The 288,358-nt window shown below is 38.6% G+C and overlaps 11 protein-coding genes and 1 long non-coding RNA gene across 17 annotated transcripts; 6 read left to right on the top strand and 6 right to left on the bottom strand.

The window, feature by feature from the left end:
• Positions 1–41,892: 41,892 nt before the first annotated feature.
• Positions 41,893–44,396, bottom strand: gas1a (growth arrest-specific 1a). The gene has a single exon (XM_040050933.1). The coding sequence runs from the start codon at positions 43,791–43,793 to the stop codon at positions 43,017–43,019; it is 777 nt and encodes a 258-aa protein (XP_039906867.1). The 5' UTR covers positions 43,794–44,396; the 3' UTR covers positions 41,893–43,016.
• Positions 44,397–112,668: 68,272 nt separating this feature from the next.
• LOC120745701 (zinc finger protein 37-like) lies at positions 112,669–118,647 on the bottom strand. The gene is made up of 2 exons (XM_040050768.1): positions 118,007–118,647; positions 112,669–115,751 (listed from the first exon to the last, which is right to left on the bottom strand). Exons 1-2 carry the CDS (start codon positions 118,176–118,178, stop codon positions 113,275–113,277), a joined length of 2,649 nt encoding a protein of 882 aa, XP_039906702.1. The 5' UTR covers positions 118,179–118,647; the 3' UTR covers positions 112,669–113,274.
• A 488-nt stretch (positions 118,648–119,135) lies between these two features.
• Positions 119,136–123,514, bottom strand: LOC120745703 (oocyte zinc finger protein XlCOF19-like). The gene is made up of 2 exons (XM_040050770.1): positions 122,918–123,514; positions 119,136–122,346 (listed from the first exon to the last, which is right to left on the bottom strand). The coding sequence occupies exon 2, from the start codon at positions 122,314–122,316 to the stop codon at positions 121,411–121,413; it is 906 nt and encodes a 301-aa protein (XP_039906704.1). The 5' UTR covers positions 122,317–122,346; positions 122,918–123,514; the 3' UTR covers positions 119,136–121,410.
• A 145-nt stretch (positions 123,515–123,659) lies between these two features.
• cenatac (centrosomal AT-AC splicing factor) lies at positions 123,660–129,412 on the top strand. Its single transcript, XM_040050769.1, has 11 exons — positions 123,660–123,985; positions 125,263–125,429; positions 126,003–126,101; positions 126,195–126,261; positions 126,580–126,642; positions 126,943–127,010; positions 127,120–127,234; positions 127,347–127,377; positions 127,876–127,977; positions 128,203–128,335; positions 129,048–129,412. The coding sequence occupies exons 1-11, from the start codon at positions 123,869–123,871 to the stop codon at positions 129,154–129,156; spliced, it is 1,071 nt and encodes a 356-aa protein (XP_039906703.1). The 5' UTR covers positions 123,660–123,868; the 3' UTR covers positions 129,157–129,412.
• Positions 129,413–131,109: 1,697 nt separating this feature from the next.
• Positions 131,110–159,919, top strand: LOC120745664 (protein FAM214B). 2 transcript variants are annotated; one of them, XM_040050716.1, is made up of 10 exons: positions 131,110–131,521; positions 151,474–151,652; positions 151,900–152,130; positions 152,471–153,779; positions 154,869–154,927; positions 155,628–155,727; positions 157,525–157,683; positions 158,433–158,501; positions 158,622–158,827; positions 159,091–159,919. In XM_040050716.1, exons 4-10 carry the CDS (start codon positions 152,625–152,627, stop codon positions 159,242–159,244), a joined length of 1,902 nt encoding a protein of 633 aa, XP_039906650.1. In that variant the 5' UTR covers positions 131,110–131,521; positions 151,474–151,652; positions 151,900–152,130; positions 152,471–152,624; the 3' UTR covers positions 159,245–159,919. The 2 variants fall into 2 exon arrangements, with proteins under 2 accessions (XP_039906650.1, XP_039906651.1); XM_040050717.1 differs by lacking the exon at positions 131,110–131,521 and adding an exon at positions 143,449–145,208.
• A 2,296-nt stretch (positions 159,920–162,215) lies between these two features.
• naaladl1 (N-acetylated alpha-linked acidic dipeptidase like 1) lies at positions 162,216–171,235 on the bottom strand. The gene is made up of 19 exons (XM_040050715.1): positions 170,872–171,235; positions 170,548–170,720; positions 170,010–170,131; positions 168,439–168,558; positions 167,825–168,017; positions 167,595–167,688; positions 167,396–167,500; positions 167,042–167,127; positions 166,836–166,955; positions 166,673–166,758; positions 166,478–166,541; positions 166,289–166,356; positions 165,821–165,909; positions 165,143–165,236; positions 164,741–164,822; positions 164,291–164,464; positions 163,986–164,073; positions 163,790–163,882; positions 162,216–163,150 (listed from the first exon to the last, which is right to left on the bottom strand). Exons 1-19 carry the CDS (start codon positions 171,069–171,071, stop codon positions 162,973–162,975), a joined length of 2,229 nt encoding a protein of 742 aa, XP_039906649.1. The 5' UTR covers positions 171,072–171,235; the 3' UTR covers positions 162,216–162,972.
• A 3,129-nt stretch (positions 171,236–174,364) lies between these two features.
• On the top strand, positions 174,365–185,220 carry erap1b (endoplasmic reticulum aminopeptidase 1b). The gene is made up of 19 exons (XM_040050886.1): positions 174,365–174,711; positions 175,017–175,527; positions 175,875–176,013; positions 176,199–176,333; positions 176,520–176,640; positions 176,975–177,129; positions 177,915–178,028; positions 178,240–178,371; positions 178,602–178,733; positions 178,860–178,943; positions 179,078–179,235; positions 180,025–180,104; positions 180,217–180,400; positions 180,662–180,818; positions 182,267–182,451; positions 182,545–182,706; positions 182,810–182,950; positions 183,249–183,330; positions 183,483–185,220. Exons 1-19 carry the CDS (start codon positions 174,675–174,677, stop codon positions 183,651–183,653), a joined length of 2,880 nt encoding a protein of 959 aa, XP_039906820.1. The 5' UTR covers positions 174,365–174,674; the 3' UTR covers positions 183,654–185,220.
• A 3,282-nt stretch (positions 185,221–188,502) lies between these two features.
• si:dkey-283b1.6 lies at positions 188,503–191,897 on the top strand. Its single transcript, XM_040050284.1, has 4 exons — positions 188,503–188,717; positions 190,112–190,208; positions 190,451–190,712; positions 190,826–191,897. Exons 2-4 carry the CDS (start codon positions 190,180–190,182, stop codon positions 190,937–190,939), a joined length of 405 nt encoding a protein of 134 aa, XP_039906218.1. The 5' UTR covers positions 188,503–188,717; positions 190,112–190,179; the 3' UTR covers positions 190,940–191,897.
• A 9,013-nt stretch (positions 191,898–200,910) lies between these two features.
• On the top strand, positions 200,911–215,500 carry si:dkey-164f24.2 (skin secretory protein xP2). 3 transcript variants are annotated; one of them, XM_040050654.1, is made up of 13 exons: positions 200,911–201,043; positions 201,138–201,193; positions 203,506–203,949; positions 209,147–209,194; positions 210,177–210,221; positions 210,401–210,790; positions 211,036–211,068; positions 211,221–211,271; positions 211,394–211,498; positions 212,357–212,455; positions 212,567–212,680; positions 212,835–212,934; positions 213,034–215,500. In XM_040050654.1, the coding sequence occupies exons 2-12, from the start codon at positions 201,149–201,151 to the stop codon at positions 212,895–212,897; spliced, it is 1,437 nt and encodes a 478-aa protein (XP_039906588.1). In that variant the 5' UTR covers positions 200,911–201,043; positions 201,138–201,148; the 3' UTR covers positions 212,898–212,934; positions 213,034–215,500. The 3 variants fall into 3 exon arrangements, with proteins under 3 accessions (XP_039906588.1, XP_039906587.1, XP_039906589.1); XM_040050653.1 differs by having other exon boundaries at positions 200,911–201,193; XM_040050655.1 differs by having other exon boundaries at positions 200,912–201,193; positions 210,416–210,790.
• On the bottom strand, positions 214,791–241,109 carry gak (cyclin G associated kinase). Of its 3 annotated transcripts, none has more exons than XM_040050650.1 (30): positions 240,764–241,109; positions 236,394–236,455; positions 235,544–235,603; positions 234,999–235,113; positions 234,435–234,577; positions 234,094–234,219; positions 230,996–231,085; positions 230,694–230,829; positions 230,128–230,240; positions 228,282–228,360; positions 226,181–226,298; positions 225,373–225,381; positions 223,247–223,296; positions 222,959–223,107; positions 222,605–222,727; positions 222,362–222,495; positions 222,062–222,256; positions 221,828–221,945; positions 221,658–221,737; positions 221,290–221,483; positions 220,943–221,104; positions 220,653–220,819; positions 220,249–220,510; positions 219,957–220,151; positions 219,701–219,838; positions 219,487–219,585; positions 219,132–219,398; positions 218,592–218,740; positions 217,226–217,402; positions 214,791–217,041 (listed from the first exon to the last, which is right to left on the bottom strand). In XM_040050650.1, exons 1-30 carry the CDS (start codon positions 240,903–240,905, stop codon positions 216,940–216,942), a joined length of 3,954 nt encoding a protein of 1,317 aa, XP_039906584.1. In that variant the 5' UTR covers positions 240,906–241,109; the 3' UTR covers positions 214,791–216,939. The 3 variants fall into 3 exon arrangements, with proteins under 3 accessions (XP_039906584.1, XP_039906586.1, XP_039906585.1); XM_040050652.1 differs by having other exon boundaries at positions 219,499–219,585; XM_040050651.1 differs by lacking the exon at positions 225,373–225,381 and having other exon boundaries at positions 240,764–240,905.
• Positions 241,110–245,588: 4,479 nt separating this feature from the next.
• Positions 245,589–286,878, top strand: aacs (acetoacetyl-CoA synthetase). Its single transcript, XM_040050755.1, has 18 exons — positions 245,589–245,727; positions 246,777–246,880; positions 247,564–247,684; positions 248,811–248,924; positions 258,831–258,928; positions 259,520–259,634; positions 259,828–259,909; positions 259,990–260,143; positions 262,559–262,639; positions 263,519–263,643; positions 273,465–273,529; positions 277,110–277,232; positions 283,070–283,183; positions 284,040–284,165; positions 284,434–284,503; positions 284,700–284,758; positions 285,072–285,274; positions 285,392–286,878. Exons 1-18 carry the CDS (start codon positions 245,589–245,591, stop codon positions 285,527–285,529), a joined length of 2,031 nt encoding a protein of 676 aa, XP_039906689.1. The 3' UTR covers positions 285,530–286,878.
• Positions 272,454–283,554, bottom strand: LOC120745692. The gene is made up of 3 exons (XR_005698693.1): positions 283,544–283,554; positions 281,317–281,323; positions 272,454–272,541 (listed from the first exon to the last, which is right to left on the bottom strand). It is a non-coding gene; the product is annotated as an uncharacterized LOC120745692 (long non-coding RNA).
• Positions 286,879–288,358: the final 1,480 nt, after the last annotated feature.

Genomic DNA, 288,358 nt, shown 5'->3' with positions numbered 1-288,358 from the left:
TCATATTTGGCACTTTCATAAAGGTTCCAAGCTGCTGGAGTTTTTTTCAGGCCTATTGTCAAATGTTTAACTCCTCAATCGTCTTTTCGGAAAAACCTATAAACTTTCCAAGACCAATCACTGATTAAGAGCCTGTGCTTTTTCCTCATTCAGATGAAGATTTCAGTACATCACGCAGTCCCCCCCCCACAATTTTTCACAGTGAGGAGAAAGGCCTGCACACTTACCATCACCCGGATTTTTTTGTGTGTAGTATATTTTCATGTATAAATGGAAAAGGGCTTGAGCTCATTCAGCAGAGCTGCTAAGAGGGGTGTGAAGGTGACTGTTTGCAGGGCCTCTTTCTTTGTGAGAGGGGAGATAAAACACAAGCAGCGCATGAGGGGTGGGCCCTCATTGAAAAAAGCAGAGCATATTGCTCAATAACAACGCTGGGATCCCCAGGTCAAGCACAACAAAACTTTATCTTGGCTGAAAGGCCCCCATGACCATGTATAAAGCACACCCCCTCTATTCTCACATGTTTGAACTTTTGTTGTGTTGAATGATTATCACATATGAAGGGTGTGCTTTGAGAGTCAAGAGTATGCTTCATGGAGTGCAAATAGCATAACAATATACATAAATCAAGTGGATCACCCTATTCGTGTTTTTTGTCCATTATAACTCTACGAGGCACAATTATTACGTACTCAAGGCAGACTGTCTTAGAGTCAAAGTTTAATTGGAAATATCTTCCAGGCCTGAATCAGTGAATGAAGAAAAAACAAACACATATTGCTACACACTTTTAAAATCAGTAAAACACAGTCCTGCATCACTAAATCTGGAATATTAAACTAATATTTATTCTTCACTAACAAACATGTTGCATCTTGTGCAGATTGTTTTATTTTTATGAAGCTGCAGACCAGATTTAGAAGGTCTGGACCAGTCCTCAGACCTCTAGCCATATTTTTTGCCCGGTTATGCTCTTACACAAACCTTGGGCCACATCGAAGCCATTAAGTTCCATTTGACACGTCTTTTTTCTTTACTACCCTTTCACTTCAGCTTCATCCTGAAATCGCTCACTCTGATGGACTTTAGCTGTTACAGGGTGTCCTTTACAGCCTATAAATAGCTTGAGGTCATCTGTCATTAAACTAGAGTGTGCCACAAAATAAATCCTGGCTGTGCTCGCCCCAGACGATAAAGTCCGAGTGTTTATGGCAACTACCTGTACTCCACTCTCACTCTCTGTCCAGGTGGGCTGATGAAGGGAAAATAAAATAAATGATGTCAGTATTTGCAAGTTCGAAGGCTGGCTCTGTGGTTTATTTTAATGGTTAATGTCCAGGTTTTGCAAATATGTGCCCTGCTTAAACGATCAGTGCGTTCAGTTTTTTTAATTTGCAGTTTTGATTTTATGAATAATGATCTGCGATGGTTTTACTTGTGAATGAGAATTGGAAGGTTATATATTTGATTATGTAACTACATAAATTTAAAAGTTGCACTCATTATGATCAAATTTAAATTACTTTTTTTTTTTTTTTTTAATGGAGCATTACCAGGAAATAATGTTTTAATGTGAACTAGCCAAGCTATGGCTGTTAGACTGACCAGTGACCACAGCTTAGCTGAAACGATAAAGGTTATTCTAATGTAGTGGTTATTGCAGACTACCTATGATTATTTCTTTCTATAAAATAATATAGATATAATGCATGTCAGCACAGTCAACTTAATTCTGGAGTTAAACGGCTTTTGTTTTTCATCATTTTTGTTCTCTGGATTTTCAGTGGACAGGAAATCATAACTTAAATCTCTGTTTTAGCATTTTTAAAACAGATTTTTCCACTTAGGCAGGAGTTGTTATTGCAATATACAGCTTCCTTGAGTATGTTTTTATCTCACAAACACAGCTTATACAACAAATACTGACTAATATTGATGGACTGACGACCTATCCAGGGTGCATGCCTTGACTCATATGGGATAAGTTCACGCCTTGCGGTGAGCCTGAATAGGATAAGCAAAAGAAAACCGATGGATGGATGGAAGTTCCTCGTTGATGAAGAGCTCAGATCATGGTCAATAGCCGCCTTCAAGGGTAATCAGCTGTTACTGGTGAATGAGAACCTGCTAACATCTGGTAACACTGTTGGCAGTACAACAGCTGATTACAGGACAACGCCTAGAATCTGGGGTAGCAGCATACAATCAACACTATGATTACAGTGCATAGTTTAGTAGCTATACAAAGTACCTATACAAAAAAAAAAAAAAAAAATGTTGGCAGTGAAACCCTCGGACATGATTTTAAATCATGTAGCCTATAGTATCCATCTTCTATGGATTTGGCATCAGGACCTTCAGTGGACACGTTGCTAGCGCGTTGGAGCAGAAAACACAGCTTAATCAACCGATTCATTGTTTTGAAAACAAATCAGACCGTTTGAGTTGCTAATTTGCTCTCAGTGGCGCATTTATAGTAATCATCGCCATGTCTGCTTTGGAGTAATTTTAGCCTAAATTTTTAAAAGGTGCAACTGTTTCCAGACCTATCTATGTAAACGCTCGTTTCCAAAGTTGGCAAAATCTTGAGCAAATATTTCAGTTTAGTTAAGTCGTCTTCAGGATTTCAACAAATCAACTGCTACTCATTACTTTGCCGTCAACGAGACGCCCCAATCTAATGGAGTCTGATGTGACATCCCACCCGAGTGACATCATCCCATGAGGAAATGTTACTTCATCCAGTACACTGAGAAGAGAACCTATCAGGCTGCCAATGACTTTGGGCACATTTTTTTTTAAATGTTGTCATGGGAGAGGTGACTGCATTTGCAAGAGCCAAACAAAAGGGGCCTTTGTCCCTCCACATACATTTGTCCGAAACCACCTCCCCTAATTACCAAGGTTAGTCTTTGGAATTGACAGCATAAATATTAAACTGTCAAATTCTGTCTGTTGGCTGCACGTTCCAGCATGAGTCACTGACTGCCGAGGCCGAAGGAAAACAACCTTCTCTTTCTCTCTGCTAAGCACGGCCGGTCAGTGGAGAAGAAGCGAGCGCTTCTCTTTTACCTGTTAGAGTACTCAGCTATAACATTTTTTCAGTGGTTTTCAAACCACTCTACGTTATCTTCATAATCAACCTTTGTAGGTGCAACATAAACAAGCTTTAGATGTTGCAGTAGGTGGATTTTGTTAACATTGCCAGGGCAATGATACTTCCTCGGTTCAGCTACTGAGGTGGTGTCCCACATTCTCAAATTAATAGGTATGTTTTTGAAATGTGTTGCATCAACTATTACATTTATACAGATTAGCATAAAATATGCATATAACTAAGAAATAATTATATGACTTAAAATATTTTTTTTCTGTAGTACCTATACAAAAGACTAAACACAGACTCAGTCACTTGGATTCTTGCAGGAGTTTTGGGCTTTTTCTTTCCTGTCGTTTACGGTGAAATAGACCATTAACCTTAATCATTTTCCAGTCAAAGCCTGGATATAACATCTGCGGAAATGTTCTGTCTACAAATCTATCACCAATGATCTTTTCAGATGTGAGTGATACCCTGAGACAGAGGAATACAGCTCTATTGATGGCATAAAACCTAAACAAACTATGCTGTCAAGAAAGAGAGCTGCGCAAACAGAAGATTAGAGAGGAGATGAAAGAAAGAGGAAGCTGGTTCATTCAGTTGTTGCCAGCAGTCTGTGGCTTTCTGCTACTGTATCCAGTGGAGGGTTTGAAACCTGAACTCACAGGAATCTGGAATCTTAAAAAAAGCTCCTTTTTGTCAACATTAATAAATATACAGCCATGTGTTTTGTTGATAGTGAAGCGCAGACGTACTACTTATTCTAATTACATTTTTATGTTTTATTTATTTTTAGAGCTGCATAAGAACAAAACTCTAATCAGAACATTTTGTTATAAAGAAAAGAAGTAGCAGAGTAAGGGATTCCTAAGAATGAAAACAAATCAAAAGTCTAAGTCAATAAATCCCTCTAAATTCAACAACAAAACATGTTTTTCCATGCCCTCCGCAGTGGCACATAGATGTGTTTCTGATCTCATGCCCGTATCAGCAGGGCAACTTAAATGGTGTAATCGTGTTAGAGATCAATGTGCGTTACCATGTAAAGATGTGATAAAAGGTTTGTTTGTATGTAGGAAAAGGTGTTTTGTGCAAACAAATACTTGGGCTCATTTGAATCCCTTTTCTATATATACACATTGCCACAAAAATGTCAAATAGCCTATTATTTCTGAATTTCTACTTCAAATCTGAGGTTCTGGCTGGACTCTCTGGGATATAAGTAGTAATATTAGACAAACAAATCTTCGGTTAACGTGTCCATGAAAGCCTCCTTAGGCAACAAATTTGCCAGAGTGACAAATTAATCAAATTATGGATATCTCCTCTTTGTTTTTATTTCATTTCATTCCGTTTTGCAAGGTCACAAAATCATTTCAGTTAGAATTATTTTTTAAGTGATGTTCTTTTGTTTTTGCAAAAGTCTAATTTTCCTTTTTATTTTAATTAACCAAAATATTTGTTCCCATCTGATTTTAGTTTACTTTTACTATAACAATCTTGCAACAGTAAGTAACAAATTAGTGATTTTTGCCAATTTGTCATAGTTAATTGCCCTATGATCACAAACAGATTGGATATAATTGCTAATTTGACCTCATTTGACCACAAACTGATAACAGACTGACTCACTTTTATTGCAGTTTTATCACAGTCACTTTGAAGATGGCAAGTAATTGCGAGTGGCCACAGACCTGGTCCCCATCTTCAAAGCAACCATTTCAAAGATAGCGAGATTACAAGTTTACTGCACGCGGCCACAATAGTTTCGGTCATGCCACCGTCTCCAACCACTGTTTTCCCTACTGTTACTGTGGCATAAGCTAAATTTCTTCTTAGTGGATGTCCCTCCCAAACTGGAAGTTTAAACAGCAGATGACCAGGACTTCCATCTTTAAGATAACAAAATTAAGAATTTCTCCCTCTTCATAAAGACCCTAAAAACAAGCTGCCTGAGTCTGAATATTTAGAGTAGTCTGAAGCCTGAGCTTTTGAATCAGAGGGATTACTTGTTCATAAGGTGAGGTCACTTCAAACTCTGGCCAAGTTTAATATGATGAGACAATTGATGTACAGACAGAAAGTAATAAAAGCATAATTGACCAACTTAAATCTTACTGAATAACAGCCCACGCATGATCCTACCAGCACTGGATCTAGGGCAGCTTCATGTCAACACATGACAGGACATGCAAGCTACAGCTACACTTGTAAGTCTATCATAAATTTTGGAGGATGTCAGAATTGTATTTTTTAGGCTCTGGTAGAAACCTTCAGCTGGCAAGAATAGGCTTGAATAGTCACATCAGAAAATGTATTCACAGTCACTTTGATAAATAACAAATTACTGTAAGCATTTTTGTGTTTGCTTACTTTTTCTTACTATTTTACTTATTCATATGACATTATTACCAATTCTGCTTCAATGTCTTTGCATAGCATTTTCCATCATGATTCTCTGCAGTGTTCTCAAAACAATACATGATTCACTGACTGTACCCAAACATTACACCATTATCGGATCAAATCTGAAGTAACCAATTCAATTTTATTTTGAAATGTCTTCTAAATACTTACGTTTTTTGACATGTGTACAGCTCTACGTTGTATATTGCGCTTGTGTGTATATGTGTACACTTGGTCTACTCATGACATGGAGGCACGAAAGGGCACATTGTGGGATCTCCTGATAGCTCCTCCTCTTTAGCGCGCCAACAAAAGCACCCATCGTGTTGTTTGGTTAGTTTCGCTGTAACCCCCACATCCACTGTTCCATCACACAGCACCAAAACACAAATGAACAAACACTGTCACCCACAAGCGGTTGCTAAACAACCAAGGTAGGCATCCTTGGAGAAGAGCGGCACTACCCTCAGTCTTAAGGACCCCTAGCTGCGCTGTGGGCTGGCCATGCGTTGCCTGCAGAGAAGTGTGACAGTGAGACCTGACAGTTCTGCTGCCTTGCCCAAGGACACGCTGTCACCATGGCATAATAGGAGCGGACTGAGTGGCCCCCGGCCGTCAACAACAGCACATCCCCCGCTGGACGATTAGAAAGAACTTTTCAACAATGAGAAGGCCAACAAAAGGCCCATGTTAAATTAGGCATTTAATTCAAGAGTCGGTCACAAGGGCAAAGTAATCAGAGTCAAATCAAAAGACATATTAAGGGGACAAGAACAGGCATAGTGTCAGATAAGCCTACAGAAATGACTTAGGAAGAAATCTTGAACACTATACCTGGTTGACTAAGTTCAAAAACAAGAGCTTTACAAAAGAACGCGACAGTAAAACACAACACAGGCTTAAGACTCATCAAATAAGAGAGTGAGGCTGGATTTTACATTTAAGGATTTCTGTTCTTGTTGATCTTGGTGACAGGGCCAAAGCCACATGTGAAATTAAAATCCCAGCAGTACAAAATGAAACAGACAAGCTCGTGTCAGAGTGTCAGGGTATAATGCTAACTTTTATATGCTGATCGTTGTTGTAACATTAAAAAATGTGAAAGCCTGAGCTAGCAGAAAACAAAATTGTGAGATTGGTCTGTACCTGTTAACCTGTTGAAACCTGTATTGTCCTAAAGTGTGTCACTTTACACAGTGACAGTCAGGATGCTTGTACTGGTCTGCGTCTTGCTGTTTAGTCTTATAACTAAAGGTTCAGTGCCTGCAAAATAAAAGAATGATATATGACATAAGTTTAAAAACTCACATCAATAAAGTCATCTGGCATGCACCCGTTTCCTCAAATCACAGTGTTATAGCTCTCGTTTTGAAAATTCTGAATTTGCAGTTGTTGTTATTTTATGATTTAATTACAAGTGTAAAGCTTTTGAGGTTAAAGGAGAGCTGCTCTCTCAGCCCTTGTTGAGCAGAGGATAATTATATGGAGGGCAAACCTCGTCAGAGTCAGAGGAATCCACTCGGATTTGCAAGAGAGAACGGATTTCTTGTAAGCCTTAAATAAAATTTAATTGCAGTAAGCTGTCTAACACAAGAGACCCCACATCCCCCCCTCTGGGAACTTTGATTACATTACAAAGAGAGAAAAAAAAGGAGTATTAAGGAGCCCCGGTGGCCCCTATACTCACATAAATCACTTCATTTATATTTAAGGAGTTTTGCTTAAGTCCAAAACACGTACCACTTTCAGCTCAACGCGGTGGCATGGCAGCTTACTAATTTAACATGGAAATTGATGTGATATATCAGCAAATGTTTTATAGGTCTAACAGAAATTAGAAGCTTGACTTTATATGCCATATATGCTGAGTTTAAACACAAAAGTAAATTAAAAGGAAGATGAAACCTAATTGTCCTACTTTGGAATGCATGTTTCTGATATCCTTTGGCCTCCTGCCCTCATGTCTCACTTGTCAAGTCATGTTGTGGTATTTATAGATTTGATTATCCAGCTTTGCTCCTGCATTCTATCCTCTTTGAACCTTTAACGCCTTTGCCTACATCCTGCTTTAATGCATGAGTGTGTGTTTGTTGTGGCTTTTAACTGTCTGTGATTACTGTTTAAATGACTTCACTTCATAGGTACAGGAGGATGCTAAATATCAGTAATAATTTCTAATGTTTCTGGCAAAATTCCTTCCAAAAAAAAAAAGTTTCCTTTTTTGGTAACAACTGTGCAAATGATGTTTACTGTGAATCTTTATCTCAGGTCTGAGATACTCTTGATCTCTCACTGAACCTCAGATGTGAAATGCATTATTACCCACATTATTAGCAAAATGAAAACACACAGCCTATTTTATATATACTGTTGTAACAACACAAACAAGCAATGATAGAGTCAAAGTTTCCTTTCAAATCAAAACTGTAGCAACCAACTGCTCACAGAGACAGGGATGTACAGAGGGTTAGAAATTACCCTGACTGTCTGTGATGGAGAACGTGGCCAGTAAAAGTGTTAAATGAGCTTTAGACAGGTGTCACTGGTCCTTAAAAAAGACAAATTTGCCCAGAGCATCTGGTATTAAAACTACACAGTATAGAGGAAAATATTTGGGAAGACAAGAAGAGAAACATAAAGATGAAATAGATGAAAATACTAATCTATACATACTGCTTTCCATTACAACTAAAAGAATGAGTGTTTTATTGCTATAACCTGTTTGTAGTTAAACGACTTCTAATATTGTGTATCTGAGCTCACTGAATAGTTTAGCTTGAAACTTTATGACTTAGAGAGTAACCACTTTTTCTTTCCACGACCCCTGCACAAGTTGAAGCTTGCTGCATGGTTTCCAAGCCCAGAGGAGGGAAAAGAGACGCTAACTGAGCTGGAAGGCAAGGAGGGTAGGAGTGACATTCCTGCTGTGAGTCCAAAGCAAAAGTGTGTTCCTTATTTTCTAACTGGATCTTTGAGGATTCTGTCCGAGAGACTTTGGGGGGATATCATCTAACTTTAAAGATCATGTTCACCTTTTTCATAAATAAAAAAAGAAAGGATATAGCAAGCAGCATAACATATTGGGTTAGGATGATCACCATTCAGATCCAGATATTCCTCCTTCATACTAGCCGACAGCAGTCAGTCTATTATTGAAAGTAAACAGCTAAACTATATTTTAGACGGGTTGTATTTGATTTTTTTTTTTTTGTTTTTTACTTTTTTGGTGGTAACAAGGTAGACCTGCATGAACAGAACAACTTTAAAAACTGCTGTCATTTTACCAAAACTAGTTAAAATGTGTCAAGCAGTCCCAGAAGTCTGAACATTTCCAATAAAGTCTTCTCAGCAAGCAAATTATTTAATACAGTACAGAAATCTAAAATTTAAACTGTGACATTTGCTCATCAAGATGAGATAATCTCAGTTGAAATTGCCCTTGAGCCTGTCAAAAGGTCTCTAGACTGCTTCTTCCTGTCTTCAGCAGCTCTGATGACTCAGCAGCTTCTCTCAACAGAAAGACCATTCTTCAGTTTCTCTATCCTGCAGGGTCACAACCTGCTCCGGACAGAAAAGACCCTGCAGGCTGTTAGTCACTTAGTGGAAATTCCTGCATCTAACTGAAAGTTACCTCTGGCTGCAACTCTTTCTCCATATACTCCATATCCATTTACTTCTTTTGTGTGGCTCTTTTGTGTGTTGCATGGCAAATACATTCCTGCTTTTTAAATGACGACAAACAAACTCTTGCATTAGGCAACTTAACTTTGCTACATATTCCTGGTCTCATGCAAAGAAAAGTTTTATTTAAAGAGAGATTTAGATTGGACTTTGCAGCCCTCGTGATGAGACGCGCATGTAGGTAACAGTGCAAGAAAAGATGAAACCAGGAGAAAGAGCAAACCACAGGCATCTCTGTGGAAAACCTTAGATTTCCTCTTTCTTGATCCCCTCCACAAAAGAGAGCTTTGATGGGCTGATGTGCTGGCTTATAATGAATATCACTGACAACATCTTCACACCTCCTTCTATATAACACTGAATGACTCAGGCAATACATGCTCTCTAGTACAAAGTCAGTTCTGAAACAACTATATATACGATACAGATATATAAATTTAGCTAACCGACTACCAAAATAATAGAATCTCAAAACATTAGCCACCTTTTTTTCTTTTACAAATGTGGCTAATCATAGATGGAAACCAGTGTATAAAGGGACAGAAACAAAGATTTATAGCTGGAGAATATTTTTTCTTCACAGCTATAATTGTGAATGTTGATGTTAATTAATAAAATCTTTCACTCTCTTCCTGCACTGCTCATGAGAGGCTTCTAATGGCTTTGCTAATTTTCTACTCATTCACGATGGAAAGACTGTTGATACACTTCTACAGCGATAACCCAGCATGTCACTCACCTGTCAGGAAAGGCAGTACATTAATGATCACCCTCCTCTTTGTTTTTGTCCTTTTTGTTTGCAGTGTTTCTAGCTGTGTGAACTTTTGATGATCGATTTCACAATTAAGTATTCAGTTAGTAAGTTAACTTGTAAAAATATCTACTAGTAACTTATGTTATCACCTGGTTTCATTTATTGTCACAAAAAAATTTTTTTTTTTAATCGTTCCTTATAGGTAACTTTTTGCTGAAATGTGTCCAGTCTCACTGTTGTGTCAGTGAACATGTGCAAGTCAGCTAGGGAGATGACAGAAAGGACAGCCTGAACATTGTGGAGGACTAAGCCTTATTTTTTGTGAGAGTGATCGTTGGTGTCTGTGTCTATCAGCTGCAAAGAGCTGAAGAAACAACTGCAAACCCAGCTGTGTCACAACGCTGGCACAGAGGCTGTTTGAAGAGGAGAATGAAGCTCTGAAACAGAGCCACCATGCAAAGGTTAATTAACAGGCTGAGGAGAGAGAAAAATTAACAGACTACACTACAGCGTTTTATAGTTTTTTGGGCCATAGGACTTTATGGTGGGTTTTAATTGTATTTATTTTGTATGGGACTCCTCTTGCATGTCAACAGTGCACATTACCATTCTTTGTCACTATACCATTTAAAGCAAAAAAACACAAAAAAGGAGATCAGCAGGACCTCAGGCAATCGCGTCTTTTAACAAAAGCAACTTGTTCCGTGAGAGGCACAATTAAAGAGTGGGAGGCAGGAAGATTACACACAGACTTTATAGGCACCTCCAAATGACTCAAGAGCAGACTATTCACCAGCTGGTAAAATTATCCACCATTGTCACGAAACATTCAAAGTCAATCATCGCCGGTAATGCACCCATCTCTTGCTTTTCCCATAAGAATAGGCCAGCTCTGTGGGGGTTGCAAAAGTGGAAGGAAGACAAAAAAAAAGTTCTGACATTGTTGCAAAGTGAGAAAAAAAAAAAGAGGTCAGTCTCTCTGCTGTCAGAATAGATAAAGTCACAACAGTCTTAAAAACTCAGGCACATCAAGCACAGTAGAATAGCGCTAAGGAATTAGGTAATAACTTCAACACATGACATCTACTACTTTCCAACACATATGATACTTCAAAGGGGGGAATATGGTATTTATTGATGGGCCCATAATTCAGTTCTCTTCTAAAGTGGCTCCAGTTTCATTGGATAGGGCAGAGAGAATAGAAACCAGATGATAAGCACTCTGGGCCTCAGCTTTCACTTTAGGCCACAAGATTGCCAGGTCAAATCTCAATAGGGGAGAGTCCCATCTTCTGAGAATCAGGGGTAAAAAATATGTAACAAACCAAATGTCCTCACTTTTTTTAGTCTGATCCACCATATCCCATTCACATGGGATTAAGCAACACAAATAATGTGTTGATTTCTAATTTGTTTTAAAGTGGGTGTCAAGTTCCACTAAAACCAGTAAAAGTGGGTATTGAAACAATATTGGTTTTCATATACCAGTCATGTTTTGGTCAAGTTTGGTCAAGTTTCAGTAGAAGCCTATAAACCTACATATACTAAACTCTGTATCTATTGCTTTTTACTAAGTGTTTTATTTACTTTAATCACTGGCTTGTAGTGTAGCACCACACTTAATATACAGTTTTTCCTTGAAAATGGTATCACACACCAAGACTTTCATTTTATCTAAATACACCATCACTGCTCTGGTTAATATTGTCTGATATAAAACCTTCCTTCTTAATGAACACCTTGAAATTAGTAATAATAATAATAAATAATGGATTGCATTTATATAGCGCTTTTCGAGACCCTCAAAGCGCTTTACAATTCTGCTATTCATTCACTCTCACATTCACAAACTGGTGGAGGCAAGCTACAGTTGTAGCCACAGCTGCCCTGGGGCAGACTGACAGAAGCTAGGCTGCCATATCGCGCCATCGGCCCCTCTGGCCATCACCAGTAGGCGGTAGGCGAAGTGTCTTGCCCAAGGACACAACGACCAAGACAGACAGAGCTGGGTATCGAAAAGGCAACCTTCCAGTTACAAGATGAGCTTCCCAACCCCCTGAACCCAAAATAACCCAAACATGGATCTAAATCTATTTCACTTACACCACAAAAACCATCACCTCTTTTATTTTGTGTACTGTTTAGCTCTTTAATGCTAAATGAGAATGCTGATTTATTGTGTAAAGCTTAATGTTTACTTTTCAGCATCATCCCAGTAGCTACATATTTTGCTGAATACACACAGCCTCTAACGTATGACATGCAACACATCACTTAGAGGAGGGCAACTGGCTTGTGTGAGCCATCTGTCCCATCTCACTCTGCAAACGCCAAAGGGATTTCCACAAAGCAAACACTGGTTAGCCTCGCTATTTAGTGTGGAGAGCCACCGCAGCCAACAACTTCACTTTCAGAAAATAGCTCAGTCTGCCCCTGAAACATCACCAATGTGAGTGGAGGAGTGTGTAATCCATATGATTCTGCACTGGCCCAGATACTGAAGCAGTGAATAATTCTCTGGCACAGATCCAAACTGGATGTGGTTTCACTATTTGCTGTAGATTTTCTCCCAAAGGGGGGGGGGGGGGGGGGGATGGTGGTTTGACTATCAATTACAATGGCTGGAGCCTTGCAATCCAAGATCCTCTGTGATTCAACCATGCCATGCCTGCATATTCAACTGATATGCAGGTTTCCTTGCAGTAATCACCCTACAGATTAAAACAACAACAAAAGAAAAACAAATTTTGTTGTCATTTTACTTCCTGCTGTTACCTTTTTTATATTTTCAATCACAGCCATTGACAAAATCTAAGAACATATAAAGAATGAAGCATTTAACATGAAACCAGTTTCTCAAGTACTTTAAAAGTTTCTTTTGGCCTGCAATTGGTTAAATACAGCTGCTTGTAATGTACTCTGCTTTTATACAGTGTTGTACTTTCCCACAGATAAGTTAGATGATGTAATGCTATTTGAACATACCGTATGCCCAGCGCAGTTTTAATAGAGTTTGATCGTAGAGCAAGCTAAAACAACTGCATTAAATCCTAATTGAATTCTTCACAACCGAGAAAAAAAGGACTTTTGCAGAGACTCTGTAGTTTGTAGTCATCAAGAAACGCACAATAAGAGTCAGAGAAGAGACAATTTGGCTTTTGTGACAGAAATGTCCCCAGAAAAGGCCCCTGTAGTAACAAACCCAACGTTGGATCCTTGCTCTGGTTGAAAGTGAAAAATGTAAATATACTTTTTTGAAAGTGATGGAAGAAACAATGGACCCGATGGACTCCAAAACAGATTTAAATAACACCTACACTCTATATTGTCTGTCATTTTGCATTGATCAGTTTTACACATGGATCCAATAATTCAAAATCAGTGCTCTGCTGGTAAACCTGCCATCCTGGCATTCACGGCTCTGTCACTTTAACAAGCAAAAAAAATTGCTGCAGATTAAGCATGCCCTGTACTCTCTTAACATTCGCCACTGGCAGCAGCTTGAGAATATAACTCGCCGCACCGCAAACACTACTCAGGAACAGGACAAAGACCCTAAGGTGCCATTAAGTTCCACAAATCCCAATCCTACAGAGCATGGCCTGGAACAAGTCCCATCCTTAGACACTCAGAAAGCTAAAGGATGAGTGCCAGAGACCAGAGGATACCCCCAGAGGTCTCATGTCCATCCCTTTACAGGTCAAAACTGTTTTGGTGGCATGAGAGGCCCTGGCTGGTTGATATAATTTACAATATTTAAGTCAAAATGGGTTTTCATTGCTCCTTTAAAAAAAATGTCATTCTTTATTGTGAAGCCGGGGAAATCCTGAAGCTATAGTGATGTGCAAGCAGCTTCATTTACATCACTCATTAGAGACCAGGGAGTGAGTAACCCGCAAAGAAATGTCAGTAGATGGTCTGTGAAACAGTCATTCAGGGAACATTCTTTGATTGCTCATTGGACAAATCGACATACAGCAAATAAAAGAGGGTCTTACGTGCAGACGTTAATGCGCGCACACACAGAGAGCTTCCCGTTAGTGTGCGGGCCTCTTATTGTGCAGCTCAGCCATCTGTCTCTCAGCAGTAGGTCCTTGTTACCTGTTGTACTCTTTCTTACCATGCTCATTCACCAATCCACGCTCAGTGCCAGCAGTCCCTTTCACCATCTCATTTAGTAAAGAGATCTCAACCAAAATTCCTCCCAGAAAGAAGGATCCAAGTGTCTTACAGTTTGACAAAGACCAGAAAAAGAAGCTTATCTGTGCTGCTTGTTCAAACTAAGTAAGTATTAGTTATTAAAGCTTCTGACCTTTTCAGTTATTAAGGATTATTTTGACCTGTATGGACCTAAATAAACGAGCAAACAAAATTCTTCAAGCTGTGTAACATTTCAAACGTATGTCACCTCACTGTCAGAGCCTTTAGCAACTGGTGTAGTTGATATTGGGAGCAATGGGATACAGATGCTTCTCCTGAGAGCATATGAGGGGATTTGCCTTTGGCCCCCGCTCAGATGAGATGCAAAGTTTATGCTGAACTAGTCTGCAGTAGTCTTAGAAGTCAGTTGGATGTCCAGACCTGTACCATATGGAGCTAGTTAGAAGCAAGCCTTAGGCCCTTTTCGTCTCTGTACGGGACCAATCATTGCAGGCAGCGTGAGGCTTCAAAGATTATAGTCAAAGTTTATGTTTGTTGGACGCAAGAACAAAAAAACCTGGCATCTAATAATGATTCCTGAGAAGTGTAATGAAACTTGGATGGAATGTAATTAATATTCAAGTTAACTGGATTGCTGTTTACCTTAAACATGCATGGTCCTTCATGCAATTTTTGTACACTTTGTCAAGTTCTGGCCACATCAAAATGTCAAATGGGAGTGAATCAGTATACTTTAGTTCAAAATTAGAGATGCATTCCAAACAGCCAGAGAGGTTTTTTAATTAGCAACAAAAAAAAAACAAAAAACGTTTACATATAAATGTTTAAATAAATAAATACATTTATGTATTTTTTCTAAAAAGTCCCAGCAGCTGTTTGCGTGCCATTCCTTCTAATGACCTTTGGTTAACTTTGCACCTAACGTCCTAATGTGGTCATTATCATTGATAACAGGAAGTTAATTTTCCTGTTCCTAAACTACCCAACCTTTTCTTACCAATGACCTCTCAGAATAAGGGGCCAAGGCCAATTATAAGCAAGCTACTTATTGTGCTTTAGTGAGTCCAGATGTTGTTGCCCAGCTTAGTTAAAGGCACAGCAGAGAGTAAATGACCACAATGAGTCAGATCCAAACTCAAAATAACCTGAAAATAAAGACAATGTAAAAAAACAACAACAAAAAATGTGATTTATCTACTGCTTTAAATGAGCCTCTTACACACTATGATATGTAGTCTTCATTAAGTTACTTTAAGTCAATATTTTTAACAGTTGACTCCAAGCTTTTGACATTTCACATTTTAACTACTTACCATTTACAAGTCCATCTTAACACAAAACTCGCGCACACCATGTCAACTTAAAAACCACGGTTTCTATAGCGGAAAAAGCACAGCATTCTTAGAGAATATCCAAATTCCATAGGAATGCAGTGTCTTCCATTTGCTTATCTGTTCTTCAGCACTGTCCAAACTTACACTATTCCAGAAACAAAATAACTAAATAAATTATTTTTGTGAAGCTATTAAACACATGTGCTTGCTTCACCATTTGAGGCAAAAGCACACCCTTGAGTACAACCAGGCTTGGAGGCACATGAGGGAGATACTAGCAGCTGGTGATGTGCGAACTGAAAATTTATAGATTATTTTTACGCACTTTCTCCATATGACCAGAAGAGCTAACAATGAATGGAAATTGCTAGAGGACTCACATGGCCTTAAAGGGGAGGTTTAAACAACTGGTTAAAAAGCTTTACCTAAAGTACAACACTCAAGATGTGCCAATATTATGTGAAAATAATAAATGATTAAATGAATATTAAATAACTGAGGAGTTACAAGGTTAACTTACTTTAGTTATTGTTAAACATAAGTGGAAAGCAGTTATCGCGTACCTAACATTTCCAGGGAGAAACACCACTGAAGCTACCTTTGTGTTTGCATGACTTACACATTCTCACTCTATATAATGCTGTGTCACTTCTATTGCGCTAAAATCTTGCTGCTGCTGGCACCTTGTTTCAGTAGATAAACACTGTGAACTGGGCTGTCGTTGGAAAGCTCATTGGAAAAGAAGGATGGATAATGCTCTTCATTTTGTTAGCATTAACGCTGCACGCTGCATGCTGCAATAAATAATCGATAAAACACTGCTCGGTATTTCTTTTTATCATCATAAATATCATTATTGCAAAATTGGTTGGAAATCGTGATGCAATCTTACGGCTATATTGTCCACCCCTACTGTGGCTAAAAACAGAGACGGCTCATTATTAATATTGCAGTCTTGATAAGTGCACCGTTTTGTGGGCTGATGCTGTGCTAGCCTTTATTACACACGTTCAAGCTTAACAAGAAGGGAATTTTCAAAAACCAACAGCCTGTTTCAGTGGTGTCTAAACACACATCACATTTTCAAGCTTGTGTATTTTAACATTTGAGAATTGTGACACCGCTGCAGACACATTCAGAATGTAAAGTTGACATTTTATTCATCTTTTAGAGACACACTTCACAGTAAGTAACACTGCAGAAAGTTGTGGAATGACTCCTGCTGAGAGTCTGGCTCTTGTCAATCCACAAACCAGACATGCAATCTGGATTATGTGTTGCTCATTTTTTTTTCTTTTAATTTCAATATACACAACCTACAAAGATGCTGTGGTTTAATAAAATAAATAAATAAATAAAAGCCAACTAAAATCAATCACTGTATGTATGTCATGTAAGAGGCTTGCTTCTTGCTACAGAGCTGCTTCTAGGGTTTGGGGTTTCCGAGGGTAGTCCATGAACAATTTATGTGCTTTTTTGTTTGTTTACTGTGGTTTGCCGGCCATAAAAATAAAGTCAGCTGAAGGAATCTCTCTTGCTTGCGTTCCTTCTCTCTCTGTGTTTTTCTCTCACTCAGTCACTCTCTTTCACTCTTGGCTGACTGTCAAACCCTCCGAGCTATTTGGAACGCCACACCCACCGTTGGCCAGGACTGAAATTAATTGCTGACTAAAAAAGCGCCTAGCAACTCCATCGCCGTGCAGCAAAACACATCAACAGGTTGTCACTTGTGATATCAGGCGTGTTGGCTCCTCTGAATTATAAGAGCTGACACCAGTAAATGATACACCAGCAAAAGAATTTACATGACATCATGGAGCCCAACATCTTATAGGAAAGAACATAAAGTACAATGGCTCTTACACTCACCATTTTTTCTTTTTCAATCGTTGTTCACCAGTTTACACATAAACCTTAAGCTACATGCTCACACAGCGGTACAAACCCATATTCTAACACAAATATAACCGAAGAGTTGAAAACAAGTACAAAGAGCATGTCACAGTAAAATGTTGTGTCCACAGTGATTGTGCTTTATAAATAGGCACAGTTAGAAATGGAGGCTACACACCTGACTGCTCATCGCTGCTTTTGTTACCAGATGAAAATCAAGCTTTAGTGCTTGCTTTACTTTACTTTGTTTAAAATGATGAAACTTTTTTTGTTCACAGTAATTCTTTTGTTCTTTTCCATGATATCATTTTAGTTTGTATAAACCATTCATCACTAACAACTTCAACAACATGCCATGTCCCCTACAGTTTGCTGAGTGTAGAGAAATGTTCACCGTAGGAAATTGAAAAATAGGAATACAAGCTGGGGCAGCGGAAATTAAAATAATGAAGTCAGGCATTTGGAGGCCTGCATTCAAAACCTGAAGGAGTTCGGTCTGAGACCTTTTTATTAACCTGTGTCTTTGGTTAGAGGAATGCTTATGAAGTGCAGCTGGCAAACAGTCCCCAAGGCAAAACATGTTTATAATAGACCATGATACCCCTTCCCTTCTCCGTTTTGTTTTTTCTTTCTGAACACTGTGCCTCACCACAAAATTCAGATCTTTGAATATAATACCTGTGATAGTTTTGATTAATGATAATGATGGAAATGCACAATAAATACATTTAACAAAGGCAGCTCACTTAATTCAAAACTCACTACAGAGTTTACAGCTTATTCTAACTCGATAAATGCTTAACACAGTAAATTCCTTCAGTGATTTTCTGCCTCTAATTTTCACTTAAAAGACAACATGCATGTCATGACAGTTTTTCCTTATCGTTCCATCTCTTGCTGGTACCGTCTTCCACTTGTGGCAAAGAATGTCTGCTGCGTTGTCAGAGTGTGCAGGTGGAGGTTGTACAAGCAAGAAGACACACAGAAAAATACGCTGACTTAAAAGAGAGCTGACTCTGGACAGTCTGAAGTCTCAGTCTGAAAAGCTCACTGATTTCAGATAAGAGTTTGCAAGTGGGTATATTTTTGGATCCACTGTTTCGACTGATCAAAACATTAATAATAATGGCATGTTTTATTTTTAAATTGTCTTTTAGACCATCTCCAAGAGTTAGCACATAATTGCACCACCAACTGCAGACTACTGCTACATCAAACTGCAAACAGATACATTTATGATCATCCAAGCTTCACTCCTTGTAAACAGGGTAATGTAGATAAACAGTTGTTACTATGCATTATGCTGGATGTCAGATGTATGTCTGAGCATATTCCAAAATGTCCTGTCCTTATAAGAGGAACACATCCCATAGATGATAATGAATTATCATAAATTTGTGTCTATTGTCAAATACAGTAGTTTCTCGAGCAGGTAGCAGCCTTGTTTTTGTACTGGACTTCCAAAATGGCAAACAGTTATCATACACCCTCTGGACACTGTAGTGTCTGTACCTGATAGAAGTAACTTTTAAGTTTAAACTGCAGATGTCTATTATTAAAACATACCTCCATTATAAAGCTTTCAAATGTATTAAAATGTTCATATATTTTTGTATCACATGCCATTACATCCTGTCACGTACACACACACACACAGAACACACAAACATGCTGATAAGTAAGCTTGAAAAACAGGAAATGCTATGCAACTGTCTCTTGGTATAAATAAATCTGACTGCAATGCCTCGGTTGTGAGTATCACCCGATCACTCACCCGTGCACGTAGCTCTATGAAACTCCTTTTGACTGTCTTGTATTCCTTCATCGTATTTAAAAATGTCACACACCACTGACAGTACCTGACAGGACCTATCAGGTAAGAACAGGAAACTGAGGCTACAATTTCCACAAGCTCATGAAAAATGGACAACAGAAGGGGGAAAAAATAGAAAAACATTGCTTGGTCTTATAAGTCTTGATTTGTGCTGTAAATGGTACAGTCAGATTTGGCATAAACAACATAAAAGCATGGCTTCATCCTAACTTGTATCAACAATTCAGGCTGCTGCTGCTGGTGGTGGTGGTGTAAGGGTGTGGGAGACATTTTCTTGGCACATTTTGGACCCTTTAGTACAAACTGGGCATTTTTAAAAGCCACAGCCTATCTGAGAATTGTTGCCATTCACCATGTCCATCCCTTTACGACCATGGCGTAATAATACATGTCACAAAGCTCCAACTGGTTTCAAATAATCTCCATAGTCGCCAGATCGCAATCTAGTAGATGTTGGAATTGAGATTGTAAACAGGAGATTTGCATCACTGATTTGCAGACAACAAATTTGCATCAACCATGTGATGCTCTCATCCACCTTGATGCAAGTATGCCATGATGAATAAAAGTAGTCATGAAGGCAAAAGGGGATCTAATCCAGCATTAGTAAGGTGTACATAGCAAAGTGGTTAGTGAATGAGTTGGACCCAACAGTATAAAGCCAGATTCAGATTTATCAAAACAGGTCTGAGACAAGGCTTGAGAATGCAGGATAAGGCCTAGTGACGCAAGTGTTTTCTAAATTACATACATTTGTCATTTTCACACATACACTCAGGCAGACTGTCCTGCACTGGTGTCTCTTTTCGTAGCTCTTCATCTACACAGAGAAAAGGATTATGAAAACTCAACTGATATGGATGCTGGAGAGACTCACTTGTATGCACTCTAGTATGTCAGCGCTGGTTGATGACACTGAATCAACTGTCATACGTAACAAACAAAATAAAATACAATCTTTAAAAAGATGGTACAAGCAAAAATGACTTGCTTAACAAAATTATAAGAATGCTTTTTTCATTTCTAAATTAATCATACAGCTCGAACATATTTTAAGAGGATAATCCATGCAGGACAGTGAGGTTTGCTACTGAATACCACATAGAATGACTTTACTTGTGAATTAACTTGTCTAGCTCACGCTCACCATAATTCTTCCCCATTTGTTACACATCCAGACATAATTTCCTGCAAAGCTAATTGTCATAAAAGTACAAAGACTGAATTGATGTCAAACTTCTAGACAAGTGAACGTCTCAGCCCTCAGTTGACCCACGGCTTCTCCGTGTGTTCATTAAAATACTTTAGTAGCTGCAAGGCCTGAATGTAATTCTGATAGTTCAGGGTAGCACCCAGGGAGAGGGACTATGCTCTAGGGTATCATGGGGGAGAGATTTTATCTATGGCTCCATTCATGGGGAAATATTTCTGTCCATTTGGCAGAGGATTGCTCTCTCAGTGGGCTGAGCCAGAAGATAAGAGAGATGACTAAGGGCAGGAGACAAGCTAATGGGAGGGAAATTTCCCATGGATGGCCAAACCACTAGCAGCTGGCCATCTGCAAAAACACTAGAAAGCATGAAGACATAATGTCCCCCACAAGTTAAGGCTATCATCAGGATCAGATTCACTATTTTAATGTTTTTAAAAAAAAAAAATACTTCTGAAATTATTGTTTCTGTGTGACACAAAACACAATTATTTGTCACACATTTCCTGTTGTGGATTGAGCCATAACTTCAAGACACTTTGGACAAGACCCCTTCTTTGTCTTTAGTTCTAAGAACTTGAGTCAGATTTTCCACATACCTCAGCAGTCACCGTTTTCAATATTAGCTGATTATGATAAAATAGGCATGTTTTTACTTATTTATTATGAATTCCATACCAGTGTATAAAGATGAGAAAATGCTTCCAGTACAAATATGCTCAAAAAGACGCAAAAAAAAAAGATGCAGATGATCTACCGATTTACCTTTAAAAGTTAAATGCACAACTCGCAAAAGAATCCCTGCTTAAAAGGAATCAAAATTACTCACATTAACAATAAAATACACTGTTCAAAATAAAATAAAATGCCTTGCCAGTGAGCAAAAGTACATTTGATCAGCGTACCATGGTGTGTTACTGCAGGTGACTTTCTAACTCATGAGAGTGGACCACAAGAAAAGATACGCCCTGATTACTAGCTAATCGTAAATTTGTAATTAGCTTGTCCCCCCAAAGCGTGCTATACTTAAACATCAAAGCCCTCCAAAACATCTAAACATACAATTAGAATTAAAATACTGATTGCAGTAAGATTTAGGGTGGAAAAACTCTTGTTGGGAATCGCAGACAGACACACACGCACTCTCTCATGGACACATCCAAAGCCACTACCGGAAAGCCTGTGGTCTATGAAAGAAAAAATGTCCATAAACACGAGTGTGGGTTTGCCTTGGCTAGAGCATGTTACTGTCTCCCTCTTCACTGGGTGTGTAAATCTTTTCTGCCTGGTGTGCTGTGAATCTGTGTATAGCCTTAAGCAATGCTGTATGCCAGCATGTTCCCCTCCCCGACAACTTTGCGGTGCACAATCGCTTCAGTGTTTCACATTTCTGTCCAAGGCCTCTGGCCAACACAAGGATGGAATATAGAACCATACGCCAGCCAGACTAACGGCCATGGCCATTTCCTGTGGCGCTGCACCATGCACTGGGATTGATCATCAAGGGACTCTCCACTCTGCACTCTGAGAATCTTTCTGTGCTACATCAGGATTCATATTAGCAAACCGCTGCAGACCTGTGCTCAGTTTTCACTTACATCTGCTCCTTTCTCTGTGCTCTTTCACCTCTCCCCTGCCCCAACTTCCTGTCTTACTCTGGCTTGCTGAAAGGACTTGAATATTTCTGCTTCAGAGCATGAATTTTAAGTGGATTTGAAGCTGCGGTTAATCAGTGGTTTATCATTTCTGTGACCAGTGATAATTTTGTGGGAAAACGGACCACAGCAAAGTCCACTTTTAAAAACAAATATTGAGATAGGCACAGCTCTGAGTCTTTTTGTCCAAAGAAACCAGACAAAAAATGAACTCCCAGGCTGATGAAAACTTATTTTTGTGCTGGTTATATGGGAACACCAGCAGGAGGAAAAAAGATTGTAAGCCATCTGGTTTTCTGAGCAGCAGCTATAAGGCTGAAGTTTTAAGAAGATTATAATAGACCGGCCTTCCAAGAAGAATTGCAGGATAAGACTGAAAAAAACATGTTTACATTCAAGTAATATTTTTAGCAGCAGTATTGATTATGAGAGGAGGAAAAGAGGAAGACACATGATACAATAAAGCAGCAGAAAAGTGTACGTTCTTCTACTGTAGCATTAATAGTGCTTGGATAAATAGCAACAACAGTTGTGTTTACAGTGATTGTAAATCCAGTGATGTTCAAAATAAATGAATACAGGTGGAATTATTGTCTCTTCATTCTGAAGACATTATCCATGTGGACTGAGTTATGATGTGTATGGGTTTTTTTTAATACAGAGACCTCATTACTTCTGGCCACACGTCATTAACATCAAAGTCAAAATTCTAAAATGTGTCTGCAATTGGTGTGACTCACATTCATTTTCTGACATTTTAATTCATGGTATAGCCCCATAGGATAAGGTGTATGATCCAATAAAGCACACATATTTACAGTGAGTGGAGGGCGTGTTAGTTGGTCATTGTTCCTGGCCAACACTTGGCTCTGTAGAGTGCAACCGGTGGGCTGACACCACTTCATCCACACTATGTTCAACCGGGGCTGTGCAGAAGGTATTACACTAATCAGTAATATACTCTTATATACTCTACTAAATAGTTATTATTTGCTAAAGCAGTAAATATGACTGAAATCATGATGCTCACTTCACCATTCTGCACAATCTGAAGAAGGTTTTGTTACTTGTGCATAGTGTCAAACATGCATTTTTTTTTAACCATTCTGGCTTTTCAACCATCTGGCCAAAAATACTGTAACTATGATATTTAATAGAATTTACCCTGACACTATCATCTTTTGTGTTTTTTTTTATAGTTGACACATGAGTTTAGCAAGTGGCAAAGACCTCTGTAGGTGTTCTTTGGAACAGCTCTGCAAAGTACACAATTTGTACACAATTCAATTTGTTGCATTGACAAATAAGCAGGATATTCTTGTACTTTTTTCAGCTTCCTGCTTCCATCATGCCTCTTCTAAAAATCTTCTAAAACTTGTTGTAATAGTATCGCAAGGCATGGGTCACACCAACCCACGAGAAGACTCACACCCACTTCCAATCTGATCCTTTCAAGCTGACCCATATTAGCCTTTAGAGAAATCCGCATCATCAACAGTTACATATTTTTTCTTTTTACTGCCAGGAATTCATTTGATTACTATTGACACAACTTAGATGAATGTAAATGAAAAAAAAATCTGAAATTTCCAAAGGCTGTGTCTCACTGTACTGCACCCTAAGCTGAAAAAAAAAAAAGACAATTAATACTGGATTTTTTTGTGCATGAGAGAGGAAAACAGAGCATTCATCCACACATCTTTTAACGAACAAAATGAGTAAGTGTTGAAGTGCTGTGTTACAAAAGACGCCTAAAAGCACCTGGTTGCAAAATGTCTGCACACTTTCTTGCACAAACAAACCTTCAGGGTCACCTGCAGCAAAACGTGTTCTCTCTTTATGAGCCAGCTTTGGATAATTGCATATCTTTTACAGTACAGTTTCCATTTAAAAGTGCTTCACAAACAAAGAGATTTACTGGGATCTGGAGGGTGCTGCTACCATTAAAGGTGCATGAGGAGAATAGTTTATTTTGGCCAGTGCATAGCAGAGCACAGTAAAGCAGGGATTTGAAAGGAGATCAGAAGGTTTTCCCATCGTGGTCACTTTGTTTGATTGGACTTAATTCCTCTGAGTGAGACTAACATGTTTCCTTTTGTTGATAAACTGAGTGACAAAAAGCACACAAAAGCTGCTCATTAGTTGATAGTTACTGCTGATTGAAGGCATTGAAATCATTTTAATCCATGTCATGCTGCATGTACTAACCTGAGGCATCAACAAATAGAAGTTATCGCTAGTTTTTGAATGGCTGTGAAACCCAAACACAAGACAGTTACATCGAGAATTAAAGGATAAACACAGCAAGTAAAGGTCTTTTTTAAGAGGGGCTAAGATTACACAAGCAGAGGGTTAGAACGGTAAATGTGGCTCTGTGCCCTTTGCTCTTCTTCTTGAGGTTTTGTTTGTTTAACAGTGTTAGATCCTGGAAGCTCTTGAGGTGCTAAAGAGGGAGGGCAAGCTGAGTGTCAAGGATGACGTTGTGTTTCCAGAAAAGAAAAGAAAAAAGAAAAAGCAGCATTTGTGTTGTAGGTTTGCAGAGGAAGTTGAAGCCGGTTCTTAATTTAACTTAGTGCTGAAAAAACTGACTTCAAACATTCACTAGTTCTGTCTTCCCTGACATGAGGATGTGTTGCTTTTCTTCAACAAATCTCACCGGAATGTGACAAAATGTGTACATTTCTTTCTGATATATGCCAAACAATTCTCTGAAGAAGACATACGCATAAGAGATTTAACCATTTATGCAAGCAACCATGTGATCCTTTAATGGTGACAGTCTTCACTCCTGAGCTAAGTTGAAACACAGCTGAAGCTCATGGGTGTTTCATTGATTTTGTCACAAACTGAAACATTCTGACCTAAAAACTGAGCTAAATGAAACAAAAAATAATGTTCACATTTATCTGAGATGCCCATTAATGTGTGGACAAAAATTAATCCGCCAAACACTGAAACTGCTAATGCCAAACTAAAACTAAAAATTTTACACACTTGGTAAGAATATGTACACTTACTGGCCACTTCATTAGTTATACCTGTTTGAGAAATAGATAAGATAATCCATAAGCCAATCACACTGCAAAATCCCAGTGCATGTAGGTAAAACAACCTGCTGAAGTTCAAACTGAGCATCAGAATAGGAAAGAAAGGTAATTTAAGGAACTCTGAATGTCACATGGTTGTTATTGCCAGGTGGGATTTCAGAAAGTGCTGATCTGCTGGGATTTTCCCACAAAATCATCTCTAGAGTTGACAGAGGATGGAAAAAGAAAGAGAGGAAATATCCAGTGAGTAGCAGTTCAGAAAATGCATTGCTGATGTCAAGGGTCGAAGGATAATGACCAGACTGTTTCTAGCTGATAAGAAGGCAACAGTACTTGTTACAACTAAGGTATGCAGACGAGCATCACTGAATGCACAGCACACTGAACCTTGAAGAAGATGAGCCTAAAGACAAGAACGTAATGATCAACAGTTCAGGCTCGTGGTATAATGTGTGGGGGGTGTTCTCTTTACACACTTTTGGTCCCTTAGTACCAACTGAGCAAGGTTTAAATGGCACAGCGTCCATGAGTATTGTCACTGACAATGTCCATCTCTTTGTGACCATAGTGTCCCATCTTCTCATTGCTGCTTCCGGCAGAAAAACACATCATGTGAAAAAACTCAAATAATCTCAAAATGACTTCTTGAAAACAACAGTGAGTTCATTCATGCAACAATGTGATTCATGCAACAACCCTGAGGGCTGTTTGCAGCACCTTGCTGAATATATATGACAAAAAATAAGGATGTGAGGTTTACCAAATAAAGAATACCATGAGTGTGTATATGCAGTAAAGTAACATATTTTCATTTTCTGAGTCACATTAAAATAATCAGACACCTTGTCAGTTGAAAATACAACACAGGAAAACAAATTCTGGTCACATGTTTAGCATCTGGTTCTGAATCATTTAAATTATTAACTAATTTGAACTAATTGAGTGACTAGCTCCAGTTTATAAATCATCTATGTCTGATTGAAACTACAAAGGCACATGACAACATATTGAGAAGATCAAGATAACTTTGTATAACTTCTAAATTTCAACACACAGTAAAAGGCAACCAGAAATTTTTTTTTCCTCGAACTCAGCAATCTGCACTGTCAAGCACAAACACCATTGGATATTAGCTTTTAATTAGCTTAGCTTTTAGGTGGTTTCAGGAAAGCTTTGATGACAAATCATGCATACGAGCTCGATCATTTGACTTTTAGCAAACAACTGGAAATCAGCAATGTTTTTACAATTATTTCTGAGAAGTTGTTGATCTGTAGTGTTTCACTTGTCACATAATGCAAACTGAGCCATGTCAGACAAAAGATAAATTGAGAAGGATTTTTCTATGGCCAAATTATGGCTTCAATTTCAGCTCTCAGCAAACGTAGCATGTCTGCACCTTACAACCAACAGAGCGAAGAAACATGCAGAACAGCCGATAGCAGCCAGCTGGCATATTCACACATAATCAGAATAAGTTAGAATTTTAAGATGCCCTCATAGGAGCATCTCAGATCTATTAAGTGAAGACACACTAAATTAGAGAGAATTACTGTCATCATTAGGTTTAGATTAGCATCCTGTTAAATAAACTGGATCCAGTCATGATGGTGGCTTCCAAGATATACGAGCACCTGCACTTTAATCCTTGACAGGCATTTAACTAATTTTCACATTGATTCTCAAAAATAATGGATTGTATTATATATTTTATATATTATAAGATTCATAAATATTATTTATTTTAACACAGGTCCAAAAATGAAAAGATTTTTACTTTAATTAATGAAATACAAAAAAAGTTGCAAGTTCCCACTTTATGGAATCTAAAGTTTTTTATTTCCTATTAATTTTCTGTTGACCAAAGTCTGAGTTATTGGGCAAACTGCTACAGCCTTGGTGTTTAAACATTACCAAGAAAAATAAAGTTGTGACATTACAGAGCTACAAAAATGGAAAAGAAATAGAAAAAAGCAGAGACAGAAATGGAAATTCAATTTGCAGAGCTTTTATGAGGCAAGCTATCTAGCCAGTTCAACTTGAAAATCGCTCAACTAAAACACACATGGCATCAATGAAAATGGGCTTTATTTCAGGAAAATTGCCCCTTATATTTTAAGACAGACTTTTTTGCAAAAGCATTATTATTGAACGCACCAGTGAGTGTATTTTTACAATATCATTAACTTACAGTATGTTTTTTTCCCCCCTCAGGCTAAACAAATGCTGAACAAATGTTTTGGCTAAGCTCAGCCAGTGAGTATACACAGGTATCTCATTAGGATCTTTTCTTTGGCTGGTTAACCACCACCAAACATACACAGCTTGGCTTCATGCCTGCTAAAGAGGTACTAATGTTAAGATTAAACATTGTGGTTTACCCCTAAAATGAGGAGAGAGCAAGTGCGTGTACTCATGTGCACACACACACACACACACACACACACACAGAAAAACACACACTTCAAACAGCTCTGCTACTCAACCTGCCCTATAATGCTCTGCAATTAGCTTGTGTTTTGTTTGATGATGATCGCGTCTGCCCTGAGGCTGTTTCAGATACATGATGAAAATGTCCAACTAACCTCATCCTACAATTCAATCATCCAGCTGCAGCCCTCATTGTGACATGCCACATGTCTTATTAGCTGGCACAAAAAAAAAAAAAAAAAAAAAAAAAAAAAAAATTGTAAATGTTGCATTTCATCACAATTTTATTACAGTCTACAGCAACACAAACAAGTTACAGGTCCCCAGGTTGTATAAAAGAACATCAGCTCTTCACACTTCTTCTGATAGCCAAACCACAAACAAATGAATCAGAGGATGTTTCTCTACAGTGTTACACACTACAGTTAATGAAACTACATATTACATTAGAGTTAATAATAGTAAATAGAATTTGGAAGTGAAGGTTTTCTGTTAATTTATTAATTATCTTTTGTTTTGCTCGATTTTACTGATTTATGGTGAAAAGAAAAAACAGTCCCAGCCTTCCAGGGAGTGAATGAAGCACAGTCTTTTATTCTCTTCAAGCCGGAGACACAATTGCAAAGTACATTACTCTTTTTTTAAATTAACTTCTACATTTTTGTTTATTTTATTTCCACATTTAGGTATTCTATTACAGATGTTTTTAATTGGTCTTCAGGGCTGTTTTTGGGAATCTGAACCTCGGATTAAAAAAAAGGGATGTTAGATATTTATAAGTTTATTTATAATGAATTGTAAATCAATATGTGTTGGACTTTGTTGCCGTCTTTATCAATGATTGTCGCACATTTCATTGGGAGTATGAGCCACAAAATTAAGATTTCAAATGAAGTTGTCAGAAGTTTTGCTCCAGTGTGACAGAGCCACCTGTCTGAGAGGCCCACTGAGAGGCTGAAGGCCAAATCTTCAGCAGCTTGTCAGATTCTATGATTAACATTCCTGGCCGGGACTCATTTAACAGCTCTGTCAACAGGTGGACACAGAGAAAGAGGCAGCACACAGACAGAATAATTGGAGGGAATTCTGACTCTGTCCTTCATCACCGCTAATAATGAGACAGGTGAAAGAAGGAGCTCAACCTGTGAGTTTTCCTGCCTCTCCACCCCCTCCTCTCTGCACACAGAGAACACAATAATTTCCATGTGAGCGTCCCCATATGGAAAACAAATAGAAAAAAAGTGTAACTTTTATCTACAAATCTAAGATAATAATCATTTTTCAGAGATTGTCTTTTTGATTCATGCTTAATGTTTATTATTATGTTGCAAGAAAAAAAACAAAATGTTAAAGTGGGCTATTTTCTTCGTTAAATATCCTGTGTGACATTCAAAACACGTTACTGTATATTCTTTTTGTATTTCTTTTCCATAAAATAAAGTTTGTAGGTGTCAGAAAAGGAGGCAAAGGTCTAACTGGTGGGGTCAGTTTGGAGCCGTTTCCTTGGCGAGGGGATTTTTTGCTTTTTGTTCCAATTTTTAAAAAAGGGAGGTTTTTTTCTTTCCAAGGACTTGGGGTTACAAAATCCTGTGAAAGCAACAGCTGTTGTTTCCTTTTCTCCGAACAAAGGCCAAGTACCCAGTGGAAGCTGATACGCCATTCAGGGGCAGTTGTAAACTGAAACGGGCACAGAGAAATGAGTCAGTTCTTCTCAAAGCCATGATAATTTGCTGCTTCAGGCAAAGATGGTTCAGTGTGAAGAGGATATGAAACGGCACCCTTTTTCGTTTCAAGCGTTAATCGGGGGGGAACAAAAAAAGTTACGAAACTTGCGTGCAGAATCAGACGGAATGCTTAATTTATTCAGCTAGGCTGCCAACAAGGAGGCACCAAACAAATGAGTGAAGAAAAGCACAGAAAGTGAGGCGCACAAATGAGAATTTCCCAAATTGTGTTGTGGTCGTACTTCACAGCTAATAATTTGGGGGGTGAGGGGTCAGGGGGAGGGGGCTGTATCAAAAGGGTGCCATTTTCATTTTGCAAATAAACAAACTTTTTTTTTTTTTTTTTTTTTTTCCCCCCAGAGGTTGGCATTGCAAATCTGGAACTGATTATCTGGTTCATAAATTCCACTGGAACGCTTGTAACAAAGCATTGAGAAAGATATTTTACTGCTGCAGCAACACTGCCTTAACTTTATCCTGATTGTTCAAGTCAAACTGTGAAAAAATAGCTTTACAGCATAAATGATGCAATCTCTCAGACTTCTGCCTGAGGTGCAGCCGTGGGTCAGACACTAATCTAAATATTTATATCCTTCTCTCTACAAATCCAGTTTGGGGGAGGGGGTTGTTTGACTGTCTCAGTAAATACTTATGTGGCTCAAAGTCAAACAGAAGTCTATAATTCTCTACTGTGTTGCCACGTCGGACCACGCCAGCTAAATTAATTTTTGAACCCGACCACAAGCTTGACACAAGTGTTGTAATAGTTGTTTTTAGTAGAGGAGTCCACGGGCTTTCAGAACAATAGACAAATGTGGCTGGTATTTGAAGCTGCACTGTGGAATTGAAGGGAAACAATATCTATTCCTACTTGAGAGAGAGAGGGAAGAAATATTTGTGCTTCTCTGGAGCGTTTCGGGGACGTCTTATCACCTGTTTCAAACAACTTGGGCATTCTCAAAAACATGAGTGCCTAAGATAGATGCCACTGACTTAATTCAGCTGACAGTCGCTTGATAATGTACTGGGTTATCTGATTGTCTTATAGAAGCGTATATGTCTATATTGCTTTCCTATTTCCATATATTTTCTGGAAATATTATGACATTTTGAGAAATGACTAGCATTCTTGCCTGGAGTTAGACGGGGATATTTTTTTCCACTGTCATGCAGATACTGCATCATGTTTTCTCATAGCACATCATATTGACACTGACTCCTAAAAATGCTGCCATTATGTAATTCTGTCATATTTTGATCACATTGTAAGTAAAGAAATGAGATTCTATTTATGGAGCACTTTTCTCAGACATGTAGTCACAAAGCACTGTACAATCAACATGATAAAGACTATACTGATATACTTCAATCAGATGTAATATACAGAGTTGAGTATGGATTTATGCAGGCCTGAAGAAGAAAGAGAAAGCACATAAGCACATCTGATTCTGATAAACTGTGCAGTCAATTCTCATGTAAAGCAGATGGATGATTTTTTAAATTAAAAAAAAAAAAAGCCACAGTCACTGTCAGTAAAAAGCAAATGCAAAATAAATAAAGCTGAGTGCTTGCTGGACCATAATCAAATGCATCAGGGGAAGCTGCTGCAGAGGAAGTGCATTGGAAGGCTGGACCCTGGGCACTGGGATTACCATCATCATTTCAGTCAAAGTTTCTATAGTTTGAAAGACATTTGTTTCCTTGGAACAAATTACCAGATGTTAACAAAGTGTTGGACTCCTCAGTGCTGTGAGCATTCACATTAACAAGAGGAAACCCTACAATAAGCCTGTGGTGGCCATAAACATGCTTCTAGAGCTCGATGGAGGATTCCACGCTGTATGTTTAATGTTATTGTTACGGCCCTGGGCCGGCTGCGTAGTTTTGTTATTGAAAAGATAGACCACCGACTCTGCCAGCACTGTGCTTTACAGTATAGAATGTAAATTATTTGTTACTGTAGACCCACCATGAAGTCAGCTGGTGTTCGACAAGACTGTATGCTCTCATCTACATTGTTCAACATCTTCCTGGAAAGGATAATGGCAGAAACCCTGGAAGATCACACAGCCCTATTAGTAAGGGGAGGGCAAATCACCAACTTGTGGTCTCCTGATGATGTTGCTAGAATGGCCAAAATTGAACAAGAGTGGGAACTGATGTCAGACTCGACCTCAAACATCTGTAAAGTTTGGGATGAAAATAAGGAAAGGGAAAACCGAACCGATGACAAACACCAAGTACGATAGTGAACATCTAGTTCCAACTTAGAAATTGTATCCTGTGAACCAGTTTAAATACTTACTCTCTGTCAGAAATCTTAATTTGTCTTTGACAAAAGACAAATTAGTGCAAGACTACAAAACTGCACAAACAACACGATCCTGGGCGTATCATACACGGATCACATCATAAACTATGATGATAATAATACTGAGGAGTTGCCATGGGAGACCTTCGCAGAGACTTTTGTTGCAAGTCAAAATCCATTATTTACATATACTAAAATCCAACTCTTTCTCACTCCCAGGTTTTCACAATTAATTATGTCTGAAATCCTCCTAAAGTTTGTTCAGTGTTGTAATAGCAGCTACCTTAGCTGTTAATGAGAGCACTGCAAAAACTCAAAATCTTACCTCAAAATCTTGAAACTAGAGAAAAACTAGATCATTTTCACTTGTTTCATTGGCAGATTTTTTTTTACTTATTTCAAGGTAAAATGTCTCGTATTAAGTGAAAAAATCTGCCAATGAAACAAGTGAAAATGATCTAGTTTTTCTCTAGTTTCAAGATTCCCTATCTTGAAACAAGTTCATATATCATGGAATGTTGCTTTGTAGCTGATTTTGTCTTATTTTAAGCGTAACGAGATATTTTGACTAGAAATAAGACAAATATACTTGGTAAGATTTTGAGTTTTTGCAGGAGCACGTGGCTGGTGCTGTGCAAAATTGTTTTTGCAAATGAACATTAAATCTGAGAACATTTCTTAGTCTCAATTAGTGTCTGGGAATCTGTTTTTTTCACAACCCTACAAGATTTAGCAATATATTTATGGACAAATATGAAAGCATGTTATACATTTAATTTCAAAAGCAGCTTTAAAATGAACATTTTTCTCCTGCTAGAGTGGAGCCACAAGCTACTTTTATTTTTGTTTTAATCGTGTGACATGTGTGTTCAGGTAATGTGTTTTTTAAGTAGAGGGTTGGAGGGCTACAGTGGATTTTGCCCTCTCGGAGGTTTAACGGAGTGTCTACCTTGAGTGCCGCCAGCTCTGAACTGTTTCCTGCTGTTTGTTTAATCCACACCAGGGGCCTCAGTCCTGAAATAACATTATCATCTCATTACACATAAAAAAACACATTTGAAAAAACCCCAGTAGTTAGCGGTTTCATGATTTTTGGCATTACGGGAAGGCCACGTAATCAAAGACTTATTTTACCTGTTAAATTGGGACAATTTTCAGGTGTAGTACTTTGTCTTAGAAGATATAGTTAGTTTAACATCGTTTCACATTTTGAGAAATGCGCTTATATTCCATACTGAATGAACACGCAGATGCAGCTCAGGTTACCACAGTGTTTAAAAAAAAAAAATGTGGAAAAAAGGGAAACAGCTTCCTCACGAATAACAAAATCATCCTAGAAGTAACAATTCACAATTCATGTGAAATGTGAAAACTAATTGTGGTTTCACACAAAACAAGAGCCTTTCTTGTTTTATGTAATGCTTCTGTCTCACTAACAAAAACTCACACTTCCATGCCTTTTCACTTTCCCTCTCAATCTGGCTTTCCCAGCAATACCCTCCCCCAAAGCATGCACACACATACCCACACACACAAATGCACGCGTGCACACGTGCACACGTGCACACACGTCTTTGTTTCTTGCTTTACTCTCCATTGGATGCCCCGCCTCCTCCTGCCGTTTCTGCTGTGTCCTTAACATGACATATGAGCAGCTCAGGAAAAGACTCAGTCAGCTTTCTGTCTTCACTAGGGAGCTGCTAATCTGGATTTCCATGTGATGAGAAAAAGCCTTAAAATGAGCCAAGAAAAGAACCGTGGTAGAACAGTTCTAGCTTTTTGTTATGTTACTTTTACCTGCACGACCAGTTTACTTTCAAAGTTCATAACCGTTTATGCATTTATGCATTCACCATATGTTTCTGCATATTTCCAATGCTTGGACTGCCTTGCTGCATGTGAGGATTATCTTGTCTGTAACCCTTCATGCTTTAGCGTTGCTTTGTTGTGAGTGCTTCTATTATGTTGAAGCAGGTTAACAAGCTTCACGAGTGCACTACCCTAAACACATGGAGAACAACTCAAATGAACGCCAAAACAATGAAGACACATCTGAAAACCTTCCTGTTACATCATGAACTGAAGAACAAAGAGTGCTCTATTAATGACCCTGAATGACCAGTCGTGCCCTCAGTTGGTTTGGTAAAGCAGACCATTGTGTTTACAGCATTTGCACATCATTATGTGTTTAACTCATGTGAACCCAGTTTATTGCAGACTCATCGTCTTTTCTCTCTTTTTATACCTTCAGGACACAATTTGAGTTTGAACTACGGGAAGAGATATCAGTGCCGTATGACTCATTTTTTTTAAAAAATGAGATGATAGTGGTGTGGACGTTAATAAGAAGTTTAAGAACAAAACAAAAAACAAAAAAAAAAATCCTCGTTTGTTTACTTTGTACATTTCCCTTTAAATCAAATAATTGCTTCCTGTTCCAAGTTATACACGGCACTTCTTTTGCTCCCACTTGTTGGACTTCAAACAGAGACGTCCTCTGCTCTGAACCTCTTTGAGCTGGGGTGAAGTGCAGCCTGCTGAAGGCTTTTGGGTGTGTTTGCTCTTGGGATTTCACTTGAAGATGTTTACAAATGCCTCTGCAGGAAGCACAACAGGAAGAAAAGAGATCAAACCCTGTGTTTTCAGTGACACACTGAGCTTATATGGATCATTTCACTAATCTGTTGGATAAATAAGAATTTATTTTCACTGAGAATTGTTTGTATGCAGACAAAATAAACATATCAAGAAGCTAAAATGCATCGTGATACTTCTGAGATATTGTATGTTATATAAAAGAAAAACATTTTCAAGCTTATATACTATCACTACCTTTCATGGCTCCCTCTGTCCTATGCCTGGTTTTGCATTAATTACTCTGAAGCCTCCTGTTTGTGTTCTAGTTAACAAAACCACATCAACTCACTCTGAACAATATATTTATGACCTACAGTCTGTACCGGGGTTGTTCTGCATGCGCTCACACCGCCGCCTTCACCCCTCTGTGAAAAGAGGGGGAGTATAAAAGAGGAAATGAATGTGTGAGGGATGAATACGTGGCCCTGGGGGTCAGCTTAATGGAGTGAGACCCCAGCCCCTATTGACTTCCACTGCCAAACTATTAACTCCTCACAACTCCCAAGCAACAACCTCATTATTCATTTCAGTGTGAAAGCAGATTTCCTGTTTATATATTCTGTGATGTATATTTGTGTTTTGTTAGCAGAGGCATCATTTTCCAGAGTAGGACCATATATTGGCTTTGAATCCATAAAAATTGGTATAAAAATCAGTTTTTTGGCACATCACTGTGGGTTTGAACAACTATGGTCACACAAACTGTCTCACTGAAGTCAAATCACTGAAAACAACTGCTTCACAGTCAAGATGATGGTGTTTCTCACTAAAATTGATTATGTCTGATATAGTAAATTTTCTTAAATAAAGTCCATATCTGTCTATTTTAATTGCATTAAAAAAAATACTTCCAAAGTCTACTGTCACTGATGGGTGTCTTACGGGTGTAACTGATACTTATTGTATTATTAAAATGTCCTGATTAATTGCTTGGCCTATATCTTTCAAGCAAAGAGTGGATTGCAATGGAAGCTTTGTTAATGTGATAAGATTCTTGCCCGTGCTAAGCTCCCCACACTTGTTATTTTCTTGTCAGTCAGCCTCTGACATTACATTACCTTCGCTGATACTCAGCATCACAGCAGCAAACATGTCTCAGCTGAAAAACATGTGTGGCTCCAAAGCACTAAAGTGCTCTCAGCAGGACATTTTCTTCGTGTTTTCAGCTGGCGAAAAACACTTTGGTGGCCAGAGTCCCCTAACATCCTGGTAGAACATAAGATTTAATATAGCACTACTTCTTTTAGAAAAAAAGTAAAGCTCCAGTCAGAACTCCACTCTCCTTCAGACATCCACTAGATTGGATAGGACTATGTAGATGGGACTTTGAAAGGGAACTGTGTCAAAAGACCTTTTCAGTGATGGTTTCATCAGTCTCTTAAATGTCTGTCAGACAAACTTCACATAATTTTTTACACTAAAATTCCTCACAGCCTCATTCAGACATACCCACAACACCATGCACAAAAAGCTTGTGGCAATAAGGAAAAAAATGAATACACTTCTACTACAAGTGTGGATACATAGGAAGCAGCAATTTCTCTGCAGGAAAACAACTTCAGACACTGTTGCATTCCTAAATCTTCACATGTCATGCCTTCTAAGATGTTGCTAGAGATAAGAATCCCACCAACTTATGTATGTGTGTTTGCGCGCGCGCGCGTGCGTGCGTGTCGTGAGAGTATATGGGGTGTTATCAATAACAAGTGAGAAGGGTATGTTTCTTTAAGACAAGCCCATAAATGGTGGCCCGGTCACCACCTTCTTCATTCTGAAGGGGCTAGCTGCAGTTTGAGTTTTCCTTGGCGGGTCAAGCCTGCCATTGAAGTCTGAATGGGCTGCCATGGCAGATTACACTGCACAGCTGTCCCCCTACCGTGGAAATTAAGTTATGCCCCGTGTCAGCAAGTTTTGTATTTTCCACTCTAGTCCCCGCCCATCCCCCCTTTCCTCTCCCTGTCTCCGCTTCTTCCGTAAATTGTGGAGGCCCCTAAAAAGTGCATAGCTTGAGGGTGTGTTTGGAGGAATGGATAATCATGCAAGGAAAAAAATATGAAAAACCTCTCTATTTAACTAGGAAACTGAAGATTATGATTTCCTCCAGCATACTTCCACTAAGAGACACACTGTTGGTTGCTAATGAAATTATCTGCATACACACCCCACCTACACGTGTGTAAACAAAAAGACAAGCAGGCAAACAGAGCCAGCGCTGACTCGTTGTCTCAGTGCTTCTTGGACTGTGTCCTGCTGCACTTGTGGCCTCTGTCTTGTGTTATGTTTATTTGTGGGTCAAGTTGTTTGTGTTGTGGTTAAAGTGAAAGGCAAACACTTCAGCTCCTCCAGTGATGTGTGAACAAGCAAGGAACGTCCCCCTAGCCTGCAGAGCAGCTGGACCCGCTAGCTGAAGAAAGCTGAAGGGCCACTGGAGCCATACAAACAGATAGTAGTAAACTGTTAAATGTGTCAACTAGAGGGCTATTACTGAGTAATTAACTCCACAAATCACAGTATATTTGAGGACAGCTGATGATCATTTGTTTCCAGAACTGTTCAGATAACAAAAGAATGCCCAAAATAAAGAATAAATCAACATTGCTTGAAGCTGCTTTCCAGACACAGTTAGACACAGAAGCCTTTCCAGATAGGCAGAAAAGAAAATCAGATTTAGTTTTATTAACAACTCTATAAGGCTTGGCTACAATGCACTTGAATGTGTTCCAATACACAGCATATAAAAGGTGGATGTAACCATCTTGACATCACCCACTGCACTCTGATTTTGAAGACCCAGCTTTATCTTCATGGATACCAGTAGCTTGTGTATTTGATAACTCAAAGGAACCATATTTGGATGTGAGAAGGGCTAAGTTATAGATAATGGGGGTAACCTAGATCAGCGGTCCCCAACCCCCGGGCCTCGGACCGGTACCGGTCCGTGAGTCGTTTGGTACCGGTCCGCGAGAGTTGAGGCTCAGGTGTGATATGTATGGTTTTCAGGGTTTTTATTGGTTTTCAGCGTTATTTTGTTATCGTTTTTATCGTTTACTCGGTTTTCCTGGGTCTTTTCACGTGTGTTATGAATAAATCTTCTTTTTTTCGGTACCCGTACTAGTTTTATTTTGTTGGATTAATCCGCGACACCTTAAAGGCCGGTTCGTGGCGCAAAAAAGGTTGGAGACCGCTGACCTAGATTACTAAGGCACATCCACAAAGTATACAGATGCACTGCACAGACAACCAATCATGTTAAGTCTAAGATTATTCCTCCAATAGGCCACAAGCTCAGTAAAGTGGTGAAGTTCATTGATTTGAGTTAGCTGAGGTGCACCTATCAGCTTCGGCCACTTGTGTCAGCACCAACTTGTCACCCAAAGTGGCGAACCCCCAAATATTTGGGAGATTTGAAGCCAGCCTCAAGTGGCTATTCAGGGAACTACAGGTTTGGACAGTCCAGCACTGACTTAAATTTTTATCTTCCCAAGGGTTCTCGATTGCATACGTCCTATAACCATGGATGGGCTTTTCTTCTGAGATACTTGATATTACTTTTAGAGCTTTTTCATTTGCAAATAAATGTTGAAATGACAGCTGCTGATTTCTTGTGAGGACTTTCTGACTATACGTGTGGCAAGAGACTACTTTTCGAATATTTTATTTCGTTTTGTCAGTGTCCAAACACTAATGTTTACTCACGTTATGTTTAAACTTAGTAGTAATACCATATCCAAAGCAGGTTTTTTTTTTTTTTTACAAAGTAACAACATTGGTATACTCACTCTATGCTACTTTATGACTTTACTTTGACAGTGACTCACTTCCTCTACAAAAACCATGAACATTTCATTGTTTCATTGTAATCAAATGTTGATTCCAAGACATTGTAGGATGCCTCCAAAATCTTATCAGTCCTGTTGAATATATAGGTATTGGGATTTTTTTATTCATTGCATACTCAGTGGATGTAAGTTGTGTTCAAAGCACTTCAAGCCTTAAAAACACACTGAAACCATCCAGTGGCTTTCTTTTCTTTTGCAGCTAAACCACTAAGGGTGTTTTTTTTCTTTTGCATCATCTTTTAGATTTTTTCCAACACTACACCGGCCTTATACCTACTGCAGTACAACTAACAAAACCAGTGTGAAACACTTTGTGACCTTCTTTTAGAGACCCTCAACAGCAACATATTAAACAGTGAATATATCAAATGGCTGCCACAAACAGTCAGGTAGCAAGGCGTTCTCTTGGTGACAGTGGGATTAGTGCTGCAGGTTTTCTCTCAGGACCCAAGGAGCTGCGCGGCAGCTTGAGTAACTGGATTACAGGCCTTTTTCTCATTTCAAAGGGTTGTGAACTCAGCAGAGGTCTTGCATGATGAAATCAAAGTGGCAGCTGAAATAGAACAGAGAAAAATAACAAGGGTTTCCTGAAAGTCTCCTGGCATCAGCAACACAGCTAATGAGAGAGATGCAAAATCAATGATCTTTGCTATGCTATGTGACTGGCGTTTCCCGAAAAGAACTTCAATTCAGAGAATCCCCAACCAAAGGCAAAGAGGAGAGCATAACCAGGAGAGCTGAAATAACTTACAACACAAAAACAAATTCCAAGTAAGGATGAAAAGGGAACAACTAACACCTATTTTAAACCATCTTTTTAGCAAATGCCTAAGCTTTGGCTGCAGCACAGAGAGAAGTCAAGGTGGAGTCCACTCCATCAGATACCCTTTGGTAACTTCAAGGGATTATTTCCAAATCCTTTCAAATGAACTTTCCATCTCAGTGCCTCCTCCTCTGTCTCAGCCATTCCAACTGTCCAGTCGTTTTTACATCACTTTTTGCACAAACCTGTATGGAGCCAAGGCCAAACCAAATGCCTCTGAGAAAAATGGTGAGGGAACATCCAGAGGGAAGACCCCGCTTCAAGGTTTTAAAAGGCATTAAGCAATTGTTTTTAATTGATGTTAAAATCAGGCACTAGGACTTTTACAGGTACCGGCACTTTTATGGATTTTAACTACCGGCAATTTGTTGGAATACAGTCAGTGTTGGGAAAAAAAGAAAAAAAAAGAAGGAAGGATACACTTTAGCCCTTCCAAACCTTTTTAGAAAGACCGAAAGAATTGTTAAAAAAAAAACAAAAAAAAAAAAAAACACATTGACACATTGTGTTTTTGATTTAGGGTTATTAAAGGTGAAACTAAACAGGCTGCATGCAGGTTTTCCATTTATCTCTCCATGAAAAAACACAACCAAGAATCAACTGAAAACACTCCTAGGAAAAGTTGACTTAAAGTCATGTATATATATATCCCTAAGAGTTATAAAGACTTCTTTTAATTCAATGTGGAAAAAAAATAGGAAGAAAAACAACATAACAGTAATATATTATATATATATATATATATATATATATATATATATATATATATATATATATATATATATATATATATATATATATAGTAAGAATTATTATCAGTTCTATTAAAGGCAGCCAAACATCAAATCTCCAGCATCAGTGGTTGAGAGACTTGCTCCTTGTAAACATTGTGCTATGATAAGCATGAGGTGAAGGGGCGAAGTGATCTGCATGGGGTGTAGTGTGGGCCGTTTTGTTCAAGAGGCCAAAGAAACAGAGCTTGGAAGTGAACTGAGCTCACTGAAGCAAAGTTGATGGCAGAGATACCTTACACATTCTCAAAGAGCTGGAACACAAACAGCCACAGTTTGTAAATTAAACCCAAAACCACCACCACCCCACACCCAACACACACACACTGCTCTATGTATGCTGAGGACGACAGAGAGCAAGAGAGGAGTGTTTAACGACAGAATCAGCTGTGATAACTCTCCATTTCTGAGGCACTTTTTGTGGCTGGTTAATTTATTTAGTTTAACTACAATAATCCTTTAAAACCACAGAAAAAATAAATAAACTTTGGCTTGTGAGCTAAACACTATGAAATATATTCAAGCCCTTGTCGTACATCACTTCCATTTTCTGACAAGCAGGCAAGTTTCGTGAGATTTTTTGCACTTCATTCATCCATTCACACACACTGCACATTATTATAGCCTAATCAACGCATGCTGCGCCTTTTCTAAGTGCTGAAACTGCCTGAACAAATGCGAGAGGCAAAAGAAAGACAAGGAGGAGGAGGGGAGGGGAGGACAGGCTGGGCTACAGAGCTATTCTCCTGCCTGGAAAGCTTCATGCACGGTGGATCACATTACCGGCACTGCAAGAAACTGACAAGGTATTTCGTTTAGGCGCTACGGGATCTGGGGAACTCTTTGCAAGCAGCAAATATATAGACAGCATATTTTTTCTGCCTAATTTCACTTTTCTTCTGCAATATCTAAAAGATTGCAAGTAATCTTTTCTTGCATTAATGCTGTATTCTTGTAATTTACTTAAAGCTTAGGTATCAAAGTAAACAAAGCAGGTAAACAATAAAATTTAAAAAACACCTTCAAAAATACACAGGGCACATTACATGCATATTCAAGATAAAACACCCCTCACTAGGCTTGTCATGTGTTTTCTTCTTCTGCTGTTCTTCTTACAGTGGAGGTTTGAGACCCAAGCGGCAGCAGATCGTTCCCACATGCTTCCCCGTCGTTCGGCTCTCCAGAGGTGTCAAGCCAGCCTGAAAGAATGAAGTGCCTCCCCATTGTGCTACCCAACTATTATGTGCTTAACATTTCCATGACAAAGATGCCACTCGACTTCTCCTCCATCCATTCAGCTAGAGTACCCTTGTCCCCCCTCTAATAAAACATTTTGCAGCAAATCATTGATTCAAAGTTACCCAAAGCTGACCGGAGAGGCGTGGCAGATTTGCAATATCTCTTGCAAAAAATATTTCTGCAAATAGTACTACTACTAATGATAATTGAGCTTACAGTGCATACCCCCACACATGTGATATTCAAATTAAAAGGTCAATAAGTATAATTTCTGTTAATTTTGTGGAACTGAAGCTAATTAATGAATAGTCAATACGCTTTCGCTACATGACTTAAATATGCCAGTAATGTCACAATGACATGACTTTAAATAAAAAAAATAACAACAGCGTAATAGTCAATGTTTCTGATATGGTAACGTGTTAGTTTTAAGCAATGCTTGGGCTTGAATATAACGCTAATCTAAAAAAAAAAATCATATGACTGTTTGTAAAGTGTCCTTAGTAGAAAAAAAGAATATAGACTGTGATTTTAACAGCCAGTAAATTCTGACACCTGAGTTTAGTGCCCTCGGGTGTTGTTGGAGGGAGAGGGTGTTTTGGTGATTTATGGCGACAGTTGCTTTTGACAACAGGCAGCTATATCAAGACATAGCAGGTCATTAGACTATCAGTCAGCAGAAGAAGCTGGCCTGCATTTAGTTGAGTTTACCGTCATCTCACAAACTGAATTTGGGAAATGTAGGTTTGTTTCACAGTTGCATTTGGCTTTAAAATGAAACTATTAAAGGTTTGATCACTGTTATGAGACAAAAATCTTAAAACAAAAATGGAATCAGCTCAACCACAGCCCTGAGTTTTTTACCAAATCACTTAACATTTTATTATTATACTAAATAAACTGAATACAGCTTCTTAATAGCAACGTATGTAGCTATAGATCAATGTCTAATCAAAATGTGCCCTTTCAACCTTTATTATTATGCAAAGGTGAAAAGGATTTATAGAAATAAAAATACCACTGTGCAAAATAAAAATTTTATTTACTTATTACAGAAAAGTAGGTATAAAGCAAGTCACTCCAAACTGATGTAACTTAAAGGTGGAGGGGTGTCATCTGGGGATTGTTTTTTAAAAAAAGAACTGATACTTTTCTCTTTTCATAGTGGATTTTGTTACTGTTCAATCTGATACTGATCAAAGAATTGTGTGATAATGGTCATCAGACTCCATGTCACTTTTATCTGAGTTAAGGCACAATACCGTATAGGAAGTAATGTTGCAAAATTAACACTCACAGTCAAGAATGATATCTTCAAGTTTCCTTTATGCCTTCTATAAAGGTATATCATTAAGGCAGTCATACAGTGGATTTAGACATTTCTTTCTCTGGGCTATAAACAGTGAATAAATCATCTCATAGCCTAAAACATATAAGATTCTCTGGGGGGGGGAAAAATCTATATAGGCTATACAAATATATACAATGTACACTATATTCAGTCAAAGAAAAACCAAAAAAACTTCCCTTTAAAGCTGGAATTCTCTGTGTTTATTCACATGATGGTGATTTGGATGTAACTAGGTGGTATGTAATAAATTAGGCTACAGCTTTACTTTAACACCTAATCTATTTACACTGGATTCCAACATTAAATATGTGTAAATCAAATGAATCAGCCTGATGCCAAGGGGCAATGGCCTGTCCTAAAATATGTTCACACACACGCACACAAAAAGATTGGCAGTGCAAAGCATATATTGATTATACTGATACCATTATACTGTTACCAAAACAAGCCAACTCTTTCTCTTTTGTGACAACTTTACTATCAGTCTGTGACAAAGAAAGTGGGCATTTCTATTTAGCTTATCACACAAACAAAACACAACTGCAGAGTCATAAGTGGTGTGGTTTGATAAGAGAAACAGTTTAGATATCTTTCTGGCCTCATTTGCATAGAAATATCCCGATTTGATATCCTTCAGAGTCTTAAACTCGTTTCAAAGAAGGTTTACTTGCGCCAAAAGCACTCCCCTTTAATCTTTGAGGCTCTATACTTTCACTATAGAAGCAGGTCAAGGAGTGACAAAAGTTTAGATTGCCTTTTATCCGGACAATAGACGGGGCAGTTTGTGAAACGGGGATTAAAAGAGGGGTAAAAGAGCTAAAACGGGTGGCAGCAGGGTCAAAACATACTGGGCAGCTGGGAGAGAGGCTCCGCTCTCTGGTTCTTCTGTATAATCCGTATACCCGTCTTCGTCATCTTCGTAGGACCCACTAGCCTCATATCTATCGGGCCTTTCGAAGCATAACGCCTTCATGCTGTTCTTGACAAACTCACAGATGGCCCTTTCTGTGCCATCACATACACACGTTTCCAGCTGCTGACCCTTCGGTATTTTACGCATGTTCGCGATCACATTTAGGCATGCGTTTGTGCACACTGCCCCGCTGAAAAGTTTCCCGCAGTGTTTCAAATACTCGTGCATTGCCGAGCTGCACTGAGGGTCTCTCTCGCACTGGTGCCGGGCTTCCGTGCAACCGGTGCTGGTAGTCCTTGGCAAGCAGGGCTCTATGGCCCGTTTGGTATTTGTGCACATCGAATCGCGGCCGCAGCTGCAGTCCTCCAGAGCCGGCCCGCTTTTAGTCAGATTGAGCTGGATGAGCGAGGCGATGCAGTGGCTGGGACACTTCTTCTTCTCCCCACTCAACACTGGTTGACAAGCGCGAATGTAGTGTTCGTACGCGTAGTTGCATTCAGCCTCGCTTTGGCAGTTCATGATGGCTTGCCAGCATATCAGTCGCCGACCATGGGACGGCGAAGCCAAGGATAAGTAGCCAAAAAACAAAATCAAGCAGCCAAGAGGCCAAACAGTTCTGCAGACGCTCTGTACCAGTGCACCATTGTACCAGTTTGCCATTGTTATGGCTGCAAAGAAAAAGAAACGATAAAACTCACAGCCGTGTCATATGTGAAACTTCTACACTACTTCCATGGATATTGTGTTCGTTGGAGAATTTTATTATATAATGTTATTATTCCGAGGCAGATGGTGTGTCATAGGCCCGTGTGTAGGCGTTCAACAGGCTGGCAATGCGTAATCCGGGCTCCATAAACCCGTCAGTGCTGATCCACTTGAGCCGGATTCTTGAGCGAACTATCTGTTATCCGTACATGATTGGGATGGAAACTGAAACAGTTACTTAAAGTAAAATACACAGCAAAAGAAAAGTTGTCCATAAGAGTTTCTGCAGCGTCTCACTCCATGGCAGTGTTTCGGGGCTCAGCGATTCCCCGTTGCGTTCCCTTGCGGATCTCCACCAACAAGCCAAGCGAAGTCCCGAGTGTCCTTACGTGGACTGCACCGGGTCCTTAAGCAGTCCGTGTGCGCACGGAAGTGCCAACAAACAGTGCACGGGGAAAACAACAATCCTTGTGGGTCGCAAAGTGGTCCTCTACTCTCTCCCCTTTGACCATTTGTCTTTCGGTTATTCAGCCCCCTCAACATACATTAGCGAAGTGGCTCTCATTGGCTCGTCACTTGTGGGTTTCTACGTAGCGGTGGGCGGGAGCTGAGGGTGGGAGGAAGATGGTCTTGGGAAACAACTTCAGATTGATGCTTTGGAGAGAAGATTTAGTAAAGGCAACGGTGTTCTCAATTATCCAGGGAAATTATTTTAAGACCCTTTTCTATGCTCACTCAACTTACAAAATCACGTGACAGCAGCTTCTAAAGGAAATCCAAGTTTTTCAGGGAAATTATATTTCCCTGAACAACTTATCAACAACTTTGGTTAGTCTTTTTAATTTCAAATTTCCGGTATATTGGTACCCATGATTTTTTCCCCCCCATTAGGACATGTAGAAAAATAAAATACATCATTAAAAAAGGAGAACAGATTTGGACATATGCTGAACAAATATTGTTTTCAGTATTTAGATATTCCAATTTAAAGACATAAGGGGGCAAAGAGTGTCGTTTCTTATACTTTGTAAAGTGATAATAAATTTCAGCAGAGATAAGCTGTATAATACCAAAGTACCTAATTTACTTCTTTCAAATAATTTTGAACAGTGGTTACTAAGTTTTAAGTGGTAATATTGTTTAATTCAATATTTCACTAAAGGGTTTTTATTATTATTATTATTATTTATTTATTTATTTTTATTTCTTCCAAAAGAAAACCAGAGGCTGAAAATGAGAAGAAAGAAAGAAGGTTGTAATAATAGCATCCTTTATGTGCTTCAAACACCAGACCATCATAATGTCCCAGCTTACCCAACTTCTTATGCTACAATATCCTACACATAAGAGGAAATGACAGCGTGACTCCCCTACTAAGCATCAATAGGCCATGCAACAAGTCCATGCCTGCAGTGTTAATTATCTGTGCAGCATCATCACTGATTTAATCATCTTCATCCTATAAACTCTCCCTCAGAAGAGCAGTTGAGTACAAATTAATTGAGGTATAATATGACCCTCATTGAATATAATTCACTCTAATCATTCATTATGGACAAATTTCTTCATGCCATTGCACTAGCTCATAACAGTCTTTTTGCTGATGAATCAGATGACTGTCTCTTATATTAGCAGTGTTATACATTAATAATTACATCAGTTTAACCTGATTGGTTGATTAATGTGAACCTCAGGCATATTTCATCAATCAGTTCAACTTTGTGATGAAGTTACAGCTTGATCATTCTGTGCTTTTTTTCTGTCATTAGTGAGGACTGTGTCAAGTTTTGATTATTCATATCCTTTATTTCAACAGCTTAATCGTTTAAATTAGATATCAAGATGTGGGTAAGCAGAAACACAAGCTGTAGTTTTTTCAGTGAGTGCTTCTACTTGCATGTAAATCACAACAAATATCTTCACACAGCCTTGCAGTCTGGTCAGTGGTGGATATTTGTGGCATAACTGGAAACCTCTGTTTCCTCTGTGATGGAGTTTTCATTGCTTAAATACTTAATGGTTCTCCAAATAAGAGTCAAGAGTGTCTGTGGCTTCTTAACTCTGAGGGATGAAGACCAAAATTTGAAGACAGCTATAAAGGTTTTAGAGTTTGAGAGTTTAAACCTTTCTTCTATGAAAAGCTGCATGCATGCTTTTATTAATTGAGCAGCTGCTAACAACAAAGCAAGCCCTGAAAAGCAACATTTACACAAAAAGTTGCATGCATGCTTCTTTAGTCTTTTTAATTATAACTCTTTTTTTGTTTGGTTTTTTTTTTTCCATGATAGCTACATGGGGGGAAAAAAATTACATTTTAAAAGTTTTTTTTTTCTGGAGTTAAAAGTCTTATGTTTCACAAGTGACAACAAATTTACAGAATTAGGGTTAATGCATTAGGTTAAAAAAAAAAAAAAAACACAGACACCCAAGTTCCTGCATTTGTCTCACACAACTCTCTGGTTAAAAGCGAGGACATTTCTACATATTTGTTGGTACTGACCAACCTCAGCCCAAAAATGACAAAAACAATTTGGATCATTTTTAGTTAATATTCAGATTACTAAACAAGACCAAGAATTGGACCAAATGGACATTTTTGTTTTAAAATAATTTAATTATGTAATGAATCTGTGACTGTGACTAATCTGCAATACTTCTCAATACTTCTCATGTGAATCAAGACAAGTTGGGATTAAGGTTTCCTTTGCATCTTCTGATTCTGGTAAAAACGAGCAACATCAATCAGCAAATGTCAAAACATATATAAAAGATGATGGGATGAACAGCTAAAACTGATGCTGTAAAGTCCAAATTTTAACATCTGCAGACCGTTTTAAGGAGCCCTGAATGTGAAATTTTAAAATGTTGATATTTTTTATGACTTTACTGTGATCATCACAAAGGTTCATAAGAACAATACACACCGTTTATGTCATAAAGGCTTTGCCTTTTTTTCCCCAAAAAATCTTAGATAGCTTTAGAAAGTTATCTGCCTGGACATCATCAAAATGACACGTGTGTGTGTGTGTGTGTGTGTGTGTGTGTGTGTGTGTGTGTGTGTGTGTGTGTGTGTGTGTGTGTGGATACGTGCGTGGTTGTGAGTGTGTGTGGGTGTGAGTAAAATGATAGCCCACATGTTGACACATGAGCAAGAGGCGGCAGTTTAGTTCTTGAGGCCTGATGTGGATGAGGGAGTCAGGGAAAGAGAGCAGTGAGGGCACAAAGGCTGTTTGTGTTTCAAACAGTATTCTGATCTCAGGAATGTACCTTTAGGCCACAGCCGTGAGCTCCCACTGCAAACAATGCACTCAATGTCAGTTACGGCTGGCTAGCACAGCCGCTGCTGGCGCTACTCCAAGGTCCTAACTCGTCGAAAATGATGGATACAGGGAACTCAATACTTCAGGAGTCTCTCTCCTCTTTTTTAAAAAAAGGTTTTCCCTATAGCATGAAGAATTGAAACATTTTTAATTGCAACACAAGCTTTCCAAAAACTAATATCTTTAGTGTTTCGTCACTGCAAACTCTAATAGAGGAAACATTATTGAATCAATATTATATATGTTTTACTGTATTCATGTAACTAAAGACACGACTCTGTGGTTCTAAGTCCGTAACGTTGACAAGGGCTTAAATGTAAAAAGAACTCATTAAAATTTCACCAAGTACATAAAAAATATTTCATCTGAAACACTTACAATATGAAACAACACACACAATGTATTGAATCATCAAACACTTTTGTCCCTGCCAGCAGCTGTATGCCGAAACCAGATGTGCTGCACTGAGAACTGAGCGCTATTACTTTGAAGGATCAATTAAACCCATATTCTTGCCGCAAAAATCCAATTAAGGGACAAACCAAATGTGTTGCTCAGAACGCAGAGCAAATAAGACCAACGCTTCGGGGAGGCTCATATGAGGCTATGCAGTTCGCTGAAATCATTTTTTCCACACAGCACCCAAGGATTACCAGTTTTGATTAAGTTGTGCTTTTGACAAGTTTGAATATATTTCAGTAAAACTGATGTGAGTGCATTTCAGTAATTTGTGTTTTACCTGATGGTTCGAGGACTGAAACTTACTATCCTGTCACAGAGTTTACAATTCATTATAAATGTCCACAAGACACTTTTAGAGTCTAAGGACCTTCTTGAATTCTTGAAGTAGATCATTGCTTCTATGTGCGGTAATGTCCCTGTGTAAAAATAAATCTAGAAGATTAAATGTGTTTTTGATGCCAGAGAACAGACATTATGGGAGTTCATCCACTGAACGTTAGCTCATTAGTGGCCACAGGATTTCCGTTGTTGGGGTGAATTGTGTTGTGATTTTTTTTTTTTTTTTTTTTTAGTTATTGAGGGAGCTAAATCCCAGCAGGTCAGCAGCAGTGGGCCTATGCTGTGCTTTCCGAAAAAGGAAATATCAGAATACAGGAAATGAGTTGGCAGGAACTATCCATTCAAATTACTTCCTCTTTGGGATTTCAGAGAAGTGATAATGGCAAATGATAAGTTATTTGGAACACTTCCAAATAAGATTACAGATTCATTTCCTTCCTCATGTCTGCCTATTAATTTGCCTCTGTTTTGTCCATCCTCTTCTGGGGATTAGTGTTGCTTTTATTCCTGTTGAGAACTGCAGAGTGACACGAGTGATTAAACTCTTACCACTTCACAGATAATGGCAGAAAGTCATAAACGCAAGATCCAGCTTTACCATTTCTTGAATACCATGGCTGCAAATGTTGTAAATCCCTTGAAATGAAATAGAAAATCCCCAGCAGTACTAAGCAGCAATAAGTTACAATAATTACACCACAGTGTTCACTATGGACCTTCCTATAAACCTAAGCAGCAATACATATCTTTAGAACTTGTAGAAGTGGGAGTTGGAAATTCTAATTTTTCTTTCCTATTGCGCTTCAAAGTATCTAAAAGGAGAAGATGGATCATGACTTTGCAATCTGTCTAAATGGGCAAATGTTAATTGAAGTGTTATGGGGGTATGCTCCTTTAATCAGTAAAATTAAAGTCATCCATCAAGTGAAATAGACAGAGATCCTCCTGACCCTTTTCACACAGTCCGCTGCACTATAATTTCTACAGGACTGCACACATTGGAAGAAACCAACACTCAAATTAAGACTTCATCCATACCTTCTCTTCATGATTTTTAGGACTTAAGACAGCAAATGTTGTGGATTACATGCAATCTTGCTGCTTTTATTGTATCAGCTTGACCAAAACTAAAATATATTGAAAGCCATTTTGAAACACGATTTTGAGTCAATTTTCGGAGAAAAGGATACAGCAGGATATATTCCACATCTGTGTGGTTTAAGTAAGGGGCCTGCCTGGATAGATCATGCAGGGGAGAACACACATGACAGCAGCCTTGTAGAGGTGAATGTACTAGTGTATTGGCTGTGCCACTGCATTAGGGAGGTCACAGATTAAAGTTTGCATCACCACATGAAAGTGGTATCAAGCTCCAAAGACAAACACTATTCACTTCTACAAACCAAGCAGCAGGTAAACAACTGGTGGTACCTTCCAGAGGAGGAGGCGGGACTCCAGTGGAATCTGCAAACAGCCTTGATGGATTGTGAGGTCTATCATTTGACCTTCTAACACACTTAATCACCTTAACCATGATGGTATTTCTTATCTTGAACAACAAGTAGACCACTACATACATGTAATAACATTTCGATCTGTAACTGCACCCAGGTAACTTCTACAGCATTTACCCTGAAAGACCTCTCCTCGCAGCCTCCAAACACCACACATCACACAAACAGCTGTTGCAACACATGCTGCTCAGCCATCAGCTTGTATATGCGGCTGTTTAAACAGGCCTGAAGGCCTTTCATATCACTACAGACAAACTCTAGCACATATGGACCAACCAATAAAGCCCTAACCTCCGACACAGACACATGACCTTAATCTCCCAAACGCGAAGTGCAGCAGGAAAGAATTTAACAATGTAAAAACACAACAAAGCAAACTTACACATAATCACTCTCACCACAAGTTCTAAACATTCCTGATCTGCTGTTGATGAAATGCTTAGCTTTGTTGCCGTGAGTGATAAACTTCAAAAGACACAGTTCAAAACGGCATTATTATTGCAACCTAGTCAATCCAAAATGCTTCTTTTTGATTTCTTTGGTTAAATAAAAAACAACAACAACAACAACAACAACAACAACAACAACAACAAATAAATGAAAAGGAAAGAAAGAAAGTAGAAGAAGAAGAAAACAATGTGACTGACTGCAGGTAAGCAAGTTGTAAGTGCACATTGAAAAAAATGATAATAATTTCACTTTTTTCAACTTCTGTATTCAAGTAACTTCTTAGTTTTAATGTTTTAATATCTTTACATCAGCAAGTGCACAAATGTCATGCCCTGGCATTTGTCTCCTTTAGATCAATGTTTTGTTTCCACCAACTTACTTAAAAAAAATTTTTTTAAAAAAATCGTAGCTGTTGACAGATAAAATTCCTGCTTTTCGCTCCAAAATTTCAGAACGAGAATTTAGTGTTCAGCAACCGCAAACACTATATAAGCTGCCACGGTAATGATGCTGGTCAGAGCAGCGAACCATGAACTAAAACCATTTATAAAGTTTCAGAAAGCTGATGTGGACTACAGACTTGTATAATAATGCTTTGAGACAAATTCAACTTATCTTCATTACTGACATAGGGGAAGAAGCGTGTGCACGCTGGACAGAACGCCGCTCCTTGCAGGGCCAACACAGAGAAACAGCCATTCACATTCACATCTGTGGTCAATTTAGAATCACCAGTTGACCAAACCCAATGCACTTTTTTGCATTGCTGCAGGAAGCCAAAGTGCTCATGGAAACAAGTCCACACAGAAGAAAACCCCCCCCAAAAAAAACCAAAACACAGAGCCTTCTTGCAGGCAGCTAACCACCACATCACTGTGGTCACCACCAGAGTGATGATTATTCTATGAGCAACCAGTTTCACTTTGTTACACACTGTATCCCACTGTCCACTGGCATTGGTAAAATTACCATCACGCATTAAGCCAAGTTTTTGAAGTGTTTACCTTGACCAGATCCTAAAGGTATACTCCAGTATGGTTGCTCTAGTCCTACTACTGTAGAGATGCTTGAAACAGAGATTTATTTAATATCAAACATTATTCTCATTTGGCTTTAAAATCATTTTTTATATATATTAAGTAACTTACAGTACTAGATTGGGAAATTAATAAAAAGGAAATCAACTTCACTGTTCATAATTTACATTTAGGTTAGCCACTCTTTAAACACATGGCCAATGCAACACCGTATCACACATAGCTGTATATCTTCTCATCATTTTGTGCAGTTTTCCATCACCAAACGCCATGCAGTTCTTTGGCAGGCCTCCAAATCGTGTGGACCAATTTAAGAGATTAGACCCACAAAAAGCACACAAGACCAAGACAAATGGCCCCCACCTGATCTCCCCCTGCATAGCTTTTGGCATCGCAGTCTGCTATAGAGACGTCAAGTAGTGCGAGAGGGAATGTGAAACCTTAGCATGTTCCCCATTTGGCACGTTCCTGAGGCTCCAACACAGTTATGAGGCCACTTCATAGGAGTGTAAACTGTGTATTTAAAAAGCCGTCATTGTGGGACTAACACTGGCCCTGGTGTAGGTTGTTAGAATAACTGAATGACACAATGGTTTCTTTTCTAAATAAACAGATGTGGGCAGGCTGTTAAAACCTTCATTTTTTTCCTCTTCCTCTGCATGTCTTTCTCCCCTCCTCCATCCCATCTGTATGTCCCGTCCATCCCCCCCCACACACACACACTCACTCACTTTCTTGCTTGGACTCTCACCCTCTCTCCACCCTCCATCCATATGTCTAAGAAAGGCAAAGGGCCGGTTTCCTCATGCAGCTGTTCAGTACAAGCGGCCCTCTATTCCAGCCTCCACAGTGAAGTGATACTAGTCGTCTGCTCAGGCTGATTAATTGCGTGTCATTCTTAACTCCTGCAGGACCACTGCAGCTCTGCAGTTCCTTTAAAATACCCCACCACTCCACCTCCTTCCCCCATGCTGCACATAGAGGAAATGAACTCACCACAATCCTGCTGCCACTGGACTCCTATCAAATATAATTCTCAGTGAAAGATTACTGTGTGGATATCAAAAAGGTCGAGGCTGGTCAAAATTATAATAATTCATAAGTTCTCTGAACGGCTGGTGAAAAGCAGTTTAATCTACAACAACTCAGAGAGAGAGAGAGAGAGAGAGAGAGAGAGAGAGAGAGAGAGAGAGATCCTGACAATACTGCTTCAAACTGAAGCTGGAACTGAAATCAATATCAAATTCAGTCTCATTTAATTTCATTTTTTAAGCCATATTCTGTGATTTAATAAAAAAAAATCTATACAATATCTATGCACATACACTTGTTACTGCATATTAGTACAAATTTTCAGTGCATCTGTTTTCCATCGGTCTGTACAATATAAATCAATAAATCTTAATCTAAACTTATAACGTATAGAATCTGAGATAAACAATGTCGATGTACATATTAAATAAAAGGGAAAAACTGTCAGGACCTTAGCAAATAAATATATTGCACAGCAACATACCATCAGAAAACTGCACTGTCCTAAATACACAGTCCCCGAACAGTTTCAGAAATATATCAATAAATGTATAAAACACAGAACGTAGATTAGCCACTCTATTTCAAGATTTAGTCCACAACATTGTCAGGTCTCTACCGATATTTTCTTTGTTCCTCCTCCTTTTGGGGAAATGAATTTCCTGATGTAAAAAAACTTTGCTTGACCTGATTTTTGTATTAATTCTTATTTGCTGCTGTTGTTTTCTTTTCTAGTATTCAAATGCAGTGGCTGTGAAAGAGTCAGTTCTGTATTAATTTGTGACCTACTCCAAACAATGGCCTTTTTGAAGCAAGTGTACAAACTGGAGCAAATAAAAGCAGAAAAAAATGAAAAATTTCTTTTGTTTTGGAACTTTGGCTGGAAATATACCTGTAACTGAAAATATGTTAGGAGCTTGAAAACTACTGAAAAGATAAGCAAACGTATTTATGAAAACTAAGCTTGAAGTTTTCTTTAAAAGTCACAACATTACAATCACTGTTTGCTAGTGTCCCCATGGTGCAAGAGTGCATTCCCAGCTGGTTCTGCTATGCTGATAAGGCATTGCTGCTGCCTGGTGACCAAATAAAAAGCATATGTCTGACATAGCATCAGAGACGCATCAATCCTCTGTGAACTCTTGACTCTGCGGAGATTACTGTGGATAAGAATGATGTGACCAGTCCATGTATTGCAGACTTTGAGGAAACACTGGAGACATTTTGGAGTATCAAAATCTATACTTGTACTTTGTAAGTTGATTGTATTTTTCATTAAAAGCCATAGCTTCTCCTTTGCAGAATGTTGTTGGCCATTTTTTGTTTTCCTATTTTAGAAAAACTGTATTCAACCTTTAGTTACTGGGGCTTTAAAATTACAAATGAAAATTATACACTATTTTCGAGATAATAAACTCTGTCCGTTCTCTTGAGTCTATGCATTACTCCTCACATGTGGTTTAAGCAGCCTTTTAAAAAGACAATCAAGATACTATTAATTGCCAAGTTTCTGCTGAGCTGAGTTGTGGCTATTTGAAGTACACAGGATTTTAATCCACAAATTCCCCTTTTTCACCTTCCTTTTTTGTTCTTGATAAACAACTTGGCCTTTGGCTAAGGGTTTAGTGTAGACAGCTCACCAAGATGACATGTTTTAGACAAGAGCTGAGGAAGAACAGAACAAAAAAAAAAAAATTGTAAAAAATACTCTGCTGAACCAAATGTCAAATAAAGCAAATCTCTAACACGAGATTGTGTTCCCACAGCACCCTGTGAGATGTATTTTGGATTGTGAAACAGCAAAGGGACAAAGCTCTGCAATCATAACTACATCAGTTTTTTGTGTTTTTTTAAGAAGACATACGGTAATGTGAAATTCTTTCCTCGAAATGTAATATCTTGGCAAAAGGAGATTTCAATATTAATGCAAAACAGTCTACACACACATTGTAATGGACTGGGATTTTCAAAAGTACTTTATTAAATCATTTCTCAAGTACAGGTTCAGCATATTGGTTGCGAAATCTGAAATATCTAAGATAAGGTGGATTAAAATCCAGTACATCAGGATGAGTCATTCGTATACCCTGAAGGCCCACTCATGGGTTTCCCAGCATTTTTCTTCTGAGTAGGAATTCACACTTGCAAATGTTAAACAAAAAACACCTCGGTGCTGATGTTTTGTCACAACATCCTCCGTCAGTATCTGCTTTCAGCCGATAACAGCCAGGCAATAACTCTACAGGGGCCCCCAGATGGCTTTGGACAGATTCATCACAACTAACACCCCAGGTCAGCTGCAGGTAATCCATCAGGGCACGGAGCTAATTCAGCAGTGTCAGGTAGGAGCAAAATAAGTCTGACTTTTTCCTGCACTCAGTTCAGGCAGAGGTTATCTCTCTTCTGATGCAGTTTACGGCTTCTTCCAAGTATTTAGCCCTGTGCACACGTTGTCCCTTGATAAAACAGGGTTCGATGAAACACTTAAAGATAGATAAAGGTTTGCATGAAAGTATGTGTAATCAGTAAAAGAGGTTACACACACAGAGAATGTTTAAATCGCTGCTATTATTCTCTTACAGCACCCATTTACTCCCAGGAGAAAATGCTCTCACTTACTCTCATGAGTGTGCTGTGTGCTGTGGTAATGGACTTCAATATCAGGAACAACTGACAAAAGTAAACCACTCAACAGCTTCATTACTCAGCACTCTGGGCAACTCCTAACATGGCTGTTAAGTGAGCCATATGAGCTGAAGAGGATCCCATGCTCTTGCATCTCAGTTGCTCACAGCAACTCCTAACAAACAAATCCCACAGCCTTCAATAATGATTGGAAAGAATTAGGCAACAGTTCAATCTAGAAAAAAAAAGTCTTCTGTGAACTTTTACATCAGCAGCAAGAGAAAAATGACCAACAAGCCATATTTAATCTTCCAGCAGGAAAGTTTTTTTCTCTAAAGTTCACCTATTATTTCCTTATTTTTGGTAGTTTATGTTACAATTGTAGATGCACATATTAAACATAGCCAAGGTTTCAAATAATGAGGTCAACATGCAATCCCTGTGAGCCATAAGCTCACACAAGACACAGCTCCCAGCAGCTTTTCTATTCTTAGATCTTTATGATGAGAGAAAGGGATACCCTTAATATACCCTTAATATATCCTTAATATAGCCATGTTCTGCTTAAATCTGTGGCTATGATCACATCAGCCTAGGAAGAGAAACTGAAACGACTTGTGTGAGGGAGAGCAGATGCACCGAGAAGCTGCACCAAAGCCTTAGGATAAATAAGGATTATTTCAAACTGTGAATCATACAAAGCTAGTCTAGCAGAATCCAATGGAAATTTTTTTTAAATTTTTTTTGCACTGTTGCAGGATAAACACATGATCATAACATTTAATCATTAGGCATGTGCAAACACAACTAATGTGTTTTGAATTATTTTCATATTTCATGCTAAACTGCTTAAACATTCACACTGCAACCATTGCTGCACTGATTTATATTTATTTTCATTTGTACTATATAAACATGTGATGACAAGCAACAGTCTCAAAGACTCAAGCACAGCTTAACCAAGGACAAGTGAATACAGAAGGTACTAATTTCTATCACCCCTGACTATTACCATTGCTAGCTATATCTGACTAAACTTCCCTTACATTGTCAATGCAAGCAGGGGTAAAGAGCTTTAGTGACAGTCACTGCACAAAACAGCTGAAGTCCTACTGAAAAATACTTCTATGACTATGAGCTTTAGTTCCGCATGCATTTATAAACAACAAAAGCAGAAAATATAGACTGCTATGCCACATTGTGCCATTAGAACCAAAATTGATTAACATTTATTAAAAATTTATTATTTCTGAACATGCTACATAGGGATGATCCTGCAAAATGAGGATATTATTAAGATGAAGGGCCAGATTACTCAATGGGCAGGTGCCCAGAAGCCAATGCACAGTTGAGAGCAAAATGAAATAAAACATTTCTGAAATTGTATTCTGTAGAATTGATCTTGAAACCATATATTAACAAAATATAATCAAAATGTATGATTGACAGAATACAGTCAAATACGGGAGTATGTTTATTTTTTCATCCAGTTCAGGATTAAAACGCTGCACTTAACTTTACACTTTCAGTTAACTTCACATTCAGTAAGATGGCATGCAAACTAATCTGGTGGTGTAGCTGTAGCAGCAGCTCACAACTGCAGTGGATTTATGACTTGAAAATGTATTTGTATTTAAATGAAAGAGGCAGGCTGCCCTCACCAGGGAAGACCTGCTGGACCTTACAGTTGAAGAAGTGGCACTCCATGTTTTTCTATGAAAAGGGTGGATAAAAAGAGTTTATTTCTGTACTAAGTGGATACATCCCAAAAGTGCTTTTCCCAAGAAAAGCTCTCCGAGCTCTGCTTCATTATTGTTTCAACACTTATCTGGGAGCGGGACTGTGGTACTGGCAAGATGTGCTGAAAGAAAGAAAATAAGACAGACAGAGAATGAGAGCGGAAGAAGATAACAGGTGTGCATGTGCATGAATGCACAAAAACATACACTAACACTGTATTATCATTTTAAAAAAAAATTCCAACTCTCCAACTTAAACTCCATTTAAGGTTCTTAAGAGCATTTAGGGAAGTTGCACTATGATGGTATGACATTCCTGTATGTCTGATTACTGAAGAAAGAAGAACAAAGCAAAAAGCTGAATAGATCCTGGTGAGCATTATGCCGGAAAGCATAAAGTTTTTCTGTGTTGGGAGGGATGTGTTGCCTGAGTGTACTCTCATTATTGATGCTAATAATTCAATTATTCTGCCTCAGTAACAGCCAAGGTTTTTCAGTTAAAGTGGATACCCTTTATGAGACAAAAAATGAACCACTATGTCTCTGGGAACAAAGTCTTAAAATTAAGTCAGCAAACTCTTTAAATCACTATTTAAAACTATTAAAAGTAAATCAAACACCACATAAAAGCTAAATTAGGAGTAATAAGGTCCAATAGCATGTGTTTAGTTGGCAACATTAAAGAACTGTACTGGCCTGGATTGAAAGAAGAAAAAACATAGAAGTGCATCATTTAGACAGAATATATAAATTTCAGAAGGATATAGTTCTTGGATTTAAATATGAGTTAACCACAAACCTTATTGTTTAACTGATAAGGCTTGTGATTAACTGATGAGAGAAGCTGAAAACCTGAGGTGGAGTAACACTCTTGCTACCAGAGGAGCTTTTTCCTTTAAGGAACACAGCCTAACTCAATTGAATCGTTAAAATTCAGGGCCAGTCTTAACATTAATATTAAGAATGGACTATCAGACATTTTCTAGTAAAGACTCTTGAGACAACAACTGATAGAAGGATGCAGACTAATGGCGAGGCCACATCTCCACTCTATTAAATACAATATCCATTATTACAAGCGACACTGAGGCAAAGGGGACATTTGGCATAATTGTGGCCATTTCCTGGACCCAACCCCGCACCCTGGCTGTCTCTATACATGGAGTCTGGCAGTCTGGGCCCATATAGACAGTGCAAGCACACACATCCATCCAACACACAGCAGACCTCTAATCCAACTGTGAGAGAAGCGGAACAATATGCTCCTTCTTCTGGCGTTCCCTGTCCAGACATATTTTCTCCTCCAATCTGTCCACCCCAAATGAAGATAAAGGGGAACACCACAGCCTGATTTATCAGTCAACATGGAACTATCTGAAAGTCCCTTCTAAAGATTCCTGGATAATGTCAACTTGAAGACCCTTCTCTACCCCTGCTGATTTATTTTAATCTCTCTCCTCCAGACATATTCCTGACAATACTCAAGAGCACCAATGATAAGGCTAGAATTTCAAAGTTAGTACTCGAGGGTCTCTATTGATGTTGTTACTATAACAACATGGCTAACCGTGGACTTTAGATTACTGCAGAAGAACCTGTGATAATAACTATAAAAATAAGTTGACAGTTTCTTCTTAGTAGATGCCTGAAGTGATCTCTTATGTGAAGAATGCCAGAGAGTCCACAGTCAGGTTGTTTAAATTGGAAAATAATATAAAAATCGCTATAGGCTTCAGTTAATAAAGCTGTTTGCAGTGTTAAAATCTAATTTTGCCTGGGCATGTTTGCTGATCAATACAAATAATTTTACAAAATGATATCATATAATAAAATGTGAAATACAGTTTTCCATTACTTTATACCAGAGGGCCACAGATCAGTTATCCAGTGACGAGCTGATTTTATTTTTTTACTTTCAAACTCCACAGACATAAACTTGTGCAAATTGACAATTAAATTTGTTTTAGTGACAGTGGCCCAGCAAATAACACAATATTTATGATGGACCTTTATTTTTTTATATGTATGATACATGCACAAATTAATCACACACAAGGGAGAAAAATGAAATTGCTAGTTCCCACATTAGCCCAATTGATGTCAATCAGCACAGTTCAGTCCACAAAAATGTGATTAAATAAAGCTACCCTGGTATTAACTGTAACTGGCATCAATTCTTCTTCTTGCTAGAGATGTGTTAATGTAACATCCGATATCTGCTGAATCTCACAAACGTGTTTTGACAAATCTGGCATGCAGTGGAAGCTTTTGTTTTGTTTTGGAGTTTTTTCCCCAAGCACAGTCAGCAGAATGATAACCATGTAATCGGTTTAATCTCCTTTACGAAACACGTACAAGACAAAAACACAAAAAACAGGTTAATGTACAACAGCGGGAAACTGTCACAATTTAGGTCTTATCACTTGCTGAAATAGTGACAGTTCGTTTGTGTAAATGGATGTTGCTGATTTCATTGGAGTATTGCATGCTTCCATTTCACTAACAAATTGGTCCACAAGCTTAAAAGACAGTAGAACTGAACCAGCAAAATTAACTAACTGTATGTTTCCGCTGTCATCAGGTTTGTTTGTTTTTTTTTGTTTTTTTACAATGACCCATTTACACTGCTGTGCAAAAACGTTGAGCCAAGCACCATTTTTTTGTATTTCGCCAGGAAAATGGGAAATATAAGCAGTGATTTATTGAAACATGAGCAAACATACACGGAAATACATTAAATAAGACAAAAAAAAAAAAAAAAAAAAAAAAAAAAAAAAAGAGTTTTCATTGGCTGTTTTATTTTGTTTTCTGTCAGGGATAATTTCACACTGCTTTGATAATGTTGAGAAATACTTTAAAATGCCTTTTGTTCAAGACCACTTTAAAAAAAAAAATTACAAGAAAGCAAAAATACAAAGAAATAAGACTTTTCCACATATGCTGAGCAAACACTCAACTGGTGAATAGCCTTAAGTTTAAAAAGACTGGTTCTATTTCAGCTAAACACTATAATCAATTCCTCCTTACACAGAAAAGGTCAGCATGCCTGGTCCTTAAATCTTTGATATGCACCACACTCAGGTCTTATCATAAAAGCATTTTCTATGGTTTAGTAAGTCTGCTCAAAGAGGAAGAAAGATACCCGGAGTTTGCTTTGAACTTCAGATAACATGGTCTCCACATGTGTGCCAAGTGTGTGTGTGTGTATGCGTGCGTGCACTTCTACTTCAAAATAAAATTAAGCATAAGAAACATTTGACATTTAAGCACAGAGCACTTTTCTAAATGTTGTTTTTTTCTTATACAGGCATTATGGAAAAGAAACACAATGAGGTACAGTGTATTTTTAATTTGCTCAGCCACAGATGTTAAGCATCAGCACACTCACATAAAAAACATAGTAAACATTAACCAATTTGCCACATCATGGTGCAGTTTATCTTGATTATAATGTTCTTCACAATCTAAAATTCATTCCACAGGGCAAACTTTCCTGAATGAAGATTTCAGAGCCTAAAGCATTCTTTCTAAGTGACCTGATTTTTCCATTAGCCTCCACTCAACTTTCTGTTTTAGAGTTTGGGGAAAAGCAAAACCTGATTCACTCATCTTCCAGTTTCCCTACCTGACAAGAGCAGCTGCACCTCATGACATATAGACGATGTCATTTCCAAAATTCCTTCAGTGCTGCACTGCTCTCACCATTTCTGTCAACACTCAATATGATGTTCTAATTTTACCAAGGCTGGTACACCTGTGCACACTGAGCATTCACTGTGTTGGTCTCTTCCCTATATTATCAGTTGAAACTGGCAGATCCTAAATGTCTGTATCTATTTATAACAGGAATGTTTACTAGTTACTAGTAAACTAGTAGTTACTAGATGAATTTAGTAGTCACTTAAATGAGGGAATGACACACACACATATATATGCTAATATACATAGACAGATAAACCTACAATTATGATTTACAGGCACAGACAGCAGCCTGATAACAGATAACACGGGGAACCCCTTGGAGTTCCCAACACCATATGCAGAGCACCAGAACCTCATGTTTTGGCTGCACAAATACAACTCACTGCATGAACAAGGAGCACCATTACCAGTGCAAAATGCAGAAGTTGGACAATCCACAGGACAAGGTACTAAGTGGAGAGGTAAGTGAATGGCACTGGGGACCGAAGCCTGCAGGTATCCAAACAGAGTTTGTTATAAATAAATAATATCGCTATTCAAACTTGTCTTCCACAAGTGAACTAAGCAAAAGGGCCACTGACTCAAACAGAAGACACTATGGCTGACAAAGAACCAAATAGTCCAACATCCTGAAATTTCCTCACAAGATGGGAAGCCAGAGCAGGACGCAAAGACTTATCAGTACAGACCTTTGTGCTGCCAAGATGGTTTTGTATGCAACAGACCCCATGCATGGCTAATCTGATGTTGACATAAATTTGACTAAATCAGAAGTACAGTGATTTGCCTCGTGGATTGTGATTTGACCCAAAAAAAGATTGTGATATGATCTTTTGGCCAGACTGCCAACCCCCTACCTCCAAGGTCTTGTTAAGGCCATGGAATGAGCTGTACAGCCCTTTAGGTAATGGCCTGGGGATGTGCTGGAAAGGAACTCTAGCCTTCTTGCCATTCCAGGCAGAGCACAGCAGGCCATGCTCAGTATCAATGGCAAAAGCAGGCAGACAGCAAGCACTGATGCATAAAACATGAGCCTGAGAAAGTTAGGACAACTGAGTCAATTATCATTTTTGGAAGGACATGGAATAAGTTGCTGCAACAGATAGTATAAATTAGCGCTTGGAAAACCATATAACCATATAACGAAATAATTGGGCATTTTGAACCTGTAGCACAAGCTGAAAGTCTAGAAAACAGACTCAGTCATTAGAAAATGCCAAACAGCTAGAGACCATAGACAATGAGACTTCAAGACTTTCGCATGAAAAAACAATAACTTGTGAAAAATGGCTTTGTTAAGGAGTGTTAATGCTAAGACAAACACGTATAAACAAGCATGTAGTCAAACTACTGTGTAGTCCACAAAGATACTGCAGTTTTGTATAAATGCAGACGAGGCCAAGAAAGTTGTTTTGGTTGAAACCATATGGGACTCATTTGCAAGGGAACTTCTGGCATCAATTTCAGGGCCTGGTTTTGATGTGCAGATAGGCACAGTACACATTTCGGTCAACAAGAAAAGATTCCAAAATAAATGTGTCACTGTCACTGTAATGGCGAGGAAAATTCCAAACCTAAACCATAAGCACATTCAAGTTATTTTTTATTATATTTTTCCATACCTCAACAGAAATATGAGGAATTGGCTTAGCCCATACTTTCTACTTAGTCCATTCTAAAGTCAAGAAAGAAATAAAATGTCAAAAGTTTCAATATATTTTGTCTATAAAGTTAAAAGCAGCTTTTTATGGCAAGATATTGCAGTAATTTGAGTTGATTTTTTTTTTTTTAAGTTTAAAAACAATTGTGACTGTAAAGTTACAGTAAATGTTTCACACTCCAACTTTAACAAGCAGATTTGTGTCTGCTTTCGTCTCCTACTTGGATCAAAATTAGTCTAGGGGCCTGTTCTGGGAGAACTTAGGCTCCAGCAGGGACCAACACAAGGTTTAAGTCAAAAACTCTTTTGTTGCATCAGCTACTCCTGGAGTCACCTTAAATCTTTAAAAACTGTTTTAGATAGAAGCCTCTTTGTGACTGACGAAATTAAGCTGCAACATCTAAAAAATGGAGCCAAACAACCATTTGTGAGGGGTCTACTGATTCAAGTTCAGCTGGATTACCATATACTATTTTACTTAGGCTTTTAAGCTGTTTAGTTAAGTTTCTAAGTATCTGAAAAGGCAAGGGTCAATTTGAACACAGTTCTCACAGTGAAAAACAAGCGCACAGTGTTGGCCATAGGTCCCCAGAGCACTCAAGTGTAGTTGCCCAATCAGACTCCACACGAAAAACAAAATTTACTACTAAAAGTACATAAAATTGCTGCCGATTATGGTGAGTGATGGTAATTCAAATAATGCACTTCTTTGATAATGGCACAACACATCTGCCTTCTTGTAATCTGGTGTGCTGCCCTTGAAACATGAGCGATTTACTGTAATGCCCTTACCATGATGGCCATGATGAGATTACAATCTGGGTAGCGATGAGAATGCCAATTGCTTTAGATGTGACGAATTACAAGGAAAACAAGGCATGCACATACACAAACACACACATATAGTAAAAATGCAGACTGTATGGCACCAAAATGTGCAGCATTACATAGCTCACACTTTGTGAGAGCACAAACAGTGCCCCTGACTGGGCCATAAAAAGTAAACGGTACTTATAGTGCACTGAATGAAGACACTATAGATGAAAACTAGATTAAATATTGAACCTTTTTCAAACAGCAGAAGCTCTTCAGCCAAAACTACCTTTAAGCTTAAGTAGTTTCATGGCAGATTCAGAAATCTTTCTCTAAACTCTGTAAGCAGTTTTCTTTGAAAAGGATAGAGCGAACATTTTCTTAAAGACTCAAATGAGTCAAAAAGCTTGTGCAAAAGCCTTTACCCTCCCTTTCCCTAAATCTAAATGTAGTATATAAGGCCAAAACAGTGTTTGTACAATTCTAACAAGCCTGAAAGTCAATATTTTGTATGACCACCTTTATTCTTCAACACAGTCTGACTGCAAGTAGCTAAGTAGCTTTCACGTCACTTATGCCAAGATTTCAGCTGACTGCATTTTTGGAATCACTTCATTGGCACAAAAATGCCAAAGATAAAATTTTTGTTGTTTTTTGGCATTTTTCTTAGATTGGACTAAAGAAATGGAAACAAATTATGTGTTTTTGCAAGAAGCAGATAGCACGAAAACTGCAAAAGACACCATTTAAAATTGGTTCTTAAGTATGTTGTCTCTTGGTGCCTTCTCATTCTTTAATGATTCATACATCATTATTAAGTGGCGAAACAAATAATACATCCCAGGTACAAAGATATGACTGAAAATGAATGAAAAACAGCCAATGTCTAAATACAAACTTTGAAATATCTTCAGAAAGCCCAGAGAGCCATTGTTCAAGACCACTTCCAAAATTTTACAAGTCTGGCTCTGTGGAAGTAAAATATAAAGAAATGCGGGATGTCTTTATATTTTGTGTTTTACATTTTAGATTCTTCAGTTGCACACTCTTGGCATTCTCTCGATGAGCTTCATGAGGTAGCCACCTGAAATAGTTTTCTTTTCTTTGTGTACTTTCCCTGTAGGGAAATTACTCTCTGCGTTTAACCCATTCACTCGCTTGTGTTTCTTGGCCCAAACAAATCTCTTCTGCTTGTTGCTTTTTCTTCTTAGCAGCTATTTGAGCAAAGAGGCCTGATTCTTTCAGTCTACTCTGAACAGCTGATGTAGAGATGTGCCTGCTAGAGCTGCAGAGGTGACTCTCGGTCTTCTTTTCCTGGGGCAGTCCTCCTGGGAGCCAGTTTCATCGTAGCGCTCGATGGTTTTTGCGACTGCACTTTGGGACACGTTCAAAGTTTTATCAATTTTCTCGACTGACTGGCCTTCAGTTCTTAAAGTAATGACAGAGTGCTGTTTCTCTTTACTTAGCTGATTGGTTCTTGCCAAAATATGAATTCTAACAGTTGTCGGGCTATCAGCTGTGTACCAACCTGACTTCTGGGCAACGCAACTGATGGTCCCAAACCATTGAGAAGGCAAGAAATTCCACAAATGAACTCTGACATGGCCCATCTGTGAAGTGAGAACCATTTCAGGTGACTACATCATGAAACTCATTAAGAGAAGGGGAATCTACTTCGAGGCATCTAAAATATAAAACATTTTTAGAGTTAATTATCTGTTTTTTCTTTCCTACATAATTTCATACATCTTGCTTGATATATTTGATGTCTTCAGTGTGTATCTACAATGTAGAAAGTAGTAAAAATGAAGAAAAAAACATTTAATGAGAAGGTACGTCCAAACTTTTGACTGGTAATGTACATCACTTTAGTATTTTTTTAAAATACAGTTTAGCATAACAAATTACCTCTAACATCACTCTTAGGGTTTGCCTAGCAAAAGCCTTTTGAAGAACATTTGAAAATCCTTTCAACTAACTGCAGACAGAAGGTAAAACCCTGCTGGAATTTCTTCACTTCAGCTGAATTTGACAGATTTAAATCAAAGTATATCCACAAAACTTCTGTCTTTCTGTACTTCATGAAACCCTAATAAACCACAAAGAAGGCTTGTTCTTTGAACAACAACAAAAAAAGCATGCAGTGCCTTCTTATTCTGCAGCCAATGTCTCTTTCAACCTGTAACTTCAGTCTACCAGCAGCTGCACACCCGCATGAAACTGCCTCCATTAGAGATTCACTGCCTGCATCAATCAGAAAGACAGAGAGAGATTAAGGATGTAGTGCAGGCTGCTGGCATGCACTCGCAAGTCAGATTTCACATTAACATATTAATCAGATGAGATATATGGGATCTCTAACATGCACTGAGACTCTCACTATCTCAAATAAAAAACATTAATATGAGGTCGTTTAAACAGTGAGAAATTACAGAGATCTTATTAGAGATAAGATAAAGATGAATGCTCATTTTCTATGCAGTCTTGTGAAAAGCCAAGTGCACCATTATTGCATCCATGTGAAACAGCCAGTTCCTGATAATCAAATGTACTTGATTAACTGATCATCAGCAAGTGAGGCCGTCTCAATAAAGCTGAAGAAGACTGTTCAATTCTCAGAAAAACAAAAAAACAAAAACCCAAGAGTACATCTCAGCCTTGACTCTGTCAACCATGGTGGTAGAAGGGTGATGATTTGTGCTTGTTTTGCAGCCAGAGCACTTAGGCACCATGCAGTATACTAAAGTATTCTAGAGTCAAATGTGAGGCAATCGGTCCAACAGGTAAAGCTTGGTCAAAACTAAGTTGTGCAATCAGAAAATGATGACAAGCACACCAACATCTCTAACAGAACGGCTCTATTTCTTTTTCAGTCAATGTCCCACTCAAAGTCTCAGCAAGACTGAAATGCTGTGGTGGGCCTAAACACAGCTGTACATAAATTAATGCGCACAAACATTAAGTAACAAAAGCAATATTGTAAAAAAAGAGCTTGCTAAAATTCCTAGACAATGATGTGAGAGCTTGAATAAAGTCATGCAGAAAATGAGTATTTCAATGAGTATTGCTGCTCAAGGTGGTTCTGTAAGCTACTGAATCACAGGGTGCACTTAGGTTTTCATAAGACTGCATAAATTTCCTGTAAAAACCCTTCTTTTTCACATGACTACATTTATAGCAGCAGGAAAAAAATCCACTGCCCACATTACTCATAATGAAGCAAAATGTCACTCAGTGCAAAGCTGTGGGTGATCAGTGTGTGTGTGCATGCGTGCTTGCATGTGTGCCTGTGTGTGTATTTTAATAGTTTTTGGACATGGCACCAAGCATTTAGGCTCTGGGCCCATATATGATACTAGTTACTTGGATAACTGCTTGTTGGTTTTGCTCTTTTGACTGGATTTTCTGTCAAAAGAGTAGAAAATAAGAGCTGTGAAAAGGGAAACTGCGCCATTGTCAGTTGCTGGTACATATTTAGAGAAGTGGTAAGTTTTAAGAATTTTCTGTAGTTAATATCAATTCACATTTATAACTTGAAAGTAAGGGCCAAATACTTGAAGGGAAACAGGATACCTAAACTTCTGTCGGTGACAGCTGGTCAGGGAGAGCCAAGAGAGAGAGGGGGGATGCAGCTGCAGCCTTGCTGCATGATGGTAGGGGTCTAGAAGCAGATGGAGGCTATAGACTGACTGCAACATGATAGCCATTTTGAAATACCCACATGTTTTGTTTTGTTTTAAATAAATAAAATCACTTTTTTTCCCTTTGTGTTCAACCAACCTTTTATCTTATGCTATAAAGCTTACACCTTTTATCCAGATGACATTTTGTTGTCCTTGAAACCACTTCCTGTACTTTACGTCTTTATTGCTCTGCTTATTGTGCTGTGTTAGAATCCAGTATTTTAAGAGTTTCTGTCATTCTGCAAAGAAAATTTAGATTCCCATGACTAGAGGTGTAAAATAATTGTGTATTACATTTCAGGATTGTAATCTTGCTTTTGTCCAATGACTGCAGGTTTGCAATGACTGAAGAACTTTGGCATCTGGATTGGAGGAAACCTAATATATCTCTGCCCCAAGGGGTTTTAGGCTATAGCCTCCTAAAGCCACACTCTAATGAAACCAGCAATTTTGGTTGTACAGGAATGTTACATGAAAATTACTTCAGGCCAGTCATAGATTATCTGTCTGTAAAGAGAAATAAGCTACTGATTGCTGAAATTTGTAAGATGTGCTTCCCTGATAGGTTGTACTAGCTCTGTTGTCAAGAAGAACATGAATACAGAAAGAAAATAACGTTTCTCAGTTGCTATGTTGCACTGTGCTCTTCAGACTTTGTTTCTACATTAATTAAACTACACTTTAAGTTCCAGCAATTGTGTTGCTATGAATTTCACATTATCGTAAAGTATGTGTATTTCTTGCAGCACTGGGAAATTTCCATTAGCCTAAGTCTTTATTCGAGACCAACAACATTATCCAGTAACCTCGACATTTTTTTTCTGTAATTGCACAATAATACAGACGATAGTATCTCAAATCAAGCTCTAGGACTTGGAGCCACAGTGGGGTGAAAGAGATATTACAGGCTGAAAGTGATAAAGGAGAAACCTCCCTCACTGGCCTGAATGTGACCCAGACCTGCTGTTTCTCAGGGAGGTCAATCCCAGGAGTCTTGGAACCCAGAAACTCACACGAATTTTATCAACTCTTCAGCCAAATCTGTTTGATTACTTCTACATTTCTCATGTTTGTCTTCTTTGACAGCTCTGGGAAAAGTGAAAACTGCACTGAACTCAATTTGGGAATATTACAAATGCCCTTTTCACATCACAGATTGTTTCTAAAAATACAACTATATGATTTATTTCTGTGTAAGTTTTGATAGTTAGAGGAATAAGTTAGCTTTGAAAAACATTATGTCATTAATAATAGATTTTCAGCCAGTGATTATCAAGCACACATTATTTTCCAGACACTGACCATTTAATGTTAATGTTTTTAATGTTACCAGTTCAAAATTTCAGTTCAATACTTGATTGCAAGTCCTCCAAAAGGAACGATGATGTCAGTTGTTCTTTCTTTGTTACGACTCATAGGAGCATGATGCCAGCATGAGATATGCCTTAAATAAAGACGGCAAAAGCAACGGGTTACAACAGTAAATACACATCTGCAAGAAGTGATGAAGGCACCAGGCAGTTAGGTAGTTAATTAGTAAAGCAGATGTTAATTGCAGTGACAATGATAAGCTCTTGAGTAGATATACCAAATTTGATAGATCAAAGCACTGCAAACACTGCTGCCGACTTATTGTTTGACAACCTTGCTGCAAAAAACTTTGCTGGTGTCAAATCTAAACACCAAATAGAGACAGAAACTAAGAGATTTAAGAGATTTTTGTACTTTCATGAAATTCAACACTTTGAGCTTGTATTGATCCAAGGAATGTAAATATATCTAATTTCTGAAACGTAGGCGTATCGTTCTAAATGTAAATGAAGTTTATGGTGCTAGAGTGTTTGAGATAGAGAGTCACAGTCCCTAATCGCTGCACCGGCTTTCAAAGGTTAGTACACTGCAGTTCTATAGGCTGCTCTAGATGCAAATAGCAGAATATAAAAAAAGAAGTTTCACTATTGGTAACCTAAACAGCATCATTGCTTGCCCACATTTTTTAATGCTATGACAATGTTATGGTTAAGGTCTGGTTAGGCAAAGCCACAAAAATAACTTGGTTAGGCTTAGGGAAAGACCATGGTTTGGGTTTAGATTATGTGCTTTGCCACAGTGCAAATAGTTATTAGGAACGGGTTGAGGAGCATGACAAAAGAGTTCAGTGTTGACTTGGGCTTCAGGTTCTCCAAAATTGAATTCAATTGAGCATCAATGGATGCATTTAGAAAAATCCATGGAGCCCCATCTCAAAACCGCTGCCAACATCTTGGTCCTTGAAACCACAAGAGACTTTCGGGGAGTCTTGTGGAGCTTCAACTGGTCAGAGTTCGCTTTGGCAGCACAAGGTGGACCCACACAATATCAGGATTAGGGATGCAGCTGGTTTTACTGTTGTGACTACTTAGTGTAAATGTTGTTAATCTTCTCATCTAACTTTTAGCCCGGAAGATATTAAGCGTATTCCACAAAATTAACAAATCCTTTGAGTCAAATATTGGTGTCTATTATATCTAATATCGCAGCTCACTTTACCATAGTTATTTTCCATTAATGATGTAAATTTGGAATACTTTCTTTACATAGCAATAATCCCTAAACAGCATGTAAATGTTTCTATATGTTACCCTAGGCTGGACATGAGTTACAGCTGCTATAATGTGGTGGCTGTTTCACTTTTATCACTCCAATTATAGTTAAAAACATGACGCCTACATAAGTGCCTGTTTGAATGTTCACTGGTCAGAGGGAGAGAAAGGGAGAGAGGCTGCTGCAAAGGGAAGCATACGCTCGACATTGTGAAGTAAAGGTTTATGAAGAGCCTATCCTCTCAGCAGGAGATGTTTTATTAGCGGTGTTTAAATGACCAGCTTGTTAAACATCAAGCGGCAGGCGGGCAGCCAGGCTACTGCGGCCTATAGGATCCGCTGCAATGCTACAACGCTGGCTTTTTTCACCCTCTTCTGAGCTTTATTTGACATGCTAGTGTGTAGACAGGGTTGTTTCGAGACACAATAATCACTTTCAACTTAATGTGAAACCTTATTCCCACCTGTGAGTGTGTGTTAGGTCTCAGGTGGTTCTAGGTAGTTCAGTATCTTCACAATGTCAGAGAGAAAAGAAGCAGGAGAGGAGAAGAAGAAGTAAGATGAACAATAAGGTTTTCCTGAGGTCTGTAGGATCTTAACACTTAGACACATGCAGGGAATCCACATGAAGCCTGTCATGGATATGCAGTCAGGCACAAAAAGCCTAAATTAACATTTTTAATTAAATCAAAAGCCCCCTTTTGGCATGTTAGTGTTTAAGATGTAATGTTATTCCTTTCTAGACCATGGGAGCAAATGAAAAACAATTGATCCCCAGAGATGAGAGCTGGAGTCATGGAAAATATTGGAGAGTAACTGTGTTCTTTGATGATGATGATGCAGATAGAACATCAAGAAATAGAAAAGGATGTTAATTTATTTTAGTGTACTGGCCGTTATTTCTGCACAGCCTGACTGATCACTTAATTTCTCTTTGTTTAAGATTCTGTTCACTGTTCATGTCAGGTTCAGTCTTTGTGTGTGTGCATGTGTGTGTTCTAATCAAAATGAATCATGTAATTACTGAATAAAGACAAAACAGGCAATATTTAAATCAGTTTTGCATTTGGCCAGAGTTGGTGTCACTTCTGGTATCCTGAGGCAATAGCTGGACCCTACAAAGGTTGCACAAGTAGTCCAACCCTTTCAGTGGCATATGTCAATATGGTGCCAATGCCATATGTCCCTTCTCCCCCAACACAGTCTCAAGAGGATGGAAGACATTCCAGGAGAAAGGTAGTTACTCTAGGAGAGCTGGACAGGTCCATTAGCAGGACTGATATCTGCTCCTTTGTGCAAAGAGGAACAGGATGAGTACAGCCAAAACCCTACAAAATGATCTCAAGCAGGCCAGTGGGGTGTGAATGTCTCTGACAATCAGAAACAGGCTTCATAAAGGTGGTCTAAGGGCCTTCTTCTAGTTACCATGGCCTTAAAAGGAGAGTTCACCAAGCGAACTCTAAAGCAGGACCCAGGAGACAGCGACTTACAGTTTACAAAGTTTATTAATACAATAGAGAGTTTCACTAGGGAATTGTGTGAGAGGGAGGTCTCAGCAGGGTCAGACTGGCCGCATGGATTCATGGTCCAAAAGAAGAGGAGATGGGTGCTAGGAACTGAAAAGACTGAGACTGAATGGCAGCACAATGGAATCACAGTTGTATTTTGAGATTCACAGAATGGCCTTACTTGAAAATGGTTGGAAGAGCACTGGGGAGGCAGCCACTAGGGTAACTCAGATCCGAGGTAGTGTGAGCAGACAAGTGAATATGGAAGGTGAGTAAGTGAGTACCCCTCCATATATCCATGGAGGGGTATACAGACCTCTACAGGCTGGGGAACGTCATCCTGACTGTTGTTAAAGATTGGAATGAAATCCTTGGATCCACTATCAGACCCTAAAGTGGTGCAGTTGGTCCTGGGTTCCTCCTAGTGCATAACAATGTCAGGTCTCATGCTGCGAGAGAGTGTAGGCAGTTACTGGATGATGAAGGAATTGATATTATTCACTGGCCCCCAGTCAATGGTACCTGTCTGTCCTAAATCCAATAAAACACCTCTGGGACATTATATTTCGGTTCATCCAATGCTGCAAGACTGCACCTCGGACTTTTTATATTGATTTTCTAGGTATCTTTGAATTCAACGTTCTGTAAGTTGATAATTTTCATTTGCATCAAATCATGTGGCATCCTTTGTCATCCTATGTTCCTGTTTATTTTGATAGTCACTTGTCCTGCGTAAATCATGTTCAGGTTTGCTTCTCCTGTCTCATCAGTTAACTATGATTCCTTCTTGTGTATATATTCTCTGCGTCTACATCCGTTGGGTGTTGTGATCTCACTCATTTCCCGTATGCGTGTTCTGCCTCTTAGTTTAGGTTTCTAGTGTATTCCAAATGTTAGTTTTGTAAACTGTAATTCAGGCAATAAAGCTGTGTTTTTGTTTATTAGTTCAGTTTCCAACTTGCCTGTGAGTCTGCAACAAGCAATTGCCTCCTACCTGGGTGAGTTAGGGAGGTGGGTATCTCGGTATGTGCCAGAGCATGAGTCGCCCTATTTTGGGACTCGTCTGGCCATAGGCGGCCCTTGGAGCTGCCAAACCTCATCCTCCGCTGCTTGTCCCCCGCCATCACCTCCAGTGGTGAGGGTGGGCAGTCTCAGTCCCCCCCGCTCAATCTCCAACCTCTCCAGCCTCTTCGTCTGTCTGCTCATCTCCTCAGACACCGCCAGCATCATGGCCCTGAAGAACGGGCTCCAGGCTGTATGTTGCTGGATGTTGGTCCAGAGTACTGGGATCTCACCCCAGCATACACAGCCAGACAATATGTTGGAGGCATATGCTGCCCCAGCTCGGCAAGCTCCCTCTTCCAGGAGGAAGTGAAGCTCCCGTCAGCATCCACCCTCGCCAATACCCAAAGTCAGCATCTCCACCTGAACCTGTCACCATCAGGTCTACTGAAACATTTGCTCCAGTGAGTAAGACTGAGCTTTCTGTTCCTGATCCAACCTGTTTAAAGACTGACTTTTCTGGTTTCCAGCTGGCACATAATGAAACTCAGCTTTTAATTCAGAAGCTTGCCACAACTCAGACTTTGTTTCATGCTTCTCAGCCAGCTGACTTTAAGGCTGCTTGTGGTGTGTCTGAGCCAGCTGTTTATGAAACTGAGATTTTTTCCTTTTAGAGTTTATCAGTGGTGAAATAATATCCGGTTTTCTGCAGCCTGCTAATAATAAAACTCAGTTTAATGTATTTGCACCTGCCGAAGACAAAACAATGTCTCACAGACATTGCCTTAATGACAAGCAGGAAAAAAAATTGCTGCTAAGCCAGGATGTTTACAGACTAAACAGGGTGGTGTTGTTACAACTAAAAGGTCTGAGTTCACTGCTGAGCAAGCCATTCCAGAGCTGTTTCACCACCTGGGGTCCAGGATGTAATTGGCTGTTTTTGAATACTTTTGATTTTACCTCTACAGTTCACCTTTAAAAACTGTTTACCTTTCCTTGTTTGGCGTCATTCTTTTCAGCATAACCTTGCATGTCTGAATTTACAGTTATTAACACACCTGATCTAAAATCAGACAAAAAACATAACATCAGAGTAGAAAAAAGTTACATTTTTATTGTTAAAAACCACAAACATGTTTAACAAATCATTTTCATAACTTGAAATGCAAATATAAATTGTAAATTTTAAAAACCTATGCACAAGATTTGCAAACAACGTTGCTATAGTTATTTGCAACTATTTAACTAAAAATGCAGCCAATGCCTCAGTTTTAAATGGTTATTTAAAAAAAAAAAAAAAAAAAAAAGCCTATTTACAGAACAATCTGGTGGTTCTGCGTCAAATAAGATGCCACACAAATTATTTTTGCCACTCTAAACAACAGTTTCTGTCCACTATAAGCCACCGGAGCATATCACAAGCCTGATAGCTGCAGGCCTGAAAACAGGAGGTCCATCACTCCTCCTGTTTTCTATCTGGAGACAGCATTTACATTGCAGTCTGCCTTTGGTGGCTTTTTGGCAGCACCTGTGACATTCAATTCAATTCAATTTTATTTATATAGCGCCAAATCGCAACAAAAGTCACCTCAAGGCGCTTCATAGATACAGAGAAAAACCCAACAATCATATGACCCCCTATGAGCAAGCACTTTGGCGACAGTGGGAAGGAAAAACTCCCTTTTAACAGGAAGAAACCTCCGGCAGAACCAGGCTCAGGGAGGGGCGGCCATCTGCTGCAGTCGCCACATTGTTTTGACACACAAAACAAAACAAACGACTACACTACACTAACACACTAACTACACTCCAAACAGTATTCCAGTATTCGCCATCTCTCTCTTTCTTTCGCTCGCTTGCTCACACTCTCTCTCACGCCACCGTCACTCCCAAAACTTTCCCTTCTTCCTAAACAACCAACAACAACAAATGTCACATGTTGCCATATAAGTTTTGGATTGCTCGACACGGTACATTTTTCCACTAATAGGAAATGAGTGTTTATTTGGGGTGTTGGGTTGTGGAAAATGCAGTTTTTACCATTTCTTCCCTCAGTAAACATGACAATAGTATTCAGGAGAAAACAGTCTGTATTTTTATTTATTATAACTGTGTTAAGACTGAGTAGCCAGCAATGACAAACCCAGACCCAAAAGCAGATTCACAACAAAGGCTCAGAGCTGAGATTCCAGAAAACGTTATTAAAAATGCCGTGAAAAACAGAATAACCAAGAGCTAAGGCTATGAACGTTAACTACGAATTTGCACATTAGACTACATGAAATATGAGCTTTGAAACTCTAGACCAGGAAGGCTGGCAACATGAGCTTAAAACTGGCTGGGCTTGGCAGGGAAACTGTGGCTCGAGGGTCGGCAGACTAGGGGCATTATTTGCAGGTGGAGTGAGCTGGAGGGGAAGGCGAGTGGTTGTGGTCTAGGTGAGTACAGTGAGGATTGATCCTGAGGTTCCAAGCAGTAAAGCAGGAGGGCAGGCAGGTGCCGATGGATTTCATTCAATAAGACATTACCGGCTTTGATGGAGCAAAAGTGACCAGCGTCCAGGTTGGAGAAGTTATGGTAAGATGGAGAGAGTATTTCCGTGAAATAGGTTTGCAGACGTTCTGGCGAGGGTTAGTTATGCGTGCTGGTATTAAGTACTGCTGCTCTAATCAGCTCCAGGTGGAAGCCCTGGGAGGAGTGATGATGACTCCACCCACAGGAGGAGCCCCAGGCACTTTGGAAAAACACAGACTCACCCAGCCCATGACACTCTGGTTTTATGTGGCCTATGAACAAAATTTAAAAACTGATATATAGTTTGAAATCCACACTTTCAACACAAGATTAAATGGAAACTCGAGGTGGCTGCATCTTGTTGCTATGTCATCTTAAATTGGCTTTTAATTGCCTTTTTAAATTGGTGCGTCAGTTGACCCCAGAGGGTTAAATCTGCCCAGACTGGCATAGACCCCCAGTTTGTTGGCATAGACTCTGTGCATGTCTGTCAGCCTGTATCTATCTATGGCGAATGCTGAGCCATCTTTTCCGCCTGTTCCTGCTCCCAGGCCGGCTAGGGTCCAGCCTTCTCCTGCACCCGTACCTATTAATTTGGGTGGGAACAACTGTGATCTGGCCTTTCCTTGCACCTACACCAGTTCCCCAGGTGAGGGCAGCTGACCCAACAAACTCCTGCACCCATACCAGTTCGTCAGTTGGGAGCACCTTGTGTCCTGTCTGTCCCTGCACCCACACCTTCTCCCGGGAGAAGAGCGGCCAGGTTTCAACATCAGCCTCAGTCAACAGTGTACCCTTCTGCGTGCCCTGGACAGCCCGAGCTAGCTTAGTCTCCGCCAGAGGTTAATTCCTAGCCCATTACGGAGTCCATATCAGTGTAGATACTCAACACAATTTTGTTTCACATTTAGATCTGATGTGTTTTTTTAAGTGTTCTTTTAATTTTTTGAGCAGCATACACATACATACAACAGTTTTAATGTGTGGCAGTAATCTCAAAAAATTTCAAACAGTAGTGTCAACTCCAGTAAAGAATTAGATCTGAATAATAATATATAATATGATAAATTTAAGATAATATTATGATTAAACTTCTGAACCTAAATCGGTACAACACAGCTGAATAAATTTCAGAGGCCTCGTTAAGTTTTCTTAACTCTTTTACATTCAGGTTACCCTTCAATATGGATAGAAAACAGCTATGAGAAAGACAGATAAGGAGAGAAATTTGGTATTATATTCTTCTATTGATTCCATTTATCCATTTTTACTTTTGTATCGTATTTTTGTGAGCAGCATGGGACTATAACAGCATCTTATGCAACCTTGTCTTGTCAAATAATCAAGAATGTAACTTGAAATAATTTTTTAAAATCTACATCAAGTATATTTTACCTTTTGGGGGTTTAGGTATAAAGCAGCCAAATAAATACATTTGAATGTTACAAAATTGTACTAAACAACTTTAGTACTGCAGTATTTCCTGTACTTTTATTGTCAGTATGATCATTCTGGGTACACAAGCCGAATGAAAATAAAGCTGCTTGCCAATTTCATGAATGACACCAACAAAAACAATCAATCTAAGACCAGTAAATTGGACGCTATCAGGAGGTGTGAGATTATACGTCTGCACTCTCTAGCCTACAGTAAAATAAAAGTTATCAAGGATTCAACAAATCATTTCCAAACCCAGTTGGTGACTTTGTCTTTTTCAAGGTGTTTCCCTCTATCTCTACTTCAATTTTATTCATTATTGAAAGAATGGTTATGCAGTGTGGCTTTCTGTCAGTGCTGCTTTAGGGTTGACTGCGAGGACAGATTTTGCTGCAGACAGAAAACTGGCACAGAATACAATATAACCACAAACACTTTCAAGAGTTTTTCTTGTGAATTTAAACAAACCTACAGATTATAGACATATATATATATAGATATATTGACATAATTATATTAAAACTGCTTGAACTATTATAAATTTAATTTCTGATGTTATATTGTCATATTGTTGTTATTAGCTAGTGCCATTTGTGTCTTTCTGCACACACTTTTGTTGGCAAAAAAGTTTAATTATCGTATAGTTTGATTATTCCGTTGTTCTTGTTTCTAGTTTTTTTTTATGCTAGGCTGTATTTTCAAAACTAGCTTAAAGCAGCATAAAACAATAAAGACAAAGGAACAAAGTCATGAATTTGCCATATGCAAAAATTTGGTGGAATAAAGACATACAACATTTTGTACAAAGTCCAGAATACCATCATCTTCTGTAGATAAACCCACAGTTGATAAACTTTGAAACAAACCAATGCAATTCACAGAAGACAACTTATCTATAATAATTCAAACAACACACTAGATTTAGAAACTGTATTACTAAATCTACCTAAAGATGAAAAAAACAAGCTCTGTTCTTTTGTTAGACAGCTGGAATGTTGAGTAACACTCAACATTAACATTAACCAGAGGGGGTCTGGTCTGTTAATCGAAGCCATTGCTGATAATGCTATCACTGTTCCCCATGTCCATGTCTAAAATAACTCTTTGATAGAAATAACTGTATAACAATTTGTCTTCACTTTAGTGTAATCTTTAAAAGACAAGAGGGATGCTAGTTCGTATCTATATAAAGCAACAGTCTGACTTATGTATCGAGGTTAGAGTTATCTATCTGGCTTCCTTAAATCTCATTGTTAGAAACATAATGTTCAGCTTCATCAGAGTAACAGCATCTATTAAACATCTGAAACATGGTGAGTGGGCTATAAAATTGAATGACAAGTCTGCAGCAGGAAATTAATTGTTGCTCTAAAGCAGTTTTCATCCATGTACAAATCCCTGAACCTTTCTAAATATTATCTAAAAGATGTGAACATAAGATTAGTTTCTTCAGATAAATGCACGGAAATCTCTGCAAACCAAGTGACTGTATAATTAAATTCAAATACATTTTACTTATGTAGTGCCAAATCACAACAACAGTCACCTCAAGGCACTTTATTTTGTAGGGTAACTACCGTATTAGAGAGAACACCCCAAAAATCAGATGACCCCCTAAGAGCAAGCACTTGGCAACAGTGGGGAAGAAAAACTCCCTGTTAAAAGGAAGAAATCTCTGTCAAAACAAGCTGATGGATTGGCAGCCATCTGCTGTGACCAGCTGGAGGTGAGGCGAGGGAGACAGGGGAAAAAACACTTTGGAAGAAAATGCAGAATGGTGTATAAACACAGAGTGAGTTAAAAAAGGTGAAAAAAGAAAAACTCTGTGCATCATGTCTGTGAAGGTTCTCAGTCACCCAGGTCATCGTAGTCTAAGCTTCTTCAGTTCAGAACTGAAGAAGCTAAATAGCCTAGAAACCACATGTAAACCAGCAGGGAGGTCTTTAAGATAAGATGGGATCTGATTATTCAACACCTCCTATGTGAGGAAAAGGAATTTTTAATTCAATTCTGGCTTTAAGAGGGAGCCAATGAAGAGAAGCCAATACGTGATAAATATGCTTTGTATTTCTGACCCATTCAGCACTCTTATTGCAGAATTTGGATCACCAGACGGCTTTTCAGGCAGTTTTTTGTGGTTTTTAGTACAATATGATTATTGTACTTGGAAATTATGATCCAGATCTTTGTGTTTTTAACACTGCACTTTAACAAATTGGTGTGTGCTTTCTGGCTTCATGGACAGATAAATAGAGCTGTATATCATCTGCACTGCACTGAGGTCTAGCAGGACACAGAGATGAGTCCAATGTTGGAGGCCATATGAGGATCAGTTGTAACTTTCACTAAAGAAGTTTCTATACTGTGTTGAATTTGGAAACCTGACTGAAACTCTTCAAATAAACCATTCCTCTGCTGATGACCAGTTACCTATTTGACAACTATTATTTCAAGAATTTCTGATCTAAAAGAAAGGTTGGAGATTGGCCTATAATTAGTCAAGACTGCTGGGTCACGCGATGACTTTTTGAGTGATCGTTCAATCACTGTCACCTTAAAGGCCTGTGTGTAGCCCATTAACAGAAATAGATCGACTCTAGGTAATATTGAAGCATTAACAAATGATAGAACTTCTTCGAGTAGTCTTGTAGGAAAGGGATATAATATAGCTTGATCTTGATAAGAAAAAAGACATTTTTCCATAGTAAGCTGGCTAAACTTGCCCCTAATTCACCATATCACTAATTCTTTAGTTTCTACAGAAAACCTTTGTTGTGATGATCTCTCTCTTTTATTGGTCATTTATTTTCTGACCTTTTCCTGTAACACTGAAGTGACTTCTTCTTTTACAGGAGGGAACATAAACAAGCCTTTATTATCCAGGCCTGCGCTGTCCATTTGATAGATGTCATTTTGATCCTGCTAGAAAATGCTCAGGGTGGTTGTCCAGACTGCCTGCAATTTATCTGGTGTGTCTGGATTAAACAGTATACACTCCTGGCAGCCTCTGAGACAAGCACTGCTCAGAACAATTTTAAATGTAAATACAACCTGACAATGAAAATCTATCTTTGCGCTTTCACTCTGTTCTCAGAACAAACGAGGGCAGGGAGCAGGAGCCAAGTGACTGACTGCACAGGGAGTCTGTCTGCAGCTAGTGAAATATGTAGATAGGAGTTGAGAGTTGTGCAAATTTGAAAACTTGAAACCGAGAAATTGCACTAAACAGACAATTTCTATAGCTTGATACCACTTTATGCAAACAGCGTCTGACTGGAAAATTAAAAGCGCAACGTGAAAAGAGTAAACATTTCATCTTGTTTAAGCAGAACAAGCTGAACTAGCCCTCCTGTACAGTGATTATGTTAACTCTGTGCTGTGTTCCTGTAAAAGACAATATCTATAAGTGAATGCTGGCAGCACAGACACAGTGTTGTATTAATGATCTGTTAGGGAGGGGTTTGAGTCCAAAACATATTTCATGAGCCAGAAGAATGAGTGCTGAGGTTTTTGGGTTTGGGGTCATCTAAAGAGTCAAGACCAAGACCAAAACATCCCTCAAGGAGTCCCCACAGGAAGTCCTCTCTAAGAGTGCAATAAGAAAAGGAGTTTTAAGCTTTGGGGGGGTTTTGCTGCCCAAAACATAGCAAGAGCATCTTTATCTATAATGTTAAACAGAAGAAATACCTCACAGCCAACCACAGTAAAAGATTTGACATATCTCCAAAATGCATCATGTTGTATATTTAGTTACCAGAGCAATAAAACAGTTGTGAAATTATTTTTGTAAAAAACAGAGATGTAGTCCTGAACATCATCCTGAAGATGCTCCTTACATGGTCTGAACATGACTACTCTTCACATCAAGAAATAGGAGGGAAATATGGGCTGGTTATCATTTTCATTGAAAGAAAGAAAAAATATATATATATACGCACATATGTACACACACACACACACACACACACACACACACACACACACACACTCCACTTAGACCACTCATATAGAGTTTATTCAATAATAGGGACTAATACCTCAAAGTGAGTAACAACCAGAATGGAACAGTTTAATGCTGTGTTATTGAAACTAACATTAGCTATGATCAAGTGAACATAGTGAAAGTTATCAGCTCACTTCTCATAATTAGAGCAATCTATATCCTGATGTTTCACAACTACATTTTAGAGCTGCTAACCAACATGCTGAAACAGACCACAACCGTAGAACATAACTTTCCGATTTCCACATGCTGGCGTCTTTCACTTTTATATGACCACTTACTCACAAAGCTGAATGATGTCTGTTTATATGTTGAAGGGTTTGGCGTTAGCACCAGGCAGGCTTCTGCTCCATCTGATTGTTTATATTCATTGTGAAGACCCACCACCTTCAACCGACATCAATTCAGGCAAGAGAGACAGAACCACCATGTGTGAGTGTTCTCTTACTGTAAATATTTCCTTAGCTATGCATTTGTCGGCTGCCCTCCCTGCCAGCATTGACATAGTAAAAAAAAAAAAGGGGAGGGCTCAGACAGATTTAGACAGAGGTGGTTCGTTTGATACAGTACATCAGGGACTGTTGAAGATTACTTGTCAGACTGAGGGATTTTCAGTCAGCGAAAACACTGTACATCTGTCTACATGAGGATTATACAGTGAAAGAAATAGGTCGTTGTCAGTGTTGGTCAAGTTACTTGAAAAAAGTAATCAGTAACTAATTACTGATTACTTCCCCAAAAAAGTAATCCCATTACTTTACTGATTACTTATTTTCAAAAGTAATTAATTACTTAGTTACTTAGTTACTTTTTAAAAACATGATTTACAACCTGAATAGGTGATAAAGCGATAGATCTTTCAGCCCAATTCTACTTTTTCTGCATAATCCATCATACAAAATGTAATCAAATGAAAAAGTCTCTTTTTAAAACTTGTTTTATCAGTTTTAATCTTTTAACTTTATGCATCAAGCAAAAATTTTATTATATGCAACATTCTCTGACTGGAAGAAATTTGTTTAATTTTTAAACCTATTTTCTGCACATTCCAGCACATAATTATTTTTTTTGTGTGTGTGTTTACACTCACTCTTTCAAATAGATGCAAGTAAAACACAGCAGAAAATAAATAAAATCAAAGACTAGCGGTCCTGTTGCTCTATTTTCACCTGTAAAGCAGGAGTGGCGTAGGCGGAGGTTTACCATGGTGCAGGTGTGCCGCGGTGGTCAGTGGAAGAATCCGCGAGTTTCTCTGCGAGTTTCCCATTATGTCATAGCGCACTCGGTGCTTGCTTGGAAGTTTAGGGTTTTTTTTCGCTGTAAAAAGAAGTTTTCTTCCCACACACAACGGACACTAATGTTTTTGTCACTTTTTATGGAATCAAACTCAAAGTAAGGTCAGTACTTCCATGCTTAAAACGCTGCACCTCATACTCTCTCCTGCACTGATATATTATCCATTGTTGATCTGCACACAGCTGTTGTCACGAACGGCGCACTCGCTTACGTCAATGTCATGAGACATTCTCGCAAAAAAAAAAAAAAAAAAAAAAAAAAAAAAAAAAAAAATCACAGTTTTAGTAACGCAGTAACGCAGCGTTCCTACGGGAAAGTAACGGTAATCTAATTACCGTTTTTGCAATAGTAATCCCTTACTTTACTCGTTACTTGAAAAAAGTAATCGGATTACAGTAACGCGTTACTGCCCATCTCTGGTCGTTGTAACAGGTTAGTTCAAATGATTGATCTAAGATGATCTTAAGGCAGTATGCACGGTAATAAATTTAACATCAAACAAGGTTATGAGCCTCTTTGAACTTGACAGTGACTCGATCAGTGATGTAAAGTAACAGCCTTAAAGACTTCTCTTTGAATGTTCTGGGTTCTAAGTCCTACAGTTATTCCCTACTAGTAAACTAGTTTACTGCTTTAAGTTCAACAACTATTTTAAGCCGCAACAGACCAGGAACGTCTTCAGGGTGTACTGTGTCTCTTGCCCTGTGACAGTCCCACCATGACTCTGAATCAGAGAAAGCTGAAGAGGATGGCTGGACAGACCGACAACAGGCATTATGACATAAGAATAAACATTTTGCAAGGGTTAATGTTAAGGTGGTGGAAACTATACTGAGAAACAGTTAAGTTGGAGTCCTGATCTATACATTTTTAGACCATCAAGCCTGACGTAACTGAAAAAGTAAAGACTCTATTAAACCGTAAGAGTGCACATTAGACTGCAAAGGTTAGGGTATGCACCTGTACTACTAACAGCTGATTTCTCTAAAAAAAAAAAAAAAAAAAAAAATCTCTTAATATTGTAACAATTTTATACCATGTATCTGGTGATAAAGCAACAAGTACAAGAATATGAGAACAAATGTATTATATGAGCAGACTGTACTTTAAATATTTAGAAGAAATACCTTCATCGTGACCATTACAAGGTTAGTGACTCTAGGATAACGTGCACCAGAATAGGACCTGAGTGTTATAATCAGATGTTTCTTTAAAAAAGAAAACACATGTGTGACTAATCATAGAACAGTCTCACTCTTCTTGCCTTTTTTCCAAGCATTTGGAGACTTTGTACCGTTATTTTCCCCAAACTATTTCAATGTGGGAGAAAAAACAACTTTTTTTTTTTTTTATTCTGATCCAAAAAATAATAAGAAACCATAACACATTAGCTGAGTTTAGAAATGCATTTTTTCACAATAAATAATTAGTTACTGTGGCTATGCTAAAGGGAAAATATGATCTTGTAGCATTGGAATGTCTCCTCTGTGTCCTGCCAAATCTGAGCTGGAAACACTTAGTAAGGAACCTGCGTGTACTAGGAACTGCTAATAATTTGCTTAAGGGAACCCACATCTGGTCGGATGGCTGAGGCAGAGGTTAAGAGTGTCGAAACTGGGCCACTGCTCGTTGCCAGTTGCAGGCTGAGAATAGGGCTTAATGTTAAACAAAAATCTTAACTGCAGGAAATAGGCCTGTTATCATAATATAACCATTTGCCTTGGCTGAGAACCAGACTAAAATTGTTCCTTGTTTACTATTTTTGAGTAGGGCCAAAAGTTTATAGATAGATAAATCTTAAATCCTTAGCACAGCAACAGCAGTTCCCCCATTGTTTATTTTTTAGTATCATGGCCAAAAAGTACAGCACACTGAGAAAGTGTGAAAAAAAAGCAAGTTTGTTTCCACAGCTATCAGCCTTGTTTGAGGGCTAAGACGATAATCCAAAGAGTTCCACCCTCCGAGCTACTGAGACGACTGCTCAAACGCTTCATAACTTCTTGCAACAGCTGCTTTAGGAAAACAGAAGCAAACACAGAAAAGTGTTTAAAAGTTACAACCTAGCTGGAACAGACGTGAAAACCAATTAAACATGAGAAAAGTGATGTTTGGGGTTTTTTTTAGCTTGCAGAGGTTTTTCCTGCCATTCTTGGAGCTTATGGTAGAACTGAATCTTAAAGCAGAGAATATCCAAAGGAGGGGGTGTAGAGAACAGATGACATGTAAAGGTAAGATGAGAAGGAATTTTGACAAGGCATTTGTCTTTGAGCATCATGGACGAACAGCCGGCAAGAATTTTGGCCTTGAGGATCTCACCTGTGCTATTCAAACACTGTTAATCTTGCTGATGATGCATTCCTTTCATTTGCTAAACTCTCTGTGCAATAAACTACCTCAAACTGACAGCACTGCACAGTGTACCCTAGTGTAATAATGATTTCTTAACTTCCCTGTAAAGAAAACATTAAGACGACAGGAGGACCAGAGAGGGTCAGCGGTGACAGGGAATGAACCTTGAGTCAGAGGAGTTTCTTGGGAGTGCATCACACCCTTTCTATTCATGTTATTGCTTTCCATTAGAAATAGGCTGAATCACATTCATATGACTTGTTTAATACTTCTGATTATCAACAGGAACTCTGTTGGCACATTTATCCTTAGTTGCGTGCATGAGGACATTTCAGGCCTACATGAAAACACAGCACCTTTGCTACTGCAGCAGTTCTGCTGTGAGATCCCCAACGTAAAAAGAAAATAGCCAACAAACAGTAGTGTATTTAGTTTTTCCATGAGGAAAACTCTTTTTAAGCCTAGTGCTATTATAGCAGCTTATCTGTCATTTTGTTAAACCCAGATTGTTTAGTGCATTTCCTACTAAAGATAACGAACATCAAAACAGTGGAAAGGCTAATGTCCTCAGTGAAATTCTAATGGGCCAAGAAAAGCTAAAATTACTCCTGACAGATCTCCATTTTTAATACTCAGTCGGGTTTTACTTTTGGGAAAAGATCACATAGCTGTCGGTTAAGAAGCTCAAATGTAGTCATAAGCTTTGTTACTACTAAGCGTTGTTATATAGTTACTGTGTGCAATAACTCACTGTTATTACCAGCTGTTTCTGGTGACAGGATAGCAAACTTCAGATTGATATAGCAGAACTCCAACTATTTAGTAGCCTAGTATTCCATCTATAACAAGGCATTATGATGGTGTGAATGTTAATAATGAATGTTAATTCAGTGTCCAACATAGTGTCCCCAGGTCAGTGCCTCAGAGTTTTACTGGCTCATGTACATTTTTATTGAAATGCAAAAAAAAAAAATATATATAAATTTATATTTAAATGTTTAAGTATTACTAAGTTTAAAAAACAAACTTTATGTAATTTCACTTTAAATCTGAAAAATAATGTTACAAAAGCCTTGACACCCCACCCCCCCCTTTTAGACTCCCCTTTGTTTCCTCAGGTATCATTGCGATTGAAAACACGATGGCTGCCGTGAGCCTTCAGCAAGACGCCTAATTTAAACACGGTATCAGACTAAGTTCATCTGCATATTTTAATGTAATTTCTGTAGCTTTACTGGAGGTTTTTCACTGTGTAAAACAAACTGTGGTGGATGGAGCAGCTACAAAGTTCACTCTTCTTCATGTCAAAGTTTGTTGATCAGAAGCTTTGATGAAGGACTCCCACTAGGCTTTTTCCCAGTAAAGATTTTAATTTTGATTTCAGGAACAGAGCTGCTGCTTTCTTTCACTCTCCGCATTTGCTCTCCGCCGTGTGTATAGACAGACTCCATGTTAAACTATGACAACATCATCATCACTGCTGCTGTTGTGTTATCAGTCTTTTTGTTGAAAAACTGGGGTCTGAGTGGGCTTAATGTTGTCATACTCTGTATTCACATGGCTGCTACTGGATATGTTTCTTTTCCAACTCTATAATTAGTTACATGGTGACAACTGAGAACTCCAGAGCTGTGTGTTACATGAAAACAAAAGCAAGGACGTTTTTATAATCAAGGAATCGCTGCAGGCCTACATCACAGTTCAATTGACATTGTGGAGTCAGTTGACTGATTTTACAGGTAAAATCAGGTATACAACAAACCAAGCAAAGAGACAGATTTGTTTCATTAACAATACAGGTTGTTGTTTCTTGGATGGTAGAGGAGGTAATCTACTAATTGGAAGGTTGGTGGTTGGATCCCTGGTTGCTCCAGTCTGCATGCCAAAGTGTCCTTAGGCAAGTTTATCTCTGACGTATTCACTGGAGCTTGAAATTTAAAAAGCACATAGGCAGAGAAAAAAGTGGATGTATGAATATGTGTGAATGGATATATGAGGCCTGTTGTATAAACCCTTTGAGTGCTCAAGTAGAGTACAAAAGCACTATATAAGAACCAGTCCGTTTATCAAAGCAGTTTGGGAAAACACCTTACACTACAGCTATGACCTTTACATTTTTAAATCAAGAAATGAGTAGCAAACAAATATACAACTCAAACGCTGGTGTGAGTATAACATAAAAGCAAAAGTGAGTATTGCATGCAGTGTTTTGTCTTACTATCAATTACACCAACTCAGCCTGCAGACAGCTCCAGAAGGATATAATTAATGTCTCAGACCAACAAAAAACAGATGTAATTCTGTTCACGAAGAGGCCACCATGCAGCCCCTACACAAGTATTACTGAGAAACTATTTGCTTCAGGCACTGCAACATGTAGATTTCTCTTAACAAGGGTTTCTAGACATAGGATTCTCTCATATAGTAACACAAAGTTGAGAAAACTACCACCAATGAAAATAGATTATATTGGTTGGAGAGTTAAACATCGACTTCTTAGGAAAGACCTGATCGTCGTCATGATTCTGCTTTTGGAGTCTTTGTATGTCTTTAGAGTAACACAAGAACATGTGCTGAAAGTGAGATAGAGAGGAGGAGAAGGCATGGGGAGTTTTGATAGTTTCAGCCCCAAATTACTGATAGTAACACTGAAACAAATTTTCCAGTCTACCATAGCATTTAAATGACCTGCTATGATGATGAGTACTGCAAGTGCATCATGTGAACACACATAATGTAATGAATCATCTGCTTTTGAATAATTATTACCCTTACTTTCAGATATCTGAATAACTTTACCAGATTTCTGTTACCTTGTTGGATTACTCTTGCACATTTGGACACTTCACCGTTGCTACAAGTGTACAAGCTCTTTTCCCAGACAGAAAGATGACCAATAACATCTGTAAGCGAGGGCATGCCAGCTTTCCAGCTTTTTGTTTTTGGTCACTCTGACTAATATAATGACTCACTTTTTAAAAGGGATATCCAACAAGTCTTTGAGGTTCACAGTGTTTTTATTACAGTGGTGTTGTAAAGTAATGAGTTACTGTAACAAATCACCCCAAGTCAGTCCATTTCTGAGGTCATTACATGCAAACAGAGGACTTTGAATCAAAGGAAAAGTATCATTAACACTACCATTCGATCTTGATGTCTACAGTTCATGCATTCTTTAATTGGAATAAAATCATTTTTATTCTTTTATTCTTCTTAAACCGTTACACCAAAATGAGAGAGACTGGCACGTTTTTGTCTGTAAACCTATCTTCAACATCTGAGGGAACCTAAAGAAGGGGGTTGTACCCAAATCTACAGACTCTTGTCGAAGTTCATTTCCCCCAGCCTCCTCCACTCAATGAATTCCAGATGTTTTGCAGACGAAAGTGAATTTTAAAGGGTGGAGGGATGCTGGCAGTTGTGAGGAGCTGTTCGTTTTTTGTACAGTAATGCATATATGTACCTAAAAAAAAAAAAAAAAAAAAAAAAAAGTCATACAGACCCCTTATGCATGGCAAGACTCCAAAGTCTTGCTGAGAGATTCTGCCTTTAATCTCCTAAAGAACATTATCAGCATTCAGCAGTAAAAGTAGCAGCATAATTTACGAGTTACGATAAACGCGAACGCAGATACACTTAATACAGCCAAAATAACAGAGCAAGTCCACACACACTGTACAATTGCCAACTTAGTTCAAGTAACAGCCAGAATCAGTTCAGAGTCTAATGAAGTCCTGAGCAGCACATCTTTGGCAGAAAGTCCACAATTCTTCTAAAATTTACATACTAGGTCAGGCAAGCAGAGGAGGTGTTTCTGATCTACTGACTGTGTGTGGTCTGCCTCACTGGAATAACCTAGAGTCATGACTGGAAAAAAATACTGCTCTCCATTTTTAATAAATATCAAATCCTTCTTGCCTGAGGGAGAGATGAAAAGAAGCCTCCATCTAGTGTTCCTCTTGGCTCCTAATAAAGTGGCAGCCCCCATGCAAGACTCTCAGACAAGAGGAATCAAATGAAAAATGCATGAAATGTAATTATTGTCCCCGCAGCTTGTGCAATATAAAAGCATATGAGTATGAGTTGCTTCTACTAAACAAGTGGAATGAAAGTGTTCACTTGAACATACTTTTAAATAGTCTGAGCAAGTTAGCTATATGTAGCTATACATGCTTTATTCTTTTTTTTCCCCCAAATATGAAAGATGTCGTTTTGTGAATAACCATGGACTTCTCTGACCCCTCATCAAATCCATTAAGGTTTCCCTCAAACTGCTTGAAGCACCAACAAGTCTGACTTCTAGCTGCAAATCATGGTTTCACACTCGCCACTCTTTCGCCTGACTCACTTGACCAGGATTGCAGACTCATTGTTTGCTTTCCTTCCCGGTAGCAGCAAACGCTGGCGACCGCGCATGACATTGGCAGCAGATGTGGCGGGGCCCAGAAAAAATAAACTGCTCGACGATGATGCTGTCCGCAGAAGCTAAATATTGACTTAGCGACCTGTAATCAGATTCACACACATGACAGAATGGAAATAAACAGCAACATTGGCCCATGTCGCCTCTGCCGACCCTCCCACCACAACACAAGAACCCCAGCTCGCAGGGAAAAAATCGTCCGCCTGGGGCTGTAAGCTCAGTCGATCTGGTAATGAGAACTTGCATATGACGCCAAGGGGTGGGAAAAGGAAAATTGTAGACTTATTATGATGTATAATTACTTGTGTGACAGTCCTGCCTCCTACCAGCTCTAAAATCCTGCTTAGTGAAAGTTTTGCTGTGGACTCTTTACGGCTTCTAAATTTCTTCTCAGAAAATTTTAAACCTAAAAAAAAAAAAGTACATATTTTGATAAGAAAAAAATAATAATTTCATGGTTGATTCAATGAGGTTTAAACCCCACGTTTCTGTATTTGACCAAAACAAATGGTGCTTGTTTAAGAGATAACCTTTTCTCCACATATGTTTATAAGATCAGTGTTAATCCAAGCATCTGTTTATCTGCCTGAGTCACAGCGCTGGCTCATTTTCTACAGAGACAGAAAACATTAAGCCAGCATTCTCTGAGCTCCATAAATTAAGGTTCAAAATATAAGACCTTCATGTGGTTGGAATCTGCAGATTAAACAATGGTCATAAATCAGGCACATCTGGGGTGCAATAAATCTGTCTTTCTATTTTTGGACACCTCGCTCTGAGTCCGGTTTGCCAGGATTTGAAGAGCTCTCAATGCAGATAGAGGGATCAGTATGGCTTGAGCATTGTCTCACGCAGTTGTATTATTCATCCATGAAAATCACTTTTTGCTATGGATCAGCATGTACTTGGAATCAAATTGTCCATGAAGTTCATTACTTTGATATTACAGTCTTTTCCAAGGATTATTTTGGCTCTCAGCAAGAGTTCTTTTTTCTGCTGATCAGCAAAATGGCACGACTGATTCAGTGGTAACAAATACAGTTTGAACTGAAAAAAATTCAAGCATGTCCCAGCTTGTGTGCTGTATTACAGAATAATAAATTAACGTTTGCTTGACTCTAAATTATAAGTACACCTGCTGCCATCATATCCAGTCATTTGTGCATGAAGACTAAGACATGTACCAAAACTAAACATGTAACTCCTTCTATCAATATCACTATTGCATTTTATTTAAGACACCCATCGTTTACGTGGACGCACACAGCCATTCCCTTCTTGAAATGCTGAAATCCTGCAGTCATTCTTTAATTATTATCTAGGTTTATGATGTCCAACGTAGAATAATGATACAATAACACATTCACTATGTTGCTAGAGAAAAGCAAAGCTTTGATCTAGTTTGTATTTGAGTTGCACGCATAATTATTATTTCTCTCTCTGTCTCCTTGGTTTATTTGCAGCAGATGTGTGGGAATTGATTCTGTATTACACCAAACCATCTGCTATTCATTCACTCTTCATTTGTTTTGTTTTCTATGAATTGAACACGCTCAGAATGAATGTTTGGAATCTTTTATCACTTGCCAGTTGTCCAAACTAATGAGGGATATGAAAGCTTTCTGCTGAGCTTTATATTTTGGGGCATAACAGCCTTTAACCACATGCTTTTGTAGGCTTTATGTATATATTTATATACACTCTAAATACACGCTCAGCGCGTTTATATCTGAAGCCATCAATCTGAAGGCCTAAATCAGAACAAAAGGGATGCTGGAGCCAGGAAGATATTCATTGTCTCCCATAAAAGAATTAGCTGAATAAACAGCTTTAATGCAAACTTGCATGGAGTTCCAGCCTTTTCAAAAGTTGGAAATCCACACAAGTTTAATGTAGATATTCGTTTTACTGGACTGGCTATTACATGACTTTCAAGTTTTTTTTCTCTCTGCAAAGCGTAGAAAAAGCTACAAAGTCCACCAGGAGTTGATGGTGTTGGCATACGCCAAATAAAAACTTTCACCAAGAGGACCGCGGTTTGTGTCTTATGTGGTATCATTACATCTCTGTAATTGTATTTTTAGAATAGACTGGGAAGAAAATTACACGAAAAAAAAACCCATTTTTGGTGAGGTTTATGCCCCAAAGCTACAATATTGTACAGAAGTCTTGTGAAACCACTCGGTTCTTTATATTTGCTAGGATAAAGGGAAATATTTGCATTGATCTATTGTGAAAGAATAAATGCAAACGCAATACATACTATATTTCCAGGCTTTATGAAAGACATTTAAAGCTCTTCTTTGAATTAACACGAAACTGGTTCACCCCTTGACTTCTAGGTCCTCAGCCCTATTAAATGCTAACTTACAGAGGATCAGTGGAGGGTCGTTGGTCTTCTTTGCAAAATGTTGTTGTCTTTATTTTAACCTATTAAGAACATTGACATAAATCTTTAACATAGATGGTAAAACTGAATTAAATTAATGGAACTGTTTCTCACCGCGACACTGTGTTTGTGTATTTACAGGGCAAAAATGAAGAGCACACTTCTACTGGTGTCTTTGGACTCCAATACAAACATTAGAGCCTAACCTGATGTCTAGCATTTGTCGACCAAAAACAGTTAATGGATACTTGTGGCTATTTTGCGTAACTGTGTTCACAGTAAGGCTAATAATTATACATGTTGCAGATGCTGCTTTTTCCACATACCCTCTAATAGCAGGTTTTAAACCAAACCCAGGTAAGATGGCTGCCATATGGTTCCATTTGTGTGTGGGAATGTGTTTTGACATTTCCTTTTTATTGTTAAGATCTAAATGAAATATCCAACTGTTGCCTTTTATTCCAGTAGGAGGCTGTAATTGTCGGATGCCTGGATAAACTGTCAGCTTAGACCGATTTCTTCTGCAGCCATCTGGACCATTAGTCCCCCTTCAATGCCTGCACATTTTTGGACTCACTACACAGGAGAGGAGATAGCGGCTCAGATGACGCCAAAGGTAATCACAGGAACTTGAATGGGTCCCTGCCACTGATGCACAGACCAGACTGATAAGTTGGACAAAATGCACATTTGAGGTTGAGATTTTTTTTTTCCAGGACAGCCTAATTGCTGCTGAGTGGTGGGCAGTTTGGCCAAATAATCAAGATGGCAGAAAATTGATTAAACCCTAGCCAGTCTTTTGAATGAAGCCAAGTTTCCTTCAGTTTGAACAATTCCATCATTGAGGGGGAAAAAGGGAAAGTTTTTCAGAAATACACGTCATGTGTGACTACACGTGTCTTTCTGATTTGAAGCTCACTCTTGGTTGATAAACTAAGCATATTATATACATACTACAGCAGTATGTACCATAACCTTTGTTCCAGGGTAAGAATTGCTTTAATAAAAACAAAACAAAAAGAAAGAAAGAAAACATTTAATATTCCCAGCAATAATCCCTTGGAGGGAATTGAGCCTTCAATAAATATTTAGCCATCTATACTGCTGTGAAGCACAAGAAATTAAATGCTCAGGTAAAAATCATGTTGTTTCTGTTATTCTACTCCACTGTGTGAAGTAGAGTATGAAGCATATAGCAATACACTGGAAACAACAGAAGCACATTATATTCACAGTAAGAAAATAAATATTCAGGTTTTGCTCTAATGAGAATTTCTTTCAGATAATTTTGTGGTGTGACATTTTTCTCATTATCACGACAAATTATCCTGCTATGTTACAAACTCCTTTTTAATAGAACACATTTAAATCTAAATTGAATTATAAAGAGAACAAATCAAAATCTAATAAGAAAGCCTTTTTTTGCTATTTTTTGAATTAACACTAATGCATGCTCAAATACCTGCTCAACTGATCATCTTGTGTTCTTTACAGTGATGTGCTCCAAAACACATTAACGAAGTGACATCCAAACCAAGAGCAAAACCCCCTGCTCCTTTCTGACTGGGACAAAATAAGCTTCCATTAGGAGAAAGACTGATTCCTCAGCCACACATGATAATTCCTTTATGCCATTGTAAGTAACCTACCATTACTTTGGATGATAGTAAATGCTTGTGTTTCGTGTGTCAGCCTTTCCTGGCTTTCCTTCTGGGAAATCACCTGCAGAGTGTGTAAAGGCAGCTGTAGGAGGTGAGCTGCAAAAGCCATAAGCCTTTGACAGCTCACATGTTGTTTGCTTAGTGATAACTTTTCAAAGAGAAGCTGTTTTGCGTATCCAGCTGTTTAAAGAAATGTCAGTGAGAGTGGCATTCCTACATGCTTTTGAACTTTTCTAATGATGATAAATAGGATGTTTAAGGCCATGCACTCGTACAGCATTAGTATAACTTCCTGGGGGGGGGAGGCCTGGAGAATCTCATATGAAACTTTTCTACATTTTCCGTCTCTAAATAATTTCACATGGATCTTTCTTCAAATGAAACTCCTCTAGTGCCTCAGGCAGAAGAAATAATTTGGAGTAGTGAATGTTTACTACTTCAGACTGCAACTGTACCACGACTTTCAAAGGCAATGTTCTCCATTTATGCTTATATGTTACCTAGAGAGGTCTGTAATGTTAATGATTAATTTATGCATGGTGTCAGACCCAAACAGGTCCAGAAACAACACTTGATAGGGATCATTTTTGCGATTTAAATGACATGACTAAGAAATACACATAAAACTATAATGTTGGGATGGGTTAGTGGAACAAACTGTTCACATTACACTGGTTCATGATGTCAGTTAACACAGGCGCATAACAAAAGCAAGGTTCCACGCATAAAATTCAAGCGCGATGATGCTACTACCCTTCACACTGAAGTTATACTCACGCAAAGGTACTTTGAGCTGCTCACCAATTTTCTAAGGGGTGTGGGACAGACTTTCCATCAGGTGCCACCGGTGATGTCTGACATGATGTATATTATATCGTTTAATATTAACTGTCCTATTAGCTGTGCTTTAGTCTCCATTAACTGATACAATGAATGCTGCTAAATCTAGCAGCATACTGGTATCGACTGCATTTACTACTGGCTATGGCAGCGCACAGCCTGCAGCCTATAATAATGCTCTGATTATATATAGATTAACTGCAGAGATCTTGACAGCTCCTTTTTCATTGCACCATTATAATATAAAAATACTGATTAGATCAGTAATAGCCAAATGAACATGTAAGCCTCCTGGTTTCTTTCAGAGGTCCTGCATCACTGGCAGTCCAAACTTGCTGTTTTTACAATGCAGGCATTCAGTTTCAGTTTCTACGTCATATCTATTTATTCATAAGCCGTATGTACATATCATTTTAAGAGGTTAACATCTTAAAACTCAGATGTGTAGCACAAAGAAAATTTCCACTTTCAGTATTAGATTTCGTCTACAGTCAAGCTCTGACAATACTTACACTTAGACATGCAAAACATATAACAATGACCGAAACAAATGTTACCTAAAGTGGACAAACACTTAAATCTGCTTACAATGTCAAATTGTTACCATTTGTGGTTAAACACTTTAGAAAGGGATTTCTGTTTCTGGTAGAAGCAGAATAGGGAGTGGAGACACTGCAGTCACTTTCTGAAAATTACATTTAGATTGCACATAAACAGATTTGAGTTTCACCCACTCTGTTGTCAACAACTGCGGTGCATACTGTGGATTTAAGTTTCAGATTCACAATGAAGGCATATAATGCGCTGACCAGATAAATCTAATAATGCATCCTACTGAGTTTGTCTCAGATTAATCTGAATCCCTTCTATTTCCATTTAGGCATGGCTGTCAAAGATACAGTCCCAAAGGACATGAGGGACAGCAAAGTGTTGTTTATTCTTCAGCTTTCTCCAGGGCACGAAGAAAATGCCAACAAGGTTTTCATTGTGAAAGAACAGACATCCTTTGTGTTCCCTGCCATTGAGTTCTGTGTTTCCATAGCCCAATGCTCTCCACCCTCTAAATCATATAATATTCCTGAATTACAAAGACATGCGGAGAATAGGGTTTCTTTTTTCTCAGACATTTCTGTCAGTGTCTTAAAGTTTTGTCTTGGCCAAGAAATCTGAGCCCTGCTCCAGAGGCAGATCAACACACTTACCGAAGACAATGCCTGTCAGTAATTTATGGGTTTGAAGAAGTCTGGTGTAAAAGCCATAAAAAGTTAAAGTCTGATGGAAGGGGAACAGTTACACTTGGTGTTTAAACGTGGCACAATTTGGTGCCAACTGTATTAAACATGGATTTCAAACAACTTAACAAGACTTAGAGGCTACAGTCAACAGATCTCTGGGCTATGATGAGGGAGAGCAATGCCTTCTAACATACTGATGTTTAACAGCCATATTTATTTATATCTTCATCAATGTTTTTTAGTGTGTTGGCATGGAAACATTTGTTCATAACCAAGTTAAAATGTATCTATTTAACAATGTGGGGTTTTTTTTTTTTTTTTTTGGTGCATCTTAAGAGAGACTAGACCAAACAAATGAACTTAAGCAAATTTACAGATTGATTTTTCTTTTTGATGAATCTAATTAAAGCCGCAAAACATAGACGTTAACATCTTGTTAGTACTAAGGGAAATTTAGAAGATCATCAAGCGCTCCAAGATGTATCATTTTGGAGCAGTGAATGTCTCTATGATACTTGACATGACAGTTCATCCAATAGCTGTCAATGTGATCAATGTGCATATTTCCACTCCTATGTGGCAATGAGAATAAATGCTATTGATTAAACACTATTCAGTTCAAGTTACTAGAATATTAGTTTACCAGTTTATTGAGGATGTAGTTTCCGCTCAGTGCATGAAGTTTGCTTCTGTGCTTGACCTGCTGACAAATGTGTATCTCCACCTTGTTGGAAATATTTATTTTTTTGTTTCTTTTATGTTTCTTTTTTCTCTCTCTCTCTGTTATTTTCCCTCTTCTTCCCTCTCCCCACAGCTTTCCCATCATTCCTACCTCTTCCCTTATTGGCTGTCAGGGACATGTCTGTGGTTCTGCGGGATCCTCCCATGTAAACAGGCATGTTTTACCGCCAGCAGACTGCCAAACCCTCTCAATTTGTCACTTCCCCAAGTCAGTTTGTGTTTTGTGGCTTGCAAGGTGCTAGCAAAGGTACTTAAAGGGGAAACCTCAGGCAAAGTGAGGCCAGAGATGGAAGAGATGTGGTCAACGGTTTGCGCTCTTTCATAGGTGTGCTGAAAGTACAAAACCACTAGAGTGCCTCGAACAGTAACCAACACAACCTTCATATGTTTGTACTTCAGATTATATTTTTTCTTGGTTGACAGATGTTGCTTCTTAGTAAATCTCACCAGCAGGTTGTAATATTACTTGCAGTTGTAACCAATGGTCACTGGCACTGCTCATCCAGAGCTTGGCATCTGTGTGGTCTGAACCACAAACCCACCATTCATTAGTAGCACATGGCAGAGGAAAGTTTATATACAATGTACAGCAGCACTTAGAGGTAACAGTATCTGTATTTAGCAGGAATTTGTTTCAGAATATTTTTTTTGAAAAACATTTACCTTCCATTTGTTTTGTCAGTAAACAGCGGTCAGTGACAATTAAGCATACTTGATAAAAATAGGCCTACAACTTTTTGAGTGCTGAGGAACCCAAATTTTGTTTATAAAGATGATAAGTTCCAGTAATATTCCATTTTATAAGTAGACTGGCTTTGACTACTACATTCCTAACATTATTATGCAATAGGATTTTTGCCATGCAAAGTATCCATTTGAAAGCGTAAGTTATTTAGCAGACTAAGAGAGAATTATTGAACATTATAATGATTCATTAAAATGTTTAAATAATGCTCATTTCCAAAATTACATTTATTATTGGACTCCACATGAGTAGCTTTGCATGATTCGCAGTTCAAAATAATCCTGATTTACCTTACACTGGCCTTTGTGGCAGCACCTCTGTTCATTCCCTGAACTAAGCCATTTTAGCAGCCTTGCCCCTCCTTTTATACAACATTCTTCTGGTTCAGTTATTTATATAGAGCCAAATCACAACAACTGCCGCCTCAAGGAACTTTATAATATAACGTAAAGCCCCTACAACAATACAGAGAACCCTCGACAATCACATGCACCCCTATGAGCAAGCACTTGGCAATAGTGGGAAGAAAAAACTCCATTTTAACAGGAAGAAACCTCCAGCAGAACTCAGCAGTCTGACAGTGAAGTGCTTTGTTTTCAAAGAAAATATTCCCTTTCAGGATCAGGAGATACTATATAATGTCTCTAAGAAGGATTTGGACATTTCAGTGATAAATGTATGAAAATTACTGCACTGAGTAAGGAAATATCAAGGTAAATGGCATTTGTACTTTTTTTAAATGGTTCAAATAAATGGTTCAAATAAATGGTTCAAATAAATGTTATGAAACTGATTATTTAATGCATCATCAAGCCCATGAATTCTGTGACACTGAAACAAAGGATGCAAGTCTAGCGTCTAGTCCATGTAGAGAAACCAATGTTTTTAACACTTTTACCCAACTTTGCATCTCTCAACATTATCTCCAAAAGTTGATTCTGTTCATCTGGACGTAGCGTTTTGTGGGAGAAACGTTTCGTGAAACCAGCCCACTGTTCCTTCAGTGGGCTGGTTTCAGTCATTATGCAAATGTACTGTTTATAAGATTGGGGAAACCTGCAGTCAGCTGAGACTGAAGAAGTCACTTGGATGATTGACGAAATGTTTCTCCCACAAAATGCTACGTCCAGATGAACAGAATCAACTTTTGGAGATTTACTTACCTGGATGATTGAGCATGCATCAAGACATCTCTCAACATTATAAAAAAAAAGTCTTCAGTGGCAGATTAATCCCAATCTCTACGTTTATATAAAAACATGAGCTGTGCATTATAACTGAACCAAGAAATGCAAGAAAAGAATCAAAAGAAATCAAGAATTTGATTTGAAATTATTCTGTAACTGAATCTGGATAACTGTGCGAGGTTTGTACAAAATACTCAGAAAAATCATTCTTGTTTGATTCCAGCTGCTGTTGAGACCAAGACAGATAGAAGCTGCTGTTGATGAATCTCTGATCCTACTTTTACATAATGAACTCTGCTGCCACAAGGCACATTTGTCAGTTTTTGAAATGCAGAGTATGTTTCTGATATCATGATGGATTGGAGCATATAAAGAGGTTTCAGCAGCTGACGTTGGACAGCTTAGTGACTTGAGTGTCAGTGGTTTTGTGGGTGTCAGTTCAGTGTGGGTACAGAACCAAAAGCTCTTCCGAAAATACTTTCAGATGGGATTTTTTTTTTTTTTTTTTTTTTTTGACAAAGACGTGCAGCTGCCTTTGTCATCTGGGCATATGTGCACTCATGCAGATGGGCAAGGCCGCCCCCACATATTACATACACACACTTCTCCCATTACTTGTCTGTTGTCTTTCCACGGCTCATGTTCACCAGATGCAGGAGAAAACAGATGAGAGAGAGTAACAGATAAAGTAAAATAGGAGTAAGGCACGGCAGGGAGGGGATGGAGAGCGCGGAGAAGAAACAGATGTGTGTGCGTCTGATGATTCAAACCTGCAAGGTGAAGAAAATAAGTAGGGAGGTGAAAGGGGCGATGAGTCGGCGATGAGGAGAAAGGAGGTGAGAAAAGAAAAAAGATGACGTGTGAACCTCATTTGGCCAAGCTGAAGAAGAAAAACAAACAAAAAAAAACACATGATGGTCCTTCTTGTGACATCTTGTAAACATCTTCTGATGATGATGACGGTGGTGGTATTAAAATTCAGTACACGAATGAATAAATAGATGAATGAATAAAGGGAAAATGCAAAACCATGACTTGCTGAAAACAGAAAAAAGAAATGAACTTCAGCATTTAGAAATCACACAGGGCAAGAAACCAAGGCAGTGAGAGGGAGGGCAACAGGAATATTAGGAAAAATATATAAAATATTTCAGAAAGCACTTGGCTCTTTCTCCTTACGCCTTCACTGTGAGCAATGTGTCAAGGACTTCAAAGGATTTGCAGTTGAAATAGAGAACAGAGGATCCGCAATCCACTATCACAGAACAGCAGCAAGATCTTCTGCTAGATCTTTTGTAATGGACTATAAAGGGACACCGAAGGGGACTTTAGGCGTTCCCTTCACTTTAGGAATCACTAACCCCTCAGCAAATCCTTTCCCTTATTGGCGGGCAAAAGAAAATTGTTCTGGCTGTTCCTCTCTCCAAAGTTTGTGTTACATGTCCATTCTTAGGTCTTTTAACCCAGCTTTCTAATGTTAAATAGGTGAACTGCTTCCTGTGATATGGTCTATTTTTATTTGATCGAATCGTATGAGAGCTGAGTTAGACCCTAGCTAAAGGAAGCATTTTAATTCCTTAAGCATTTTAAAACGAGGTACGAAATTCTTAAAATGAAAACCCCACCGCTTGAAGGCTGCTATATCTTGGGACAAAGCTACTGTAGTTAGATGTGATTGTTACAAGACTGTGGATAGATAGAAGATGAATAATTATTGCAAGGCTCAATGGGTCAGAGATGGGTGAAAGAGCTGGGGCAGAGCAGGGCAGAGTGGATGAAAGATACATGGATAACTGGGCAGATTGCTGGCTGTGCAGAGCAGTGGGGGAACGTTAGGTGAACAGATGAGAGTCCAGAACAAGAACTAATCCAAGCAAATAAAGAGCGAAATTTTAAGCACAGCAACCAGTGTTTGCTCTGTTTTTTATCCATCTAATCATCCATCCAGGCAGCGTACACATTGGACTTCATTTATTTTAGTGTAACAAAATTCAATTTTCCCTTCAATTCTGTTCTTCTACAGCAAAGTTATAAAAGTTAGTTATAAAGCTGTGAAAACAAATCTTACATCGTTTTTTAAAAATTCTATTTGTATTTCTAAAAGTTAGATAAAAATTAAAAACTTAACTTCTTCATGAAAAGAAGTTTCCTACAGGTGAAAGATGTTGTCAAAATTACTCCCCTGTTATTTCTCCTGTTAACTTAATTCTTTGCAATGGTTAAAGTTTAGGTTTGTGTATCAGTAACAAAAACAACAACAAACGCATCTATTGGAGATAATTTATCTGATTTTCAAGAGTGGGACCACATCTCCATACACAAACCTTGTGGTTCTCGTCTATATATGACTCCCCCCGGCACTTAAAGCTGTTTGTTTTTGTGCCCCATCCTCCCTCCCTTTTTAAATTCATTCACTTCTCATTAGTACATGGGGATCTGCCCAGCCCGGGAGCTGCCGCCAGTCCCCACTGAGGCCTTCCCCAAACCGCAGTCTCAATCCATGCTCAAGCCATCTGCCATTATCTACTAGAAATGCTGTCAAACCAAAAATGAGGATGTGGTCCCAGCTAGTAAAAGAAGATGTTCTAGCCAATAAAAATTAGCAGATCCTTGGAGCTCAAATCCTGGTGAGTTCACCAAACACTCAGATTTTATCCCTAAATCATGCATCTCATGTATCTATGCATCTGAGCGCTTCTACAGAGCCTTTCATATGGCACTAGGTCAAACCAGAACACAGAAAAAGACAGGGAGCCTCCTCGAGATATCTAGAGAATGCTGAACATGGCTGACAAATGAAGACACAGCTGCTTCATCTGAGAGCTCCTAGTCTCTCAGGAACGTGGAGTTATGAGGCCACTTACACACGACTATGTTTGCTTAGTCTCTGACACGGAAAGACAACCAACAAGAGAAGTGGGAAGAGAGGGAGGAAGGAGGAAAAGGAAGGAGATGGGCGAAAGGCCGATGGTAAAGAACAAAGTTATAAAAACAATGGATTCCATTAAAAAGAGAAAAGAAGGTACGCTAGAAAGGTACTGGAAGTCAGCACATGTAATCACACTTAACTGCTTTCAAAGCAAACGAAAGCCAGACAGAGTCAGAGTCATTGTCCCATTGGCAGTAATATTAACAATTTCAAACATCAGCCCCTTTATTATATATAATTTGTGACCACAGGGGTGTTTGGACTTTCTATAATACCTGCAAACTGCAACTTTCATTTCTTTAAATAAGTCAGAAGAGACTGTGCTTTAGTATAGTTTCAGTATAATCTCTTCAAGCTTTCTCGGGAAAATAAAAAGGTGAGCTAAAACAGCCAAACAGACTTTCAGCTGACTTTTTAGTGCAGCCTTCTTTGTAGATATTATTTTCATTTTTTTGTAACTCATGTTACTCATTTGGAGACAGATTTCTGCAACAAAAATACAGTTTTGTCTCATAAATGTAAAATCCAATGTGTTTTTGTCTGTTCTATTGATTCACTGCAGATCACAAATTTTTTTTATTGACCTTTTGCCAACAGCTTATCTACAAAGAGAAAAACAAGCTGATAAAATGAAAACTTATGCTATTAATGATATTACCTCTCTAGATGGGATGCATGTTTATCTGATGGTATATTTGTTGTGAATTAATTTGCCAGATTTTAAGTAATAGGTTTATTTGGTTTATCAAATGTCAACTCTCAAAGATGATATATTCAAAATGGTTTGAATAGGCAGACCAACTGTCCACAGACATATTCATACTATCACAGAACAAGCTGTAAAGTTAAATATCAGAGAAGCTGGATTCAGTAGTTGGTTGCTTAAAAACAGTTATTTTTCTGTGTTCTTGTGCTTTAATGTGAAACAATTTTTGTTATCTATTGATTTTTTTTTTTTTTGCAAAGAAAACAAATTGTAGCTTCTTGATGGGTCTAGAAAGATCAACACACACTCATACAGACAAGAATGCACACACTTCAAACTTCAACCAAAGGGTGTCAATCATTGCTCTTGGTTGGCTGGCCTTATGGTGTCCATCTCCAGACTAAACCACCCACACAACTCATTCAGACACTCTCACAACAAACCACTTGAAACAGCTGGGCAAGCTAAACCTGTATCAGTGAAGGCAAGAAGCTCATTGGAGACAGGGGTTTTCTTTGAAGTTGTGTCGCTCGGTCTGTGTGCCAATCCTTTTGTGGCCTGAAGAGGATTTACAGCTTGTCCTGCTCACCTCTGCTTTCCTACAGCTGCTTCAACACTGTCTGCTGGTGACAGCCACACAGCTCATAAAGGCTCACATAAACACCAACAATATCACCTTGCTAATTTAGTAAGTGGGATGGCTCATCAAATAATGCATACAGTAAAGGTTTGCTTGGTTAGCATAACCTATACAGGGAGTGCAGAATTATTAGGCAAATGAGTATTTTGTCCACATCATCCTCTTCATGCATGTTGTCTTACTCCAAGCTGTATAGGCTCGAAAGCCTACTACCAATTAAGCATATTAGGTGATGTGCATCTCTGTAATGAGAAGGGGTGTGGTCTACTGACATCAACACCCTATATCAGGTGTGCATAATTATTAGGCAACTTCCTTTCCTTTGGCAAAATGGGTCAAAAGAAGGACTTGACAGGCTCAGAAAAGTCAAAAATAGTGAGATATCTTGCAGAGGGATGCAGCAGTCTCAAAATTGCAAAGCTTCTGAAGAGTGATCATCGAACAATCAAGCGTTTCATTCAAAACAGTCAACAGGGTCGCAAGAAGCGTGTGGAAAAACCAAGGCGCAAAATAACTGCCTATGAACTGAGAAAAGTCAAGCGTGCAGCTGCCAAGATGCCACTTGCCACCAGTTTGGCCATATTTCAGAGCTGCAACATCACTGGAGTGCCCAAAAGCACAAGGTGTGCAATACTCAGAGACATGGCCAAGGTAAGAAAGGCTGAAAGACGACCACCACTGAACAAGACACACAAGCTGAAACGTCAAGGCTGGGCCAAGAAATATCTCAAGACTGGTTTTTCTAAGGTTTTATGGACTGATGACATGAGAGTGAGTCTTGATGGGCCAGATGGATGGGCCCGTGGCTGGATTGGTAAAGGGCAGAGAGCTCCAGTCCGACTCAGACGCCAGCAAGGTGGAGGTGGAGTACTGGTTTGGGCTGGTATCATCAAAGATGAGCTTGTGGGGCCTTTTCGGGTTGAGGATGGAGTCAAGCTCAACTCCCAGTCCTACTGCCAGTTTCTGGAAGACACCTTCTTCAAGCAGTGGTACAGGGAAGAAGTCTGCATCCTTCAAGAAAAACATGATTTTCATGCAGGACAATGCTCCATCACACACGTCCAAGTACTCCACAGCGTGGCTGGCAAGAAAGGGTATAAAAGAAGAAAAACTAATGACATGGCCTCCTTGTTCACCTGATCTGAACCCCATTGAGAACCTGTGGTCCATCATCAAATGTGAGATTTACAAGGAGGGAAAACAGTACACCTCTCTGAACAGTGTCTGGGAGGCTGTGGTTGCTGCTGCACGCAGTGTTGATGGTGAACAGATCAAAACACTGACAGAATCCATGGATGGCAGGCTTTTGAGTGTCCTTGCAAAGAAAGGTGGCTATATTGGTCGCTGATTTGTTTTTGTTTTGTTTTTGAATGTCAGAAATGTATATTTGTGAATGTGGAGATGTTATATTGGTTTCACTGGTAAAAATAAATAATTGAAATGGGTATATATTTATTTTTTGTTAAGTTGCCTAATAATTATGTACAGTAATAGTCACCTGCACACACAGATATCCCCCTAAAATAGCTAAAACTAAAAACAAACTAAAAACTACTTCCAAAAACATTCAGCTTTGATATTAATGAGTTTTTTGGGTTCATTGAGAACATGGTTGTTGTTCAATAATAAAATTATTCCTCAAAAATACAAGTTGCCTAATAATTCTGCACTCCCTGTACATGTGTTATTTTTACTTAGTTTTTTTTTTTTTTTACAGCTGCAACAATTAGATGTCTTTGTTTCTTTTTTTTCAATACATTAATGTTCCAATACAAGAAGTTGAAATGATAAGAAACCAAGTTTTGTTTTCTGAAAATGTGAGCATGTTGACAAATGCTATGACCACCTTCCCCATAGTAACAGAGGGAAACCTGAGTGTTAGACTAGGGCCTAAAGCACAATTAAGAAGTGAACTGGCACCCCCTGCTGGCCACCTGATCAGAGCCGTACCAGCAAGACACCTGTTTAAAGGCAATAAACAACATTATTATTTTTTCTAATAAAATATTTTATTTACAGATATAAAAGTAACAAAAGCATGTTCCAAGTCAAGTTGTTCCTACTCCTTATACATCTGACCTGGCAGAAATGCTGGGTTCATGGCTGACTGTAAATTATTAGTTAAATGGCATAACTGATTGATTACTGCAGTTATTGTCAGCATCTGGACATTTATTAATATGTAAAGCAAGTACATTTAAATAAATAATACATTGAAACTAACCATAGAAATTTGTGTTATCCATAATTAAATTATTCATGTAATCTGTATTTAGTTGACAAAGGAAGGAGTGCCCCATTATTTAATACACCAGTAATAAACCATTAATTAAGATATTTTATTACAAAATCTTTTATGTGATACAAATTAAATGTTGTTGAGTTCTGGACTGCTGTTTGGACAAACTATTCAATGTGCAGTTCACCTTGTGGAAAATTGCTATTAACCAGTTCTTTAGAAGTATGACCTTCAGGGCTGCGTATACTTTCTTTTTTCCCCAAGGTATTTTCTAAATATAAAATTTTCTAATTTTCTAAAGTTAATATCTTCAAATAAGTTGAAAAAATAATTTCACAGCAGAAAAAGAAATGAAAGAAAACTAAAATGAGCGTTCATAGAGGAAATATTCATACCACACTGACATAATGCACATTGACATGGATGGCAACAAATCTATTGCTCATCCTAAACTGTGCTGACAGCAAAACCCCGCTGTACCACACAACCACATATAAATTATTTATTTGCATTATTTAACAGCTGGCTGAATAATTTTCCTCCCCTGCTGCTTTCCTTTCCGCCGCACCCCTGCCTACCCAGATTTTAGGGCAATTTAGAGCCCACATTTATTTCTATTTGGAAAAAAAGATCTCACTGCATCCAGTCTAAATCACTGCAACAACTGAGCAGTAGTTAAAGGCCATTATTTACGTAGATCTCGGGAAGCCCGGTTGAAACTAGAGCACCTGTCACCCACAGCTAAAAGGGAAATATCGAAAGTTTGAGGACCAAAGAATTAATGTCACTATTACACAACTCTAACTACCTTTTCTGGCTCTGCACTAGAAAAATAACTTCTATAGTTCCCTGCTGTGATCAGGCAGTCGCTTCCTTTTAAACACCAAGGAGTCATCTCGTCAAATATTTCCACACCGTGTCACCTTGAAACAATCTCTTCCCACTCTGCTTTCTGCTCCAAAGTTTCCATTAAACTCTTGGCTTCCTCCTTTCATTACATTTTATTTATTTTCTGAGCTCTTAAATGATTATACTGAGGTCATGGGAATACTGTTAGAGAAATATTTCCTTGGGTTTTGGTACTGCTTAAACTGTTTTCCTGTAAAAGCACTTCCAGTATGTAACGTAGACTGTAGAATTAGAGTTCAAACTTCTGTCAGCAATTCCCTGAGAGCCGCCACCATAAATTATGCTAGCCACAATCCAGAACAATAGAGCTTCAGCCATCCTTTGATGCTTGTGTAAGATGGGAAATATAACCAACTTGGAGAAAATGCACTCACTGGCTACGTTACTAGATAAACCTTGTTATTAGAAGGTTGGACTCCTTTTTACCTTCAGAACTGCCTGAATTATTCATGACATTGACTCAACTGGGTGCTGAAAACATTCCTCAGAGCTTTTGGTCGATTTGGACATGATAACCTCACCCAGTTGCTGCAAATTTGTCAGCTGCACATCCAGCATATGAATCTGTTCCACAGCATCCCAAAGGTGCTCTATGGGATTGAGCAACAATACTCAGGTAGGTTTTGGTGATTACATGATGCTCAATTGGTACTAAGAGGCCCAAAGTGTACCAAGGGACTATGCCCCACATCATTACACAACCACCATCAGTCGGAATCATCGATGCAATGCAGGATGGATCCGCCATCATTTTGTACATATTGCAACATAAACTGCGACTCATCAAACAAAGCAGCATTTTTACAAATCTCTAAATTCCAATTTTGGTGAGCCTGTGCAAATTTTAACCTCAATTTCCGGTTCTTAGCTCACTTCAGATGCTGTATCTGCCACAAGGTTTGACACATTGTGCATTCAGACTATTGTGCATGCATACCTTGGTATAAAGAGTGGTTATTTTGAGTTATTGTTGCTTTCCTATCAGCTTGAAGCAGCCTGGCTATTCTCCTCTGACCTCTGGCATACACAAGGCATTTTTATCCAGAGAACTGCTGCTCACTGGATATTTTCTGTTATTTTGGACCATTCTATGTAAACTCAATTGTTGTGTAGGAAAATCCCAGTAGATCAGCAGTTTCTGAAATACTCTGACCAGCCTGTCTGGCACCAACAACCTATGCCACATTTAAAGTCACTTACAGTCCATAATTTGCTGAAAAAGACAATTTTTATAGTTTTGCCCCTGTACACCACCACAGTGGTATTTAAAATCAATCAATGTTGACTGGAGTACATTCATTCAGCTCAGAGTTTTGCTTTGGGTGTTTGTTTGTTTTTTTTTGTTCTATGTAGCAATTCAAGCCATTTTTATACATAGTCCCACAATTTTATGGAGAGGTGAAATCTCTTCCGTTGTCATTTATGACTAATGAAGTTGATTCAAACTGTTTAACTTCTATATTATAGCTTTCCACTGTAATTTTAACTATAGGGCCTAAAGAGATCTCAGTGCAACGATTCAATATTCTTTAAAAGCATGAATGCACAGAACAGAGCTAAAGTGCACGATGATAAAATAATTTCCTTTTCTGCATCAAACCACCTTAAACAATATCATCAAGGAGACCGGCTTATCATTGTTAAGGTTTACAATCACAAGATGCCTTCATGAATGAACATACAGAGTGGTTACAACAAGGTGCACAGCACTGGTTACACTCCTGAACAGGAAAACCAGTTTAGACTTCTAGACATCTAAAAGAGCCTGCACAGTCCTGGAAAAATATTATTTGGTCAGATGAAACCAAGATGTGGATAGCATGTCACAGTGCAAATGGATAATGAGCCAAAGTATAATCCAAAAACAAGTGAAGAGTTTCTCATGGCGAAGAAATTGGATATTCTTCGATAGCACTTGATCTCAGTGCAATAGCTCTTCAGTCCTTAAATACAAAACTAAATGCAAAAAAAGAAAAAACACAGCAACTGAAAGCGACTGCAACAAGGTCTGGCAGACCATCTCAAGAGAGGAAACACATCATTTTTATGATGTCCATGGATTCTAAACTTCAGGGAGTCATTGACTGCAAATGATTTTTGATAAAGGTATTCAAAACAATCCTTACAATAAAATTATACATTATAATTTATATTTGCCTGTCCAAATATGAGCCACTAAATGTCATGTAAAAATGCAAAATTTTTGTAAAACCCCTTTAATAAAGATGAAACTCTGCCTTTGATTGTGTGATTTAAATCTACTGCGGTGGGTGTTCAGAGGCAAAACTACAAAGATTATGTCTGCCTAACTGTAAATCACCTTTTCCCCCCTATTCTGATGCTCTGTTTGAACTTCAGCAGGTCTTTTCAGCCATGTCTACATGCCTTAATTCAGAGTTGCTACTATGCGAGTGACTGATTAAACTTTTTGTATTAACAAGCAGTGGAACAAGTGTACCTAATAAAGTGACCTTCCGTGTAAATGGATCTGCAACATTACATGAGTTAACATTAACATCGATTACGTGTACGTTCATGTAAACTTGATGGAAGAAAATCTTTTGCTTTGGTACTCTGAATGCAGCACTAATTCCCGCCACAGCCAGTCACTATATGAACAATTGTTTTAGGCCTATGAGTCATCTATCCTTCGTGCCAACATCCATGGCACACCTGTTGCTCCAGTTTTAAAAATCCCACATCCTGTGAAAATTAGACATAATTAAAAATTAAAAAAAAACATGCATAAATCCTTACACAAAAACGCAAACAAACAAAGCCCAAACAAAACTGGGGTCTCAAAATTGCTATGTTGGTAACCATCAAATTGCAAGGTGACTTAGTTTAGTTTATACAGCTATAAAAACATAATTATGCACTGTGGATTTATGAATACTGTGGTTTTTAAAATTAGGTCCCTAAGAAAAGCTAAAAACCTTTCTGTTAATTTGTTCCCTTTCCCCAAGCCTTTGATTCACCCACTGTGGCGAGATAAACGTTTATAAATCACTGGGTTAGCAACAGAGACACTTCCTAAAAGCACACAAGTGTGTCGGGCCAAAATGAATATGGTTTTGATTTGGAGTACATGCCAACACTCCAGCCAATGCTAATCGCTTGGGAAAGCTTGTGAAAACCATGATGGATTTTGCAGACATGGTTTTTGAGCTTTGGGTTTCATTGCAAATCCATTTAAGCTTTTATGTAATTTGGTTAAATATACAGAATCCTTTTTATCTTTTTATGTGTCCATTTCGGACTGTCTAACGTTGGTGGAAAATATGATATTGAGATGGACTTCTTTTATTAAACCTGAATTCTGCAGTGTGTGTGTGTGTGTGTGTGTGTGTGTGTGTGTGTGTGTGTGTGTGTGTGTGTGTGTGTAAAGCTGACAAAGAAAAAGAGTGAAGTTGAGTGACAGAAGGTAAAAGCCAAACATTGTCTGTTATGTTTTCTTTATGGTGTTCTGCTGGCACCGGTTTGAGAGAAAAGCTCAGCTTCCAGCTGCGACCACTTGTCTGATGCAATTTTCCCCACTGTCAGCAAGTCAGCATGGGCAGTGACTAACACAGAGCTGTTAATGAAATCAAGAGTTGAGTTTTCTGTAAGTATGTAAAGAAGGATACCTGTACTATAGCCCAAAATAACAACCAAGTGTAATTATTTGATCACGTGAAGCAAAATATCTGACTATTGTTCAAAGACGTCCTTGTGATTGAAGCATTTCTTCTAAGCTCCACATCTGGGGCTCCACATCTGGGGCTGCACATTTGGCACACAGACCCTTATTTTGAAGTCTTGCTTTGGACTGGTGGAAGACTGAATGATTAAAAGAAAGTTCTCTATAGCCTCTTCAATTCTAAAACAATGACAAGGATCACAGGCTGCCTTTAAGACAGCTGCATCAGATAATTTATCGGCAAGCAATAAAACAGATTAAAAAGTCAATAGACGCACTGAAAAGAAGTAAAATTCTGGATGGCATTTGAAAAACAAGGCTTTGAAAATGTAAAAATAAAAATATCAGATTAGAAAGCTTGGGCTAAAATGAAAGTGGACTAGACTAAAAAAAACAACAACAAAAAACAAACAGAAATGGCGTCTTTGTGGATATTGCCAAATTAACATACTTAATAAATTATGCCTCGAACTTTAAAGATGTCATTAAATGCTAAACACAATAACCCCTTTCAACTGCCCAGCAAAACAAAACAATTAATTGTCCTCTGGTGACAGCTATACTATCCATTACACCACTGAGTGTTTTTGCATTCTTAAAAATATTAAAGCACCAAAATGGTAATGTAACAATTACGCTTGCATGCTTGCCAGAAATTTTCAAAAGCACAACATTAAAAGATTAAAATTACAGTTGTACTCTTTTCTTGGAAAATAGCGACCACTTCATGTTCTTTCAGCTTTGGTGGCTGTTCTTGCTTAGGTTAAAGTCTCTCATGAAGCTGTTGATAGCACCTAGACGACAAATGTGTGGTCCTGTGAAGTGCACATGTTGTGTTGCACATAGATGTCTTGTAATTGTCACAACACATAAGGTTGTTTATTGTGTTCATGTATTAGAGGAACATTAACAAGTATACTTCTTGACATCTTTGTCAGACTGCTCTTATCCTTATGACTGCACTTTGTTCCTGAATTGAATTTAACATGACTCCCTGAATTTGTGAGACTAAGCTGTGTTCTTTTGATTACAATAAGAGGACCCCTTCATCACCCTCAACTTTCATCAGAATATCCTCTTTTGCACGATTTACTTTTAATAGATGACATAGTCGGTTAAAAAAATAATCAGAAAACAGTGGGTGACAGATACTTTGTCTGATGTAACAGTGCTGCAAACACTTGCAGACAATCTATGAGCGCTGCACCGGGAGCAAATTACATAATAATCTCTTATCATGAATGTGCATCAGAAAAAGTCAAAAATCAAATTTAAGATCACAATAAATCATGGTTTTGTAACTGGTAATAAAATCCAGTTTGATGCTGTGCAGCACACTACGCAGCAGATTAGAACCAAAGGCAACATCAGCATGAAACAACTGTCTCTGAGCTCTGCAGTTAAGAGGCAATTATGAGATGAAGAACAAGCTAAAGCAAACCAAGAAAAAAATTATCCCTGAGTTGAAATCTTTCTGTAAGTGTGATTCTTAGCTAAATATATCATGTGGAAGAAACCTTAAAAGCCACTGCTTCTCAAGCATGTAACAAACAAACGTGAGATTTCAGGATTACATTGAAATAATAAACTCATGCATGCAGAAAGCAGACATGTTGAAATAATATAGAGCCAAATCCCCCCCCACACACACACACCAAAAAAGAAAATAAAAAGCAGCTTAGGAGGAAAAATGTGTTACCAAATCTTTTCTGTTAAAACTATCATTCATACAGTATATTGGCCCAACAACAATGAAGTGGTTAAATTCATGTGGAGCACCCATGAAAACATATCAGTCCCAATGGCAGCAGCAGCAGCAGCAAAGAGCAGAAATTAGCAGCCAGCCAGATGTCAACAAAGAAACCACAAGCAAATTTGCACAGAACATTAAACAGTCCGCATCAGCTGCAGCCTCAGCCTCGGCTTTTAAGACGCCTGTCGCCATGCCACGAGCACAAAAACTGACCGAAGAGAGCCGATGTGACATCACAAACTCACATTTTGCATATTAACACACAATTCTTACCTTGAAGGAGCAGGAGGCCTGCAGCTGGGCGTGAATGTATTTTATGATTAAAACGTTCGGTTTGTTGATAGTTTAACCTTTCTAATGCAATGCTATACATACTGCTAAGAGCATAACGTTTGCAAAGGTGCCGTGTAGTAGTATTGGAGTATAATAATCTGCAGAGGAATTTGGAGACCAAATGACACGCGGTGCAAAGGTGCGTTCAGTGTCTGGGAGTAAGGAAGAGGATTTCCCTCGATGTTTTAGGCTAATGGAGTTGACAGGATCAGCTGCAAGCTGTGCTCCACAATGCTACTTCTGATAAAGAGGTTTTAAGGCATAATGTTTACAATTAAAAGTTCAAGCATGGGTTTATTTTGTCATTTAGGATAATAACGTATGATAATGGCTTACTAATTAGAGTATGCTTTTTAAAAAAAAGTTCATTGCAAGAATTCTGAGAAAGATTAAGATGTTTGACGCAGAGAAGCATGAAAATGCAAACAGATTATGCTAGCCGACACACACAACAAGAAGGCAGTAAAACAAGTATCTAACGGTGTGTGTGGCCTGCTCCTTGGTATGACAGGCAGATTGGGGGAGTGACACTGTGGCCCCTTCTAGTGCTGCTGGTCTATATCCTGTGGTCAAACTGTTTGAAAGTGAAGATATCGTTGGGATTCTGGGGGTTTCTATTTGTTAACACAACTGTGCTCTAAATGGAGGATTAAAATTATGAGTAAGGTGATTTTCCTTGGGGCAATTAAAAAATAGTGCAGTTTGTTGTTTTTTGTCTTTTTTCTGTTTGTGCCCTCGGCCGGCCCCGCCACAGTAGCGCTCCATCAATCACGTAATGAATTGTTACACGTAACAAGTCATGTTTGAAATTGATATTGTTCTGGTCGGTGTGTGTGTGTGTGTGTGTGTGTGTGTTTGTGTGTGTGTGTGTGTGTGTGTGTTTGGGGGTTCGGTGCAGCCAGCTGTACAAACAGAGTCTGGATGACTCATGAACCCACCTGTGAGTTACTAATAGTCCGAAATGACAGTGGACCCACTGTGATTCTGTAACTCGGAGTCACTGATAAAGCACTGCAACAAAGCCTGATAAATATACAGCACAAAGAGGCAGGTGGGTGGTCTCTTCTACAGACAGATAGGTAGTCTTGGCCTGCTCTCCATTGTAAGAATCTGTTGTCAATTTCTTATCACTCTGTATATGCAACTATATAAATGCACATCTGACAGCAACTTCTGCACTAAAATAATATTTTTGCACTGACTAAACTTTTGATTATTGTGTAACTATAACAGTGCAGAGAGAAATGTGATGAGATAAAGCATATAAGGGAAGGAAAAGAAGCAAATCCACAGCTAGACTGTTTTGCAATAAAAAAATCTGAAGATGTTTTCCGCATATTCTGCTTAATTCTTAGCTAAATAGATAAACAATGACCAAAAAAAGGGCTTTTAGTTTTACTACAAGTGTTTTAGCTTCATACTGTAAAAATTACCACATTTTTGTTAGCCTCCAAATTACATTTTAACTCTTTCACCCAACAAATATGTACTTTTGTGAAGAACAATAAAAATAGTAGTTTAATTTGTAACATTTTTAAAACTTATTTTAACATTTTTTTTAATTATTTGGAAACCATAAAACTAAAAAATAAAAACATAATAGGTCTTTAATATCTTTAGATAGACCTGACATTATACATGTGAAAACACATTTGCCAGCCACTATATTAGGTACATTATTTCAACTACTTAACACAAATATCTAAGCCAATCACTTAATGCATTTAGATATAACAACATAGTCAAGACGACCTGCTAAATTTCAAATTGTGCATCATAATAGCAAAAAATATTTATTGATTTGATTTAAATGATTTTGAATGAGACTTGGTTGTTGGTCTGAGTATTTCAGTTACTGCAGATCTACTGGGAATTTCAAACACAACCATCTCTAGGCTGTGCAGGGAATGGTTTGAAAAAGGGAATATTCACTGATCAACAGTTCTCTGTGTGAAAAAGGTCCTACCAAAGGATACCTTAGAAAAGTGTTCAACAAGCGTACGCAAATATTAAATATTAACCTACATATACACCTGACCTTTGTAACTTTACTTCAGGCTTCAAAAGCAACTTAAGCAGTCTTGTTAAAAACTATGCTCTAAATAATGAATCATCATCAGAACACATGTTTAATAAGAGTAGAATTTATTGCACTGTAACTTTTTTCTCCTTCTTCACTTACACAAAAACGAATCTCTTTTAATTCTTCTTGTCTCAATACATCACAAATAATTTAACGAAAATCAACGTGGATCCTACAGATTCAGAAAGAGCACACATTACTTATTGACAATTACAAAAGGCATGGTGGTTTATTGTAAACCCATTAATAAGACATTCACTGACTGTTTTACAAGTCTATGCTCTGATGACAAAAATGGGAAAAAACACTGAAAAAAAATAAAATCAAATAAAATCATTACCAACAAGACAAAAAAAAAAACCCAAAACAAACATTGTGTTCCTTTTGCTTGCTGTTCTAGTACAACACTTATTAACACATTGAGGCAATGAAGGCATTCTTGTGGCAAGAAGCACTTCTGTGTACTGTATTTAAACAACTGTAAAGCTCGTCAAAAGTCACAACCACTGGCTTTTGACTCGTCTGACTTTATTGTCCATGATCTGTCTGATGGAATTCCCAAATTTTTTTAACAAGAATATTTACAGATGTAAAAAACAATCCAAAAACCAAAGCATTTGCTTAAGCAAGAGCAAATGGTACAAAAATTATAAATATGTAAAAGTTCACTATCATACAAAACCTTTAAAAAAAAATGCAACAGCTTTTTATAGGAAATACCAAGAGGCATCAGCTTTCCCTGCAGAGTTGGATCTGATATAATATTTACATTGCATTTAGTAATTAATAGTCATGATTATCAAATAATTTAACATTTGCTATAAAAATAAAACTGACTGACTATGGCTTTTGTCCTGAAATATATAGTTTCCCATTTTTAAATCAGTCACAGGATGTAATGTACCGAATTTCCCAGAGGAACCCACCCGAGGGATTAATAAAGTTTTATCTTATCTCTTATCTCTCTTATCTAATGTGCTTTTACTCCCAGAAGGTGGTGGTAATGCAGTTTGCAGCCACCATTGCACATAAATGGAAACTACCAACAACCCGAAAAGATGGAAAAGTCCAGCCATCAAAACTTTCTGTGAGTAATAAACGACAATGATCTCCAGTGCAAAATGGTCCAGGTAAAGCCAGCATTTGACATCTACAGGAAGTGGTGTCTGAAAAGGGCTGGGAAAATCATCAAAGACCCCAGTCACCCATCACATGGACTCTTCACCCTCCTGCCCTCTGGGAGGCGCTACAGGAGCCTCCGGACTAAGACCACCAGATACCAGAACAACAACAGAACATGCAAACTGCATTTCGTTGCCCTGTACCTGTGACATGTGCAATGACAATAAAGTTGAATTCTATTCTATTCTATTCATTTTAGGGGTTAACCGTTCTGATACAGAATTTTCTTTTTGAGTTGCCATAATAAGACTGGCCTTGTTAAGGCCGTATTTAGAATGACATAGTGCAAAAGTGCAACCTTCTCTGAGAAATGCAGACAAAAATAACACAGAATGGAAAGGAAAAAAAAGCTCTCACGTCGACTTGTAACAGAAAAGTGTAAGCCAAGAAGGAAAGGGAAAACATACAATCTTTTTGTCACAAATAACAAACTGTCTTCAGGGTGAGAGTGTAAAGCTTTCTGTAGTATTTCCAGTATTTGCTTGTAAGCCTTGAAAAGCATAGCTCTTTGCAGATCTTTTACTCAAAGTGACCTTCCTGAATTGATTTTTAACTTCTCACTAGTACCAGAAAAAATACACAATAAAGAACCCTGTTTGACCTCAACACCTGGAATGTCCAAAAAATTCAAAACTATGAAGTAAATCACAAGAAAACGAAAAGCAAAAACAAGTTAATTCATTTGGTACGACCAGTTATTCGGCGGGTTTTTCTGATTCGCTTGCATGTGCACGCTGTTTATGCTTATGAAGTTTTAACCAGGTGGAGAACTGTTCCCCACAACTAGTGCATTTGTAGGGCTTCTCGCCAGTGTGCATCCTCATGTGTCCTTTCAGGTCGGTTTTGTGACTGAACGCCTTATCACACACGGTGCATTTATACGGTTTTTCACCTGTATGTGTTCTGGTGTGCCTTTTCAAAGTCGTGTTGGTAGCAAATTTTTTCTTGCAGTAGGTACACTTGAAGGGCTTTTCCCCCGTGTGCACTCGCAAATGATTCTTGAAAGCAGAAGAATCCGCAAACTCTTTACCGCACTCGTTGCAAGTGTAAGGCTTCTCACCGGTGTGGATTCGCATGTGCTTCTTCATGTTCACACAGGCGCTGAAGCTTTTCCCGCAGGTGCTGCATTTGTAAGGCTTTTCCCCAGTGTGAACCCTGGCGTGCAGGTCGAGATTATAACGTCGGTTGAACCCGTTTCCACAGACGTCGCACTTGAAGGGTTTCTCGGCTGAATGAATCACTAAATGTTTATTTAAATCCCAACTTTCCCGGAACATCTTGCCACAAGTCTCACATTTGAACGTCTTCTCAACTGTGTGGCTTTTCATATGAAATTTGTAGTTTTTGAAGTTGGACATCACTTTGCCACACCGGTCACACTTGTAAGGATTTTCCTCATCTTTGGCATTACCACCATCATTCTGGCTTGATGCTTTTAAGTGTTTTTCACTTTCCCTATGTCTCTTCTTTTGTGTTGGATCAGTACTTCCACTTGATTTTTTGCTCCCATTGTTGTTTCTCTTACTGTGTCTTGCCTCTGTAGTTTGGGTGGATTCCCCACTCTGATCCTTATGTCTTTTCCGTTGTGTTGGGTCAGTGCTTCCTCCTGATGTTGCGCTCCCATCATTTTGTCTTTTCAGCAGTGCTGCTTCCTTACTACTTGAAGACTTTGCGTCTCTATGTCTATGCTTCTTTTGTTTTGTTAAATCCCTGCTTCTGGTTGATGATGTTCTCTGATGTGTAAGTTTCCTACTTGAGGTTGACGTAGTACTTGTAGTCTCATCACCAGGCATCTTATTTGGCGATGTTTCTGTACTTTCGGCCAATGTGGCTTCGTCACTGTTAGAATTCTTACTTTGTGCCATTTCAGTGTTTGAAGGAGAAGCTAGTTTTCCTTCACTCTGCTTCTTTTGCGCTAGGTCAGGACTTGAAATTGAGGATGTGTTCCCCTCAGTGGGTTCTGCCTGAACTGGACTTTCATTTGATGCTACCTGTTCATGGTCACTAGTCTTATTTTGAATTGGCTCAGTACTTTCCATTGATATGTCGTGACATGTAAAGTCTGGTGAAGGCTCAGTGACATCATTTGCGTCCCAGTCTTTATGCTTCTCATTTGGCATTAACTGAGGAGTTGTACTTGATGACATTTTTCCATCTTTGAGTTTCCTACTTGCAGCTAAATCAGTACTTCTGCTTGTTTTTTTCTTGCTGTGTTTCTTTCTAGATGCGCACTCATCACTTGTAGCTGATGTTTTCTTACCACTGCTTTTTTCATATAGGCTGACAGATGAGCTTGATCCCCCATCGTGACTTGACTTATTTGCCGCTGGCTCGCCATTCCCTTTTAACGGGGGGCTCGTTTGATCGTGTTTCTCATGTGGCGTTACATCGGGGCATCTAGTTTCTGTTGGGCTCTTTGTTAGTGTTTGTTCAGTGCTTTTTGTAGATGTTGTGTAGTCACCACTTTGTTTTGTGTTAGTCGTTAGGCCAGCAGTTGCAGTTGACGTTTCATTCCCATCTATATGTTTCTTGTTCTGTGTTGGCTCAGTACTCATAGCTGATGTGGTCTCACTATTACATCTTACAGTAGGTGTTAACTCAGAATTACTGGTTGATGATGTGTTTTCAATGTTACAACTTCTATCTGATGCTGGCTCATTGCTCTCATTGGTACACACCTGTCCTTCCTCTGTACCACTGTTTGCTGTGCTGCCCACATCATTGTTTTCCTTATCTAACGGCTGCGCTGCTGTAATAGCTGATGATGTGTCCGTATCGCCTCTTGTTGGTGTTTCACTTCCATAGTTACAAGTTATGTCAGCTTGACTCTCCCCTTCATCTGAGTTGTGACAGAAGAAGTGGTTGTCATCATCTGGAGGTGGTACTGGAGAACTCTCTCTGTCACGTTCCTCTTCATTAGGGACACTGGGTTTGGGATCATTACTTGCAGCAGGATTCGTTTGGTCAGGACCTGAAGGCTGAGACTGATCACTGCGGACACTTTGATCAGTTGAAGCTGGAGTCACCTTAGGAGCAGCAGGCGCCTGCTGCTGTTTGAGCTGCTGTCGTTCCTGACTGATGCACATTTCCTCATGCTCATCTTTAATCTGTGTAATATCAGGCTGAACAGTGGAGTCACTCTGCTGCTGACTCAAAGAAGTATTTGCAAGATCTAGAGGGAGGAAGGAAAGAATGGGACAGTGTTTAAAATACTATTTTTTGGCTTATAGCCATTAGCTAAAAATGACACTTTCTGTATGTACATTGTTTATTAGTGATAGAATTTAAAAGCCATGCATCACCTTGAATGTGACAGCATTCATCTCTGTGGCAACTTATAAGGATTAAACTGCCGATAAAAACTGTAACATGCTTTTAAACCGTCCCTTAGTCGTGCTGCAATAGGCTTAGACTTTCTGGGGGACTTCCCATGATGCACTGAGCATTTCTGTTTCACTCACCTATCTTCACTCTGAGTGTTTATGTATCACCATTGCATTCAGTCATTAGTAATTATTTAATTTTGGCTGGACATCTAAATGTTGAGGTTTGCATTCTAATACTGTAGGCTCTTTCCCTACAATGTAAAGCGAATCGACTTGGTTGTGAATTGGTGCTGCATAAATAAAATCGAATTCAATTTTAAAGTTGTTGTACATTATTAATAATTGTATTGGTTTCTGAAAAAGGAGCAAAAAAAGTTTCATTCTGTAAAAAGCATTTCCAAATACAAAAATCAGTAGTGCTATAGTCACAAAGACAGAGACCTGTAGGTGGGTGTTTAGAGCTAAAGTCCACCTACGGAACTGATTAAAAAAACAAACAAAAAAAAAAAAAACAATAATTGTAGTATTCAACTGACCTCAACCTCAATAATCAACTGACTTTCATTTTCAGGATCTACATTTAAAATTATAGGACTGCCTCTTTAAAATCTACAAAGCACCCAAGTGTAGGGAAACCAGACTCACCACCAAGCACACTAAAAACTATTCTCTGTGAGTTTAAAGGTATAGGCCAAAAATGTAGACGGCAACCCCAATGCAACCTCACCTAAAGGCATTATTTGACACATCAAAAGTTATTTATCTCCTCATCTGATCCTGTTTACTTGTGCAAATCATTCATCTGTGAACTAAGAAGCAGAACAGGACAAGCCCCGTGCAGTCCAGGGAGAGACCGTGCAAATTACAGCTCTAATAATTAATGAGGATGTGTCCTCATCATCATTAACGACAACTGAGACACATACTAGTAAGACACTGGATACATTTTGTTCTAGCTGTTAAAATGAAACCTGCTGGGAAGTTTGAATGCAAAAATGTATTGATGTGATATGTCACCAACATTTTGATCAAAAATTGTATCTCGGTATTGTATCTAATAACTCCGCTTAGTTGTTCATTTCCATTGCTTGCTGAGACACAGATGTGTTAATGATTGCCTTGTTCATAATTCATTACCCGCTCGACCTTGCACGTGACATGAGACGACTTCCCCAAGACATGCATGCATCATCTATATAAAGCTGGGCATACACTGTGCGATTTTTGGCACGAGTCGTGCGACCGTTTTGGCGATCGGTCCGATTTTGGCCTTCATCGTGCGTCGTGCATCGTGTAGTATACGTGGGTTAACGAGAAGCGATTAACACCTCACGACCAGCTCCCGATCATCAATCGCTTGGTCGTGAGGGTGTCACCGCAGCTTCTCACACTGCGCACGCGCAAACACAAATGTCAGCGAAGAAGACGGCGCGGCACGGCAGTGCAGCGTGTGATCCGGACACAAGCGATGGAGGCACAACTTGTAGAACTATGGCAAGCTCATCCGAGCCTTTTCGATGAGGCCTCACAAAATTATCACAACAACCGTGAAAATAGTTGGGTTTACACTGCTGCTCAATCACAGCTGCAATGCTAATGTTTTTCATTAGCAATTTAGCAAAGTTGATGGTGGTGGTGTGCGTGTCTGTGAGAGCGAAAGACGGAAAGGGAGAGCGAGCGACAGAATTTCTGTTATAACCTTCATTTTATGGACGCACAGTGTGAGCACTCAGGTCGCATCAGAGCATCGGGCCGTATAGTGTGAGACCCTGCATCGTGACCTACGAACATCTAACCCCTGCGAGTCAATCGTACAGTTTGAGCAGGAGCTGAATGGCGCGACTGAAAAAAATCGCACAGTGTAAGCCCAGCATTACAAGGATCTTTGGTTCAGCTGAGGATTTGATGACTTCCAGCTATAAAAATAAAATGTGTAATTCAGTGGAAACCAAATGGTACGTTATACCTGTCAAACTGGTCTGACCACACAGTGATCCTGGCACAATTAAGAAATGAATATCTAAGGACTGATTCATTTTAACCAGTCATCGTTTCAAACATAACAGGACTCTTTACTGAGGAGCAAGGTAATCTGACCGACCTTTATTCTGCAACTTTATCTCCGGTGTGAACACCGTATCCAGCAGTCTGCGTTGACGTGCGATTTCTGACTCGTACTCTTCTACTCTCTTTTCAAACGCTCCCAGTATTTCTTGGGCAGCTGCTGTTAGTCGATCACAGACAAACTTACGCATGCTTTGAACGGGATACATTGTTACATCTAAAATGTAGACGCTTTGACTTCGAAGCTGCCTAAACTTGCGCACTTTTCTTTTAACTTCCGCAAGTGATACTGGGCGATACACACATCCTGTACCCGCTCACTACCACCACCTACTGTCCGGCGTGCAAAAGGCATGCATACATGCATATGTCACACTTACATGTTTCAAATAGTCAAAGAATTTTTAATATTAAGAAAAACCATTTATAAAAAATAACTCGAGTAAATACAAAATGCAGATTTGCAATGATGATTTCATCTTGTAAGGGAAAAAAGCTCTACAAACTTGCTCTCTACAAACTCTACAAACCTGGCCCTATGTGAAAAACAAATTGTCCACACTGCTGACCAGAAAGAACACACAGAGTGATCTCATATTTCCTCCCAAAAACCCCTGAACACTGTTTTATGTACTTGTGAAATTCTTTCTATGGAACTGTAAAGAGTACTATGATCAATATTTACATATATAAAGCGATACAGTGGTTGCTTTAATTAAATAGTTTGAAAGAAAGATAAGAATTAAATGCATGAGTTTCTCTTTCCAGTATTACATGATATGATATGCTATTATATGATATACTACAGTATTGTTTGGACTGGCCACGTTAATGGCTGTGTAATTAAAACACGATGCTTTGATGTTTTTTAAGTGCATAAAGGGAGGCATAGGTTAAGTTGTTATAGGTGCACGGATGCTAAAAACAGGTCATTTTGTGGGTCATAAGAACCTTGAAGGACCTAAGATATATGTGCGGGTCAAGTTTGGTTGATCACATCCTGAGCTTGTAGGACAAATTGGCAGACAGAAAGAAATACTAATACAAAGATTTTGTATATTATAGCTCCTCAAACCAATTCCTGTTGCTGTGAGGAACAATTTGATGTTATGGAAAGATAACAGTGCTGTGGTGAGTGAAATAAAAATGCAAAACACACACAGGGATATAGTCAAACTGAGCATTTAGTGTAACATTACATAGATATACAATAATTTCAGGGCAACAAATACTGCAAAGAACAAAATAAACACAAAATGCCAAAGACTTTCAGACTGCATAGATGGCTCTTAGGATTCTTTTTGGTATCTAAATATCTATAAATGGAGATGAATATAGTAAAGAAAAGTTATATAGCCTAAAATACTGACTGGGCAATGCTACCTTTATTGTCTATTGTTACTTCAATAAATCAATCCCCTTAACTAATTTTAAACAGCAACTATTAACTTCCTTCATTAGTTAAACAACACGGAAGTTTGATAAAGACATAAACATGTTTTACATTTAGATCCAGCATCATGTATCTTAACTGTTTTTCTCTACAGTACACGTTACAAGAGGTTAGCTAAAATCAGCCCTTGCTATGTGCTATATATATATATGTAATAGTGTATACTGGCGTGCAAATTTACTAAGTGAAAAGAAGAGAAGAAGAGAAGAGAAAAGCTAAAAAAAAAAAATAAGCAAACAATACTGTAACTTCTGTAAGTATTTCAGTTTTGTTTTTTCTACCATTTGTTAACAGGGAAACTGTAACGCTGATAAGTAAAAGGCTTCACTGTGTTACCATAAAGTAGAAACATTCACATGTAACCTAATGAATGCTAGGCTGGCCTGAGGTATGTAAAGCAGCCTCAGAATAAAAACAATAAAGGCAGATATAAATATGTTGTAATTAACAAATTCATGTTGAGGGTTTCAGTGCTTTCAAAAGTTCCACAAAGCATCTCATTCACAATTACAGCAGAAATACACTGAGAGACAGCCTGCTGTACTGCATTTCCTTTTAAATGATATAATGGATCAATAATCAGGAGCAATAAGCTAAACAGTGACTTTTTGTAATGAGAAACACCAAACATAGTCTGGCTCTAACTGCTAAACTTTTAACTGGGAACATTTCAATCCAATCACCTTGTGTCACACTGAACTGTGCACATTTTTGCTCCTCGCTAAACAAAATAAAATATCTCCAAACATCAGCTGGAGTTGTATGAAATTGTGATGGGTATTTCGCAACACTGTTACTAGATACTTTTACTTTTGGACTTTAACAAACAAACAACACCAACACAAAAAAGCAATGAAGTTACAAAACAAATATTCATGAGCTCTCGAAAAGAAGACGTACAGTTGCATACGAACATTCAGGCACACAGAGGAAAATGGCGTATACTGTTACAATTAGAGATATTTTATTTAATACAGACACTGTGGCGTGTGCACGTCTTCTTCTAAAGGCAGGAACTCTAGGCCTTCGAAGCCAGCCGAAGCAGCAAGTGGTATTAGTTTGCCAGCTGAAATTTGACCAGCTGACAAATACTGTGAACAGACTTGTAAAAAGAATTTATACGATGCAAGGGATGGATATAAAGACATGAAGGCACTTCAAGCATGAAAATCTACTATTCCAAACCCTTATGTGTTTGAAAAGGAGCTGCAGGAAGGTTTTGCTGACACGTGAGTGAATGAGCATCATGCATCACTGAGACCTAATATGCCAACATGGTCCTGAGTACACCCTCATAACAAAAGTCAACATCTACAGAAGTCATGTGGTGACTGGGTCAAGAAATCAAAACTGGGTTTTTGCAGCTACAGTCACCAAAGACGTGTTTGTAGACAAGGAGGAGCAGCTTTTCATATATCAGACCCCCACAACCAATCTGCAAGGCAGAGCGGGGGGAAAACAAATCATAAATCCCTTTTACAGTCCCCTCTAAAAATCCCCTGTGGCTACGCCTTGTGTCAATGAAGCAGCCGAATGTAGTTTTCTATAAGTGGGACTTTTCCATCTGTGCTCAACGAATGAGTGTGCCATGACCCATTTGTGCCCACAGCTGATGGTTCTGCCTTATTTGTGTATCCCCTAAACAGGTTAGTGCTTTTTAAAAAGTCCTAACACTTATTATCAAATGTAAGCATTGAAGTAGAAGACTGAGGTGTAATTAAATATTAGTGGTTTGTTTTAGTCTTGAAGTGAAAAACTGAAACTCTATATTGTATCTATATTTGCATATACAAACACTTAGTCGAACGAATGCAGCCTTAGATACCGCATCAAGCTCGATGCATAAAAGAATCATTTCACATAATTGCTGCACACAAAATTATAAAATTATTGCCTGTGCAGATTTTTCATGTGCCGTTTCTTTTACATATAGTCTGGAAAACGTCTGGCTTCACACACGGACTTACAAGATAGCTGCATTTGAAATGTCACATATTTTGCAAGAATACGGTTGCTCGCCCGTGTGTTTTTTTCATGTGAACCAACAGAGTGGAACGACTCCTGAGACATTTCCCGCATGTTTTGCAAGAAAAGGGCTTCTCGCCTGTGTGGACTCTGACATGAGCATCCAGTATTGACTTCTGATTAAATCTTTTACCACAGATGTTACAAGAAAATGGCTTCTCGCCCGTGTGAGTTCTTTTATGGACGTTCAGTATTGACGTCTGGTTAAATCTCTTTCCGCAAATGTTGCAAGAATACGGCCTCTCGCCTGTGTGGATTCGTTTATGAACGTTCAGTATGGATGTCTGATTGAATCTTTTACCACAGATGTTGCAAGAATATGGCCTCACGCCCGTGTGGATTCGCAGGTGTCTGATTAATTTGGAATTAAATGGAAATGTTTTTCCACAAGTGTCACATTTGAAAGACTTTTTGCTTGCGTGTGTTTTACAGTAATTCATCAACATTGCAGGATTATGTATATGATTGCCTTTGTGACTTATCTTCTGTGGTTTTGTCTCTGCATTTCCAATTGACATACAATCCTCAGGCTCGTCTTCTTTGTCAGGGCTTTTAGATAAATAGGAACTGTGAGAAAAGAGCTGGTGGTTGGTATTTAGCTCTGCTTCCTCTGAGGTTTTAATAGATATTTTGACTAAGGAATGTTTTTCTGTTGCACTTACTAATTCACTCGGATTCAATCTCAAAGTCTGATCTTCAGCGTTGTCACCTTTCTCATAAGTAAGAGGCACAATGCAAGTATCAGTCTCCTGCTTCAGTACAAGATGCTCTCTGTCCTGACTAGTGCAGAGTTCCTCTTTAACCTCTTGATCCAACCTGGGGTTCCTCTCCTGGGAAAATGGGCTGCTGGTCAGAGGCAAGAACCTCATCCTCTTTACAGGCAAGCTGATGTGGGAGCTCTGGAGGGATAAGTGAAACAAACAAACAAACAAACAAAAAGTTACACACTGACAGAAACTACACAGATTTTGCTACCCACCTAAAAGTTCATAAATATTCCATATACTGGTGTGTGCAATCCAATGTCAGTAACAGAAAAAAAGTAAAATAAAGAAAACTACCCAATAAAACACGTTTGAGGTGGAAGGGATTTGAAACAAATAAATAGCATTGTAGTTGCCGCTCGATTTCATGTTGCCAAATCTGATATTTTAAACAATGTTGTAGAATAAATTTCAGATTTTCTTCCGTTTTGATTGATCAAAAAACTAAAACATTTAAGAATAGAAAAAAATGCTTAGCAAACACCGACTCCCAGTTTTTCTCTCACACTGACAAAGATTATAGACTGAGGTCGGTTCGACACGTGCTGTGGTAATAGAGGCACGTTCATATTCCCATCCTCACAACCCTGTTGGGATAAAGAAAACAAACTAATAGGACTTTAAACGAACAGGATCTAATATAAGTCTAAAGCCTCCATTATTTAACTGCAAATTATATCAAACGTGTAATTAAGGTGTTGCGGACCTATCCTGGGTAACTTCACCGCAGGTTTCCAGGCGATGTCCAGCAGCCTGCGCTGACGGCTGATCTCTTCTTCGTACTCGAGGATAGTTTTTTCAAAAGCGCTGAATATTTCTTCAGCAGCAGCAGCTAGTCGCTCGTTGAAAAACTGTCTAAAATGCTGAACTGAAGGCATTATTGCCTTGTTACACATATATTGTTCCCACGAACAAGTCGATGTTTACGCCACCAGCCCAGTTTCTGTTTACTTCCGCTCGGTGTCACACTAGAAGATCCGGCTTTGGAAGCGAGTTCACCCTTTCATTCCTCTCGCTCCTAGTAGTTGATCTATTCCAGTCGCTTTCACGGGGACTTTTAGTTATTTTTTCTGCGCTGCTGTAATTATACTACGTATCTTTAAGACACTTGGCATGAGGTAGTTTCGTTAAAATGTAACGGTGGACATGCCTGAGCATCCACTCAAAGCAAATGTCTCATCAGTAGTGCTCTTTCTGAGCATGAATACTGCTGCTGTCTTTGATCTTCTCACTCTCCACGTTACTTCCACTGGCTCGTACAGTGTTCCGACACTGAAAGTCAGGCAGCTCTTCGTTCCGCCTTTACTTGTTGCCTTTTCATTTAGGAAGAAGGCTGTGCCTCTACTATCTATGATCTTACTCCGCTTTTGGTATATAGTCTACTTTAAATATGATCAATATTCATAGTACTAAAAGTCTTTTCAAAGACTTTTGAAAGTCTTAACACAAAGCCCGTTCCTCTGCTTCAAGGGGGAAGTATTTCTGGACGGAACTACGTCCTGCAGCAAAGGCTAACTTACGCTAAGCTATGAGGGGTAGTTGCTGTGGTGAAGGGGGATACGGGATAAACAAAGATAAAACTGTTACGTTTGGTTTTAGGTCGGATCTGGTTTCATCTCGGTTTCGGTATATGTTTGGTAACTTCCACAGAATCTAAATGGGTGCACACTACTGTGCCATTTGTAGACAAACAACATTCAACGGGAAGGGACACATTTTCGGAAAAACTCATCAAAGTAGACTCAGAGTGGTTCTCCTTAAATTCACAGAAAAGGTATGCAGATCGTAGATTTTTTTTAACTGATATTTGATATTGGGAGTAGTCTGTGTTTTGTGCAGCATGATCTGACCCTGGTAGAAGTGATGGAGGCAAACTGTTGTTAAAATCCTAGATTGAACTCTTTTCCTTCTGAGTAACATTAAAAAGTATGATTCCCAAGTTGTGTAGCGAAATATTGTGAGTCCATTATCTTCTTTATTATATGTATATGATTTTAAGTCTACAGAACGGCCACCATGAGGTGCGTCAGTATTCATAATAATCATAACTCTAATACCACCAGCACGTCACGCGTAATGTGCCCTGCTTCTGATTAAGTAGCTTGGGATCATCCTTTCATATCTAATGCACGATGCAACTTAAATAACTTTAAAGCATCATAATTATTATTATTAATATTATTATTATTATATTTTTCTGATTGTGTATTATATATTTTAACAATTTGTTTTTACTCGATATACAACATCTGTATATATCATTATGATATTACCGTTATATTTCTTTGAAATCGGACAGTAATATAGTCTGATTTATTATCATGTATATTACATATATTTTTCTTTATCAGTAAGGATTCAGACTCGTTCCCTAAAACAATTTATTTGAACAAATATTTAAACAGTTCATTTATATATGTCCTCAAATACTGTAATGTACATACTTGCATAGTATGTCTTTGCATGTCAGTAAATCTGGTCTATTTTTTTTGTATGTACACAGTAGTTGGAGATTTGCACATGTTAGTAGCAGTTTGGGGATTTTCTTGTTATTTATTCCTGTCCTTTTTTACCAGTGAAATAAATACTTCCTCATTATAAAGTTGTTTTCAAGTCTTTGAGAGTTTTATCACATTATCTTGTATTTAGCCAATGCAGCCTTGATCTGAAACAACACAAAATCGACAATAAACACTGACATACTGCCATTAGTAAATGTCATCTTATTTAGAGATGGGAGTCAACAAGGCCAATCTGAGCTGTTTAAACGTCCTCTGTGAACTACTGTTAGCTTTTCCTGAATCAGCTCTTTTAGTTCTTTTGTTTTGTAAACATATATATATAAATATATAACCCTATATAATTCAACAGCACCACAAACTACACTCTCCAAACTGATTATATATATTTTTTAAATTTGTATTTTTAAATTTGAATAATAATAAAAAGTAATATTTAAATGCAACAGTAGAATTGTGTGAAACTGTTTTAGCTCCAATCAGAGTCTAACTTTGTCAGTTTTCTACGTCTGTTTCATCCACTGTCTCCCAGGTGAAGGAAGCTCGCCGAACACTTAAGAAACCCCAAGTAGAAAAGTTTGATTGCACCCAGCACAAGCAGACATTCTGGTGCTACTGCTGTGGGTGTGAAATTGAGAAAAACGTTACAGATGGCAACATGACTGTCCTTTATGGAGGCCTGTTAGAACACATGGCCACGTGAGTCTTACTTATAAGGTTTTATTCACTGTATTTTGTTTTGTCTGGAACCATTTCGATTGCCTTTGATTGCTCAGATTGCTTCAATTTCCTTTGCTGTTTTAAAGCAATCCATGTCTGGAAAAGTGTTTTAACACAGTTTCGAAAAACTGTTTTTTTTTTTCATATAAACTGCATTTTAATGCGTATTACTTAACTGGCTGTGTATACACATGCTGTTGTAAAGAAGAAGGATAGGGTTAGTTGCTTACATGTGATGAAACAGGAAAGATCCTTAAGTGACTGATAAGACACAACCAGGAAGAAAACGCTGACACCTGAATTACTGTTTCCATTTCTTCCTGTTTATGTGCCAACTTGCAAGTTGAGTTTTTAAAATATCTTGAAGATGTTTCCCAAACCTACACATGCAACAAAAATATGTAATATGTCCAGAGGTCACCAAGACCCATTTGACCACGAAAGATACATTTCTCACACATTTGCTGAATGAATATAGTACACCTGCTTTATTTTTTCATATAAATTTATATGAGAGTGTATTTAAAGTTTTTCAACTATATTTTATTTCAGCCCAGAACACAGGAAGAATACACACAAGTTCTGGTGGGACAATAAAGCTGACCCAAAGTTTAGAGACAAAGTCATCGTCACAGAAGAGGAAACGGAAAGGTAGACCTACTGAGCCAAAAGGATTCAGACATTATTAAAGTTTGTTTGTAAAATTAAATGTATCTGCATTGACTGCTCTGTATTTTTCTTTAGGTTTAAAGTTGAGGTGGCAAAGGCATTGGAATCATTTGTGGAGAATGAGGATGAATACATTAAACAGGTATTGCAACATTGTTTTTAAATGAACTACATATAGCATTCTGTTTTTGGAGTAGTGAAGCACAGTATTGATAAATGCTAATATAGTTACATATATAGAGGTGTTTTAAATGTTCAGTTCAATTTATTGCTGAATTATCCAGCATCTCAACATCTGAAAGTCAGCTCTGAAATGCAGATGTAGTTACTTAGAGACTGTTTTCATCCTTAGAGTCATTTTTCAGTATTATTAGTGTCTTAAGGAAGGGTACATTATCCAGGTTTGAAACCTTTTGTTGGTAATAATTTTTTGTTTTCTCTCTTTTTTTTGTGACTGCAGCATGCTGAGCATATACGAGCCCAGGAAAAGCATCGCCAGGAGGTCTTACAGTCGCTTTTAGAGGTTTGTTTTCCAACGATGCTGTGGCAGTATCCATCACTGTGGCATTAACTGGTGTTTGTTTGCATGTAAGATTGCAAATTCCACCATTCTTCAGCTAAATAATTGTAGGCTCCTGTTTAACTCTTGAAGAATAGTGTGGCTGGTTAACCTTTTGGTGTAAGAAGAAGGGCACGAGGTTTATATTAACATTTTGGGTAATGTTGTGTGTAAGGATTGTGATGATAAAAGCTGAAATGAAACATGATTAGATGTCAGACTTCCTCTGTGAACCACTGTTGGCTTTTCCTGAATCAATATCAGCGTGATGCAGAGCCTGAGTTGTTAAACGGACCCAACGGCACAGACTCATCTGTAGAGAACTCTGTCAGGTAAACCATTGTCACATCTGCAACACTGTAGCTATTCTACACTTTCATCAGTCTCACTTCAAATGACTTGTGTTTTTGTTTGGGGATCACCTTGTCCTTTGGGCAATAGCTCACAGTTTATGTGTCAAGGATCAGACCAGCAAGCGGGGAGCAGCTTTGTGGACTCGATGGGTGAAATGCCGTGGACTCCAGCAGGACACGGCCTGACATTCATAGGTTATCAGGTAGACTGGCAGCTTTTATTCAAAAAGTATTCACTCATCTATACATATATATATGCAATGTTATCATACAAATGCAATGACCTCACATGAACGCTTTTTTTCTCTCATACAGGATTCATCGAACAGTGGAAACGTTCATACAGGTACTATGATGTATGACTTGAGGTGGCGGTGAAAAAAATATATATATGTGGTTGTGCAAAACAACTGCTTTTGAGAGTTACGCAGAACTTTTACCGTTCCTGCTATTTATAAAATGAATACATATAAATTCAGTATATATACTCACTGGGAACATTATTAGATTCTCCTTGCTAGTACCTTAATTCCTGGTAGCATAGATTCAATAAGGTGTTGGAAAGATTACTCAGACATTTCGGTCAATATTGAGATGATATCTTGTGATCTTGTCCCCAAACTTGTACATCAGACATCTGCTTAGTCATATTGCATGATGAATTAAAAATAGGTTCTTAATGATGCTGACCTGACTGCATTGTGTATCAGTGGACAAACCTTGGTTTCTGTTAAGCTAATACATTGTTTACTGGTTTCCTGTTGTGTTTTTCAACCTTTCTGAAGCTTCTGCATGAAACTATTTTGTCTGCTTGATGAAGCATTTTAACCTGTGTGTGCTGTAGGTGCTGTCCCTCCTTGGCTCCAAGATGATCCTGTAGAAGGGACCTCCAGAACTGCTGCAGAGCCAGAGATTGGCCCATCACTCCACGAGTTCCTCAAACATAGTAAGGACGATGCTATCATCAAATGACATGTAGCAGTGTCAAGCATTTGTTGCATCACTGTCATTTATAAGTAGCATTTTCGTAAACACTAGAGCTACAATCATGAAGCTGCTGTTGCTGGAGTTAGTGTGAGGAATTAAAAATAACATATCCACATAGACTTGTATAAAACCAGTTAAAAAATCTGCCTGTAATGGGAGTATAATGACATCTCGCTTTTGCCAGAGGAGCAAGAGAAGCTGAGGAAGCTTCCTCCGAACAGAGTGGGGGCCAACTTCGATCACAGCTCACATACAGACGCCAACTGGCTTCCTTCCTTTGGTAGAGTGTGGAACAGCGGTCGACGCTGGCAGTCCAGGTTAGTTGACAAAGCTCTTCATTGCACCTGGTTTCCATATATGGTGTTTTGGGACATGTTTGGGCAGAGGAATGACTACAGAGACAGGAGAAAATATCATTCAGATATTTTCAGTGTTTTATGTTTGCACTGTTAGCCAATAGGCCACATGATCCTCAATGTGTCTAAAATCTATGGTGTTTATATTTGTGTTAAATTTGCTTTCATGGGGATGAAATCATGCTATCACTTTTTAAATGTTAAAGATCTCATCAACACAAGGGAAATATAGCCCACCTGTTTAGATTCATACAGAAGATCAAAATATTGTTTAATATCCACCAGATTCTTGTCTGCAAGATGCTGATGCGTTAAACGTTTTAAAGTATGACAGTCACACGCCAAAATGACCGGTGATGTAGGAAAAGCTGACCTTCAGTGGACTTCATCTTATCATTGTTGTACTGTAGAAGATGACTTGAATACTAACGCCATTTACTGCAAGTCAGACAATACTAAGTTTTGTTTCTGCATTTTTTATTTAGTGTGTAATTTTGTGTTTTATCACCTGGAAACTCAGGAAAGCTGCAAAAAAAGCCTGAAACAGTTTTGCACTTTACTGCTGAGCCAAATTTGTCCATATAGGTTTTTTTCTGTTGTTTGAGATTCAACTCAAGTAAATTAGCTTCTCTTGTCAATGCATGTGAATATGTTTTTGTTTTTCCCACAACAGGCACCAGTTCAGGCAAGAGGAAGGGCAGAAGCACAGACAGAAGAGGAGGAGGGAACATGGCACAGAAGGGTCAAAGAAGATAAAAACAACTGATCAGCTGAACACTTAATATTTAGCATGGCGTGTGAGAATAGAGAAGTGATAGTGATGTATATAGTGTGTGACTTGTTACTTATGGTTATAATGAGTGTTTAAGGAGCTGGACTGGAAATGTTTAGGTTGATAAGACACCTGTACATGCATGGCAGTACATGTAATTGTATTCAAACATCTTTTCAAAAACCCAAATTTCAAGTATTGCTATAAAGACATTCATTTTGTGTTATAAGTATTGGCTATTCTTTATTAAAGAAAAGTAAGCTCTGTTTTTCGTTTTATTCTTTAATAAAAAAAAATTAACTGCATGTTGCACTTATAGTATAAGTGAGGACATTCAAACCCACTGGTGCTTATTTAATCAACTGTAAAGACTTTTATCAAGTCCTGGATTCTGACCAGCAGTTTGCTTATGCTTAGGTCTGAGGGCAATACGACTGTTACAGCAAGTAAACAGAAGGGGGCGCAAGGAGCTAAACTAAAAAGCAGCTTTGTGTGCCAAGATGAAGCTAACACAGGCATGGTGCAGTTTGTCATTTTTAATGATAAGGTTCTTTTCTGTCTTTATGTGACAGGAAAACGTATGTGATTGAATACTACTGTGCTTGTTGAAGCAATGCAACCGTGAAAAATTATACACATAATAATAACAGCTGTTTTTACCAAATAATAAGGTTTCATTTCCTTTTTCAGAGAATGAATTACTGGAAAATGTTTGCAGACACCGCATGCAAATTTTGTCGCTTTTGGATAAATGTCTTTAAAAATAAATCTGTCATGACTCCACCTTTGTGGTCCCACGGCCAAAACTAAAAATAATCATGCACCAAAAATATTCTGTTAATGGGAAATTTCAAAAAGAAGTTGAACAAATGATTGATACAGCAGCATTTCCTCTTGCAGTGCATTATGAATACACCAATGTTAAATATCACCTTTATTAACGCAGAACAGAGAGCACTGTGACGGTATCATAACATTAGTTGTTATATGGTTACCACCATAATACCCATCAAGTGTACGCTGGATCTGAGAGTAATATATGAACAATAAGACATCTCTAATGTGTGCCTGTGCATAAAGTTCAGATAACTTTTAAAGAACATAGGAACGCTGATATGATATTCGGAAAAGGACATTTTCTCTTTGCCATGCACAAAGGGGAGTAATCCACTTTTCCTCAACACATGTGATTATGTGGTACACGTTTTTTAAACTCGTGCATTAATTATTTTTTGACAGATTGGAATTGTGTGGTAATTAAAATAAGAATAAATGACTCATTGACTGATTTAGTAATTTTGAGTTTATTCAGTAACAGACACTGGGTTTATTACTAAGAGATAAAGTACTGAGAAGTAACAGCCAAGAGCATCAAATTCAGTATCCCATAGTCCAGGCGCAGAGCTTAAACGCAGTCTTTTTTATCTTTTTAGGCTGCATCGTCGTCACAGAACAGTATAATCAGGCCCCAGTGTACTCTGGGTAGATGGGCGTGGAGTTCAGTGCAGCTGCAAGGGGATACATGTTGCTGAGCTATTCTTAGCTCTGTGACAACATGCTGATTTAGAGCAAATGGAAGGAAAAGAAGGGGGTTACCTACAGTACTGTGAATTTAACCAGTGCATAAATACAAAAATAACTAAATGAATTACCACGCATCCGTGACAGTAATTATTAAAGTCTTATTTTTTTAATTTTAATTTCGTGTCATGTATTATTTTAAACACTAATGGATAAAACAACTGTCGGAGCTCCAGCACAAAAAGCTATCCTTGGCACTGAAGACTAGGAGGGAAGAAAATGCACGTGTACTGGGCGGCTCTTGGGGTAATCCTTAGGCCAATCAGAGAACAGTATGTTTGAATAAATCTGCATAGTTTAAAAAACTACAAGTGATGATTGGTTAAGGGAAATCCAAGCGGCGAATCGCTTAAATGGCAGGCGCTCAGCTGGTGAATAAGCCCCGCCTTTGGTATTTTTACACGCAAACCCCGGAAATCCTGTTACTTAAAGGGACAGAGGAGGAATTTAAGGCAAAGGCTGAAACAACGAAAACAGCTGGGAGTGCACGAAAAAGACTGGCACAGAGAGGAAGGGAGTTAGCTTTGTTAGCTAACAAACTATTTGGACTATAGAGTGAGAGGACGAGTTCAAGACTGTCCGAATATTTTACCTATTTGATATACGGTTAATGTTGCTAACGTCTTTTAGCTTCGAAGTCGATTTTCGGCCCATAACATCAGCTACCTAGAAACCGACAACGCAGCAGTCAACACGGCAGACAGACAGTAGAAAGGCCAAACTCCCAGACTACACGGACGTCACTTCAGACTGCCTGGCTGTGTTTGATGATCTGAGTCTATATTTTTCGTGAGGTGAGTAGACTTCGAAATCTTGAAATGTGGCTGGTTGCCTTCCCTTTAATCTTCTGCATTGTGTGTACTTTAAAGGTAGGGGTGTGTTGAAATGGGTTAAGTTATATCCTTTGCATTGTGATCATGCATAGAGATTCCTTATCATAATTGTGAGTCTAGCAGAAGAATGAGCGAAATCCAGCCTGAGCCAGCTGATGACCTGACAGTAGCTTGCATGATGTAGGGGGCGTTCCCCTGCTTTGTCTGCCTTCCTCACACTTTCTTTATGTGTGCACAGTCTGCATTGGTTGGGGACAAAGTGCTAGAATTTCCCAGTGAAATCCCAATGCATAAATCAAAATTAATAGTGTGCGTGGCATTAAAATGATTATGAGATAAAACGGTTTTTATTTTTTTTAAATTATTGTAACTGCACACTGTGCTCCTGGGATTGTGCATATATGGGCCAGGCAAGAAGGATCAACCAGCAGCGGTATATCTGTGAGATTGTGACTGTAGCTCAGCGGGTGGAGTGATGATGAACATTGTACAGCTAATAGAAGAGGGCATATAACTGATTGCAGTCGGTGTATTGTTCCCTTGGATTGCACTTGGGAGTTGCATTGCATCATGCATTGAAGAGTATTGATGATGGCACAGAACCTTTGTCACATGCATATGCAAATAAATAAATAAATATATAAATGTAAAAAATCAATGAGTCCTATATTGCACTGTTAATATGCTAGCTGCAGTGCACCATCTCTCATTGTCCTGACAAGCAGAGCATGAAGGCAATGACATACACATTAGGCATGTGTGTGCAGTCGCACACTGCATCATCTATAAAGAACACGTGCATATGGGAAAACAGCAGCTGTCTTACATGTATGGAAACTACAGATTTTTGCACACACATGCAGCACACACTGCAGCACCAAATACAGCTGCGGCTCATTATTCTTCTTCTCTTGCTTGTCCATGCATTGCTCTGACAGCCACCCCCCACTATTCTGTCTGGGAGAAAGCAGTGGGCTTTTGTCCTCAGCTGAGTGTGACGTCATGTAGATCTTTGCTGTATCCAGCCCCGAAGGCAAGATGCATGTTGTTCAGCAGGCCTGGGTCTGGGCTTGTCCCACGCTCAAACACCTTTTACTTAAGTTCCCTCATGCTTAGGTACACAAGGACAATTTATAAAAAAAAAAAAAAAAAACCCACAAAATGAATTCAGTCTATTCAGGTGAGATAGAGAAACTTGGATAATCCTCTCACATTCAAAGAAAAGGAAGAGAGGGAGTGATCAAATACAAGAATGGATAAGTGTATCAACCTCCTTGCATGAAAAGAAAATAGCCAGAGGAAAGCCCCCGTCGTGTTGTTGGGGTTTTTTTCTGCTTCAAAATATTTAACAACCAACACATTCAGCCAAATTAAATGAAATCAAATTGCATGCTTCTGTGCATACTAAGCAGGCAAGAACATTGAGTTAAGCAGAAGTAGGATCATGAGTAACAGTCTGTTTTTCAATGGTAGTTTGGAGGGCCACCCGTATCTATTTAGGCTAAGGGAATGAATGGTTCTGTCGGAAGAGAATAAAATAAAGTCCACAAAAACAACATTACATACTTTACACTCTATCTTTGAGCAAATCAAAAATAACTTTTGTATCATTTGTCTTATGGTGGTTTTCGTCTTTGATCACGATTGTTCTTTAGCATTTCTACCTGGCAGCAATTTGATTGTCTGTGTAAAAAGTGGGGGTGGCTATTAAATGCGTTGAGCAGATGAAGGCTTGTTGATGAAGGCTTGTTGTCAGCTCTCCAGTGTATCTCGGCAGGATTTGATGCCAGAGATTACAGATGATTGTGTGGGTTAGATCGAGTACTCAGCACTACTCTGGGGCTATATTGATCTCTAGTGTGTATGTGTGACTGAGTGTGCCCAAGCACGACTGTGCTCTATCCTTATGGGAGCTAAATTATGTTTATTGAATAACAATAAACAAAAAAATACTAGGCATAAATTGTTAGCTTTAAGAAAAGAGGAATGCAACAAATAAATTTAGATAATAAGTATGCACAAGAATTTGATGTGACTTGTGGTACTAAACCACAGAAAGCAGTGACCAGCTGACAGGAATAGTGTTTCTCATTTTAAAATGCAGGGAGACTACCACTGTTGGGTCTTCTGAATAGAGTTTTCTTTTCTTCAATGTCACTTTGGGATTCTACTTGATAATTAAAAAAAATCTATATGCAATGGACAAGATCAAACTCAAGGATGAAATCTCTGTGATCTCAGGTCGTCAGGTAGCACTGCACTGGTGGCGCATATGACTCTGGAAATGACTGCATAGGCTTGGGAATACTTCTGACAACCACTATCAGTATAACTAAACATGATTCATCCCCATATGGAAAACATATATATAAATCTTATAAAGTTTGTATCTGTCTTGTGTGAAACTTGTATGAAAAGCATACAACACTGAAAACAGATATAAGATCCCTTGAAAAATTATATAAATGAAACTTGTATGTTTTGGATACTTACTAAAACAATATATGAAAGTAATGAGAAAGCGGCCACTTTCATGAGTAAATCATATAAGTTTTTACTATTTCTTTTCCATATGTGTCAGTAAATCTGAAGTCAAAATTCTACCACGCAAAAGAAAACAATAATAATAATACATTTTATTTAAAAGCGTCTTTTAAGACACCCAAGAACACTTAACAATAGAATAAAACACAGGACAATGTCAAGACAAAGAACAATAAAAAAAAAAAATGTGAAAAAATAAAATAAATAAGATCGTCTCTGGGACTGACTTCATTTATAAAGAACGGACCAAAGTTTAAAACTATCCTGTGATTTTAATAACCAAAGTATTCTTTTTTTTTTTTTTTTTTTTTTTTTTTTTTTTTTTAAATTGGTCATTATTTTTCCCAGGGCTAAATAGGAGAGGCCACAGTTCAAAAGCCAGATTCTGTAACAGCGTATGAATCAATTAGTGCATATAGCCTGGGTAAGTTGCACATCTATGACGGTACCATTAATGCCATCCATATATCTCTTTCAGGGAAGGCCTTCAGTATTGCATAAAGATGATGTACAACCTCACTCAGAATGAGGAAACATTTTTGTTTTTAAATGTACAGCAGCTGGGCTCCTCATTTCCCAAACACTTACAAAGTGTTGTAAAAAGAAGAATTAATGCAACAGAGTAGAGAAACACGCCTTTGCCCCAGCTTTGGAAATATCCTTACCTGACTTTGTCCAGAGAGCATGTGTAAAAAGGGCTTGGTAAACACATTAACCAAACTTATTTTCAATCTTACCATTAAAGGTCACACAGTCCTCCTAACAGTCTACCAGTAAGAGGAAGTGGTTAGTTCTCTTGCAATCATACAGTGTCCCTGTGTTTCTATTACTGTAGTTTTCAGAATAATCAATGTGGAGGTTATTGAAGAAAATGCCAAAGAATTCTGTGATCTTTGGAATAAGTTAGCAATGTTACAGTGGTGGTCACGGATAGTCAGAACTGTGACAGCTTTGCAATTATGAAGACTCAGGAATTATAAACAGGTCAAGTGTATATTAAATGTTGCTCAAACAGCCTAAAAGTGTTCACATGTTCCAGTTTGCCTTCTTGTCAATCTAAGATTTTACTTTTGATTGCTCTTGTAAAGGGAAGATACTGCGTATTATGCTGGAGTGGCTTGAATGACACATCTAAGGTTTCATCTAGAGTGGAAGCAGTTTGCAGTGACACGGTAGAGCAAAGTGAATTACATTCCACAACTTCAAGTAACTATGGGTGAAATAACTGCTGGTGATCAGTATTTTAAAAAATAAATAAATGATCTCAAATACATATATTTTTGTTATACTAAGCTGCTTTGGTGTCTGCTCTAAGTTAAGTATGTAACATCTTTTATAAATGACAGACGTGTCTCCAATTCTGTGTATATGTGTGTTATATAGGCTTTATATGGGCATTCTAAATAACTATGCAAATAGACAAACCAAAAATTATTGTTGCAGTATGTACAGCTCTAGAAGAAACATAATGATTGTCAATAGGAAATTGTACTTAGAAGTCAGTATAATCTGATGCATTTTAAAACTACCTTAAATAGTTGCCAATTAACTTCACAAAAAGTGTGTTAAGCAATAATAGGAATTGAAGATACTCAGTAGGTTTTTCGACACATGTTGGAGAATTACACAGTTGCGTTTTTTGGCTTAGGGTAAACTCAAACGAACTCCATGATGTTGAGATCAGTGCTTAGGCCTTACCCATCTGTTACAGAACACTTTGTTTTTCTTGCCACCGAACATAGTTTTTATGACACTGAGTGCAGATTGAATTTGGATAAAGTCACAAGCTTCCATGATGGTATTGCATCATCTAAAGTACTTGAAGCATTTGTAAATTACTCTAAGCTGTCCGTCCCACATTGCTGCTTGCTTGCTTTACAGAGGCTCAACCAAGACAAGTTCAAACTTTTGTTCCTTCGGAGAAAATATCTCCTAACCTAGACCTTTTCAAGACCATTGACAACACAGTTGTGTTGCCAAGTTTGATAAATGACCTAGGAATGACCGTGGTATTGATAGATTGTTAAGCTCTGCAAATATTGGTGTGGCAGGCCACTCCTGTTGATGTATTTGCCTCCCTCCTTGCAATGGAGGTTGCTTAAGTGTCATCAGGCTTTCATAACTAATCTAGTAAACTGTTGCCTTTTTGCTGTTAAACCTCCCACGTTTCTCCATAGCACTTCTTTGTTCTTTACAAAGGCATTCTGTTTCTGCCTATATCTAGTTTAAAACTCTAATGTTAACTTAAAGGGAAGCAAGGAAAACTGCTCCTTGTTACCACAAAGCTTATGTTCTCTTCTGAGTTTTACCCTCTTCTTCACCCTCTTCTGTTCTTGGTCCAAGGTGGTGGAATGAGCTATTGGAATCAAAAGAGCTTTCATTGCAGGAAAATCTTTCTCATTGTTGTATATGTCTCAAAGTGTCAAACTTATCTTGATCTTTGACCCAAATATTATGAGGATTTAAATGGATGTTCCTCCACATAAGTGAAAAAGAAAGCTGCAAGGCACCAGTGAAACAGATTAATCATCTAAAGCAGTCTAGCTGAGCTGGTCCTGTGCGGTATCGTTTTGAGCTGGTGGCTCCATCCCCAGTATCCCGTGAAACAGGAGGTGAGGCAATACAAAAGAACTGATTGAATCAGGATGGGATACTATCCTGTCATCTGCAGCCACTGCTGAGCCTCATGAGGGTCTGAAGGAGAACAATGGATTTTGTTGCTGCTGCAGCTCACCTGCTCCAAGGTTTGATCTGTTGTGCATTCAGCGATACTCTTCTGTGTATACTGATTTTTATTTGAGTTATTGTTGCCCTATTACCTTGAAGCAATCTGGCCATTCTCCTCTGACATGAACAACAAATTTGTACCCACTGCTAGTCACTAGATATTCTCTCTTTTTCATCATTCTTTGTAAACCGTAGATGTGACTGTGCTTGAAAATCTGAAATACCAGAACAGCCTGTCTGGCACAAACAGCATCACCATATTACGAGTCACTTAAGTCACCTTCCTTTCCCTTTCTGTTGCTCTGTTTCAACTTCAACAGGTCATCTTGACCAGGTCTTCATGCCCAACTGCCATAAAATATGCTTATAAGATATTTACATTTACAAGTAGCTGAACAGATATATCTAAAGAAGTGGCCAAGGAGTTATCATTTAGCATTTATAAATAAGTCTCCTTGAACAAAACATATAAACGCATTGTATTAATGTAGTCTTGTGAGTTAGTCTTGGAAAGAAGACGTGTAATCCTGTGCATGATATCGGTCACTTATGAGCTTTCCATTTTGTTCTTACTGTGTTGCCATTACTCAGGGGAACAAGTGTAGCATCAAAGCCCTCCATGTGTGCATAGTACATATTCCCATCTGTCTTGTGGTTTCTGGGTATGTAGGACACTCCTGACTTGCATGAAATTTTACACTAAATGGAAAAAAATGACTCCAAGGCAGCGACGCAGAGCTGATGTTTGCAGTATACCTGTATAGTGTAATTGGAAGTATGTAGGGTTTAATTTAAACAGTTTATTGTACATCACCTACCAAGTCTTAGATCTGCCAACATTAAACAAATATCCACAACAGTGTATTTCCTACAGCCTTGAGAGCATTGTAGCACTTTGTGTTGTTTGTATTTCTAAAATAGGCCTATAAGTGATTATCTCTGACTTTGCGTACTAATGGTTTGGTTGTGTTGGTATGCCATGAAACAAATGTTCTGTCTGTATGTGTGTATTACTGGCTCACCTTGCATGTCTCACCAGAGCAAGGGAAAAAGCTTTTTTGTTTTCTCCATACTGCATTGATAGTAGTTCTGAGCAGAATCCCTTCTGTGTATAGCCTGATGCAACATGCAGGACAAGCAGGCACCAATTAGGCTGAAGTGGACACAGGAATTATAGCAAAGGAGAGAGCAGAGGAATGACGTGCAGTAAACTTGAGCCAGGAGTCACACCGACGCAGCTTGTGACTTACTCAGCCATCAGGGTGCCTGTCCTGTATGTTTGGTCAGTTTTCTATAGACACACCACTCCCACTGCCTGGTTTTCTTTGGCAATGGATAATGGTCCTGATACAACTCTAATATGTCCCCATATTTTTACTTTGTGGCATAATATTCACAATATTATTTCCACTGCCCTGACTGCTTTATAATTTGAGTTGGAGTTTGTTTATTGGCCTGATGGGGAAAAAAAATATTGCTCATAGTTCTCCTCATTTCTGCTCTACCTACATATTGCATTTTTACAAAAAATAAATTTGCTGCTTGCTATTTATAACACCACAGACCCGATGTACGCAAATAGTGAATGTAAAATGGATTTACAAGTGTGTCAGTGTAGAGAGATTATTTTTGATCTCTCTCCACTGACTTTATTATGCTAAAATACATTTCTGGAACCAGATCATGTTTATTTTTAATGAAAGTATCTTAAAGTGGGTGTAGCCTAAAACAGAGAGCAACAGTTATATTGCCAAAGCTTCTCATTATTAAGTTCTGCTTAATAACCGCAAATGCGTGTGTGGATGTGTGTTAAATGGATCTCAGGATTAACCCTAGTCAGACGTCACTGTCTACTTTACACTGAAACATCACCAACATTTAAGTTGATGAGACGTCCTATGAATGTGTGTCTACCAACATGCTGTTATGCGACTGAATTCAACCTTTTTCTCTAAGTTTGTGTGCTTTGCTGCTTGTGTTTTCCTTTCATTCTGCTGTTGATTGCACACTTCCTGGAAAAGGTGGGTGTCAATGACCTCTAAGTGCCATCGTAATCTTCTCAGCCATCCGCTGTGGTTAGTAACCAGTTATCTGTCGGATTAACTGGTTAAATAGTGACAGTATGATTGTTGGATGAACTACATGGTATTTGTGTGTCTCCCCCCCCCCCCCCCCCCCCTTCACTGCCCAGATGGTACTACATTCAGCCTCTACCAGTCAGAATGGTGCAACACCACCATGCTATGTGAATTTCCTAAGCATGAAAGGCAAAAAAAGAATTGGTTCATACTGAAAGAAGATGGACAGGAAAAAAGTACCCGAAGGCTAGGAGAAGGAGGAGGAGACAGAAACACACAGTCACACACACACATTTCCTGTCCTGTGTGAATAGGCAACATATTTCTCTGGAACATTCCATCCTCTGAGCTGGCCTAGCCTGTCACCAAGACTCAGGGTGCCACACTCCTCCCCATCATATTTTCCCCATCCACTCGATTTCTTTCCTTTCATACGTTTTACATTATCTCACAGTGATATAATCAGAGTTCTGAAATGCGGTACGATTGATACACAGGAAATTGGTTTTAAAATGCCAAACAAACCAACAAAGTGAACTAATGTTATTTCAGGAATGATGTATAAGAGTCCAGAATGGGTTAAAATGAAATAAATAAATAAATAATCTTTTTTTTTTTTTTTAATTTATAGTTTATTTATTTAATTTGGGAAACTTACATTTTTTTTTCTACATGCTCTGCATTTCAGTTCAGTTATTTTGAATGTAAAAAGTGCACACCTTGTAGAAGTGCCCAGTCTCATTAGTCCACTGATGTGTAGAAAGATCATTTAATAAGAATGATCAACATACAGTATAGCTGTGTTTAATGTCAATGTTTTAAAACTACTTGGGCAGATAAACGTGTGTATTTTGTGAAATATCCTAAAGCGTTAATAAGCTTCTCAAGTTTTTGACCCACTGGCATTAAAAGACATGTTGCATCTTCCCTGCATTCATCAATAAGCTCTTACTCATTGTGGGTTCTCTACTCTCTACTACTCTGGCCTGACTTTTACATGACATTACGTGACTTGAGTAAACAGACTGCCCCTGTACACATCTGCGGTTTTTGTTTTGTTTTTTTAATCCTGTTGCTTCCGTCCTCCTTTATTGTCATGTTTACTTTTTGACCATAACAATTGTTTGACATCATATCTGTAATTCTGTTGATCCAGCTATTATAAGGTCATTACACTATGGAGCTGTATAATCGAACCATTGTGTTTAATTGGTCATATAGATCTAGCTTATTTGCTAGATCTATTTGCATAAAGTCAATTGATTACCCTACAAACAGAGAAAGCACCTGTACCTGAACTTTCTATCTGTGGTAAAGTCTGCTGTGGAATTATAGCACTCAATCAGGCAGGTAAAGACCTGCTTCAAAAGTGCTGGTTGAAATAAGAGCCGAAATGTTTGAAAATAGGAAACCTCTTATTGTCACTATGTATTTATAAACCTCTCTGCATTTAATCATCCTGTCTTCCTACCCTTACTCCAACTGGTGACGGCAGATGGCCGCCCCTCCCTAAACCTGGCTTTACTGGAGGTTTCTTCCTGTTAAAAGTGAAGGGTTTTTCCTTCCCACTGACGCCAAAGCGCTTGCTCATAGGAGGACATATGATTGCTAGGGTTTTCTCTGTTGTGTCATCGTAGGGTCTACTTCATAATATGAAAGCAGAACTAAATTCATCTACATACCAATTAGGTCATTAGTTTTGCTTTTAAAGAATTACATTTTACAGCTGAAGTTTTGCAGCACTAAAAAAAAGGAGGTTGTATTAAAAAAAAAAAAAGTTTGAAATTGCTTTAAATGTACCTTCACATTTCACCAGAGGACAAAAAGTGTGATAGTAATTATCAGCCACCCTGCAATACAGTGGGGCAAAAAAGTATTTAGTCAGCCACCGATTGTGCAAGTTCCCCCACTTAAAATGATGACAGAGGTCAGTAATTTGCACCAGAGGTACACTTCAACTGTGAGAGACAGAATGTGAAAAAAAAATCCATGAATTCACATGGTAGGATTTGTAAAGAATTTATTCGTAAATCAGGATGGAAAATAAGTATTTGGTCACCTCAAACAAGGAAAATCTCTGGCTCTCACAGACCTGTAATGTCTTCTGTAAGAAGCTTTTCTGTCCCCCACTCGTTACCTGTATGAATGGCACCTGTTTGAACTCATCATCTGTATAAAAGACACCTGTCCACAGCCTCAAACAGTCAGACTCCAAACTCCGCCATGGCCAAGACCAAAGAGCTTTCGAAGGACACCAGGAAAAGTATTGTAGACCTGCACCAGACTGGGAAGAGTGAATCTACAATAGGCAAGCAGCTTGGTGTGAAAAAATCAACTGTGGGAGCAATCATCAGAAAATGGAAGACATACAAGACCACTGATAATCTCCCTCGATCTGGGGCTCCACGCAAGATCTCATCCCGTACGGTCAAAATGATCATGAGAACGGTGAGCAAAGATCCCAGAACCACACGGGGGGATCTGGTGAATGACCTGCAGAGAGCTGGGACCAAAGTAACAAAGGTCACCATCAGTAACACACTACAACGGCAGGGAATCAAATCCCGCAGTGCCAGACGTGTTCCGCTGCTGAAGCCAGTGCATGTCCAGGCCCGTCTGAAGTTTGCCAGAGAGCACATGGATGATACAGCAGAGGATTGGGAGAATGTCATGTGGTCAGATGAAACCAAAGTAGAACTTTTTGGTATAAACTCAACTCGTCGTGTTTGGAGGAAGAAGAATACTGAGTTGCATCCCAAGAACACCATACCTACTGTGAAGCATGGGGGTCATCACTGCTCTCGAGAAGATCTGCATGGAGGAATGGGCCAAAATACCAGCTACTGTGTGTGCAAACCTGGTAAAGACCTATAGTAGACGTTTGACCTCTGTTATTGCCAACAAAGGTTATGTTACAAAGTATTGAGTTGTATTTTTGTTATTGACCAAATACTTATTTTCCACCCTAATTTACGAATAAATTCTTTACAAATCCTACCATGTGGATTCATGGATTTTTTTTTTTTTTCACATTCTGTCTCTCACAGTTGAAGTGTACCTCTGGTGCAAATTACTGACCTCTGTCATCATTTTAAGTGGGGGAACTTGCACAATCGGTGGCTGACTAAATACTTTTTTGCCCCACTGTATATGTACCTTAGTCTACCCTTTACTGGCAGACATATTCATGTAATTGTTACAGTCAAGTCAGAGGCATTGCATCATAAAGTTTGAGTGTATTTAAAGAAGTGAGTCATCAACATGCACCGGTGTTTGTAATACCCTTGCAAATATTATTTGTACATATTTTTTTTAGCTTTATGCTTCTTAACGGCTTTACTTCCACACGCAGACATGGACATCAAAACAGGAAGGAGTCTGTGCGTCTTTAAACAGGCACCATGCTCTTCTCTTCACACGTGCACACTTTTTGTTCCTCCACCTCCCCTCATTAATCCTTCCTTTTATTCACTCCCAGTTTGAGTGAGAGAGTTAAGGAGCTTGTTTTAGATATTTTGGTTTAGAAACACAGATTATTTATTTTTACGCGTCGTTTGTTTGTTTTTTTAATGCAGGTGATATGCATTGTAAATGTTGTTCCTGAGACTATATTACAAGCCATGTAACCCATAGAAACCCATTTAATCCAGAAAATGGAATAAACACAGCTGGTGTCACTTTGAGGGGCCTACAAAAACAAGACTTGTGTCAAGCAGCATTTCTCTTATCAAGGCTGAAAGTCCAGCCCCCTACGCTGCCATGTAGACATCAAAACAAACACTGCCATGCGCTCAAGTCAAAATTGCATCAGTGTGAGTTTTTGTTGGAATGTGAGTGTGTGTTTTCAATGCATCGTTTTCTTTTGCTCCACTCAATGCCATTGAATGGGGGAAGGTGTTCAGAGGGAAGACACACCCCTTTGTCGCCAAATATGGAAAGCAACGTTCACTCTTAAAGGGACAGCAGGGTGTAGTTGTCTTCGTTTGTTTGCGTTGAAACGGAGAATCTTAAACAGTAGGAACATAAAATCCCATTACTAGATTTCTTTACCAGCTTTTCTGTGAAAAGCAGCGGACGAATCACATGAATCTCATTTCAGTCTTCAGTTGTCAGTTTGTCTTGATCTGTTTCTTTTGCTTCCTCCTCCCCTGTCTACCCCCCTCCGCTCCTCCGCTCTCACCCCTATCCCCACATCTCTATATTTGGAGCTATGTGGCTGAAGACGTGTCTTGTTTTTCAAGCCACCTCTCTGCTAACTTTTACTGTTCACACACTCAAAAAGCCAAAAACAAACAAACCAAAAAAACAAGTGCAACCATACTATCACTCAGCCAAGGAACCACCTATGAATAAGTACATGTCAGTACATGGTCTATGAGAGTGGTAGAGATTAATTTTGTATGCAGGTTTATGCACATATTTATTCTGGTGGCAGGTAGGATCAAATTATGTGTGTGACAGATTTTTATTTTGTACAAGGATTTTTTTTTTAATTTTTTTTTTTAAGCATGAATCATTTGTTAAGGAGCCATAACCTTAGAGTAATTTGTTAAAAGAGACACCACAAAGCTTATGCCCAGTCCACCCTCTTGTAAAACAGAGACAATACAGAAACTCTGCAGTAAATTGGCAGGAATAAATATTCCATCTTGTTTTGGAAACAGATGAAGGGTGTTACAGATGGAAACTGAGTTGGAGGTAGAATTCCTGTAGATCAGGAGTCCTAGAGGGAGAGAAAGACAGAAAGTGAATGAAATTTAAAGTGACGAGTAGCTGTCAGTATGTTGGTCTCGCATGTCTCAACCAGTGTACATCTGATAAAAAGTCAACCCAGTGTTCCAAAATAAAAAAAATAAAGCATAGACAGGGAGGTGTGAGTGTGCATCTCCAGGAGCACTGGACAAAGAAGTGTTCTAAATACGTGTTGAATAAGCACTCGCTCGACAGCCTCGAAGATATATGTTGTGGTCAACTTTCTGTGCAGTTTCCACCCACTGTATGCGTGCTTGTGTCAGTAGTGCACTGTGCTGTGTGGACTTCAACAACACCAAACTGAAGTAGTTCTCGGGTAATCGACATCCTGCTCCTTATTAGCTCACAGATGCTGCAATAGTCACACACACACTCATAAGCACACAGCTGAGCGCTGCTCCTGGTCCTCTACTGATAAACTTTTTCACATGCACTTATTGCTCTATCAGTCCCACCACAGATAAGCCTTCTGCTTCATGCCTGCTTTTAATGTTCCACAGAGGAGCATTATAAGAAATAGGGAAGCAGAGAAAGGGGGAGGGAGTGATTGCATAGTTATTAGCAGGTTTATTTTCCAAGACATTAACTTCTTTTATTAACTGTTATTCTTTAACCAATTCAAGCACACATGCACAACTTTACATGTGGTTGACTGTACAAAGAAAACTCGTCATGCTTGGAGATGAGTTGTGTGTTTTAATACACACTTTACGCAAAGTGTTCTTAAAGCCTGCACTCTACTTTTGCAGAACATTCAAAGCTTCAGCAGGTGGGAGGGCTTATGGATACTCACACCTCCTCCCCCTTTGCAATCCTTTCCTCCAGCCAATCAGGGCTTCAGCCACTACAGCTGACCCCCCTTCTGGTGAGCCAATCAGTTGGAAGCATCCCCCCCCCCTTCCTCTCCCCTGTATGCCTTCACTGCTGAGTGAGCAAAGCATGCCTCACTCTATCAGCTGAGAGGAAACCAACAGAAAGAAAAGCGCACACACACACAACAGAGAGGATAGGATGGCTAGAAAGCTTAAAAGGAGGGGCCTGAAAGTACATAGAGGAAGAGGAGAAGTGGGAGGTGAGAAGGGTCTGTAGCATGCCAAATCGCTTTTGTATTCAAGATACTTTGGAGGTGTGCGAATGAGAGGAAAAAAACGGGAAAAGGGAGGACTCCGAAGAGAAAAGGCAAGGGAGGGAACCAGTGCGAAAACGGGGCTGCAAGTTTGTTGATGGGTTTTTCATTTGTGTATGTGTGACTGAGAGTGGAGAGAGGTAGACGGAAAGAAAACAGGATACATAGGGAGAGAGATAATTAGTGCATGCAGAAAAACTACTTGTCTTTCTTGCGACATTACCTATTTAGACGGAAGGAAGCAAAGACCGATGAGAAGCCAGGGAGTTAAGACCAATAAGGCACCCTAATCTAGTAGAAACAGAAATACACAAGAGGACACAGAGAAGAGACAACAGAGTCACCCCTCAAGAACACCTGATGAAATAGAGGAAGGAAGGGGAAAGACCGAGTGAGACAGCGAGATAATCTTTCTGCAAGGGTGAGTGAGACAAGTTCTCTTGGTGTGAAGTCAAGTGTACTAAAGCTGTTCCTGTTGATTGCTGTCATATTGTCAGCTGGGCTCGAATGACTCAATGTCTCCTAAAATGGCCACATGAAAGGCAGGCAGACAGATAGGCAGAGGGAGGGAGAAACAGAAACAGACCCTGTGTCAAAAAGGCATTCTCAGCAACTATGTCACTGAGCCAGCTTAGTTCAGACTGCAATTACTCTCCAGTCAGAATGCTGTGTGTGTGTGTCAACTCTAACGCTTTCTCGCTCTCGTTTATCAGTTTCACTGAACTTTACCTCTCTGTTGTGTTCTGTCTTTCTTTGCCACTTCCTGTCTTCTGACTTTTTGTTTAACATAAACACATTCACAGACTTGGTGAGCTGCCATTTCAGTCCCTTGTGAACTGAGACTATAGTAATCTAATCAACAGCTGGTTGTTTGTAGAAACACCCAGTAACTTTTTCTTGTGGTGTTTTTTTTTTTTTTTCTCTCTCTTCTTTTTTCCCTCCTCTCTGTGTTTGTTTATCAGCCTTCAGGCAGAGTACAGGCATGGGAGTAGTTTGGGTGGGGATCTGCTAAAACTTGGTGAGACAATCAGGACATTTGGGAGGTTACCGACTTCATTCTGATGCTATCACGCCTCTAGATTGACCGAGGACATAAAGAGGTCAGAGTGCATTTGACCACCTAGAGATAGGGTTTCACAAAAGCCAAAGATGTTGTGTCACTGACTGAAAACAAACTATTTTACCTCTTTAGAAGGGTGGGCAATTAACCCTATCCCATGGTCTTTTTTTTTAATCTTGCAAGCTGGGAAAAAAATCATCGATTTTACACAGTTGGCATAATGCCACTGTGAAGTCTTTGTATGCCTCTGGAAGAAGAGAGACCAGAAATTTACCATTAGCTATCCCAGTTTGATTTTTTTTGCTTCACACTTTTCTCTGAATCCAAATGAATGAATGAAATGAGGGAGCAGGACAGCAGTGCAGTGGTTAGTACTGTTGCCTCACAGCAAAAAGGTCCTGGGTTTGAATCGAAGAGTGTGGTTTCTGTGTGGAATTTGCGTCTTCTCCCTGTGCCTGTGTGGGTTCTCTCGGAGTACTCCAACTTCTTTCCAGTCTAAACACATGCAGTTTAGGTTAACTGGTGATTCAAAATTGGACGTAGGTGTAAATTCAAGTGTGACTGGCTGTCTGTCTCTCTATGTTAACACTGCAACCTGTCCATGGTGTATGATTCTTCTCACTCTATGATAGCTGGAATAGAAAAATGTTATGGATAGCTAAAAAACTAAAACGTGTGCTTTTCCTGTGTTACCTGCAAAAATTCCCAGTTAACAAAATGTTTGTATTCTAATAAAAGCATTTCTATACTAAAAGAAGTGAATCTTCACAGCCGTAAGAAGGTCAGCTGTTTTTATCTGAGGACTCCACCTATGAGAAATTGTAACTGTCGAAGAGCATGCAGTAAAAATATCTAAAGTATACAGTAGCTTTGTTGTTCTTCAAATCAGTTGAGGGTTGAAAACAAACCCAAGCCGTTGCAGGATTAAATTGCTAGGTTTTGAGTCTGATCTTTGACATCTCCATAGATTTTACTGGGAACTGCTTTTAGGTTGCATGATCACTTACCTCTTAATGACATCTTTCTGCATTCATTTCTTTATGTATAGCCCAGTGGTTTGACATCCCCCTTGTTATGCCAAAAACAGTTCATGCCCCTCACCACACAAAAAATCAAGCCACAAATCCCACAATTTTATCAGTTTCTAAGAATAAAAAAATATGAATATCCATATTCAGCTGCATCAGGAAACTATTATTGGTTTGTTTTCTCTAAAATAGTTTATTCACCTTAGTTTCAATTCATGTTTTTCTCTTCTATGGGTTGTCTTGACCTTACCAGGAGTGGCTCCACGTCCCAACATTAATGCCCACCCCACCTTTTGAACATGACTGTTATAGCTTAAGTGTGTTTTCAAGGATGTAGTCCATCCATGTGCAGCTTTGTTTGCAAGAAACCACAGGGTGTTAAGTGTACTTTTGCCTGTTTTGCAGATGTTTGGTACTTGCCACCCACATTACTGATGGGTGTCTAGTCTCATAAGCTCTGATTAGTCTTTCAAGTGGAACTAAGAGTGTATGTGTAAGCCATATGCCTTATTGTTAGCAATTACCACATCCCTAACACCACCTCCCATAATGATCGAGTCAAACTCTTCTGGGCCTCTTGATGGGCTATAAGTCATCTGACCCAACACTGTTGGCATTCAACCTCATGACCACAATCTTCTTTTCCCTGGAGGATGCTCATAGACTGACACAGTGGTTGCCTATGTGTTGAGTGTTGTGCATTCCAATGAACACATACTTATACATATTTCAACACACATAACCGAAATGTCTCAAAGAAAAGTAACTTAATACAAACGCTAAATAACAATATATGATAATGTGACTATTGCTTAGGTTGAAAAGTTGGAAAATGGTAATTTTTCCAGGAGGTTCCTCTTTGGATCCCAGTTGTTTATCAAAATGAATAGGATCAGTGAGTATCCTATCTCACTGTCCTTTTGTTGTATTGGAAAATTATTTCCTGATTTAATAATAGGCAGATTTCCTTTTAATGTTTTTCCATGCATGACTCAGTCTGCTGTTGCTTTGATCCAGATCTAGGGCAGAGTCAGACAAACTAAGCTTTTTGTTCAGCAATTTTAATTTATTTTTGTCATCCTCTTTAACATTTTACTACTGTGTTTCTTAAAACTATACTCCTACTATTTTAAGTTCATTTTAACATGGATTTGAAGCAAACTGAGTAAAATAATATTAACTTCAGTTAATTCATGACTCATTAGTTGTTTGGGTTTATTTATTCTAAGTTTTGTTTTTTTTATTACTTCATATCTTTTTTTCTTTTCTTTTTTTTAGCTTATTTTAAAGATATTAAATTTATTTTATTCTAGTTTTTATTTCATTTTTGCAATATTTATGTTGGAAGATTTGTCTGCATTCAACCATTTTCAAGGAGTGTGTTGTTAGAATTAAAAAATTATATTTGAATATTATTTTTTTAAACATTGTTTTTCCATTTTATATGCTCTGAACCAACTGGCCTCATAACTGCTCGTTAATATGTAGCCATGAACGTGCCAGGTTGCCCCTGACACTTGGGGGTGGGGCTCTATTTATACCATCCTCAAGGTCTTTGGTTTGGGTTGGCCTCTCTCGGTTCCCCTCATCCTTTATCTCTTTGCTTTCTCTGACCGCTGGTTGCTGTCAGGTGTTTTTAAGTCTTTTATCTTTCATCTTGGCCTTTTTAATCTCTTTTGTCTGTTTCTGAATGCAGATAGATTTATAGGCAGTGCTGCAGAAGTTATGTTGTTTGCAACTGGCTCACCAGTGATAGGCAACATCTTTATTACTTTTAGCAATGCATTCTTAGTGAAATGTAAGAAATTCTTTAAAAAACAAAAAGTTTAATTAAAAAAAAAAAAATCTAACAATTCTTGTGTGGTGATAAAAACTCATTTTATTTGCTTATATTTTGGATAAGAGTTAATTTGGACATTTTATAATAAATTGCATATACTTTACGTGGGCTTTTACAGTCACTATAAGTACAGATTTTTGCAATCTGAACTGTGTGAGAAGCACACAGTTCAGATTGCATAGGTCATATGAATTTTAAGCAGATCAGATTTAACCTGTAGATGTGAATATGGTTTTCATAGGTTCTCTGACCTGAACTGGCACCATATCCAGAAACCTGAGACATTTTTGGGGTGAAGCCAGACCTTTCCCTCCCGTTGGTTACTGGATTAAGCCTGAGAAGGGCTGGGCAGCATCTGCCAGACTCCTGCTCGTTCAAAATAAGGTCAAAAATCAAGTGGGATCCTGCATAGAGCCAACTGGGCTATGCAGTAGGCTATGACTATAAATACTGTTGCTGACTCTTCTCTCATCCCCCCCGATTGCTGTGTGTGTATTTGTGTGTCTGTGGGTATAGTTATGTGTGATATAATTACTCGCAGTGAACTTTTATGATGTCTCTTTATCTGACTTGGTAAAAACACCAGGTCTGGTTTGGCACTCCCTACTCAAATATCAACAAAAACTTGAATGACCTTGGCTAGCAGGATTTATATTGGAAATGTCCTGTCATGTCCTCTTGCTCATATTTTCCTGTTTATAGTAAAGAAATCTCACACCAGTATGGGTAGTTTGGCTTGTAAAGAATCAGATTGATCTACTTTGTTATGTGTACATCTGTGTTTACAAACACTTTCCGCTTATGTTGTTTCTTACTGACATGCTTATTAGCAGCATATTGGCTGTTTATTAATCATCTGTTACATTTTTTTTAACATTTTTAGTGCCATTAAGAGAGAGTTATTATTCTTGTTGTGTTGTCACCTAGATTTGTGTTTTATGCTTCGTTTTTGAACTTAGGCAACATTACAGCTTTTACATAAGCGGCCAATAAAGTTACAACCATTCATACTTGTGTATAGTGTGCCAGCATTGTTCTGCACGGTCACTACCAAAACACTAGTTGGCGATATAATTTCTGTCTTTGAGCTGATCCATTTTTTTCCCGATTGATTTAAATGATGTCGGCAGAAGTAAGTTATAGTGTAGGGTTTCAGTAGGGTTTGCAGTTATGATGTGCCTTTGGCATAGATTTAACACAAAATAAATCCCACTTAAGATCCATAGTGGGCAAATTATATTAAGACTGTGATTTATGTGGAGCAGTTTTCGTAATAAAAGAAAATAACTAGGAAGTAACTGGGGAATACTCTTGATGGTCTTATAGTTGAGCTAATACATATACAGGCTGAAAAGCAACTACATTAGAATGTTTACTTAGTGTCACCAGATGTTTTGATGTAAAAATAAGAGAAGCACTCGTCTTTATATGAAGCTTGTGCAGCCTGGGGTTTATTTTTTTTCAAAGTAAAGTAATCCATTCTAACTACAAAGGTTTCACTCCTGATCATGTGATTTGTTGTATGAAGTCATGTATGCCATTAGATTAGATGTTTTGTGTATATATATAAACATCTTGTAATGTAACACAGCATGAAGGTTTAGTGAATGTAAAATTTGTTTTTTAGAGCAATAAGAAATATAATACAGTACATGCTCATAAATGTTATTGTTCAGTAATTCAAACACCTGCTGAAGGTCAAGAAGAGTGCAGCCAGTCATATCATTAGATAGTATAGCCTTTGGGGGGATTTTATTCAGCATCCAGTTCCAGCATTGGAAACATTACACCCGTATTTCCCTGTACTGGAAAATATGCATGAATACTCCAGTTCTTTTTTTGTTGCTTGATCTTTAGGATTGTGTCATCACTTCTTTTCACGTTACAGATTTCTGCCTGCGTCACCGCAGTTTCATCATAATGTTTTAAATGCAAAAAAAGCTGAAGTACCTGGTTTCTGTAATGTAGGTCTCAGTGGGAACCAACTATACTTCTCTTTTTATATGAGTGCCAGGGGAAGAAAGTCAGATTAATGTTCTTCATTTTCAAGCTTTGAATAAAATATCCAAGCATTTAATTGAACTATTTTTGATAGCTTGATACAACATAGGCCTGTGTCACAGTGGTCTGAAATTTTTAGTTGGCTGGAGAGATTTAATGGAACACTGCTATTTTGCAATGGTTCCCAATTTTTTTATATATATATATTTTTTATTTTTTTGACAAGCATCTTTAGTCCCCCCCCCCCGCCACCCCCTACACCCTTGCACCCCCTTACCCCCCCTGCACCCCCTACCATCCACCCTGTCTCCTTCACTCTCTCTAGCTCAGTGTGTCTTTTTCCCTCTTTGTGGCCAAGCACAAAGGAGTCGTTATCCTTGGACTACTGGTTGCCACGGTGACGGCTCACTGTGCCCCCGCTCCCCCACATTCCCAAATTGTAGTCCAAGTAGGTTTGGAAAGAGCTTCCCCTGGCCTAGCATGATTTAGTGTCAAGTTAGCTCTCCGAATGACTCCTCCTCATTTCATCCTCAAATGGGATATTTTTTTTATACAGATAAGAGAGTGATTAGACAATTTTTAATCTGTTGACTTTTTGGTAACATAAAATTAATAGTAAAATATATTAAATGGCCTGCTTTTTAATTGCTTTATGCTTAAATATCGACATTCTAACTTACCCGCTTCTAACTCTCTCTCTCTCTCTCCTTCTCGCTCCTAAATCTGTAATTTAATTTGGTGTCCTGCCTCTTCACAGATACTGGGTGGAATGACCCTGTCATGATGCCTCAGCCATGCCACATCTCACGCCTAGGTGACCAAGGAGGGCGTGTCTGGCTTTCAGCCAATCACAGAGGGAAGCCCATTAGAATTAGTAACAACTTTGAGATATTTCTCCTCAAGAGCCTGCTACATCACTGACACTCTCCACCACTGGTAAATTTCAACCTTTGCTGCTCAAATCCAAATCTTATGTCTTTTGCATACAAAGAAGCATTAAGTGGTCCATTGTATATTTACTAACATGGTTTCCCAAGCTAGGCTGTAGTACTGAAAAGGGAAAAAAAGCCTTTTTATCCTCTTAAATTTGAATCAGCAACTTTGACTATAAATACATATACCTGTAATGATGCTGATTTCTTTTGTCACTGACAAGAACACTGACCTTTGTATTTTCTCTCAGGTCTTTGCTCCTGTGCCTACCTCCTTCGCTCCGATTTGTTCTTGACTCCTTGGTGTTTCCTGTTCACATGTTCTGGGATACTGGCTTCATTTTGTTGAGAGCTGCCATGGAGTTAGATGGGTTCCTTTAGTATGCTGTTAGATACAGCTTTCCGATGTTGTGCCAGATACAGCTTGTCCACACAGGGAGAATTGGACAAGGACGGGCACAGAGATGAGCTGTTGTTTTCAGGTACTGGCTTGAATATAAGTCCTCTGGCTTGGTGGCAGGGCAGCCAACCCAGCCAACTAAAACTAAGATAGTAATCACATTCTTTTAAAAATTTGTTAAGCCATTGTGTCTGAACTATTAGAGGCATGCCTTTTCTATGTAGCCAGGATGGGATTTTTAGCATCCCTGCTTAACTGTTTTTCTTTTAAAACTTGAGTCTTTTAATAATTTCTTTTAAAACAAAAAGTTGGTTAAAGTTACTTTTCAAATGTCAAAGAGCCTAAATTACAAATATTACAAAATAATCTCTGCTTTATTAAACGTTTTCCTGAATTGTAAAATTGTCTGTTGTTTCTCTCAGGAGCTTTGTGGCCAAGTGTCCTGTGTTTGACATCACTGCAAGAAGTATAGGACTTACCCCTCCTGTGGATCATCTTGCTCTTGCACTTGTGAGGATCTACTTGACCTTGTTGCACAAAACTTAGTTTAGACTCTTATCCTTCAGCCGTCAAAAGATGCGGCACATTCACGTTGAGTTAGCCCACAAAAAGGCTCCACTAGAACTTCCGGCACAGGAGGGGGACCTGCCTCCCTCTTCACAGGGCTTAGACCCTGGTGTCAGACCGGGGGCACCCAGGCACCTTGACCAGGAGGAGTTGAGACTCCAAAAGGTCTACCAGCTCTCTATTTTCTCTCAGTTGGGAGGATTTACCACCGCCACAGAATCCCACACTGATGCCCAGCAGAGGCCTATTCGATCAGGTGTGAAAAGGGGGTTAGAGGAGCCTCAGTTAACTCATAAGCGCCCCCACCTGGGGGACTCTCCAGACAGGGAGGGGCTTGAAGGAGGGATGCTGTGTGGGCCAGTCACAGCTCAAGGTGCAGGAATGGGGTTAGCTGGTGGGCCTAGTGGATCTGGTTCTCTGTACTCTTGCATGCAGATGGAGCACAAAGACCCAGAGGAGGGATTGTTACCCAGGTCTCCACCCCTTTCCCCTACCCACAATCCTTCCCGACGCCCAGCTCAGTACAATCAAGATAGGCCATTTCCTGACGTATTTGCTCCACTCTCACCTAAATCAGCCCCAATGTGTGACCAGGGTCATTCCCTTGGAAGCTCAACTAGGACAGAGATACCTAATGGGAGCCGCACACAGACCCACTCACTAGGTAGCCCTGGAAATGACAGCTGTAGTAATGGGTCATCTGGAGGCCAGCCCAGCCCCCACATGTATGAAATGTCCACATATGAAACTCCTAACCCAGCCAGCCCAACCAGTCCCCCAGGTCCTTTTTCCCCACCACACCATACAGAGCTGCAGGAACCAGGGGAGGCAACAGAATGGGAAGTTGGACTTGAATCCTCCCCACCTGAGCGAAGTGCCACCCAGGCTGCCACCTCCTCTAACGGCCTGGCTTCCTGTGAGAAAACTCCTAGCACTAATGGCCACCGTCTCTTTTCTGGAGGCCACTGGCCTGCCAAAAAGAGGTTGCTGTCTCCAAGCGATACAGGGGAGTCGTGTTCAGAAGATGAGGGACCCTCCACATCGAAGAGAAGCAGGCTGTCATTGCTCGCTCCAGGACTGGGGCCCGCTTCATGTCGTAGCACTGATGCTAAAGCTGCCCCTTACTGGAACCACCTGCTGCCCTCTGTTTGGGACCGGCCTAAGGTTAGCACACATCATCTTTATCATATGTCATATGTGATTAATGAAATGCATTTGAATAAGTATAGGTAAGAAATCTGCTAGTCCTGACAGTCCTGTATAAGGGCTTGAGGTATTAAAAACACAAAAGCTGAGAGAACAACTAAAGGTAAAAAGAATGAGGTGATGGCTGGCTCATTATCATGCCACGCTGGAACAGGGAGAGCAGCTCCAGAATAAAGCCCATTCAGGGAGGGCCCATTGTTCCCCCACATGAGTATGCTGTGTCTCTCATGCACATATGTATTGATACATCCTGCTTAAAAATGGTTCTGGAATTGAATTTTTTAACACTGGGAGGCCAGAAAGTGCTTTGAGTTTGTGGTATGGCGAGTATGCTAATGGTTGCAATAGGGTTCACTAGTTTCACTGGTTTCATGCAGTAGTGGGATCATTGTGACTGCAAGTGATTAGTGTGTTTGTGTAGCAGGGAGAAACAGATAGACTTAAGAAAACACAAAACAAAGTAGGAAAGGGAATCAGTGACAGATGAGGCAGAGTTAAAGAAAAGCAGCTAGGATAGACTGTCACAGGCAATATTTCAGTAAACAAAGGCTGGAAATAAGATATTTTAGGTCATACGGAACGGTGGGACAAGATAATTTTCAAAATGCCGTCTTTGGATTTAACCAAATGTGAGTACGAGCTGACAAGCTGACAAAGAACTTCTAGCTCTGAAGGGAGCAACTATAACCAAGGATTAGCTAGTAACGATAAGTTAATGATGAGTGAGAGATTTTCTGTGAGAAAATGGCTAGCAGGCAGCATGGGTTTGGCCAGTGGCGAGTCACCTGAGAATAGGGTGGCCTTTATGGTCATCGGAAGCCTGGAAATGGGGAATGTATGCATGCGTGACACAACAACCACTAGTCAGTGCACAGTAAGTAGGACACCTGAAATATGTAATTACACTTAACAATTTAGCTCACAGGACCATAGAAAAACAAGCACTCCTTTATGATTATGAGTAGCTTAATGATAAGTCAGGATGTTAACAGACGGAAAAAAAAACAAATCATACTCTTTCCTCTATTTGTCTTCACTTTTTTTTAGACCTCCACAGACTGCACAAGATCAGGAAGACGACTAAAGAATGGACTGCGGTTAAAAAGGTGAGTAATCCACTCCATTTGTAGTCAAATATTAATATTAAAGAGACAGCATATACTAAAAATGAATTTGGGCTGTGTTCAGACTGAACGTGAAGAAAAATATTTTTGGAAATCCACAAATATTTGTGCGTAAGAGTCCTGCAGTTTGGCTCACTTTGCTCCAAGGCCTCTCCTCACCGTCCCAAAGTAGAATCATACAGCTGCAGTTGCCCAAAAACTGTAATAAGGTTTAGGCCCATTTCTGATTGCCAGGAGAATCCACAGTCTATGGCTAAAACTGAGCAGAAAGTCTTTCACAATATTTGGAACTTGCACTGATGGATATTTCCCTCTATTCAAAATGTCTGATGCAAATTTGTGTCAGTCGGCATCTCTGAATAGACTTTGTAAATGCACAGCGCTATTCACATTTGGTCTGAAGACTCTATTAACTGTTTTCACCCACCTACACACATGCGCGCACTTATCTATAAAAACTCTCAGCCAATGTCATACTGACTTCACCAAAATCAACATTGGGAAAGGAAGTGGGAGTTCGAGCAGGTCTTCTGTTGTTTTTTAAATTAAAGGGTTTGTGCCTGTACTCGAATATTCAGACGCACTCGGAGGCATGTGACATATTGGTTAAGACTAAATTAGTGTAATCTTAACCACTAACCACCGGTCTCTTTTGTGTGTGTGTGTTTATGGTCATATTCAGTCGGCAGCTGCGCAGCAGCAGTCACACAGACACCGGCCGTTCCACACGTTCCAGTGGGCCTACATCGTCCATCAGCAGATCCCTGCTCGGCAACTTTGAGGTGCGAATTCTATTTTATTACTTGCAGCAAAAGCAAAACATTAACGAGGACCAATTATGATTATTATAATAGGTTCCCCATTATCTTCATGCATCCTGTCAGCTCATCCTCTATCTGACAGCAACAGTTTTAGCTCTTCTCACTTAGAAAGTGTCCTCCATTTAAACCATTTATTCTTACTGCTTGCCTTTCACAAACAGAAGACTTGAGCTTCTTATGGGAGGAGGCTGCTGTGCCTAAGATGACCATATTAAAGATATTTGCACTTATTGACATACTACACAGCCAAGAGTAGAAAACGTTTTTCTGAAAATGAGCATAAAGAACACTCAGAACGTTTGTCTTAAAGGAATTCCTTGAGCGTACACTTTAGCCATGTTTATTATCCACCAGTGTAGTAGTGTATATATGACAAAAACCAAGCTGAAACATAATAGGTCTCCTTTAACTAGTGTAATATGTCCCACATGGAGATGGGGATAATCTTGGTTCTTCTTTGGCAGCATACACTTGGAGAAACCTTTAAGGTACATTTTTGCAATGTAATGTAATTCAGTACAAATTGTAACCTGTAATTCCAACTCAAAGCCATTTGGAAAAACAAAACAAGAATTTTAGTGATTTTTTTTTTATACTTCTCCCCATTCATCTACACAACTTGGGGGAAAGTGTTTGTATCACAAGGTTTTTTGGTTTTGTTTTTTAAAAAAACACGTGTAGTTTTAAGGAGCATTTGGGAGGACAAGTCCACACGCTGTAGCCTCTGCAGGGCATGGCCATTTTAAAAGTGTGGCTCTCTGCCAAAACAGTTTTTCCTGAATCCCCCTTAGACAGGAGCCAAGTTTCTCAGCCTTGACAGGCTAAAGCTTTCAAAAATGCAAAATCCACATAATATAAACCCGACAACCTGCAGTCACAGCCCGAAGGTCATGTTTGACAACTTTGGTGGAAGGAAAATGCGATCTTTAAAAAAAATACATATAATAATTTGTTCTTTAATTAAATCCAACACGAGCTGGAATTAATAATAAACCAGAAGAAAGTAGTTTTACCACGACTGCAATGACAGATTTATTTTAATTATGCCCTGACAGTGGATTTTTTTCGTACTGATGCACCTAATACGGTGATCATTTGCATTTTGTAATCTGTATAGGGTTCTGTTTAGACAGTTGTGATTTATTATTGACACATTTTTTTTTTTTAAAGTGTTTGATTGTCTGCATGTAAGAGGACTTGGCCAATTAGGCAGTTGAAACAAGGATAGAAGCTGGTTTACGATGACAGGTGTTCTCATGAGAACACTGTCAAGATGTTACTTTTGTTTTTCACTACAGCCTCTACATTTAATTGTCAATGATGAGAAATCCAGAGTCAAGACTTACTATTGTAATGCTGAAAATATGTTAACCTCATTCACATATTAAAACTTTAAAGACATTCATAACAATTGTGACAAATGATTTTTTTTTTTTTTTTAAAAAAAGATGGATTCTCAATCTTAAGAGTTTCATTTGTTAATTAAACAGACAAATAAATAAATAAATGTTGCTGTTTCACAGTTTTATGCTTTTATGCTCACAGTGTTGCTGGTAAACAGATGCATATTTTAACACTGTCCAACTGAGCTTTGGTTTCAATTAAAATAAACAAATGAAATGTGGATCTTTATGGATTTCACAGTCATGGGTTTATCTGATTCACCACCCAGTTTGACTCGTGAGTCAAATTGACATTTACAGTTTTAATAGACTCTCTAAGTCTACAACCCATTTCACCTTCTGTTGTGCTTCCCAGGAGTCCATACTGAAGGGGCGATTCTCCCCCTCAGGCCGAATTGAAGGCTTCACAGCAGAGATCGGTGCCAGCGGCTCCTACTGCCCACAGCACGTCACCCTGCCTGTGCAGGTTACATACTATGACATCTCAGAGCACAGCGCACCCTCACCCTTCCTGGTCAGTGTGTGTGTGTGTGTGTGTTTTGTGCTATGTTTTTATGTTGTTGTGTATATCCTTAGTCAGGAAAGAAAAAAAGATAAACGAAATGTTTGCTGTGGTTTGTTGGTTGGGGAAAAAAATAAACCCAATTTAGAGATCAGAACTACCAAAACAATGCGCGTGTCTGATTGATGTTGATTTGCCTCTTCACAAGCAGATGTGGAAAATGTCTTTCTGTGCATATGCTACGATGCTGTTCTTCAGTTCATCGGGAAATAATGTACATTTATTGCATATGCCAAGAAAGCATTTTAGCAGTGTTATGAGGAAGCCCTGATGTGCTTTAATCCTGCTGGAAAAATGGAAAAGCAGCTGTTTCACTTTTTAGATTAATTCCTCGTTTCTACTTTGATCTGCGGTGTATAGTGAAGGTCAGGCCTCCTTTGATTCACTTCTTTGAACTCTTAATTTGACTTTCCATGCAGCTGCCTTTACAACTGCACTCTGCTGCAGTAGTTTTAGAGTTCATCAACTTCATTTCTGAATTTCCTTTTTTTTTGGTTTTACATGTGTTATCAATACAGATATGCAGATTTCATCTGTGTTTTGGAACAGAAATGGAAAACTACTGCTGTCATACTGCTGCCACCTACATTTTATTTCATGGCGCATAGTCTTCGTGTAGGTTTTAAGTATTAAAATGTTACAGATTATTTCATCATTGCAGTGACTGAGGATATGTATTCTGTGTCTCCTTTTTCTCACAGGGGGTAATATCCCTCGAACCTCTTGGAAAGAAAGGATACAGCATACCCAAAGCAGGGACCATTCAAGTGGTAATTTTATGATCCTGTCATGTTTATACTTTTAAGGGTCACATATCTGTAATTATTATAGCTAAACCATTTAATTAAAATCATGCTGAGCTATCTCATCTATTCCTGTTGTGTCCTCAGACCTTATTTAATCCCAACAAAACTGTGGTGAAGATGTTCCTGGTGACCTACAACTTTAATGACATGCCTGTTAATCATATGACGTTCCTGCGACACCGCATCTTCTTGGTGCCAGTAGAGGAGGGAGCTGAGGGAAAAGGCGAGGCGTCTCCAGGAAGTGGAATGCTAGATAGGAAGAAGATTCTCTGCTACCTTATACATCTCAGGTACAACTAAGGTTTTATATGCGTTTTGCTTTGTTTTTTTACTTTTTATGCCAGAAAAGGCTAAAATGCTCCATTATCATGTGACTTTAAAAGCTTAGTTGAAACGTCTATATACTAAAACATTAATAAAACTTTGTGTTATATAAATTTTTCATTGAATATTTAAAAGTTTTGCAACCTTTTTTGTGCTTTTAGTCATATTCTTGGCTCAAGTGGAATGTATTTGTTTTGCCAACCTCTGTTTTTGGTCTGACTTTTCTTAGATTCCAGAGCTCCAAATCTGGAAAGATATACTTGCACAACGATATCCGGCTGCTATTCTCCCGCAAATCCATCGAAGTGGACACGGGGATCCCATATGAGCTGAAATCTTTCACCGAGGTGCCAAGAAACCCCAAATACTCCCCCCGTGTGTGATCCCAGCTTGACCTTTTGACGTTCCGTAATGCCAACGCAGTCCCTCGTGTGCTTCCTAAAGAGGAGAGGGGAAAGTGACTTCTAGAATATTGGATATAAAATTTTGAAAAGACTCATGAGAAATACCAGAAGCACAGAAGACACATGTGCACATATGTCACAGTGTTGGTATTTGGAAAAGACCTGCTTTTTATGCATTTATTCTCCACTGAGAGCCCACATGCAGATCGAAAATGTCACAGGAACAAGCATGGGTTTCTTTGCACCTTCAGTTGCTGAAAAGATGAAATCTTGGTGTCAGGGCAGTCTAGCATGGATGGTATTAAAAGCAGGACTTTTCCAGGACCTTAATCTGTTTAAAAGAAAAAAGTAAAAAAAAAAAAATGCACAAACACTGACGCAGACACACAAACACACACCAAAACAGACTGACAAGACTCATGCCCGGGACATGATACAAGCATAACAGCAGAAACACTTCTGGTGGTGACTCTGAGTTCAGTGTTAACATGCATGCCTTGTGACTTAAACACCTGAATTTTCCTCTAGTGCCGTATCACACTGTCCTTCACTCTGCCTGCAGCTCCAACTGCCTCATTGGACCAATAATTGTAACAGCAATTTCAAAAAAGGAAAAGAAAAAAAAAAAAGCCGTAAACAACAGTCCCATCCCCTGATCGTGAGGGTTATTTACCTTCTGAGGAGCAGAGAGGAGATGAACAGAGACACAAACACTAGTGAAAGCAAGGGCTGAAATTGAATCGGCCACTTTGATTGGATGTCTCATGTACAACACGACATGACAACAACACGGCGACATGATCTGACCAAACTCAGGACATTTGTTGAAGAAAGGAATTCTCTTTTTTTTGTTTTGTTTTTGTCTATCTGTCACGGTACAGACCACTGTGTATACATGCGAGTTTAAAAAAAACGAACAAAAAAAACAACGAAAAAACTAAAACTTGGGAATCCACTTCATTGTATGTAGCCAGACTGAGGGACACTGTGCTGTTTTCTTTTCTTTTTTTTTTTATTTACTCCTGTTTAGATGCTGTTCTCTGCAGTCAGATGTTGGAGCAGAAATTGGGGGGGAAAAGACAAGCTGTAGTTTTGTTTTTCTTTTTTTTTTAATTTATGTTTTCGCAAATGTCTTAATAAGCAATATGCTGCACAAAGTAGAGTGTGTTTTTCAGCCAGACAAGCTTTCTCTCTGGAGGCAGAACAAAGAAAGCAGAGAAATGAGGGTGAGGGAGGGGAGGAATAATGAGGGAGGACGGGTTGTGGGGTATTTAATATGAGAACGGGATAGTCTATGTATATTTAAAATAATAAACTCTGCGACTGGCAAGTAAAGCCCCAGCGTCGTCTCCTTGTTTGAATGGCATTGCGAAGACACTTCGTTTTTATAACATTATGGCTGATGTTCACACTCATACTGACTTTGCCATGTGAAATGGTTAAAGGTCGGGATGTAACTATAGTCTATATCAAAAGTATCTGTGAAGGTTCTCAGTCATCCAGGTCATCGTAGTCTAAGGAGCTTGGAAAGAAAAGCGTCTGGACTTCTTTAGGTTGCTTGAAGACGTTTCACCTCTCATCCGAGAAGCTTCTTCAGTTCTAGGATCAAAGGGACTAAATAAGTCCAGACGCTTTTCTTTCCAAGCTCCTTAGACTATATCAAAAGTAGTTTTCCTCATCAGTTACAATGCAAATGGGATGTTTAAATAAGGGGTTGCACTCATTGATAATACTGTCGGATTTATCACTGCATGTCAGGTGTTCAATATTTACTCTCAACTGGCATTGCAGAAAGTATTCAACTTTCTGGCAGATCCCTCTCTAGGGTTTATGAAGAGTGGTCTGAAAAAGAGCATTTCTCTGTTTCCCCGTATACTATATAGTATACGGGGAAACAGTTGAGTAGAGGTCGCAAAACAAAGCCTGAGCATAGTTATTTCATCCATCTGAATCCAACGCTTGCAAAGTGTTTACTATCCTGCATGAGAGAATTCTTCAAGCTGTAATGTGCTGAGTGGCTAAAAACAGACTGCCTTTGCTGTTCTGGGCAAATCTGCAAATATGAATGTCAAACTCTGTGAATGCTATTCACACAGCACTACTGAAGGAAAAAAAAAAATCCATGGCTTGTAAGTATTCCCCTGGTAAAAATACTGAAGAACCTCTATATATATCACACCAACAATACAAGCAGTCATTCCTGAAATACACTGGTTATAGTGTGGGAAGATTTTGGAGAGGAGAAAAAAGTATGCAGTGATCCTACACCTTATTCAGGAAAACACTGAGTGTCTGCACCTAAAGAGTTTATTTGTGCTACTGCTACTGCCTATTACCTCTCCCAAGGTATGGGCTGCCAAAGGTAGATCTCCAGAGATTTTAATCCTTCCTTACGGTGTCAATAAATACATTAAAATTAATGTGGGGGATTCAAAGGCAGCTTGCCTCTTTTCCACATTGGTTTGAATGCATCTTTAAACATCACAAAGCAGACAAATTAGATTTACCTCCGTGTAACTTACAACAAAGCATATTGGATGGATTAAATGAGGGTGAATAACACTGTTTAAATTTTAACCAGATTTTATAATTTGGCTAAATTCTTTTCAAAGAGACTTCTTTGATTTTCTTTCTTGTTTAATACATTTGCAGTTTCAGTTTTGCATTGTGAATGAATTCCTGGAAGAATCCCTGAAGGAGAACATGTGAAAGTACCTCTTCAGCCTGTTTCACTGGGTTTGCAACACTTGTGTCAAAGTATTTTTGACCCCTGCTGGTAGGAGTCAGTACTGCAGCTCCACCATAGGCACTGGCAGGAGGCCTATGGAGTGCTCAGGTTTTCATTGACTTGTAGCTTGTCAGTGCGATTCAAACTAAACCACGTATAGATAACTTCAGAATTTCTTTTCCAGCTGTACCTTGCATACAAATGATGTAACCTCTTTAAAACTCAGATCATCATCTTTTATTTTATGCCGATTGCCATAAAATCCTTTATAACTCTTATGTTGCTGATAGGGACTCATCACACAAACCTTTGCACCAGTATTTCTGAGTAAAATTTTTATTGCTCCATGTGCCATTACACCATCCAATAGCATCAATGGAAGTTTTTTAACCATTCCTTTATGGGCCTTAAATCCAGTTTACAATACAGCATTCTCTATGTTTGTTTTTCCTAATTATGAGACAGTTGAGAAGTTCAGGGGTACAACTTCGTGGGGCGCTTAACAAATGATAAAGTCTTGGCACATTCTCATTACATATGTTCAGCTGTTACTGTTGTGAAAATATTACTGACAAATGTGTGGGAGGAAAATGGCACCATATGCTCAAGACTCAAAGCTTTCTTTTGAAAAGTAAAGACAATATTTATATCATACATTTATAGGATACAAAACCTAGTTTTCTACCAAAGAAACCAAAACCATCTTTGCATTTGTAACCAAAAGAGAAAAATTAAAACTGTGGTCTAATCTCCTTTGATAAGATGTTCCTGCCTCATGGTGACTAGTGCCCCAAACACATTTGCCTTTCAAGTTTTCTTTCCTCCATTTTTATTCATTCATTTCTGAAAGACTGCATAAAGTAATCAAAAACAAAACCAACCTCTGTTAACAACAGCTGGTATAGTTAATCTTGCTTAAAGCCATTGGCATTTTGATTAAATTCCTGAGTTAGTGCAGTTACTTCCTCCAAGTTTGAGTCTACATGTCATCAGTCAGTGTGCTGGCGGCACCCAGTATGGCTTGGCTTAATACTGACAGGTGGTAGTGAACTTTGTCCCAGTCGCTGGCCTGCCCTGATGACTCAGCATTAGCATAGGCATCAGCTAGACCTGGGAAGGTTTGTTTGCCAGCACTGCTTGAGGCCCAGATAACATGCCTGTGTAACACACAACAAAATAAAGATTAGCTCAACAGTGTTATCAAATGTGTTTCTGAGTTACAATGAAACAAACAATTGCTGTCACTACACTTGGTATCTCTTGTCAAAAGACTACTAAATGTAACAATCAACAGAGCGTAACAGCGGCCGGCCAAGATTTAACCTACCGGCACTGCCATATTCAAATCACTAGTACTGTTAAAACACATTGTCTTAATTCCATGGGTTTACCTTCTGCATATTGTTCACTAGCTACTCACAATGGCTCCTTGCCCCAGAAATGCCATACTGCTGCATTCCATGATTGTGTATCACTGTTACTTCTTTCACTATAGGTATTAACAACTATGCCAGCTCCAGTGGCTCCATAGACTTTTGCTGTTTGTGGGGGTTAAAAAGTTACTTAAGGCCTGAGGCCTTATCCTGGTCCTATTTAAGATAGTAGGCATAACCACTGTAATCATGTCTTGATTAACATGTTTTATTAACAGTGGGACTTCACTAACCCCCACAATCCTTCTTCTCTCATTGTGTACTGTGTCCTGTATGACACAGAAGACTCCACTAGGCACTATAATTTTATTATTTTCCAAAGCCACAGAAATCTCTGTGCAATCCACTGGGCCACATTCTTACCTAAATCCATATTTATCTGGGAAAGCCAGAGGGTCCAAGAAAGCTCGATCCAGAAGCATGAGTTGGTCATTGATCCATCTAACCTTAAGCGGCCTGAGGAAAAAGACATGGTAAAGCAAAGGGGGCTGGTATTCATTTCTGTTTGGATGGATGTGGATATGACTGTGCACATACTGTATGTAATGTGTGCACCTACGTTTCATTTGCCAGGTCTGGACTTTGAATCACCTTCTCCAAATTAGAAACTGCAGCACGAAAGCTGGTCACTGCATGTTTAAGGGGTTCTGAAACGAGATACAGATGATTTCAGTCACCCAGTGATGATTGTATTCTTTTATTCTCTCTAATTACACTTGATTATTGGGGTAGAACATAGATATACAAGACAAAACATAGATGCACAAGACACTTTCAGAGGGTATCATTAAAGTATAAGATGTGTTACCTAGCTCCAAAAAGATCCCCTCCCCCCACATCTCTCAAAAGATCTCCTGTACTTACCCATTGAAATGTTCATAGTTTTAAGTTTGTGCTCATATAGGTTCAAAGCAGTGTTGAGGTATTCCTCCAGACTTTCAGCATAGTCAGCGCAGTTTAATGGCAGGATCAAGCTATCAGCCAGTCGGATCAGGACATTTCCTGCAGTCCTGGCTACAGCTTGATGACCGACAAAGCCTACAAGAGAAGGTATGAGCTAATGTTATAAAGGAATAATTTGATTCTTTTCAGCTAATTATTTATTTTCAGTGATCAAATCTGAAAACAGAAAAACCACAACTTAGAAAATATTTTCTTGAGAAATGCAACGCCTTTTTCTTTTTCTTCTATTGCTGGCAAAATATTTTCCTGTCATAGCACTATGACAGGTAAGGGGTTAGACAAGGATTCATTTATTCTACTTACTGTGCAAGAAGTAGACTACTAGGGGGGGAAAAAAAAAAAAATTCTCACCAGGATCAATGTACTTTGAAGCATAGTCAAAAGTGTCATATGCTGTGTGATATGCAGGATAAATCCGAGCATTTGTTTTAGTCTGTGTGAAGACAAATATATATACAATAATAGTTACAATATTATCTTAATGCGCTCAGTTAACACCTGCCTTCTCCTAATATATGTGAATGCCAAAATAAAGCACTTTTTGCAGCTTATTTTGGTTTAAAATGTACAATGAACAACTGGCTTCAATGACCAGAGCATTTAACTGTATCTATCATTCTTATTTTTAATACACAATCAGTACACGCTAGTTAAAGCACATTTACTGCGACTGCACAAAAAGGCTCTAAAAGCAAAACTGTGCAGTATTATTCTGTCTATGTGTCAAATCGTGCAATCGTACATCTTTAGTACCTTGTCATATGTGTATGACATGTCCATGGAGGTGATTCCTAGATAATGGCTGAAGGGAGCATAATCACTTCCTGCTCCTGTCAGATATCCCATCCTGTTGAAAGAAGACAGAAAACATCACATTGGGAGCACATTCTGAGGTATTTCAGCAGAGAGACATAGGATAGAATTAAATATGAATATATAATGAAAACACTGCAAAATTCTGTGAAAGTACATATCACAAAGAAAGTAGGACTTGGCCAACCAAACCAACTGTCTGTTAGATCATTTAAATGATTATGACGACATAGAACCAATAAAACTAAACAAAAAATCGAATTCTGTATCTCATACATTATTGTGAATACACAAAATATGCAAATTGCATATCTTAATTGCTTCTGATTAGGCTTTTTTGTTTGAGGAGCGTTTTAAGCTCAGATTGTGTTTTACAAGTCTTTTACATTCTAACAATGAACCAGCTAACACTACTGTGGCCACTGGTAATTTATTAAAAAACTAATATGTTTATATCTGAAACATGCGGAATAAAATCTATGATGTCAATATAATATCTAGTTGTTGTTGTTTTTTTTAAACTTTCAAATAGAGACAAGTGATTTTGAATAGAATCCCAGACAACTGTTCTTCCAAGATTCAATGCAAGATTAACAAGATATGGCTGCAGTTTATTACCTGGGAATTAATCCATGGGTGGGGCTGGTTTTGTTTGTGTACTGTAACCAGTTGTCATACACAGATTTTTCGTGGCCAGGTGCTTTCACCTAGAAAACAAAGGTCAGTGTTGCAGTAATTCATGTGATAAATAATCCATCTTGATTGACAGACTATTGCAACGTAAAGTCGGAAAGATACTCTAGAATAGTCTAGGACGAGTAGAGATTTTTGTAAAAATGGATAAGTGCCTATAAATAGGACCAATACCTACAAGTACGAAGACCTATCAGATGCTTATTGGGTTCAAGTTTCACTAAAATCTAACCAAAATGAGGAAACGGTAACGATTCTTGTGAATAACGGTATTGGCGCCTCACTATCACATAAGCTCATTGATTCTTAATTGATCCAGATTAGCTAAAAACCACACTTCTGAGCAGTAAAAGTCTTGGTTTTGTCTAGATAGTAGTTAGTCAAAGGGCTCACCTGTTTTGCAGCTTTAAAGATGACATTCTGCATTGATGGCATGCCTGAAGCTCCGAGAGTAGCATTAGCTGAATAATGCAAGACAACAATTGTTTTGCAAGAGCATCACTATTAAACCTATAAATTCATCTTAGGTGGAATACATTTAAATTTACTTCTGATGTACAGGTGCAGTGTGGAGCTTCTTACCAAATACTGCAATGTCCACATTTATGTAAGCAACACTTCGTTCACTGAGTGCTGCAAAGTATTGCTGGAGCAGAAACAAGAACGAGGTCAAGTGTAGAAGAATGTGCACTTTATATCTTTATATCTTTAACACAGATGGCCATTTTACACATTGCTTGGAGTTGTGGGTAGTCTTGTGGATAAATTGCAAATCACCTCTGTGTATTCTGCAGACCCAATAAGGCCAAACTCCTCAGCTCCCCAGCTTCCAAAAATAATGGACCTGCGAGGCCTCCAGGTGCCTACAATAGAGAGCCACAGAGGTCAGCCTTTATCGAGAACTCTATACAAACAGTCATTCATTCCAGCTCCTCCTCACCCTGTTTGACCATCTTGCCCAGCACCCTGGTAATTTCCAGCATGACTGATGTGCCGCTGCTTGGATCTATCGCGCCATGAACCCAACTGTCCCTGTGGTTGCCGTATATAACATACCTGTCTGTGGATATAAACACACCACTTACACAAAATAATCACAACATCAAAACAGCTGATCTTAAATTGCCGATCCAACCTTAGTCTCACCCGGCTCCACACTTCCTCTGATAAAACCCATTACATTAGAGGAGGGTTTCACCTCTTCATAGTTGTAGATGTCCAGTTTTACATCACTGACATGAAAGGCAACACAGAAAAGGGACAAAGAGGCTTTAACTGCTGCTCCAAAAACATGTATTTGTATAAATGGAATTGGTTATTCAAGTGTAAATCATCTGACATGAAATTGTATAGTGAATAAAAATGATCAAGTTGGCTGGCAATTAAATGTTTACTACACTGATTCTAAATTATCTAATTGAATTATTCAAAAATAGTTAAGTTGAAAAGGTCTGTAAGGTTTTTTACTTTTTAAAACTTTTTACTTATACTGTTTGTTACCTGTTGGTGAAACTGGATGTAGGTTTGAACCCTGGACCACCAAAATTGTAGGTACAGTTGAATCCTCCTTGCCATGCATCTGGAGCTGGTTCTCCTCCCAACTCACTGAAATGACCAATGGAAAAAATATATTATTAAAGTAATCATCACCTTTGTTAGGCTGTATCAGTTACACATGCAGATCTATCTTGTCACAAACCAGATCAATCGATAGGCGTCCTCAAATCCGATTGGTTGAGTTGGAATAGGAGGAATGCCTGTAATGTCTGTGGCATTGATTCTGTATGTTTCCTCTGTAAAATAAATGATTACATTTAAGAATTGAAATAATAAAAAAGGAATTAAAAATGATTTGAATTTCCATAGTGTATGTGTTTGAAGCTATATAGCTTGTATCTTTTTGGCGTGTGGAGAAGTGCAATGGTTAACCTTTGGCAGCCAAGTGAGGTGTCAACAAGTCTCCAAAGTCAATGTTGTAGGAACCTCTTTCCACGCCACTGGGTGGCATGTACCAGGAGTGAGGATACGTCTCATTGGCATCTGACATGAGACCGTCGTTCATGTCCAAAGGATCTGTATAGACAAGCACTCCAATGACGCCATATGGTGCTGCATTGATGGCCTGGATGAGACACATAATGCATTTTGTAAACAGTAATTTGTTGGTTTACACTTTTATTCTTTTATAATTTACATTTCAGTTGTCATCAAACCTGTCCACTCTAGAGGAATTTAAGCTGCAAAAGTGCTATATTAATAAAGTTAGAATTTACTAGAAGTGTGTGGCGGTAATCTTCTTTTTTTTTTTTAGTTCACGTGATGTCAGCGTATCTTAATATAAAAGTTTGTGACTACAGAATAGTGTTTATGTAGATTAGATAAAACAATTATGCCACTTGTTAAAGTAAGAGTTTGAACTAACATGTAACTAGTGGCAATAAGAATTAACCCTGTTGCTTAGTTGATGGTTTTTGCTTATAACCAAACAAAATTGGGCTTAAAATGTACAAATCGGTGATTTAATGATGCATTCTGAAACTCACTTTAGCCGATCTTCCTGCACCACCATATTTGGTGATAGCAATAGTTCCTCTGAGGTCCACTGTCTTGCTCAGTTCGCTGTAGTCACTTGGCTTCCCCTGATTGGCATAAACCAATTTCCCCTAAAACCATGAGAAATAGAAACGCTCTGTGAGCAACAGAAACTCAAAAAAGTGAACTGATATGAAGAAAAGGTGATTTAAATCTTTCTGTAACCAAATTTTAAAACATTTAATGTTTATGTAATGGTCTGTTAATGCTCCTCTTTTATTTGCCACTTACATTTTGTATCTTTGCTAGTTTGCTTCCTGTCTTTGTCTTTTTTACCCCTTAGTCATTGTCTGCCTTTCCCTCATTGGCTCATAGTCCAGAACACTGTTATCATCAATATCAATCTGGTATCAATCTGGTTGTTAGTAATCAGTTTGTGTACTTCACAGAATCACTGTATGTCCCTGTTCGAACCTTTATGTAGCTCTTGGCATTCAAGTGTTTTACTATTATCTTAACTTTGCTTCAGTTTCCCCTGACTTTACTTTTGCTTTGCATTTTGCTGCCACCTTCAGTTGGAGTTTGTTTGCTTGCATGTATTTTGTATTGTCTCTGAGGAAAGTTTTTTTTTATTATTATTATTGTGTGTTCTGCATTCATAAAGTGAGTCGGGCTAGAACAGTCTATTTTCCTAATCAGGGTATCATTTTTTTTACTGCCATGAGAAAGCTTGACAGTGATACAAATCTTTACAGACTGGCTCTTGACGTTTTGCTAACGCAGTCTACATCATAACTCGTGAAATTATCAGTACTTGGCAAGTCTATGAAAGACATTTTAGCCTTGAAGTGGATGTTGAGAAGTTTATGGCACCAATAAACAAGCGCTATTGCCTAATTTACTGAAAAGTGTGGCACTAAAATAATCTGTGACTGTGGTTGTAGCATATTCATTCATTTATTTATTTTTCCATTCAATGTTAAATTTTCTCATAATTTTTGTCAGAAGTAAATCCCATCTCTTTTACACCTGGAAATATTTGTGTCACATACTCATTCCCTGTTTGTTTTTAAGGTTTTCACATAAACACTAAACCCAACACTGTTAGCTTTTGTTGCACGGCAACTTAATCCTTGTTCAGAGCAGAGAATTTTTAATCATCTTTCTTGAATATACAGTCATGTAGCTGCAACAGTTAAAAGTATACTGACTGTATTTCAGTAAGCATACAACGTGCAGCCTCAAAGGTTACAACAAGTAAGCTAATTATGACTATCATGTGATTTTATTATTTTATCATTCTTTCAGTAATTTAATGGTCAGAAATGGTGTAGGAGTTCCATAGACACAGAATATTTCAGTGTTTGTGCACAAACACACAATAAAACACTGGAGGTTTCTTTGAGGACTGTTTTGCCAGATTTTCCCATTTCAGAAACAGGATGAAAGCTGTTGGTCAACTCTGTTTGGTTAATGAGAATAAAGCAGATATTTTAAATGTAATATAATTGATGTGTTTTCAGTGGGATTTGCATTTATAAGTTAAATTTAGTGCTTGATGCGTAAGGCTGTAGCTTTTTACCTTTACATGTCCTGCAGGGGAGTATGCTGCGTACGGCTGAACCACCTCAGGATCGCTTTGGTCCGGAGTGTAAGGCTTTTCTTTTTCTCTTATTGTGTGCAGCACCGTATCGGTTGGGCTCACTGAAATTAACAAGTCATGGTGAAAGGTCTGTTTGTGAGACATCAGGGCGCTTGCAGATTGAAGAGCTTCTCAGTGTTAGAAAGAGTGTTAAATACAGAGAGTGGATAGTTTTAGCTTAATACCAGTTTTCTTGGTATGTTGGATTGAGTATGGAATGGAACTTTCTTAAAAGACAAAATACATATGTATGGAAAAAAATATACAATATAACCAAAACGTAACAATGTAAAAGTACTTAAAGGATTTTGTCTTCCATGGAATAATCCTATGAATGCTGATGGAGCAGCTTTCACTGTAGTTAATCATACCGCACAAGCTAACTAAACCATTCCTTCTTATACTGTAATGTTTACTTTGACCAAGATAATGTAACCATTCCCTCTGTCATCATGCTTTTCACAAGCATTTCACTCACCTACAGTGACTGTATTAGGGTTATTTTTGTCAGGGAAGGACAGGTAGACCCAGTACTCCTCTCTCCAGGCCTTGTCTAGTCCAGTTTCAGGGTCTTGCCATCTCTTAAGCATTATCTGTACAGTCTCCTCATCTCCAGCTGTGGTAGCCATATGGGGCACTTTTGTCAGGCTCCTGTGAAGGAAGATGAAAGATAAAACTTCAATGGCAATTTAGCCTTTGAAATACTTGAATGAATGGTAATGGTATTAAATTATACTCTTTGGATTTTAAATGAGGTGCTGGTGAGATTTTATAACATTGTTTAAAAAATAAGGAAACTGACCTGAGATTTTCCTGAATCTGAATGTTGTCCACCTCCGACATGAACTTCTCAATGAGGCTCTCATCCACATCCTTGGCCACATCTTTCAGCCACGATGGTGCAGAGGTGCCGCTCTTGGCAATACCAAAGTGACCAATTAGGATGCCTACGGTCAGTACGGCAGCACCACACACAACCCCAATTATCACCTGTTTTATCATACTCCTCCCTGAGATGAGATCCTCCTGTGAAAAAGTCTCTTTGGACCTGAACCCTGACAGTGAGTCTTCCCCAAAGATCTTTTTTTTTGACCTGTAAGCTTTTTATGAATCCCGTCTTATGTAAGACAGCATTGTTAATTCCTGAATGTAATGACAGTGCAGCCCCTGCAGTCTCCTCCCATAAGACATGGTCATTGTAAAGTTTACTCATTAATGTTTGCAGATGCGATGGACTTTATCCCTTCATGTGTAAGTGTGTGAGGGGACTGAAAATCATTTATTTTCAATGTTTGCGCACCTTTTTCTTTTTCTTCTTTTCTTTTTAAACATGTCATTCTCAACTCAATTCTCAATTTCTTAACTTAATTTCAAGTCAATTTATGTATGTATATTTATATTTAAAGAATTCTTCAAGTAAAAAATATATAAGAGTTAGCATGTTGTTAAAATGTAATTAAAAACTATATTAACAATATAAAGATTACAAGACAAACAAAAACAAACAAAAAATATCACCAATAAAGGAAAATCCACTGAAATCGTTAAATCCACGTAGGGTTTAATGCCGAAGTTGTACCAAAATGGGAATGTCCAAATATTCCTAATACACAAGAGATGAGAGACTGTTGCCTGTGTCTATAAATAATGAATGAATGGATCTTGTGAGACTACGGTGAGTTATTTGGTATCAGTACTAAATAAACACAATCTTTGTTGGGACTAATGACTTTCATGCATGACTTCCTGTTACTTAACTGCATCATGATAGCACGCCAAAAAAGGAACCTGAAAGAATCGAATTTTATGTGGAGAACAAAAAAAAGTACACAGTAACGTGGACCGATTAAGAAAATTGGTCACATGGAATTAGAATAAACTTGAACCTTTTGCATGCTTTGTTTCATTGTAAAAGCATGTGAGATGTGAAACTGTTTGATTTGTTTCTCAGATGATCTTTATAGGAGCAATAAAGTCATGAAGCTAAACTATCATATTTCAAATTTTACAGAGCTTTCAAATGTTAGAGAACTGAAGACAATGTGATGCTCACTACATCTGATTTAAGGCCAATAAAAAATGTGTCTTTTCAATCTGCGTAAGTCAGCCTGAAATGCTCAGTCTATCTTACAGTCAGCACTGTTTGGATGTACTGTTTGAATTCAGAGGTAAGGAAAGAAAGAAATGTGTGTCAAAGATATGCAGAAATCCTTCAGCCCTTAATGTTGTCGTACAACACATTAACTAAACATGCTTTGCATGCAGGCTGTTTTCAACACTACTTTGTAAAAGTCTTGAACAATTCCTCATTTCTTTATATTTTGCAAGGAAGATGTGAATAAGTGCAGTGATCTATTGAAACAGGTAAACATAACTGGAAAAACAGTTTATAAGGCAAAAACAGAGTTTATGCTGACAAGCTTGAAAGTCTTTTTGTACAACCACATTTATTTTTCAATATCCCAAATATCACTGGCTGAAATGCCAAATGAAATGCCAAAATGTGCAACTTTGTAACAAGAAGCTAGTAACAAAGTGCCTAAAGATGCAGTGGGTTCTTTATTAAGCTGTCTGTTATGTGCATAAGTCAGAGTTTAGTGGCATATGTGGAGGTAGATTTCTTTTCTCATGTATTAATCACATATTTAATCATATCACATTAGATATAGTAATATCACTTTCTCACTTTACTATAGTAAGAGCACTCCTGTCACTAGTTTGCATGCATGTGGAATGTTAACACAGTGAGGCCATTGTAATGGGAGACATTATAGTGAGACTACTTCTGCTTATCAGGGATGTAAATCCTTAGGTGACGGCTAAGCAGAAAACAAGGTCATAATTCTCTCTGTGAGGGAGAAGGTATAGCCCCCCCCCGTGAGAGAGGCCAACATGTAAGAGTTTGTGGAATGTTCTGTTCTGTCTCTGTATATAAGATGTAAAGGCAGTGGCCACAATTCAGAGATAGTCCTAGTGTTTCACTGGGATGCTCTCTCCACATTGCAATGTGTTTATTAAACCCACTTCAAATCAAGCTCACTGGGTGTGTTGCAGGTTATTGTTTTTTTGGGTTTTTTTTTTGCCTGTCCCATTTGGTTCTTTAGCTGTCAGAATTGTTGTCTGAAGGCCAACAAGAATACCCAATGAATTTACTTTACCAAGTGGATCATCGCGGCCTTGCCGTATTAGTCCATTTGATCGACCTTTGTTGTTATTATTTATTTAATTTTATTTTCAGTTGTTACAGATGGGACAGACATGACAAGGGGATAGGAAAGGGAGAAAGAAAGATGAAGGAAAAGAAAAACAGAAGGGAAGAGGGACAGTGAGAAAGGGTGCTTAAAAAGAGAAAGAGAGAGAAAAAAGAAAAAAAAACCCTCCTGGATCACCTGTTGAGAGGAAAAGAAGAGAAAACAAGCAAATAAACAGAGCAACATAATAAACACAACACCATCGCATTAATCTAGCTAAGTGTAAACAGCAGTAAATACTAAATATTGAATGTTGTGGTGCAGCACACAGGACCGACAGCGCACAATGTGCTTTGAGGTAGCAGCCAAGAAAGGTGTAGTTTATGTCTATGGACAGTGAACATCTGTGTGCACACCTGTGTGAATCAGCGCGCTTGTATTCAAAAGGTTTCCCCATTGCAGGTTATTGTTAAATTTTCCACAACACTTGCAAATCTATCAGTCACACACATTTATACTCAGATGAATGCATCAGAGAGCAACTTGGGGTTAGTATCTTGCCAAAGGATATTTAGCATACAGCCTGGAGCAGCCAGGGAACAAACTACCAACTGTCTGATCAGTAGATGACCTGCTCTACCTCCTTAGTTACAGCCACTCCATGAGCTTGAGCTCAATTAATTTTAGTATTCATGACTCATTTACTTTACTTGTTATGTTCAACCAGAAAAATCCTAACAATAATGAAAGATTTATCACTCAGTGACATACACTGACACCCAAAGGGTACATGTGGTCCATAACTGTAGACCTGCAGGTGACCATAGCGTACACTACTATTTTTTGTCTGGAACTGATCCTCACTGAGGATGGATCAGTGTTCCTCAGAATAAATAAACTTTAACACGTTATTTAATCTCGGATTCTTGCAAAATGTTCGACGAGGACCAATTGAAAACCAAAATACAAGAGAGTTGAGACAGTAAGCGCACGGAAATAACCGTTAATCGAAGCAACGTTGCCCTCTAGTGGTTAAATATATTTACTGCGGGGGCTGTAAACACGGAAGTTCCTGTTTCCGTCCATTTCCTATACAAATTGCTCGTGCGTTTTGTCCCCTTTTATTGCGATGGTGGTGTAACACAGTCAGTAGTTTAAAAATGTGCACCAGAAGTGTTTGATAAAGAAAAAATAGGCGGTATGTTTTCATAACTCACAGCTGGAATATAAGCATGAGCTGCAGACATGACAGGATACCCTGAATTTTAAGCGTCTTTATCAGGTCTTAGACTCAGAGTTACAGCCACAGCTGTAAGTGAAATGACCTAAACTGACACCTCAGCTTAGTGAACCTTTCCTTCGTTTTCTCCCAGCATGCAATTCCCCCCTTTCTGTGTTTCACTTTCATTTTTCAATGATTTCTGCTGAAGCTGCGTGCAGGAGACGAAGCGGTAAGTTAGCAATTTTTTACATATAGCTCACATAATTTATAAAATAATGAGAATGTAAGATAAGATGCTTTTTGGCTTCTGAAAATCTGAGTCATTTTGATTGTAATGCATGATTATACAACGAATCCATTTGTGTGAAATCGAAAGTAATGCTTTTCCCGGTCCTTTGTCATGTGTTATAAAGTACCATGAGAAGCAGTAGTTTGTTTGACAGTCCAGCTATCCTGAGATGTTCGGTGTTTGCTGTGTGACACTACAAGTAAGCGGAGAGATATTGCATTTAGTTTTCTGTGTTTGTATTTCAGGTCCCGCCTCTGTTGTCACCATGTTAGTGGCTCCTCTCCTGCTGGTGCTGTTCGTTCCCTTTTCTCCCTCATCTGGAGCACAGTTACCAAATCAAGCCAAGGCCAAAGACCTCCCTATTGCCACCAATGGTCAGCCCTTCCCCTGGGACCGCATGAGACTTCCCACAACCGTCACTCCACTCCACTATGACCTGGCCATACACCCCAATCTGACCACCCTGGACTTCACTGGCGTTGTTCGTATTGAGCTTGATGTGCATGAAGACACCAACACTGTGATTCTCCATGCCAATCAAATGCAGATATCCGATGTGTTCCTCTTGGCACCTGAAGGCATTAAGCGCCTTAAGGTGTTGGAGTATCCTCGCTTCCATCAGCTAGCCTTGCTGTCAGACTCAGTGCTCATCAAAGGTAGGAAGTATGAAGTTCATCTGGCATTTGCTGCCAACCTGTCTGACAGTTTCCATGGTTTCTACAAGGGAAGCTACCGCACCAGCAGCGGGGAGGTCAGGTAAGGCCACGAGGCATTTTGAATGTTCTCTGTGTTTATTTTACTAATAATACTAAATTTCTCTTTTGACAAATAACTAAAATAACTGAAGAACGTCAGAGAAAAAAATGAATGGCATCCTTGTTCACCTCCATTTTATTGGCTGTTATCAGATACTGAAGTAAAATCTTCCTTTTTGCAACAGAGAACAAAGAGTTTATTGTAAATGTAGTGCAACTTTGGAATTGGCTATAAAATCAGTGCAAGTAAAAGCTTAAAGTTCACCAAAAAAAGATTATTTAGTGCTGAAAGCTCCTAATCACACCAGCTTTAATCCACTTTCACTTTGTGCTTGATTACATTTTCAGAGTCCTGGCGTCCACGCAGTTTGAAGCGACTTTTGCTCGTGGAGCCTTCCCCTGTTTTGACGAACCCGCCTTCAAAGCCAACTTCACCATACGAATTATTCGAGAGCCTCGCCACATAGCCATATCCAACATGCCAATGGTAAATGTAGACTGACCAGTCTCAGTTTACTTTAAGCATAAATGAGTAATTGCCAGAAATATGGATTTATTAAAAAGAACAAAATAGCAACATGCTTATATACATACGACTATATATGCACATCTGCAATATTATGGACCTCTCCTTTCTTTTCTTAATTATTAAAACACACCTGCGTTTCTCAGGTTAAAACTGTGGAGTTGCCGGGTGGTTTGCTTGAGGATCACTTTGACACCACTGTGAAAATGAGCACTTACCTGGTTGCCTACATTGTGTCGGACTTCAAGTCTGTGAGCAAGACGACCCAGCATGGTGTCAAGGTGAGATGCACACCAGATGCTTCTTATTAAAAAGACTTGTTTTAGTCAGCAGTTTGACTAAAATACTTTGCATAGGTACTGTATACACCTACACGGTGTGAAGCATATCAGACGTGTCATCTAACGACTGTTGTACTAACTGAGAAAACTTTCTTGTTCTTTGTTCTTTACTGTGATTCCCTTCAGATTTCAATCTATGCTGTCCCTGAGAAGATCGACCAGACAGCCTTTGCACTGGATGCTGCTGTCAAGCTGCTGGACTTCTATGATGACTATTTTGACATTCCTTACCCACTTCCCAAACAGGGTCAGTGGAAATCCCATTGTGTTTCCATGTTAAGAGACACACACTGGTGTAGCAGTTGTTATTTTGTAACATATTACAACAGCAAGAAAAGACTTGATGAGTCATAAGTCTCTGTCTGCTTCTGATCCTTTACTCGCCTGTGTGGAAACTGTGCTTTGTGCACAAATTCAGGATCACATGATACCTCATATCTCAACGCTTTGACAGGACAAATATGTAAATTTAGGTGTAGACTGCTCTGTAGATGTATCAGAGGAGAACGTAAGCCATACCTAGTCGAACCGTGAGGTGACATGACTGTACCACATTATTTGTGACTGTGTTCCCTCTGCAGACCTGGCAGCTATTCCTGACTTCCAGTCAGGTGCGATGGAGAACTGGGGACTGACCACCTACAGAGAGACCGGCCTCCTCTTTGACCCTGAAAAGTCATCAGCTTCAGACAAGCTGGGCATCACCAAGGTCATCGCCCATGAACTTGCGCACCAGGTAGCTGCACTGATTCTGTTTGTTTTAAGTTAAAAGTAAAGCATTAGGGGCTAGGCTGTGCAGACAACCCATGTGCTGTAAGGCTAATCCAGAGGTCTGGGTTTGAATCAGTGCCGAGGCCATTTACTGCATGTCTTCACTTTTTTTTTTCTCTTTTTCTTTTCTTTCCTCTTTTTCTTCTTCTCTTTTATTCGTTCCCTTTTTCTCTCTTTTTTCCTTTTTTTTTCTTCTCTCTCTCTTTCTTCTCTTTTTCTTTTTTTTCTTTTTTTCTCTTTCTTTCTTTTCTCTCTTTCTTCTTTTCTTTTTCTTTTTTTTTATATTTCTTTTTTCTTCTTTTCTTCTTTTCTCTCTCTCTCTTCTTTCTTCTCTCTCTTCTTTCTTTCTTTCTTCTTTTTTTTCTCTCTTTTCTTCGTCTCTTTCTTTCTTCTTTCTTCTTTTTCTTCTTTTTTCTATCTCTTCTCTCTTCTTTTCTTCTGCATGTCTTCACCTGGTCTTTCTCCCAGCTTTGTTTTTTCTCTTCAATGTTCTGTCACAATAAAGGCTTAAAATCTAAAAAATAAATAAAAATAAACTCATTCGTGTCAGAGTTCATCAGTCTGTACCAAGTTTTCCAAGTCAGAGCTTTACAAAGAAAATTTGCTTAAATTTATTGTCAGTATGATTGAGCGTAGCATGTGCAGTAGATACAGGTTTGTTTGACTTTTCAGTCGTTAGTACAGTATAACAACACTAAAGGTGAAAGAGCATGTTTAATGCTGTTCTTGCATGTTTTCCTACCTGTCCAGTGGTTTGGAAACCTGGTGACGATGGAGTGGTGGAATGACTTGTGGCTCAATGAAGGTTTCGCCAAGTTCATGGAGTTTATTTCTCTCGACATCACGTACCCAGAACTTCATGTGGTGAGACTTTGAAACTCTATTTAAAACTGACTGATCCCAGGTCCTATTGGAACATACAGATCAGTTAAAATGATTTACTAAAAACCAGAAGGACATTAAAGTCACAGTCTCATAGTTTTAGTAGTGTACATTAGCAGAACAACTCCTATGTTTTGCTGGATAAGGCTACAGAGATGTGCATAAACATGATTCCATCCTCTCATTCTTCCAGGATGATTTCTTCCTGGCAAAATGTTTTGAGGCTATGGAAGTAGACTCCCTCAGCTCTTCCCACCCTGTCTCCACCCCTGTGGAAAATCCCACACAGATCCAGGAGATGTTCGACGATGTGTCATATGACAAGGTTAACCTCGGCTGTTACATTCTGTTTCATGTTTCTGTACTTGTGTAGGATATTGAAACTAACAATCGTCTCAGTATTTCATCATCATGTAAAATCTGTTAATATTTGACATAAATTAGATATTCCCAAAGCTGAATCCACACTGTGCAGTTGAATCAAAACACTGAAGGACTTATCTACGTTTCATATTGTTCCTTTTTTTTAGAAGCATGTATGTATTTTGTTTTCAGGGTGCATGCATTCTGAATATGTTGCGGGACTTCCTCACTCCTGAGGCTTTTGAGATTGGCATCGTCCGATACCTGAAGCGCTACAGCTACCAAAACACTGTGAACAGCCACCTGTGGGAGAGCCTGACCAATGTGAGTGATGTGTGAGCGGTCTCTCTTTTAGAGGGCTGATTTTTCATCAGTCATTTTTCTTCTTATGTAACTGTGAATGCTGAATGTGGCTCATCGTGATACGCGTCTCTGTTAAATGTGCTTCAGATCTGCAGCTCAGATGATCTGGATGAAGGTCGACTGAAACACACAGAATTCTGCTCTAAACGCAAAACTCAGTCCGGAGCCTCGGTAAGTTGTCGTTTGATGCTTGGTAGCAAACTTGTTCAACAAAGCTCTCTGATTGTGAGCATATTTTAGCAATTACAATAAACTCCTGTGACGTTGTTGTATTTATACAACATTATGTTTGTCTGTATATGCAGAAGTGGTACTCTGGTGATGAGCTAGACGTCAGGGCCATCATGGACACCTGGACTCTGCAGGAAGGCTTCCCACTGGTCACGGTGGAGGTCAGAGGTCGGGAAGTCAAGCTCAGTCAGGAGCGTTACTTGAAGACAGACGACCCCTCCCCGAGTGAAGGGTATGCTGTCAGGAGCGTTTTCTGTTACAATGCAAGTTTACAGCATTAAGCTGTCTTCAGCCTGGAGCGTGCAGGAAGCAGGGTGCAATATTTAAACTGTAGTTTACTGAACAGTTCCTGTAACTGTGTAGCTGTCTTTGAAGCTTACAGTGAAAAATCATCACTTTCATTTCTCCAGCCAATAATAGTCTTATGTTTTTACCCCTCAGCTGTAAAAGGTTGATGGGGCGGTGTGGACAACTAAGTTTGTGAATGTGATAAATCGAGAATGAGGAGACGTTGGACCTTTCAATTGATAACATAAGTGTATCTACTAAGAATATTGGACAACTTAATATCTCAGTGACCTCAACTTAAAGGTCAAAGGTCAGAGATCCAATTTTCCCAAAGTATTGTGAATGTGATAACTGAAGAATACAGTAGTGTAGGATTTTAAAATTGATACCATAGTTGCATCTACTAAAAATCTCGGATGAGTTCTATTCTCAGTGACCTTGATTTCAAGGTCAGTGACCCCTGACCTTGAACTCACGGTCAAGACTTGAACTTGACCTAAAAATGAAAGGTCAGAGGTCAGGTTTTCTGAAACTCTTGTGAGTGCAATAACTCGGCAATGTAGGATTTTGAAATTGATACCATAGGGGTGTCTGCTATGAGGCAGAGGGATCACCCTGGTGGTCTCCAGTATTTATATTGTCATAATAAACAGTTTGTCAGTTGCTTATCTTGATTTAATCATGATTAAACAAAGACATTACCTTTTAATTAATCATTATTTTGTGTGTCTAGATTCCTGTGGCAGATCCCGCTGACGTACAAGACCAGTGCCTCCAACACCGTCCACCGCTTTCTGCTTAAGACAAAGACTGGTGAGTACTTGATGACATTGAGCCTTGGTTTTCTTTTAAACGGCAATATTCATTTAAATTTCACGAGTCATCATCACTTGAAAGCTTCTCTTTACTCTTCTGTCTTGTTCAGATGTCCTGTTCCTGCCAGAAGAGGTAGACTGGGTGAAGTTCAACGTGGACATGAGTGGTTACTACATGGTTCATTATGCAGGCGAGGGGTGGAACTCTATTATCAAGCTGTTGCAACACAGTCACACAGCCCTGAGCGGTAATGACCGTGCCAACCTCATCCACAATGTCTTCCAGCTTGTCAGGTCTGTTTAAACATTGCATATTAACACCAAAATTAGCTGTCTATCCTTTGGTATCTAGTTTAAGTGAAGCAGTCTGATATATTGAGCTTTGCAGGAAAACAAAGTATTATACATTCCACATACATTGCTTTTTCCCTACTCTTTGTTCTAAAGACAAGAATTTTAAAATATATCAGCTAAAATTATGTTTAGATCCAAGCACACAGTATGCTAGAAAGGAGAAAAGGGCAGCAGGATGTTTACCTGACATCTGTCTTGCAGTATAGAGAAGGTGAGGCTCGACACGGCTTTGGAGCTGTCGCTTTACCTGTCCAGAGAGACCAAGATCATGGCTGTGACTCAGGGCTTTGGAGAGCTTGTGCCGCTTTACAAACTGATGGAAAAGAGAGACATGAAGGTGCTGGAGAACCAGATGAAGGTTAGTTTGCTGGCACATTACTTGGCACATTATACCAACATATGTGACTCAGTGGCATAGTGCGACCAAGCTCAACAAAGCACAGGCCCAATTAGGGAAAAAAAGAATAACCTTTGCCTTTACAGTAGTTTAAGGTAAAACTATACATTCACCCATCTGAATTATTGACTTCAGGTGTTCCACGCATATCAACCACTGGACTGAAAAAGAATAAAAAGGCTTTGACTTTGCACATGTTTTATAAGCCGAGTGCCCCAGAGTGCAATATGATATGAAATATTATGATAAAATTTATTGTCCAGTCTGGGAAATTTGTCATGGACTCAGGTACTCAAGATAAGTTATCTTGAGTACCTGAGTCACAAAACAAAAGTACTGTCCCAAAATCAGTGTAATGAAAGATTCATTTTGTATATAATTTAGTTTATAATGTGAAATGTCTAAGAAGCAGGGTTCACACTATATATAATTACAGTTTGTTAGAATTTTACAATGGATGGCAGCAAATGTGAAAAGAGAAGGTTTACAAGATGGTAGTGATGTTGGGAGACAGTGATACTTATTAAAGAGACAGGAGGCGGAGATGAAGAATGGACCGTTTTAGAAATTTCACTTCTTAACTCAAGCAGACCAGTTTGGACACAAAGATAGAAAGGTAAGGCTGAGGTGGTTTGGACACGAGCAGAGACGGTATAGTGGATATGTTGGAGAGAAGATGCTGAAGCTGCCGTGCAGAAAGAAAGAGGAAGACCACAGAGAAGATTCATGGATATAGTTAAGCAGGACATGCAGAGGGTTGGTGTGACAGAGGAGGATGCTAGGGAACGCACGAGATGGAGGCAGATGGTCTGCTGTGCTAAACCTTAAAGGAAGCAGCTGATTTCTGTCTAGTCTTGTCTAATCCATACTCAGAAATACAGAAATGTGAAAAAGTGAGCAAAAACAAAGTCAAGCTTTTGATTTATTAGTGACAAAATATCATATTTAATATCTGTTAAGAGCTATTTCGCTTCTTAATTCTTTTTATTTATGTCTCCACATTATTAAGATGAATTTGTAGTGATAATTTTCTATTTCAGAAATGACTAAAATAATTAATATTCTGTTAAAAAATTGAAGGTAAGGTAAGGACCAGGAAAACCCTGATACAAAGGTATCACTTTGCTAGTATACCCCTGAAGTCATTCGCTAGTCTTACTGCATACACTAAAAGCAGTGAATCTATGGTACCTTAAATGCATTTTCCTGTTATTTTCAACCATGTCCATTGTGATTATGCAATAAAACTCCAATTTAGAAAAACTGGTTAAAAAATGTATTTATTTTTTGGTTCAAACATCGTTCGAGGGGTGTCTGACGTTCCTCTTTGCAGGAAAACAAACATACAGCATGTGGATTGTAACTGTATACTCTCTAAGGAGGATTTAATGTCTCTTTTTGTTTTTTAGAGCTATATTGTAGATTTGTTCCAGGATTTGATTGACCAGCAGGAATGGAATGACTCCGGCTCCGTGTCTCAGCGAGTGTTGAGAAGTTACCTGCTGCTGTTTTCCTGTGTCAGGAACTATGCTCCCTGTGTGACCAAAGCCACCCAGCTCTTTAACCAGTGGAAGGACTCTGATGGCACCATGAGGTTTGGAGTCATAGTCAACAATAGCACAAGAAAAGCTGATTTTACTATGTATATACATCTGAACTGAAAGCCTCCTTGTTTTTGTTTTTTTAGCCTTCCTGTTGATATCACCATGGCTGTGTTTGTGATTGGAGCTCGAACACCAGAGGGCTGGGATTTCCTCTTTGAGAAGTACCGCCATTCGCTGCAAATGTCGGTCAAGAGCCGCATGAAGACTGCCATGGCTGTTAGCCCACTGCAGGACAAGCTCAAGTGGTGTGTAGATTATGAGAACTGGGACACATCAGTATTTCTTAGCTAAAGCTAAGGGGATATAATTACCCCTGCTCTCCTTTTACTGTTTCCTTTCTGTCTGCAGGATGATGGAGCAGAGCCTCATCGGTGAGATAATGAAGACTCAGGACCTCCCAGGCGTAGTCGTCTCTGTCAGCAAGAACCCTCATGGCTACCAGCTGGCCTGGGACTTTCTCAGAGCCAACTGGCACACTATGATCAAGAAGTCAGTCAGCCCATCACACACATGTTTTATCATCCACAATACACCATCAGCCTTAAATCCTCAGTCTTGTCAGTTTTGCACATATTGATACTTTTGTTTAACCAGGAGAGAGCACCGCCTTTGCCAAGAGTATTAAAATTGGTAGAATAGCCTATAGTATAAACTTTATTTGTATACAGAAAATGTTGTTTGTTTATTATTTATATATTGATATGAAGTTATTCCCTAACAAAATAGGGAATTCTATCACTGGTTAAAAAAATTTGAACTTTGGTGTTTGTTTGCTTTGATGTCACAGGTTTGACCTCGGCTCCAGCACTATATCATACTTGGTAACTGGGGTAACTAACCAGTACTCTACTAGAGAGATGCTAGATGAGGTAAGTATGGCTGCATGTCTACATGGGTGTTCATTATTTCGATCAGAAGGCATGTCCGTATTTCGGATAACAAGAATATTGCCTGGATCTAAATATTAAGGACGCTGCATCTAGAATGTCGATCAAAGTCTCCCTCCTTTACACCGACTCAGGTACGAAGCTTCTTCGGCTCCCTGACAGAGGAGACGGGCTCAGAGATGAGGTGCATCCAGCAGGCCTACGAGACCATTGAGGATAACATCCGCTGGATGGACAAAAATCTTCCTCTTCTGCAGGCTTGGCTGGACAAGCGCAACCGACGAGTGTCTCATGAGGATTTATAGCTTCAGGAAGGTTAAAATAATGAATAGTGAATAATTACAAACAGAAACAAATCTGTGTAAACTCAAACCACAAAATAGATGAAGTTGATCACAATGACGGTTGTTTTTCAGCTCAAGTTTGTCTATAATAGCAGTAAGTCCTGACTTAAATTGGATTTTTTTTTGTGTCAAAATCACTTTGAATCTCTACCCAGTCCCACAAGTTTACAAAAAAATGAGCTTGCTTTGGGAAAGATTGTGGGTCATTATAAGTATTATTTAATACCCTGAAACTGACTGACCACACTAGTGAGTTTTTTTAATTACACTTGTTTAAACTACAGCCTAAAAAAATGTTAAACAGGTGCATTTCAGATCCAAACAAAACTAATGAACCATTCTAAGAATGTCCTAAAAGTCAGCTCGCTGTCCAGTCCAGCTGCATTTAACCCTCTGTGCCCAGGTTTGCTTCAGTTTGCTTCAGCATCTATCTCTCTCTCCCTCCTTCTCCCTCAATCTGCTGATGTGTGTTTGTGTTTTCCTCTCAGTTTCCAGCACACCTGCTTTCCAAAAAGTTTCACAATGAAGTTGATTTTAAAGTTTATATGGGCTAATGGGAGACTTTTTTTTGCATGGAAACCAATCGTACAGGAGTCCAACTAAATCACATGTGAGATCTGTGGCCTAACTCTTAAAGTGAGCACAGACAGTATGTGTAACCATTCATTCAACAGTGTAAGTGTGCCAGGGAATGTTACACAATGATCAAACCGGTCAAACCGTGCACAGGCATGGTGCAAAACAACATGTGAGCACACTAACATAACAGTCCTCAGTAAGGGGAAAAGCAGCCTTAGCATATAACATAATTATTAAATGAACCTATTTGTTGTTTGTAATAGTCTCCTTTTTTCTGAAGAAAAGATCTTGGTTTTTTTCCACAGAGATGTTTGTGTGTGCTGAGTATGTCTTTGTGCAAGTGTGTATGTTCAGCTGTGAAGTTTAAATTCTGTTTTGGCTGGATGAAGTCACAGTTGTTGCTTTTTAACAGTAAATGTTGAATTCTGCTTCAGTGCGAAGCAGCATAAAGATTATACGATGTGATATAAATAGTGCAAAAGAAATGCACTGAATGTCTGACTTAAGTTTTTTTGATGAAAAAAAAACTAAAAATGTGGGCATGTCTGCGAGTGAATGCTGCAAAACCAATGAAACAGACAATGTAGTGCGCTGCGCTTAATATATTTTTACAGTTTATTGGTTGTCGTTAAAAGATTAGATTACACTTCTGTACATTTATATTTTTCCACAGTTTGGGTAAATTTTAATACTGAGGAGCTAAACATGGATTCCAGCGGCGCTGGTGTGTGTTTTGGTACAGTTTATTTAAATGAGTAAGCTCGGCAAGACAAAAAGCACTGTAAGAAAAAATGTTTTATGTGTGTGTGTGTTTTGTTTTCTTTTTGGTTTATTGAACAGAGTAGCATATTTCCATTTTTATGCTCCTGTTACTAAAACCGTTGTTGAAAATGTAAAGATGTGTGTTGGTTTGATTAAACGTTGGACAAATAAAAGTTTTTCTTTTGAACTATAATGCATTTTTTCTAACAGCATAGTGTTCTAATTCTATTAGTAGTTTGATAAGGGTTATATGTTCAGTCCCTGTGAGTTTTATGGATATAACCTTTGTATCTTCTCATCCCTCTGATCAGCAGGCGTTCTTCCAGTTTGGGAGTGTTTCCTGTTGAATTTTGGGCTTTCTTCTCAGTCACACACACACACTAAAAAGGATCAGCGGTGTATTGATCCTGCCTATAATAACAGCTAATATTGCTGCTCTGAAAGACTCACACAACAGTGAGTCTTTATAGAAGTGTAAAATAAATAGTTGGAATAAACCTTTTAACAAGACTCGTCATGACACAACACCTGAATGCATAGTGAAGGAAAAATCAGATGTTATTAAGCTAAGTGTGTCCAGATTAATTACAAATTGTTACATATTTTAATATACCTTAAAATGACGACTAATGAATCATCAGATTTAACTTCTCTTGCCCAGAGGTGACAGGAAACACGATACTATTATAAAAATGTTTTATTCCACTACTTTCCTTACTTTCATTTTTTCTTAGGCAGTAAATTTCAGCTAAGACCTTGTAGATAAACGTGTCTCTTTCTCTTTTAAACTTCTAATGCTGCCATAAATTCTTTGGAGGGACCTTTAGCACATACTAATAAAAGACACTGATCAACTGACAAAACAGAAATTCATAGAAGTCTGCTTATAACAGGGGTAGGCAACCTTTCTGATGACGAGTGCCATTTAAAATTTCCTCAGAAGTCAGTGTGCCATATGATTGCATTAGCAATAAATCTAATAACGCTCTATATTAGGGGTCGGCAACCCTGGGCACGCGTGCCACAGTTGGCACGCGAAGGGTTAAGTGATGGCACGACCATAGCTGGACTGGCCATCGGGCATACCGGGCATTTGGTCGGTGGCCGATGATTTTTTTTTTTTTTGTAACGGTATATAATGAAAGTGGTGGATTGGCCAGATGCTGGTCGGTGTGTAAAAAGCTAACTCGGTTGTTTGGTGGTGGCTATGGCGAAGCTTCCACAGATTCATTAACATTAATAAGTGGTGGATGCCAGCAGGCGGATGAGAGAAAGGGGAGGCAAGAGGAGAGACCCGAGGCAGCCGCCGGTCCGAGTGTCAGGTGAACTGAACTTCAGGTAAGAAGTTATGACCTGCAGTCTACCTGGGTCAGATATAAACCAAGTTTAGGTGCAGTTTATTTTCATGTGCTGACTTTTTACAGTCAGTTACAATAACTGTACTGCGTGCTAGCTAGCATGACGGAGAGTCTATACAGCTGGGTGGGTGCTATGATGTTACTGATAGTGAACTTTATTTTATTCATAAGGTTACTTAGTAGAGTTGCCAACCGTCCCGTAAAAAGACTGAATCGTCCAGGACTTCAGCTACAATGAAAAAGACATAAACTTGGAGCTGCACAGCTGCCTCTTCTTCTCTCATTCTCTCCCCTCTCTCTCCTGTTGCTACTTCAATCATGAAACTGATCAATGATCAGCTGATCAGCTTTTCTCTCTTGTTTGTTTATCGCCCACTTTGTGCCAGAAAGAGGAAACCGCAGGATGTCGCGCTAAACTACAGCAGCACGTTTAAGCTTGATCAGCTGTTGTTAGAGTTTATTTAATATTTCTTTCTAGTAGCTGATGTTTGCTGGAGCCACAGCTGTAAAATCTGCTGGTCATGATATCGGTCTGGATATGTGGTGAGAGGGAAACATGCAGATGAAACCAGGAGATGTCCTTACTGAACCATCAGAGCTGAACAGGTGATGGAGAAACAGGTTTACCTTTTAGGTGACATGAATGAGTTGAAGGGTTGGGTTGAATATTAACAAACATGCCATATTAGCCCAGTTTATTTCTCTTATCAGTGGTTCTATATATTGTGTAACTGTTCATATAGAGCGTTATTAGATTTATTGCTAATGCAATCATATGGCACACTGACCTCTGAGGAAATTTTAAATGGCACTCGTCATCAGAAAGGTTGCCTACCCCTGCTCTATATGAACAGTTACACAATATATAGAACCACTTTATAGAATTATATTTGTTCGCAGATGTTGGCAGCTATCAGCGAATAGTTATCAGCTGTTTTGAAACAAAAAACAGACACTTTTTATCCATAACAAGAACTCCACAACAGCAAATGAACTGTACAACAGAAAATACAAATCCTATTTATGGTCTCCTCACAACAATGATAAGAGAAATAAACTGGGCCAATATGGCATGTTTGTTAATATCCAACCCAGCCCTTCAACTCATTCATGTCACCTAAAACCTGTTCAGCTCTGATGATTCAGTAAGGACATCTCCTGGTTTCATCTGCATGTTTCCCTCTCACCAGATAACCAAACCGACATCATGACCAGCAGGTTTTACAGCTGTGGCTCCAGCAAACATCAGCTACTAGAAAGAAATATTAAATAAATTTTAACAACAGCTGATCAAGCTTAAACGTGCTGCTGTAGTTTAGCGCGACATCCTGCGGTTTCCTCTTTCTGGCGAGAATGAGAGAAGAAGAGGCAGCTGTGCAGCTCCAGCTTTATGTCTTTTTCATTGTAGCTGAAGTCCGGGACAAACTGCGTCCCTTTTCAGCTCAACACCAAACGGGTAATATTTTCTCTGGATGCAGGACGATTCCGTCTTTTTACAGGACGGTTGGCAACTCTACTAAGTAACCTTATGAATAAAATAAAGTTCACTATCAGTAACATCATAGCACCCACCCAGCTGTATAGACTCTCCGTCATGCTAGCTAGTACGCAGTACAGTTATTGTAACTGACTGTAAAAAGTCAGCACAACGAAAATAAACTGCACCTAAACTTGGTTTATATCTGACCCAGATAGACTGCAGGTCATAACTTCTTACCTGAAGTTCAGTTCACCTGACACTCAGACCGGCGGCTGCCTCGGGTCTCTCCTCTTGCCTCCCCTTTCTCTCATCCACCTGCTGGCATCCACCACTTATTAATGTTAATGAATCTGTGGAAGCTTCGCCATAGCCACCACCAAACAACTGAGTTAGCTTTTTACACACCGACCAGCATCTGGCCAATCCACCACTGTCATTATATACCGTTACAAAAAAAAAAAAAAAATCATCGGCCACCGACCAAATGCCAGGTATGCCCGATGGCCAGTCCAGCTATGGTCGTGCCATCACTTAACCCTTCCCGTGCCGACTGTGGCACGCGTGCCCAGGGTTGCCGACCCCTGGCTTTTATTAACAGATATAAGTTTTTGTTGTGTGTGTGTGTAAGATGAGCAGAGGTGAAAAACCCTGGTAACAATTAAGAATACTACAATTCTCAGTGTATTTCAGGTGCTATTAAACGTGCCTTCTTTGCACTCGCCCCCATGCTTGAACACACTGTACACACCGCCTCTTATCAGGGCACTCATAATAAAAACTGCACTCTGCTCCAGTGAGTTTTCCCTCCCAGTCTCATACGTGAGAGAACTTGTGGCTGGATCGAAGGTAAGGGCACAGAGCTGGCCTTTTTTTCTTCTGATTCCTTGTTTTGACTATTCTGCTCAGTTACAGGAAGCTGATAAAACTGAATCTAATAACAAAAATCTGAAAATACTAGAAGCTGTTTGTTTTAGAAGCGCAGACTAGGCCGCTTTCCCGCTGTGCTTACCGATCATGTGCTCACCTCGCCTACTTCTCATGTGATTGTTTTAGGTTCTCTTGTTCGCTTTTGTTTAATAATTTATTTTAAAAAAAAAAACAACTTTTAATGCTAAATCACCTCAGTACGGGCAGAGTTTTTGTGGCTTCACTATCACAGTTTCATTATGTTGAAAATCTTGTAATCTGTTGCCCTCCCAGCATTTTACATTTAAGAAAATAACAATATAATTTTGGGAAAACCCTAACTTTGGCAACTGAGCCAGCCTTAAAAGCCATGTTTAACACAGTGACCTACTTTTCTCAATTCAAGGCTGCGAATCAGTTAAACAGACCTTTCTTATTGTGGACACCTTGATTTGATTTTTGGCTTGGTGCAGCAGCTGTATTAGTATCTTGTGTTTTTAAGCCTTTGATAATATATCTGTCTTTCCATTCCATCTGATAGTGAATGCTTAATTATTTGATAAACAGGTCTAATATTATGATTTACTCACGAAAAAGGAACTGTCACAAATTGAATTCAAGGTTTATTTGTCAGACACTTCATTCTTATAATCGTGTTGTATAAAAACCATGTTTTCTGAGTAAGTCATGGTTTATTTACTTCATTTAACATGACTCCACAAGTCAGAATTTGGTAACTTGTGGAATCACTCATCCATCTCACCTCTCTGATTCACAGTTTTGAAATCCACGTTCACTAATATGTCAACAGCCTAAAATAAGCTAAGATTTGATTTGCTATCAGGCTATGAAATTGATACCTATTTGTAATCAATTTAATATTCCAAGTCGTCACCTGATTGCTTTCTGGGCATCATGGAACAAGTGCAGTCATCCCGTCTTTGCGAAATATCACTGACAGCAATAGTTAAACTAAATGACTGCAAATTATATGAGGCTACTGTAGTACAAAGTGCTGCTTTGTAAGAAATCTGCTTCCAGAACCTACCTATCCTATCTTATCTATCCTAGTACAATCAAGACAGGCAATAAAAGCTCCTTGGAGATTTCATTTTTCCTATGACAAAACATTGGGTTTAAAGTTCAAAGTGTACACATTTTCCAACTGATACGAAAAGATCTAAAAATGTAACATTTTCATTGAAAGGGTGACCACATAAGCTCGTGAAAGCAAGATCTTTACATTTTAACTGCACTGTTTTTAGATCACTGATGACAAAAAAAAAATAAAAAAATCTATTTATTTTTTTTTGTTTTACATGTTTGCCTTTCAGGTTCATTCAGTGGTTTGTTACTCCACTGTCATTTTGGCCCATTAAGAATTCATCCACCAGATTTAAGGATGTTTTCGGACTACAGTGTCTTTCTACAGTAAGACCCATTTCTTTTCATTGATACTTTTCTATGATAATTACTTTCCTGTGCTGTGTGTACTATGTATTATTGGCTGGAAAAAAAATCCTTTTTTTCAGTTTCTTTTATTCTATTAGAACAGCAAACTAATAAACTGGTAACATCTTCCACCACCAGGGAAGGCTGAGAGTTTTCAAACTGTGCCAGAGTTGTTAGATGACCTGTTCTCTGCTTTCTCCACATCTTCGTCTTTCTCCAAGGATCTTCCTGGGCATCCTGGGTTTTGGTCTCGCCATGATGTTCTGCACCACTATATGCAGACTATGCCATCGCCAAAGGGATGACCCTATATCACGGAGGTCTATAAGACATAGTGACCAGGGCAGGCTCCCGCAGTCCATATATTTCATTCCCTTCCCCAGGAGCATACCACAGGACAGCGAAGATCAAGGTGGTGATGCCATGAGACCACCACGATACAGCACAACAGTCTACTCAGGACCCCCACCTGCCTATAATGAGGTGATTATGATTTTCTCTGCATCTCTTTCTCTTGCGCTAACAAAATAATGCACCCATATATCAGTACATTTAGGCTATTGCTAAATTATAGCTCTTTTTTTCTCTATCTTCAGCTGGAATTTAAGCCTGATGAGCTCCCACCTGCTTACAATGAACAAAGCAGTTCTATGTATCCCATAACACCCCCACCGCCTCGCCCAGACATGGTTCAACCACAGGCACAGTAACAACCATAAGGAAAAATCATTATTGTGTCGAGGTTACGGACACTCACGATATTGCACTGCCTCGTGGACATAAGTAACGAGAAGTTCTAATCTTTTAAGGGTTGGTTTTATTGTTAGACTTGTTTTCTTTATTGTTTTAAGGGAGTTGATGCTGGCACGAAGAGAATCAAAGTTGCGGAAATGGAAAAGGTTTAAAGTTGCAACACTGTAAACGTGTTTCTTTTTCAGCTTGTTCTCTCTGTGTTTATTAGCAGGATATCAAAGAAGTGTCCTATCAGGTATTTATTACATTTAGCGCAGAGCTAAACTGAAATACACCTTGTTTTGGTTTGTGCTCAACATCTTGAGGACGAGATGCATTTTTTTCACCACTTTTACAGACTTCATTTCAACAGACAGTAAAGGGATGGCACTCATGGCATTTACAATAACACTGTGAGAAACAGAAATGGTTGCATTTTGCTTGTTCACAATCTGTATATTTACTAAAAGGGTTTAGATATTCGCTATTCATTCTTTCATCAAAATATTAGCTTTGGGTGACTATTTTGGAAAGCATGTATTCTCTGGTTGCTTTTTAAGTGATGTTCTAAACAAGCACGTACAGTGAAGTACATGATATTGAAGTGTGCCTGACAAGCATGTATTTTCATATATGTATGCCGATTAACTTATGCGACTGTAATAGCACGGTTGCAGTGATGTTGTATTCATATTGTGCTAGAAGAGGCCTTTTTCACTCATGACAGGGACTGCATAGGTGTAACTCATTGTTCAGCCGTTGGTTATGGCCGAACAATCAGTTAGTGCTATTTATTACAGCTGTTCACGTACCATTCAATTACTGCTGTGATTTCTGAGAACTTGCTTTAAGACTTTAATGAAACAGTCACTTTACTTGAAATGAAATTTGTAAATAGACAAAATTCACAAATTAATTGTTCAAATTGTTCTCAGGGAGAAAAAAAGTGAATGATATTTAAAGTAGCTGGTCTACTTAAAGTTCTCTGAACAGACTGAACACTCCAACAAAGTCTGTAATATGAACCTGGAAACAGAGGTTAGAAAAAGATTTCAATGTTTAGGAAATTTTTTATGTAAATATATGTTCATAATAATGATTGTATCACATGTACATATTGTGCATACGTTTAAATAAAGAAAGACACTAAATCAAGCTTGTCATAAATTTTAACAAAGTTGGAATAAAAGTTGAAATGTTTTGCAAAGATTCACTTCGGTGCAACTTAAAACATTGAATAATTTCCAGTTTCTTTGGCTTAAGAAACTCTTGAGGTGCTTTTGCAGCAGGTTTTTAGTCATTATCCTCTGAAGTGCCATTAAGGGTTATCCAATTAGTTTGGCAACATTTGGCTGAATCTGAGCAGTCATACAAGCCCACACCATAACATTGCCTCCATCGTGTTTGACAGATGATATGGTATGCTTCGAACAAAGAGCTGTTCCTTTACAACTTTTCTTGAGTGTAGCCATTAGTTTGTTTTTTTTTGTTTTTTTGTTTTTTGTCGTTGTAAACTTTTCAATTCAATATTTTCATTTTCCCAACAACAATCGCCTCGAGTCACTTTATATAATAAGATATAGATGCTACAATAACAAAGAGAAATCCCAACAATCAGATGACCTCCTATGAGCAAGCACTTGACACAGTGGGAAGGAAAACCCTTTTAACAGGAGAAAACCCCTGACAAGCTCAGGGAGCGGCTGTCAGGGGTCACGTGTGGACGCGAGGAAGAGATGACCCAAACGCAGGACTCACGGTGCGGGATCAAGGGTGTTTAGTGTAGTGAGTGGATGAACAGAACAGTAACGAACGCTGACTGGCTGGATGACTGAATGGCTGGCTGAACTGAAAACACACATGGGAACGACGGCAGTGACAACATCAATGACAAGACAATGAGCGAGTGGAAACTGAGGACTTAGATACACAGACTGATGAGAGACCGGTGAGTACACAGCTGAACTTAATCAAACTAACGACACACAGGAAAGGAACTGGCACAGCAAGACAGGAATTGTGAACGAGTGAGAAATAAACTGAACATGAACGAACTGAAAACAGTTCGTTCATGTTCAGCGACCCAAGAACCCTGACAGCGGCAGCTGTCTGCATGACCAGATGGGGGTAAGAGGAAGAAGACGGGGCAAAAGACACACCTTGTAAACCCACTGCATTTCTATTCATGAAGTCATCTCTTGAGAGTCTCACTCGCCTCCTTGAGAACGTTTCTTGATTTTGCTAGATGTTGTGAATGGTTTTTTTTCTAACCAAAGAAAGAATTATTCTTTATCCCACTCCTACAGTTTTTGTTAGCTCTCTGACAGGTTTATTTATTTATTTTCAGCCTAATGATGGCTTCCTGTCACTTGCACTGACATGTCTTTGGATCTCAGTTGCAGTCAAAAACTACCACATGCACGTTTAACACATTTCCAGGTTCTTTCATCTGCTTCTGAAAATGGGGTCCTATGTGTAAAAATGGTTGCAATTCCTAAACAGTTATTTTTGATGAGCCCCCTTGAATTACAGTTGAAAGTCTTCACATCTTGATTGTTTGATCTAAAATCCATTTGTGTGGTGCACAGAGACAATGTGCCATTGCGACCGTGGCTCAGGGGGTTGGGAAGCGCATCTGTAACCGGAAGGTCGCCGGTTCGATCCCCGGGCTCTCTGTCCTGGTCGTTGTGTCCTTGGGCAAGACACTTTACCCTATTGGTGTTGGCCAGAGGGGCCGATGGCGCGATAAGGCAGCCTCGCTTCTGTCAGTCTACCCCAGGGCAGCTGTGGCTACAACCGTAGCTTGCCTCCACCAGTGTGTGAATGTGAGAGTGAATGAATAGTGGCATTGTAAAGCGCTTTGGGTGCCTTGAAAAGCGCTATATAAATCCAATCCATTATTATTATATACTTATGTATCTAACTTTGCCTGACAATTGTAGTTTTGTTCACTTTTGTCAATGAATCCTTTAATACGTTACACTTATGCTTATTTTATATATAAAACTACATATCAACCACAGTCATGGTGTCTTTATGTCAGCTTTTAAAACTTCACAGCAACAACCCACTAACCTGCTGCACGAACTATTCTCTGTCAGCTTCCTGATAGCAAAATGACTAATCACAGGAGAAGCCAAAGTCCTTCTTTTATGACAGTATAATATCACATAGGGAGTGTCTCGTCAAACGATCCAATCTAACAGTGACCAAACTTAACACCAGGGGGCACTCCAAGCGTGTAGACACTCATGCTTTTTTGTTGTCATCTTGTAGTTTCCAGGTCTTTCTTTACTTTGCTAAACGTACATTTATCTGTTTTGTTATAATTATATAATTTTGTTAAAAACATGGTCACAGATCTGTTAAAGGTTTATATTACTCTACTCTGGTTATTTTTACTTCCTGCACAACCACATTACATTTTGTGAATAAGTATCATACTAGAAGTATTAAATAAGCCTCTTACTATTAAAGACTTTGAAGGAAGCAGTCTCGGATTAACACCTGGAATGTGTATTGTCAAGCTCTTACAAGGTCCCCAAAAGGCAAAACTGCTGTTGACCCTTGTGTGGACACATCTACTTGAGTCCTGCATGGGTGAGAGTGGATTTGCCCTGCTCACACAGCCCCACAGTTCACCCATGGTTAGGTCTGCTAAGGCGTGTTTGCTGGGATAATGCTAGACTATATGGACTGTTAAAACAAAACCCTGTACGTTCACTTACTGACACATCTCTTTAAAGGAGTGATAAAAATGATTGCACAAGGAGAAATAAACTAAAGGAGGAGATTTTGACATTTCTTTCAGCCTTGATAGGAGTCAGAACAATAACCTCCACAAATGGAAAAAGTTCTGCTTCTCTTCCTGCTGTTACACCGTGTACGTAATCCCACCTTTTCTCTTTTTCTCTGTCTCTGTTATTGCCTTTATTACTTTATACTTACAATGCCATGTTTTACTATTTTCTTCATTCAAAAAGCAATAATGTATAGATCCAATCATTGTTTAAATACATAAGAGCAAAGTTGTTTGGGATTTTTTTCCGTGTTGCAATATATTTACACGATTAGCTGTCTGTCTTATTTGTGAAATATATATTAAAAGGATAAATGACTTGTCTGCTGAATACTAACTCTGCCTAAGGGGGTAAACAAAACAAAGAAACTTGAATCCAAGCACTCTCTATGCTCCTCTGATAGAAAAATTATTAAAGTTATGCAACACTCTCTGAAATTAAAGTTACAACACTCTTTTCAGTAAACTGAAGTAAGCTCTAATCTGTCCTTTTCTCAGGCCTTGCTGTGGCTCTTCTGCTAACTGTTCTCCAAAGCACACCTAGAATCATGGGCGGATCTACTGCAGTGGCATAGGGTGGCATTTGCCACCTTAAAATATTCTCTTGCCACCCCTAGTGCCACCCTAGTTTTATATCTTGTACCACCTTCTACCTGCTGAATTTGACATATTTTTAGCCATATATAGTGCATATTACAGAATGTAACACCTGTATGCGTGTAAAGAAATGGCTTTGATTATGCCACCCCTGGTTAGAATCAGGTACTAGTACATCATGTAGCTAACTGTTTCTCTGTAAGAGTGTCACACACTTATCTGTTCCCAGTATAACGCTGGAAGAAGTGTATAAATGAAACTTGCGGGAATTCACCCCCGCGGTAGACTGAAGCTTCACAAGGCTGACTTCCTATGGGGTTTGATAATATAATGTGCCCTTCAGCTTTCATTTAATTTATTTGAAAGACAATGAGAAATGCAGTATTTTTTCTTCCCTTGTTTAGTAAACAATTTTGAAATACAATTTAAGGAACTCAGCTGCTGGTTTAAGTAATTCTTAGCCTCCCTACATGCTACATGCCTACCTTGAGGTGACTTCTACTGTGATTTGGTGCTATATAAATAAAACTGAACTGAAAGAATTCGATTAAATTGACATGTGGGCAGTTCTGGAGGTTGGTCCTTCAGCCAAACTGCAAAGAAATCCGCTAAAACTGTTTCATTCCACTTGTGTTACGTCTTCACCCTGTTTGTTCTGAAAGAGAAATGTGGGATGGATTTTGAGAAAGAAACTCCCTTGAGGCTGCACAGACAGAGAGGAGCATGCAGATAATATAAAAAGGAATGCATGGGGATAGATATGTGAATGTGACAGTGACGGAACAGAAGTTTAGAGCAAGAGAACCGCTAAGAAATGAAAGAAAATATTCTGTGATGACTTACAGTCGTGTACAGTATCCCTCTCCCCCTGCTTCATTCTCTTTGTCTGCTGCTTCTCAAACATGCACTGGAGAGTCCCTGGCATTGCTCTGTCAGGTCTTTCCTTGTGCTGCTATCTTTGTCTGGCCTCTGTCATCAGGGGACTGTAACTCTTAATGAACACTCCCTGCACTATCTGTGAACTCGTTTGCTAATCACAGTAACTGACATTCGCACTGACACATGCCACCTCCGATCCAGGATACTGAGTTGCAGGAGATCATTGTCCTTTTCAAGCTTCTTTCTTTTTTCTTCTTTTTAAATTCAGCTGCCAAACTTCTGGTTGTGTTTGTATTCTTCTTCATGTGAGATTAACCCGTGTTTGTAAGGTGGACTTAGCAAATTTACCAACAAACTCTGAGTTTGTATTGCTATGCTACATCACTGAACAAATAGATGACAAAAATGACTTCACTGTCCAACTAAGTTAGCAAAAAAATCCAAAAGAATAAAACAAGCTTCACAAAGGGAAAACCAGCTCATATGGAATTCCTCCAGCAGTCTTGTGAATGTATGATTAATTCATGATTAACAAGATGATAAAACTGCCCTTGTTCACAGCAACAATACTAAAATACCAGATTCAGGCAAACACTCATTACTGGATCTGCTTCAGAACTCCAGAGTGCTACTTGTTGTACCAATCGCTGATATGTAACCAAACCTAACCTGCATTTGAAGTCACACCTTAAACAAAATTAACAATCAGTTCAGTTCAGTTTAGTTTAGTTCAATTTTATTTATATAGCAACAAATTACAACAACAGTTGTCTCAAGGCGCTTTATAGTGTAAGGTAAAGACCCTAAAATAATAGACGTGAAATCCATGACAGTTACAAAAATAATATTTATACGTATGAGAACCCAACACAGAATTTTTTATATACAACATGTCTGTCATGAACTTTTGCTGACAATTGAAAGGGAAACGTTATGAGTTATGTTATTGACGTGCTACTTATTTACTATCTTCATTGTTAAAATGAATCTTCTCTGTTCTACATCAAATACAACATTAATGAATCATAATTACGAACAAATTATGGCAATCCTTGTTGGATCCCATTTAAATTGAAATGAATTTGTATGTTATATGAATGCTTCAATTAAGTATCTGTACATAACTCTGCATTATTGTATCTAACTGGTAACCAAAAATATCTCTTGGGGCGTGGGTGAAACTCCCAAACCTAAAAATAGCATTGGGCTGTCTTTCTCTGATGTGTCTGCATGTGAGTATGCGTTAGTTTCATTAATAGTACAGGACTGGTAACCATGGAGCCAAGCTTCGGAGGGGTGTTGTTGATGCACAACATTCAAGCATGTGCTGACATGATAACCCAGTTTATCCCAGGTAAACACTGTGAATCTATTTAAAGATGGTGATTCACTTCTGACCAGCTGATAGCTAAAGTGTGTCAGCCCTTGCTGTGGGGCTCCATCTGCCTTAACGGAGAGTTACCATCCCATTTTCCTGCAGTCATAGTATGCCTATGGATGACACTGCAAGGTTTTGGAACTCCAATCAGCTCATTTAAATTAAGTGGCATCTTCTAAGGCTGAAGACTTCAGCCATTGGAGAAGTACCGAAAAACTGCAGACCACTTTAATAAAACTATAGACAAAGAACAGCCTGTCCAAAAAGTCTGTCCTATGGCTTTAATGAGTATTTTATGTGTATGTTACTTTATAACATACACAGTTAATTTAAATAACAATTTAAATAAATTAAATAAAGGTTAAATAATAAAATTTAAATTGTATTACATAGTGGATTAAAGTCGGTGGCAAGGAGGGAGTTCACACAAGAAATTCACTTAAATATAAAATAACTTGTTAAAGAAAACCTAACCAAGACACAAAGCTGATGTAAGGTGGAGTGAAAGAGAGAGACTAAGCAGGTTATCTGGGCCAGCTTGTATAGTCTGTAAGACACAGGTGACACAAATTAGCTGATCCTCTCATGCCAGCCAATCAACAGCAGACCATGGCTTTAATGAGTGTGGGAGGGTCGTAACAGTAAGCCTGTCATCCAAATATGGCAATGAAATGCAGAGTCTTCAAAATGTCACCATGTCTTTGTTAATCTGTTAGAGCCTGGAAAGGTGGAGGTGTGCTAAATAGAAAAAAGGAACGAAGCAAGACAGAATGCATGCGTGCAAATGAGATGAAGGCAGGTGGAAAGGTGATGATGCAAGTATTAGAGAAAGTGAAGCTGGACGTTCAAATACCTGTGATCAACCATGCAAATACCATGCAGGTAGATCAGAACAATAGCTCAGGTCGAGAGGTTTGGAAACAAAGTTATAAAGACAAAGCTGACGTTATTTGGACATGAGAGAGGATATATTGGACAAGGGATGCTGAATTTGGAGCAGGTGGAAGAGACCACAGAGGAGGTTCATGGATGCAGTGATGGAGGAGATGTAGAAGACTGGTGTGACAGAAGTGGATGCCAGGGATAGGGTGAGCTGGAGGTAGAAGATCCACTATATCTTCATGACCTCTCTCCCTTGAGAAACATTTGGTTGTCTAAGGGGTGAGAGAGGAAATGTCTGTATGTTGTCTGGAAATACTCGGCCTACTTCATCACTTTCTTGTTGAGACTGAACAACAATTGACCAGTGATAATGGGACCGTAACCCAAAATCTACTGAGATTTGACTGCATGTCTGCCTTACAAATTAGCTAAGAAACCTAAAATAAAACACACAAGAAAAGCACAGTATATTTATTATTCCCTTGGGCTTTTTTAAAAAAAAAAAAATAATTTAGTCAATGTAATAAACTTTCACCTACACTTTTTTTTTTTTTTTTTTGCCTGTCCCGTTTGGCTCTTTTGCCATCAGAATTGTTGTCTAAAGGCAAAGAAAGATGCCCAACGGATTTACTTTACCAAATTGACCATCCCAGCCTTGCCGTAATGGTCCATTTGATTCACCTTTTATTGTTTATTTTATTTTCACTTGCTGAATATGGGACAGACTTGACTGGAGGAAAGAGGGGGAGAAAGAAAGAGGGAAAGAGAAACAGCTGAGAAGAGGGACGGGGGAGAAGGGCAAAAAACAAAAACCAACAGAATGGGCAGCAAAAAAAAAAAATGCATATATCGATCACCTGGATCACCTGCTGAGAAAGAAAAAAGAAAACAAGCAGAAGAGAACAAAGAATAAACAACATCACAATGATATATGGGAATATGACAGTAAATACTAAATATTAAACATTATTGTGCAGCACATAAGATCAACAGAACACAGTGTGCTTTGAGGTAGGAGCCAAAAAGGGTGTAGTTTGTGGGTGTGATCACCCGTGTGTACACCTGTGAGCATGGACGCGCTTGTTTTTTTAAAAGGTTTCTTCATGTAATGATCTGCCAGAGGGTGTGGGGGGGCCACTGCCCCGTCCTCCAGGGCATGAAGCAGGTATGGAGGAGATCAAAACTCCAGACATCCAGAGGCCCCCAGAACACAAGAGACCAAGGAAGACTAACTAACTCTCTCCCTTGAGAAACATTTGGTTGTCTAAGGGGTGAGAGAGGAAATGTCTGTATGTTGTCTGGAAATACTCGGCCTACTTCATCACTTTCTTGTTGAGACTGAACAACAATTGACCAGTGATAATGGGACCGTAACCCAAAATCTACTGAGATTTGACTGCATGTCTGCCTTACAAATTAGCTAAGAAACCTAAAATAAAACACACAAGAAAAGCACAGTATATTTATTATTCCCTTGGGCTTTTTAAAAATATATATATATAATTTAGTCAATGTAATAAACTTTCACCTACACTTAATAATCTCAGATTATTGTAAGATTTGCTGTTTGGTTGGTGGTTCCTGTTCAAAGGTTGAGAAAATCCACCTTACTGACTGAGGTTTTCCAGAGCTACAGCAACTTGAATGGAAATATTAGCATAGGCATGTTTCTGGTAATAAAAGAATTTTTTGCCTGTTGCCCTTTTCTGCACACTCTTGAGGAGTAACTCAAGCAGCAAGGCTTCAGCAAAAACTGCCACAGTGTATGCTGTCAAATTGCTTTATCAGTTTATTAGCATCGGCCAAACACTAAAATCGTTCTCAGATAAGAAAACTGAACGCAAACATCTATATCAGTGTAAAACATACGGGAAGTATAAAATATGTTTATGGAACTTATGCATTTAATTAAATTGGACAATAACTGGCACAACGCTACACAAGGAACTGGAAACAATGGGTTCTCACAACTGATGCAGGGACCAGGGGGGTGGTGGGCATAGACACATGTACAAGCTTTGTTTCTCTTTATTCTCTGCATGAAAAACGAGCACAATGAACACTATTATTTGGCTTCATGATTTTAATGTATTCAAAAAAGACTGACAGAGGCTGTTTTCACTGTTTTCTGCACAAGCCTGACTGTATTTTCCTCCTGTGGTTGTTCTCTCAACAAATATGGCTTTTAGGTTATAATGATTGTTGATGTTTTTTGTTCTTTTTATGTTTATGTTCTGTTCCAGAAGCGACACATTAAAAGTCTCACAGGACAGAAAACTATAGATCAAGTGCGTCGGTGTTCCCATTTGCGTCAAAGTATTTCTAACAAATCGAGAGGAGGGGGTGTGGCACCGCACAACCTCGCACCTCTCTCTCTCTGCTTTGATGGAGTGGTTACATAACAGAACTCGACATCCAGCTAGGCAGACCAACTCCAATACAAACAACTGACTGAGCTCTCGTGCGCGCGCTCTCTCTCTTTCCTCTCTCTTTCTTTCTCCACGCCCCTATCTTTCATCCAAGTTCTCCTATAGGTTCGGTACAGAGGTAACAGAAAGACAGTCGGCTTTATAAACATCCACTTTGTTCACTCTGCCTCTCTGCTTGTTCCATTTCTTTGGTTTATCCTCGTTCTCCTCAGCACGCACCAAGATGCCCAGCAAGAGAAAGAAGAACAAGCGTCGTATGAGAAGGGTGGTAAGTGGTGGCATGCGCACTTTTCCGTCAGGCGTTTATTCTTAAATTAAGTATAGAGTATTATGGGATTTCTTTGTTCAATTCACTGTAAAATAATGGTCTGCAAAAACATGGATTTAAATGTAAAATACGCCTTTTTGCCTCTGTGAAAAAATGAATGAAGCGAGTGCTTAAATTGTAAAACAAATTTCGTTTACATTTTCTTTCCTTTTTTGCGCATTATTTTATTTTTGTTATACTTAAGTCAGTTTGGTGATTGTTTGGCAGATTTCCACTTTGTCGTTGCTTCTCTCAGACGCTCCGTAACCCGTGCGTAAAATCTGGCAACGACAAAAGACCGTACCAAAAAGGTACCAAAACTGGACCTAAATAAATAACGTATAAATTTCACACATATTTTTAATTTTGACGAGCATGCTTCTGGTTTCTATATTAAAAGAAAGAGACAGAGAAATTGTTGATTTTGTGCTCAGCTCCTGTGCGCAATGGATGTTCTCGGTGCGCTCTGTTAAGGTTACGGATAGAGATTAAACGTTTATGCACATCTTGAATTTCTTATCATAAAATGCGATAAGTTCCATTTTCTAGTATTTTTTAAATATACTACGAAATGACCACTTGCCTGTTTTTCATGTTCTGGACCAAAAATACAGTAAGCCACACAATGCAGTGCAGTACACAGTGTACTTCAATACAGTGCTGCTCTTTGTAATTCAGTATGATGAATTCGCTTTGCCAGTTGTACGCTAATTCAGCCGAATGACTGGAGACATGTAACTTTTCAACATTCAGTGCCCAGAGGAAAAGGGGTGTGACAGAAAAGGTGTGTGTGTGTGTGTGTGTGTGTTGGAGGGGTGGGTGTGGGGGGAGATCAATGAGAAAATCACACACATATCTCCATAACGCCATACTCCATAACCCAATACTGTTCTTTAACATATGTTTAATCATTAACAATGTATATTAATAAAAAAACAACAACAACTAAAAAATAAAAGCATGCACTGATACACTGTTGAAGCCCAGTCATCCAGCTCTGGTAAGCCTTTTCAGTGCAGACTTCTTCTGGCATCCTTCCTCATTGCCTCTGCCCCTAACCCCCACCAAACTTAAGCTTCTGGCTGGCTGACCAGTGCATGACTCTGAACACCACACATCTGTATTTGGTAATGTGTTGACTGAAGGAATGTCTTGCCCCACTTTAGCCAGAGTGGACTCTGTCTCTCTCATTCTTCCACAGTCTGGCAGTGACAGATGAAAATGACCCTTAAAGTCATTCACAATTCAATTTTATCAGTGCTTTACCTCAGAGGTATCAGAGCACAGGAAGGTAACGTGTTTTTGGAACTTTCAGACATATAGCTGAATGATACTCAGGTCACATATGCCTTTGTATGTGTGCATATGTGTGTCAGTTTCACAAAGACTGAGAAATATGGTTAAAACTTTTTATCATTGGAAACAATGTATTACTTTGTCATAGGGATGTTTACAGGTGATTTATGGGCAAAAATCAGAAGTTGTTTTGATTGTGTCTAGCTAGATACTCAGAGATATATGCGCTTTCATACACATGAGCTTTTGGCTTACGGCATGGGTGCAGCACTGCGAATACCTTACTGGCCTTCAGCCTAACAAAAGCATTTTCAGGGAGTGATTGTAACCTGATTATAACCTGATTATGATGTGATTAGCCCCACTGTCTGGCCCGCGGGGCACCCATCAGTGCTGCTGACTCGCACGGTTTCCGTTCCCGCTTCACCAAACCTGTCAGGACCGGTCTGATTCAACTAATTAGCTCCCATTATCTAACTAGCTTTGCTGTGTCTACTCCCAGTTTCCCCCTCCCTCTAGTGGTCTGTACTACTAAAACCTCCATCAAAGCCTGAGGGGGTTTTGTCCAAAGCTGAAAAATATGTTGGACGTGGCTGGTATGGCATGCCTGGTATTCCTGGGTGCTAAACTGACAATAACATCACGATAAAGCCTCAAGAACATCTATACCTCATACACTGTCATTTGCCTTTCTTTGTATTTCACTTTTATCTTTTATTATCTTGTTTTACATACTGAACATGTCTTTGAAGCCATTATAAATGAAGTGTCACTTTTGTTTTGCTTGGAAAGGCAAATGTTCGCAAACTTTGTATTTTCCAAATATCACTTTTTTGAGAGAAAATATCAGTTCATGTTATCATGAGCCAACTACATGTCAGGGTTAAGATAACTGTATGCCCAAAAACTTAAATAATGCCTCTCATACTACTATCAGAATGGTAATCAGATGTTATTGTGTCTTTCCTGCCCTGCAGCAAGCCCAGAGAAGAGCACTTGAAGAACAACATGCTGCCAATCCGCCGGTGAAAGCCAGCCGGGGGATTGCAGTGAGTGCACCCCCTGCAGGAACCACAAAAAAAGCGGCTAAAGCTCCACCTCAAGCTCCAGCTCCAGCTCCAGCTCCTGCTCCAGAAAAGATCTCACGGTCCATTCCTGCTGCTGTTCCTACTGTAGAAACTCCCAAACTAGAACCAAAAGCAGAACCTGTTGCAAAGCCCATTCCAGATGAAGTACAGGCACCAGAGTCTGAGGTTGTGTTGTTGGAGCAGACTCCAGCGACAGCTGAGATTGAAATCCCAACACCTGTCACTGTAGAAGCACGAGCTGTTGAGACTCCATCAGTGAAGCCCTCTACAGTTGAAGCTAATGTAGTGCAAGAGCCTGAACCCAAGATTCCTGAAACAGAACCAATAACTGAGGTAAGAAACAGATATCGCAGCCATAAGTCTCCCATGTGCCTCTCTATGCAGAAATCTAAACTTAAATCATGTCTCCAAATATTTCCAACATTTCGCATGCCAGAGTCAACAGTTCTAATGTTTCACCCGGCATGGGGATCACTGCCTCAGCTACCTCAGCTATCCCACCTTAGGGAAAGATTGATCGTTTGTCTTTTCTGGTTTTAACATCAGACATTATACATTAAGCTTCAGTCACAAAGCCCTCGAGACCCTCTGGCAACTTTGGGTGAAATTTGTGTTTAACGACCTGGAAAGTGATTTCTGGAGGTTGCTAATCCTAAAACTTTTACTATAAAGGTGAATGGGTTGTGTTGTACTTTTTAGTTTCACTACTGCTTGGTGAGTAGTTTACAAACAAGTGATCGTTTTCCATGCACACTGCTAGTAGCTTTGACAATCTGCTAGGGACTAAAACAATCTTGGTCGAGCACCATATACCTCTTTGCCATTGCCAGCAACCATTTGCCAACTGGTTGCAGAACACACAGATTTCCCTACAGGCCAGCAGTTGTCTGGGAGCTGCTGACCAATCTCTAGGCCTGAGTGAATGGGGCTTTAGCAATCAGCAACTGTCAACATCTTCTACAAGCCTGGTAAGTTGCAGTAAGAATCAAATTTACCAGTGTGCACGTTTCATCAGAAATATAGTTCTATGGACATATGAGTGAATGAGGTCCACTCATAGGTGAATGAATGCTTCCTTTAAATGAATGTCACTGGGATCAAAATTACATATTGTTTGTATGAGATCATATGGAAACAGGCTGTTTTTGTAGATGGTTTCTCTCTATTTCTCTGATGTTGCCAGGTCAAATAGTATTTGCTGTGTTTGGGGCCTTATGGGAAAAGGGAGCTGGAATTGTTGGAGGTAGTGAAGCGAAGGGAACAACATGTTCTATTTAGCAAAAAGGTGGAAAGTAGGAGAGAGACTGAAACACTGGGAACAACTTTTTAAATGGCCATTATCACCTACACTAAAACAAAATAGTGACTCTGAGCATGCATGTTTTTTGTTGTTGTTGTTTTTTGAACAGGCTTATTTGTTATCACAGATAGTGAGTTTGTTATCAGTTACTTGTTTTTGGTTACTATCGTGTTGTGAGAAAATCTTTAAAACGTTACATCGTGTGCATTCGTTTTATCTTTGCCATCACATAATGTGGTTTGGAGTCAGAGAAGATTGTGGATACAATTAAAAAGTTTACAGTATATCATGTGTTCTTTGTAAAGAAATGGATGGCTGTTGTCAGTTAATTTTAAATAGTTGCAATTTTTTCTGCAGTTTTCCTCTATACAGTAATGTTTTCTCAACATTGTTTCTAGCTCATCTATAATTTACTATTTGCAGTTTTAAATTGTAAGTTGAGCTTTGTGCCTTGTAGCCATCTTGCACATATTTTGTGAACAGGATGTTCTGTTTTAGTCAGTAAATTGCACATGCATGCAAATCTGTGCGGCTTCTCTTCCAGCAACTGAGCAAAACCTTTTCCCCAGTATTAACTGGGCTAGATTTCAGCCCTACTCTACCCTAGTTAGATAAGCAGTTTAAAAAAAATGTCTGGATAGACAACAGCCAATGGTGTACATGTATATGCTCACATGTGTGCCTAGCCTAAAATAAGAGGACAGAGGCAGTGCTACAGTATTTATAGCATGGCCTTTTGTTAAGACTTCACTCAGTGTTACACTGTTTCCCAGTTTTCCAGTGGGTCCATCTTATTCACTTCACTTGTGCCATTCAGTTAGGAGTTCTATTTGTAAACCCTCTATGGGTTATGCCCACTGAACCTTACAGGCAGCATACAGACATCTCTATAGAATGACTGCCTGCCATTGTGTAGTTATACTGTAGTGCTGTGGTCATTTCCACTGTCTCAGGACTTTGCTTCCATTCACCATGCCAGATTCAGGTCAGATAACAAAAACTGGACATTTATGCAAAATTTTAAATGTATCATCATTGACTGTCATTCTAATAATGTAATATTTAATGTCTATATTATGAACTTTTTAAAATTTTGAGACAATTTGCAAGTTATTCTGTTGAGATTTATCAACGTTTGTTCGCAGACAACTTTTTCACTTGCACTGTTAAAACTGTGACTTTTATCTGTAACATCACACGTCCACAGATGGTGACAGTTGGTCAGCTGACTGACCAAGAGGTTTAATGGGGCTTTAACTCAGGTGCCCCTTGGGCCCAAGAGGCGCCCCACCACCTCTGGATGTGGCAGCAGAAAGTATAAACTCACAGCGGATTCTACAGACTGACTGAGTGCATTTACATTTTTGTGGCCTGAAGCAACAGTCAGTGCAACTCACCCTCTGTGTAGGCTGAACATTTTGTACCTGGTTCCTCTCCTATGTTCTTCCACTCCTCTCCTGTCCAATCTGCTACCCCTCTTTTCCTCATAAATCTGCTCTGCCTCTACACTTTCTAGCCTCTCACCACTTTCTTTATGACTATTTCTCATTCTCTTCTGCCTTTTTTATTCTCCTTCTCATTTTCTTTCCTTTCCTTTCTGCATGCTGCTTCTCCTCACTTCTGTTAGTATTCTGTGTCAGCTTGATCCCTTATGAACTCGTGTGATTTGAACCTTTACATGATCCATGTCTAATTGATTCTTTGCTGGGTGGGCTGAGAGCTGGAGAATACTGAATATTTAATTCAATGCTGGGAGGAAATTTGTCTGTTTGAAGTGTGTCTGTATATGTGTGTAGTTTGACCTTTAAAATGAAGAAAATATCCCCTGTAAATGGACCTATTATGCTCAATTCTAACTTCATGTTTTCATTCCATCACTAGTGATGTTTTGCATAGTTCACAGTTCCAAAAAATAAAAATTATCTGTTATGAATCATTTCTAATTGATTTAGAAAGACTGTTGAATTTGATCTTTGTGCAAATCCATTTAGTACTTCCTGTTTTGTTGCTGGAAGAAATTGTTCGGCATGTATAGACACTGTGCAACCACTGCTTTCTTTCCTCAGAGGCTAGGTTGATAATCTATCAGAGTTAAATAAAAAATTGTTAAAGTTACTGTGTTCAAAATCTCCCAACTAGATGTCAGTAAAATGGAGACTGAACTCATCTGAATTCTTTTTTCTTACCTTTCCCAGTTCAAATGCATAATCCTAGCTATGGTAGCCACTGTAGGACAAACAACTCTGGCAGTAGATCATGTAGTGAGCATAGGCTGTCAGTTCCCTGTTTACCTCTGCTGGTGCCTATGTCTGTTTACTGTGGAGGAGGCAGTAAAAGGAGTCCGATATGACTTGAAGCTCACTCCTCTCTGATGATAATTATTCTGAGGTGAGTTAGCATGAACATGAACTTCTCTGTTCGTTAGCATTGCTGTATTTGCCGCTGTTAGTGGAATTTTGTTTGAAGTGGATCTATGATTGTTGGACTTGTTGTTGGACATTACTTGGATAATATTGGTCTACAACCAGCTGCTGTTGTTGTTTACCTGGCTTATTGACAGTACCTGGCCAAAGACAGTATAGGGTCACACATCTAATCTGCTGACAATAAATAATTATAATATCTGCACACATAAAAATGCACATTTTTGAGCGTTTGAGTGCTGGCCAGTTCAGGAGATGAGGCTTGAGATGAGAAAGAAGTCTGACATTTTATGCAGGTCATCATGTCGCTTCTTTGGTGGAGGGGACCCCTTCTAAAGAGGTAAAAGATAGGTACGATTCTTCATATCTTGAGTCTGAAGATAGAAATATGAATTAAAATTTGCCTTGAAGGTGCACAAACCAATACGAGTTCTTTTTCTCCTCTGTCGTTAGCGTACGATATATGTGGCCAGTCTCTAGCCACATATATAAATTAGAAGGAAACACGATGTCCATTTCGGGCGGGGCAACATGGCGACCTCCAAAAACCAGTGCCAGTTCCCTTGTATTTTCAATAGATACATTCAGAATTCATGAGCATGCATCTGTTTCTTTAAGGACATAATTATACACTTAGCAATGTATAATGTACAAAATTATTTTTTAATGAAATAATTTTTTTTTTAAAAGTTAAAGAAATGACAGTACCTGGAGGATGGAGAAAAACGTGGAGGTAATAAGATATCTTTGAATGTTATCAGGTTGTCGTGTGTCACTCAATGTCCAAATAGATCAGTTTGAGTGATTCTGGACAAAAAAAACACTCATATTGCTGATTAGCAGCCTGCAGTAGACTTTGCCCTATATTGAAGAAGAACTGGCACAAGACAGACTAAATAATTGAGTCAGACTATGAAGATTTAAAATATTTATACGCCGCTCTCTGTGATTGTCACTATAGCTCAACACACTTGGTTGCACAGTTGGTGCGCCACTGGCCATTGGCAGCATGGCTGCAAGATGGAAAAATATGGATGAATTCTATCACTATGTGAGCTGTTTGGTGAATCATTGTCTGGAAAATAACCGCGCCTATGAGTAATATAACAATATTGTGATGTGAATAATAAATGGTGTTCACAGTATGTAGTTTATAATAAAAAGATGGAACCAAACATTTTTAATATTTAAAATTTTAGTAGATTTGTATTGAAAGGATTTGAGGGAGAACACAGATGTCATGGTGTGTATGTGTTTTCTGTTGCAGGATTATACAGAGGGAAGCAAAAAGAGGGAATAACTGTTTTTCATGGCATTGGGTTGTAATACCCCTGTAACTGCCCAGCTACAGCTATGCTCACACAAAGTGTAAGGGGAGTGCGTATATTTGTGTTTGTGTTTGTTTAGAAAGCCAGTCCAAATTCCACTTCTAATTTTGGTAAATATTTCCATTTTTGGGTACAGAAAAGACTCGAGCTGCAGTTTATCCTCAGGCCCATCACAGCTACAGATCTGCCACATGAAACGTTTTATAGAAGATTATTTGGCTCTGGGCACATTTTTAGTACTGCTGCATATGGGTGTGTGCCCCTCCCAAAGCTCGACCTTTAAAAAGTCAATACTGGCTCCAGTGCAACAAGAGGCATATATTTTTAACTGCCTGATATACTTGTTAACGTATCCCAGAGTGCCTTTTTTCAGGTTATGTTCTTTTTTTCCATCTACACTCTGTTTTGTTGGATGAAGCATGTGTATTTTCATGTTTTGCTAACTTGTGAATAAACTCTTTAACCTCTTGTGCTCATAGGTCACACCCTCATCTGAAGCTCCAGTGGTTGCTGCCTCTGAAACTGAGGTAAATCAAATGTGTATTTTTATTCACATACACCCTCTTTTGTCTCCATTTAAACCAAACACTAGTGTGTTGTATCTTTAGGCTAAGCCAGAAGCAGACTAATCATGTAACAGTTGAACAAAAGCTGAACTTGATGATTTACAAGTGAGCTAGACTTTGATTTTTGAGCTGCTTATGTAGATACTATGGAACATTTTTCTTCAGTGGGAGCTAAAAGAATTGGCACATCATGGAAATGGAATTCTTAGGTTAAAGGTCCCCCTGGAGGCATTTTTCACACAAACATGCTCTGTCAACTTTTAATAGACAAATAAAGCACACTGGTTTTGTTAATTAGTTGCAAAAATTTATAGTTTAAAAAGTAAAATGCATAGATTAAATACAAAGTTTACATTTTACAGACACATAGATCTGTGTATGTGCTGGTTTTGCTGACTCCTAAACAGTTGCAGAAATGATGGCATGCATAAAAACAGTCTGACGCACAGTTTCCACTCATATTTTACAAGTTCATAGCAGCAGTCACTGAACAAGAAACAATTCTTTCAACAGAAAGGTGTTGAAAACTCCTGTGACTTAAGCCTCACATCGAATAAATAGCAGTTACGCTTTTTCCCTCAGGACAATTTCCTCTTATGCAAGCACTCAGATCACAATCTGGCTCAAGAACTCCAAAAGTTTTCAGAGAAAAGAATCATATTTTTCTTTACAGTTTCATTGATCTGCAAACAGCTTAACATACGAACGATATAAATGAACTGAGAAATGAGAAAATGGGAATCAAAACAACCCAAGATTACAGTTATTCGGGCTTTTTATATATCATACACACTGCAGTTGTAACTATTCATTTGAACTGCAGCAGTAAACATTATGATAAATGTGATAGATTTAACCTTTAACCGTGTTCTGATTAATTCAGTTGTCAGTCATTCATAATGAAAGTTGGCTGTTAAGTGTCCTTTTCTTGGTTCCTTTCCAGATTCACACAGTTGATTCTGCGATCATAAAAACTGAGACGCAGGAGGTAAAACATGTCTTGACATTAAAATTGCATCATCATAACGACAAAATTGATGGTATATTTTAAGTAAATGTACTTTTGTTCTGTATGAACTGTACTCTTTAAACTGACAAAAAAAAACAAGAGTCACTGTTTCTTCTCTCCGGTGTCGTGTTTTATGCTTTTTAATGTGCTCTGTGTTGATTTTGCACATGGAGACAGAGGATAAATGTGAGAGACCGGAAGAAGCTGAGGCCCTGGCAGAGAAAGGTGCTGTGACTGAGGTCGAAGTGGAGGTGGCTGTCACAGAAGATATTGCCGTACCAGAGCCTGTGACACGAGCCTCTGAAAAAACAGTCGGAGATTCAGTTAGCGGTGGCCAAGTTTCTGCTGAAGCAGAGCCTCCTCTGGGCAAGGTGGTTACAGAGACTGTTGCTGAATCAGTGGTGGAGGTTGTCACAGATGTACCTGAGAGCGAACGAGTGACTGAAGCGGCTGTCAGTCCTACAACCCCAGCTGCTGAAGATGGTAAAGAGGTTTTGGCGGAGGAGAATGCACCCGAAGTCCCTTCTGAGACTGCTATAAAAACAGAGGTGACACCTGATGAAAATACTTTCTTCTTCTCTTTTTGTGTTTTTAGTCTTTACAAGAATACATTGACTTTTTCACATTTTGCAGCCATCTTCTGTTTGTATAGCATGTGTCCTATATATTAATGAAAGGTTTGTCATAAGCAGAACAAACGATCACAAGGGTAAGGTATTTTTTTTTCCAAAATTTAATAGCAAAGACTAAAGATACACTCTGTCCTGTTTGTTTTTTTGTTCGTTTACATCAGCACACTCCTGTTGATTCTGTGGAGGCGGCTGCAGTGAGTATTTTTCCCTCTCTGTCGATAAAAAAGTAAAGTAGAAATTCCCTTATTACTTGTGTTTTAGATTATTTGGCAGCTTTTGCATGGAAAAAAAAAGTACAATCTCCATATATGACATAGCAATGACATCAGCACCTGTGTTTCACAAGGTACCTGACACCAGCCCTGAGGCTGCAGCACAAGAGGCTAAACCCAAAGAGGTAAAAAGATTTTAAATGTAATCCTCAATACAGAAATGTACTGCTCATATGCTAAAAACCATTATTTTAATTATTTTACAAGAACAGTTTTCTCTCTTATCTTGTTCTCCTTTGACATTCAGGATGCTGTGGCCACGCTGATTGATGCCACAGCAGTTGATGAGTTTGTTGTGACAGAATCCGTCTCGGCAGTAGAAGTTGCCACTGAGTCTGCTGCTGTCCAGCAGGTGACAGCTAAGCAAACAGGAATTCACCAGTGTACATATGAACCGTTCAGAAAATCACTGAAGGCTGATCAGGTCAAATAAATTAACTGAAATTAAAGGAGGCTTACAAGTGACTGACACAAGAAGGAAAGGCAAACATTTATAGACTAATCCTGGGTGGAATTTATGGTAAAGAAGGTGGGGATATGTTTCTCCATCATATGAAGCAATCTCATTGCTGGAGTGCAGTTTAAATGTATCTTGTAGTAAATATTTAAATGCTTATAGAGCACTATGTACTGTAGTAGTATTATTATAAAGTGATGCTAAATTAAGTGTAGTTCCAGGTAATGAAATTAGATTTTCAGACTGTGGACATTTAGGGTCCGATTTAAGTCTTTCTTGAAATCGTATCTACACACTTGAGACTACAGAATTAAACAAATAAGGAATAAGAACATAAAAATATATGGTTAAAATGATACATTAAATTATAATACAAGGATTTTTTTTTTTTAAAAACGTTAAAATTATTCTGGGTTTTTTTTTGTTAATTATTATGAGCAGTTGCTCAAAAACCTGCAGTATAATATTCATGATAAAAACAGAGAAACTGCCGTTGTTCCTGTGGTTACATTTGAACACCATGTCACAAGGATGCTTTCTTCCTTTATTTAAAATTGTGCCCAGTTGGAGTGTATTGAACTTGAGTTTTAAATTACTGGGGTAGCTGGTTCCATCCTGATGCATTATTTTCATTGTAAGTAATTTTTCTCTTTTAGTCTGTTCAATGGAATGGGCAGGAGGATTTTACTGTGTTTCATTCAGAAGCTCAATTTGTTTAACCATCTAACATAACCCTTCTTCTGTGGCATTTAGGAAATCTTACCCGTGAATGACACTTTGAGTGCCCAAACATACTCCGTGGATGTGACGACTTCTGAGTTTGAACCTGCTGCTGCACCTGCAGAACACACGGTAATTATACTTTCTTAACATTCACATACTGTAGCTTTGCATGGAACGCTGTCTTCTTAAGCATATACTTTGGGAACTTCCCTTAGTTTTTCTCTCTCTCTTCCTTTACAGGATGCCGCAGAGTCAAAATGTCTGGACAGGCAGTCAGAAGCGTCAAAGTCAGAAATCCGTGATGTGGAATGTCAGATGGAAATCTCTGTGGAGTCTGTGCAGCTCAGTTCAGTGGTAATACTTTTTTTTTTTTAAGGAGCATTGTAAATTTACTGAGTAGAATTAAAGTTAAAAATGAGACATTTCCAGTATGGCTTTTCTAAGGTATTCAGAGATGAGCGATAGCTTAATGTTATTAGTAACATTGTCTTGTCAATACTATCAACAGGAGATGCCAGTGGAGACGGCGCTGAATGCACACATTGTTCCAGAGGTCTCCATCGAGGGCTAGAGCCACAACACAGAGATCAGAAGATCTATTTTTATTTGTAAGTCTCTCAAAGTACATCATTAACCTGGACTCTTATTATTTCTTTTTATTTTATTTTTTACTTTCTGATCTTCAAATGACTCAGTGTCTCTTTCAGAGTCCCCATTTTTTCTTTTGGAGGACTCGAAGCTTGCAGGGAGGCAACCAGCTGACCTTTTCATTTTTTAAGGCTTAAGACCGGACTGCCAGGAAATCGAAGAGACATCCACACTTTGAAGTGCCTTTTCCTGCCCTGGTTTCTGTTATAACATCAAACCAGATGTCAACATGCAAAAAATGTCTGCATTCAAGGGAGCAGAAGAATAAAACATATTGTGGCTCCTTTTATACAGCATTTACCCCCAAAACCACGTACAATGATTTTGTTTTAGCAGTGGAAGCAGAAGTGCCGCAGAGATGATAATTCTCTCAAATCATACTGGACAGGCTCTGATATTTGTCAGCACGTCTCCATCTCTGTAGAACATCTGCTTCCACACATGCATGTAAATACTGTAGCATTTAAGAATGCACCTCCAGTTTTTCCTTAGGCCCATTTTCAAAACGTGTTGTTTTTTGTTACTTGTTTCAAAATCACTGACTTACTGCTTAGTAGTATTTTTCCACCATATGTGATATATACATACAGCTTTTTCTCTGTCTTTGAACTGTCTCTGTCTCAAGTAAGGGCCAGCACTAAGGTTAGTGTGATGCTAAAACTACATCCTGAAGTTTTAGGTTTACTGGCCACTGGCAGATTTTGAGTGGATGAGGTCAGTTTCTGATTCTTTTTTTTTTTTCTTTTCACCTTTTCCTATTTGCAATTCATCGTACTTAGACAACATGACGTGCTACAGTTTCATGTTGAAGTCTGTGTTCTGGAGGGGAAATGTAATTGGGTTGCTGTTTGGCTGCTGATGGGCATACCTAAACTTTGAAATAAAGCTGTACCTGATTGGGATGTCTGCATTTTACTTTATTATCAGAGAATCAGTCAGTGCTGGACTGACAAGAACTTCAATTTTAAAATCTTCCAAAAACGAAACGTCTGTACAGGTTTTTATTTTGTGATTGTTAAAGAACTTTATGCCTGTTTTCTCCAGAAAATTATTAGTAAAACTCTGTTTTGTTTTTGGGTTTTTTTATCTCTTGGGAGTGCAGCTGAAAAAGACAAATAATAGAGGGACTAAAGCTTCAGAAATTGCATTTGGGCCAGAAGATGTGAAAGAATATTTGCAATAAATAGCATGAAGTCTGCAAGCTACTTCAACCTGAGCTGCACATCTTTGAACATGGCAACAGTAACTCAACAGTAACTCAAATAAGAACAGGAAACAGGTTACAGTCACCAAAACTGGATAGCAGAAGATTGGAAAAAACACTTCCTGGTTTGCTGAATCTCAATTTCTGCTGCAACATGTAAAATTTGGCATAAACAATGGATCCATCGTGCCTGGATCCCTTCTTCTATCTTCTGTTGTTGGCTTCTTCCAACAGGATAAAATCCTGGCTTCAGTTAAATATCTTTCACTTGTGTTTCCTGGAGCTCCATCCTGGATGCATGCCCTGGGCAGGATTTGAATCCTTGACCTATTATTCCAAAGACAGTAGTAATGCCACTACACTGAGAAAAGGCAAAACCCCCCAAAACAAACAGGCCTAATTAAAGTTACTTATGAGCTTTTCCTAATTTAGAAGACTATTTGGTTCTGAACGTGAAGGCTCCGCTTACCCCACCAAAAAAGAAAGAAAACAACCAAATATTTGCCTCAGGTCAAAATGATTTTAATTTTTTTGTTTTTGCAATGAAATCTACATTCATATTAGTAGGATGTAATTTGGTACAGCACACTGCCGATGCGATGTGTAGTTTTGTTTTTTTGCCATCAACACTCTTTATACTGTTATGTCATATTGTGGATGAGAGACTCAAGTAAACTTCAAGCATCAAAATAACTTTTACCTCTTTTCATTTTGCTGGCCCCCTTGTTTGAATGGTAACAAAATTTCAAAATGGAAAACAGAAGCAAAAATTTGAAAAGTTGTTTTAAGAGGAAAAAAAAAAAAGGCAAATGAATGGACAACTGATAAGCACATAACAATTGAGAGGATATATATATTTGTAAAAGCACATTCGTATTGATATTTGATACTTTGGAATGACAGTAACAAAGAGGCTCACTGTGATCAAATAACCACTTTCCCATTTCAACTCATCACATTCCACTTATATATATTAGGTCAATTTGTGCCATTAATATGCACGAATACATGTTACCAACCCCTCCTCCCTCCCTCTCCCCCCAAAAACATAGTAATAAATAAGAAAACAGGTGATTTGATTGGTCCATGAGGTAAAATGTGAAATACAAAGAAAGAAAAAAAAAAAAAAAAAGGGAAAACAAGGTAAAATGAGTTGGAAAGAGTCGTGAACCCACAATAATAACAAAGTGCGGGACAGGCTGAGAATTAAATTAAGAAGAAAAATGTGGTTGCAGACAAGAAAGCATTTTATCCAACAAGGTTTCTTTATGTTCCACACACCCACACACAACCATTCACACAACCAGCCATGAAGCTAAAAAAAAAAACAAAACAGCTCTCTTAACCACCTGATGGATAGTACTTTCATATTTACACTGAAGTGATGATTAACTGACAAACAGATTAATACAGACACAGAATGGACCCCCCCCCAAAAAAACAAGAAAACACAGAGCAACTAGGTTAAATCACCATTTTCTCTTTTTCGATCCTTTAGTTACTCCTCTTGCAAAAAACAAAACTAAATGCTGGAGGTGGGCGAAGTTTAAAGAGACAGAGAGGGCTTAATGACAGTTACGATGGAGATCCCTTCTCCATTTCTGCTACAAGAAAAAGAGCACTTCATCCAAAAAAGAAAAAGAAAAAGAAGAAAAGCTGCTGCCCATGTGGACTACCCTGGTTTAAAAAAAAAAAAAAAATCAAACATACTACCTCAAGTTGTTTAGAGGTCTGGTGTAGGAGAGCATGCAGTTAGCTACATGGTGTAGCTTGAGTGGGAGGGATTAAAAGAGCACTTCAAAAACAACAGACTGCCCACTTGAGTTTATAGCATGATTTAACATCAATCTCAGGAGTGTGTGCAGCAAAATAAATTAGAATGGTACAAGCAGCACTAGTAGTGTTCAGCAGGCAATTGTCTGGAGAACAAACCCCAAAGAAGCCTTCACCCCTGAAGGTGCAGCAGTACAGGTAATACAGGTCATTTTCAATAGATCTTATGTTTAAAAATCCTGGGGAGATTTAAATCCTACTTCTGCATTACTGCAGGATCTTTATAAAAAAAAATCCAATCCCTGCTACAGCAAGTATGATTCAGCAGCAGCATTGGCTCTTTTGAGGCAACTAAACATAAAAACTTATTTTTCAGGACAACATTCTGCAAACGTTCATGTTGGCTGACATGCTAGCTATTTTACAGCCACACTCAGTTTAGGTTTGCCACTCAGCTAAGGACCGGTTGTTTGCACAAGTGTCGAGCACAAATGAATTAACTATTCAGCTACAGCTAATGTATTAGTGTTGGGGTGTTTTATCTGAATATCACTATCATGATAGTCGTCTTGATAATTTTAGTCCTTGTATTATCTGATTTTGTTCCCACTTTGTCTTCTCAGTGATTGTTGTTTAATCCTTCCTCCTGATGTTTGCAGCACCACTCAGGCAGTCATGCAGGTAGGCAGTGAGTTTAAGACCGATCACAATGTTTATTTAACTGGCTGTTTATAGACCAGCAAGGAAACTTTCATTACAGCCAGACATGAGGCAAAAGGTCTTTTTTTTTTTTTGATCGAAGAAACAGAAGAAAGTAAAGGAGGGGGGAGGGAATGGAAGAGAGGACACCTCTCAGAGGCTTTTTGCCCCTAAGGCCCAATGTGGGCTCAGTCCTGTCCAATCTGGCCCAGTCTCCTGTTTTGTTAGGCCAAATCCAGTCCGGCCTGGTCCGGTCTGGTCTGGTCTAGCTGGAATCCAGGCCAGGATTTTAGAAGAGTGCTTTGGATCCCTGGTTCTCAAACTCTGACCAGGCGTCGTTCAGTTCCATAAAGATCATCTTCGCATACTGTTCGTAAGGCTGGCCCGTTGCCTGAAGAGAATTCAAAGGTTTGGAGTTTAATACTGAATTAAAAACAGAAAAACAAGAGCATTCATACTGAAAGAAGACCGTAAACTCATACTCGAGATTCATCTCATTTCCTGTTGTTTCACAAACAGAGGAGCTGCACTTTTTTTTAAGTTTAAAAGCATGTTCACAGTATTTGATAATGTACCTTATCAGGATGGACAACCAGCACAGCCTTCCTGTAGTATTTCTTCACCTGGTCAGCTGACACCAGGTCTGCCATGCCCACAGGCTTCCAGCGCGTTTCACCCTCCCACAACACTGTGTGTAGAGTTGACAGCAGTGCTCGGATGTTTCGCTCCTTCCCTTCGATCCAGTCCAAGATCTACAGCATGATAACAAAACAAATCTTTACTACTTGGAAGCTACTGTATGAGTGAGCTGATGTTTAGAGAGTTTAACCTGCCAAAAGGCATCCTAGCTGTACCCAATCTTATTGTCGTTTAGTAAAATCACCTGCTACATGTGTGACGCAGTATGCAAAAACGTGGCCAAGCCCAAAATGTTCATTAACTCAGAGATGTCCAATTCTGACCATTCTTTGAATCACTCTATTTTAATAACAATGCAAACAGATTTTGTAATAAAAAAAAAACAAAAAGACAACTCTACCACGTTTCCAAGAAATCAGTTGATTGCTCACAGTACACACCGCATTATTAGCACAGGCTAAAGATGGAAAAGTCACCAGTAAGGGGACAATTTTCACTGGGTGCCCAGGCATGTTGCATGAGGATTTGGAGAAAAGTAGTGCACTGCTGTTTGCAGTTCATAAACAGATATTGCATATAGATGGGATGACATTGCAAACACTGGAAAATCTGGTTGTTTTTGACATTATCATTGCTCGACTCTTTTTTTTTTCTATGAAGCCGAGATTCTTGGTCGTCATCCTTGGCTGGCTTTTTGTGTCAGTGGACAATGGTGACTCTTTTCACAAGGATTACATTTTTCTCCAGGGCCACACACTGTGTGTTTGTAAGTGTCCAACATGCCCTTCACATATTCTGCCACAAGTCTCTTAGCTCATCCTCCCATCATCTCCTGTTAGCCCACCACTACTGCCTAAAAAGTGACTTTCATTGTTGTCTGCAGACATGAAACAGATGAAACATAATAAATCATATTTAACAGCTGAAAATTTCAAGCCATTTCTAAAGATCTGCCAATTTTTTGCTGCCTTTAGACAAGTCTCTATCATTTTTGTTGATGTTATAAAAGCTTAATTAGTTGGTTACTGTTTCCAATTTTATGCATTCATTTATTTTTTAATAATTTAATTCTATTATATTTGAATGTTTTTGTAAATGCATTTATTCACTTCTAATTTTTGCTTTCCTTTTTACTGTAACCATGTTTTTAGCACATTTACCTTTTAACTCTTATGGTTGCAGTCATGGTTATGTGAGTTTTAGATTTTATTCATATCTTAATGCACTTTGAGACAACTTCTGTTTTTAAATGTGGTATATAAATAAAAGTGACTTCACATATGTGTTCAGTTTGCTACCTACCTGTAATTTGAGAGGATCCATGTCTTTTGTGATCTCCTGTCTCCTCATTTCAGCAATGGTCCTTGGTCCCTTCTTGTCAGGTTTAGAAGCAAAACCCTGAGTTGAGAGCAGATCCCCGAAATCATCCTCCTTTACCTTTGGCTTGGGCCCTGAGTGTCAGCAGCACAGATAAAACGAAATTATTTATGATATGGAAATTTTATGGGCATTTATTAGGGTTAGTCATACAATGAGAAGCCTTTTATGAGAAGACCAGGAAAATATAAAATAATAACTGAAAATCAGCAAAGTAATGAACATAAATATTCCAAATTCCATCTTTTTAGTTTCCAGCCTCTGTTTTAAGCTGCTGATGGTCTCCCCTGCTTACTGCTAATTACATACAGTGCAAGGCAAAATTCTGGACAAACTAACTGAATCAATCGGTTTTCTACTCATTTTTAATTTTCTAAATTATAAAAACTTAATTTAACTTTGTAATATCACCGCTATTGTTTTGTTCAAAATAGATAACTAGTATTGTAATCATGTCTCTCTTACCAAATCCAGGCCCACGAACTCCTCTCTCTTCTCTCCCACCGATCACACTGGAGAAGTTAAGGTTGTAGTTGGGTTTAGAGGACTGGGTTCCTGCAGGCTGAGAAGCTGAAGACCCTTTGGGGCCAGATCCAGATATCCAAGGTTTGTTCTGGGCTGAGGTGGGTCTTGCAGACTGCCATGGCTGAGTTTGAGGCTTAGCAGAGGAAGAAGAGGAAGAAGGACCCTTTGTGCCGAAGGATGGCCCAGAAAGATTACTGCTGGAGGAACCTACAGGAAAAAGATGGAGATGAGATAAATGTAAAGGCTTATAAGATTGACAGTCTTCCTCTTTTATGGAAATAACTCCTCAGCTTACCTGAGCTCCTACCTGGCAAGTTGGAGCTCAGGTTTCCTAGGTCAGCAAAAGGATCAAAGGTCTGAGACTTGGCCTTTGACATGGATGGCATACCAGAAGCTAAAATGATCAAAATATACAAGTCAACACTTTTATCTGGTTTCAATTTTGATTTTGGCTTTAAATCTCAAAATTTTTCAGTCACCAAAAGATCTGTAAGAAAGGTTTCTCCTACCTGTGTTGGTATAACTTGGTTTACTGGCAGTGGTGCTCATGCCAGCAGTGGTTCCTTTTGCCCAGCTGTCCCACCCACCCAGCAGGTCTGGTTGGCTGGCTGATGATGTCATTTTAGGGGTATCATTTACAAGCTTATCTGTAATAACACAAACATCCTAAGTGTCAACAATGGACTCTTTCCAGTGTAAATACAAAATGTTACCAGAAGAAAGAATATGAAATCCAGCTGGACGTCAAGGAACTGATGTACTTACTGAGGTTGAAGAGGCTGGTGTTGGAAGCAGGAGTGGCGTTGCTGTGAGCTGAACCAAATCCACTGGTTGCTGAACTATCAGAACCCAACAAGTCTCCAAACAGGTCTGGTCCAGAGGCTTGTCGAGATGAACCAACGCTGGAGCCAACACCAGAACCCGACCCCATCCCAAACGGATCAAAAAGATCCCCCATGGCTGCAACACAGGCAAAGTGACAGGAAATATTTATTAAGTGCAACCCAAGAAATCTCAGAATAATGCAGTAAGCATGTGTGAAGCCTCAGCCTTTTACGTTTTTGGTCTGGTGTGGCTCCACTGGCTGGCCCACTGAAGAACAAGTCTTCCTGCACTGCTCCAGTCTGACCAGCAGGAGGTGCAAATAAGTCATTGAGGAGGTCGCTGTTGCTAGAAGCAGCTTTCATTCCTCCCTGATCTCCGTGTTGTGGAGCAGAGGACGAAGTTGAGGACATGGTTGGAGGTTGAGGGTCACAGTTCAACCCCAAGAGGTCAGCTGTGTCTTCAGGAGGAGCCTCCTGTGTTGCAGGAGAAGCCGTCTGAGAGGAGACAAGGAAACCAAGAAAATAAAGAAATGCATGGATGCAAGAAATAAAGAATTTTGGTAGTAATTAACAGTGTGATAAACGGGGTAATAGTTTATTGATAAAATAATACAAGCCAGCCAAAGATTTTCTGCACCTGAAAGTCAGAATCAAACAGCGGCTCGCTGTGGTCACGTGACATTGGCTCTCCACTGGTGGCAGAGTAAGAATAGGACTCTCCTTCTGACTGATCACTCAGATCCTCCTGGTCATTCATATATCCTCCTTCTTGACTGTCTGAGGCATCCTGAGCGCTACGTACATCTATAATCACAGGAAGCTAGTCAGTGAGATTTTCCAGGGAGAAAGGTTTGTAAGAAAATGCTACACGGATTAATAGAATTACACATTACAGATTAACAGAACAGAATATGACAGTACATTTACCTTCCCAGTCTAGGGTCTGGAAAAAGTTGCTGGAATTAGTATCATTGCACATCGGAGACTCTGGTTCTGTTGCATTGGAGCTGTCTGGGGTTTGAGCTGGCTGGGCCGACTCTGAGTCATAAAACGCTGAAGAACCTGGCTGACGAGGCAACTCGGGCTTACCTGCAGTGATAAAGGATCCAAGTTTATTTCATCTGTAGAAGCAAACTTAGAAGAACTTAAAAGCACCTTAAAGCCACGTAAGAAGTAAAACATCTAATATACAAATAAAATAAACAGATGACAACACTTTTTACCAATGCTTCTCCACTACTAAACTAACATTCAGGCCAAGTAAAGCCATGTACCAAATTTGCTGAGGATCTCTTGCTGCTCATCACGAGAGGAGAAAAGGATCTTGGGGTTGAGGCCTTTGGTTTGAAAGCCCTCCCATGGAGGAGTCTTGGTGCTGGGCCTCTCCCTGGGTTCAACCTCAATGTCCAAGTTGACCTGGAACAAGTCTGGGTACTTCTCCTGGATGTCACAGGCATCCAAATCATACCTGAAAAACAACAAGCAGATAAAAAAGAAATAATGAAGAAAGTATAGTTTAAATTACTTGTTACAAGCAGTGCAGCTGTAAAAGTTTAACAATGAAGACCCCATTCAGCTGTTAATAAATAATAAGAAAATATAACCTGCAGCAGTATGTTATGGATCAAGGCAACATACGTACTTGGCAAACTTGACAGTCGTTGCATTTCTTGGTACAAAGCCTGTGTGGAACTGGATCTGGAACATTTTCATGGACGCCATCTGAAAGACAATTATAAATGCTCTGAAAAGTGCATTTCTTCATATTCATTGCCACCTCGAGGCTTTAAGCAAGGGTGTCTGTATTTATACCTTTGCCTGCAGACGTCCTCCCAGCGTAGATCTTGCATGATAGATCACCACCAGCACGTCTCCTTGAACGGTAACATTGAGAGGAATCTCCGCTTTCCCATCTTCCATCTTAAAATCCCTGAAACATGAGATTGTGAGAGGAAAAGAGTAACATACATGTTAGATTGTTAAAATAAAGGGAAACTTGTCAGGCCATCCTTGTACAAACCAAAAAAACAAACAAAACAAACTTACTGCATCCTGTCATACTCCTGTGATGTGGTGAGCACCCTCTCGTCCCCAACGTAGACTTCGCAGAATGGCCGGCACCCATTACGCTGCTTGTTGAACAGTGGCACTGGTGTCATGATGATGGAGCGAATAACTACAGGCTTGCTGTGAGGGATGATGGGCTCCTCTGCCATCATGTCACACATATACTCTATATACCTGCAAAATTGAGATCATGTAGTATTTGATACGTGACCTACTAAGGATGACCAACACACACCAGTCCTCTTTTCTACACATTTTAACTTGAATATTTTTCAATACCTCTTGTGTGAAGGTGCTATGCCTGGTGGACAGCGTTTCATTGAGAACATGTAGACTGCTGCCTCAGCGGTGGTGAAAAGGCGGCAAAAACACAGGAAGGAGCAAACTGCCACTGCTGATGCTGCTCTGCCATCCTGCACACAGAAAGGGTACACATTAAATTTATGACAGGTGACACTCCATTCAATTTGACACCATGTACTCCTCTCTATAAGAGCAGGCGCAAAGGACTGACTTACTTACCAGACAGTGTACCACACAGATGTTCCTCTGGTCCTGTTTGAGCCATAGATGCATGTTCTTACATACGCTGTAGAGACTGCGGAGGTTAGGGGCACGGCGCAGCTGCCAATTACACTCTGAAACCTGCGCGCGCACAAATAATACAAATTACTGAAATAGTGACGTAACAAGGACACATGCTTCAACAATAGCTACTGTTGTGGCAATAATAAGCTTATGCATGACAAAAGCACAGATAAACACTACTATACCTGTGATCATTGAGAGTAAACAAAGTATAACACAAAGCTATAATTTAGCCTTGGTTTAAGTTATTTCCCACACCGACACAACCTTGTATCACAAAATGCATACCCTGTTGTGGAATCGGGAAGGCCTGTATGATCGTTTGGAGAGGTTGTACACAGCGTAGTGGCCAGCATGACGTGAATCGAGGAACAGACGGACATCCTCAATGTTGTTCTTTATCGCAGACTCCACCCCTTCTGCTGGGAAAGACATGACTGCACGCGCACACGCACGTTCATTACAGGCATGTATGAATCGGGTAACCAATAATGCTATGCTTGTTCTGTAATATTAAATTACTTGACAATCAAATAATAGTCACTGAATGCTAAAGTGTTCGGGCACTTTACCTACCTGCAATTCTGGAGGTGATGTAAGAAATATCCAGGTCCCCTTTGGCATAGCTGTAACAGAAATGACAAGTGCCGTTATAAAAGCAGTATGTAAACAAAGTTAGAAGCATAAATGATACATTTAAGAAAATAGAGGAAATTAAACTGGTGATTAATGTCTGGGAGACTGAAAAAAAAAAATCCAACGGATGCAAGCTGGACAAAAACTTTTCAACTCTGGTTTTGAATCTCAGATGTTGAAATATTATCAACTGAAAATATTAATCTCTGCCAGAGCAGCCATTCAGTACAAAATTTTAAACAGTTTTGATGAATATTGCCTCAATAATTATGCAAAATTGATTAAGACAGTCCCCAGTTTATCCTTCCGCTGAGTCTTTATTATAGCACAAGCATTTGGCAGATGCTTGTTGTCAGCATTCATTACGGCAACTTTCATTACTACAAATAGTAGTGAGTATTAAGTAATACTGGCAGTAAACTTATGTAGTTAGGTTTCATTGGATCTTACTGCACATGCAATCATACTGGAACAATGACAACAGGTAAGAGAACACAGCCTGATTTCTACTGCACAGTTTAGGACAGACAAACAAACCATAGCTCAGTTTCTTTGCTTAGCCCATCTATGATGATTAAATTCATCTGTATTAATCAGTATTAGGACAAATAGATGATGCAAATTAAGACATAACTGAAAATGATATTAGGTAAGTAGTGGAACCATAATAAAACTTCCAACATTCAGTCAAACAGTCACTCATACTTGTATACCACAGCCTACATATAAAGTTGTGATTGCAATTATACATTTGCAACCCATGCCGAAGCTACTTTAATTAAAACAATATGGACATTCTGAGTTAAGGTAAACCCTAAAAGGAAAAAGACAGCCAAAAAACAAAAGCAATAGCAAAACATGCAACTGAATGACAACTTAATTAAATGTGATGATTCAGATAGCAGATAAAACGGGTTTGAAAAGAGAAATGTAATAAAAAGGTCAAACAGATGAAAACAGTCAAATGTAAATTAAATAGCCTTTTTGATTTTTGAGCTGAAGTTAAATTAAAAGTAATACTGGATATCATGGGATTCTCCATTTAGATCATAAAAGCTCAGCTGAGTCAAGCTACACCAAAACTCCAGTGTCAAAACGACAGCTTCCTGCAGTCATGTGACTTTGCATTTGTTCTCCAGCAAATATGCAGTTGTATTGGATGGTTTTCTTTACCTTCCTCGTAACTGTCATTTCTTCATTACATTTCAGTAAATGGAATATTTCAAGCTGGATGCTTCTTTTGGCCTACTTTTGTATGGATTCATTATCTTCAGTTCCAGACATAGTTACTCAGCAAGTCCATAGTTAAGTGTTGTCACATGGTTTGAAGAATCAGAGACGAAGGCTCAGGCTTAACAAGTCATTTAAGCTCTATATTGTTTGTTTAATTACTGCTTAATGTTAAGTCCATGACATCAGTTTTATACAGATATGTAAAAATTAAATTATTTTTAACATGTGAATTTTTTTATGGATATGTTAGTGGAGTTATAAATTAAAAGTTATCTAAAAGTAAGAAATCAATTGAACTAAATGAGCTATCACACTTGATTTGACAAAAATAACAAGCAAAAATCAAAAGGTTGTTGTTTCCCTCAGACAGAAAAGAAAAATGCATATTTTTTAAACTTTATAGTAAGAAATATGATTGCTATATTAAGGGCCATTTAATTGAAGTTAATGAGTACTTTACCCTTTTAATCGAAGGCCATCACTGCTATGCTACCAATTCTAGTTATCTTTAAACAAAGTTCTCATAAAATGAGTTTACATTTGCAGAAAATAGTTTCCTGGAAAACTCACGGACAGCGAGTCTGCCCTACTGTGTCATTCGCTGATATAATTTTCCAGTTATTTCACCAATATATATGGGAATTTGTCCATTCACATCATGCTCTGCATTCACTCAGTTGAATTACTGAATGTTTGATGTTAGGATCAGAAAGCTAGGATGGTGGGCACTGAGCAACAGAAGATGTGCAACATTTCTTTCCTACTAAATCAAGCACACACTACAGAACACAGAGTAACGCATGGACTGACGCATTCCGCTGACCCATATTTACCTTGGGTTGCTAGGAGATGGACACATAGTGGGACCATGAGGGTTTGAGACAGAGAGGAAGAAAAAACAAACAAAAACAAAACAAAAAAACAAAACAAAATCATCAAAAAAAGTCAATGACAAAACCAAATGAGACGGCAAATCTTTAAAGATGCGGATAATGGGACTATGAAAGGAACACTTTGCTGTTTAATCTTTCTATACCTTCAGCAATCATTACCATTTTCACTGGCCAGTGCAGCCAAGTGTAGCAGCCCAGAAAATCCACTGACTTGCTTGTATAGCAATGGTCAATAAAGGGAGGACAGATGAACTGTGTGTCATTACACATGAAATCTGAGTGTAGAACCACATTTTTGACCAGCAGACAACAAAATGTTCCTTTTAAAGGTAAATCTGGGATCAGGGTATGAGTGAGAATGAGACATACGCAGACAACTGCTTTCACATTAGGCCTTTGCAACTATGATGAAACATGATAACAGATGATGACATGACTGAGAAACAGTATTGCTTAAAAATAGTTGCCATTTGCTGGATGTCTGAATTAAAAATTTGTTATAGGACCAAAAGTGCATCCTTTCATTACGGGAAATTCAAATTTGTCAGTGCCAAAGTAAATACCGTAGTGGAACTATTTTAAGTTATAATAACCAATGTCAAATGTGAAAAGTTTAACTGAAATGTATGTTAACTCCCAAAATAAAAAATACATACATAACGATGAAGATTAACTGAAAGACATATGACTAAAAGTGCAAAATAAATAAATGTAGCAATAATACTCCCGATAACGAGAGGCTTCTTACCTAGCTACTGACTGGATGACCTTGGAGGAAGTATCCTTTATGTTTGTCAAGAAGCGTTCTGTTCCTCCCTTTAAGATATCAAACAGGCCACTGCCAGACTGATCGGGGTCATATACACCTATAAGAAATGGTGAGGAAAAGAAGAATATGGTAAATATAATGACTTTAGAGGCAATGCCTGAGATTAAGCACTTACAATCGGTTTGGCTGGTGAAAGCACACCCAGCACCTATTAGCTGCAAGAGGAATGACACTTGTGACAAATGATCATGCACATATAAATACTTAATTACATTCTGGGCTTCATCAAAAGGGCTCAAAAGGAAGCTTTTTACCAATAAATATTTCAGATAAAATCAGTTTATTTTAGCTGCAATGCAGCTGCCTGATGCCGAGGTGTAATAACAGGCAGTTGGAGCCACTCCTCACAGGAAAGAGCAAACATATTCTGCCTTTCGACAGATGGTTGACAGGCAGTGCAGAAATCCTCTTAGTGAGTGGACAGGAGACAGCTTGCAGGTCTGTGTGTGCGTGTCTGTGTGCGTACAAGTCTGTGTGGATATTTATGTGAAAAATAAGCCTATTATGCTCACTGAGATAAACAGACAGACACAAATATAATTTTCCCAACGAGCACTTAGAGCTTATGCTATAAAAAATCTAAATCTTTTTCCAAAAAACCCCCACAAAAAAAAACCCAACACATAAATTAGTTATTTTTATATCCTTCATGATTTACTTCATTTAAATTAGATGTTATTGTATGGTGGGACAGTCACACTGTTGCATACTAATGCATGGTCTCTATATGTAATGTTTATTTTTTTTTCCTAAGGTGCATTTGAATCAAATTATTTTTTGCAACAGATTCACATACAAGAAAAAAACAAAACAACTTGAAATCTGAGCACACCACTATCAGCCGTGATATAAACATTGCCAATTATACTACACAAGAGGCTCTTAGGAGGTTAAGGCTAATGATACATCAAAATTAGTGTGTTACAGATTGAAAAAAATATTGTTGAGAAACATTTATAGTGACTGTCTGACTCATCATGCCAGGAACCTGAACAGATATTGTAACAAATAAGAGGATTTGTTCTACCATTAAAAATAGCTGGTTTCCTGACAGTACATCATACTGGGCCCTCGCTCAGACAAGGAGGAACCCTTTACTGATCTCACAGGACTTTGTATATGCAAGACCTGGCATGTGTATTAAATGTGTCAACAGCTGGATGGTGACTAACATACCAGCTTACCGTGTTTATTGCGTGACTTTCAGGGATACGGTTGAGAAATTAAATGTCATGTTCAATCACAGCTCAATGATAAACTTTATGGGAAAGATGTGGATTTAGCAGTTTCTAATGGTACCTGCCCACAGGGGCATTTTTCAACAAAAGGAGTCACGCATTTTCTCACCAATAGACATTTGACTGGTGTTCTACCAAACAGCGACTGACAGGTGCTCTCTCTTTCTCTCAGCCTTCTACAATCAGGCAAAGACCTGAGTACATTTGTGCTAGGGCTGTTTGTGCAGGGATTTTAAACAGAAAGCAATAAACTGGCTTGCATGTGAACGTCTATCTGAAAAACAATCCAGCCAGAGTTGTTTTTAATCAAATTTTTTTAAAAAGGACTTAAAGAAACCCCGCAGGTGCTCAATCTGTGTTTGTTTTAAAATCAGCAACCGGTAGTTTAAAGGATTGCCTAGATGTTGACGTACGTAGGTCATTACTGATTTGCATTATGTGGTACAGAACTCAACTTTAAGTAAATGAGCAGTAGGCAGTTTCTTGAAACACAATGCAACTCTACTAAAATGCACTGCACAGCTGGTTATACAGATAATGAATATGAAATGTGCAAATAAAGATGTTGTGACATTTCCATTTAGGAAAGAATGAAATATCAATAATATAAAAATATCGATAATAGTGTTTTCAAGAACTTCAGTATTAGTCTCCTATACTTTAGTGTTAACACCTGAAACAAATAAACACGATAAAAACACAAACTAACAAACACTGACCCAAAACCCTGTCATACAACAACAACAACAACAACAAGAAAATAAATGTAAAAAACAATTTACCTGCATTGTTATGGCTGTTGTGGATCTGCATTGATGGCTGTGCTCCATTGTTGCCAAAACCTCCGTTCTGCTCCAGCAGCTGCAGACATTCATATCCATCATACACTGGACGCCAACAGTAGTAAGTACTTAACATTGCAACGAGCAGGTCAACAATATTTTAAAAAGTTATGATGAAAGAAAGATGTTCTGTGACCTAGACTGTCTGTGTTTAAAAAAAAAAAAAAACCCACAATGGCTAAACCACCCCGGGAAAGAAAAACATCATCGAAAATATCCAAAAAAAGAAAAAAAAAAAAAATCCAAAAATATACAATTTTTAAATATATAAATAAAATAAAAATAGAACTTGATAGAAAATGAACAGTCAGCCTTAAACAAAGGAGGAGGAAAAAAATGTGTTAAGCACACGTCAGGTCCCTGAATGAAAAAAAACAAAACAAAAAACAATAAAATAAAAATCTGTAACTCCAAAAAGTCGATAAATTACAACAAATTAAAAACAGGCTGTGCCAGATGATTGCTGTCGATCTGGGGTTTGTGTTCAACAGCCAAATAGCCTCTGCGTAACTGTCTTGTTTATTTCCCTCTCAGTGTCTCACTTCCCTCACAAGTTTTCTCCTTTCCCTCCTCTCAGCCTCTCCATATGTCTGTGCTGAACTGCAGCAGGGAGAGGAGGAAGAGGAGGAGTAGAAGTCCGAGGATTATAATCTCCTTACATCCAGCAGGGAAACCCCTTCTTAACCCTAATCAGATCAGCAATCGCCAAATCTGCCTTCACTCTGCACACACTTACCAGCCTTATCAGGATTCAGTTTAGAGAGAAATTTGTAGAAATGTAAAAAAGTCTATCTGCCTTGATTTGCTAATTTCCTAATGATTAAACGGTACTTTAATATAAATTTAGTTCAGGATACTGACACTGACCAACTCAGCACAAAACAAGGAAAATGCGATGAAATCAGTGTAAACCTGGCAAATGTTGAAACTGAAAGCAGCTTTATGTCAATCACAACAATGACCGAGGATTTAGTGATAAGTACCTGGATTTTTAAGGATTTGCGGTAAGAATCATAATGAGTTGGGGCTGATAGGTTGAATATGGTCAGCCATCATGCAGCGTAAAACGATTTCTATTCCAAAACCCTGATTAAATCTTAAATCTGATTGTGCTCAATTAGCTACTGTGGTGCAGGTGACAAAAAGCAACACCGACCATGCCAATGAAAACACAGTGTTACCACTGAACTGTTGGTATCACTTCATGTTTGCTTTAAATTTCAGTTCTCTCAGTCTTCACCTCTGTGTGTGTCTCTCTCCCTCTTTTTTGGCCCATTAAGACCTTACCAGCTGGCAAGAGAGGCCGCTGGGAAAGAGAATACAGACTCCTTTGTGCTTGTGTGTTTGTGCGTCTGTGTGTGGTGTATGTGAGGCTTAGCAAATGTAACCGCATCAGCAATTTGAGAGTGTTCAAGTTGTGTGTGTACATGTGCACATTTACACAAACACACACAGAGGAAGAAGCCGTGTGGTTGGCCTGTCAATAGCCTCTTCACAGGCTGGCACACACTGAGGATGAGACTCAGTGCCCTTAACCAATCACGTTGTTTACTCTAAAATACTTGTGAAAGCTGTCAACAATTCAAAACCGATACCTGGAGCAGAAACGTTTTAACTGCTACCAACTCGTCTGATGAACTCAAGATGAAGATTCAAGAGCTACTTTACACGTATTAAAGGATTAGACATGCAAGCCTTACCATAACTACTGTAAATGTGCAGTGTTTTTTTCCGTATTATCACATCTTACATCAATGACGAGGGTACTTTTAGAACACGCATTTACCTCAGTAATGGGGGACTTGGGGTTGACGTTGCGTGCTGCTGCTATCTCCTGGAGCTGGTTGACCAACTCTGTAATAGACAGACGCTCCTCTGGGTTCACCTTCAACATGGAACCTGAAGAGGAGGAGAATGTGTAGAATGTGGGTTGAAGTTAGTATGATTATAAAAAAAGATACAAATAAAAATTTATGATAGCATAACTGATGTTTGTGGACAACACAATTGTAAAAATATTAATAAAAATGGCAGAAAGCTGATTAAAATTAATTAATAACCGATTGGTCATCAATCACATACACAGAAATTAAGGTGAACAAAGAAAAAGAATCAGACTTTTACTTTAAACTGTATACTGTTTAACCAAACTAACATTGTTAAAAGTTTTTAAATCACTAATGCATTTTTGTACTGCATTGAATTGCATGACATTTCTACATGAATGCTATTGTGCTAAACATCTGGCAGTCTGGTAAAGGTATAATGTGGCTTAAGGCATCAGATTTATCTTGTAGGCATTTAGCTGGTATCGATTAATAAATGGACTGGTGCCTGACGGGCAGTACATACGTATGAGGTCGTGATACACAGTGTATTTCATGTCGTTCTGAGGCATGGAGTACTTTCCGTTGACAATTTGTAGCTTGGCTCCATCCTCAAATGGATGCTGCTTAAAACACAACAGGTAGAGGATGCATCCCAGAGCCTGCATGTGAGACGACACATGATCAGTACAATAATCAAACTCCTTTGTTTACAGCAAAAACACAAAAACATGCATCGAAAGACAATCAAAACAAAGGCAGAAGAAGAGAAAGTCAGTTGTGTCTAAATTATAAATGGAGGTACACTAATGTCTGAAAATGACTGACCCAGATGTCTTGCTTCTCATTGATGGGAAAGTTGGAGTAGAGATCGATCATCTCTGGCGTTCGGTACGCAGGAGTGGTGTTCCTTGTTATCTACAGAAAAACATTTTTTAAAATGAATTGACATGAAAGCAAATATCAAGCTTAAGTTATATGTTTGTAAATCTTTGTAAAATTCTTTCTCCCGATTAGACAGAACTGAAAAAGCCATGTGCTCTGTACAAGAAGTGCACAAGATGAGTACATTACTCACATCTCCATAATTTCGTTGTAGATGTACAACGACAATAAAGGGCTATTCTATTCTATTCTATTATGTGCAACATGTGCCTGGTAAACAAGAAGTCTATTAGATTTACAAGCCAAGACCTCTGGTGTTCTGCATTCGAAATTCATCTGTGGCAAAGCTCCAGTGTGTAAGTGGGCAGCTGTGTGGTTATGGTACAAATATAATTTACATGATTGTTTAGGGCTTCCTGGACCTCTGGCTATTAATCCAATTAAAGGTTTCTGGTTTATGCTCAACACCATATCAATACTGCCACTGACCCACTCTGTCTTTGTACGTGTATTTTTGTCTTCTCAATTAATCATCCTACTTTTTACAAAGCAACTAAAGGAAACAAAATGAAATCAAAGTGGCTGCGGTTTTCCTTTTATGTTTTCTTTAAAAAATTAAAACCATATAAAATGTCTACCTGTGAAGCAGATTTCAACCTTTAATCTCTAATCACATATTCAAGGGTAACAACACAATCTTGTGATCAGTGATGAAATTACTATTTACTGTTTTCATTCGCTGCTTATCTCTTGCTTTTAGTTCACTCTGAGGATCTTTAATAGCATTTTGCTTTTTCTGTCATGTTTTTTTTATAATTTTAAACTTTATGGATACTTTTGATTCCTTTCCTTATTTACAGTACTGTGCAAATATTTTGAGCTTCCCTCATTTCTTTGCATTGCTAAGAAAATGGGAAATGCACGTTTGAATAGCAATTTATTGAAACATGTGCAAACCTAGTATGACCACCTTTAGTTATGCTATCAAGTTTTCTTGCAATTTCATTAGGAAATCTTCAAGATTGGAATCTCCTTCATGAAACCTGGAAAACCAAAGTTCTTTAGATGTTGGCTGCCTTTTGTTCTGTTCTCTGTCAAAAGGATCCCACACTGCCTCAATAATGTTAAGGTTCGGGCTCTGGGGAGGCCAAGCTATGACTGATAGTGTTCCAGTTATAGTGCATGTTTTTTTCAGATGGTATTACATGGTGAATCCAAATCTGACCATACTTTTATTCCTTCATAATTCCATCAATTTATAAAAGACCCCTACAGTCTGCACTGTTTTACACACGACTGTAGACACTCATTGCTGTACCTTTCTTCTGGCCTTTTCATTCCATAACTGATTTTCAGTCTAGCTCTTGTTTAATTTGCCATTTTCTCCTGGTTTTCTTAAGAATGACTTCTTGACAGACACCCTTCCACTGAGACCGAACAGTAGAGAGATCAACTGAGGAGACAGATGCATCTCTCAGGTTCTGTGCAAGGGCTTTTCTTATTTCTCAAGGACACAACTTTGAGATACTGTTCATCTCCTGAAGATAGCTTTTTGGTTTTTTCTTACTTTTTTTGTCAACTAAAGAAATGAGAACAAATGATGTGCTATTGAGACAGGCTGCTGGTAACAAAGTGGCTAAGTTGATTCTTTGCTAAGTTGTCAGTTATGTTATATTTAAGTAATTTTTTTAAGCATGAATGACTTGTGGATCAGTGTTAAGTGGCTTAAAAATATATTTCCGATTGAAAGGAGCCAATGCCCAAAGACAGACCTTCAGAAAGCCTGGAAAACTATTGTAGAGAACTATTGCTAAAGATCACTTAAAAAAAATTAAAAGAAAGTCTGGCTCCATGGAAACAACATTTCAGGAAATGAGAGGTGGCTCCTCCTCCTGTTGTTTTAAATCTGCTTTATAATAAGTGACTTGAATCAAATAACTTTAGAATTCATATATTAATCCATCTATATGTTCAAAATCTTAGACAGACTTCAATATTAATGAAACTCAGAAAATATCATCTCATACAATACCCAATACAGCTTAACAGCGCATGTACTGTATAAACAGTATTGGGGAGTAACGGAATACATGTACCGCCATTACGTATTTAAAATACAAAATATGAGTAACTGTATTCCGTTACAGTTACAGTTTAAAAAGGTGGTATTTAGAATACAGTTACTTTGTTGAAATAAATGGATTACACTGCGGTGGCGGGTCAGGACTGTTTGGGTTTTGTTTGACAGCTACGTTCTGTTGTTCCAGGCGGCAGCGTTACGGTTGCCATGGTTACAGGACGACGCTCTCTCTCTGCGACTGTGTGCCTCCTGAGTGAGAGAGCGCCTTTTTGTTGTTGTTGTTGTTGTGCTAAGCTAATAGGCAGAATGCTACGGGCATAGCTCTAAAGAACGTAGCCTCATGGGCAGTGTAGTCCGTGCTGCAGGGAGAATGGGCCGCCATACACGTTATGTGTCTGTGAGCAAGAGGAGGGGAAAAAAAGGATAGTGGAAAAGTACGAGCTGTCACCGAGCAAAAACGGGAGCTGGAAGCATGTAAATATAATAATAACCACTGCAGCTATTAAGACTCGACTGTACAACGTGTTCGTGTTTTCCTCCGAAAACAATAAGTTCCGTTGGAGCAGCCTTTCAACGCCTCTCTCTGTCTCTCGCAAGCAAAGTTGACCCACACAACAAAGTAAAGCTATTTTTCGGCTACGAGCCCGACATGGAACCCGCCGTATTAGTCAGAGGTCCCTTTACTGCGGTTCGGAGCCGCGGACCTTCGGTAATAGTAATAAAACACACAGCAATAGTACATTCACGTAGTTGTAAAAAGCATGATAATATATTAAGTAATCCAAAGTATTTAGAATACGTTACCGTCATTGGGTAACGTAACGGAATACGTTACAGAATACATTTTGGGGCATGTATTCTGTAATCTGTAGTGGAATACATTTTAAAAGTAACCTTCCCGACACTGTGTATAAGCAGGTCACTGTTAAGATCACCAAGAACTGTCTGCATGCTTAGGTACCTCATCCTCCACCATTGACCTCTTCTGTGCGGACCAGCTGTAGTCTGGATAATGTGACACTGTGGTGGCGCTGCCAAAGTCACACAGCTTGATGGTGCCCTGGTTACTAATCAAGAGGTTCTCAATCTGCAACACATCAACCAAGCAGTGAGTTAGCATTTCATTTAATTGCCATAAGTAAGACTTCTGAGACACAGAACAAGGGCAGCAGCACATGATATGATGAAAATGCGGTCATAAGTAAAAGCACCAACTAAATAACTGCACTGTATATTGTGCATTTTTCTTTATTCTCCTCTCTGACACATCAGTCATCCATTAAATACCAGAGGCAGACAAACCTTAAGGTCTCTGTGTATCACGGGAGGCTTCTGTTTGTGCATATGCTGAACAGCGCGGCACGCCTGATAGAAGATTTTTAGCACAGTGTCACATGATAGAGGAGCCTTCTGCTCTACCCTCTTAATAAAGTCCACCAGCTGACCTGAGGTGAAAGAGGTACAAAAACACAAAAGAATGTGAAACTGTAGATAAAAGTCTTGTATTTAGTAATAAAATTACAAAATTAAAGAAAAAGTGCTTTGCACACATCCTACAAATGATTTATTTCTGTTAACATACTTATTGTGGTAAGCAGTAAGGTATTTGCTCAGAAAGCTGAAAAACTGCTGAATGAAAAAAACCTTGTCTGCTGTAACTACACAAAAAGGAAGCAGAGCAGGAAACAAAGGCTACAGACAGGAAACTTTCATCATAAATGCCTTTCAGTGGGAGTTACTCAGAAACAGTTCCAGCACCCCTGAATTACTGCATGTGCATTTCATGAATGAGTAAGAACTGATTCAGCACTAAAGAAACAAAACTGGGAAAAGTGCCTTTCTGTGTGTAGCAGTGTGTGTTTTTACCTTTACACAGCTCAGTGAGGATCAGAAACTCAGCCTGCCCGGTGTCTGACTCCTCTTTACTGATGGAGGCTGCAGAGCAGAACTGAACCGTATTTGGATGACCGGACAGCTTTTTCTATAGAGCCAGCAGGTGAAGGAACATACAGAATAAACACTGCTGCTGTGACAAGCCTCGCCTTAAATTTGCCGTTTCATAAATCACAATCATAACCAGTTTCTAGTGGCAGAAGCTGCTGGTTTTCACCTGTCGCATGTCAGCCTACTTTGTTTAAGCTATCCGCAGTTTTAGATTACAGCAGGTGTCCAAAAAGCAAACTACTCAAAAGCTGAAAAAAATTAACCAGATGCATTTTAAGAGAGATGTGATGACGAAGGAAATCCTGAATAGAGAGCTATGGCAGATGATCTATGGGTGTTTAGTGTCAGCTATATATTAACATTAGGTGTGAAGTAAAAAAAAAAAAAAAAAAAAAACTAAAAACAAAAAAACAAAAACTTTTTACAGAAACACTTTTGTGCTTTACTCATTAATAATTAAAGGATACCATGAAGCAGACTTCTTGTATGATTTCTTTGTTCTTCTCTTCTTCATTAGACAGCAGTCTCTGGAAAAAAAATGCATACAGACCATTGCTTTGTTCTGTGATCAATATAATATATGCCTAACAGGACTGAACTAGCATACTGCAATAGACCGCCTATAAAGCATTAGCTTCAAACAAAATAAATATTAATAATAGTAAAATTACAATTACTTTAAAGATAATTTATGTGGTTATCTGATAAATACACTCAAAGGACAATTTCATTGTTCAGCATTTGAGGTTTTTATACTTAAATGAGAAGCTAATAAATATATATATATATATGATACAGCATGAACAGAATTGAGTAAGTAGGAAACGGTGCAAACATAATTGTTTGGAGCTTCATCATTCTGTACAAAATGACTTGCAATAATTGCATATTGCATATGAACAACAAACTACCTGGTAAGCGGCCGTCCACATTGCTAAGCCTACATTTTTTCAGTTACTGTCTCATTAGTACAGCTGTATAGATAAAAAGGGAAAATCTTTCTGTTAAGGGACGCGTCCAATGGCATGTTTTGATTCAGCAGTGTAATGCAGACAATAATGCATTCCACAAGCTGACAAGTGCATGTACTAATAACCTGCAGTACTTTGTCTGTTTTGCATATTAAAAGCAGGTGCTGAAGAATGTAAAAATCAATGTAAGGAGAGCTAATGTGCCTGATTTGATGCATTGGGTAATACAGTGCACACAATGACACGCACATTAACGAATACATGCTCAGTGATGAGCAACACAGCCGAAACGTAACAGTGGAACATTTTTAACATTGAGGGTGTGGGTCAGTACACCTTATCTTACCTTGAGGGCGTAGTCTTTACCACTGCTCATGTCCTGGGCTTCATATACAAAAGCAAATCCACCTTAAAAAGAAAAAAAAAAAAGATGAGGATTTAATTTACAGTTTTTTATGATTTAGTGTTGGGTTGACGATTCTCAAATGTTCAGGATACTGAAAGAATTTTGTGATACTGACCAGGATATATTCTAACACTGTCTAGTTGGTGTCCTGGATTATTATCAAACGTCTATGTTTAAATTATTCTGAAATTAAAATGACAAAATCACTTAATAATTAATTAATAAACCACATGGGATGACATGTTTAATATTTAAATTCATTATTAGTTTTTGTATTAATGCTGTGTTCAAGCGCTTGTTTTCCTTTTTAACTTGGGAATGGAACCATTACAACATGCACCACTTGATTTCATGCAATACTGACTGACTGTAAGCCCTACTGGGTATCCTGTTCATTGAAGATGCAGCTAAAACCTTGACTGCTTATGATGTCTTCAAATCCATTTTTCTATAATAATCGCTCTCCATATTTACACAGTAGAGGGCTGTTTTATAAATTACAATTAATAAAACATTAACAGCTATGAGTTTTCTGTGTTACAAAAAGTGGCACAGGTTACATTCAGAGTTTTGGTCTAAAGTTTTTACTTATTCTTTTATTTACAGCAAGTTTTAACTGTAATATAGATTTTCTCCTATGGGAATATGTGTCATTTCTGCAGCTTGTTAAGCTGCACCTTAGTAAGATCACAAATGAAGCCCAGCTGTAAAGTTAAAGCAATGCAAACTGGACAACTGCATTCTCACTGGAACATGTATTCATTTGGTGATGCAGGAAATGTTTAAACCTTGTTATCCTTGATTCTAATCTGTTGCTAACTCTCTTTTACACTGCTAGAATTGCAGCAACTATAAAACAGAAAACACACCAAGAATACGTATTCAATCAAGAAAATGTATTTTATTCTGATGTGCTGACAAATTGATTTTGTCAAATAACCTAATTTAATGTTTAAAAGTATCGAATTTAAACTATCAGAGCTCTAAAGAGCACCTTTCATGTTAGAAACAATCGGCAAAGTCACCAGATTAATGATTTTCAGTAGCAATACTTTGTCTTATTTTCAAGAGTGTTGCAATTTAAAGTTTCCCGTGTGTGGGACTTAATAAAGGTTTATCTTATTTTATCTTATCTTATCAATTTACTGTTCGCCTATTGCTGTTCTTTTTAGATTACCATTTTATCTGATAGGATCTCTGCCTGTGTGGAGGAGTTGTGACCTATGAAAACACTCCTTTTTATGTGAGCACACACAGAGCCTGAAATGGAAAGCATGCTTAAAAGAGAAAGTTGATAACCACTGTTGTGAGATCCGTTATCTCCAGCTATGGCTTAAGGTTTTGTTGAGCCAGCTAATGCTAAGAAAGCCTGACGGTGTTGAACTTCCTTCGTAGTATACCGCTCTGTAGACACTACTGTCATAGGGAACAACACCATTCTCATCATAATGTATTTCACAAAAAACTTCTGTGCTGCTTAAAGCCAGTCCCTTAAACTGACATAACATTATCAATCTGGGATTAATAAAAGCTAACTGTCTAAACAGCAGATGCACTCGTGGAACAATGTTTTGGGGGGCGGTTTTTGCATTATTTTGATTTTCTTTTCCCCAAGTCACTGTGACTAGTAAAGGAGAAACTTCAGTCTGGGTGTGTGTGTCTCAAATACTTCTACTTACCAAGCCTCAGCTAAACAAGGAAATGCCAAGATTACCACAGACATGAGTAAATCAACTACCAGCCTTCTAATCTTTAACAGGTTGCTTTGCATAGGTCCATGCGCGTATGGTGGTCACTTCCCCAGTTCTCATAAAACCTCTTTTTCTGGGACTCTCACCAGGGACCTCGTGCCTGCCTACATTTATTTATTTATTTGCCTGTGCTTCAACTCTCAGCTCACACACAAAACATTCCAGTTGACTATCAAACCGCAACAAAGCGTGTTGTTCCTTACAGGTTATGTTGTGTTATGCGACTCATTTTGATAACCTCCCTGCGGAGATTAAATGTCTTCCACTATTTTGTAAAACGGAAGGTAAGAGACTGAAAGCTGAAAAGCTCCATTTTCTCTGCTCCAATTTCCAAACGAGTCTAAGAAAAAAATACAGAAAGGTATTTAAAAATACCTTAAATCCTTCTTTATCAAACACTAATTTATTCAATCTCACTCTGAAACAATATGTGTGCCTGGGTTATACAATTGTAGGACTATAACTGGTGTAGTAGACAAAAACAAAAAAACAGAACCATCTGGTTACAGCAATCCATTGTTTTTGTCTCAGCAAAAGGTCCCAACAAAGACACCTTTGAAATTGCATGACGGGAGTTTGAAACAGGCAGCGTTTTAGTGTAAAATGATCTCCACTCCATTTGCTTTGATTTGGAAGGTCTTGTGCGTTTCCTTTAACCTGTTTGAATCGAACTATTGTGGACCAGGAAGTGAAATCACAATACTAATTATACTATTAAAGAGAGAAAGTTGATAGTATATCTGAAGAACAGTAGTACAGTGGTTAGAAATGATGCCTCACAGCCAGAGGACTCCTGGTTGTGTGAATTTTGCATGTTCTCTATTAAAAAACAAGACAAACCACGACTTAACTAAAGTCTTTTATCACACTAGCTTTGCATATTCAGTCAACTTTAAATCGATGTGACAAAACACGTAGAAATCAGCCGTAGACAATAGTAAATGCCATCTTATTTGCCAACATAGTCATGTTTGCTGGTGCACACCATACAGGAAGCAAGACAAAAAAAGAAAAAGATAATTAAAGGAAAAGTGGAGCATGTTTATTTGAAGCCCACCCTTAACCCTCAGAGTGAACTGCTTTCCACAGTTTCTAAATTCATAGCAGCTTTCAGGGGGCATCATACAAAATAAAATAATATACCATGACTACTCTACTAGAGTAGGTCAAAGAGTAGGTTTTTAAAACAGATATATAGAGATGTGTTCCAAGACACTTTTAAGAATATAAAAGTGTATTCAATATAAATAAAAAGATGCCCTATGTAGATTTAAGGGTTTTTGGATGTCTGGGAAATTGCTATGGAAGAAATGATATGCTGGCTTTCCAACTGGAGGTTATAGTTATACAGTTGGGAGATTGAAGCTATAATCAGCCAAAATTTTAAGCACTTTTCTGCAAGACACCAGGTGGAGATCACATCAGTAATCATGGATCTAAATATATTATTTGATTGTTTGTGTGAAATGTTGGAGTAGATCATGTTGTGTAACCTGACAGGGTATGCCATGTTCTCTTCTCACCTGCTCTCAAGAAGCAGAATATACCACTTCCAGACACAGCAAAAACAAATAATCAGTGATACCTCTAAAAATCAGGAACACCAGATCAGCGTTTTCCTTTTTGCCTCGGAAGACAATTTCTATTTCGTTTGTGAAATAAAAAAACCAAACTAATCGACTAATCAGATCACACTAAACTGTTGAAAATTACCAAATTAAGTGCTTTGTAATGCTAAACTATCAGTCCAAATTGGTACATAATTGGTCTACTCTGATATATTTATTACACGCTCAAAAAGCAGTAATCCAGGCAGCAAGACCCTTCCTTGCTGTCACAAACCTACCAGTAGGTTTCTCCTTATGGCATCTGTGATATTCACTTGTTTCTACTGCAGCCCTAACCACAAACGTGAGACGATATTTTTATACTTAACAAAAAAAATTCAATAAGCAGGCACCAGTGCTGACACGGGAATGCCGCTCTTGTTGATGTCAGAAGAAACAATCCAGCAGAATTTTTCAAGTGCTCTGTTTCGACTGAAACTTGTAAAGAGTTTCCAGCCTGCCCTGTTACAGATAATCAATTGGTTTGGTAACCAACAACACCGTCATCACTCATATCTTCGGGCCCGGCAGGCCTGACTCACACTTTTATCAAGTCTTTCTCATGAAGCAAAAAGTGCCGTGTTTCCAAGAAAGACAGACGGTAAAGGTGGACACGTAAAGCGCAGCTCTGCCTGCACACACACAGCCTTCAGTGAGGTGTAAAGCGGTAACACAAAGCAGACACGTCAAGTTTAACTTTGAAATGTCTATACTTCTCCTTGAAGTACCTAATTCTGGAAATCGATTTGGCGCTTGTTAGATACAGTCCAAACCAAATTATCACCTGGCGTTTGCTCGGTGACTCACTGTCCTGCACTTGCTAACTATATTATCACTTACTCCACTAGAGGTATTTCACAAATGCTAACATGTTAGCAAATTCAGCTAACTAGCATGACTAGCCGCTGAAGACGTGACCAAAATTTCTTGTTGTGATGTGCACGTATCTCACCTTCCGCGATCACCCTCCTGATTCTCAGCTTCATGTCACCGAGTTCAACGACTTGTCCGACGAAATCATTTTGGTCCCGACTGGCCGCTCCGGAGGAGCCGGGCCCGGCTAAGAAATCTAGTGCCGACTGGAACAGAGACATGTTTTCGGGCCGCCTCCGGGAGAGGGAGTGAGCTGTCTAAATCTTCACCGGGTCCGCAGAAAGACTCTACAGCAGTTCACTACGTTACAAAGATGTATAAGCAGGTGATATTATTCTTTCAATGGAAGCAAACATCCTCTTCCTGCTGCTACATAAACGGGGACACCATCATCACCGCACCGACTTCCGTGAAGGGTGATGACGTCGTGACACGATTCAGTCATATGACGTAGAAGGAAAATAAAGGTAGGTTTGACTTTTAAGTGTCGTAAGAAACGTTTAAGAGCTGGTAAAATTAACATTTGTTTAATTTTTAATGGAAAAAAATATTTATATTATCTTGTTTTGAGATCCCCATATAAATCAGTTTAAAAAAAACTGTCCCTAAACGTTCTGCATGAATGGAATTACAGTTTTGAGTAGGCTAAATGAAGCGGCCATATAAAAAGACGTAGCTTTCTCCAAAATGAGGGGGGGGGGCTGTAAAAAGTTAAACAAAAAAATATTACAAACAAAACTATTAGTAATCTTATTTACGCTTGTTGTAAGCAAACCATTTAGAATGTTTCGTCTTGTATGCACAACAGGCCTTTGTTAAGTTCATTTATTTTCGGGGGGAAATGTATAAATAAATGAATATGAAAGAATATATAAATATTATTCACACAAACAATAATATGATTATCACTGGATACAACTTCATGATATTAGTCTGCCATCTACTGGAGCAATGTCTTTTAAGATAATAAAGTATTTTGTATTCGTTCACAGTTTATGGGAAATCAACCTTACGTGAAACAGGCTTATTAAAAGGCTTTTTTTATTTTTTATTTTTTACTGCCCATTGGTTTCTGTATGTAATTTAGACAATTGTTGTTTTGTCATCGTGTTATTTCTGGCCAATAGGTGGCACTTCTTTGCATTTATATTCCATTTTAGAATAAGGTGGGAGAATTTGATGCTTCCAGTTAGAGGGGCACTTTCTTGAACGTGCAATGTGCATTGTGCAGATATTTCTTTACCTTTGTAATAGCTAAAGAATGAAAATTTGGACATTTCTCTCTTTCATATGACTCTCACTGATATGATGCACTCCTATAGCTCTTATCTATGACTACAAGTCTCAAACATTTGTTCTAATCCTTATCAAATGATTTCAAATTGAACTTTAAATCAATGTAATAAACCTCAAACTGCCCTTTGGCAGCATACTAAATGCTGCTCAGTTTGTCCAAGGTCTTGTAATCCAAGTGGACTTTGGAACATGATATTCATTAAAAGGAGGCTTATAAACTCAAATTTAAGACCTAACAGTTTGAAATCCAAAAGCTAAATGCTCAAGGTGTTTTATCATAATATATTCACTTGACATGCATAATGCAACTCAAACCAGCCAAATCACATGGTTAAACCTGAAGATTACACATGAAAAAAGCAAACAATTTTTTTTGTACTTCACTCTAAGAAAATTCATTGTAAAAGCTCTACATACACTATGTCATCCTATGTCAGTCTAAGCTGGTTAACTTGACAAAAAATATTTTCAAAATTAGGGTTGGTTATGCTGTAGTTAACTATAACTATATGGAATGTGTTACTTGTAAATTTTATGTTGCACAATCCAAAGACCAGTCATTGTGAAATAATTAAAAATAAAATTACAGATGTGGTCATAGCTTGTTACAAAATATGGCTGGACCACGTTAGACATACAGAGCCAAAATGTGATTACGTAGATAAAGGAAACACTGACTGTGGCGTGATGACAGGAGTCCATTTCGGGTCAAATTCAGTGACAGAAGGTTTGTCTGACTAACAATGAAGCAAGCTACCTAAAGGTCAACTCTTTCAAGTCTTTAAGGCAATCTCATATCTTGGCACAATATTTTACAACTGGACAAAATCCTTTTCAAAGCCAAAATCCACTTGATCGTGGATTTTGACCTTTAAAACAAGCAATTTAAACAAAAACAAACAAAAAAATAGAAAAGAAGAAAAGAAAAACTACATAGAAGTTGGGAGAATTTTCTTAAGTCTGAATGAAAATGTTCGTCATTGGTCATGATTTGATATCATTTATTTTAAAAAATGAATGAGGGATATTACAGATTTTATGGAACATATATGTTTCATATGGGTTTTTAGACATCAGTTTTTCAATGTATTAGGAAAATATTGAAAAAGTTACATCTAAATACAACCGTCTCCAAATGCAGTGACATTTATGCATTTAATTCTACTACAGTCAAGCTCCCAAACCAGTAATATGTTCAACTGAATAGCAACCCCTGATCACAGAATGTTTGTATAAGTTATGCTGTTGCTTTGATTCATGTACTTTCCCCATGTGAATAAAGCACTTTGTAGGTTTACGAATACATTTCTATACAACCACAATGCAAGCTGAATCTAAGTCTTATACAGTTCTGTGAAAAGTTTCCCTCCTTCCTGATTTTTTAAAAGAATTTTTCTTTTGGTTTTTTGTTTTGCATATTTGTCACACTTACATGTTTCAGATCAATAAACAAATTTCAATATTAGACAAAGACAACCCAAGTAAATACAAGATGCAGTTTTAAAGCGCACATCTATCCAAACCTAACCAGGCCTGCATGAAAAAGTATGTGAAAATTTCCATTTGCTAATTGTAAACTGCCATGGAAAAAATGAATATCCATGCTTCTCAAAATGTGTAAATTCAGCAACACGTCCTTTAACCAGACTTATAAACACACATATGTATTCACACACACGCAGAAGGACACATTCGTTGTCCTTCCCTATTTGTTTTTACCTTTTATCAAGGTATACTCAAGGCATGTTGCTAAGAGACTGAGATATAAATGCAACAAATCAAAAGACACACTGGGGCTATTCAGAGCTCCTCAAGTATTTTATTGTGTTTGTTGGCTCCATATTTCTCCAGGTAGAATGGCCATGAGGCCTTTGGTATTATAATCTGGACTCAGGGACTCCAAAGGGAACTAGAGATTTTGACTTCATGCTCACTATCATATGTACATGGATATTTTAAGGCTATAGATTGACATCAGTGGATTACAATTCATTTTGGGCTTGGGGATTAATATCAATATACAAATTAGTATTAATATAGTAACAGAAAAAAAACTATTGGTATATTATGTAATCTAGACTAGAACAGTCAGGACATGATACAACTATATAGTAGCTTTTCCATCACTTAATGAAAACAAGGTTGGATGACACCACCACGCAATAAGGAGTGTCGTTATTTCTCGATTCTAATTGGGCACACCCCTCAAACCGGACCCCAACATTCTTGCTCTTTGACTGGTTCAAATGCTTTTGAAACCACATCGTGAACCTAAAAGACAGCCTTCCCTTGACGCCTAGAAGCCAGTCCGTTGACAGCTATGCGCCTCCCACATAGAGCGATCTGTCGGCTGATGTGGAGCCAGTGCGCTGAGGACCAATCGAAAGCCTTCGCTTTGCGTGCGGGAGATGTTCAAGATTTCTGCAACTGCAGCTTTTGTGCGCGGGTTAAAGAATGATAACTTTTAATGAAAAGAGGCATAAAGGGCCAGTGGTGGTGGTCAGCTTTGCCTCTCCAACTCCAAACTGCTCAACCCAAGCTGTCCCTCTAACATACTCAATTCTCTCAGTCCTGCACACAGCCAACAAAATTTTAACATCTTCATCTCTGCCACCTCCAGCTCTACATCCTGTCGTTTTGTTAGCGACACTTTCTCCAAACAATACACCATAGCAGGTCTCAGTACTGTCTTGTTAACTTTCCATTTCACCCTTGGTGCTATCCTTCTATCACAAATCCCCCTTGACACTCATCTTCCACCCTGCCCATTGTCTCTTCAGTATTCCTCTTCAGCGCTGTCTACTGCTTTGAATGGTGGAATTAATGGCTTTAAGATAATTTTTCTACCAATTTTAATCCTTGGATCTTTGACTGGCTCTCTAAAGGTGACTTAAATTCCTCTCCTCTCCAGTGCATACCTCCACCTCTCATGGTTTTCTTCGGCCTCCTTCATCATCTCATTAAGTATCAGAATTTTGTCTCCAAACATCATTAAAAAATATCAACACAATAATGTAAATGATTAAACATGAACAACAGCAGAAGGACCGTGGCAATCTGATAAATACAGTCAGTCAATGATGATGTGTTACAGGTGATCACCAATATATTGCTCAGAATTTGCTTGTTACCGTTGCATATTTGCATCATATCAACATTTTATTTAACATGTATTGATGAAAAATATAATATTTTGGTCAGGTGTAAGGCCTCCTTCTTCAGAATCATCGTTATTTATTTAAGATAGGATTAAAAGTGTGCATATATGCCTATTGTGACGTCTGAAAGAAACGAATTAGGAACTGTTGCTTGCATTCTTCGTAACACTGTCAAACACTTGTCAACCAAAGTCGATCTTGAACCGAACTTGCCCTGCTACGTGACGACGCCGGGGCGTGGCCTCTCAGTTTTCCTAGGCAGCCCCACGCTCTCCGCTGACAGTGAGCGTAGCTACTGTCACGCACTGGAGTGTGGTGCCATTCAATCTGAGAGGTTAGCCTGTGATCTAATTTACCCAAAGCAGTCACCTCAGGAGCACTTAGCACTTATACGACGCTCGGGACTCGTTTTAACTCGTTGTTAACAGGCGACAAAGGGACTTGACAAAGATGTCCAAAGACACGGAAGGAAAGAGTGAGAAAATTATGGATATGGAGAGCAAGGTTCTGTGGTACCCGGATTCTAAGAGGAACACTCAGATGGATAAGTTTAGGATACAGGTCAACCAGGACTACGGGCTTAATCTGGGTGAGTGGGGTCAGAGGGAGGGAGCCAGACAGGCTCCAGAGTAGGTGTGCTGGAGAGAATACAAGTCGGATTATTGAGCCTACGAAGCTGCATAACTCAGCCAGATAGAAGAACGGAAACGAGCAGCATCTCTCCCTTTTGCTATGTGTCAGTTCATGTTTTAAAGGCAGTACGTTACCTCACAATCGGCACAGTGTAGTGATGGCTTGCTGTGGAGCATTTCAAGCTAGCTTATTGCCATTTGAACACATGTAAAGAACATGTATAGGCGGTGAATCAGCATAAACAAATCTACGAATTTATTGTCTTAGAAGAGTTTTATTAAGGATGACCTACAACCACTCTGACACTCCCTGTTCAGTAATTATTAGCCGTTTACAAGCCTGTAGTGTTTGAATTACTTCCAGCTCGGAACTGAAAGACTGCGCCTGCAGAGCTGCCAGGATGGAAGAGAGCGGCCTGTTTCAATGGTCTTTCTAGTACCGTGACATTTTAAAGAAACAGGATTAAAGGAATGCTGAAAAACATGGTCAGCCGGCTAATGAATAAGTAGAGAGGAGACGAGGATAGGATTGGTACATCAGTGTAGATAGCCGGAAGGAATGTGTAATTGAAACAATAAAAATAGTATCATCCTATTTTCAACGTGCTGATATTCAGATTTCTATTTTCTATTATCTATATCTATATCTATATATCTATCTGGTGTTCCTAATTTCACCAGGTGTTCTGATCCTTACAGTATTCCTACATTCCTACAGTGATTAAGTAGATCTCATGGACAGCAAAACCTTTCCTGTAAATAAAAAGATCTAGTTTTCAGGAATAAGGACCACTTCTCTCTGCTGAAGGTTTTCCCAGATAAATTGCAATTTTATTCTGAGTAAGGATTTAGGAAAGAAGAGATATCAACATGTTTCATATCAAAATGTTTCAGTTGGTCTACGCCTAAGGGGTGCTTACACTAACGTTTCCTCTTATCTCTACAATAATACAATAATAATTGGAAACTTTTGTTCTCAAATAATGACATATCTTTTGTCTTCTAGCCAACTACAGTGACCTGTACCAGTGGTCAGTGGACTCCTACCCAGAGTTCTGGGGAGAGGTTTGGCGCTTTTGTGGAGTCGTGAGCTCAAAGCCATATGAAGAGGTGAGTCCAACCTTCATGTATGTCATAACCTAAAAATGGGAATAGAAACATGTGTGTATTTCTTATCCCAGTTTTAAAGCCAAAGACTACATTTCTAAACAGTTTAGGTCACTAAAACATATAGTATTTAATATTTTACTGTACATCAATATAATGGTCATGCTAAACTGAAAACCCAACTAGAATTGAAGTAAGGTTCGGTGATTTTAAATTATGATAATTATATAATTTCCTGTTTCATCATCTTAATGCTGCTTAGTTCCAGGATATACCCTCTGACGTGGGTGTGTCAGGTAATAAATAGTGTCTCACACTGTAGTGTGTAGTTCACACGCCCCTTCTGTACACATGGTTAATGTTTCCTCTTCACTCTTTTGTCTAAGCAGACAATAAATAGAGGACAGGCAAGCAATTAGCCAGTCAATCAAACGTTTTGTTACAGTCTTGCACTGTGGGCTGCACTGTTATATCCCAGAGTTGCCTTGGAGTTTTCTAGGAAATTGTTTATCTTACTTTTTAAATTTTGTCCGCAATTCTTAGATTTTGTTGCGAATACAGTAAAAAAAAACAGAAAAGGAGAGCATAGCAGTTGTGAAACATTATTGTCTGGACAATTTCACGAGAAAGATAGAAAGCATCAGAGCTTCTCTGATGTGTCGCTCCCCTCCGTGTGTTTTTATCAGGTGGTGGATGTATCCAAACGCATCTCAGATGTTCCCGAGTGGTTTAAAGGAGCTCGGCTCAACTACGCTGAGAACCTGCTCAAACATGCAGACCATGACAAAGTGGCTCTCTACGCTGCAAGTATGTATATACTTAAGAGTATATTATGCTGATGAAGGTATAAGAAATTAAAAAGGACAGTTCTGCACCGGGATTTATGATGCTTTAATGGGGGATAACTTCCCTAATCCTGGCGCCAACTCCACGCATGTTAATGGGAATTTTTAAAATGACACCACAAGGCACTCATTTTCTCTTTATTCTCTTAGCGCTCATATAATGTTTGCATTTCTGTTCAGTTTTTTTGCTGTTATTGTTTTTATTACTAGTCCTTCTTTTAATGGTGAATTTTAATGTCCTTTTCCACCACTAATTGTGCGCTGTTGTCTCTTGTGTTTTTCTTCCCCGTATCACACAGATTGTAATTACTTAGTGATTTATTTGATTTTCGTGTGTGTTTGAGCTTTTTTTTTGTGCAGAGTTGGGAGGGTAGTTGGGCACAGGATTGATGCGTTGTTGTGCATGAAGCTTCATACGTCACTTTGTTATTAGATTAACGGTTCTCTGTCAGGTACTAATGGATAGGTCTGCTTTTATTGCTATGTGTGCATATATATATGAGGCGAAGTGGGCCCTTGCTCCTGTGTGCAAGCTCCCTCAGGAGCTGTAACACAATTATAAGAAGCCCCATTGGTCACAATGCTGTGCAGCCTCTAAATGTCAGTAAACTACTACTTAGAGAGATAAGAGGACTCTTCCTGTCTGTGGTACTGGATGATGTTGCTCTTTCTTTCTTAAAAAGCTTATCTTACCCATATAACTCAATTTTCTGGAATGTGCGAGATGCCAGGTTATGACATCAGATACACTGGGCTGTCACTACCAACTTTGTTTTGAATGAGAAGGATAACAGGTGCAAAGGGGCATGTGATCTTCTTGTTCTACCCTAACCAAGCAGTTGTAAGAGGCTAAACCTAACCAAATAGTTTTAGTGCTTAAACTCAACCAGTGGTAGAAAAAGGCTTTTGAAGCTGATAAACCTGCAATATGTGCACCACTCCTCTTGCAACTTTATTGCAACAATATCAAAAATCAAGTGATTAAATTCCTGTTTACTGATTTCCATATTAACCTTTTGGATGTTACAAAAATGTATTTTTGTTTCTGTGTAGGTGTCTTAAATGTACTTTGTGTTTTTGTCTATCAGAGGAGGCAAATGAGGAAATTGTGAAGGTGACTTTTGGAGAACTGAGGCGTGATGTGGCGTTGTTTGCTGCAGCCATGAGGAAGATGGGAGTCCAGACTGGAGACAGGGTCGTAGGTGAGTCTCGTGTTTAAAGCCTGGTGGCCACACACTGGTTGATAGCTCATAAATTAGTTCACTGTGATGTATTAGTTTGTTTCCATTTAACTCCTATCCTTTACAACCTCTTCACTTCATCCCTTACTTCTCTGTCAGTGTGTTCCATGTACTCACTGGGAAGGTTGGCTGGCTGTTTTGGCTCAGGTTGCAGCCTCTTTCTGAATGGCACCATTTATTTTTTTCAAAGTTCATATTTGTATAGGGAGGTGCTTGGTTTTTTTTCAGCCACCACCATTAAGTTTGTTCATATAGAGTTAAGAGTTCAACCTTCCAGTGAACAGTAATCTTAAAAGTTGTAATGCAGTTGTTTACATCTCTCAAGTCATTTTTTTAAATTAAGTATTTTATTTTTTACAATCTGGGTTTCTTTTGCAAGTTTGTCTGTATCACTGCTGCTGGCTGTGGAAACATACACTGGGCTATCTGGCGATTAGATACGTTGGAGTTTTCAAGCACAGACTGTGGACTTGGTGTGTGGCGAACTTATTATCAGCATCATTCCAGTCTGATTATAGCTGTTGTAGTACTTATGATTAATTTAAAAAATTACATTTACAAGATCCAGATGAGTATCATTAAATAATGAGACTACCTTTTGTTTTGCTTTGGGGTTTTTTTGCCACCATAAAGTTTTTGAATTGTTCGTCATTTCTTCACCTGCAGTGGGTTCATACTTTAAAGGTGAAACATGGTTCGCTACACTGAGCCTTATCAGTCACTGTCTGTGTTTCATTATGTGGTATGTAACAAAAATCCAACAATGACACGGCACTTGCCATTTTCTTAGGTACATCTGTTCAACTGCTTATTAAACCAAATATCTAATCAATCTCCCAATCACACTGGAGCAACTCCGTGCTTTTCAGCACGTAGGCATGGCCAGGGCAGCCTGCTGAAGTTCAAACTGAGCATCAGATATGGGAAGAAAGTTGTTTTAAGTGACTTTGAACATGGCGTGGTTGCTAGTGCCAGAAGGTATTCCTGAGAATGTCTGAGTATTTCAGAACCTGCTGATCTCCTGGGATTCACCCACACGACCATCTCAAAGAGAATGGTCTTTATAGAAAAGGGGGGGGGGAAAGGGAACATCCAGTGAGCGTCACTTCTGTGGGTGAAAATGCTTCGTTCATGAGAGAGGTCAGAGGAGACTGGTCAGATTGCTTCAAGCTGATGGCAAAGCAAGTCAAATAATCACTCATTTCAACAAAGATATGCAGAAGAGCATCTGTAAAAACGTGGAACCTTGAAGCTGCTTGGCTACAGCAAGAGAAGACCACAGTGCGTCCCACTCCTGTCTAAGAAGGAAGCTAAGAATAAGAAACTGAGGCTGCAGTTTGCACGGGCTCACAAAAATTGGACAATAGAAGATTGTTTAAATGTCAGAACATATCTGAGTATTGTTGCTGACTGTGTCCATCCCTTTATGGCCACAGTGACCCATTATATGATGGTTGCTTCCAGTAGGATAATGTACCATATTGCAAAGCTCAAAAATCTAAGACTGTCTGAACATAACAGTAAATCCACTCTATTCACCATCAGATCAGATCTCAGTCCAATAGAGCACCTTTGGGATGTTTGGGATGTGGCAGACTGGTAGATGTCATGGACATGAGTGTCTATTGACATGTCTATACTGTGGTATTATCAGGGAGTTCAGTTATGCTAGGATTTTTCAGATCTTAGTATGTGTAACAAAATATTCTGACCATCATCAGTAGGGTGCTAGAATCCAAAGTCATGAAGTAAATCAAGGAGGGGTTTCTGCTTTTGTTACAAGGCAACAATGTGGTAAATCTCTAAGACTGTTTATGAGCTTATTGTTTGGTTTCTGAGCTGGTTCTGTTGAGGAACGGTCAGGGTGTATATGAAAGGTTCTGGCTATGTGTGTTCAGAAGGAAGATGAATATTGCGGTAGGGAGATCCATTAGCTAAATGACCTGTTCTCTATGGGAATCTCATTAGAAAGACGAGAAGGATGGAGAAAGGCAGAGGGGGGCTAGAGAAACAGGGAAAAGGAGAGAGACCAGCTACATCATTCCTTTTTTCTCCTTTATCCCAATTACTTTCCTCGCATGTCTAAACAAGAGTGTGTGTGTGTGCGCGTGTGTGTGTTCAAAGTGTTTAAGACAGAAATGTCCTTGTCCCCCAAGTTGTGACTGAAATGTCTTGTCAGTGTCTGTAATCCAGGAGATATATAAGCACTTAGCTGATGAAGCCTGGCATGCTTTATAGTGGACCCTGGGCCAAACTCGCGCGCACACACACACACACACGTATTCTCCCTTTCATGTGATTTTTCATTGCTCTCCTTGGTCGCTTTAACTTCAGCATAATCCTACACTCTGTTAAGAAGCCCCTATCTTGCCTGACCACCATTCAGCCGCTACTTCTTTTGATTTTTGTGTTATTTAAACACATACTAAAACTAAACTAAGTATACGGAGAATAAGTGTGTTTCAGTTCTAGCATTTGCAGTGTAGTTGCATTTATGTATTAAGCTAAAACAAACAGAAGGTTTAAAAAAAATTGCTATTGGCTACCCCGTTAGACTTCCTTGTCCAAGAATAGTTTGGTTTTAATTTGGTTGGTTTTAATACTAATATTAATATTAAAAAAACAAAAGGTTCTTATGTTACCTTACTACTACTGAGAAGTATTAGATCACATCTCTAAAATAAAATTTGTTTTATTTATTTTTATTTTATTATTGTTAACTATAGTAACGTCTCTGGTTTTACAGATCAATTTTGACTCGTGCGTATTTACATTAAGAAAAGGGTTTTTAAAAAAAAAAGTGTTTCTATTTTTTTTAAAAAATGTTTTGTTTTGGACAATATTAAACACCAGTGTTGGTGTCTATAAAAACACATGTTGAAGAAAGTGGAGTGGTGTCCTTTACCTGCAAAATTTCAGGAGGCAGCTCAGATTAAAATCTATTTGCTTGGTTGTGTTTTTATTTTGCTCACCATGGTACGTTTCCTCCTGAGAAGTTCTTGTCCAACATCATAGATGGCAAACAAATTGTTACATGTGATATTGTGACCCCTGCAGTCCAGTAGTCATATCAAGGACTAGACGTTTTCCTTTCATTTTCTCAAGGAATGCCACTCGCAGGTTTGCCTTTTCCAAAACTTCCAGTCCTCTTCAATTCCATGCATAGCTGGTTTTTGATCGCATCACATTATGTCATATTCTCTTGACTTGCTGAGCATTTATTGCCAGAAGGAGCATTTTCCATGGAAAGGGGCAAAATATTCATCTACTGTCACCTCTGGCCTTGGGTTGAACATCAGTGAAAGGAGCTGGATCCATCCCTTCCGTATATCCCTAATGTGAGCAAGCTTGTCAGATGTTGCTGTTGTTGTAAAATCTGAGCACGCTTGATATTATTCAAAAGGTCTGAAGTGATATTGTTGCCTGGAAAATTTGGTCTTTAAGTGATGCTGTATGAACACTGCTTCTGGGTCCAAACTACTCTGTTTATTAAGGCTGTTGTGTTTTTAACATGTTTTAATGCTCTGTATCTTGTTCTATTTAATCTGAACAAGCCCCTAAAAAAAGGCAGTAATCATTGTTGGCCTCTCTCGGTTTTTATTACCACTATTCATTTTAAAGCTCAGTTTTTAAAACCTTACCATGTAACTACAGCCCAGCCCATGCAGCAGTAAATGAATGACTAACCTTGTCTTGTGGATGGATTATCTCAGTTGTTCTCCCGACTAAAGTTTAGTCCGTTTACAGCATCTTTTTCCTGCCATGCAATTACATTTGTCCCTAACCATCGGGAACCCTCACGTTAACTTTTACTGAATGGAAAAAAGTTAGTGTTCATCCTCATGCTTCACTGTGTTTATATGAATGCTTACCATAGCTGTGTAGCTATCCACCATGTAGCACATCATTATAGACCAGCTACCTCAACTTTAGTAGCCCTACAGAACATCACTGTTGTTTAGTTTTTTTGTCTTCATTTATGCTGGAAACAATATCAGAGCTGTACGTTTTAATTTTTTAAGAAATCCCTCAGTCAGATCATTGTATGTTATGTTTGGGTGAAAACTAGCGATCCAACTCCCTGCTAACGTCTAACTCCGTTAAATTTCATAAATTCTGTTTTCGAGGATGCCTGGATGTTAAACTTGATCATTACACCTGGTGCAGCAGCCTCACTGATCATTTTTATTAAAAGTGAAAAACAGTTTTTAACTCTCAGTGATGCTGCAGTGTTTGTTTGACTTTGGGACCTGAAGCGGAGTGATTATCAGTGGTGTCGTTGCTGGATCTGTACATTCCATCAAAAGGAACACCAGTATAGGGCTTCAGGTAGGGCTGTTCGATATATATATGGGAATATATATCGGATGATGTCTATCGTTTTCTATCACGCTATCGTTAGTTTCGTGTTGTTGCAAAATAAACAGTTTACAGCAATATCTTTTCATCGTTTTGATCGTAACTGTAGTGGCTATATTAATTTCTTAAAGTTCTTTCTTTCTTTCTTCCTTATATTTAATATAACCACACTACAGACGGACAAGCGCCTGTTTTTACGTGTTGTCATTAGCAACAATGATGGTAAAACCATCGCGTGGCTCCGCCGTCCGCTTGTTTGTTTTCCACGTAAACCTTTCACTATAAAGCTCAAGATCCTGTTGAGACTTTTCAAAATAAACTGAATCCTGTGAATGAGTATGCAGAGAATTTACGGATGAGAAGCAAAAAAGAGAGCCGTCAAGTGCTAAAAAAATAGACTCAAACGTTAGAACAGGCCTTTCGCCACAGTACACCGTGTAATAAATACTCACAAAGAAAACGGCGGCCGTTACAACCTATGTCTAAAAATGTATAGTTTCATCATGCATCAGTTAAAACACTCGACTCCAGCTACACGACGCCCAGCTGGAAACACTTCACGCAAGTCGAGCTGCCCGAGATTCACAGAATTTACAGAAAATGTTACATTTTTGTGATTTATATCGTTGTCAGGACGATAAATGTCTCATATCGGGATATGAGATTTTGGTCATATCGCACAGCCCTTGTATTCATCATCACTGTCATTCTAAATGTCGCCATTGACTTTTTTTCCTTCAAGGTCTGTGATAGCAGTGGTGACTTTCTTTGGTGACAATAGCATAAACCGATCAAACAGTCTGGTCACTATTCTTGCACACACGTGATGCCAGGGTCTGTCGCAGCTGTGCCCGCCAAAGCCGGAGGTACTGACTCCAAAGATTACCACTGGGTTTTATGTTGCAGCAGAACAGAGCCCTTCCGCATGTTAGTCCTTAGAGGTACTAATTAGGGGTCCAGAAACAAATACACCGGTTCGGGGTACTTTGGTCACGGTTTGTTGTTTCAGCAAAAAAATGCAGGCTTTTTAGTTTGTCATTTTTAACTTAGAATATCAGTTTTACTCAAAGTACAGTTTGTAAATTTCCTCCCTGTAGTTTTTTTATTGGCGAATGTGCACCACTTATGTGCACCCCTGGTTATTTAGCACAGCTTAACTTTCTGTCTCGCTAGCTTGCCCTGCGCTCTTCCTTCTGATGATGCTGTCTGTGTTGAGCGCTCAGTGGATCTGCGCTGGACAGTGCAGCCTAGGCGGAGTAGTTGAACGCAGATTCACTGAGCGCTCAACACAGACAGCATCGTCAGAAGGAAAGTTGATAAAAAAAATTACAAATTTTGTATTGTTCTTTTTTTTTTCTCCCCTTTGGTTTTCTTTCTTTCTCTCCCCTCTTTCTTTCATTCTTTCCCCCTGTCCTATCCCACAGTCATGTCTGTCCCGTTTGCAACTGAAAATAAAATAAATTCATAATTATAATAAAGGTCAATCAAATGGACCAATATGATGATCCACTTGATAAAATAAATCCGCTTGGCATCTTTCTAGGCCTCAAGACAACAATTCTGATGGCTATAGATCCAATCGGGACAAAAAAAAAAAAAAAAAAAAAAAAAAAAAATTAAATTTTTTTTAAAAAATTGTATTGTTCGATACATATGCGTACCGAACCGAAAGCACTGTATCGAACGGTTCAATATCGATACGAATATCGTTGCACCCCTAGTATCTATATTTATCTAAATCGTCGTCCTGCTCAGAAAGAGGGTCATCCATATTGCTGTTGATGTAGGAGATATGATCCAGAGCTTGATTTGTTGTAAATCTTCTTATTTTTGTATGCTGCAGCCTGGAGATTTGTACTCTGCAAGTCACCAACTAAACTGAGTTGGTCCGTACATTACATATCTGTACATTTCCATCTGGACATTTTCAGTGAGGCAGTGGGGATAAAGGGGGCTGTTTGTTCAGGGAAGGAGACAAACAGGTAAATAGAGAAGCCCCTAACTTCTCTCTGACAGTGTTGGTGAGCTCAGAGTATGTTCATGATTTCAGTTTTAGCACTTTGATTTTTTTTTATAGTGTTATATTATAACTGGTTCAAAACCGACAACACAAATATCCTAATTTTCACCAGAGGATTTTATAATTTAATGAAATTGTTCTTTTCTTTTCTTTTTTTGTTTTGTTTAAATAAAGTTTAATTTGAGACTCCTGACAAAGTCAAAAAGCCTTGATGCAATAAAATGAATTTAAAAAGCACTTACCTACAAAACTTAAAAACGGGAATCACTTCACTCAGCAATTCCCAGCTTATTTAAAACCTTGCAGGCTGTATTCAGTATATAGTTTTCAGTTTTACCCAGGTATTTACTTAAATAATTCTTTTGTTTTAGAAAAGAAAGCATCATCGAATTCTAGTATCCAGTGTGGTTAAACAACTGGATCACACTAAAGTGCTTATTGTCAACATGAGGAGAAATTTGTCTCTAATTCATTGCCAACATGCACGTATACTTGACAGCTTAGCATGCATGAATAAACAGGTAGGGCAGTGTGTTACACTGATGCGTAACCAATACTCTCACAGTGTAACAAAGTAGTCTTTCATAATAACAGCCACAGAGGTCGTCAAAACAGGATTTTGTAGTAAGAATATGATCCGTGACGTAATTTGCTCCCGGCTAAGGTAAGGAGATATTAGTCTAGGAGCCAGCGTAGCAGGGTGGTGATCTGTCAGCCCAAGATGTTATCAGGCAGTATCAACATCCTTGTTGCAGCAAGAGTATGCATAACAACCATAAAAATCAATTTATACATGGAGATTATCAATATAGTTGCTATTTGTCTTTGACCAGTCAGCTTGTCTAGCAGGAACTACCAGTTGTTTTATGTTTTATTAGTTTAGATAAGACACATTATGAACAGCTCTACAGTGGGGCAAAAAAGTATTTAGTCAGCCACCGATTGTGCAAGTTCCCCCACCTAAAATGATGACAGAGGTCAGTAATTTGCACCAGAGGTACACTTCAACTGTGAGAGACAGAATGTGAAAAAAAAAATCCATGAATCCACATCAGAATCAGAATCAGAATCAGAAAGGGGTTTATTGCCAAATGTTGAGCAGGTTTACAACATTAGGAAATTGCTGCGGTGCTTCAGTGCAAACATAGTGTCATAAATAGCACTTAAATAGACATGAAAAAAATAAAAGTAGGAATAAGAATTAAAAGTGCTACGTAGAAAGATATGTGCATGACATGGTAGGATCTGTAAAGAATTTATCCGTAAATCAGGGTGGAAAATAAGTATTTGGTCAATAACAAAAATACAACTCAATACTTTGTAACATAACCTTTGTTGGCAATAACAGAGGTCAAACGTTTACTATAGGTCTTTACCAGGTTTGCACACACAGTAGCTGGTATTTTGGCCCATTCCTCCATGCAGATCTTCTCGAGAGCAGTGATGTTTTGGGGCTGTCGCCGAGCAACACGGACTTTCAACTCCCGCCACAGATTTTCTATGGGGTTGAGGTCTGGAGACTGGCTAGGCCACTCCAGGACTTTCAAATGCTTCTTACAGAGCCACTCCTTTGTTGCCTGGGCGGTGTGTTTTGGATCATTGTCATGTTGGAAGACCCAGCCTCGTTTCATCTTCAAAGTTCTCACTGATGGAAGGAGGTTTTGGCTCAAAATCTCACGATACATGGCCCCATTCATTCTGTCCTTAACACGGATCAGTCGTCCTGTCCCCTTGGCAGAAAAACAGCCCCATAGCATGATGTTTCCACCCCCATGCTTCACAGTAGGTATGGTGTTCTTGGGATGCAACTCAGTATTCTTCTTCCTCCAAACATGACGAGTTGAGTTTATACCAAAAAGTTCTACTTTGGTTTCATCTGACCACATGACATTCTCCCAATCCTCTGCTGTATCATCCATGTGCTCTCTGGCAAACTTCAGACGGGCCTGGACATGCACTGGCTTCAGCAGCGGAACACGTCTGGCACTGCGGGATTTGATTCCCTGCCGTTGTAGTGTGTTACTGATGGTGACCTTTGTTACTTTGGTCCCAGCTCTCTGCAGGTCATTCACCAGGTCCCCCCGTGTGGTTCTGGGATCTTTGCTCACCGTTCTCATGATCATTTTGACCCCACGGGATGAGATCTTGCGTGGAGCCCCAGATCGAGGGAGATTATCAGTGGTCTTGTATGTCTTCCATTTTCTGATGATTGCTCCCACAGTTGATTTTTTCACACCAAGCTGCTTGCCTATTGTAGATTCACTCTTCCCAGTCTGGTGCAGGTCTACAATACTTTTCCTGGTGTCCTTCGAAAGCTCTTTGGTCTTGGCCATGGCGGAGTTTGGAGTCTGACTGTTTGAGGCTGTGGACAGGTGTCTTTTATACAGATGATGAGTTCAAACAGGTGCCATTCATACAGGTAACGAGTGGGGGACAGAAAAGCTTCTTACAGAAGACGTTACAGGTCTGTGAGAGCCAGAGATTTTCCTTGTTTGAGGTGACCAAATACTTATTTTCCACCCTAATTTACGAATAAATTCTTTACAAATCCTACCATGTGGATTCATGGATTTTTTTTCCACATTCTGTCTCTCACAGTTGAAGTGTACCTCTGGTGCAAATTACTGACCTCTGTCATCATTTTAAGTGGGGGAACTTGCACAATCGGTGGCTGACTAAATACTTTTTTGCCCCACTGTATGTTTAAAGGTAGCATGGTAGCTCCAGTCATGCGTTTATTGCTACTTTGTCATGCATGTCATAATGATCTAGCTTTTTTCCTGCTCAAATGAAACATTGATCACCAAAAATCAAATGCAGTAGATTTGGTAATTTTCTGAACTTTTATGATGACTGGAGGCTGGAGGGAAGTTAATTTGAACAGTTTACAGTGGGATTGTCCCAAAAACACAAAATTAATTATTTCTTCTTTAATTATTCTCTGTGTGCTTGCCTTGGTCACCATTTCACTTATTGATCTGGGAATATGTCACTGCAAGACAGTAGTTATGGTCTCAGTTCTACTTGTTAAGAATGAAATATGCCAGAGTATTTCCTCGCTCTTCTTTGTATCCAGATTGTTTTATTTCAGTGTATCTCTCTCTACATGTGTTTCTTCTTCATTTCTTTGATGTTTTCCAATATTCTGTCATTTAAGTGTGTCATTTATGTGAACTGACTGTGAAGTTTTTCAGTATGACTACAGATAAGACTACAAAAGACCAGCTGTTTTATTGTACTAATTTTGGATAGCATATGACTACAGAGCTTGACAAACAAAGCTAATTTTTGCTGCTTTGAAATCAGATTAATTGCAATGTGCATTCTGTCTCTGAAGTGTTCTAAACGAGTTACTGTGTACTTTTACTATTTTTCTATATCTTTATATTTTTAAAAGTCATCATATTCATGCAAATTTTTTAATAAGGAAACCTTCATTTAAAATTCTGCACTGAACTGTATTATCCTCCTCTCTCTTCCCGTGTTAGGCTACCTACCCAATGGTATCCACGCAGTGGAGGCAATGTTAGCAGCAGCCAGCATCGGAGCTATTTGGAGCTCAACATCTGTTGACTTTGGAGTCAATGTAAGGACTTTCCTTTATTTCTTAATTTATATATATTTGAGTCAGACTTTTATTCCCCTCTGCTGTATTAAAGCTGTAATAAACCAGCTGTATTTAATCTGACATCTTAGATGTAGTTTATATATTTGTGGATGTAAGTTAGGTAGTAGTATACCTGTAGCAGTATTAGGATTGTTGTATTATATTTCCTCTTGGTCTTTCATCTGCTCTTATTGGAGGATCGGGGAGTAAACTTTGCCTTTGAGATTTCTTTCCCAAAAGTCTTTTTTTGCCTTTGGTCTCGGTATTTTTTGAGCTTCTACTCCCCCTACTGGCAGATCCGAGAATTACCATTGCAACCATGAAACAAACCTGTGGATTTGGATTCTGCTCTACTCTTGTTTCCTTTTTGTTATAAAATGTTTTTATTTTATTATGTATGTTATTATTCTGTTTTATTATTGTATTCCATTATTATTCTAGGGGGGTTGTTTGTTTGTTTATATGTTTGTTTTTTTTCTCTGGAAGGTGTGTGTTTTTCTCAGAAATAAGGGTTTTATGTATATTTGTTAAATTCCTAAATTTGAACTCTGCCCTTCTCCTTTTTTTCAGGGTGTCCTTGACAGGTTTTCTCAAATTCAGCCTAAACTGATCTTCTCTGTTGCTGCTGTAGTGTACAATGGGAAAACACACGACCACATGGAAAAGCTAATTAGTGTTGTGAAAGGTTGGTTTTCATATTGGAGAAAGACATTTACCAGCAAATTATGTATATATATATACATGTATGTATGTATGCATGCATGCATGTTTACTGACAGTAGTTACATATCAGAATTTCTGTGCAACTTGCTGGCTTTAACTATGTTTGAGGATTAAAGAGAATATAAAACATTAGCCTTTTTCGCTCTTTCTTCTAGGTTTGCCAGACTTGCAGAAAGTCATTGTGATTCCTTACGCTCGCACCAAACATGAAACTGACCTTTCCAAAATCCCCAACAGGTGTGTGTCTGTAAATATAATTACACTGTTTTTAAACTGAGAAACAAAAAGAGACATGGTCTACGTCTATTTTTTCACAGTGTATTTATGGATGACTTTTTGGCATCTGGGCGTGGCGAGGGTGACCAGTTCCCTCAGTTGGAATTTGAGCAGCTTCCCTTCAATCATCCTCTTTTCATCATGTATTCCTCTGGAACCACAGGAGCTCCTAAATGTATGGTCCACTCTGCTGGGGTAAGAAACACAATGGCTTGCACTTGCTCTGAATTAAAAGTCTTTAGTTTAAATACACAAATACACAGTATTTTTCACACACATAAACACAAGCACACTGCTGATAACTTTATATAATAAAAAAAATCACAATGCCATCACTGATTAAAGCCCATGGGTTGCTGTGTATGCTTGTTTGTCCTTGTATAACATAAAACATAATTGCTGTTTTTGTAGCTCATGCTTTGTTAATGCTCCACCAGGGGTAGAGGCAGAGGCAGCTGTCTCACTTGCTTAGAAAAAACCCACTCTGGTCACATCTGTTTGCAAAGCTCTCCTGGGCTGACCCATGTGTAAAGAGTCTGATCCTCTCTAAAAGACTAGATTAATGTTTTCAAGAAGACAAATAGGGAAAACTTTAAGGAAGCATTTGTTCAGTAAAACATCACATCATCATTAGTCAAACATCAGCGCATCAGTCAGCAGATTGCAGATTGATGCCCAGTTGTCATGAGATTATGGATTGCTGGATTTCCATCTTGTCAACATTGAAAGCATTTCTCATTTATGCTGAGTCTTGAAGCCAATTCTCGAACTTTAAAAACGAATAAAAAAAAAATCATTTAGTTGCTGGATGATTTGTGATGTGTGCTATAGAAATAAAATGTCCGTGATTACACACATCCTGCTTAATATGAGAAAAACCTGTTTTTATGACTTAGCAAAATATGAAGGCTTATTAATGTTATGATATTCATTGTGTGAGTGCAGATTACTTCATAGTCTTATATGTATTGTTCTTTTTTGAAAGGGCATTAATCCAATCTATTATTTTTTAATGCTGTTGAACATCTTACTGAGATCACTTTTAGCATCCTAACAAAGCAGCTCCAGTAAGACATCTGCTGAAGTGGTCTGTCGTTTCATTCCGCTTCCCAACACAAGGTGGCAGCAGACCTCCATCAGCAGATCCTAGAAAAGGTTACTTGCTCTCCAGAGAGTGCATGAATGACATTTCCCTGCAACACACCACATCAGAGGTAGGGCTAGTGTGAGAAGAATATTTGATTTCAAAAAGACCACTGGACTTGGAAAGCTGGAGCGCTCACCATTTCAAAAGGTTTAACCCACTCAAACAAATGCATTCATGCATTTTCACTAAACAGTTGGTCTTGCACTCTATCTGTCTGAGGGAAGTCTCCCCCCAAAAACAGAATTTTTTTAGGACTTTTTCCGTTATCTTGTAATAAAATAATTGCGACATAAGAATACAACAGTGAGTTAGGCTCAGCATATGAACCAGAAGAAATGGAAAGCATACTCTGAGAGAATGTGAAAGGTAAAGAGCATTCTTACCGAGGGCTCAGGTACACTACAAGCCACATTCCAACAGCACTTTATTCTTTAAAGGCTTTTACCTGTCATGCACACACTCACACCCTGATGGGTGCATCAAGAGCAATTTAGGGTTCGGTATTTTGCCCAAGGCCAACTTGACAGCCGGGGATCAAACCACTGACCTTCCGATTAGTAGATGACCCGCTCTACCACCTGAGACACAGCTGCGCGGTTCTTAAAAAAGAAAAAAATTCAATTAGATTTTTAATGGGCTCATACTTTGCCTCTCTGCACCCAGTTTTTTTCCTTTCGTCCTTTTGCTGCTTCCAACTTGGCTTTTAGTCTCTCACCTTCCTTTCACATTGGTTTTATGCTCTAAACTTGCATTCCTTTTTCTTAGTTCTTCTTTTAAGATCCTCATCAGGTTAGTTTCCCTCTGCTTTCCCTTCTCTCTCCTCCAGTATAGCTTCCTTTTCTTTCTTTCCCTTATTGTCTCTCGCTCTGTCCCCTTCTCTTTCCTTTGCCCCCACCCCCCTTTCTCCCCTTGCAGCCGATAATTGGACAGTAATGCGTTGGTGAAAACATTTCGTACTGTGACGCTGGCAGTCCTCTCTGGCTCAGCCAATTAGCCTGGGTACTGTTGTGCTTTCTGCTTTGTTACGGCTCTGTTAACATGCTGTCAGTAACAAGATGGCACGCACCAAAGGATGGGTATGGCAGCTGAGTCCAGCTAAAGACTATATGCACACACAAACACACGAATACTTGGAGCACCTGTATCTATGTAAGGATGGGCTCAAAACCGAAATACACGGTCAGATACTTGCGTACCCTTCACCAGCAATAATAATGTACCCAGCTGTGATATGCTGCAGACTGTAACACTTAACCACAAACTTCCCTTTTAGTCTAAAAATAAAGTGTCATGTGTCGAAGCCTTGTCAGAACTGTTGCATAGAATTTTTTAAATATGAGTGACACGTGTCAAATTTGTGTCAGCTCAAATGAACTAAAATTTACTCACAGATAATAATGAGATAAATCGACCATTAGATCATTAGATTACTCGTTAGTCTCTAATACTTGTTGTTTTTTTAGGGCTCTCTCATCCAGCACCTGAAAGAACACATTCTCCATGGCAATATGACCAGCAGTGATGTCATCATTTACTACACTACGGTAAGCTCACAGCCTGTTCAAAGTGACACACTCATAGTTTGAATATTTTCAAATACCAGCTGGTGTGTAATGTTTAAAAGTTTAACTTTTCATGTGCAAGTCGGGTTGAAAAGTCTGAGATGACTAGTGAATCCTTCTATTTTGCATTAACTAATAGTTTTAGTTGATAGTAGCATTTGATTTACTTGAACAAACCTCTGATGAATATGTCAAGTCCACTCCAGTGTCTTGTGAATGCTATCGTGGAATCTGTAACTCCTTTTTACAAAATTACTTTCTTTTACTCATGTTTTTTTTTTTAAAGTATTCATCGGATTATGTGAAAATCTGACAGTTTTTTTTTGATGTGGTGTCCAAGCGTGCACCAACTTAAATTTCAGTGAAGTTCCAGCTATTGGATTCAAGTAATCTGTTGAAATATATACATAACAATCTCTAGTCGATGTATCTAAATAGCGTATTTTATTCCTAAAAAGCAGTCAGAAGGACAAATGATAATTATTTAGAGCAAGTCAGAAGATAAACATCATGAAAAGCAAGAGCTCATCAAATGTTTGGCAATACCGGCGTAAAATAAATTAAACTTCTTGAGACATTTTCTTTAAACTGATTAATTTACTGAGTTTCAGCAGTTTCAGCGGTTTTGTAAAAGTCTCTTCACTGACAGTTTTTGTGCAGCAGAACCAAAATTCACTTTATTCGCATGTGAAGACAGGTGCCAAAGCAGTATCTCAGCATGCAGTAAAATGAGAAAAATAATCAGGTGAATCACAGTCTGCTGCAGATGTCCATTTTGCTACACTCTGCTTTATCCGTGTTAAGACGAAAGGTGTTTTATACCAGATAAACTGACCACTGTGTTTGCATGTGTGGTCTTAGACTGGCTGGATGATGTGGAACTGGCTGGTATCTGCACTGGCAGTGGGAGCCTCTGTTGTTTTGTATGACGGTTCACCACTAATGCCGACTCCCAATGTACTGTGGAACCTGACAGACCAGTTGGGGTGAGTTAGCCGCACAAGCACGCACACACGCACGCACGCACGCACGCACGCACGCACGCACGCACGCACGCACGCATGGGGAGGATAAAAAAGGAAATGACAGTGGCTAACTGTGCTGAAAGAGGATATGCTCTTTGTACTTATATAATAAGTTGTTTTTAACATTTTTGTTTATATTTCTTAGCGTTTTCAATGTTTTGACCTGCTGAGACTGTACTTTAGTAAGTGAAGCTTTAGGTTTTGGCACCAGGGCTGAAATGATAAACCATTGTGCCTTAATTGTCTAAAAAATGGACACTCCAAATTCTTAATAGATCGTACTGACATCTATTGTAGCTTTACTGGACCTGAAGTCTGGGAAACGCAGCATTCTTAAGAAGGGATAAGAACAAGTGAGTTTTCCTTTAACTGTATAGTGCTGAGAAAATAGATCTTAAGAATACAGAGAAAATCATACAGTTTTGTTTTTTGGGACCCTTGTAAATGTTCACACAATATTTAACATCAGCAGCAGCACATTAATATTTAACAATTAATATAACTTATTACTTATGAAATTAGAAGAGATAAAGGAAAATCATCTCAAAACGATGGATTGTTTGTAAAGGAGGACATGGAAGAAATGAAGGGAACATATAGTGGTAATTGAGATAACTGTTATATTTTTGGAATATTTTAAACAAATTTATATGAATAAAAAAATATGTTTGAAAAACAAAAAAACAAACAGGTTTTTAAAAGTTCCCAAAACTTGTCATGTCACAAGCCACCAGGCAGCAGCTATGTGACAGTTTTACCATGTGATGTATTGGTATTTGGACCAAACATAATTATAGTTTCACATATCTCAAAAAGAAACCAGCTCAAACTTACAAAAGACACCCCGAACTCCATTATTGATCGTCACAAATGAGCTGCCTTGCTGTCATTTTGAAAGTGCACAGTGAAGTGTTGCGCTCAGCTGAACAGACTGTTCCAAGTCAGCAGGGTCAGCAGTCCTTTAAGCTTTTTGATGTGGAGATTGATGGTGATGTTCATTTGGATGAACCTAAAAACCCATGCAAGACAACCGCAGATACCGAAACCTGGATCTGGGTATTCAATTCAGAGGACGTTCGCCTCAAAGGATGCACAATGTGGATCATATTAAGACAGGAATTTCATTTCATTTTTGAATGTCATGCCCACATTGGAAACATGGTTTAGAAGCTCGTCAAGATTTATCAAATTCAGAGATTCTATGTTTTGTTTTTTTTTCCCCACTGTAAATTTGCTTCATCGAGATAAATTGATAATGTAAAACAAGATTTAAAGGTGAGTTTGCTACTGGGATTAGATAGTTTGACGTTGTTAAAACTGTCTAGTCTACAATGTCAATATTTCCAGCAAATCCTCTATCTTGGTAAATGTCCTAAACACACCTCCCACCACCACTATCAGAATCAAAAATACTAAATGTTAAACTGAGTCTTGATCCTCTGTAGAACTGGATGATCTGCTTCGTAGTTCAGCTCTTCTGTCGTTGCCCTGTGACATCAGCGATAACCAATAGGATCGGTGTCAGAGAGGTTAACATACACTCATTAGGGTAACACCTTAAGCCTTTTTATGCACGCTCTTTACTTTTCCCTTAGACCTAATTGACTACATTGTCAACTTATTTTTTTCTGTGTAAAATATCTCATCTGTCTGTCCTCCACTCTGCATTGTATTCTGATGCTGAAACAGAGTTTGTTTTGGTTTTTTTATGAAAAAAAAAATGGTGCGGGGGCTAAGAAGTGATAAACAAATGTATCTACAAATCTACACACATTACACTCCAATTTAAAAATTAAACGAGCAGTCAGAAATATCCTTCTGTTTCTCTCTCATTTGATGATTATAATGATGATGGTGATGTTTCTTGATCGGTGTTGTTGCTCCACTCTAAAACTTAATTTGAAGGCATGCAGAAGTCTGGGCATGAAGTTGAGAAGGTGTGTGCGAGTGTCTGCGCACACAGAGATACATCTGTGTTGCACGTGTCAGTTATTTGTAGATATGCAACATGAAACTACAGCAAGGCAGAGGAAATTTATTATGGATCTTATAATATTTGTATTAATTTAATGCATAAATTGGCAAGCAGTTGCCAATCGCTTTGACCCGTGTTACTCCCTGACATCATCATCCACCAGCACAACCTTAAACCCCTGTTATCATTTGACTGCAGAAGGGATAAAGACCAAGGATTCAAGTGTGTGCATGCAGAGAAGCAATTAATTGATTCAAATATGATAGAGAAGATGGTCAGCACATATTTTTCCTCATTGTTTGCTATGTAGATCTTCTCAAAAGCTATGCAAGTGCTCTGCTCCAGTAGATATACTCATAGCATTTCCAATTAAAATGCTAGTTTTAGGACATGGCATAATGGTCTGTGAGAAAGTGGAAAATAGCAGGGGATAATTGCCTGCAAAATACAATATACAAGTTTCCAGCAGTAGTATGATATGCTATTTTGACCAGCAGTATATTTGATCATCCACTGGAAACAAAACTGATATTGAGTATTTTTGATGGATTCTGAATACAGTAATTTATTCATTAAAAATAATATATGATAATGGTCTCTCTGTAATAACCTACTGCCACAATTTTAAAGAATTGAGATTATAGTTAGAAAGTGTTCAAAAAGTGAAAGATAGAGATGATAAAGATGATAGAGTAAACTGCATTATGTAACTTGCCCCAAAGAAATGCCCAGTAATACTTAATGGTTTATTATTACACCAAAAATATTTGCTTTTCTTATACTTAGTAGCAGTCCATCTACATGGATTGTGAATTGCATTTAATTAAAAAACAATGTAGCTTATATTTACTAGCCTGTATTTAGCATTTTTGTGCAATTGCACAATTTCGAGCAACAGTCATATATTTTGTTATGTGGGGCTCCTGACTGTAACTGTGTGTTATTTTATATGCTCAGCCAGGCTGTAGTTGAAAAAGAAATGTACTGTGGTCAGCAAAAGCAAAACCCTTTAAGGTAGCAGACCCATCTTCAGAGATGGCATATTGCCTTCAGCAAGAATTGGAATAATAGGGAGAACATTTTGACACATGGGGAGTAGCTCAAGTGCCAAGAAAAAGTACTCCTGCAGAAACTATTAACAGGATCAGTATGTAGGTCCTGACACCAAATTTCATTGTTAGTAGTCATTTCAATGATCGGATATATTAGGATCTATAATCTTTAAGTTAAACATTCAAGATGTCAGATTTTCAGTTTTAATTCAGGAGCTTTAACAAATGTATTGCATTAACTGTTTAGAAATTGCAGCCATATTTGTTCATAGTTGGAACTGGACAATTGACACACAAGCAGTTTCATTGCCAGATGAAGCCTGTGCCCTCATTATTCCATCATAAATTAAACCGATAAAAGATCTGGAGTTGACTCAAAAGTGCAGAATTTGTAGCATACTGGAAATTAGGTTTAAAGAGATTGATGCAATTAAAGAAGGGTCTTATTACTGTAGGTTAAAACCTAAAATAAATTAATCAGAGAGAGAGAAAAATTTTAACGGCAAAAGGCCCGAAAGACTACAAAAACACAACTAAAGCAGATAATTGCAGAATTATTTCCTTTATTAAGAAAACCGAAATCAAGAATACTCTGAAGCGTATCATTGTCAGAGTCTACAATCAAGAGATGTCTTAATGGCTATAAATAGAGTGCAAACCACTGGTTACAGTCAAGAACAAGAAGAGCAGATTATAATTTGCCAGAAAACATCTAAAAGTGTCCGCACAGTTCTGGGGAAAAAAGAAGCAAAATGACAAAAAAGTAGAATTGTCCAGATGCTTATGGCCCTGTATGTCATGGAACGATTCAATGAGCAAGGTAAGAGTGCGGTTAGCAAAAATACCCACGTAATTTAATGAAAGACTACCACCATGACAGAAAGATGGATAGAACCTTTTAAACTGTGTGAAGATCAGCTAAGAGCTGATGTCAGCGCTATTAGCAAGTTTCTAGTGCTATGTTTAAAACAAAAATCCTCTGGGAAAGACTGACATGAATTTTTTCACAGATTGATCTTCTCAATTCAAGGTGGACATTTTAATTGGGACCAAATCTGCTAGAGCCCCAGGAAGTGTGGGACATACACTGAAGCATCCCCATTTTGCCTTGAGTTTTATTGGTTAGTGTTTCATGATAATGATTTAACAGCTGAATTTATGCTGAATAAAATAATTTTAAATTATAGGAAAAGATTAGCAGTTGGAGCACATTTGCTGTGTTTATGATGTGGAAAGAAAAAAAAAAAGGTGAGGGGAGGCTGAGGTTTGTGGAGCATCTCTGTAGAGATGTTTATTTTAATTGGTTGCACATATTGATTTTGAGATGATCCGTAACAAATGTTGGGCATTTTACTAGTTCTTTGTGTACAAGTAAATTGTTATGGTTATGAGGCAGAAAAAAATCTACCACCAATACTTCGAGACCACATCGTTGCAATCCAGTCCACAAAATGCCTACAAAATGCCACATATAAATCACATAAAAATATCTATCATTAATTCGCTTCAATTTTGATCTCAGTCTCCTATTTTAAATGTCATGAAATTGTTTCTGGGCCTCTAAATTCCTGTTTGTGTTGCTAGGCAACATCCAGATAAACTGGAAAGGGTTGACAAGGCTGGGAGACTAGTTCTGAATTCCACCGCACAATATTATTAAAAGAGTATTATGTTTTCATGTCTCCTCTTTTCTTCCCTGCAGCTGTCCCTCAGAAACATCCTGTAAGCTTCATTAGAGATAATAGTATTTTTAGAAGTCTTCTCTTTCTGCTTCTGAGTTAATTTCAGTGTTGGGATTCAGGCAAATATCAGAGACATTTAAATTCTTATTAAAAAGCTATTCATGTTATCTTTTAGTTGTGGCAGTTACACACACACACACACACACACACACACACACACACACACACACACACACACACACACACACAAATAGCTCTAAGATCTTTTGCCAAGTATAGATCTTCATAGCCTAGTATCACATTTGCTATCTTAATCCAAAGGTAATACTCTGATTGCAATCAAACTTTCTAGGTGTGCAGTTATGCAGCTGGGTTACTAACCGATCAGAATATCAATGGTCATGAAATGAAATAAAATTCAAGAATTTTTAGAGCTTGGAAGGGAAAATTACCACTAGTAATGGGTCACAATGGGGCTTTGATGAAAAGCAGAAAGCTGTATTTACTTTGGCAGTGGTAAAAACTGCCAAAAGCCATGAAGGGTTCTGAATACCTAAAGGGACCCAGTGATGGAAAATGTTCATTTGGATGTCATCTCTAAAGTAAAACTTTCAGACAAGAAAGAAATACAAACATTTAATTGAATGGAAGGCATTCCAAGTCTTTCAAGGAAGAAAGTCAGTCACTAAATGTATTGCAGTAAGGTGTCATACTTTAGTTGATTTACCAGCCAGAGTAAAAACTGAATTAGCATTATTTCTGAGGAGAGCCAAAAAAAACAAAATTTTTATTCAATGGGTTCTATGTATGAAGTGGCCACAAGATTTATTCAAGGGTTTTCCCTTCAATCTTTTGTTCATTATGTTTTGAACTACTATGTCCAGGAAAACTCCTCCTCCACGCTTGTGCCAGCGACTGCCGTGTGGAAGTCTTATCTTTAATTACTGCCAGATGAAATTCTCAGTTATTTATTAATTTTATTCTTTGGAAGAGATTCAGTACAGTACAGACAGTTTAACAGATTGCATCTTGCCAGCTCAGCTACAGTTTTAGACATGTGGGCTTAACAATTAAAATATCCACTTCTTCAAGCTGGATCCATCTATCTATCGTACGTGGTAAATAGTTCGTATACAGAGCTTTCTACTGTATTTGAGCACTCAAAGCTTATCTGTAATGGGATTTTCTGGTATCTTCAAATCTTTAACATAATTAATTAACATAATTAACAATTCTTTTACATCCAAAATGCAATATTTACCTTATAAAGAATGTCACGACTTTAATTTTGAAATCCAGGTTACCAGGTTACGTTGATTTAGCAGCTTTAGAGTGTAAACTATAGCAATTACACTAAAGTTCCCTCATTTTTCACATTTGAATAAACAAATGTACTGTCAAACAGGAGTTACTCATTGTTCTTTCTAGTCTAACGCACATGCGAAGAGGACAATGCTTCATATCTCCAACATATTCAAACAACTTACTGTGATGGAGAACAAGTGTGAGAATAATTTGTAAACTCCACTGACAATTGGAGCTTCAATTGCTACATCACGACACGCGTAGGGACACATTACCATGATAATTGCTCAGAGGTGCTCTTGTGTCTGATTGCTCCTGAGTGTCTTTTATTGACTTAGTAGCTTCCAGTAACATGTCTTCCCTTAAACGGACACGGGTATATTTGCACATGCTGTCACACACTCTGACAAACAGAGACTCACAGCTTCTCCTCCACCCTCCATCCTAAGCACCCAATTAGCAGCTACACCTGGCCACCTGCCTCCAATCAGAATAGAGCGACTGTTTCCATGGTAGCCGGAAACCAAAAAATTCATATGCGGATCAGAGATGATAGGTAGGATGGATAATGACTGTCTGTATGTAGGTTTAGAGAACAAAAAAGGGTCTGCATGCAAAATGCAAAAAAAAAACGCCCATTAGTCTATCGATATGTCTAAATTGCTTGGTGTGTGATCTTCTTTTTTTTTCCCTTTACACTAAAACAAGCACACTATATTTAATATTAAATGGATTTGAATACATTTGCAGTGTATTTCACTGGAAATTATTTTGTAAATTCATTTGATAAAGTACAGATTCTATGAATTTAAAAAAATCTATTTTTAAAAGAACTTAATTAAATACTGACAAAATAATACATAAGTATTATAAAGTATGTTGTTTTCTAATATTTTCTTCTATTTGAATCTTCTTAGATTTCTAATATCATGAAATATATTATTACCTTATTATGAACCACACTGTAAGTGAATGAGAAGTACAGCTTGAAAGCACACGTCTAAGGCGTAGGCACTTTAGACACTATAGTTCTACTTTTGTACTTTCTATACTTTACGTTCCTCTGTTGTCTTCCCAAAGTCTTGTAAGTTTCCATGTTAAATCATCTGTACAAATGCTGGTGGAGAAGGACCTTGTGAAAATTTAGCATTCATTTTGGTTTTCCATCATGTACAGTTGGTGCCCTTGAGGTATTATAGCTGTGCCAAATGGGTGGTCCACAAAACACTGAACACTGGCATGCTTTCAGGACGACAAGAGTGAAACACAGTTTTTGTATGAATGTCATAAACCACTGTTACTGGTCCCATTTCTTCTTTCCCGGATTTGCAGAAAATGGCCATCCAAGTCTGGTTAGGTCTGATCACGTCAGATAGGTTTAACATTTAATGTTACACATAGTGTGATATAACATTAGACTCACAAGGTAAAACAAGATAAAACACTTGATTCAGCGTGAGTTGGCAGAAAGAGCACTGACAACAGTTGCGTAATCATACTTCATGTTGCATCTTGAGACCGTTATCAAATCCTCACTCTCTTCATTTACCCCTATCACCACTAATCAAAACGAGCCACAGAGAGCAAAGGAGATCTTGCACTGCAAAACAATTCCTGATTATTGTTCATCAAGCTGTTGTTTTGTTTGTTCTTATAGAGACAGCCCTTTTTATGATTGACATAAATGGTTACCATAGCGATGGATGAAATTTGATTGATTTAATGTCAACAAAAATAACTTAAAAAGACAGCAAGACATAGACTGAGACACAAATAAACCCATTTACAGACAGGCTTGAAAAGGCCCTTTGTTTTAAAATTAAAACTGCAGGGGAACACAAAAGTGACGTTTTGTCGCTTCTTACCATCCACGTTTCCCAACTGTTGTCAGCTGTCAGGGTGACATCAATTCACGCAGACAAAACTTTCTAAAATTATTTTTCCCAGAATTGTTGTGAGCAACTGTTGTGTTGTTACATTCTCATCTGAACAATTTTCTTGCGAAACATCTAAAAATGAAGCAATTTGTCTTTATTTATTAATTTTTTCGGCTCTCTTTTGTATTTACCCAGTTGAAAGTTGTCCATGCCAGTTTTTTTTTTCCCCCTTTCTTTCCTTTTTAAAATTTTATCTGTCTAGAAGGATGAGCACACAAGCTGTTTTAACATCACCTTCCTTTACATTTACACAGTGGCACACACTCCCCCGCTGGGAGCTTCCTTGTCCAACCAGACTACTGAGCAGCTCCACTGGAGCACATGGGATTAAGGGCAAAGGTCTGCTGAATAACTGTTGCCCTTTTTATGTTTTTGCATTCAGAGCAGATACAATGAAATTATGCCTTGTCTGCATAGATTCAGGGCAACAAGTGAAGCCATGTTACAGTTCAGTCTCAGCACCAAAGTCTTAAGCAGACTGGCAGGTCTTTCAAGTATCACAAATATTATATTCAGAAGTTACTTGACCGTTGCCTTAAAAGTAATGTACAGTGATGTTAATACAGATATATAAGGGCTTTATTGCACTCATGCATGTGTTTCTTGGCAATGGATTTCATGGGACAACTGAAAAATGTTTTGAAACCCATAAAGAGTAGAGTACTTGCAAACAATCTGGCAAATGTTACAAAGAAGATAAACTTAACCTTTTTTTTTTACCAAGAAATGTTGGTTTAAAACGATGTACAATGTTTTTGCATCTAAATAATCTTCATACTATTTAATATCTAAAGTGTCACATTTTTAGAATTCAGAGACCCCCAAAAATTGATTCTCTTCATCTGGATGCAGCATTTTCAGTGTGAGAAACATTTTGTCACTCATCCAAGTGACTTCTTCATTTTCAGCTGATTGCAGGTTTTCCCAACCTTTTAAACATTACATTTACATAATGACTAAAACTAGCACCACTGACTAACAATGGGCCATGAGGTCAGTTTCATGATTTCATCAATAATATGAAAATTGTCATGGCCACTGGTCAGTGACCATTGATCAATTACCATGAGTACCATTCATAGAGAGTTGGTGAATTACTGCAATAACAGCATTGTAAGGTGGTGAAAGATGTACCCTTAGGCCCCCTCCTCGATTCAGAGATGGTCTTTCCCTTTTCACGTAAATGTCCTCCTTGACTCCTCGCTCAAATCAGCGTTCCTCCCTGTCCAGGATGTGTATATATCCTCATCATTGACAGTGTCTACTGGCCTGTTGGTGTAACAGGTGTCACAGATTTGTGAGGGTTTTAAATACAAAACTCCTTGAGAATTTAAAAATACTTCTGTTAATATTTGCAGTTGTTCACCGCGTCTCTTGTTTAAAGATATTAATCAAAAGCATCCAAGAACTAAAACAGGATATGTTTAATTGTGATTGACACACTCAGGAATATCCCAGTGATGGTAAAGATTGTGATGTCACAAGGATCATTGGCAGCTTTGTGAATCTATCACTTATTCATCCATCACTTTGTCCAGCAGCATCTTTCCAAAATAGCCAGCCAGATTGCAGTGAAACTTGGCAACAATATTTATGCCACCCCCACTCATAAAGTCTGCTAGCTTGGTTCTGTTGTTTGGAGTTCCTGCTGTCACAATGCAGAATATAGTACATGTATGTAGGAGGCCTTTTGCAATGACTGTCAGTGTTGGCAACACTGACGCAAATTCTTTCTTCTTTTTTTTTTTTCTTTTTCTTCTCAAAGTATATGAGAACACTCGTTACTTCTGGCAAACTGAATAATGTTTATCTTTTTTTTTTTCTTCATCAGCATCACTATCTTTGGTACCGGGGCCAAGTGGCTGTCTGTGCTGCAGGAGAGGAACCTGACACCCTGTAAGTTGTGTTCATGGATAGAAAAGAGTAAAATAAATATGTGAGCATGGTCACAGACATACACACCTACTTTATGAGAATGGAATTTGTAGCAATAAGAGCAGATGGACACAGTAATGATTATAATAGTAATGTTGTTTGACTCTGAATGTCCTTTATTCCATTAACTGGATGAAATAACAGTTTGCCCTGTGTTCTGGAGTATGACACTGAATCGAAAGGATAAAAAGGCTGTTATGATTTTTCATATGAGTCATGGATAGGTCCACCTAATTGCTTTTAGTGACACAACTTTCTAGAGAAAGAAAAAGATCTGGACAGATAACCAGAGCTGTGCTGGTGCTTTTTTTTTTTTTTTTTTTGACTTGCTGCTAGCTTTCATGTAGTGGTTACTCTTTGGAACTTGTGCAGCAACAAATTAGATACTGTATTGTGTTAGAACAAAACACTATCACAGCACAGTTGTTAGTCTTTGCTATAGAGTAACTTCCATCAGGTTTTCCTTATTTGTAAGAATTCTAGATTTTATACCTGTTTCGCATTATTGTAAGTGTTCATTTCACTGGAAAGCAACAGGAATTCTAGTTAAATTAGTTAAGCTATATTTCAGTTTCACACAGCCATATTTTAGACAGCAAAACTATAGTTTGAGAGACACAGTTATTTCCATCTGCAGTAATTTATATCTGATACCTCTATTCTGGGACTGTACACCTCCCAGCCTTTCCACATCCATAGATGTTAGCACAAAATAGAACAAGCATCAATGAAAGCAGATATTACATTGATTAAGTGAAACACAGCATAAAAGAAGGAGCTGTGGTGGAGGTGGTTTTTAAAGATACCTGCAGATATGCATTCACTGCAGGCAGTCTGAAGCAGATTAACTATATTGATATAAATATATTAGATTTTCCAATTAGCCATCGATCGATGTGGGCTGGCATTAAGATCTGATCAGATTGCAGTTGAGCTTGACATTGTAGTCCACCTCCTTACTACTACAATAGATATGTCAATAGGGCAGGGCAATATGGCCAAAAATATTTAGCACAATATCTATTTGAAAATTTGCGATAACGATATAACTGACGATATAATTGCCGCGAGACAAAATACTTTGTCTCCTCCACAACTTTATTAGTGCAAAAAAAAAAACCCATCGATGTATTTTCACTTAAACAAGCAGCCGTTTTTTTATGTGCATTAAAGCTATATAAAAATTTAACAGTGCAAATGCAAATTCCTTGCTGACAGTTTAACCAAAAGGCATTTCCAGTGGAAATTGGCCGACATATCCTTAGCATAAAAATGTATAATATCCATAAAACCTAAAAAGAGGTTATACACACACAATGCAGTAATATTATGTTGAAGCACAGTACGTATTACTCCTTGAGGCTCCCGACTACGGTAGCCGTAATGCTCCGACAATCCATCAAGCGGTCCGGCTTCGTAGCCTAGCAACATGCGTTATCGCTGTAGAGTGGTATGGTCAAAATATGGTCAAAAAATCTCTACTGCTGGCCAAATTCATATCGTTTCTACCATATACTGTTTATACCGCCCACCCCTAACTTGGGATTACGTATCTTGGGCAAAGATACTTGGGTATACAGACCAGGGAACCACCAACCTTTCAGTAAGTGGATGAACTGCTCTACCGAAACTATAGTCACTTGTGTTTTTGGGGGGCGATTTTTAGCTACTTCTAAAGTAACACAGTGGTTAGCACTGTTTCCTCACAGGTCCTGGGTTCGAATCCACAGGCTGTCTGTATTCCACCCATGTCTGCGTGGGTTCTCTCTCCAGCTTCCTTCCACAGCCTGAAGACATTCTTATTGGCCATAGGTGTGAATGTGAGCAGAAATAGCTGTTTGTCTCTCTGTGTTAACTCTCTTTAGATTGGCATTGTGTCCAGGGTGTACCCAACCTCTTGTCCTATGGCAGCTGGGATAGGCTGTAGCCCAACTGTTATCCTAATTTGTGGAAGAAAATTGATGGGTTTAAACATCCGCTGCCAGCTGGAAAAATTAAAACAAACATGAAGAAATCACAGTGAAGTCCAGGATTTATTAAGCCTATATGGCATATCAGAAACATTACATGATTTTCATCAAATCAAAATATAATGGTTTTAATGTGAGTTTAGTCTAAATTTACTTTGTCCATCTACACTCAAGAGTGAAATGTACAGGAAATAGTGGGACACTGAAATAGGATTCCAAGAAAGCAAAGTACCAAACCAGCTGTGTGTGTTAAGAGCTCTGTGTGTGTCATCCATACACATTGCAGTAATAACATTTGTAGTGCATGGCTAAACTGCAGCCACCAGGCTTAACAATTTTTCTGTCAGAAGTGCAAACAGAAAAAACTTGCATATACCAAGTGTCACCATGTAGCACAGTGCATTCTGATAATCGCCACAAATCTGCATTTGTTGCCCTTCTTTGTGCGTCTCTCTTTAACTTTAAATGAGCTGAATCCATTCCTAATTCTAATACTAAACAGAAAGGCATAAAAAAATAAAGCATTGCTGTGTCTCTGTGCTTGTCTCGCTCTCTTGTTCCCGCTCGCTGCCCCACCCCTATTAGTCAGCCAGCCACTTGATCCAGTTGGCATTGTGTGTGTGCATTTGGATGCTTATTAGAGAAAGAGAGCGTGGCAAAGGGAGATGTTGGTGTGTGTGTGTGTGTGCGTGCGTGTGTACATGCATGCCTCCACTGGCCCGAGGAGGATAGTGGGAGCTTCTTCACTGGCTGCCCCAGCGGAGAGGCCCTTTTCCCTAGGATGACATTTGGACTGGACACCTGGAGGCATGGTGGGGGGTAGCAAAAGTCCAACTGTGTGTGTGTGCGCAGAGCAAGGGGCAGTTGCTGGAACCTTATTAGTTCTCAGAGTGTTATTGGCTTGTGGTTTGGGCATATGTGTGTGACAGAGAACATGCACATGGATCTTGAGGATGGCTAAAGCGATGTGTGCAGTACGTTGCATGCTCTGTCACATCAGGGTGGCAAACTACAATAACACAACAAGTTGGGGTGCAGCAAGCCACAGCTGTTCAAATGTGAATACCCATTTTATGTGTTTGGTTTACTAATTTGGTTCAAATGATTGGCGACTCCAACTTGGTTAGGTTTGGGTTGTTTTGTTTTGTTTTTTTTTGGGGGGGGGGTAACCACTGTGATAACTGATCCCAGACCAGTAATTCTAAAATATGTGCAGCCTCACTATAAAAGTGTGACTATTGTTGTCTCAATACAAGCAGGTAAACTGCATATTGAGTCTGATCAAAAACCAATGTTTTGCTCATTTGCTCTCTTTAAGCAAATGAGAATCCCAAATAATCTTTTCAGATTTTCCAATTTGCCCACATTATTTTTGACCAGTTAATGAATCCAAATTTATTGTACTTCTGGAACTCACTGAATTTTTAACACTCAACATTTTAGGAACATTTTAGGTTGTATTCAAAAAGTGACTTCAAACACAGTTATGTATTACTAATAACTAAACTACGGAGTTTATTGTTCATCTTCTTTCGCTATTTATTTTTACCTTTTGTGTTTTCCTTCTCTAGCGGAAACGCACAATCTCCAGTCCCTCCACACTATCCTGTCTACTGGATCTCCTCTCAAACCTCAGATCTACGACTATGTCTACCGCTGCATAAAGAGCACCGTGCTGCTGGGCTCCATTTCAGGTGACTCAATAACACATACCCTGCTAGGACACATATTATTTTTCTAATACTTAAGAATTTAAGAATAACATATTGTTTTTTTAGAATTATGACACAAAATCATTTAATCATTAAAAAGAACAGTAGATAAATATTTGTCTTAGACATTAATATTACAGTTTTAATTAATTTAAAAATGTCAAGCTTTTACTCAATAAGAACAATTTATAGTATACTTTTTTAATGAATGAAATATTCAACAGGTGCATATTAGTGCATTTTCTGCTAATCAGGTTGTGGTTTGACAAAAAAAAACTATTGTCTATAATATATTCTTTATAAAAATTTGACAGACAATCTGTGGCGCTTCAAATTAATAGCTACTTAACTAGGAACATAATGCATGAAATGCCTGCACAATAAGTAAAGATTAATCGTGCCAGCTGTTGTTTTTTTCTCCAGTTATTGCTAAAGACCTGTTGTCTGTTTTGTTCACTAACAAATGAAACCAAGTTCTGTTTATTTTTAATTTGATTCAGCCATCGAGTATCCTTTATACTCCATTTCATCTTTCTCCTGTTTTTGATTAAGAATAATAGCTGCATTGTAGCTACATTGAGGACAACTTGTGATATGCTAGCTTTTATCAGTGAGTGACCATACTTGAATTTACTGATACACTGATACCCAAGAAACTACTCAATACTTGATAAAATACTATCAGAGATTACTATTTCCAAGTTACTTAAAAAATTGTGGTTCTGTGCATCTGGTGACTAAGCTCCACATTTTAATTACCAATCAAATAGAGTTAGTCAGGTAGGCTGTTATCTTGTGTCTAGACTTTCCTCAGTTTCAGTCTGGTACTTTCAGAGAAACTTGGCATTTTTTAGACTTAAGTAATTGTTTTATTCTGTAAAATTAACACCATCCATTACAACTCTGCAGACAGGACTGATGGTGTTTGTTGCCTGGCTCTCACATTAATGTTATCATTTTAATATTAGCCATAGCTGCTAACCACTATCTTAATGATAACAGATGGCTAAGGTGGCTATTGGATAAAGGTAACTTCAGCTGCTCTGTTTTTTTTCTCCAGTGGTTTCCACAGCAGCTGGATCCACATATTTGATTTGGCAAAAATCTTATGCCAGATGCTCTTCCAGGCACAACCCTCCCAATTACCTGGGCTTGGGACCAACACTGGCACTAGCTTGTGACACCCTAAGGCAAGGTTTTTGGTAAACGGGTAATTGCTAATAGCTAACAGCTGACATGAACGTGAACTGGCCAGTTTAACATTTATCATAACTGTACAATACTTCATTGTTGTTGAAACATGAGCTTTTCTGACCTTTTGAAATTCCCCCTAAAGTGCTTTTCACAAAACTGAAGAAGAGCACATTAGAACACACACTAGCAAAACTAGCAAGCCTGTTGATCCCAAATACAAATGCAATGTCTAGCCTTGTCCATTAGATTGTGTTTATTTTTAGATGTGTTCTGAGTGTTTTCTTTCATTTAGACTGGTTGACCACTTTGATTTTTTTTTCTCTCGTGTTTAAACAACTAAGTTAGTTGTAAGGAACATCCCTGACAAAAATGAAAGAAAAGAAGGATTATGTAAATGTAAGATTACTTATATTTAACCTAATGTTATTATATATATATATATTGACAAATCAAGATATTTATATCCAAGATGATTCTGGTGCATAATGTGATGTCTGAGCAACAAATTGTTTGGTTCCCGATGTCTTTATGACAGAAACCGGATACCTAAACTTAAAAAAAATGTATTTTAAAACATTTAAAATATATACTGTATTTGTATTTTGAAATTTTAAAGCTAAAACAGAAAAGCATCTCTGACACAAGCACAAAAGGACTGATGCATAATAATAAAACAATAAATTGTATAGAAGGCTACATATTCCTCACCACCCACAACTGTCGCACATGCACACACACGCACGGGTCTAACGCACACAGTGCTTCTCAGCCCATTGTGATGTTGTCAGGCCAGTAGAATGCTATCTGTCTCTTTCTGTGAGTCCTGAAACGTTTAACATTTAGCAGAGCTTGGGTGACTGACGTATTAAACACACACACACACGCACACGCACACTGAGAAGCAGCTTGGAATGTCACGCTTGCATACACATACACGCAGCCATTGTGAATGACAGCCCAAATGGGTACAGCATATAGCCTCAAATACACAAGCAAACATATGCAAAGTTGCACATGCTCACAATGACATGTAAGTCGAAATGCTGGACACAAGCGTCAGCTGAAATGTCAATCACAGGCAGAAATCTGGTGAGAGATGGAAAATAAACAGAAGAAATCTGCAAGCAGATTTTCTTAGGTTATTTTTGTCGTAAATATCTGTGTCTCTGCAGAGTCTGTAAGATGAGTGAAGAAAGAAATCTGTTTAGTGAGGAAGGTGGTCTGTGCAAAATTTGCTGTAGGCTTAAGAATCTACTGAAAACTTCAAAAATAGTTGGTTATGGCAATTACACATTTTCATTTGTTTGCATTATAGGTTGTTACTCAACAACTCATACGATTTTGTGACAGACATCAACAACTTTTTTATGAGACAAACACATAGAACGAATCAAGGAAAAACAAGTTTTTGCTTATTAGCTCAATACAAAGCTGTATTCATCCCCTTTTTAATTGCGTTAGTAAGTCAATAAAACAAGTTCAGTATTAAATGGTATGACATAACAGAGGCATTGAGAAACCATGTTAGCTGAACAGATAAAACTGTTTTCTTCTTCCACTTTAAAGATCCTTTATAGTTACTTTGTAAAGATTTTTTAATGAGTCAAATGGCTTACGGAAACAGTAGGTATTGTAACTGTTTTAGCTTTTGGCATTAGAAAAATGAGTTTAATCCCAACAGTGCCGTTGAGGTGCATCAGTTCAGCCATTGTGCCAAATTACATTATATTTTACCATAAGGTTTTGGGACTGCCATACTCCAGCAGCAGAAGTATGAGGGAAAAAGTAGAAGATTTCAGATGCCTGTATACCTTCCTGCTTGGCCATCAAACATGTTTTATTTAGAATGTGCAAACCATCTCAGCTTTGCCTCTCTGACTTTGTCTCCAAAGAGCTCAACCTGTTCCTGTGCTGTTCCTCTGACAGTATAGTGTTATAATATTTGAACAAAATGATAGCTAAAGTGGTGAATTGTGAAGAAGACCCAATTTGTTATTCATCTGGACTCGTCCTTTTGGAATTATAGTGCTGGCTCTTTGTGAATGTGTGTGTGACTCGAAACAGCAGGTCCTGCCCCAGTCACTTTCCATCTTGCTGCCAAGGGCAACAGAGGGCTGCAACCCTTTTGGCTGCCAACCGACCTAACCTTGACCCATGAGGTCAATGCTGTGTGTGTGTGTTCTGAATGCTCATATATGTGGGTCCCTTGCTGATTTTACCCCGTGTCACTGTGTGTGTATAAACATGTGCTTCAGTTAAAGTCTACTTGGGGTTGTGAAAACTTTTAACAGAGATTGTCGTGTATATCAGGAGAGTGTTTGTGTGTTTTCTGTTCAGCAGGGACCTCAGACCCCTGTTGCTCTTCAGCGGGTGATTTTAACACTTTCACTGCTGGATTTACTCAATCCTAATATACCTCCATCTGACTCTCCATATGTCAGCTCTCCACACCCATTTTGCCTCTTCTCTTCTCTTCTCTTCTCTTCTCTTCTCTTCTCTCTTCTCTTCTCTCTGTGTGTTAATTTTGAAGTATTTACCAAGTCATCTTTTCAATTTTCCTTTAGTTTTTGGTTTCAATTCAGTTCATTTTTGGATATATGAATTCATGCGTAGGTTAGCTGTGTAGGTTGCTTGGTTTGTCTCAGTTGGTGGCTTTGTTTGACCTCAAACTGTGCCGGTAGTTTTTCAAAGCAGTAACACCTCCACAAGTGAAAGAAGATGTGCGTGCACACACTCACATGTGCAAAAATCTATGAAAACTAACTGGGGAGTTCAAAAAACCTTTTTCTTCACTTCAAAATAGTCACTGCTGTTAGGAGCATCAGATCAGTGTGACACGTTGCACTCTTGTGTATATACACCTTACTCACACATGCACACTACATGTCAGATGATGGAAGGCATCCCAAGAAAACCACATTGACTTTTGGCTTAAATGTGCTTCTGTTTGTGTGTGTGTATGTATGTATTTTTGTGTGTTTGTACTCACCTATTAAGGTAAATGTAATATTAATCTAATTGCGTATCGTCCCACTATAAGTGTGTGTGTTTAATCAGAAGACAAAGTTTCTACTTCCTCCTGGGAGCCAATTAGAGCTCAATAAAGAACCTGCCAGAAAGAGAGACAGAGAAAACGAGTGTAAAGAACAAAGAAATGCAAGAAAGGAGGAAGGAGCAGTAGAAGGGCATAGAGCAACTGAGAGAAAGCAAACAAGATGGATGGATGGTATCTGTCACGCAGAGTGGAACGAAATAGGGAGGTAGAGAACAAACAATAAGAAGGGAGATGAATAGAACGTGTCAGAAATGGTATATGATTGGAAGGTAGAAAGAGATGAATAGATGTGTGCGTCTTCATGACAGTTTTAGGAAAGTGCTGCAAAGGGAAGGAACTCCTATATAGGTCAATGAAGGTGGAGCAGCGAGCTAATGCTGCCTGTGTGTGGAGCAAAAAAATACAAGACACTGATATTAAGTGTGATAATGTCTCTTGGTCAGTGTTTGCTGATATTTTACATAGTTACGTGATATGGGTGTGGCTCTGTACATTCCAAGTATTCCAAACTAAATGAAATAAGGTAAAAACGTACAAATTGCCTCCCTCCAACCAGTTTCACCATTTGAGGTGTAAGTCATCATATGTGCTAACCCTAACCCTAGTCCTACCACACTACCACACTAAATGTGATTCATTATCTTTATCACATCATAAAATATCTAAGAGACTTCTGACTATTTACAGTAAAATGTGTCTAAAACAGAAGCATACCCTATATTGTTGGCTTCAATCTATTTTTGTCTGCACTTTCAATATAATTTAAAAGGAAACTGCGTCTTGCTGCTAGGTCATCTTAAACTGGCACATCCAATGACTCTAAAGGATTAAAGAATGGTCTACGCCTTCCTGATAAGTTTTTGAAATTAAAATTTGTAGAGAAAATTATTGGTACCCCTCAGAAATGGTGATAAATAAGTGGAATATGGAAACTAAAGATTGTCTTTATCATAGGCGTCAAAAGTATATGCCAAACATGGTCAAAGTTAAGACTTGAAGAATCACCAAAGCAACTTCCTGTTACCACAGCTCTTACTATTATTTATAAAGTTTAAGATCCAGAGGTCATGGGCAATAGTAATGTTTGGCCAAGGTTCTTTGTGGCAAGAGCTGAGGAGATTCCACTTTTAAAACAGAAATAAAAAAAGCCAGCATAAAGTTTGCTAAAATATATGTAGACGAGCAACAGTGCTTGTAGGAGAAATCACAATTAGAATCGCTCATCAGCTCCATGTTCACTGAGGAATAAGAAAAAAGAAAAAGAAAAGAACACCTCTTTGAAACACAGATGGTACTCTGTTATAATGGGAAAACCTTGCTATAACTGTTATAGGGTTCACTGACTTTATTCAGGGTACAATGAAAACCACAGCAATGAATTTATTAAGACGCTACAGAGTTAACAGACTTCCCATTGCTCTGTCTTATTTGTAGGTCAAGGTTCCTCCAACAGCGTTAATGACAAAAACTTAAGACACAAGCTGGTCAATTTTAACTTCTTAGAAAAATTATATGTCTGTTGCAGAAATATAATGGAAAACTTCCCGGTTTCTCTCAACTCTTTTCCCAGGTGGCACTGACATAGTGTCGTGTTTCATGGGCCAGAACCCAACAGTTCCAGTGTATCGAGGTGAGATTCAATCAAGAAATCTCGGCATGGCTGTGGAAGCCTGGAGCCCTGACGGTAAGACTCTGGGTGAATCTCTTCAGAATTTAATAATCCCTCCTACCACTTTCTGTTTCATTCAACCTCAATAGCAATTAAGAGATTTACTTGTATGGGGACAATGGAGCAACAGAGTCAAGGGATTGTGCTCAGCTTTTAAATAAGTTTCAGGTTCAGGCTGTATTAATATATATATATATATATATATATATATATATATATATATATTAATCACAAGCACATTTAAAAATTGTTACCAAGGAAATTACAAATGCTCCCTTTATTTTACATGTCACTGATGGTGGAGCTTATACGTATATATATGCCAGGCCAAAAAGTAACTGAAGGAATGTGTGAACTTTCCCTGGAACAATATACTGACCAACTTTAGCGAAACACATTTTTTTAAATTATTAATTTCAAATAAAAAGGGTGTTGTTTTTTTTGTTTTTGTTTTTTTATCATGGTGGAAGTCTTCAAAGCCCTCTAGGTTTCTGTCATTGATTTCAGTCCCTCTTTCCCCAGCTCCCTGCTGCAGGCTGTACTGGCATGTCTCCACCACCTCAAAGGAGAGTGGATTGAAGGATAATTTAAAGGCAGTTTTGTAAAAAGAGTTTGGGATTATTTTAGTCAGTCTTTAAGCCTATAACACCGTCCTGAGGGAGGCTGTTAGGGTTGTGTGAAACCACACACTAAAGGTATCAGGTTCTCTGAGAGCGACACACATTCTTTTTGTTTTTATCAGAGAAGGATTTATACTGTGTCTCTTATACGCTTATGTGTTTGTGCATATGGACGTGTGCCCAGGTTTATATGGGTTGCAGGGAAACACACACCGCAACTTTCTGTTCCTGTGAAATATGTGTTTTAACAGGTAAGCCTGTGTGGGGAGAGAGTGGGGAGCTTGTCTGCTTGAAGCCAATCCCCTGCCAGCCAACACACTTCTGGAATGACGAGAATCAGAGCAAATATCATAAAGCATACTTTTCTACATATCCCGGTAACCACACAAATGTTGTGTAAAAATAGAAACATATTTACAGTTTACATGTACATAAAGAGACACCAGTAATACCCCTGCTGTACAGCTACCCTTTAAGGAATATCGCCCAGTTTAAATTTATCTGTGCTTACATTATGTAACTGTTTTTATTTGCATTTATTGCTCCTTCATTTTTTAATGTTTATTTTCAGCATGTGTTTTTCAGGTATGCACAAAAAAAAAAAATCAAAGTTTCAGACAAATTTTTCCTTTTCTCATTCTGTAGGCGTGTGGGCCCACGGAGACTACTGTAAAATCAATCCAAAGACAGGGGGCATTGTCATGCTGGGCAGAAGGTCAGCCATTAACTGCAATCAATACGTTTTATTGATTCATCAGGACAGGCTTAAATGTACTTCATACCCTTTTGTGTGATATTTTGTCACAACTCTAGGCTGTAGAGTCATTTTTTTCCTGTGGAAATTTGTGGCAAAATGGCTCGCAATTACAGGAATGCCAGCTCTGAATTTAGAAAGTCTGTTTTTTCTGTAGTGACGGCACGCTGAACCCCAACGGAGTCCGATTCGGCAGCTCAGAGATCTACAACATTGGTGAGTCTTTATCTGCAGATGGAGTAGGGTGTGGGTGTAAGATAATAAAAGAAAATGATTCTGAGTCATGGTTCTTTTTATGTTCCTGGAAAAATAAGATTTTGCCATCCCATTGTCCACTTTTTAAAGTTTACTCACTTGCCATTCTCCGGACGTACTCACGCTGCTTAGTTTGGACACTTTTTGTCTTTTCTGTTCTTTTAATCTTTGCTCTCATTTTCTTTTCACCTCTCACATCTTTTTCTCTCTGTGTCTAATCTTTTTTGGTTTGCCTTTTTGCCCTCTGCCCTCTCCTTTCCTCTCCTCTCTGCAGTGGAGGCGTTTGAGGAAGTGTCAGACAGTCTTTGTGTTCCACAGTACAACGCTGACGGAGAAGAGAGAGTTATTTTGTTCTTAAAGATGGCACCTGGTAAGCCCTTCTGTCCAGAGTTGGTGGCGAAGATTAAAGGAGCCATTAGAAAAGCTCTGTCTGCTCGACACGTACCCGCCCTGCTGCTGGAGACCAGAGACATTCCTGTAAGAAAAAAAAAAAATCTATCAGTTAGTTATGAAAAAACTTTATATTATTCTGTCAGGCTGCAAATAGAAAAATCATTTTTCTTGAATGACAGCCTTTATTTCATTCCTCTACAGTATACCATCAGCGGTAAGAAGGTGGAGGTAGCTGTAAAACAAGTGATTGCTGGTCGGGAGGTGACACAAAGAGGAGCATTCTCCAATCCTGACTCACTGGACCTCTACAAAAACATTCCTGAACTGCAAAACTATTAGAGACGTGGCTTCACAGAGCTGAAGAGAGGGTCTGCAAAGACACGTAGCCTGAAAAGATTTTAGCTTTGATTTTAGACTAACTTTATGTAAATTTACAGGTACAGGGTGATGTGCAACGTTCATTGCATGGGTTCCTCAAACAGGCACCCTGCGCTGCATACAGGGCAAAAAGGTGATGATGTGTGTCAAAATAATATATAACAATACCAAACAAGATGTATTATAATAATAAATTAATTATATCAGGCAGACAGAGAGACATAGTGTTCCACAAGTCATCAAGCAGCTGCTCATAGTCTACCGTACTGCACAATTAAGTGTTGGGAATGGAACACTGAAGGAGGCTTTGGATATAATATCGTGTGTTTAGCAGTGCTTGTGAATAAGCTCATGCTTTGAAGCCCTTGAAGAAATGAAACGCAGTATAAAGTGCTTTGCTTCGGCTTCACACTTTGATTGTTATCAGCTACTGAAGAACCATATCTCCCCGTGTCACCTGCCTGTAACCTTGAGTGGGTCCCTGAATAAAATCCATGGAGGTGTGTAGATAAATACACCCACGCATCTTGGAGTTACGCCTCAGCTTTGGCTCATATCACCATATCATGTTTATGTGGTGTGGATTGCTATCTTAATGTGGATATATTTGTATATCAGTATACATTTTGGGACTGTGAAACTGTGTTGACTTTACAGTTATGCCTTTAACGATAGCCACCCAAACGTGTTAACCAAAGTCATGGAAGTTTGTATTATGTTTGTGTAACAGTTCTAGTTTACTTAATTTTTGAATAAGGAAGCCTAGAAAACTAAACTAATATAATATAATTTAATATAGCTTACTAATAACTAATATAGCTTTTTTTTTCTGCCTAAAAAGCTATATCATATTTCATACTTGATTCTGAACCTTTGTTTTTGAAATCCTCTATTCAATGTTGTCCCCCCATCCAAAACCAGAATAGGTCGTTATCTATCAATCTGTTGTACCAAGGATTCAGTCAAGATGCACATTTCTCATTTCACCACAGAAGCCTGTTGTATACATTTGTATCTATGTTCCATGATTGTTACAACGCTAAGAAAAGCATGTGTTGTACTTTGTACATAGAAAAAATGAGTTATTTATTTAAAATTTCCTAATTATAATAACAAATTCTGTAGCCTAGTTGATGCTATTAACTGTAGTGGTTTTGGTCACTAGTAAATCTGTAATAAAACACAATTCCTGTGGGTTTGATTTCCATTTTCCATGAGAAGCAAATACCTGACCAGAGTGTCAATTGTGCAAAGGAACAGATGTCAGAGAGCCATTTGATCTATGGATAAGAATTAAACTGAAACAAAGAGAAAAAATAGGAACCATTTTCTCATTTGGCTTATTGTGTGTGTGGTTTCCTGTATAAGTTGGTGCGTTAAGCTTCTTTTCTTTATGATTATTTTAAATATTTGGTATAACTGTAAACCATTTAACTGGATACATGTGCGTTTAATGTTTGAGTTCACAATCATGCCTATATCAAACAAAAGCTCCAGGAACAAAGTTTTGATTGGAATACTGCTATTTTGTATGTAGACAATTTAATTAAATTATTTAATTAAATTATTTTGTCTCATAAAGATGCACAAGTCCTTTTACTCCTATAGGAGACAAGAATCATAAATAACTGGATGGTTTACACTTGAGTGAAATCAGGTGGAACATTGGAGATCTGCATTGTTTTTAGTAAATATATGTTCTTTAGGCATCAAATATTTCTTATGATAAAGCATTTTTACTGTGTGTATTTAGTTTGAGAATGCAAGAATCAAACATGACAGATGCTTTGGACGATATTCTAGGTTGTATGTTCTTTTTGATAACGGGATAACGTTGGTCACTGTAGGTCTGGTTTCGAGCTGTGTGATTGTGAACGCTATTTGCACACCTTGTCTTTGTTGAGTTCTCCGAGGGAATATCTGTGTAAGAAACAACTTTAAAGCTGTTTAACACAGGGATTTTGTTGTATGCATTTTCTGGCTGGAAACTGTCAGCTAACCAATAAAGTGAGGCCAGTCTGAGAGCAAACAAAAAGTTTTGTGTTCCAAAATGTAAGCCTTTTATGCTTATTGTAAATTTACAGTACGCATCCACATTGCTTTCCTAAGATAAACTGGGAAGCTCTTCATCCAAGGCTTTCTAGGCACAGCACACATGTATGAAGTAAACAGGAGTGTGAATCAACATTTATGTTTAACAGCTTAACTAAAATATTTACCTCTGAGCTCTGACACAAAACTACCAGCAACTAATAAGTAGTTGCCAAAAGTTTATAGATCTAAATATTCTGAGCTGAGGTATACAGCTTATTTGAGTTTTATCTTCATCCACAGCCAATATCCATCCATCCATCCATCCATTCGCTTCCGCTTATCCTTTTCAGGGTCACGGGGGGCGCTGGAGCCTATCCCAGCTGTCATAGGGCGAGAGGCGGGGTACACCCTGGACCCTGGTCGCCAGTCTGTCGCAGGGCCAACAGCCAATATGATATTACTAAATTAGCACTGGTGCTATAGCTTTCGATGTGAGATGAACAACTCGGCATACGAACTGTGGAAAAAAACACCTTAAAACAAACTGACACACTCATTGAATAACAAAAAATGTGTGTACACGTGTGTGTTTGAGTAACTGTGTCTCAGCTTGTGTGTTTTGATCTGTGTAAAGCCAGTCATTTTGACAGACAGCTCCTTTAGAAATAAACTTGGCAGTTTAAAAGCTCCCTATAACCTTTATAAGTGTGAATGCTCAGCCCTGCCAGTCACCCAAACTTCAAAATGTAGCAGTGA

This window comes from Simochromis diagramma, unplaced genomic scaffold (assembly GCF_900408965.1).
Source record: "Simochromis diagramma unplaced genomic scaffold, fSimDia1.1 OVJJ01000131.1, whole genome shotgun sequence".
Classification (NCBI taxonomy): domain Eukaryota; kingdom Metazoa; phylum Chordata; class Actinopteri; order Cichliformes; family Cichlidae; genus Simochromis; species Simochromis diagramma.
The sequence above is the reverse complement of the archived record's forward strand: the minus strand, read 5'-3'. Positions and strand labels throughout refer to the sequence as shown.

Bases quoted from the DNA above. Each gene is read 5' to 3' on its own strand.
- gas1a (XM_040050933.1), bottom strand. From the start codon at position 43,793: ATGGCAAACTGGTACAATGGTGCACTGGTACAGAGCGTCTGCAGAACT.
- LOC120745701 (XM_040050768.1), bottom strand. From the start codon at position 118,178: ATGTATCCCGTTCAAAGCATGCGTAAGTTTGTCTGTGATCGACTAACA. The intron at 115,752-118,006 runs GTCGGTCAGATT...TCCTCCCTCTAG, and splicing joins GATAAAGTTGCAGAATAAAG to ATCTTGCAAATACTTCTTTG.
- LOC120745703 (XM_040050770.1), bottom strand. From the start codon at position 122,316: ATGAGGTTCTTGCCTCTGACCAGCAGCCCATTTTCCCAGGAGAGGAAC.
- cenatac (XM_040050769.1), top strand. From the start codon at position 123,869: ATGGGTGCACACTACTGTGCCATTTGTAGACAAACAACATTCAACGGG. The intron at 126,102-126,194 runs GTAGACCTACTG...ATTTTTCTTTAG, and splicing joins ACAGAAGAGGAAACGGAAAG to GTTTAAAGTTGAGGTGGCAA. The intron at 126,262-126,579 runs GTATTGCAACAT...TTGTGACTGCAG, and splicing joins AGGATGAATACATTAAACAG to CATGCTGAGCATATACGAGC.
- LOC120745664 (XM_040050716.1), top strand. From the start codon at position 152,625: ATGCGGCACATTCACGTTGAGTTAGCCCACAAAAAGGCTCCACTAGAA. The intron at 153,780-154,868 runs GTTAGCACACAT...ACTTTTTTTTAG, and splicing joins CTGTTTGGGACCGGCCTAAG to ACCTCCACAGACTGCACAAG. The intron at 158,502-158,621 runs GTAATTTTATGA...TTGTGTCCTCAG, and splicing joins AAGCAGGGACCATTCAAGTG to ACCTTATTTAATCCCAACAA.
- naaladl1 (XM_040050715.1), bottom strand. From the start codon at position 171,071: ATGATAAAACAGGTGATAATTGGGGTTGTGTGTGGTGCTGCCGTACTG. The intron at 166,759-166,835 runs GTGAGGAGGAGC...TCTCTATTGTAG, and splicing joins GGGCAAGATGGTCAAACAGG to GCACCTGGAGGCCTCGCAGG. The intron at 165,237-165,820 runs GTAATAAACTGC...TTCTTTCAACAG, and splicing joins ACCCATGGATTAATTCCCAG to GATGGGATATCTGACAGGAG.
- erap1b (XM_040050886.1), top strand. From the start codon at position 174,675: ATGATTTCTGCTGAAGCTGCGTGCAGGAGACGAAGCG. The intron at 176,334-176,519 runs GTGAGATGCACA...GATTCCCTTCAG, and splicing joins CGACCCAGCATGGTGTCAAG to ATTTCAATCTATGCTGTCCC. The intron at 178,372-178,601 runs GTTAACCTCGGC...TTTTGTTTTCAG, and splicing joins ACGATGTGTCATATGACAAG to GGTGCATGCATTCTGAATAT.
- si:dkey-283b1.6 (XM_040050284.1), top strand. From the start codon at position 190,180: ATGTTTTCGGACTACAGTGTCTTTCTACA. The intron at 190,209-190,450 runs GTAAGACCCATT...TCTTTCTCCAAG, and splicing joins GACTACAGTGTCTTTCTACA to GATCTTCCTGGGCATCCTGG. The intron at 190,713-190,825 runs GTGATTATGATT...CTCTATCTTCAG, and splicing joins CCCCACCTGCCTATAATGAG to CTGGAATTTAAGCCTGATGA.
- si:dkey-164f24.2 (XM_040050654.1), top strand. From the start codon at position 201,149: ATGCCCAGCAAGAGAAAGAAGAACAAGCGTCGTATGAGAAGGGTG. The intron at 211,499-212,356 runs GTGACAGCTAAG...TGTGGCATTTAG, and splicing joins AGTCTGCTGCTGTCCAGCAG to GAAATCTTACCCGTGAATGA. The intron at 212,456-212,566 runs GTAATTATACTT...CTTCCTTTACAG, and splicing joins CTGCACCTGCAGAACACACG to GATGCCGCAGAGTCAAAATG.
- gak (XM_040050650.1), bottom strand. From the start codon at position 240,905: ATGTCTCTGTTCCAGTCGGCACTAGATTTCTTAGCCGGGCCCGGCTCC. The intron at 230,241-230,693 runs GTATGTACTGCC...CCTCCTCTTCAG, and splicing joins TGTGTATCACGACCTCATAC to GTTCCATGTTGAAGGTGAAC. The intron at 221,105-221,289 runs GTACATGGCTTT...TTATCACTGCAG, and splicing joins AGAGATCCTCAGCAAATTTG to GTAAGCCCGAGTTGCCTCGT.
- aacs (XM_040050755.1), top strand. From the start codon at position 245,589: ATGTCCAAAGACACGGAAGGAAAGAGTGAGAAAATTATGGATATGGAG. The intron at 248,925-258,830 runs GTGAGTCTCGTG...TTCCCGTGTTAG, and splicing joins GACTGGAGACAGGGTCGTAG to GCTACCTACCCAATGGTATC. The intron at 277,233-283,069 runs GTGACTCAATAA...CTCTTTTCCCAG, and splicing joins GCTGCTGGGCTCCATTTCAG to GTGGCACTGACATAGTGTCG.